Source organism: Leptinotarsa decemlineata, unplaced genomic scaffold (assembly GCF_025532065.1).
Source record: "Leptinotarsa decemlineata unplaced genomic scaffold, Ldec_3_MD MMD2_tig00003557_RagTag_RagTag, whole genome shotgun sequence".
NCBI classification, from domain to species: Eukaryota; Metazoa; Arthropoda; class Insecta; order Coleoptera; family Chrysomelidae; genus Leptinotarsa; species Leptinotarsa decemlineata.
This window is the reverse complement of record NW_027412590.1, coordinates 587353-875710: the sequence shown is the minus strand read 5'-3', so window position 1 is coordinate 875710 and position 288358 is coordinate 587353. Positions and strand designations below refer to the sequence as shown.

At 34.9% G+C, this 288358-nt stretch overlaps 7 protein-coding genes across 13 annotated transcripts in view; 5 read left to right on the top strand and 2 right to left on the bottom strand.

Annotated features, from left to right (window-relative positions):
* Positions 1 to 77514, top strand: part of LOC111512315 (alkaline phosphatase) — a 952023-nt gene extending 874509 nt beyond the window's left edge. Inside the window, exons 8-10 of the mRNA XM_074178167.1 lie at positions 16642 to 16836; positions 75480 to 75707; positions 77211 to 77514. Of these exons, the coding sequence (XP_074034268.1) occupies positions 16642 to 16836; positions 75480 to 75707; positions 77211 to 77482 (695 nt within the window). The 3' untranslated portion in view covers positions 77483 to 77514. The remainder of the gene's footprint in view (positions 1 to 16641; positions 16837 to 75479; positions 75708 to 77210) is intronic.
* Positions 77515 to 146434: 68920 nt separating this feature from the next.
* LOC111514372 (uncharacterized) lies at positions 146435 to 204057 on the bottom strand. Of its 4 annotated transcripts, none has more exons than XM_074178160.1 (3): positions 203373 to 204057; positions 203033 to 203313; positions 146435 to 147839 (listed from the first exon to the last, which is right to left on the bottom strand). In XM_074178160.1, the coding sequence occupies exon 3, from the start codon at positions 147835 to 147837 to the stop codon at positions 146500 to 146502; it is 1338 nt and encodes a 445-aa protein (XP_074034261.1). In that variant the 5' UTR covers positions 147838 to 147839; positions 203033 to 203313; positions 203373 to 204057; the 3' UTR covers positions 146435 to 146499. The 4 variants fall into 4 exon arrangements, with proteins under 4 accessions (XP_074034261.1, XP_074034263.1, XP_074034262.1 ...); XM_074178162.1 differs by lacking the exons at positions 203033 to 203313; positions 203373 to 204057 and adding exons at positions 168771 to 168892; positions 176986 to 177304; XM_074178161.1 differs by lacking the exons at positions 203033 to 203313; positions 203373 to 204057 and adding exons at positions 168771 to 168892; positions 170426 to 171171.
* LOC141483487 (uncharacterized) lies at positions 157263 to 160956 on the top strand. The gene is made up of 2 exons (XM_074178159.1): positions 157263 to 158264; positions 158314 to 160956. The coding sequence occupies exon 2, from the start codon at positions 159412 to 159414 to the stop codon at positions 160831 to 160833; it is 1422 nt and encodes a 473-aa protein (XP_074034260.1). The 5' UTR covers positions 157263 to 158264; positions 158314 to 159411; the 3' UTR covers positions 160834 to 160956.
* Positions 184610 to 189711, top strand: LOC141483486 (uncharacterized). 4 transcript variants are annotated; one of them, XR_012466119.1, is made up of 3 exons: positions 184610 to 184801; positions 187782 to 189496; positions 189541 to 189700. XR_012466119.1 is itself a non-coding variant. In XM_074178157.1 (3 exons), exons 1-3 carry the CDS (start codon positions 184660 to 184662, stop codon positions 188528 to 188530), a joined length of 807 nt encoding a protein of 268 aa, XP_074034258.1. In that variant the 5' UTR covers positions 184636 to 184659; the 3' UTR covers positions 188531 to 188604. The 4 variants fall into 4 exon arrangements, 1 of the variants encoding a protein (XP_074034258.1); XR_012466118.1 differs by having other exon boundaries at positions 184611 to 184801; positions 189558 to 189711; XM_074178157.1 differs by lacking the exon at positions 189541 to 189700 and having other exon boundaries at positions 184636 to 184801; positions 187782 to 187981; positions 188066 to 188604.
* A 976-nt stretch (positions 204058 to 205033) lies between the features above and the next one.
* Positions 205034 to 287583, top strand: LOC111515981 (fatty acyl-CoA reductase wat). Its single transcript, XM_074178158.1, has 8 exons — positions 205034 to 207160; positions 217035 to 217148; positions 230504 to 230775; positions 263468 to 263577; positions 273785 to 273977; positions 275668 to 275913; positions 285059 to 285316; positions 287132 to 287583. The coding sequence occupies exons 1-8, from the start codon at positions 206972 to 206974 to the stop codon at positions 287232 to 287234; spliced, it is 1485 nt and encodes a 494-aa protein (XP_074034259.1). The 5' UTR covers positions 205034 to 206971; the 3' UTR covers positions 287235 to 287583.
* LOC141483474 (uncharacterized) lies at positions 237321 to 240976 on the top strand. The gene is made up of 3 exons (XM_074178140.1): positions 237321 to 238292; positions 238361 to 239753; positions 239823 to 240976. The coding sequence occupies exons 1-3, from the start codon at positions 237321 to 237323 to the stop codon at positions 240974 to 240976; spliced, it is 3519 nt and encodes a 1172-aa protein (XP_074034241.1).
* On the bottom strand, positions 241187 to 245332 carry LOC141483469 (uncharacterized). Its single transcript, XM_074178139.1, has 2 exons — positions 244078 to 245332; positions 241187 to 244008 (listed from the first exon to the last, which is right to left on the bottom strand). The coding sequence occupies exons 1-2, from the start codon at positions 245330 to 245332 to the stop codon at positions 241187 to 241189; spliced, it is 4077 nt and encodes a 1358-aa protein (XP_074034240.1).
* Positions 287584 to 288358: the final 775 nt, after the last annotated feature.

Below are 288358 nucleotides of genomic sequence, written 5' to 3'. Positions count from 1 at the left end.
TAGCGCATGCGCTCTTTCATCAACTGGCACATGCGCACATGCTCTGAACTATTCACGCATGTAACAATCTTAGTCATTTAAGAGGAAAACTTTGTGTTGCATGCATGTATTTTTAAATGTGAGAAAATATTACAAATAAACTCAAAATATATATACATATATATATATATATATATATATATATATATATATATATATATATATATATATATATATATATATATATATATATGAAATCTGAAGTTTTCACGGATAGGAATATGCTGAACTAGTTTTTCCGGGTATTTTATCCGTGTATGTGATATTATCTCTAATTTCACCAATATTAGAGATAATATCACATACACGGATCAAATACCCGGAAAAACCAGTTCAGCATATATATATATATATATATATATATATATATATATATATATATATATATATATATAAAATATATATATATATATATATATATATATATATATATATATATATATATATTTATCAATAATAGAGGACGATAACGATAATGAAAAATATTAATATGTCTCTGTGAATGTGGAACGTTCTTTGGCTCTATTCCTCAATATTTGTTGCTCATGCGTCAGACACCAACATAGAAAAAAATGAATTCTACTATTTGGGTAGAGTTGACCAACCTTCTCACACAGATCTCAAGTACTTCTACATGTATTGCATACATGATTCCAACAATTCATGGAATTTGTATCACAACGCAAACAACGTTGTAGTGGAGCTGGAACGGCAGCACAGGTACCACAAATATTTCTACAGATACCTATATTATTAAATATTATAGGTTCGGAACACTTCAGACACTGTAACTGTTGTTGACGATAATCCGATTTTGTTCGCTTCGGTGGATGAGAAGGAGGCGATAGTTGAATCCGCAACACGCAATCACTACACATACCAGTACATGGATTGATTGAATCCTTAGGTCTACTTATTTGACAAAAGTAGCACACAATAGCCCCTGCAATCATCATTGGGTAGAGACACACTTTTGGTTTTTCATTCCACTCTTTTGGAAACGGCATTTTACTAATTCAATGAGAAATATTAAGAGATGACTTACAGAAACTCTGAATGCTCTCTCCTATACCGACGATCTCTATTTATACAAATCAACATCATGTGAAAGGATAATGGGATAACTTCTCCTTCTCTTCCACTTTAAACGAGTCAGGTGGGAGTCGCACTACCTCCCCTACCTATATAAGTCGACTTGCAAACCTAGAGTTCATTCATTTACTCTGCATCTGTGAGAAAACTTTAAGATGAATACTCAAAAAATAGTTGCTGCATTAAACAGAATATCTGCTATTGATACTAATAATTGGATAGACGAGACAGATGAAGAGGATGTCAACATTCCGCTAGAGGAAGTGATATTTGAAGAAGGTGTTGGAGTTGAAGAAGGTGTTGGAGTCGATGAAGTGGAGATTGATCTTGAAGTCAATGAAGTTGAAATTGAGGCTGAGAGCGATGAAGATGAAGACGTGGTCGTTGAGCTATTCGTGGATGGTGAAGGCGAAGATAAAGGGGTTGTAGTAGATTCATCTGAAGGTGATAGCGCTTTGAGAATCGGTCAACGAATGCTCAACATCACCGATACCTTAGAAGATCCTGCCGATTTATATTGCGTGATGAATGCGCATGTGCAGATCGAAACGATTGATGACAGCATAAAAAAGTTATGTTGGTGCTGTTTCCGATTTTATTCAATAAGGAACAATAACGGTGGCTGGTATCAACACGTTAATATCCACGATACGGTCTCTATGATGGAGATGGGTCAATATTGGTGTGAGGCATGTGAAAGACCGCTTACGAATTTCACGAGAGTATCAGCTTGCGTAATATGCAATAATGTGAAACCTGTGGCAGAATAACCCTGGACCTATTGGTCAAAAAAAAACAACAGCCCTTTTCAGGGCTATATTATTCACACAAACAGTAGTTATTTGTATTAGTATTCATAGATTATATGACAAATGAATACTTTGACTAATAAAAAGTCTAAGTTGGAAATTTGTTAGTTTTTGAATATCTTTACATTATATGACAAATAAATTACTACTTTGACTGAAAAGTCGAAATTTGGAATTTGATAGTCATTGAATATCTATGCATATGATGAGTACTACTTTAAATGGAAGTTGAAGTTAGCATTTTGTCAATCATTGTATGCATATAATGATGATGAATACTTTTACATACATACATTTTGTTTGAGACTATAATGTTAACATAATGTTAACAATGGTATGAACTTGTTTCTGTTTGAAAGTATAATGATAGCTCTGAAAAGAGCTATTTTTTTATTGTTTCAGTCTTTAATTGTAGCCCTGAAAAGGGCTGTTTATTCATTAACCCATTCAATGATATGGACTAACGCTCCTCATCATCAGAAACAATAATTATGGTATCGTCATCTGAATCAGATGATATTCTAATGATATCATCCTCATAGTCATCTGAATCAGATGATATACTCATGATGTCGTCGTCGTCATAATCATCTGAATCAGATGATATACTAATCACATCATCCGCATAATCATCTAGATTGTTATCGTCAACAGCCATCTCAAACTCTGCATCTATGTCCTCCTGAATACCTTGTTCTACTCGATCTGCGAAATCATCAGGAAGATCATAGATTCGCTGCAGAAATTGAGCGAAGGTTGTACTCAAATGATCAGACGTTGAATCTATTTCATGTACTTGGATGGGTCCTGTACTCGACATTGTGGAAGAATGATATAGAACTGGGATTGATACTATATTTATATTGGAAGAAATAAAACGGAGGGGGTGAAGTGTAAATGTAGAACAGTGTTTGAGATTCGAAAACATTAAGAATGACGATCTTCATGAAACTCAGAGCGATTATCATGAGAAATTCTAAGTGATTATTATGTAAAAACTAATAAAAGAGAGGGAGGAAGACACTGCCCCAGCCTCGCAGTGCCTTGTGTACACCAACCAAAAAGTGTGTACTCCGTGGAAGGAAAGGAAAGGAAAGGAAAGGAAAGGAAAGGAAAGGAAAGGAAAGGAAAGGAAAGGAAAGGAAAGGAAAGGAAAGGAAAGGAAAGGAAAGGAAAGGAAAGGAAAGGAAAGGAAAGGAAAGGAAAGGAAAGGAAAGGAAAGGAAAGGAAAGGAAAGGAAAGGAAAGGAAAGGAAAGGAAAGGAAAGGAAAGGAAAGGAAAGGAAAGGAAAGGAAAGGAAAGGAAAGGAAAGGAAAGGAAAGGAAAGGAAAGGAAAGGAAAGGAAAGGAAAGGAAAGGAAAGGAAAGGAAAGGAAAGGAAAGGAAAGGAAAGGAAAGGAAAGGAAAGGAAAGGAAAGGAAAGGAAAGGAAAGGAAAGGAAAGGAAAGGAAAGGAAAGGAAAGGAAAGGAAAGGAAAGGAAAGGAAAGAAAGGAAAGGAAAGGAAAGGAAAGGGTGGGAGAAACAGGGAAACGATTACATATCGTCGTCGGAATTTAGGACAGCATCGTCATCAATTAGAATGGGAGATGGCGGAGGACTGTCCTCGATAAGGATTGGGGATGGTGGGAGTCTGATGTCGCCAGCGTCATCGTCGTCGTCATCGTCGTCGTCATCATCATCTGTGGTGTCTCCAGGCGGTGGGTCACCCCATTCGTCATCCCATTGGTTGGGATCCGGATAATCCCCGTCCGATAGGTCAGCTTCATCACTCCCAGTGACATGCTGAACCTGCACCCTGTAGTCATTATTCATGAATTCGAATGGAATGTCATGAGGTGCCGTTGTGGAGTCCACGAATCCTTCCTGTATAGATGCATGGTAAGGCATCTGAGGCTCCGGGACACTATAGGGCTCAGTAGTTGAATCAGGTTCCATCTCGATGCTAGCTGATCAACTGAATGTTTCATCAGATGATTCCTACTTTTATACTTTTGAGAGGGAGTGGGAGAGGAGTGGGGATTGAGTAGGGGTGAATTGCAAAGTGACATAAGACATATTCAATGAAAGAGATACTTGGATGGATAAAATACAGATGAAATATACTTGTCGATTTCATTCTGAAACATGTCTATTTTTTTTTATTTTAAAATTTTCTTCACATGAAATTATTTACAAGTGATTAGAGAACACCAAAATTGATGTGAGGTATTTGTCTAGAAGAACTTGGAATTGAAATAAAAAAAAATTGATAATAATATGAGGAAGTGAAGAAAAATGCTCCAACCATCGAATTGTTCAATGTGTACCAAACCAAAACAATGTACACCCTTAATTTCACTCTTTTTTTTCATTTTATTTTTATTTCCTAAAATTACAAACATAAACTTAAAACTATCCTAATTAAATATTCCTAACTAACCTAAAACTAATCTTACTACACTTACACTTAATCTATGGAAAAGTTTTTATGAAAGTCACTAACTTTTTATAAGTCTCTATCGAAGAGGTATCTGCTTCACACTTTTTCTCCAGAGATGCATACTTTCGATCTAGTTCGGCCATTTCTTTTCTAATTCCCTCCGTCGATTAACAATTTCAGCCATTTCGCGCTTCCTGTTGACCAACGCGGCCTCACTAGATCGAGAAGCATGTTCTGCTTCCTTACATCTCTGTAGAAACTGCTCAACATTTCACTAACCTCTCCGATAGGCTGTCGCACTTGTGGCACCAACACTTCAGGATTCGCTGCCGGTGTTGCCAGCATCGGCGAAAGCGGCACCACCGACGGGGTGAATACGATGGGAGCCTCCTCCGATGGGGACAATACGACTGGTGGCTCCTCTGGAGAAGGCGCACTGGGTTGTTCCACTACTGCTGCGGGTGGTGTGGAGGGCTTTAAGCTCTTACGAGCGGTCGACCAACTACCTGCATAAGGATTAGTCTTATTGCAAGTAGCTCGGTACTTAGGAATAGGACCAAGCCTCGCTGCAGGTCGTTGGCAAACCTTCTTCACAGCCCTGACTTCCTCCTCCTCCTCGAATAAATCAGGGCTGATAGATCTGCACCTAACTCGCGAAGTGGTTGCCTGGTCACTGGTCAACGGCTCCGAAGTGGCTGCCTTCTCCTGGGCACTGGACACCGGCATGATGGATGCCACAGCATTATTCATCTCCTGGGTATTCGTTTCCATTCTGAAAATAAAAAATAATACAAAGTTAGTTGATATAAAAAAATAACATTGTTAACTTACTCAAAATTCAAGTTGGTCACTGGAAGGTACTGCGCTATACTGGAGTGGACTGCTCTCGATGAGATGACTTGTCGTACTGAATGTTGTGGAATGGTCTCCGGAGGGTATCGACATCAATGCGCGAGTGGTGGGAAAATGGTGGGAGCGCGCACGCGCGTTGAGGGTAGGGGTGTGCATGCGCAAGTGTTGGGAGTTGGAGCCGGGGCGGGGCTTCGGGAAGGGGGCGGGGCTTAGGAAAGGGGCGGGGCCTAAGCCCCACCTTTCCTAAGGAAGGTGAGCGGACTCTCTGAAAAGTGGGTGTCGACGGGGGGGGGCTAACGGGCCACGCCCACCACCTAGGCCCCGTCCGCCTGGGCGGCCCCTGGTAGGCGGGACCTCTGGCCTCTAGTAAACGCGCGCTTTGTGCGCGCGCGGAATGCTTTCACCATTCATTCCCAACGTAACATCTAACCGAACACCTAACCTAACGTATGTGTGAACCTACCTTAGCCTAACCTAACACCTAACCTAACGTATGTATGAACCTACCTTAGCCTAACCTAACCTAACGTATGTGTGAAGCTAACCTACCGTAAATAATAACCTAACCTAACCTAACACCTAACCTAACGTATGTATGACCCTAACCTACAGTATGTATTAACCTAACCTAACCTAATCTAACCTAACCTAACCTATCGTGAGTATTAACCTAATCTAACCTAACCTAACACCTAACCTAACGTTTGTATGACGCTAACTTACAGTATGTATTAACCTAACCTAACCCAACGCGGGAGTAAATTCACCATGTTGGTTCAATTAATACGTCATCTGTTGGTTTTGGTTCTATTATTCTAACATTTGGATCAATGTCTAGTCCTGGATATCCCAGTCCACCTGATGGCCTGACTTTATGGCTTTTCTCCAAAACTTCAACTCTCTCTTCCAATACATCATACTTTTTTATTGTAGTCGCTGTTATGTTTGACATAGCATCAATTTTTTTATTTGTAGACGCTGTTATGTCAGACATTTTTATGTCTACATCATTTGTAAGTTTGTCAAATTTACGAGTGAAAGTTATCCGAGCCTCTGCAATTTTATCGTCAAATGCTTGACGGGCATCGCGAGCAATATTGCCTATTGTGGATTGTATTGCAGTTTGTATGGCTAGAAGTATAACCTCCTTTGTTCCGTTAATTTTCCCCTCAAGATATGATACAGTTACACATTACCACCCCATTTTCTTTTTCTGCCAAATTTATCGATTGTTTTAGACATTGTGCACCCACGATGATCCTTTTCAAACTGATATTCTTTTCATTTACATTATACTATATATTGCAGTAATTGATTAGGAAAATAGAAATAATACAAATAAAATTTTAATCATTTTATATTCATTACAGTAATACATATACATACATACACAATACATTAATATCACATTACTTCTGTCATATATTATTAATTATAAATGGCTACATAAATATCAATATTGAATTTTCCGGTTTTGAAGATATTGAATGATATTTCAATCATTGATCTCGGCAGATAATAAATTAATTAATTGATCCAATGGAGTCTCCTGAGATTGTGATTGTTGAATAATATTGGTTATCCAACGAATGTTATCATTTGGATCGTTTTGATAAAATTCAATATCATTATGACCCCAAGGAAGAGTGTGGGTAGTATTCGGAATGATAAATCGTTTATCGTCATGGTATGATAATGCAACTTTATTCTTCAATTCAGTGTACATATCATGCAACACGCTTCTAAACGAATTCATCTTTCTAAATATCATACCACCATGTTCAACGATTTTTTGATAATCTTCACATGTCAATTCATTCTTTATAACTGATCGTTTAACCCCTTTGGCTTTTTAAAATTCACCATCAACGGATTTCACGTTATACGCTTTACACCTGTACCATAAAAGCTCATGATTGGATTATTCGGAAATTCATCTTTGAAGTTACCCAAGATTGAACTTGTTACTGGAATATTGAATTGGTTAACTATACTGTAATTGGATGTATCAAACCTACTTATGTTACTTTTCATGAATTCATAAAAATTTTCTGTATTTACTTTAAAATGAGTGAGTCGGTATCTGTGTACAGTAAAGAGACATTTTCACCAAAGTGTTGTTTGATGCATCCATAGAAAAAGTCGTACATGACTGTTTTTGATAATTCTAATATAGAAAATCCCAAATATAATGGTTTATCATAATGGACTTTAACTTTACCCAATTGAATGGCAACGAAATTTTCTGTGAAAATTGAACAATTTTTGAAATTTGGTCTGGATATGAGAGTGCTGGCACCTATATTTTTCTTTATATTTTCCCAATGCGTAACAAGTCTAACATCAATTCTGTTATCTACATTCTCCAATGTCTTTCCATATACCGCATTATTCATTAGTTTATAGAAATCTTCAACAGATTTGTTGTTAGACTATTACGCATTTCAGTATTGAGATCTATATAGGGTTTCATCCAACGTGGTTGCTTGAATTTCAATACTCTATGTGTATTCATTACAATCGAACCATTTCTGATGGCTTGCTGTAGATTTCTATAATGAACAATATATTTTTTTTTATCATTCAAATTTGGAATTAATTTGGGAATTTTCGATTGTGTACGAGGTGGTATTAATTTTTCAACTAAAAATGGAAGATCAGAATGTTCTTCATGCAACTCTTGTGGATAATGAATGTCCACTTCAAACACATACCCATACGGACTATCAGAACTCACATTTATCACATCAAGGTTAAGAATTTCATTAGGTGTCAACCATGTAAATTCACTTGTTGGTAGAGGTTGTGACATGCTATGACCGTATAGATTCGTTGCATCTAAATATGTAATGAATGTGGATTATAATTGGTGAAAATTTATTATTTGCTATATGTTTCCTCTCACTACACTGACTAATTCCACCTCGTATACCTTTTTGAAAAAAGTGAATCATATCAATGTCAATTAGTAATTCCAATTCAATATTCATATACTCCAACAAAGCATCCCAAGATAATCCAGGTGCAGTGTAATAATGTGCTGGATCTAAATTATAAATCTCCAAACTTGTGGTGCGAAAGTTTTCAAAAATATCACATAATAGCAATACATCCGACTTCAAATATAAATCAGAGTATCCACCCAAACTCTGACACTCTAATAAATTCCACACATTTCTAGCCCTATCATAATCATTTTCTGATATGTGTTCACAAATGAGTTTCTCATGCAACTGATTTTTTGTTGGAAGTGATGCATAATTCAATTTGTCAATGTCATCAACGAAGCTATATGGAAATACACCTTTCTGCCTCATCAAATTGAATTTCCCAATTTGTGGGAAATGTTTATGCATCTCCAAACATTGATCAGAGGTCAAGTTAGCACCCAACTTCTCCAACGAATTAGTCATAAATTTATAACTATCAATAAATCTCATTTTGAGATATTTCTTATTAACCTTACCATCTTTATCGATATAGGTGTGTGTGAAGAGATGCTTAGTGAAAGATATGTATTCCTCTTTTGTTTGTGGAATGACATCAACTTTCTCTTTATTCCTATACAATTCTTTTATGTATAAATGTCAATCATAGCCGCTTAAATTGTGGAAAATAATAGATATAAAGTTAGGGATTTTGAAATTCAAATTACATTTGGAATGAGCGGCATGTGATCTTTTCTTTCCTGTAACATGACAATGATCTCTAACTTTGACTTCACCATCAATAAATGGTTTATTACATATACCACAAGTTCCGGCTGCAGCAAATTGTTCCTCTTCTTCGAGGGTTTGTGCATCCATTGGTATAGGGTATCTGAGATGATTTTCATATAACTTTTTCAAATCATCTTCAATGCTACTCACAAATTTCTGAGCTGCATCTACACCCCTATATGTAACAAATTTTGACAAATCATCATTATATGAGCACTTTATCAAATAAGCAAATGAATATGGAGCATGTTTGAATGTTTTAATCGTGTATGAACTTTCAGGATTTGGCTCATTCAAATGAATCGGTTTAAGCACTGATTCAAAATCAGCATACACTACAAATGGCACCCTCATTTGTCTCTCAAAGTTTTCAAACATTAGTTTATTTTCCGCAACCATTCTACCATATTTATTGATCTTCAAATTAGTAGTTGGTGTTGTGGTACTAATGTGATTACAATCATACATATTATGACGTGAAAGCAATCTCTCATCAGAAAAATATATCAAACATCCGTCACAAAAATATTTTTTCTGTCTATGAGCTGATAGTTGATTAGAAACTAATCTTGAAAGATCTTTGATCCAACAATAGTGACCATTACCGGAGTCATCAGTTATAAGCAACAAATTGACATGTCTCCGGAGTCTTCTCTGTGAGTATCGCAATGGACCAATCACTTCATACTTCATTTTACCCTTCTCAAATGTACTCTCTAAACCGTAAACATTAATTGAAATATCATTCCTATCTTCGAATCTTTCAATACTTTTATTATTAACTTTAACCGGAAAATCCATACCTGTGACATCTAAAACAGTGGAAAAATGTGGATATGACGTATGACTGAATGCGATAACAGATGTCGATATACGAACAGGCAGTGGTCGTTGCGCTCTCGTAGAGGGTGGACGTTAGGCAGACGGTCCTCGGCTGCCGTGGTGTCACCATCGATAGCGGGGCTAGAGCGATGCGTTACGTCACAACCTTCATCGCTTCGGGAGAGGTGAGGGCAAACCGATGAATACGCATTACTCTGCTACACGTCGTGGAGTGAACATGTCGGTCTCTAGCCGTTGAACGGTTATTGCTGTGACGTCACTCCACTACTAACTTGGTGCCCTCACACCGATGGAGCATTTATTACTTGGAGGATCTTCGAAGTATGCAGACGTATGTTTGTACATAGACAAACAAGCACATGATGAAACCCTGTACCGTGCATTCTCTTACACACACACACACACACACACACACACACACACACACACACACACACACACACACACACACACACACACACACACACATACACACACAAAATCTCATATGAAAAAAAAATCTGAACGATCCATGCACCAGACACTTCAAGGTCACAACGCCTTGACTTCACTGCACAACAAAAAAAGTAAATAACACGTAATATTGGTGAGGGGAGGATTAGAACCGGGAAAAAATTTCTGAACGATCCATACACCACACCCTTCAAGGTCACATCACCTTGACTCCACCAAACAACAACCAATAAAAAAGCAATTAATACGTCATAGTGGTGGGGGGAGGCCGAGAATCAGCTATATACATCTACTCACGTTTTCTCACATCACTGGAAGTAGTATCTACATCTCTAACATTGCCATTTTCAGAATATTTATGATGCTACTATCCGTTTGACTGCATTAGTCGAGTCGTTTGGATTTTACGACCGTTCCAGTGAACTTTGAACAATTTTCCAGGAACTTCAAGTTGCCGAATATTTCATATTAATCCTCAGAGAGTAGGTTGATAGAGTATGAAAGAACCAGTTTCACATAATTTTTTAACGATGTGCGTTCAGGCAATCAAGGTCAATGAAATCAACAGTAGATTTTATGGAGTCGATTGAATCTTGAACCATACAATCTGTTTGTGTTGAGCCACGTAAAATCTCTCCGGTTCCACCATGAGATTTTCAATATCGATCCAACTCAAAACGCAATATTTTGCCAAATTTCAATTGAAAGCTCGAGTCAATTTATCAACTGAATCATATTAGTAATGAAAATAATTTTCCAAAGACATGTTATATTCACTCTTTCAATAATAATTTATTAGAAAAACTTTATTTGAAAATACAAAATTCTACTTGAACGATAAAAATGGCTTTACTCGTACAAAGACACAACCATGATGAAAGTTCGTTTGACCTTGCAGGTTCTAATTAAAATTTGTGGAGAGCGGTGTCAGCAGGATACGATAGAAATCAGTAGTATTAAATTCTGCTGGCACTGCTAACTCAAAATTTTAGAAGTCGTTATCTCGATAACCTAATACCGGTCAGATCATCTTGCTGACCTCATCAAAGAAAAGCAAAATTTTTTCACTGAAATTATTGGTTAGCTCGACGTTTTCTTCGACAGGGTCTTCTGGGTTTCTCCTGGGGACGAATCTTGCCTGGGTTCCAGGTACTATTCTTGTTCTTTGCGGTATCGGTGGGTTGTCTTTATTCGAAGAGGTCGAAATCACCTCTTGCGACCTCGTCGTAATTATTTCTTGCGACGGCACTTGCAGAAAATTTACAGAATCATCAAAGCGATGATGAGTGTGATTGTAAGGTTCGTAAACCAAGAAATATGTTTGTTCACTACGGTTCGTCGATTAGTTTATCCAATTCATCTAAGTACTGGTTCAACTTGTGTTTGGCGATATTGGGATCACCGATTTCATTCTGGTATCGTTCAAAGAAGTATTTGGAGTGAATCCTCGTATTTCCAATGCAAGCATTGCATTCAGGCTGAAGTATCAGAAGAGAATTGAATTCAATGATTTTCGTAAGAAAATGCAATTCATGGTGACTGGTACATGATTGGATATTGATATTAGCCACAGGGTTTGAGAAATCATTTGAACGTTGTAATCTTTTACGTGGATAACTGTTGATTTCAGTTTTTGGGTAGTTTCAAAATTTGTTTGAGGAGCTGGGCTTCCCAAATAACGTTGCTGTCTATCGGATATGAAAGCACTTCTACACAATTTTCAGGATATGAATAATCACTTTACAATTGTCTAAATTTTGAAAAGAAATGTACAATTCTGATTCGTCGTCTCGCGCAATGAATTTTCAATATGTTGATAATATATGGTAGGGGAGTCCCGTTCAAGCAACCAAGATTGCTATTGGATACAATGAAAAGTTGTATATATTTCAGGCTCTACAGGGGAAATATTCAAAACTCATACTACTTTGTTATCTGTTCGATATTCTTGCAATTACAAACGGTCTAATTTACCGCTATACTGACGTATAGCGGTGAATTATGTTTTTCTTTGGTTACTATGCAATGTGCCACTTCTCTCATCACTTTGATATGTTCAAAACGGAAGATTTCTCACGCAGTGAGAAATATCCGCCATTACAGTGAGAAATCATTTCTCACTGTTATCACGATAACCCAAGTCAGTCATGAATTGTTACATGTCAGATTGATATGATACGTCATCCATGTTGACAACGCTACGCCGACGATTCGCGTGCAATATCTAAGTAGCCCATTGTCGGCGTTTCGATAACAACGAAACCGAAGCACTGCATAATTATTGCTGTTAATTTAACTAACAAAGATAGTTTTATTGTTGATTGTTATGGTATAAACAGTTCAGATTTATTAAATATTAAATATAATGGAATACGAAGATTCAGAGTTAGAAAATACACCTAAAGAAATTGTTCAGAAAGCAATATATGTTTGCAAAAATTTTCTACCTAGCAAATCAAGAGGAAAATATGAAATTGATTACAGAAACTTTATGGACTGGAAAATGAAAGCCAAGGTAAATTCTTGTTCCGAAAATATCTTGCTAGTTTCTTTTGAAGAGTTTTCAAGGAGATTGAAATCATCAACATTATGGTGTCAGTACTCGATGCTGAGGAGTACCTCAATTATTAAAAACTGTATTTATATATCAAAATACGTAAAACTACGTGCTCCAAAACAGTCAAAAACATTAAATTCTGAAGAAATCCTATAAGTTTTGAAAGATGCACCTGGTGAAAAGTATTTGCTGATGAAGGTATGAATTGAAAATTTTTGAATTATTATCGAAAAATGAATGTTTGGTTTTGATTCCAGGCTGCTTTAGCTATTGAACTTACAGGGGCATGCCGTTGTGATGAACTCCGGAAATTAAAAATTGATGACATGGAAGATCTCAATTCGGACCTTTTAATAAAATCACCCGATTGACAGTAGAATTCTACCAAATTTACTGAAAATATGTGAAACTTTGACCTTACACAAATGAAACATTTTTTTTTCAATTATAAAAATATCAAATGTACGAAACAGCCTGTGGGGATAAATAAATTTGGCACCATAGCAAAAGAAATTGCAAAATGTTTGCAATTACCGAACCCTGAATTATATACTGGCCATTGTTTCCGAAGGTCATCTCGGACTATTTTAGTTAATGCAGGGGAGGATCTTTCAACTTCAAAACGCCATGGGGATTGAAAATCCAGCAATGTTGCTGAATCTTATATTGGCAACTCGGTAGCTAACAGAATGAAAATTTCAAAAAGTATAGTAGAATCCATTCAGCCTCCAGCGTCATTAGAACCTGAACACAACAATGCTGTGGAAGCTTCGACCGCAGCTAATATTTCAATTACCGAAAACATGTTGAAACAAAATGACCTACCAGGAATTACTTCACAAAATTGTTCAAATACAAGTATTATTATATATGTATTTTAAATCTCAATACTTGAAAACAACGCAACCGTAGAAAAAGTACAGTGTACAATGCGTGAGAAAATGACATATTTCTCACTCGCTTGATTTGGAACAAACTTCTGCGCTCGTGAGAAATATGTCGTTTTTGTCACTTGTTGTACAATATACTATTGTTCAACGTTTGTGATATTTCCTGAAGTGAGTGAAGCTAATCCTAATCCCTCTGTTGATGTTATGAATTACCCATTTTCATTGAGCTTATATGATTGCATTGATAATATGGGCAATGAAAGTTTGAAGAAATATATAGCTTTCTATAAGTGATCAGCATATTTCTAGACTTTTCTTTTGGGCTTCGTGAAATACCATATTGTCCGATATGTTCATTAGCGATTTTTCTTTTATATCTCGTTTGAGAGTCTGTTCATCAACTTGTAATTTTTCAATAGTTGAATTGCAGTATTTGATCACCGACTTACTTACAGATCAATAGATTTTCGATTTGATGTACGCCTTGACTTGATTTATTGATACAATTCGTGGAATATTCTTCATCAGCTGCGTCAATGCTTTCGGTTATCGCTTTTAAAAAGTTCCTACACCATTTATCAGACCACGTTTTGTTCTTTTTCCTAATTTTTCTGTGTCCGTAAACATTTTTCTAGGCTCATCTCTGTCGAGAAAATAAGTGAGGTTTTGTATGATCTCATCGTTGTTGCCTAGAGCAGGGTTTCTCAAAGAGGGGTACGCGTACCTCTGGGGGTACGCCATCGAGTTATAGGGGTAAGCGTTGAAGTTCACGTAATGGCGGCGGCTAAGCTTCCTGGTACGTGCGAGTAAATCAGTCGCTGCGCTCGCTAGCAAATCGCATGCGGCTGCCAATCATGGTTCGCGTGCGGCGGGGTTCGCTTCACCATGCTTGTATAGGTACGTTAATTGACACACACGCTGTCAAAGCAAGAAAAACGTTCGGTGCAGACGTTGAGTTAACGAATGCTTTTGAACGAAAACCGGTCGTTTTTGTCTCATTCGTCATTCTGACAACAAGTGTGACAAGTTCTTTGAGGTATTGATTGGGGGTTTCGACTGATTGTTTGTTGAGAGCGTGTTTAATTGGGTCCTTGTTTTTTCGATGTTCGAAATAGGATAGTCACATTTTCTCCTACTTCCAATATGGGCTTCAAGTAGACCTGCCGGATTGGAGGCACGGATTAATTGATTCATTCGCGGTTCTAGTCCTGTTGAGAGCGAATTCAAAGCCATTGTTTCCCTTTGTGCGGATTGCGTCTTTAAAATGAAAATTTTATAAAAAATTTTATTTCAGGATGAATTCCAAGATTCCTGCTGCTCTACCTTTGAGTTTGTTTATGAGATGAATCACCAATAGATCCCGTTGGTCAGCTGTAGACATGCAACATGCACAATCACAAGCATTCAAGAACGTATTCAAAAATATTTGGTCACCTTCAAATTCTGACACTATTGAAAATATTTCAGATGATTTATATGGTTCGATTGCATCTGGTTCTGGTTGATTTTGAGTCATTTTGATTTTATCTTTTTGGTGTCAAACTTCGAATGACCGAACAGTAGGTATTAATATTTACAATAATTAATCGGTACGATTAATTATTGTAAATAATTGTTTTAAGTTTGACGATAGTCGTGTCACGAAGTGTTCTGGTGATGCATTTAATTTATTGGAGCCTCTGGAGACCCCCTTCATTTTGTTTCATAAGAGAGAGGACATTGTTAGATCAAGATCTTCAGATGATGTGGTGCTGCAGGATTTTCCGGGTTTTCCTGCAGCTAAAAAAACAAATGCGCCACTGGAATCAATGAAGTCGCCCCGGAGCGTCAATTGATTTTTATTGTTGTTTTTATTTTATTTTTATCGTTGTTTTAATAATATGTTTTCAATTATATCGGTACGATTATTGATTTCACGAAAAATTGAAAAAGATGGTGGAATCAATTGTAAAATATATTGCAAAATGAATCGGGACTATTCAATATTGACTTAAAATAATCAACTCTTCATTTCAATTCGTCATATTCTCGAAGTCGTGCAGCCAGCGGCTTCACCAGGTGTTTCTCCGCTGCTTCCTCAAGTGATGACTTGTTGGTGTTCTTGGTTCATTTTCTAATAAGGAATTAAAATCCGACGCTACTAGTTAGACTTTCCTTGTTCTAACAACGTTGTCAGATCCAACAGTGACTGCGCCAATTGTTATATTCACTCTTTCAATGACTTGTTTGAATAAAGTTTTTTTTGAAAGAGTGAATATGTAACAATGTTATGTCATGTTTTTATTGTGATTTATTTTCAGTAATAACATACCATTATTGTGCGATAAGAAACATTTCTTATACATATTGGTAGTGTGAAACTCATCTCAATTAAAATTATTCCAACAATAACTAAGGGCTTTCCAATTCAGACGACATTTTTTAAAATTGTTTCTTTATTTTAATTTCTTTGATTTGTATTCCAAGAGGTGAGTCTTCCAAGACTCACCCACATATCTTTTTATTAAAATTCGGGAACACTGTTACCAAAGAGAAATCTTTTTCTGTTTTTTCAACTTTTCTGGACATTACTTTGATTTTCGATGGTGAACATGAACGTCAACATAAAAGTTTGAGAAAAACCATAATTCATCCTCTGCATTTTTGATCTAGAAAAATAGTATTTATATACTTTTCCTTGATTTCTATTCACTCAGAGATTTTTCTTGTCGTGAATTCAAAAATATTTTCCGCTAATAAAATCTATCGTTATAATTATAATATTCTCTTGTATAGTTAAACTGTTCTGTTCAGAAATTGTTGCAAAAAAGTTCTCATTATATATATCTTACAGAAAACTGTGAACGACCCAATTCAGAATAATTAAGTTTTGCAATTTTCTATCCCAATTTAAATTTTGTCACCCTCGCATATTTTGAAAGAAAATCCGATTGGACCGTCATCTGAAGTACTTTATATCTTGTTTCAGGGGGTCGCATCGACCATGCTCATCACTACAACAATGCTTATCGGGCTCTCGACGAAACGTTGGCCATGGAAACAGCACTTCTGGCTGCGTTGGCTTTAGTTAATCCTACCGAAACGTTGATTGTCGTTACGTCGGACCATTCCCACGTTTTGACGATGGGTGGCCAAGCCACCCCCAGGGGTCATCCAATTCTTGGTGAGTTGAGATACTGACGCAATTTATCAAAGGAATCATTTGTGAAAGGTAGAAGATAAAATTTCATTACAAAACCGGCGAAACACCAGCAGGGTCCATTAGATGTTGGATTATACAAGGGTTATAACTGAGAAATGGCAATTCAGTTCTCACCATGGAAAAATCAGATATTGAGTGGATGTAATCTGCATACCATGTGCATGAAAGAATATAAAGTATCTACGAACTCAATCATATTTTCTGTTAAGTGTATGTATCATCAATACAACTCTATAAACATCATAAATAGAGAGTAGGATGGTAGAGTGTGGTGTTTTTTCTAATATTGTGGTTACTACATGTTTCATCAATCTGTCTATGTTTGTTTGAAGGTGGTTGACAATGTTTCGTGGTGCATTTCATTAGTTCAAACTCCTATTGTCTACTATGCTTTATATTGATTTGAAATCATTGAAAGAATCTGGATAGGATTAAAAAGATTAGCTGAAAAATAACAATTATATCAGGCAAAGAAACTGGAATAACAATGAAATAAAATACAAGCAACAATAAAAAAATAAAAAAATAGTACTATTGATACGAGATGAAAATAAAAAAAAAATATATATTAATAAGCCAAGTTACTTCCCGACGTTTCGATTGTTAGTTTCCAAAATCGTCTTCAAGTGACAACATGTTCTTTCAATTTATATCATATTAAACAATGGAAGTTCGAACTAATGAAATGAATCTGTCTATGGTTCCGCACACTAATCCGAATATATTTTTAAGAAAATACTTGCATTGAATCTGGCTCATCAGATTTCATGACTTCTAGAGATGTTTGAAATATTGTAGGTGATGAGTGGTATGAACAAGAAAATGATATATAGACTGCCATTAAGTCGATCACGCTCTCTACCCATATTATTGATTTCAAATTAGATTGGCTGATAATTCTCGTTGCTCATGTGAAAGTTAGGGTGATTTCAATCACGTTGTGTTGAAATGTCCTCTTTATCATTAATTTTTTTGTCTTCACCTGATGGGTCTGTCTATCACTGTGATGGGTCACACCTTCGACTCATCACAGTTAACCAGATTCATAACTAACTACGTCAGTAACTTTACCATTATTTGAATTAGAGGTGTTTATTTTCCGAAGAGATAAGTTTTTGGAAGAACGAGCTTTTTGACTTTCACTTCCATCCTTATACGAAAACTTGTAAGAAACTTCCAAAGGAAGAAAAACTGCGAATCAGTTCAAAATAAATCATATTCAAAGATGGATAGACCATGCATAGAAGTTACTTCCAGACACACACTAAAAAAAACCCTTACGAAACAATTACTTTCTCAAGATCATGAAAAAATTACTTCCAAAACAACTACTTTTATTTAAAATTGAATAAAACCAAAAACACTTTCATCTATTTGTACTACAAATATTCGTTACGGAAATCAATGAGATATCATTTGTAGGAACACTGTTTATACGCATAGGTAATATATGAAATATTTACTGCAAAATTTCACTCATATGGAACATTTTCAATTTCAATGGCGGACTTTGAAGTTAAGTATTTCCTCATCAAGACGTGTCTGAAAGATTAGGCACGAATTTCATCCAAAACACTATATTATGTCACGATGAAAGTAAGCAAAGACATTCACACGCCTATTCAACTCAATTTCAGTTATGAGTATCTTGATTGAATAGAAAGGGGTACATTTTCAGTGTGATTCAATGTTCATGTGGAACTAGTTGTTTGGAGGAGGCATTTTCTTTCGGTTTTCGTTTGAATGTTTCTTTTATGCATTACGGAAAGTCGGTAGCCGGCTTTGTTCATTCAGTCAATCGGCCAATGTGTGAGTCGATGTTTCAAGCCCCATGCTAAAAGCTCCATTTTCACTCACTATTGTCCTACTCATGTGAAAAATCACACGTTAAAAGGTAAGATCTGGTTAGTCCTTAGCTCGCACAAGCTTCGACTTCTGAAAGTTGTCGTTCATAAGGGGTGCGATAGCTGGTTAACGTATAAAACATATTTCAAAAATATTTCAAATATATTTTAAACATATTTCAAACATTTTTAAATTGAAGGGGTTATATTTTCAGGAGTGATTATTTTCGGGAAATATTCCCTCATCCTTTTTTTTGTATCAAGATGGAGTAGTAGAAAGCCAAAAACTTTATTTCAAACACATTTACACATCTTTGATCTGAAACTTCAGTGGAAATCTAATTGCTTTTCTTGTCACTTTTTCAAATCAAACAAGATTTCTATGGCTGAGATTATAATAAATAAGCTCATTAATGTTTACACGTACTGTGTTCTTGACATGAGTAGATTTTTCATAATCGTGACATCAAGTCGAAATGTTATGAATGACATGATTTCTTGTAAAAATATGCATACAGATAACTAGAGACTCGCCCCGGCTCCGCACGGGTGCAATATTGATACTGAATATACATATAAACGCGTGCGATCACGAGGGCCATATTGATCTATATTAAGTGCACATGTATTCAAGGTACTCAATCGGATGAGGATTGATGCTTTTTTGCTTGAAATAGCTTCGTTGATGAGCCATTATTTCTCGATAATGAAAAATGGTTATTGTGGGTAGTAGTGGTTTACAGCTGATTCTCGGCCTCCCCCCACCACTATGACGTATTAATTGCTTTTTTTTTGTTGTTGTTTAGTGAAGTCAAGGCGATGTGACCTTGAAGTGTCTGGTGTATGGATCGTTCAGAATTTTTTTTTTTTCGGTTCTGGGCCTCCCCCCACCACTATGACGTATTAATTGCTTTTTTTATTGTTTAGTAACATCAAGGCGATGTGACCTTGAAGTGTCTGGTGCATGAATCGTTCAGAATTTTTTTTCATATGAAATTTTGGGTGTGTGTGTGTGTGTGAGTGTGTGACATAGTGACGTAATTACATTTGGTTGGTGTGTGGGAATGTACGGTACGGGGTTAACATCCTTCATTTATGTTCATGTCCTTGAACATGGAATTCAACTTTGAGATTAGGAAACTAGATTGCATACATTGTAAAGTCAGGGTTTGATATTGTCCTTCATGTGTACTCTGTACCTGTTTGTACAGAATAAACATACGTCTGAATACCACGAAGATCCATCGACTGATGAGCGGTCCTTCTTCACCAGTTTGGACGGTATCCATCGTGACAGAGAGCGTACACGTCTGCACTCCGTAAAGTTTCAACGACCACTGTTTGCTTGTATCGCCTTCTGTCAACACATCGAGTTGGAATTGGATGTGGTGGTGGCGGTGGGGAGGGGGGGGGGCAGCGCCTGTGTTCGACGCATCGAGTTGGCTTCGACCTTGATCTACGTCACACCCTTAACGTACGTCACAAGGTAATAAGGATAAGGCGACTTTGAGGTAGTGTTTTAGATTTGACTTTGAATGACTTTCATTCACACTTCATATTTTCACAGCTATTTCGAACAATGTTCAAAGTCGCATAACCTTGGGGTTGACCTTGAGATTTTAGTCTGTCTCGGATCACATTAACATTGAGATGACCTCTACATACGTCACATGATCATGTGCTTGTCTATGTACAAACATACGTCTGCATACTTCGAAGATCCTCCATGTAATGAATGTTCCATCGGCGTGAGCTCGCCAAGTTAGTAGTGGTGTGACGTCACAGCAGCAGCAACCGTTCAACGGTAAGAGAGCGAGATGTTCACTCCACGACGTGCGGCTGAGTAATGCGTATTCATCGGTGTGCCCTTACCTCTATCGATGCAGTAAAGACTGTGACGTAACGCATCGCTCTAGCCTCGCTATCGATGGTGACACGCAGACGGCCGAGGACTGTGCTAACGTCTGCCCTCTCCGAGAGCGCAACGATCACAGCCTGTTGGTATCGACATCCAGTTGGGAGGTGGGCTTGGCTGTGACGTCAGGCATCTCTAGTGGGTAGCGAAGTAGGGTGAACTGAAGAGAGTCAAACAACGTGCATTTGTATAGATAATATTGAAGAATCTCGTGAAGTATTAATCTGAAAATAATCAACTTGAGCTGTACCAAGGTATGGTTAGGTGTGACGTCAGGCATCTCTAGTGGGTAGCGAAGTAAGGTGAACTGAAGAGAGTTAAACAACGTGCATTTGTATAGATAATATTGAAGAATCTCGTGAAGTATTAATCTGAAAATTATCAACTTGAGCTGTGCCAAGGTATGGTTAGGGCGAATTGGATAAATATAACAATTGACAGAAATTCTCCCTATTATAGCAAAATTTGATCTCACATTTTCGCTTTGAAACCTCATTGAACTATTGAGGTCCGCGTCGAACTGCAAAGTTAAAGGTTATAAAATAATTAGAGATGAGTAATGAGAAGAGTTCATTGCATGTATCCAAATGATTCAACATGAAACAAACCAATAAAGCACAAGTGATAAAAAATGAGAGTTCAGAGAGTGAATTCTTGTTGCTTGTAACTATCCAATGGAATTTAAGATCTGAATCTTGTGCAATGTTATATTCATGATGACGAATAAAAGAACGGTTATTATTTAGGTCTATTTTATGTACGGAAAACACTGAAGAGAGTGAAATTGAATTACAGAATACATATTCGGAAAAGAAATAAATATAGTAGGATTTGGAAGAATCTTGAGATTTGGTTAGAATTTAAAAATTGTCGAAAGAGACAACTGCTCTGATGAGCCGATTTTCTATAGTTTGTGCCTGTATTTCTTGGTCCCGTATGACAAAAACTTGTCGATTTTGATATTGCACGTAGCTTTTGCATTCCGTTTCGACCTTCACAGCATATGACATCAGCGTAAATATAACTGAAAAGTAGGATGTGCCATCACTTTGATCGAACATAAATTCATTCACCTGTCATTGCCAGATTTACCCGGCAAGTTTGGTTTGACTTTGAAATAAATGCAAGGTTATTATCTGCCCCAAAACAGATGCGTAGACTCAACACATAACATTTTACAGGAGAACAGACTGACATTTCTCACGCATATGCATGTCTAACATGAACTAGGTACCGCATACTTAATGATGATTCAAAATGTACACTATATTTTTTCTTGAAATATGATTACATTACAATTTGAACCAAAATAGTGGATGATATTGACGTAACTTCAACTGAAACGTGGGTATCGCCTCACTTTGGTCTCTTTTTTTCCACACATTGGCAAATCTGATGGTGAAGTTTGGTTTAACCTTGAAACTAAATACTAGGATTTTCTCGAGGGTCGAGTTTTCATGTATGCCGATGACACAACATTGTTACGTCCCCAGATCTGAATGAAATTGAAAATGAAACGAAACTAGTAATCAATGAATTCGAATGTTGGTGTAGAAACAATCATTTAATAAATAATGGAAATAAAACAACATTTATCCAGTTCTTAAGTGAGTATCAGCGCCCTTTCCAAATAAATCTAGGTTTCGAAACTGAATTGTCTTTCAATAATCACATCGAATACTTGTGCACTTCTCTGAAAAACGTAATTTGCCTTCCTAACAATGAAATTAAATTTATTGAGACATAATCTCTTGGATATATACTATGGTCTAGTGTATTCTAAGCTTAATATAAATATTACCATTTTGGGACACTCATCAGAAATAAATAGAATCTTTATAAGGCAAAAACGCTTCATTAGACTAATTTTTGATCTCAAATACAGAGAATCTTGTAAGAAAACATCCCAAGACACAAATTTTTTCACATTACCATGCATTTATCTTTACAAAATATTAAGCTACGTTCATGTACATTCCCATTTGCTAACAAGAAATGAGGAAATTAACTGACATTAAACGAGACGGAGAAACGATTTCCATCAGGAAAAAATAAACCATAATGAAAGAAATTTTCTCATATTCAAGAAAAAAGTCAAAGACTTTTTTGTAACAAGTTGTTTTCACTTCCTGATAGAGTATGAAAATAATATTTTTGTGTAACATGTGCTGTTATTGATATAAGTGCTATAAGATAAAATATCTTTTGTGAAATGTGACGTGTCATATATACATTCATGTATCAAAAATGATGACTAAAATTTGACTTTGACTTCTCCGTCAATGTCATGCTAGACGGAGATTTGTAGACATGTAGTGTCAACACTTGACATTTTACAGGAGAACAGACTGATATTTCTCACACATATGCATGCCCTACATGAACTTCCGCACGCTTAAAAATGATGTAATAATTCAAAATGTCACACTACGTTTTTCTTTTCGAAACATTATTGATTACAAATCTGAAGCCATACAGTAGATGATTTTGATATGATTTCCACTGAAAAGCAGGTTTGTTCTCACTTTGGTCTGTTTCTCCCCCACCATGTCAAGATCTGACAGAGCAGTTTGGATTGAGCTTGAAACTGAACGCCCAGGTTGTGCTAGACGGAGATTTGCGGAGTTTCCAAAAGAGATGCGTAGGGTCATGTCATTTTGCAGTAGAATAGATTGATATTTCTCACACATGCATTTGCTCGCCTAACAAGAACTTTCACGTATTGCAGTACAATCTAATCATTTGAAATTCAACACTATATCGCAGTGTCAGACGGTGGAGTGTGGTTTGACTGTGAAAATGAATACAAAGTTCATTCTTAGCGAAAATCATGCTAAACGGGGTTTGGAAGTTCTCCAAAACAATGTATACAGTCACAACAAACCATTTTGCAGCGAAAAAGACATATTTTTCATACCTAAATATATTCTCGACATGAACTTTTACATGTCGCAATACACATATTTCAATTTGGAATGTATCACTATCTTCTTCTTAAAACCCAATATTATCCAAGATTCAAGCCAATATACCATATGACGTAAGCGTGTATTCAACTGAAAAGGAGGTATTTCCACACTTCAACCTGAAAACTGATTCCTCCCTTCCACCATTTCATGATCTGACCTTGAAGTTGAGTTTGATCTTCAACTTGACTACGTGGTCATTTTCTGTCGATATCCTGCTATACTGGTTTGTGAGTCCCCAAATATTACATAATGCACACATTTTTCGTACATACACACGCATGCTTCACACCATGCATGCTTATGTTTATGTTGTAGTATTTTTCTCGAGAGAATGTATATGGTTGAAGCTGCGATGATTCTGCAACCGTGTTAGGAATAACACGTTAAAAGGTAAGACCTCGTTAGTCCTTAGCTCGCAACATCTCAACTTCTGAGAGTTGTCGTTCGTAAGGGGGCGACAGCTGATTAACGGAAAAACAGATTTCAAACAGAAACAGAACATTTACTTGCTGCATGATAAAGATACAGTAATGCAACTTGTCGCTATCGAATTGGGTACTGTAATAGCGTGATCAACATTTTTGTCAACATTTTTAGTGTTGTTCCTGTGAATATAGTGTTTCAGACTAATATATCATCATAGAAATTCAGTTTTCTGATATACTATGATTCCATAAGACATATGTCTCAATAGCAGATTTTATTCATATTCATATTTGGTCACATTACTTCTAACGCAAAGTTTTCCCCGCTAGGTAGTGCTGTTTCTAATTTACTGTTCGAGGAATATTTTTCTGGCTCTCCATTTCGTTCAATCAGTTATTGTTGAACCTGCTTCTGCAATTTTGAAAATTGTTTGCTGATTTGATGAAATATATCGCAGTAGTTGTTTACAGCTGATTCTCGGCCTCCCCCCACCACTATGACGTATTAATTGCTTTTTTTTGTTGTTTTTTAGTGAAGTCAAGGCGATGTGACCTTGAAGTGTCTGATGTATGGATCGTTCAGAATTTTTTTTTCGGTTCTGGGCCTCCCCCCACCACTATGACGTATTAATTGCTTTTTAGTTGTTGTTTAGTAGCATCAAGGCGATGTGACCTTGAAGTGTCTGGTGCAGGGATCGTTCAGAATTTTTTTTTTCATATGAAATTTTGTGTGTGTATGTGTGTGTGACATAGTGACGTAATTACATTTGGTTGGTGTGTGGGAATGCACGGTACAGGGTTTACATTTTTCATTTATGTTCATGACCTTGAACATGGAATTCAACTTTGAGATTAGGAAACTAGATTGCATACATTGTAAAGTCAGGGTTTGATATTGTCCTTCATGTGTACTCTGTACCTGTTTGTACAGAATAAACATACGTCTGAATACCACGAAGATCCATCGACTGATGAGCGGTCCTTCTTCACCAGTTTGGACGGTATCCATCGTGACAGAGAGCGTACACGTCTGCACTCCGTAAAGTTTCAACGACCACTGTTTGCTTGTATCGCCTTCTGTCAACACATCGAGTTGGAATTGGTTGTGGTGGTGGTGGTGGGGAGGGGGGGGGCAGCGCCTGTGTTCGACGCATCGAGTTGGCTTCGACCTTGATCTACGTCACACCTTTAATGTACGTCACAAGGTAATAAGGATAAGGCGACTTTGAGGTAGTGTTTTAGATTTGACTTTGAATGACTTTCATTCACACTTCATATTTTCACAGCTATTTCGAACAATATTCAAAGTCGCATAACCTTGGGGTTGACCTTGAGATTTTAGTCTGTCTCGGATCACATTAACATTGCAATGACCTCTACATACGTCACATCATCATGAGCTTGTCTATGTACAAACATACGTCTGCATACTTCGAAGATCCTCCATGTAATGAATGTTCCATCGGCGTGAGCCCGCCAAGTTAGTAGTGGTGTGACGTCACAGCAGCAGCAACCGTTCAACGGTAAGAGAGCGAGATGTTCACTCCACGACGTGCGGCTGAGTAATGCGTATTCATCGGTGTGTCCTTACCTCTATCGATGAAGTAAAGAAGACTGTGATGTAACGCATCGCTCTAGCCTCGCTATCGATGGTGACACGCAGACGGCCGAGGACTGTGCTAACGTCTGCCCTCTCCGAGAGCGCAACGATCACAGCCTGTTGGTATCGACATCCAGTTGGGAGGTGGGCTTGGCTGTGACGTCGGGCATCTCTAGTGGGTAGCGAAGTAGGGTGAACTGAAGAGAGTAGAGTTAAATAACGTGCATTTGTATAGATAATATTGAAGAATCTCGTGAAGTATTAATCTGAAAATTATCAACTTGAGCTGTGCCAAGGTATGGTTAGGTGTGACGTCAGGCATCTCTAGTGGGTAGCGAAGTAAGGTGAACTGAAGAGAGTTAAATAACGTGCATTTTTATAGATAATATTGAAGAATCTCGTGAAGTATTAATCTGAAAATTATCAACTTGAGCTGTGCCAAGGTATGGTTAGGGCGAATTGGATAAATATAACAATTGACAGAAATTCTCCCTATTATAGCAAAATTTGATCTCACATTTCCGCTTTGAAACCTCATTGAACTATTGAGGCCCGCGTCGAACTGCAAAGTTAAAGGTTATAAAATAATTAGAGATAAGTAATGAGAAGAGTTCATTGCATGTATTCATATGATTCAACATGAAACAAACCAATAAAGCACAAGTGATAAGAAATGAGAGTTCAGAGAGTGAATTCTTGTTGCTTGTAACTATCCAATGGAATTTAAGATCTGAATCTTGTGCAATGTTATATTCATGATGACGAATAAAAGAACGGTTATTATTTAGGTCTATTTCATGTACGAAAAACACTGAAGAGAGTGAAATGGAATTACAGAATACATATTCGGAAAAGAAATAAATATAGTAGGATTTGGAAAAATCTTGAGGTTTGGTTAGAATTTAAAAATTGTCGAAAGAGACAACTGCTCTGATGAGCCGATTTTCTATAGTTTGTGCCTGTATTTCTTGGTCCCGTATGACAAAAACTTGTCGATTTTGATATTGCACATAGCTTTTGCATTCCGTTTCGACCTTCACAGCATATGACATCAGCGTAAATATAACTGAAAAGTAGGATGTGCCATCACTTTGATCGAAAATAAATTCATTCACCTGTCATTGCCAGATTCACCCGGCAAGTTTGGTTTGACTTTGAAATAAATGCAAGGTTATTATCTGCCCCAAAACAGATGCGTAGACTCAACACATAACATTTTACAGGAGAACAGACTGACATTTCTCACGCATATGCATGTCTAACATGAACTAGGTACCGCATACTTAATGATGATTCAAAATGCTACACTATATTTTTTCTTGAAATATGATTACATTACAATTTGAACCAAAATAGTGGATGATATTGACGTAACTTCAACTGAAACGTGGGTATCGCCTCACTTTAGTCTCTTTTTTTCCACACATTGGCAAATCTGATGGTGAAGTTTGGTTTAACCTTGAAACTGAATACTAGGATTTTCTCGAGGGTCGAGTTTTCATGTATGCCGATGACACAACATTGTGACGACCCCAGATCTGAATGAAATTGAAAATGAAACGAAACTAGTAATCAATGAATTCGAATGTTGGTGTAGAAAAAATCATTTAATAAATAATGGGAATAAAACAACATTTATCCAGTTCTCAAGTGAGTATCAGCGCCCTTTCCAAGTAAATCTAGGTTTCGAAACTGAATTGTCTTTCAATAATCACATCGAATACTTGTGCACTTCTCTGAAAAACGTATTTTGCCTTCCTAACAATGAAATCAAATTTTTTGATACATAATCTCTTGGATATATACTATGGTCTAGTGTATTCTAAGCTTAATATAAATATTACCATTTGGGGACACTCATCAGAAATAAATAGAATCTTTATAAGGCAAAAACGCTTCATTAGACTAATTTTTGATCTCAAATACAGAGAATCTTGTAAGAAAACATTCCAAGACACAAATTTTTTCACATTACCATGCATTTATCTTTACAAAATATTAAGCTACGTTCATGTACATTCCCATTTGCTAACAAGAAATGAGGAAATTTACTGACATTAAACGAGACGGAGAAACGATTTCCATCAGGAAAAAATAAACCATAATGAAAGAAATTTTCTCATATTCAAGATAAAAGTCAAAGACTTTTTTGTAACAAGTTGTTTTTACTTCCTGATAGAGTATTCAAATAATATTTTTGTGTAACATGTGCTGTTATTGATATAAGTGCTATAAGATAAAATATCTTTTGTGAAATGTGACGTGTCATATACACATTCATGTATCAAAAATGATGACTAAAATTTGACTTTGACCTCTCCGTCAATGTCATGCTAGACGGAGATTTGTAGACATGTAGTGTCAACACTTGACATTTTACAGGAGAACAGACTGATATTTCTCACACATATGCATGCCCTACATGAACTTCCGCACGCTTAAAAATGATGTAATAATTCAAAATGTCACACTACGTTTTTCTTTTCGAAACATTATTGATTACAAATCTGAAGCCATACAGTAGATGATTTTGATATGATTTCCACTGAAAAGCAGGTTTGTTCTCACTTTGGTCTGTTTCTCCCCCACCATGTCAAGATCTGACAGAGCAGTTTGGTTTGAGCTTGAAACTGAACGCCCAGGTTGTGCTAGACGGAGATTTGCGGAGTTTCCAAAAGAGATGCGTAGGGTCATGCCATTTTGCAGTAGAATAGATTGATATTTCTCACACATGCATTTGCTCGCCTAACAAGAACTTTCACGTATTGCAGTACAATCTAATCATTTGAAATTCAACACTATATCGCAGTGTCAGACGGTGGAGTGTGGTTTGACTGTGAAAATGAATACAAAGTTCATTCTTAGCGAAAATCATGCTAAACGGGGTTTGGAAGTTCTCCAAAACAATGTATACAGTCACAACACACCATTTTGCAGCGAAAAAGACATATTTTTCACACCTAAATATATTCTCGACATGAACTTTTACATGTCGCAATACACATGTTTCAATTTGATATGTATCACTATCTTCTTCTTAAAACCCAATATTATCCAATATTCAAGCCAATATACCATATGACGTAAGCGTGTATTCAACTGAAAAGGAGGTATTTCCACACTTCAACCTGAAAACTGATTCCACCCTTCCACCATTTCATGATCTGACCTTGAAGTTGAGTTTGATCTTCAACTTGACTACGTGGTCATTTTCTGTCGATGTCCTGCTATACTGGTTTGTGAGTCCCCAAATATTACATAATGCACACATTTTTCGTACATACACACGCATGCTTCACACCATGCATGCTTATGATTATGTTGTAGTATTTTTCTCGAGAGAATTTATATGGTTGAAGCTGCGATGATTCTGCAACCGTGTTAGGAATAACACGTTAAAAGGTAAGACCTCGTTAGTCCTTAGCTCGCAACATCTCAACTTCTGAGAGTTGTCGTTCGTAAGGGGGCGACAGCTGATTAACGGAAAAACAGATTTCAAACAGAAACAGAACATTTACTTGCTGCATGATAAAGATACAGTAATGCAACTTGTCGCTATCGAATTGGGTACTCTAATAGCGTGATCAACATTTTTGTCAACATTTTTAGTGTTGTTCCTGTGAATATAGTGTTTCAGACTAATATATCATCATAGAAATTCAGTTTTCTGATATACTATGATTCCATAAGACATATGTCTCAATAGCAGATTTTATTCATATTCATATTTGGTCACATTACTTCTAACGCAAAGTTTTCCCCGCTAGGTAGTGCTGTTTCTAATTTACTGTTCGAGGAATATTTTTCTGGCTCTCCATTTCGGTCAATCAGTTATTGTTGAACCTGCTTCTGCAATTTTGAAAAATGTTTGCTGATTTGATGAAATATATCGCATCTATCTTGAGCTTCATAATAGATGAATACAAGGAGAAAACAGTGAAGGATTGACTTGAAGAGTGTTATAAGGCTTCTAAACGAATAAAAAAAGATCTGAAAAATACTTCTACTATGGGTGGGAAATAAAATCTACTAGCATTCTTAATCAGATGAAATTTGAGATGAAGAAAGGAGCAGGCCTGATTAGCCGGAAAGAGGCATCCTCTAACGAGTACATTGGGATGATTCAGAATCGGCTTTTAATTCGCGTATCCGGACTGAAGTGATTACTAATCTCAAGCATAAGAACCCTACCTCATTTTTGATCGACTATAAGACCCTTTTTGTGACACTAATTCAAAATGCTTTGAAAAAAGATGCATTTTTAAAGGTTAATATGACATTCGCTGGAGAATTTGAGGTTGTCAAAGGCGATCCAATCTTCAACGAATATAAGTATTTCTCAATATCTAACGCATCCATCCATAGTAACACTGATATGAATATGTGGTTTGAGGATCATGTTATGGAGCCAATCATGATAAAGTTGGAAGAGTTTCAGGAACGTGACAGAGGTTAGACGTTGAAAGCAGTAGTGAATTTAGGGGTTACCGTAAACAAATTTGTGCCGCAGAGAGGTTCATCATACACTGAACTGCCTTCTCAAATCAAACGAAAAATCATGATAATGCCTGCTTCGCTTGTGCCATTGTTTCGGCGTTGTATCCAGTTCCCCATGGACAACATTCAGATCACATCCTATCTTATCCTGACTATTCAAAAGTTCTGAAGTTGTGAGGTATTCACTTTCCGATGAAAATTATTCAGATAAATAGTTTCGAAGAGCAGAATGATCTCTCAGTCAATGTTTACACGTTGAAACTTTTTAAATCCAAGTATACTGTAATACCGCTAAGATTGAGCATAGCAAAAAATAAAAGCAAACATCTGAATCTACTCATGATTCAAGACATGTATTACGATGAAAAATGTAAGGATTCAATAAATGTCTATGATGTTACGTCACCAACCAGAAAACACTTTGTTTGAATAAAAGAGCTATCTAGTTTGGTGAGTAATCAACTCGACAACCATAATAGAAAAAAATATTTTTGCCATAGGTGTTTTCACTGTTTTTCCACGCAAGCAATGTTAGATAAACACCTTGAAGACTGCTCGAAGACAAAGGAATGCCTACCAAAATTACCTATGGAGGGAAAATATATTTTGAGGTTCAAAAATTTCAAAAATAAAATTACATCGCCTTTGGTCATATATGCCGAGTGTATTGGTATCTGCACAAGATGGCAATGAATATCAACGACACATTCCGGCATCTATTGGATATTATATGAAACGCTCTTATGATGATACACTACTATCATTTTATCGATCATTTCGTGATGAAAATTGTATGAAATGGTTTGCAGACGAGATAGGTCAGTTTGCTGAAGATGTTGCAACTGTGTTCCACAGTGTCCCTTCGATGTAAATATATCAGCCAGCCAGGAACCATTTTTTCAGGCAGCAACTCATTGTCATATATGTGACAAACCATTCAGTATATCAGACAAAATAGTATGCGACCATAATCGTCAAATACCTAAAAATAATTAATCGCCAACCATCACACACAATGAGTGCATTTAAAACTATCAAGATGATCCAACAATTCCCATCGTGTTTCATAACTTATCAGGGTATGATGCACATTTTGTTATAGAAAATATTGCATTGGATCTCAATGGAAGTGTCGCCGTTAGGCCGATAACAAAGGAAAAGTATATCTCCTTCATTAAAAATATTTCTGGTAGCAAGATCCACTTCAGATTTTTTAACTCATTCAGATTCATGAGTTTTTCGCTGGATACGTTAGTATCATATCTATCAGATTTTCCAAATCTCATATCACAGTTCTCCAACCGCTCGAATGATGAAGAGTAGATTTTGACAAAAAAGGGTGTAATGCCGTATGACTATATCGATTCTTTCAAACGATTGTTTACCCCCTATCGAAACCTTTTGCAACATATTGAAGGAAAAACCGTGTCCTAGGAGATCTTACTTACGTGCCAAGCTGATATGGGCTACTTTTAATATAAACACATCGGGAAAATATACGAATCTGTATTTGAAGACGGATGTTATGCTTCTGGCTATGTCTTCGAGCAGTTCCGCTCAAGTTGTCATAAAACTTACGGTTTGGATCCTGCTCATTATATCACTCTGCCTGGCTATACATGGGATGCTATGTTATTCAAAACGAAACAGCAACTTGAACTTCTCACCGATGTAGATCAGTTGATGTTTTTCGAAAAGGGAACAAGAGGTGGATTGAGTCAAGTTTGCTCCAAGCGAAGAGTCACAGCTAATAACAAATACATGGGTGATATCTTATGATAAAGCCAAAGCTGACTCATACCTAATGTATTTCGATGTTAATAATCAATATGGTTGGGCAATGTCTCAATATCTACCATACGGCTGGTTTGAGTAGATGGACACCAACATTGATATCACAACTGTGCCTGATGATGCCTCGGAAGGTTATATACTAGAAGTTGATATGGAGTATCCAAACAACCTTCACGATATGCATAAGGATTTATCGTTTTGCCCCGATCATGTGGATCCTAAGACAAAAAAATCTCGAACCGAAAGTACATCAGATGTGAAACAATTTAAATTGATGGCTACTCTACAGTCGAAGAAATAGTATGTGAATCATTATAGAAATCTCAAGCAGGCCTTAGAAAATGGATTATTATGTACTACGGCCCATTGTTTACTCTCTTACATAATAATTATAAGTAGAAACCAGGTGAATATTAGGTGGTTTCTCAACAGATAGTTTCGGGTCTATAATGAACGTAAAGTCGAGTGTCCAAACTACCCGAAACCGGTCTGCAAACTCCACCCCCGCCGTGGGCAGAGATGTAAACCCGCTTCTTAACTATAGCTTGTTCTTCAATTACAGTTGATTCTAGCAATGAATTTGTGGTTCAGCGTAACACCACTGATGAGAGCTATGGCGGGTCGAAACAGGGCTGTCCGGTATTGAATCATAAATGTGTTATGTTTGGGCTTTATTTCCAGCTAAGAATGGTCGAAAAAAAAAAACTTGATCTAGTCTCCCTATAAAACTGAAGTCATTCTACTGATACGCAGAAATATTACACACCAGTAAATCTCAAAATCAAGTAAACTCTCATAACACCAAGTGCGTATTTGAAATATATTGGTACAAATTTGAGAAAATGTTTTCAATGTATAGCCATAAAGATATCGATGTTATGTATTTAGATCAAACCTACAGACGAATAGCAAAACAATTGATTCGCTACAATTGTAATGTGATTGTTCCATTCCAACAGTATGATCGCAATCTCCATCATACCAATTTTCGATTATGTAGCTCCATATTTAACTTTTGATGGAATTGAAGATATTTGTCTAGAATAGTGGAAGGATAGATGTGGTTGATTGGTAATTATGGAAGATTTTAATCTCAATAAGGACTAATATTGAAAAGGGTATATGCTGATAATAACATGTTTGTTCGACTTGGCATTTTCTATAATATCGAGATTCATAATTAATGGAGTGCTTTGCTATGAAATATACTGCAATTTGGTCAAAACTGAATTTTTATGCCAATAGCCCTATATAAAACCTCTCTCGAATGAAAATAGGTGTGTGGTTCAATTCGAAATAAATGACAGTAGGGTTCATTTTTCCAATAGTTCTGCTTTGACTCACAAAAATACACCTGTATATCAGCAACAAGATAATATGTTAACAAAAACTTTCAATGTGATATGTGATTTTCACTCGTACATAGAACCGTTCATGTAAGACGAGAATAATTTGTAGTAGTTGATATTGTTATTAATCGATATTTATAGATTTTGAATTGAGTAATGTTACCATGGAAGAGTATGGTAGGTTTCAGGAATTAGATAGCGTTTATCATCGTTAGGATTCCGAACAATCTCCGTTTGTTCTGTTGAATACACCCTAAGCTTATAGGAATTTATTAATTTTTTTGTGTGATTGCTTTTTCGGTATAATTTTCCAAACAGGCCACGTAATCTTCGAAAGCGATTTTTGTTTTGACAACATTATGTTTAACGCCCTTCGCTTTCTTGGATACTCCGAAATTGGCCACAATTTGTTTGATTTCATCATTTTCATAATTCTCCTGCTTTAATCTTTTTTTCAGATCAGTGATTTGATCTTCTGACGTTGCACTTTTAGTTGAGTATAATTTAGATCTGAGTCCAATAAAGTCGAGCATAAGCTTTCTGTTGTTCTCATCCTTCATCAATCCAATCACTTTCTTATTCGCTCGGGGAATATTGTAAATGATATCTGATTGATAATTGCTAGTATCGAAATACTGATGACAATCATTTTTTATCATCTCATATGGATCATAATTTATAATTTCATAAATCAAACTGTCCGTGTCAGTATAAACTGCGCAAAAATTTTCTCTATACCTAGGAGCCATGTATTCATAATGGAAATAATATGTGGTCAACTTTGCCAAATCCAGTACTACCATTCCAACATATATAGGTTTGTTGAAGAATATTTTGGATTTTCCCAATTCAATGGCAGTCAAGTTTTCATCGAAGACAGTCAAACTCTTGAACCGAGGATTGGAGATTCTGGCTTCGGCACCATATCGCCCATCCCAACTCGTTACAAGGCGAACATTAGAGTGCTTTCTCAGATTTTCCATAGTTTTCCCTGAAATAAATATTTATATATATGGGACAAAAATTGAGTTTTGAAGATAGCAGTACATATCAAATACGGCATTAGTTTGAATAGGTTCTTTTCAATATCATTCGAGGCAGCAGTTCGCAATCGTGTGTTCGAGCCTTTGTAGGGCTTCAATCATGTAGACTGCTTGAACTTCAGAACACGATGAATCTTGTTCAAAATGAGACCATTTTCTAAGGCCTGCTTGAGATTTCTATAATGATTCACATACTATTTCTTCGACTGTAGAGTAGCCATCAATTTAAATTGTTTCACATCTGATGTACTTTCGGTTCGAGATTTTTTTGTCTTAGGATCCACATGATCGGGGCAAAACGATAAATCCTTATGCATATCGTGAAGGTTGTTTGGATACTCCATATCAACTTCTAGTATATAACCTTCCAAGGCATCATCAGGCACAGTTGTGATATCAATGTTGGTGTCCATCTACTCAAACCAGCCGTATGGTAGATATTGAGACATTGCCCAACTATATTGATTATTAACATCGAAATACATTAGGTATGAGTCAGCTTTGGCTTTATCATAAGATATCACCCATGTATTTGTTATTAGCTGTGACTCTTCGCTTGGAGCAAACTTGACTCAATCCACCTCTTGTTCCCTTTTCGAAAAACATCAACTGATCTACATCGGTGAGAAGTTCAAGTTGCTGTTTCGTTTTGAATAACATAGCATCCCATGTATAGCCAGGCAGAGTGATATAATGGGCAGGATCCAAACCGTAAGTTTTATGACAACTTGAGCGGAACTGCTCGAAGACATAGCCAGAAGCATAACATCCGTCTTCAAATACAGATTCGTATATTTTCCCGATGTGTTTATATTAAAAGTAGCCCATATCAGCTTGGCACGTGAGTAAGATCTCCTAGGACACGGTTTTTCCTTCAATATGTTGCAAAAGGTTTCGATAGGGGGTAAACAATCGTTTGAAAGAATCGATATAGTCATACGGCATTACACCCTTTTTTGTCAAAATCTACTCTTCATCATTCGAGCGGTTGGAGAACTGTGATATGAGATTTGGAAAATCTGATAGATATGATACTAACGTATCCAGCGAAAAACTCATGAATCTGAATGAGTTAAAAAATCTGAAGTGGATCTTGCTACCAGAAATATTTTTAATGAAGGAGATATACTTTTCCTTTGTTATCGGCCTAACGGCGACACTTCCATTGAGATCCAATGCAATATTTTCTATAACAAATGTGCATCATACCCTGATAAGTTATGAAACACGATGGGAATTGTTGGATCATCTTGATAGTTTTAAATGCACTCATTGTGTGTGATGGTTGGCGATTAATTATTTTTAGGTATTTGACGATTATGGTCGCATACTATTTTGTCTGATATATTGAATGGTTTGTCACATATATGACAATGAGTTGCTGCCTGAAAAAATGGTTTCTGGCTGGCTGATATATTTACATCGAAGGGACACTGCGGAACACAGTTGCAACATCTTCAGCAAACTGACCTATCTCGTCTGCAAACCATTTCATACAATTTTCATCACGAAATGATCGATAAAATGATAGTAGTTTATCATCATAATTGCGTTTCATATAATATCCAATAGATGCCGGAATGTGTCGTTGATATTTATTGCCATCTTGTGCAGATACCAATACACTCGGCATATATGACCAAAGGCGATGTAATTTTATTTTTGAAATTTTTGAACCTCAAAATATATTTTCCCTCCATAGGTAATTTTGGTAGGCATTCCTTTGTCTTCGAGCAGTCTTCAAGGTGTTTATCTAACATTGCTTGCGTGGAAAAACAGTGAAAACACCTATGGCAAAAATATTTTTTTCTATTATGGTTGTCGAGTTGATTACTCACCAAACTAGATAGCTCTTTTATTCAAACAAAGTGTTTTCTGGTTGGTGACGTAACATCATAGACATTTATTGAATCCTTACATTTTTCATCGTAATACATGTCTTGAATCATGAGTAGATTCAGATGTTTGCTTTTATTTTTTGCTATGCTCAATCTTAGCGGTATTACAGTATACTTGGATTTAAAAAGTTTCAACGTGTAAACATTGACTGAGAGATCATTCTGCTCTTCGAAACTATTTATCTGAATAATTTTCATCGGAAAGTGAATACCTCACAACTTCAGAACTTTTGAATAGTCAGGATAAGATAGGATGTGATCTGAATGTTGTCCATGGGGAACTGGATACAACGCCGAAACAATGGCACAAGCGAAGCAGGCATTATCATGAATTTTCGTTTGATTTGAGAAGGCAGTTCAGTGTATGATGAACCTCTCTGCGGCACAAATTTGTTTACGGTAACCCCCAAATTCACTACTGCTTTCAACGTCTAACCTCTGTCACGTTCCTGAAACTCTTCCAACTTTATCATGATTGGCTCCATAACATGATCCTCAAACCACATATTCATATCAGTGTTACTATGGATGGATGCGTTAGATATTGAGAAATACTTATATTCGTTGAAGATTCGATCGCCTTTGACAACCTCAAATTCTCCAGCGAATGTCATATTAACCTTTAAAAATGCATCTTTTTTCAAAGCATTTTGAATTAGTGTCACAAAAAGGGTCTTGTAGTCGATCAAAAATGAGGTAGGGTTCTTATGCTTGAGATTAGTAATCACTTCAGTCCGGATACGCGAATTAAAAGCCGATTCTGAATCATCCCAATGTACTCGTTAGAGGATGCCTCTTTCCGGCTAATCAGGCCTGCTCCTTTCTTCATCTCAAATTTCATCTGATTAAGAATGCTAGTAGATTTTATTTCCCACCCATAGTAGTAGTATTCTTCAGATCTTTTTTCATTCGTTTAGAAGCCTTATAACACTCTTCAAGTCAATCCTTCACTGTTTTCTCCTTGTATTCATCTATTATGAAGCTCAAGATAGATGCGATATATTTCATCAAATCAGCAAACATTTTTCAAAATTGCAGAAGCAGGTTCAACAATAACTGATTGACCGAAATGGAGAGCCAGAAAAATATTCCTCGAACAGTAAATTAGAAACAGCACTACCTAGCGGGGAAAACTTTGCGTTAGAAGTAATGTGACCAAATATGAATATGAATAAAATCTGCTATTGAGGCATATGTCTTATGGAATCATAGTATATCAGAAAACTGAATTTCTATGATGATATATTAGTCTGAAACACTATATTCACAGGAACAACACTAAAAATGTTGACAAAAATGTTGATCACGCTATTAGAGTACCCAATTCGATAGCGACAAGTTGCATTACTGTATCTTTATCATGCAGCAAGTAAATGTTCTGTTTCTGTTTGAAATCTGTTTTTCCGTTAATCAGCTGTCGCCCCCTTACGAACGACAACTCTCAGAAGTTGAGATGTTGCGAGCTAAGGACTAACGAGGTCTTACCTTTTAACGTGTTATTCCTAACACGGTTGCAGAATCATCGCAGCTTCAACCATATAAATTCTCTCGAGAAAAATACTACAACATAATCATAAGCATGCATGGTGTGAAGCATGCGTGTGTATGTACGAAAAATGTGTGCATTATGTAATATTTGGGGACTCACAAACCAGTATAGCAGGACATCGACAGAAAATGACCACGTAGTCAAGTTGAAGATCAAACTCAACTTCAAGGTCAGATCATGAAATGGTGGAAGGGTGGAATCAGTTTTCAGGTTGAAGTGTGGAAATACCTCCTTTTCAGTTGAATACACGCTTACGTCATATGGTATATTGGCTTGAATCTTGGATAATATTGGGTTTTAAGAAGAAGATAGTGATACATATCAAATTGAAACATGTGTATTGCGACATGTAAAAGTTCATGTCGAGAATATATTTAGGTGTGAAAAATATGTCTTTTTCGCTGCAAAATGGTGTGTTGTGACTGTATACATTGTTTTGGAGATGTACATGAACGTAGCTTAATATTTTGTAAAGATAAATGCATGGTAATGTGAAAAAATTTGTGTCTTGGAATGTTTTCTTACAAGATTCTCTGTATTTGAGATCAAAAATTAGTCTAATGAAGCGTTTTTGCCTTATAAAGATTCTATTTATTTCTGATGAGTGTCCCCAAATGGTAATATTTATATTGAGCTTAGAATACACTAGACCATAGTATATATCCAAGAGATTATGTATCAAAAAATTTGATTTCATTGTTAGGAAGGCAAAATACGTTTTTCAGAGAAGTGCACAAGTATTCGATGTGATTATTGAAAGACAATTCAGTTTCGAAACCTAGATTTACTTGGAAAGGGCGCTGATACTCACTTGAGAACTGGATAAATGTTGTTTTATTCCCATTATTTATTGAATGATTTTTTCTACACCAACATTCGAATTCATTGATTACTAGTTTCGTTTCATTTTCAATTTCATTCAGATCTGGGGACGTCACAATGTTGTGTCATTGGCATACATGAAAACTCGACCCTCGAGAAAATCCTAGTATTCAGTTTCAAGGTTAAACCAAACTTCACCATCAGATTTGCCAATGTGTGGAAAAAAAGAGACTAAAGTGAGGCGATACCCACGTTTCAGTTGAAGTTACGTCAATATCATCCACTATTTTGGTTCAAATTGTAATGTAATCATATTTCAAGAAAAAATATAGCGTAGCATTTTGAATCATCATTAAGTATGCGGTACCTAGTTCATGTTAGACATGCATATGCGTGAGAAATGTCAGTCTGTTCTCCTGTAAAATGTTATGTGTTGAGTCTACGCATCTGTTTTGGGGCAGATAATAACCTTGCATTTATTTCAAAGTCAAACCAAACTTGCCGGGTGAATCTGGCAATGACAGGTGAATGAATTTATTTTCGATCAAAGTGATGGCACATCCTACTTTTCAGTTATATTTACGCTGATGTCATATGCTGTGAAGGTCGAAACGGAATGCAAAAGCTATGTGCAATATCAAAATCGACAAGTTTTTGTCATACGGGACCAAGAAATACAGGCACAAACTATAGAAAATCGGCTCATCAGAGCAGTTGTCTCTTTCGACAATTTTTAAATTCTAACCAAACCTCAAGATTTTTCCAAATCCTACTATATTTATTTCTTTTCCGAATATGTATTCTGTAATTCCATTTCACTCTCTTCAGTGTTTTTCGTACATAAAATAGACCTAAATAATAACCGTTCTTTTATTCGTCATCATGAATATAACATTGCACAAGATTCAGATCTTAAATTCCATTGGATAGTTACAAGCAACAAGAATTCACTCTCTGAACTCTCATTTCTTATCACTTGTGCTTTATTGGTTTGTTTCATGTTGAATCATTTGAATACATGCAATGAACTCTTCTCATTACTTATCTCTAATTATTTTATAACCTTTAACTTTGCAGTTCGACGCGGGCCTCAATAGTTCAATGAGGTTTCAAAGCGGAAATGTGAGATCAAATTTTGCTATAATAGGGAGAATTTCTGTCAATTGTTATATTTATCCAATTCGCCCTAACCATACCTTGGCACAGCTCAAGTTGATAATTTTCAGATTAATACTTCACGAGATTCTTCAATATTATCTATAAAAATGCACGTTATTTAACTCTCTTCAGTTCACCTTACTTCGCTACCCACTAGAGATGCCTGACGTCACACCTAACCATACCTTGGCACAGCTCAAGTTGATAATTTTCAGATTAATACTTCACGAGATTCTTCAATATTATCTATACAAATGCACGTTATTTAACTCTACTCTCTTCAGTTCACCCTACTTCGCTACCCACTAGAGATGCCCGACGTCACAGCCAAGCCCACCTCCCAACTGGATGTCGATACCAACAGGCTGTGATCGTTGCGCTCTCGGAGAGGGCAGACGTTAGCACAGTCCTCGGCCGTCTGCGTGTCACCATCGATAGCGAGGCTAGAGCGATGCGTTACGTCACAGTCTTCTTTACTTCATCGATAGAGGTAAGGGCACACCGATGAATACGCATTACTCAGCCGCACGTCGTGGAGTGAACATCTCGCTCTCTTACCGTTGAACGGTTGCTGCTGCTGTGACGTCACACCACTACTAACTTGGCGGGCTCACGCCGATGGAACATTCATTACATGGAGGATCTTCGAAGTATGCAGACGTATGTTTGTACATAGACAAACTCATGATGATGTGACGTATGTAGAGGTCATTGCAATGTTAATGTGATCCGAGACAGACTAAAATCTCAAGGTCAACCCCAAGGTTATGCGACTTTGAACATTGTTCGAAATAGCTGTGAAAATATGAAGTGTGAATGAAAGTCATTCAAAGTCAAATCTAAAACACTACCTCAAAGTCGCCTTATCCTTATTACCTTGTGACGTACATTAAAGGTGTGACGTAGATCAAGGTCGAAGCCAACTCGATGCGTCGAACACAGGCGCTGCCCCCCCCCTCCCCACCACCACCACCACAACCAATTCCAACTCGATGTGTTGACAGAAGGCGATACAAGCAAACAGTGGTCGTTGAAACTTTACGGAGTGCAGACGTGTACGCTCTCTGTCACGATGGATACCGTCCAAACTGGTGAAGAAGGACCGCTCATCAGTCGATGGATCTTCGTGGTATTCAGACGTATGTTTATTCTGTACAAACAGGTACAGAGTACACATGAAGGACAATATCAAACCCTGACTTTACAATGTATGCAATCTAGTTTCCTAATCTCAAAGTTGAATTTCATGTTCAAGGTCATGAACATAAATGAAAAATGTAAACCCTGTACCGTGCATTCCCACACACCAACCAAATGTAATTACGTCACTATGTCACACACACACATACACACACAAAATTTCATATGAAAAAAAAAATTCTGAACGATCCCTGCACCAGACACTTCAAGGTCACATCGCCTTGATGCTACTAAACAACAACTTAAACGCAATTAATACGTCATAGTGGTGGGGGGAGGCCCAGAACCGAAAAAAAAAATTCTGAACGATCCATACATCAGACACTTCAAGGTCACATTGCCTTGACTTCACTAAAAAACAACAAAAAAAAGCAATTAATAAGTCATAGTGGTGGGGGGAGGCCGAGAATCAGCTGTAAACAACTACTTATCGCATCTATCTTGAGCCTCATAATAGATGAATACAAGGAGAAAACAGTGAAGGATGGACTTGAAGAGTGTTATAAGGCTTCTAAACGAATAAAAAAAGATCTGAAAAATACTACTACTATGGGTGGGAAATAAAATCTACTAGCATTCTGAATCAGATGAAATTTGAGATGAAGAAAGGAGCAGGCCTGATTAGCCGGAAAGAGGCATCCTCTAATCGAGTACATTGGGATGATTCAGAATCGGCTTTTAATTCGCGTATCCGAACTGAAGTGATTACTAATCTCAAGCATAAGAACCCTACCTCATTTTTGATCGACTATAAGACCCTATTTGTGACACTAATTCAAAATGCTTTTAAAAAAGATGCATTTTTAAAGGTTAATATGACATTCGCTGGAGAATTTGAGGTTGTCAAAGGCGATCGAATCTTCAACGAATATAAGTATTTCTCAATATCTAACGCATCCATCCATAGTAACACTGATATGAATATGTGGTTTGAGGATCATGTTATGGAGCCAATCATGATAAAGTTGGAAGAGTTTCAGGAACGTGACAGAGGTTAGACGTTGAAAGCAGTAGTGAATTTGGGGGTTACCGTAAACAAATTTGTGCCGCAGAGAGGTTCATCATACACTGAACTGCCTTCTCAAATCAAACGAAAAATCATGATAATGCCTGCTTCGCTTGTGCCATTGTTTCGGCGTTGTATCCAGTCCCCATGGACAACATTCAGATCACATCCTATCTTATCCTGACTATTCAAAAGTTCTGAAGTTGTGAGGTATTCACTTTCCGATGAAAATTATTCAGATAAATAGTTTCGAAGAGCAGAATGATCTCTCAGTCAATGTTTACACGTTGAAACTTTTTAAATCCAAGTATACTGTAATACCGCTAAGATTGAGCATAGCAAAAAATAAAAGCAAACATCTGAATCTACTCATGATTCAAGACATGTATTACGATGAAAAATGTAAGGATTCAATAAATGTCTATGATATATGATGGAATCGGCCGATACTTGATGAAAATCCATAACCAACGTATTCCAAAAACACTTTATTGTGAGATTTTCACTAAATTGTTTTACAAAAACGCGTTTTTGTAAAACAATTTAGTGAAAATCTCACAATAAAGTGTTTTTGGAATACGTTAAATGTCTATGATGTTACGTCACCAACCAGAAAACACTTTGTTTGAATAAAAGAGCTATCTAGTTTGGTGAGTAATCAACTCGACAACCATAATAGAAAATAATATTTTTGCCATAGGTGTTTTCACTGTTTTTCCACGCAAGCAATGTTAGATAAACACCTTGAAGACTGTAAACAATGTGAAAGAGAGTAAACAATGGGCCGTAGTACATAATAATTATAAGTAGAAACCAGGTGAATATTAGGTGGTTTCTCAACAGATAGTTTCGGGTCTATAATGAACGTAAAGTCGAGTGGCCAAACTGCTCGAAACCGGTCTGCAACCTCCACCCCCGCCGTGGGCAGAGATGTAAACCCGCTTCTTAACTATAGCTTGTTCTTCAATTACAGTTGATTCTAGCAATGAATTTGTGGTTCAGCGTAACACCCCTGATGAGAGCTATGGCGGGTCGAAACAGGGCTGTCCGGTATTGAAACATAAATGTGTTATGTTTGGGCTTTATTTCCAGCTATGAATGGTCGAAAAAAAATAAACTTGATCTAGTCTCCCTATAAAACTGAAGCCATTCTACTGATACGCATAAATATTACACACCAGTAAATCTCAAAATCAAGTAAACTCTCATAACACCAAGTGCGTATTTGAAATATATTGGTACAAATTTGAGAAAATGTTTTCAATGTATAGCCATAAAGATATCGATGTTATGTATTTAGATCAAAACTACAGACGAATAGCAAAACAGTTGATTCGCTACAATTGTAATGTGATTGTTCCATTCCAACAATATGATCGCAATCTCCATCATACCAGTTTTCGATTATGTAGCTCCATATTTGACTTTTGATGAAATTGAAGATATTTGTCTAGAATAGTGGAAGGATAGATGTGGTTGATTGGTAATTATGGAAGATTTTAATCTCAATAAGGACTAATATTGAAAAGGGTATATGCTGATAATAACATGTTTGTTCGACTTGGCATTTTCTATCATATCGAGATTCATAATTAATGGAGTGCTTTGCTATGAAATATACTGCAATTTGGTCAAAACTGAATTTTTATGCCAATAGCCCTATATAAAACCTCTCTCGAAAGAAAATAGGTGTGTGGTTCAATTCGAAATAAATGACAGTAGGGTTCATTTTTCCAATAGTTCTGCTTTGACTCACAAAAATACACCTGTATATCAGCAACAAGATAATATGTTAACAAAAACTTTCAATGTGATATGTGATTTTCACTCGTACATAGAACCGTTCATGTGAGACGAGAATAATTTGTAGTTGATATTGTTATTAATCGATATTCATAGATTTTGAATTGAGTAATGTTCCCATGGAAGAGTATGGTAGGTTTTAGGAATTAGATAGCGATTATCATGGTTAGGATTCAGAACAATCTCCGTTTGTTCTGTTGAATACACCCTATGCTTATAGGAATTAATTAATTTTTTTGTGTGATTGCTTTTTCGGTATAATTTTCCAAACAGGCCACGTAATCTTCGAAAGCGATTTTTGTTTTGACAACATTATGTTTAACGCCCTTCGCTTTCTTGGATACTCCGAAATTGGCCACAATTTGTTTGATTTCATCATTTTCATAATTCTCCTGCTTCAATCTTTTTTTCAGATCAGTGATTTGATCTTCTGACGTTGCAGTTTTAGTTGACTATAAAGTCGAGCATGAGCTTTCTGTTGTTCTCATCCTTCATCAATCCAATCACTTTCTTATTCGCTCGGGGAATATTGTAAATGATATCTGATTGATAATCGCTAGTATCGAAATACTGATGACAATCATTTTTCATCATCTCATATGGATCATAATTTATAATTTCATAAATCAAACTGTCCGTGTCAGTATAAACTGCGCAAAAATTTTCTCTATACCTAGGAGCCATGTATTCATAATGGAAATTATATGTGGTCAACTTTGCCAAATCCAGTACTACCATTCCAACATATATAGGTTTGTTGAAGAATATTTTGGATTTTCCCAATTCAATGGCAGTCAAGTTTTCATCGAAGACAGTCAAACTCTTGAACCGAGGATTGGAGATTCTGGCTTCGGCACCATATCGCCCATCCCAACTCGTTACAAGGCGAACATTAGAGTGCTTCCTCAGATTTTCCATAGTTTTCCCTGAAATAAATATTTATATATATGGGACAAAAATTGAGTTTTGAAGATAGCGGTACATATCAAATACGGCATTAGTTTGAATAGGTTCTTTTCAATATCATTCGAGGCAGCAGTTCGCAATCGTGTGTTCAAGCCTTTGTAGGGCTTTAACCATGTAGACTGCTTGAACTTCAGAACACGATGAATCTTGTTCAAAATGAGACCATTTTCTAAGGCCTGCTTGAGATTTCTATAATGATTCACATACTATTTCTTCGACTGTAGAGTAGCCATCAATTCAAATTGTTTCACATCTGATGTACTTTCGGTTCGACATTTTCTTGTCTTAGGATCCACATGATCGGGGCAAAACGGTAAATCCTTATGCATATCGTGAAGGTTGTTTGGATACTCCATATCAACTTCTAGTATATAACCTTCCGAGGCATCATCAGGCACAGTTGTGATATCAATGTTGGTGTCCATCTACTCAAACCAGCCGTATGGTTGTGACATTGCTCAACCATATTGATTATTAACATCGAAATACATTAGGTATGAGTCAGCTTTGGCTTTATCATAAGATATCACCCATGTATTTGTTATTAGCTGTGACTCTTCGCTTGGAGCAAACTTGACTCAATCCACCTCTTGTTCCCTTTTCGAAAAACATCAACTGATCTACATCGGTGAGAAGTTCAAGTTGCTGTTTCGTTTTGAATAACATAGCATCCCATGTATAGCCAGGCAGAGTGATATAATGGGCAGGATCCAAACCGTAAGTTTTATGACAACTTGAGCGGAACTGCTCGAAGACATAGCCAGAAGCATAACATCCGTCTTCAAATACAGATTCGTATATTTTCCTGATGTGTTTATATTGAAAGTAGCCCATATCAGCTTGGCACGTAAGTAAGATCTCCTAGGACACGGTTTTTCCTTCAATATGTTGCAAAAGGTTTCGATAGGGGGTAAACAATCGTTTGAAAGAATCGATATAGTCATACGGCATTACACCCTTTTTTGTCAAAATCTACTCTTCATCATTCGAGCGGTTGGAGAACTGTGATATGAGATTTGGAAAATCTAATAGATATGATACTAACGTATCCAGCGAAAAACTCATGACTCTGAATGAGTTAAAAAATCTGAAGTGGATCTTGCTACCAGAAATATTTTTAATGAAGGAGATATACTTTTCCTTTGTTATCGGCCTAACGGCGACACTTCCATTGAGATCCAATGCAATATTTTCAATAACAAAATGTGCATCATACCCTGATAAGTTATGAAACACGATGGGAATTGTTGGATCATCTTGATAGTTTTAAATGCACTCATTGTGTGTGATGGTTGGCGATTAATTATTTTTAGGTATTTGACGATTATGGTCGCATACTATTTTGTCTGATATATTGAATGGTTTGTCACATATATGACAATGAGTTGCTGCCTGAAAAAATGGTTCCTGGCTGGCTGATATATTTACATCGAAGGGACACTGTGGAACACAGTTGCAACATCTTCAGCAAACTGACCTATCTCGTCTGCAAACCATTTCATACAATTTTCATCACGAAATGATCGATAAAATGATAGTAGTGTATCATCATAAGAGCGTTTCATATAATATCCAATAGATGCCGGAATGTGTCGTTGATATTTATTGCCATCTTGTGCAGATACCAATACACTCGGCATATATGACCAAAGGCGATGTAATTTTATTTTTGAAATTTTTGAACCTCAAAATATATTTTCCCTCCATAGGTAATTTTGGTAGGCATTCCTTTGTCTTCGAGCAGTCTTCAAGGTGTTTATCTAACATTGCTTGCGTGGAAAAACAGTGAAAACACCTATGGCAAAAATATTTTTTTCTATTATGGTTGTCGAGTTGATTACTCACCAAACTAGATAGCTCTTTTATTCAAACAAAGTGTTTTCTGGTTGGTGACGTAACATCATAGACATTTATTGAATCCTTACATTTTTCATCGTAATACATGTCTTGAATCATGAGTAGATTCAGATGTTTGCTTTTATTTTTTGCTATGCTCAATCTTAGCGGTATTACAGTATACTTGGATTTAAAAAGTTTCAACGTGTAAACATTGACTGAGAGATCATTCTGCTCTTCGAAACTATTTATCTGAATAATTTTCATCGGAAAGTGAATACCTCACAACTTCAGAACTTTTGAATAGTCAGGATAAGATAGGATGTGATCTGAATGTTGTCCATGGGGAACTGGATACAACGCCGAAACAATGGCACAAGCGAAGCAGGCATTATCATGATTTTTCGTTTGATTTGAGAAGGCAGTTCAGTGTATGATGAACCTCTCTGCGGCACAAATTTGTTTACGGTAACCCCCAAATTCACTACTGCTTTCAACGTCTAACCTCTGTCACGTTCCTGAAACTCTTCCAACTTCATCATGATTGGCTCCATAACATGATCCTCAAACCACATATTCATATCAGTGTTACTATGGATGGATGCGTTAGATATTGAGAAATACTTATATTCGTTGAAGATTCGATCGCCTTTGACAACCTCAAATTCTCCAGCGAATGTCATATTAACCTTTGAAAATGCATCTTTTTTAAAATCATTTTGAATTAGTGTCACAAATAGGGTCTTATAGTCGATCAAAAATGAGGTAGGGTTCTTATGCTTGAGATTAGTAATCACTTCAGTTCGGATACGCGAATTAAAAGCCGATTCTGAATCATCCCATTGTACTCGATTAGAGGATGCCTCTTTCCGGCTAATCAGGCCTGCTCCTTTCTTCATCTCAAATTTCATCTGATTAAGAATGCTAGTAGATTTTATTTCCCACCCATAGTAGTAGTATTTTTCAGATCTTTTTTTATTCGTTCAGAAGCCTTATAACACTCTTCAAGTCCATCCTTCACTGTTTTCTCCTTGTATTCATCTATTATGAGGCTCAAGATAGATGCGAAATATTTCATCAAATCAGCAAACATTTTTTAAAATTGCAGAAGCAGGTTCAACAATAACTGATTGAACGAAATGGAGAGCCAGAAAAATATTCCTCGAACAGTAAATTAGAAACAGCACTACCTAGCGGGGAAAACTTTGCGTTAGAAGTAATGTGACCAAATATGAATATGAATAAAATCTGCTATTGAGACATATGTCTTATGGAATCATAGTATATCAGAAAACTGAATTTCTATGATGATATATTAGTCTGAAACACTATATTCACAGGAACAACACTAAAAATGTTGACAGAAATGAAAAATGTTGATCACGCTATTACAGTACCCAATTCGATAGCGACAAGTTTCATTACTGTATCTTTATCATGCAGCAAGTAAATGTTCTGTTTCTGTTTGAAATCTGTTTTTCCGTTAATCAGCTGTCGCCCCCTTAGGAACGACAACTCTCAGAAGTTGAGATGTTGCGAGCTAAGGACTAACGAGGTCTTACCTTTTATCGTGTTATTCCTAACACGGTTGCAGAATCATCGCAGCTTCAACCATATAAATTCTCTCGAGAAAAATAATACAACATAAACATAAGCATGCATGGTGTGAAGCATGCGTGTGTATGTACGAAAAATGTGTGCATTATGTAATATTTGGGGACTCACAAACCAGTATAGCAAGACATCGACAGAAAATGACCACGTAGTCAAGTTGAAGATCAAACTCAACTTCAAGGTCAGATCATGAAATGGTGGAAGGGAGGAATCAGTTTTCAGGTTGAAGTGTGGAAATACCTCCTTTTCAGTTGAATACACGCTTACGTCATATGGTATATTGGCTTGAATCTTGGATAATATTGGGTTTTGAGAAGAAGATAGTGATACATTTCAAATTGAAACATGTGTATTGCGACATGTGAAAGTTCATGTCGAGAATATATTTAGGTGTGAAAAATATGTCTTTTTCGCTGCAAAATGGTGTGTTGTGACTGTATACATTGTTTTGGAGAAGGTCCAAACCCCGTTTAGCATGATTTTCGCTAAGAATGAACTTTGTATTCATTTTCACAGTCAAACCACACTCCACCGTCAGACACTGCGATATAGTGTTGAATTTCAAATGATTAGATTGTACTGCAATACGTGAAAGTTCTTGTTAGGCGAGCAAATGCATGTGTGAGAAATATCAATCTATTCTACTGCAAAATGGCATGACCCTACGCATCTCTTTTGGAAACTCCGCAAATCTCCGTCTAGCACAACCTGGGCGTTCAGTTTCAAGCTCAATCCAAACTGCTCTGTCAGATCTTGACATGGTGGGGGAGAAACAGACCAAAGTGAGAACAAACCTGCTTTTCAGTGGAAATCATATCAAAATCATCTACTGTATGGCTTCAGATTTGTAATCAATAATGTTTCGAAAAGAAAAACGTAGTGTGACATTTTGAATTATTACATCATTTTTAAGCGTGCGGAAGTTCATGTAGGGCATGCATATGTGTGAGAAATATCAGTCTGTTCTCCTGTAAAATGTCAAGTGTTGACACTACATGTCTACAAATCTCCGTCTAGCATGACATTGACGGAGAAGTCAAAGTCAAATTTTAGTCATCATTTTTGATACATGAATGTATATATGACACGTCACATTTTACAAAAGATATTTTATCTTATAGCACTTATATCAATAACAGCACATGTTACACAAAAATATTATTTTCATACTCTATCAGGAAGTGAAAACAACTTGTTACAAAAAAGTCTTTGACTTTTTTCTCGAATATGAGAAAATTTCTTTCATTATGGTTTATTTTTTCCTGATGGAAATCGTTTCTCCGTCTCGTTTAATGTCAGTAAATTTCCTCATTTCTTGTTAGCAAATGGGAATGTACATGAACGTAGCTTAATATTTTGTAAAGATAAATGCATGGTAATGTGAAAAAATTTGTGTCTTGGGATGTTTTCTTACAAGATTCTCTGTATTTGAGATCAAAAATTAGTCTAATGAAGCGTTTTTGCCTCATAAAGATTCTATTTATTTCTGATGAGTGTCCCCAAATGGTAATATTTATATTAAGCTTAGAATACACTAGACCATAGTATATATTCAAGAGATTATGTCTCAAAAAATTTAATTTCATTGTTAGGAAGGCAAAATACGTTTTTCAGAGAAGTGCACAAGTATTCGATGTGATTATTGAAAGACAATTCAGTTTCGAAACCTAGATTTATTTGGAAAGGGCGCTGATACTCACTTGAGAACTGGATAAATGTTGTTTTATTTCCATTATTCATTAAATGATTGTTTCTACACCAACATTCGAATTCATTGATTACTAGTTTCGTTTCATTTTCAATTTTATTCAGATCTGGGGACGTCACAATGTTGTGTCATCGGCATACATGAAAACTCGACCCTCGAGAAAATCCTAGTATTTAGTTTCAAGGTTAAACCAAACTTCACCATCAGATTTGCCAATGTGTGGAAAAAAAGAGACCAAAGTGAGGTGATACCCACGTTTCAGTTGAAGTTACGTCATTATCATCCACTATTTTGGTTCAAATTTTAATGTAATCATATTTCAAGAAAAAATATAGTGTACATTTTGAATCATCATTAAGTATGCGGTACCTAGTTCATGTTAGACATGCATATGCGTGAGAAATGTCAGTCTGTTCTCCTGTAAAATGTTATGTGTTGAGTCTACGCATCTGTTTTGGGGCAGATAATAACCTTGCATTTATTTCAAAGTCAAACCAAACTTGCCGGGTAAATCTGGCAATGACAGGTGAATGAATTTATTTTCGATCAAAGTGATGGCACATCCTACTTTTCAGTTATATTTACGCTGATGTCATATGCTGTGAAGGTCGAAACGAAATGCAAAAGCTACGTGCAATATCAAAATCGACAAGTTTTTGTCATACGGGACCAAGAAATACAGGCACAAACTATAGAAAATCGGCTCATCAGAGCAGTTGTCTCTTTCGACAATTTTTAAATTCTAACCAAACCTCAAGATTTTTCCAAATCCTACTATATTTATTTATATTTATTTCTTTTCCGAATATGTATTCTGTAATTCAATTTCACTCTCTTCAGTGTTTTCCGTACATAAAATAGACCTAAATAATAACCGTTCTTTTATTCGTCATCATGAATATAACATTGCACAAGATTCAGATCTTAAATTCCATTGGATAGTTACAAGCAACAAGAATTCACTCTCTGAACTCTCATTTCTTATCACTTGTGCTTTATTGGTTTGTTTCATGTTGAATCATTTGGATACATGCAATGAACTCTTCTCATTACTTATCTCTAATTATTTTATAACCTTTAACTTTGCAGTTCGACGCGGGCCTCAATAGTTCAATGAGGTTTCAAAGCGAAAATGTGAGATCAAATTTTGCTATAATAGGGAGAATTTCTGTCAATTGTTATATTTATCCAATTCGCCCTAACCATACCTTGGCACAGCTCAAGTTGATAATTTTCAGATTAATACTTCACGAGATTCTTCAATATTATCTATAAAAATGCACGTTATTTAACTCTCTTCAGTTCACCTTACTTCGCTACCCACTAGAGATGCCTGACGTCACACCTAACCATACCTTGGTACAGCTCAAGTTGATAATTTTCAGATTAATACTTCACGAGATTCTTCAATATTATCTATACAAATGCACGTTGTTTAACTCTCTTCAGTTCACCCTACTTCGCTACCCACTAGAGATGCCTGACGTCACAGCCAAGCCCACCTCCCAACTGGATGTCGATACCAACAGGCTGTGATCGTTGCGCTCTCGGAGAGGGCAGACGTTAGCACAGTCCTCGGCCGTCTGCGTGTCACCATCGATAGCGAGGCTAGAGCGATGCGTTACGTCACAGTCTTTACTGCATCGATAGAGGTAAGGGCACACCGATAAATACGCATTACTCAGCCGCACGTCGTGGAGTGAACATCTCGCTCTCTTACCGTTGAACGGTTGCTGCTGCTGTGACGTCACACCACTACTAACTTGGCGAGCTCACGCCGATGGAACATTCATTACATGGAGGATCTTCGAAGTATGCAGACGTATGTTTGTACATAGACAAGCACATGATCATGTGACGTATGTAGAGGTCATCTCAATGTTAATGTGATCCGAGACAGACTAAAATCTCAAGGTCAACCCCAAGGTTATGCGACTTTGAACATTGTTCGAAATAGCTGTGAAAATATGAAGTGTGAATGAAAGTCATTCAAAGTCAAATCTAAAACACTACCTCAAAGTCGCCTTATCCTTATTACCTTGTAACGTACGTTAAGGGTGTGACGTAGATCAAGGTCGAAGCCAACTCGATGCGTCAAACACAGGCGCTGCCCCCCCCCCTCCCCACCACCACCACCACAACCAATTCCAACTCGATGTGTTGACAGAAGGCGATACAAGCAAACAGTGGTCGTTGAAACTTTACGGAGTGCAGACGTGTACGCTCTCTGTCACGATGGATACCGTCCAAACTGGTGAAGAAGGACCGCTCATCAGTCGATGGATCTTCGTGGTATTCAGACGTATGTTTATTCTGTACAAACAGGTACAGAGTACACATGAAGGACAATATCAAACCCTGACTTTACAATGTATGCAATCTAGTTTCCTAATCTCAAAGTTGAATTCCATGTTCAAGGTCATGAACATAAATGAAGGATGTTAACCCCGTACCGTGCATTCCCACACACCAACCAAATGTAATTACGTCACTATGTCACACACTCACACACACACACACACCCAAAATTTCATATGAAAAAAAATTCTGAACGATTCATGCACCAGACACTTCAAGGTCACATCGCCTTGATGTTACTAAACAATAAAAAAAAGCAATTAATACGTCATAGTGGTGGGGGAGGCCCAGAACCGAAAAAAAAAATTCTGAACGATCCATACACCAGACACTTCAAGGTCACATCGCCTTGACTTCACTTAACAACAACAAAAAAAAGCAATTAATACGTCATAGTGGTGGGGGGAGGCCGAGAATCAGCTGTAAACCACTACTGTGGGTCATCCCTAAGAGATATCTTATAGACATATCTTATAAACCTTCTCAAGGTTTACATTATTTCAGTATATTTCTTGATATATCTTGTAGGGTTTTGCCGACGTTTGCAATGTGAGTGCAAATAATGTTGAATTTTATCAGTTCGGACTTCCATCGTCTGATATGATACGATTTAAAATTTCTGAAATAACAATGGAAAATTAAAATTGAAAAGAATAGCTGAAAATGAATCTGACGAAAAATTAAGATTCGATGAAAAATCAAGCAACAAATTGAAAATTGAACAATTGAAATTGTTACAGTTCTCTTTATTGTGTATGTCCTTAAATGTTAAAACCTTGATAATATTATGGTCGAAGCAAATTTCTTTTGTTTTTTTTATTTTTCAATTGTTCTTGTATTCAAATATTTCGCGCTGATGAAATGACTTCCACGATTCTACACATGCGCGAGATGGAGGAGAGAAGTTAGTCTTGAATTGACCACCGCAAAGGGACGAAGTTGTTTTTTCGTTCGTGAATACCCGCTTATTATAATACCCGCTTATTATCTACGTTTTGCAAGTTTGAAAGCCTTCCAGAAGTTGACGAAGACGCTCCGAACGGTTTCATCAGGTAGGTGGAAGTCTTTCCCTATTTTTAACTTAATTTATTTTTTTGAGTTTAAAAATAAAGTCAAGTTTACTATTTTCTGAACCAGCACTTTGCTGTCCATTACCGCAACAGAAATGAAATAACAAAAATAAAAATCTGAAGATTTCAAGGCAAGTTACTTCACGACGTTTCGATTGTTGGTATCCACAATCGTCTTCGGGTGATGACGCTTTTTCTTGAATCACTCTATCAAATAATAAACCCGCATCAAAATCTGTTGCGTAGTCTTAAAGATCTAAGCAAAGATAGGGACGAAAAGCGAGAAGCGACTTTGAGGATGAAAGTATCCCTTGTCGATCAAATTTATGGTAACTCCCCCATATATTACATTGTGTAGTGTTTTTCTGAATGATATGTTTTTCAGTTAGTGTCTGAAAGTAGCTTCTATGTATAGTGTACACATCTTTGTGAAAAGTTCATTTCAAATTCAGTTGATTTTTCTTTCCCTTTGGAAGTCTCCCACATTTTTTCACAGTTGTATTCCAAATATTTTCAATCATAAGTAAGCCCCCAGCATTTCCCTACTTTTCTAAATGGTTTTTTCGATCCTTGAGTTTAAGCGCCACTGGTCCTGGGTCTCATGTATGGTAGATGGTTATTTTTATTTTTTCGAATACTCGACTTTCAAATTATTTGAAATTGAAGAAAACAACAGAAATGAGAAATATTTTTTACTGTTTGTCTGAGTTATTTCTCGTTATGAAATTCAATGGTGTTTCTCCTTTTCAAGATATACCTCACGAACAAAATTTATTATTGAAATATTTGTGAAGCATGTCACAGAAAAAGTAAACAAGTATTCTACTTGCGGAAACTGGTCATTACACGCTCGAATGATTCGAGGAGCATCCACGTAAAAGTAAACGAATCCATTTGAAATATATCTGCATAAATCGATATCTTTTGCTGTAGCCACAATTTTCGAAAAATTTGGATTTTCATTTTTGTTAAAAAAAAAATTAAAAATATCAGAAAATATGCTACAATGTTTATTCAATTTTTGCTAAAATATTAGAAGAGTTTTTTGATATAGTGATATGGATTTGTTTGATTTTGCTTGAAATGTGAGGATTTGTACCGTTTTGCTTGACCATCAGCCTGCTGGAATTATTCTCTTTCGACTGATATATAATCAAAGTCGTTTGAAGCAGAAAAATATTCATTGAATCATCCAAGAAAAACATTACAAATAAACAAAAACTTGTATTCCTACTTGGGAAAATGTCATGAACCTTAAAGGTGAAGTGCAGGATCTTCTTCATATAAACAGTAACAACCTCTTTCCTGTTCTACATCTGCAACGTTTGTTTCTTATCATCTGTGTAGCATTTCCAATTATGTTGCCATCAATGATACTTTTGTACCAAGCTAGTTCAGGATCTCCCAGTTATTAATAAATTCCGCCTTCAGAAGACTTTCAACATTTGCGACTTCTTCAGGTGGCAAGTTGCCTACTGAAGGTAGCTGTTCCAATTCATAGTTTTTTGAAGAACGTCCTCGTTTGAGATTTTGGAATATCTCAGTAAAGGATTCAAATCTGTAATTAACTAGACCACGACACTGTACACGACACAATACAACACTATTGTTCTTTTCAGTCATTAAACTTAGGTGAATTTTTTTCATTGCACTAATGCCGAAAGTTTTTTATAAATCTCTTTCAGCCCTTTGATGTTATAAAGCATCCAATCAACACCCAATACCCTTATTTTCCTTATTTCTCCATACAGTGCGTGGTACTGCTCTTTATTTTTGATACTAGCCTCTTTTCGCAACATTTTTTCTGCCATACCATATACTCTATCCACTGGTAGGAAACTATGGCCCCCGACAGGAAATATGAGAGTAATAGATTTTATATTTTATTGTAGCCAAAATAATGAAAAATAAACGCAATTCTACTATGTCTTCCTCAATTTCAACGTTTTATAAGAAATGAAGTAGTGCTGAGCCAACTTTTATGCAGATCCTGTCGGCCTGGTCCTCTCTCCAAGTATAGAAAACGGAATTCCTCCAGTTATTTTCGACAATACAGTATGTATTGTATCCAATTTGTCCCAAATAGAATGCTTCACCTACAACACTTTCCGGCAGAGGTTGAACTTGCTGCATGTCTAAACAATAAGTTTTTGAAAATGATGGGAAGTCCTTCATCAATTCATAAAACATTTTTGATTCAAGTTTGTGAATTCTCTTTTTCATGATCAATTTGCTTTTTTTGCTTGGATCACTTTCCCTCCGAATGCTATTTGTTAGACGTTCACACATACCACATACAACCGTCGCGGATGACTTGAAGCCAATATTAAATTCAGTGGAAAATATTCTGTGAAACGTTGACAGTGACACTTTTGGGCATTTTGTCTCTTGAGGGTTATATATTCCGTGTAAAATTTATTTTTCGATAAATTACTATTGAGGTATATTCTATCGATTTCATACGTCCATAGTGGCTATTTTGACTTCTTAATACCTTCAAAAACGTGCGTACTTCTTCTTTGCTACTTTGCAACTTGAGAGATAATTAATCACCTCCACGTGATTCTTTGGGAACACCACCACGCTCAAAACATTTTGCCACTTTTAGGAGCCTACTTTTGCTTAGTTTCGTGACCAACAAGAAAAATCTTTTTTAAATCCGTGGCCAAATGGATTTGTTATCTGAAAATTGTTATTGAAATTAATAATAAATAATAATTGACCTCAATATACGAATAGGCCGGCGAAATTAGCATTTTCAAATGAAAATGACAATTCATGGGCGCAAAGACCCCACCTGACTTCTTTTTATTTTCAACACATATCCAATGGCGCAAAAATGAAACTAAAGGGGGTAAAATTATTTTGAAATCACAAATAATTAAGAACACGTGTGAATCGTAACACTGCCAACAATGTTTCTGCTCTTTAACGCCTAATTACCCTGTTTTATTATTTTATATGCAATATCCCACAAAATTCCGTTTAATTTAATACCTTATAAGAAATACTTCATAACAAAATGCGTAATTTTGGGAAATTAAATCACCCCTTTCGCCGGTTAAAGAATTAAAAATTTCCCTGGTCTATACTATATCCAATAAAAAACTTATAATATACTCCACGGAAACATTATGTTTTTTGGTCGGATTTGGTTTCTTGGGCCTTCTTTTTTTGGTAGCTACTGGAATTATGTGATGACAAATATCTTGTGCAATTTTCTCAGATTCTACATAAATCCTATTTCTACAATGCTCTATTTCTGCCTTAGTTACTTTTGAACATTCATACGTAGTTCGTTTTGCTTTGTGATTGCATTTTTTTTATGACAGACGCACCACAGTTTGGCTTCTTGTTTCTATAATCAGTAAAAAATCACCAGAATAAAAATACAGTAAAAAATAAAATAGTGTAGGTATTGTCTTACCTTTTATGCCGTTCCCGCTTCCTTTTAATAGGTTTCCGTTGTCTTTTTCGATATCCACTATTACCCTCACCTACTGAGATCAAAGAGTCATTCATTTCGAATAATATATCAATAGAGAAATCACTGCAAACCAGTAAATTACTTCAAACTCTTCTAGCTGACGCAATAGTGAAATATGTTTGCAGGCTCTATCGTTGCCTATGGCTATTACCCAAAATCGCGGAACAGTTTGCACCACATTTTTCAGATAACCTGCGTTAACCGTTATTTACACTGTTTAACACAAGAAGGCATACTATGTAAATTATTAGGCAGTTCCGAAATACTTCTGGATTTGTTCACTTTTGCATGATTCATAACAGCGCTTTCGTATTTTCTGCAAGGATTTGTTGCTTTTTGAGAGAAATTCTGTGAAAAATTGACGCAAATTAATGGTTTATTGATTTGACAGCCGCGTCCACCACCTTCATTCTTATAAGAATTGGCCATATTGCACGTCCATTGAATAATAATCTGTTACTCAGTAATAAAATTTCCTGAAGTGTGTTTCCAAGTGAACTTAAATCAACTGTTAATTTCCAATGATCAAATCGAATCCTAGTATTATTTTCATCATGCTGTGATTTATTATTCTGATTCCTGATTTTCATGTTACCAGAATACATGGCGAACTCTTTACTTGTTTTCTACCTCATAGCACATCATACGATTTCAAAGCCAACTGAAAATATATCGTTATGTACTGGTCTCAAAAATTTCAAGAATTTCTCTCTTATTATGTAGTCTATGAAACCGGTTATGTGAAACATGTTTCTTGTAGCGTTTTCTTTAATCACTTGTTTTGACCAAACTAATTTATATTGCATCAAAATCCGTTGCGAACTTTTTAAGATCTAAACAAACATAGGGACAGAAATCGGGAAATGAGGATGAAAGTATCCCTTGTCGATCAAATTTTATGGTAATTCCCTCATATATTTTATTGTGTAGTGTTTTTCTGAAGAATATATTTTTCAGTTCGTGTCTGAATTTAGCTCCTATGTATGGTGTACACATCTTTTACAGTTGTATTTCAATTATTCTCAATCACATGTAAGCCCTCAGCATTTCCTCACTTCTTGAAGTGGTTTTTGTGATCGTTGAGTTGGAGTGCTTCTGGTCCTGGGTCTCATCTATGGTAGATCGTTTTTTTATGTTTTGGAACACTCAATACTCAAATTATTTGAAATTGAAAAAAACAACAGGAATAAGGAATATTTTTTTATATTTGCCTGAGTTGAAATTCAATGGTATTTCTCCCTTTTGAGATATACTTCACAAACAAAACTTACTATTGAAATATTTCTGGAAGATGTCATAGAAAAAGTAAGCAAGTGACAACGTAAATTACAATGCACGAAGAAAGTTAGGAACTGATAAAATTATTGAATTCATCACTTGAGCTAATGCTAATGAATAAATAAAAAAAATATTAAAAAGTAGGACTGAACAAGAAGTGAACATCATCATTGAAAAATTCTTTTCAATTGTTTCGTTTGCATTTCATTCATCTATTCGAATTTATTTAAGTATTCAGTTCTGTTTCTTTCAATTTTTATATTTTTTCTCTGTTTCCATTCAAACAATCACTTTTTCTTCTTGTTTGAGTTTTTTGTTGTCATAAACTAATTTTACTTTCAAAATTTCCAACCATGCTATATTCACAATTTCTCTTTGACATTTGCATCTTATGAGATAATTATACATTTCTTCTCATATATTTCGATCATTTGAAATTAACAGTTGATTTAAGTTCACTAGAAAACACACTTCAAGAAATTTTATTACTGAGTAACAGAATATTATTCTACGAGCGTGCAATATGCCCAGTTCATATAAGAATGCAGGTGGTGGACGCGGCTGTAAGACGAGCGACGTAAATCACTCGAGCGTGTAATGACAATTTTCTGCAAGTAGAATACTTGCTTACTTTTTCTATGACATCTTCCAGAAATATTTCAATAGTAAGTTTGTCTGCGAGAAGACTGAGTACAACATGGTTTTCAGTCAGCAAAATGGAAGAGTTGGGCTCATTCTTGCACTTGACTTTCATTTTTCTCATTGACCTGAGAAAATGGTTTTTGCAATATCCTGCATATTTTAGTCATGGAAAAACCAGGTTCTGTTCAGAGGTGACTGAGACCTCTTTGTAGAAGATAGATAAAATGGAAACCTCTATCGTGAAATGAATCAACTGGATACACTTTTCTCACACCCTCCCAACGGGAGTTGTGAGACAGTTTTGCTAAACTGTTATGCTAACCAAGTTAGCATCATGTGAGTCGTACAGTTACATTGGATTGGATACTTTTTAAACTATGCACATTTTGGAATATCTGTCAAATTCTTATGAAAACTGATACGATTGTCGTTATTAGTATTTATTAAAGAATGTTTTCTACACTGAGTTATTTCGACGAATCGTTTGAAAGTAATCACGGAAAGAATAACTTGACGCAACGTAGTAATCCATAAGGCGACGTGAAGCGATGTCCGGGGGTAGAGGGACGGTCTAAGCAATAAAGTGTCATTGCCGAGAACGTCACCCGAGCGTGGGCAGACGCGCGAGGGCAGATGTGGTTGACGGCTGTGTTAGTTTTGATAATTTCTTTATAGGTAACATATTTCGATTCTTAAAGATTACTCAGTGCAGTTGGCACATTTTTAGAGTAAATGTATTTTGAAAGTTGTCTCATTGAGTTGCGTGACAGATCACTTCGAACAAATAGTTACAATATTTTTTATAAACCCAAAACTTCATGTTTCCAACTTTAAAACTGATAAAATTCAAACCAATCTTAAAACCCCTATTTTTCCTGATTCCCTATCTCGATGCTCATTTACACTATACAAAGAACCTACCTAAATATTTCAAGATTCCAGGTTCTGTAGCTTCTGCTGTACATTAACATATTTTATGAATGTCAGTCAATCAATAAGTGCCCACTTATACAATACTAGCTGTTCCCCACTGTTTTACCCGCGTTACCGTGAAAACCTTCTGTATGTGTTATTCCAGGTCATGATCTATCTATATATCAATTTACATATGGAGCCATTGAGCTGTCTGCGCGAAAAAGTTAAAAACGAAAATACATCCATTACATTCATCCATCCTCAGAAACTGAACGCATTCATAATATTAGTAGGAGCAGGATTAACAATGTATTTCGTTCTGATCCTTTCAGTGTTTTTTGCTGAAGCTATTCGATATCGTATAAGTGGAAACCTATTGATTAACTGTGACTCTTATATTAACGTTCAGCTGAAGCTACTGAACCTAGGATTTTGAAATATGCAGGTAGGTTTTTTGTATACCGTAAATAAACACCAAGAAAGAGAATCTGGAATTTCCACTCCCAAGGGGAAACATACGGGTTCAAAGATTTGAATAAATGTTATCAGTTTTGAAGTTGGAAACCTGAAGTTTTGGATTGAAAAATAAATATTGTAACTATTTGTTTGATATGTTATGTCACGAAACTCAATGTGACAAACCAAATCTGACGCGGGGAATCCGTGGGCAACAACTAGTGCACTATATATTCCTTCACTACATTATATGATATAGGTAGTGTACGTCTACATTCAATGGAATAGAGCAGTATTCTGGTATCAGTCAAGGAAAATCAAAGTGAAAATTCCATTGAAAATACTCATTTTTCACAATAAGTGCAAACAGTGCAAGAAGGCCATCATTCATGATTGCATTACATTCTCATTTCATTCACTTTGAGCACACAATTTTATGATATAAATATGACATACCCCATGATGTAGAGTGATTGCTGGATGATGATGATAACGGACCCAAAGAATGAGTAGCAGTTAAATGAACTTAAAATAAAGGTAAACAATAATAAACCATTTCAGTGTAACGTTTCATTTTTCACTTAATTGATTTTTAGTCCATTTGCAAGGCAATGTGATCAGGATGTAACTACCCTGTGTTAATTTTTATTGATGAACTTGTAACATGCCATTTATTTATTTATATTTTCACAGATATACCTCTACACAGTTTGCAGCAGTCCATTGGATATGTCCTAGGATTAATTTAATTTTACAAGTGTTCAAGACCGATTCAATATGTGTTTTCATTTATAAATTTGAGGGTTAAAAAAGTCATAATACAAAATGTCAAATTTTTCTTCTCATATTTCAAGGCAGATGACATAATCGCTCAGAGATAAATCCAGTAAACCAGAAAAGATAGTCTTGCGCTTGATCACTGATAAGCTTGTCTTTGACTTTCGTGACTGGAATGAAATGGGAGACAACATCTGTTCAACCTTGAACGAAATCTGAAGTAATGTCAAAAATCAATAATTAAATGTTATATTCTCCCCAATTGAGGAGACAAATTGATTGAAATTCATTCTTTTCTTTCAACTTGAATATATTTATTTTTTTGACATTAATATTGCTTTTTTTATTTTAGAAAATTATAATTTTGTTTCGAATTGGAAAATGCATATTTAATCATATGCATTTTGGGGGCCGGTAATGTTGCGTCTTTATTTGTAATTTTCTGTTTTTATTACTATTATTATTGTTGGCATGGAGCGACTTCTAAGGGCGCATGCTCAAAACTCAATTGAAGTATGCTTATCTATCTAAACCAAAAATAATAGCGATTCACGTAGCGTACTTAGCATGAGATCGTAGGTAGGTCACTATTCTTCTGGTTTAGATAGATAAGCATACTTCAATTGAGTTTTGAGCATGCGCCCTTAGAAGTCGCTCCATGCCAACAATAATAATAGTAATAAAAACAGAAAATTACAAATAAAGACGCAACATTACCGGCCCCCAAAATGCATATGATTAAATATGCATTTTCCAATTCGAAACAAAATTATAATTTTCTAAAATAAAAAAGCAATATTAATGTCAAAAAAATAAATATATTCAAGTTGAAAGAAAAGAATGAATTTCAATCAATTTGTCTCCTCAATTGGTAGAGGACACAATTTGACCAAAGGTCGTGTTAATGTACCATTTTTTGTTTTGACCACAGCAACACGGGAAATTCCGTCACTACCCGGTTTCAAAGTAGTGATTCGACCTAAAGTCCACTGGAGTGGGGGCGTAACATCTTTTATCAAAACTAATGTACCCGGTGCAACCGGAGTCATCGGTTTAATCCACTTGCTACGTTGATGTAATGTATGCAAATACTCAATTTTCCATCGACGCCAGAAATCTTGATGGATTCGTTGGAGTAATTGCCAGCGCGATAAACGGTTCAAAGGAGTTGACGTGAGATCGGAGTCAGGAACGGCAGACAGGGGTTCTAAAGTTAAAAAATGGCCGGGAGTTAGAACTGAAATATCATTAGGATCTGAACTTGAAGGTGTTAATGGACGGGAGTTCAATAATGATTCAATTTGAACCAGCACCGTATAAAGTTCTTCATATGTCAGAACCTGTTCTCCGATTGTTTTATTCAAATGACTCTTCACTGATTTGATTCCCGCTTCCCAAATACCTCCGAAGTGCGGTGCTAAAGGGGGGTTGAAGTGAAATTCAATATTCTCAGAGGACGCGGCCTTTTGTAAAAGTTTAAGTTGACTACAAGCTCCAATGAAATTTGTTCCGCAATCACTGCTTATCGAAGAACATCGTCCTCGACGAGCTACAAAACGGCGAAGAGCTGCTAAAAATGCGTCACTCGAAAGATCTGAAGCGAGTTCGATGTGAATCGCCTTTGTAGCGAGACATACAAATAGACATATGTATGCCTTGATAGTTTTTGATCCCCTACGTTTATTCATAGTGATAAAAAGTGGACCGCCATAATCCACACCAACGTTAGAAAACGGCTTAATTTGTGAAATGCGTGGTAGAGGAAGATTCCCCATGGGAGGTTGTAATGATACAGGGTGCGTCTTCCAACATGCCATGCATCGAGACAAAATTTTGCGAATTACGCGTTTTGATGCCAAAATCCAATATTGTTGAGATAGTAAGAATTGTACAGTTCGTATTCCTGCATGGAAATACTTTTTATGAAAATGTTCAATAATTAAATAAGTGAAATCTGAGTTACTAGGTAAAAGGAGCGGATGTTTCTTATCGTAAGATAGGTTAGAATTTGTTAATCTACCTCCCACTCTGAGAAGTCCCTCATTGTCTATAAATATATTCAATTTTTTGAGCGGCTTCGAAAAATCATGTGATTCAATTTCTTTTGAGAATGTTAGTTGTTGAGTATGTTTAACAAGAAGTTTCGTTGCGTTTTGAAGCTCTTTAGAGGAAAGAGAACCAGACAATTTGCTTCTCGGATTTTTCGAATTGAAAATGAATCGTTGGCAATATGCTAAAATTCGTTGTAATTTTCCGAATGATGATATATCTTTTAATATTTCGCTCAAATAGTGTGATCGATTTACTAATAATAAACCAAGTTTGCGTTCCTCTTCATGCGTGGTATACATTTTCAAATCTGACTTGTGCCACTCATTCTGAAAATTTTGCAAAAAAGTGGGTCCTTGAAACCATAGACGATGATTTAGCAACTCAGATGGAAGAAGGCCACGAGATGCTATATCAGCAGGATTCTCGTTCGAATCAACATGATGCCATAATTCAGGCGACACTTTATCCTGAATATATGTGACTCTATTACTCACAAAAGTTTTCCATCTGTGTGGAGAAGCTTTAATCCATGCAAGAGTAATTTCCGAATCTGTCCATGCCCAAATAGAACTGAATTTAAGTTTACCTTGATATACACTAAGGACAAATGACATTAAAGAAGAGAGGAGTACAGCAGCACACAACTCCAGACATGGAATAGATATGCGCTTGAGCGGGGCAATTTTAGATTTTGCACAGACAAAATATAGCTTCGATTTCTGATTTTGTATTTCACGAAAATAAATGACAGCAGCATAACCTTTTTCGGAAGCGTCACAAAAACCATGTAGTTCACATTCTAAATGAATATTGTGTAATAATCTGCGGGGTAATTGAATTCCTGACAGTGAATTCAATTCTTCTTTATAGCGTGACCAATATTGAATAATTCGTTCATTGGGAGTTTCGTCCCAGTCCAAACCTGAAACCCATAACTGTAGAATAAGATATTTTGTTGAAAACGTTATAGGGGCAAGAATTCCCAATGGATCGAATACACGAGCAAGTTCGAACAGTAAATTTCGCTTCGTGCAGAGTCTATTCAATACTTCAACTGAAAATGAAAAGTTATCTTCAGAACAATTCCAAAATAATCCTAAAATTTTATGGAGGTTTTCTTGGCATTGATCAAAAGAAATTGGAGATGTGTCTAAATATGATTTTGGTAAATGAGACAGTAGGGAAGGCTCATTGCTCGACCACTTACGTAGATCGAAGCCTCCTTTCTTCAATAGAGTTATCAACTCTTTTTGAAGACGTAAAGCACCTTCAAACGTCGCATGACCTGTTACGATGTCATCAATATAACAATCGGACAACAAAGAAGCAGATGCGAGCGGAAAATTGGCACCATCTTCAGCCACCAATTGCTGAATAGTTTTCAGTGACAGATATGGCGAGGCTGAAATTCCATAAGTAAGGGTGCGCAGTCTATAATCTTGAAGAGGTTCAGATGGCGAGAAACGCCATATAATGCGTTGATAATCTTGATGATCGGGAGTGATTAAAATCATCCTGTACATTTTTTGCACGTCTGCACATAGGGTATATTTATGTATGCGAAAATTTAACAGGATAGTGACAATATCACGTTGTAATTTGGGACCAGTTAATAAATAATTATTGAGTGATAATTCATTTGGATCACGGGCAGACGCATTGAACACTACTCTCAACTTTGTTGTTGAACTTTGAGGTTTAATTACGCAATGGTGCGGTATATAATAACTTTTCATTGGTACTTTGTTTTCCGAAATTAATTCCATGTGATTGAGGTCTAAGTATTCTCGCATAAATGAACAATAATCTTTATATATATGTGGTTGTTTCTGTAAACGTTTTTCAAGGGCTAAAAAACTCCTGATTGCAAGACATCTACTTCGGGAAAATACAGGGGGTGAGTCTCGAAAAGGTAATGAAACAATGAAGCGCCCAGACTGATCCCTTGTAGTTGACATTTTACATAAATCTTCAACCAGCTTATCTTCTAGTGATAAACAGGTTACATCAGGAACAGATTCAAGCTCCCAAAATTTTTTAATATTGTTTTCTAGAGATGTACAATTGATCTTACAAAAAAATGAATTTAGTGAAGGCGAAGCGTCACAGTTGAATTGACCCATTACAATATAACCAAATACTGTTTCCAAAGCGTACGGTTCCCCATTTCCACCCTTCAAATGATTTCCTAACAAAATTTTTGGAAATATATCTGCGCCTAATAGAAGATCAATTTGACCTGGACAGTTAAAGTTAGGATCTGCCAACTCAATATTGGAGATATGTGGCCATTTTTGAATAGAAATATTGGTGGAGGAAAGTTTTTCGCATATTTTTGGTAAAATAACAGCATCAGTTGTAAATACAGGTGAAGTTTTTCTATATGGTTTGATACACAATGTTACCCCACCTGAACTAGTAACAGTTTTAGTTTCACCTAATCCTTGCACAGCCAAAGACAAATGATATTTTGGTAAGCCTAAATTGTTGAAAGCTTTCTGAGTAATGAATGTACTTTGACTGCCTGGGTCTGATAAAGCACGAAAATTGTGATAATTTCCTCGATTACTCAAAATTCCAACGCGTGTTGTTGCTAACATTACCACTGAATTGCGTTTCGTAAATCCACACCCACAGTTGACAGTAGCAACTTCTTGAGCAGCAGGCGTGTTGCCAACAGTAGAATTAGATGTAGATGTTTGGGTTTGAGGCGTTGATGAAGTTGATTTTTCCATCAAACATAACAAAGAATGATGTCTTCTATTACACCACCGACAACAGACATTTGACTTGCAGGTCCGAATATCATGCATATTGCTCAGACAATTGAAACATCGATGTAACGATTTACAAAGATTATAGCGATCTTTAACAGTTTTCTCAAGAAAGTTAGGGCAGGTATATAGTAAATGTTTGCTCTGGCAAAGTGGACACTGATTATTTGAAATGCGTTTTTCAGTTTTAGCAAAAAATGAAGCATTTTTTGAAAAATTACCTTTACCTTTAGAGCGGAAATTCATACTTGACTTATTACTGGTATCTGAACTTTTATTTGATTTTGAAGTGGATGAAAAAGCTGAAGCTTCAATGGCGGTACATTGTTTATCCAAAAAACTATATAAATCCATGTATTTTGGAATAGACGTAGAACAATGAATTCGCTCAAAATCTCTCATCATTTCTGGATTAATACGCTTAATCAACATTTGAACCAAAATAAAACTCCACTCATCAATAGGAAGACCCATCTTCCTCAACTCGGATAAATTTTCTGAAAAAACATCCAACAGATGTCGAAACGAAATTGGATTTTCACAATCAACTTCTGGACAATTTTCTAACTCATTCCAGTGAGCCGTAGCTCTGAATTTTTCATTAGTATATTTCTTCACAAGACTTGCATATGCAGTTGCATAACTGGGTCCTTCTAAAGGATGCATCTTTACTAATGCTAAAGGAGGTCCGTCTAAACACGATACTAAATAATTGATTTTTTCAGAATCATTCAGTGATCCGTTATTATGAACCGTATTGTTGAAAAGATCAATAAACAATGGAAATTCCTTGTAATCACCAGAAAATGTCCTAAGTTCCATTTTAGGTAACCTTATGCGCGAATTATCGGAAATTGAATTCGTATTTTCAACAGTCTGATTCAATTGTAAACTATTTTCAAATAGATCTGCGTATATTGTGCGAATATCATAATATGATTCTAAAAATGTTTCCTTTGAAGTATTTTCCTGATCCAGCTCAAAGTTTGGATCGCTAGATAAACTAACCAAAATATTATTATGGTGTTTCATGAATTCATCTCTGAGAGTTTCTATCTCAGCATATCTAATTTTGAACAAAGTATGTTGAGATTTATTAGTTTTTGCCAAATTTGCGATTCCCTGCAATGAATAAATTTCGTTAAGTGCGCTAGTCCGCCAAGCCTTGTACCTTTTCAATTTATCTGCCATTATTGAACTCTAAGCCAGTACAAATTGTAAACAATCTGAGCGAATGCGATAAAATGAAGAGAAAAACAAATGCTTTTTTTATAGATTCACTGTTCGTGATAAAGAAACAACTGACACCTGATGTGTTTGTATACTGCGATATCCCCACTACGATCTCTCAACTCTCCTTTGCGCCTGACTGAATGAATGGAATGGAACTGTGAGCGTTATCAAAACAAAAAAATGTATTGATAAAAAAAAATATATTTTCAAACCAATCTCGGTTCGATGGACCAATGTCGCGTCTTCGAATACTTAAAAAATAATAAAAATGAAAACAAGAGTGGACTGTATGAATTGTGGCATAAAGCGAATTCACCGAATTCCTAGCACAAATCCCTGCTTCTGAAAGGGCCCTTTCTTGGAGTGTTCTTTCTTCAACTTCACTGGATTGTACAACAAAACGGGAAGTTAAAATGAGTTACCAAACAGTCGAAGATGACAAAGAGTCTGGAGCACACACGGCGAAATAAGTAATTAGCAAAAATAATAGCGATTCACGTAGCGTACTTAGCATGAGATCGTAGGTAGGTCACTATTCTTCTGGTTTAGATAGATAAGCATACTTCAATTGAGTTTTGAGCATGCGCCCTTAGAAGTCGCTCCATGCCAACAATAATAATAGTAATAAAAACAGAAAATTACAAATAAAGACGCAACACTACATTATACAATTTTCTCAGAGTAATATAATTGCAAGATATTTGCATTTTACGTTAGATATTACCTATTCCTTCGAAAACATCTAGAAGCGTCATATTCGGTGATTAACTGGGCTCTTCCGGTTTGCAAAATTGTCAGATTGGAATGTATTTTCGAGTAATATCAAGTTTTGGAAAGATGAGGTTCCTCTTTACTATGACCAGCTGGTTTTAAAGTGGCTAGATAACAATTATCTAAACTAGTTTCACGTGGTTCCTCAAAATAACCTGGTGCATCAACAGATGTGACATCTTTAGATTTTCCTGGGTATTAGTGAAATTTCAAATGTATGTTACACAACCACAGTCTACTCCAAAGCTCATGGTTGGAATACGAGGCGCTTTCTCGAGTAGCATTTGTTTCTCGAGTAGCATTTGTTTGCGAATCATTATATCTAATATGAAACTGCTCGGGAATATCAAATTAGATTTGAAAAAAATATGTAGTTAATTGAAATATTCACCAAACGAGCTATCATAAAACCCTCTTCCTGTTTGAAAGGCAAAAGAATGATAGTGCTCTCTCGACGACGGGTGATGCAACACAAATAGTATCAAAAATTATATCAATTCACGTTCCGTTAAAAGTTGAAAAGGAGAGGGGGAACTATTCACGTCCGCACTTATGAACTCCACACAATATCAATGAGAAATTATGATAAATATCTCAACTTATTTCAATAAGATACACAAGGTGAAATATATTCTGAAATTGTTGCTGTGATGCATTATTTTTCTTGTTACTGTGAGATAATTATGTATAAGAGCTTATACCTACAAATCTGAAATGGAATTTTATTCATGAGTGGATGCTGTAAGTCTTCAACTGTTGACTGCACAGTTGAAAAAGGAATATGGTAACAAAAAAGTCAATCAATGTGCTTTGTTATGCAACCCTGTTTTGCAAGACATATGATGGCTCAGTTGGCGGCGAGGTGAGTGAAACTGACTTCAAATGGAGAAAGTCTTGAGTCTGGAGTGAATTGATAATTTGATACATTCAATTATATTAACACATATGTCCACACAATAAAGAGAATTGTTAGACGTTAAATGCTCAAGGCACGCATGTGAGATCGCTTCCTATAATTGAAACATATACTCCAAAAATAACTACTTCCTAACCGATACTAACCAGACTTTTTGACAGCAGTCAGCTTAAAATTCATTGCTGGTCACTTTCGAAACAGAATGGTTAAGTTAGTTGTGTAAAGTATTATTGGATGAGCCAATAGCTCAATTATTTTTAAACAGAAAACTCTAAATCACATATTGTGACCATATATTCACGAATATTCATTCTTATAGCAATTAATTTGAATATTGAAGTTATAGGCTTCTACTCAAAAGTCACTTTCGAAGTCTGCTGCCGTCAGTTAGGAGAACCCCTACCATTTCATTATTTACAATGAATTTCTTTACTATCCTTCACTCTAGTGTATTATCATCCACATCCTCATTCTGTTTGTATTTATGATATTTTTCAAATGAATGAAAAAGAGGTCGGAGTCCTTCGGACTACAATAAAAGCAACTTCAGCTGAAAAGAATTTGTGAAAATCGAATTTCAATAACAGAAACAAGTCGCCTTTCTAAATTGTTGGTTTCAAGTTCAACTGAGTCGTTTGTAGGTTTAAGTTGAGTATACCAGTTTCTTCCATCCTTCTTGATAATTTCCCTAAGAAACCTATTTCAACCTAGATAGGTCATTGTTTTTAAATAAGGCAGTTATTCATGAACGGAATCTGCCAAGTTTTGAGAAGTACCTAGTGCCAGGTAAAATGCTGTAGGAATCATATGATTCTACTCATTCAGTTATGTAAAATTCAACATAGTATTTCATTTTATAACTATAAAATCTATTTGTTTCGAGGATTTTCTATTTTGTAATAACTTACAAATGACCGTAGTACCTTCAACAATCACCTCTTCTTATATACAAAATTGAAATCTGTCACTACCCCCAGGACAAAATCATAGGTATTTTGAAGTTTCGTTCACAAATTTCTCATATCTGACCGGTTTTTTCGTATTACCACAATAGTGGTTATCTTAAAATCTACAAGCTACATTTCTGATTACTATTGGAATACAAATCAAAAAAGAGTGTTTTATAAATTTTCCTGATATTGAATTATGTAAACATAAGCACCTCAGTGATCATCTCAGTTTACAATTTTTTTGGAGATGAAAATACATTTCGATCTACAAAACAATATGATTTCACTCAACAATAGATGCCACTCCGTCCATGAATCACCAAAATTGTGAAATGAATTATCTCACTTTGACAACTGATGATAGTCGAGAGATTTCGTGTTATCTGAGGGGATGGTGTGCAATCTCCAAATGGAGAATTCTCATTCTTGAGTACAAGCTTTTATTCAGGTATCCATATAAAAAAATTCTACACACAGTTCAGAAATAATTGGAAACAGAATAAAACATTATGAACAATTAAGAGTAACTATCGTTTGAGTAGAACTGAAAAACTAATTACTGAAAAACTAATTGTTAAATGTAAAAAGTTCTACCTCAGGTGTGTGGCGTGCAAAATTGGAATATAAATGGGATAATACACCCCTTCTATGAGCCAGACACTAAATGAAAGAAAAAAAAACCCTTCCAAAACATTTACGTCCATTCAAACATTGAATAACAATACCGTTTTTTCTTGAGTATGAGCTAGTGCGGTACCCATCTTGCAGAGAGCTCTCTCATGTCCAAATTTTCAGATAAAATACGATGTATCGCCCTTTATGAAATGCCTACTAAGTCTGCTAGCTCGCATACTTTCAGTCGACGATCATTCAGTACCGCTTTGTGCAATTTCTTCACCGTTTCTCGTCACCTCATTTGGTCCACCACTGCGATGCTCGTTTTGGCAGCTTGCACGGCTCTTTTAAACTCTACTACCCAATATTTCACTGTTGTAAACGAAAGAGCAGACTCAGCCAGAGTAGAAACCGGTTCAGTTTTTATATTTTTTGGGCTGAAGCCTTTCAAATTGAAGTATTGTACCACAGTACGATGACCAATTTTCCCCATTTTCACAAATTCATCGGAAAGGTCCCTATTGATGGCTGTCAAACAAACATCAAACAACACAACGTCTTCGAACTTCGAACGTCTAGATTGTGTAATTTCTAAGGCAGTTATATTTTTCAAACAACTAACGCCATCTCTAGGTCACGCCTGTTAATTTTTCCAATGTAGTCACTTATGAGTTAGTTGATACATCAGGCTCCAAAATTCAAGAAAAATACTATCACATTCTTCCATTCTTGAAGGCGGTTCTTCTCCACAATTCCTATAAAGGTCCTGAGTTGTTAATTGGGATAGCGCTATCGATAAAATCAATCAGGATCAATTAAGAAACAATCTGAAAAACCCTGTGAGAGGTATCTGCTCTATGCACCAAGAGAATTTTTTCAATTTGTGGCTTCACAAGGGAACATTCCCATTTATTTCAAGCTGATTGTGGGACACTGTTCGTTCTACGTATGTATGACATTTTTCTCGTGGATATACCAGAGTTAGATGACACAGATTCTTTGAAAGAAATTTTCATATCTATTTCATCATTTGATAAATCAAGAAAGTGACGGTGATTGTTTTTATAGTCACCTACTCTACCTGTATATAAAATTACGTAAAACTCATAAAAAATACATATTTTTATTGGGAGTTATATCTTTGAAATATCACGTCTGGATGGCATGTTTGCATTCATTTCATTACCGAATAGTGGTACCTAATTTCCAAGAAATTTCGGTACCGGCAAAATGAATTTCAGAGTTGTTGAATACGAGCGAAGTCCTGAAAAGCATGTATATTTATTTTCATTTTACAGAACATCGTGACGAAAATTAAAACCATAATCTCTCTTAATTAGGTGCTGTTGTGTCATATTCAGAATGAAATTCTCTTTGCTGTTTCTAAGGATCTCTGTTTCGAAATATCATCTTGAAGAGAAACAAAACAACTGGATTAAATATTTCATCATTCAATTGAAGCCAATCACTAATGCAAATAAATTAAAAACCTCATATTTTTCATTCTTCCACTCTCATATTAGTTATGGTGTACAACTTTGGGGAAATTCATGTCATTCAATTCAAATATTTAGGATGCAAAAGAAGGCATTGAGAGTGCTGGCTAATATTGGATACAGGGATCACTGTCAAAATTATTTTGAAAAACTCAGAATTATGCTATTGCCAATTCTATTTCTTTATTACGTTTTGATTGAAATCCATTTGAAAAAACAATCCTTGGCGAAACAATGTCATATCCACGAACATAACACACGAAACGCTCATCACATCAGAATAAATCGATTTCGTCTTCACTTGTCGCAAAAAAATTCTATAGAATACTTTCTGTACAATATTTTGCCCCAAGATTTTGAAGAACTCAGTCTGAACACATACAACAGAAAATTGAAAAATTATTTGTTGAGGCATTGCTTCTATTCTGTCGATGACTTCTGAACACATTTTTGTGGTAACATAGAAGTCACTACTTCTTTCTGATTTTCATAGTTTTTACATATGTGATTGTTGTGTAAATTTCAACTTGTAAATGTTGTGTGAATGTTAACTTGTAAACTTTGAATGTAAAGCCAAAAATGACTTGCTAAAAACATATTTCATTATGTAACGTGAAAAAAAATAAATAAAAATAAAAAAATGGAGATATAGATTTCTCACTTCAACAAATAAACCCACTAATTTAGTATTTAAGTAATTTTAAATTGATGGTATGATGGGTTCTTCAATGAATTTCAGTAACTTTAAGTTATCCAAACTTGGCTCACCAGAAGAGTTTTTCTGATATTTCTCCAACAATGCATCAGCCAGTGTTTCAACATCGATACCTGAAACAAAATGTACAATAATGTTCATTATCATAATTTGAAAGTGACACAATGAAATTGAAATAAAAATCGAATAGAAATTTTTCTCATAGGTTCTTCATGAACATTTACAACTTTTTATCGCTTGGAGAGCAACTTGCACTCACTGAAAAATACTATGTTTTCAGTTTTTTGGCGCACCTGTCTGTATCAGGTACCGCTCCGTTTCCTTTTGAAATAGAGTGATGGATATTATGAAAATAATTGATACAAAAGAGTGTGTCATTCACTTACTTTTCTCTACTGAACATACACAACTGAAATCTCTCTAGTTGAAACATGTACTTAGTCAAACCAACAAATCTCACACAGCAATTCTCCTCGGACCTAAAATGGGATATAGTAGGTTAGGCACCATGACTTTACTATCGATACTATTGCAGTTTACTCACTTTGCTTAAAGAATGAATATGCACCTCTACTGTTTGGAAATGCAAAAGCAAACTATTCACTGTACTGCAAATTGGACAACCCCAAACTATAAATGGTACACTGAACATGAGAGAATTATATTTTGATACTAACACCAAACCTGTCGCGAACCTGGCATGTCAACGGCCATGTTAAATCAAATGTCGATTTCAACGCAAAGCTGCCAAGCATTAAGGGGCAGCCGTTTTAACAGAGCTTCCACTGTCGCGCGCTACACTTTAATTGACCAATGAGAAAGGCTTACTCCAATACTTTACTTCCCCATTTCTCTGTTTCTAGGATTTATCGCTTTGTAGTTGAATAATATCAAATACAAAAAGACAAATACGATGAGAATAAACCGATCTATTGATGCAATAGGTTCATTTATTGGATCATTCAAATTTTTGTTGTCGTTTGCAACAGTTTATCAGAATCTTTGCGTTGAGTTCAAAAACTGGTTACCACTATTAGGGTTATATACATTAGGTTATGCATTCGATTAAAATCTTAAAATTTTTTGTTTTCAATGATGTTGAATTATTTGAATAGGATAATTCAAAATTCCAGTATACACCGTATAGAATATTCCAAAATATACCGTGGGAATTTATTCTGAAAATATACCATATGGTATATTCGATCGGCAATAGTCTCAGAACATTCACGGGAGAATAATTGATTTATAGACATTCTATGCACATTCTTTCGGGAATAATTCTGACATACTAATTCATGCATATTTGAGGAATATTCTAAAGGCATGTATATATTCCAAGAATATTCTATGAATATTTGGAATATATACGTTTATTTTATGACAAAGAGGGAATATTCCATGAATATCTGGTGCTGTGTGGGGAGTTGCATGCAGATAATGTACCGTGGGATAGTTTATTTTAAATATTTTCGAATAAAAGTCAGCTATAGCACATATCAACCTTTTATGTGGTAGCCAATATATGCAAAAAAAACTAGCCATAACTACAATTGAATTGGATACTTCTTAACAATGCACATTTTAGAATATCCGTCAAATTCTCATGAGAGTCGATACAATTTTCGTTTTGAGTATTTTATAGAGATGAACTTTTTTCAACACTCAGTGAAATGGACGAAAGTTTTCAAGATAAGATTAACTTGACGCAACGTGTGAGCCATTACGCGTAGCGTCTAGTGTAAGACCAACGGAAATGATCCGTGGCAGCATAGGTGTGGTCGTCGTTGACGGCTGTGTTAGTTTTGTGAATTTTTCTATGGATAACATAATTCGATTCTCGGAGCTATCCGTTACCCAGTGCAGTTATCATATTATTTCAGTTACTGTATTTTCCAAGCTGAAATATAAATAACTAGCTGTTGGCCGTGACTTCGCCGGCGTAGTTTGTCACATTCAGTTTCGTGACAGGCCATTTTGAACAAATAGTCACAATATTCTTTTTCAACCCAAAATTTCAGGTTTCCAACTTCAAAACTGACGTAATTCAATACAATCTTTGAACTTCTATTTTATTCCCTTGGGGGTAGAAATTCCTGATTAGAGATAATCAGGAATCAAGAAAGAGCTTGATGCTTATTTACGCTTCACAAAGTACCTACCTGCATATTTCAAGATTCTAGGTCCAGTAGATTCGGCTATACATCAATATAAGGGTGTCAGTAAATCAATAGGTACTCATTTACACAATACTAGCTGTTCCCCGCTGTCTTAATCGCTTCACCGTATCAACCTACCCTATGTGTTATTCCTGGTCATGATCTACCTATATATCAACTCACATTTGAATCCGTTTAGTTATTTAGACGTGAAAAAGAAAATAAATATAAATACATACATAACATTCATCCATCCTCACAAACTTCACGTATTTATAATATTAAGATTATCAATATATTTCATTCTGATCCTTTCAGTTTGTTGCTGATGGTATTCAATATTGTATAGGTGGGTACCTATTGATTGACTGACACCCTTATATTATTGTACAGCCGAAGCTACTGGACCTAGAATCTCGAGATGCACAAGTAGGTTCTTTGTATAGAGCGTTAATAAGCATCAAAAAAGGGAATCAGGATGTTTCACCCCCAAGAGGGAAAAATAGGGGTTTGAAGATTGAATGTCATCAGTTTTGAAGTTGAAAATCTGAAGTTTTGGGTTGATAGGAAAATGTTGTAACTATTTGTTCAAAATGGTCTATCACGACCACGTTGGCGAAGCCGTGGGAAAAACTAGTCATTTCTATAATTTGAACTCATGAATGTTACTTATAATTCTCACCGAAATTCGATCCATTTGATCCGTTTTTCCCTTTCAAGCTACGGGTTCGCGGAGGCAGACATATCGATTTGGACTACACTACATGAAATATTCTCTCACAGCCATATGTCTGCAGTATTTTCATGTAGCCAGCTTATTGACCATAGACTATCAACTCGACATTTAGAAATCAACTGAACATTTTAGAAATATCAAAATGAGTATCTCAAATTTCAATTCGATGCTCTCTGATAACCTGATACAATTATTACATTTTCTATAGGTCCTGACAGCAAAGTCTCCGATGTGGACGGTCAACCGTACACTACGATTCTGTACGGAAACGGTCCTGGATTCGCGAATCCTAGAATCGTCCCGATGAACACGACGTCAGCTGCAGAGGATAGAAATCAAGTGCACGGCTCAGCAGTTCCGCGTCAATGGGCTACTCATGGAGGAGAAGATGTTCCGGTTTATGCTCTCGGACCATTAGCTACTACACTTTTCACAGGCAAGATTATTTCATTTACTTTCTCTTCATGGATCATTTTCTTTCCCGAATTAATCATTGCCAGTCACTGCTGATGAAGAAATTAAATTCTAACTTGTGAATTTCTGATTTTTATCTGATAATTCATCAGATCAAAACCGATGCGATCTTATCAAGCAGTAGTCAGATCGTGAATAATGCGACGTTCGGCAGCTGAATAAAAACTATAAACCAGAACAGTTACTTGAAAAATGATAATTTGAATGAAGTATTGAAACTATTCTCAACTTTTTTGATTGTGGCTCTGAAATATGGAGTCGAAAAAAATGTATTCCAATTATTTATATGAAGTTTTTTCTTTTTCATCACAGCAGATAATTCTCAGTGAAAAAATGCTCGGGACAAAAAATTCTTTTTTTAGAATCATCTCGCCAAATCAAATTTCATACAAAAGTTTTTCTAGTTTCGGCATTTCATGTATTTTCCTCTTTGATCGCCGTAGATACTCGTAGAAAAATATATACTATATCGGAAGTAATAAAGAAAAAAGTAATACAAATGATGAAAGTATGAAAAAATAACAACAAAAAATTATTGGCGCTCCGGGGCAACTTGATTGATTCCAGTGGCGCATTCGTTTTTTCAGCTGCAGGAAAACTCGGAAAAACCTGCAGCACCACATCACCTGAATATCTTGATCTGTCTCCAAAGGCTCCAATAAATCTAAGGTATCACTAGAATATTTAGTGACACGACTATTCTCAAATCTATACCAGTCCGTTTCGTCTTCGACCAATGCGTAATAATGACCAGATTCAACGCCAGAACTACAATGAATTATGACGGCATTCAACAGTTTCGAACCTTCGTAAGAGGTTGGCGCTTCCGTCAGAAGTTGAGTCATGTTTGAAAATCATCAGTGTTATTATTAGTTTGGCTGGTGCCCCAGCTATACTTGTCTTATGATAGTCAGTTAGTTTGGCGCATGTTTGGCAATACAGTTAATCATCACCCGTTAAAAGTTACATTTTCAGATGATTTAACAAAAAGCTTTGCAACGGACTGGTTATCAGTCATATAAGGAAACGCAAGTTGAAGTTCCAGAAAGTCACATACGTTGACAAGTGAGGATTTTTTCAGTAAATACGTAAATTATAGGTAATTTATGAATTTATGAACAGTATTCTGCAGGATTAAAAACTCCTTGTAATGACTTTCTTGACCTATTGATGAATTTTTGAAATAACTGAATGAGGTCACCCATTATTTGTTTTTTGTTTTATCAAATAACTAGATTTGATTGTGAAGAAATATAGATTAATATCTGAAAGATCCAATAATTTTAGGTTTTTTTCATTATTATTATCATTTTTTACTTCATCATTGAAATATTTTTAATATTACGCCTGGATTTTACATTTCATTGCTTCTTAATTCGCAAAGTATCCAGTTATAACTACCGGATAATACGTTAGATATTCAATAAAATAATTTTGGAATTCTGAATATATGAAATATTTTCAGGAACATTCGATCAAAGCTACATTCCTCATGCCATCGCCTATAGTGCGTGTTTGGGAGAACATCGCCTGAGATGTCAAGGATTGGATAACTACACAATGCCTCCAATGAATTGTGGCTCTGCAGAAGTGTCTAGTGTGGCGGCTGCCGGACAACCAATAGTCATCGCCAGTAGCGTAATGGCAGACGATAGCCAGAGATCCAAGTCGTCGACCACTTCAATATCATCTTCTATTTTCATTGTTACTATGAACGTTGTACTTGTAGAATACTGAACTTACATTTCTATAAAGTGTATGTTGATGAGGATTGATCTCTGATTAATAAGTTCGAGAAGTCAAGTCAAAACCACATCGAATTTTTCTGTTCGATTATCACGATAACTTTATATTATGAAATGAAACAAGTTTATGAGAAGGAACTGAAAATCTTACAAAGACAATGAAATAATAACTGACTGGAATAAAAACCATTTTTTCATTCACGAGATTTCCAGATCATTTTGTATCTTCAGAATCCTTTCAGCTTCGGAAAAAACTCAAAAGTTTTTTAACGCCATTTTAGAAAGCTATATGACACATTTACCCAGATAAATTTGAGTTAATATCGAGTCCCAAAGTTGAACTAAACGTTTCTTAATCTCACAAAATACAGGGCTTGAACTTGCATCCGGTAGACCAGACAAACGTATTGAACGATTTTTCCTCGTTTTAATATTATGAATGATTGGATTGATAGTTTTTTATTCACGTTACAGAAGAAGCAATTCGAATTGTGAAAGACAAAATGGTTGCATGACTGTCATTGTGGTGAACCTCTTTTTAGTACATGACCTTATTTTTAGACAATCTATATTTCTATCATAACATTACCTGATCATGACTGTACAGGGATTACGGAATTTTGGTAGGGTTGTTCAGTCATCAACAGATGAAAATTTCAGATGCGTATACAAGGCGGTGCATAAAGAGGGTCCCAGTAAATTTATAAAAATATTTGTATTCTATAGGAAACATTGATGAAAGGGCAGTGGCGTGAACCATATACAGGCTGATCTGAATTGAGTGCACACCATCGGTAATTTTTTCATATTTGAAGAAGTAGTTCCAATCGGAAAATTCGTATCCCTTCAAATACAAGGGGCAATGAAAATCAATTCAGGTATTTCCAATCTTACAGAAATCGAACGTGGAAACCGTCGATGAGAGACGTATAAGAAACTAAATATTTTGAAATGAAATCTCTCCCAACTACCTAAAGAGAAGGTTCTGTTGAACGTCTTTCGAAAAACAACTACTCCGGCTGATCCCACGCTGGATACTCAGTCACCAAAGCCTACTGTGTAGGTTCTGAATTTCATTTAGAAATATTTATTTTCTCATACGAATATATTTCTCCTCGATAGTTTTCACGTTTGATATTTGTTAAAATTTCATATATGTAGCGGAGCCGTGTTGAAATCAATCGAGTTCCAGGCACTTTGCTGTCTAAGTAAGACGTTTCCTGTAGTGACGAGAGATAAAGTCTCGATATCGAGGTCTGCAGGTAATCAACTTAAATAATTTCAGCCAGTTCAAGTTGCTGGTTGAACAAGAAACATCTGCGAGATTAACCTCCTTGAGGTATCTTGCTCACATTTCTGTCATAGATAATTCAATATCCAGCCAGGAAAGTAGTTGTTTTCTGACAGACGTTTACCGAAATGAGTGACAAGAAATGAAAAACTGAGATAAATTGCTGTATAATCTACCAAAATAGGGTGAGTTAGCATAAGAAAATCTAAAACTGTGAAAGATAAAATGTTGGTTGAATCAGACCATCGCAGAATCAAACTAGTCGCAGTACATAATGCAGTCCTAGGAGCTTCATTATCATATTTGGCACTTTTGAGATACCGGTGTTGCCATACGCTCTGGAGAAAATTGAACTCGTTGTGTGGAATGATAACTGCCAAAGTTATTGAAACTATTCATTATCCACCCTCAGGCTCATACGAGCATGACGGTTCGTCTCACCGGTAGCAAATGGTATGAGATGTTTGTCTTACCGGGAGCTGAAAACTTCACAACGAATATCGTCTTGCTCTGATGATCAGGCTCATTAGCTCGTACGAACCTGAAGGTGGAGAATAAATAGTTTCAATCATGTCGGCACTTCTCATTGCACACAACGGACTCAATATCCCTGGAGCGTATGGCAATACCGGTGTCTCGTCATTAACGTAAAAGTGCCGTAGGTGATAATAAAGCTCTCCTATGAGCACAGTTTGTCGATGTATATAGGCTACGACCCCAAATGCTGGGCTTTCTATTAGCAAGTACGTTGGGCTGTCACGTGCCCATCACACGTCTGAGGTAGCCTAAGACAAGTCTGGGAGGCTGACTTCAGCCCACTCGAACTGAGGAAAGCGAAGGTCAGGTGCTTTGATGTGCCGAAGTCTTCGAAGTTGTTGAAGAAGATCACATGCATTGTCTTTTCCTTGTGTTGTCGCAGGAGTGAAGCGAACTCTGCAGCTTTTACGTGGGCCTTTTCTGAACGGGTTCCAATTCGGTGACAGAGTTATGATAATCTTGTTCAGTGTCGAAAACCAAACCGAGTTCATCAGCCGCTTGGACAGCTTCCCTGAAGACAAATGCTCCAATTCCTTACATCATATTACTGCATCCTACCAAATTTCAATTTTCTATCATCAAACGTTTCAAAGAATTCAATTAAATCGATGTACTAAGAAAATTAAATATCTTGAAGTATTTATAGTGAGTGGATTGATATGGAATTCATATTCCCACTATATATTACATAATATTTCATTTAAATTCGAATATTTGGCCAGTATACTCACTTCATTTGTATGAAGGTAGTTGACAATGTTTCGTGGTGTATTTCATCAGTTCGGACTTCCATTGTATAATATAATATAAGTTGATTCGAAATCTCTGAAAAAAATAAAAAAAAGAGATTAACCGAAATTAACAATTTTATTAAAACAAAAAACTGAGATTACAAGGAAATAACATAAAAGCTACAACCAGAAAATAAAAAATTTAAATATAAATAAAAGCTGAAAATTAAAAAGTATTATTAACAAAAACGAAAAATAAAAATCAAAAGATTCCAAACCAAGTTACGTCACGACGTTTCGATTGTTAGTATCCACAATCGTCTTCGGGTGATAACTGGACTTATTCCTCCGAGATCTGACTATTTATAGGTTTTAGCGGGAGATAAACGTTTGGTGGGAGTTGGATGTTTTTCGCTTGATAAGAAGTTTCCATATGTTACGTATCTCTACGCTAGTTCGACTAAATGCGTTGTTGGATAACAAATACGCGGCTTCCTTGAATTTTCTCCTAAACCAGTGTTCCTTTTTGTGCATGATTTCAGCTTGAGCCCATTTGATATTAAGTTGATCAACATAATGTTGGTCATCTCCCGCTGAAACCAATGAACCGGAAAGAGGAAAGAGGGGATACGTGAAAGGTGAAAGCACCCGAATGACCTATGAATAGTCAGATCTCGGAGAAATAAATCCAGTTATCACCCGAAAACGATTGTGGTTACTAACAATCAAAACGTCGTGACGTAACTTGGTTGGAATATTTTAATTAATACTTTTATTTTTCATTTTTGTTAATAATATTTTTCAATTTTCAGCTTTCATCAATATTCCATTTTTTTATTTTCTGATTGTAGCTTGTATGTTATTTCCTTGTTATTTCAGTTTTTTGTTTTAATAAAATTGTTATTTTCGGTTAACCGAAAAGCTCTTTATTTTTTTCAGGGATTTCAAATCAATTAATATTATATTAGACAATAGAAGTCCGAACTGATGACATATACTCACTTCAGATCTTCCGACTTGAGCATTTCTCTTCGCGACTACGTCATACCCCGATTACGTTTATCATTACACAGATTTAAATCTGTTCATACTTCTCAAAAAAATTAAAATCTCAAAATATAACAGTATTTTCTGTATTGTTCTCTTTTGAGATGAATTTATAACTATTTCATCATTCCCATGGACTGATGAAGATAATTTTCACCTGTGAGACCTGTCTTGATATCATATACAGAATGGCGTATGGAACATACGCGCACACACATCAAGAACAAAAAATTGCGATTGTTGAAGTTTTGGATTCAAGTAGTTTTAAAATAGTTCATCTCGAAATTACGTTGAAAAATATCATTAGAAAATACATTATAAAAAATATGCAATTTAGTTATTCCGAAGTAATTTTGATATGGAAGTTTTGTTGAAATGTTAAATATTATTTGCTTTATTATGAAGCTGTTTTTTCTTATCAGATAAGGGAATCAAAACAGCTTCGTTAGTAAATCAATATTGAAAATATTATTGCCCCTTCTTATAAAAAATACGGAATATTGAATGTATAAATTGTACAGTGTATATACAAATACAGACCAATAGTCTCATTATATGTAACAAATCATTCGGTAAACAATGTTGTTATTGATAAAAATAATTGATCTGTGAACTTGTGAGTGTTACAATGTAAATGGTATTTGATGAATAGAGTGGTGTTATTAGATTACTCCATGAATTAAATTTATTTTGTTTAACAAAAATACATTGTTAATATTTCAGGCTCCTGGTTGCGGATGAAAAATATGGAAATATATATATATATATATATATATATATATATATATATATATATATATATATATATATATATATATAGGGTGTTCCTTAAACACATGCTAATATTTAAGGAGGTAATTCTTAGACCCATTTTAAGAAAAAAACTTCATATGGACGTATGTCCTAAACGCCTTAACTTTTGAGATACAGGGTGGCAAAATTTTCAAAAATAATCAGTTTTTTAATAATAACTGAGATAATTTTGTAGACATCTTTGACATATTTGGTACATATTTTCCATGCCTCAAGGCGCATTTTCTGATGTACACAAATTTGTATTTTTTCAAACAGTGGCATCCCTACGGGTTTCGTATTGAATATTTTTGGGGAAAAAGTACTACGCCAATGCTTTCTTTTCAAAATAAAATCATTTTTAAAATCTTCATTTATTTTTGAGAAAATTTGATCTCTTGGTATTTCTTTGTCCGACGTATGATTTTCACTCAAAAAAATAAAAATTGACAGAAAGCAAATTAAGAAATTAGATCAGTTCTAAAATGAATGAGAATCTGAAAATTGCTTCATAACGCATTACCAATTCCCTAATAATAATTGAAAACATAATCTGCAAAAAAATAAATTTTTCACAAAAACGAGTTTTATTTTGTGACAGTAAGTCTAAACGAATAGCACAAATTTGTTAATTAGTAAAAATACCAAAACTGATCATAAAAATTGTTGGAAGTGGCCACCTGCACTTAGTATGCATGCTTCCGCCCTTCTACGCATGGAATTACGCACCCGTTCAAATATTCCCGGCGTATTTCGTATAGTTTCACACGAGGCAATTATTCGCTCTCTTAAATCTCCTAAAGTATCAGGGAGTTTTATGCACAAGAGTTTTGAGGTGACCCCATAAAAAAAATGTAAACTGTTGAGATCGGGGGATCTTGCTGACCATTGCTGAGGTCTTCCGCGACCTATCCAACGATTAGGATAAACTGTATTTAAATGGTTTCGGACAATTACACTGAAATGAAAAGGGGCGCCATCGTGCATGTATCATATTCGATTCCTTAACGCAAGTGGCACATCTTCCAATAACCTAGGTAAGTCTTCTTCGAGGACGTGTAAATAAGAACGACCATCAAGGCGTCCTGGTAGAAAAAATGGGCCTATTAGATGATCACCTATAATTCCTGCCCATACATTAACCGAAAATTGGTGTTGGAAATGGATTTCGGTTATTGCATGGGGATTTTCTTCAGCCCACACAAAATTTGTGTCTCAAACTGCGGATTTAGTGCAATACTTTGTAGATACCACTGACTGAAGTTAACACGCTGTGGAAAATCTTTGGGGAGTAATGCCTGCACTCTTGAAATATGGTATGGGTATAACAAAAAATCAACCAAAATACGCCAAAAAATTTGATGACAAATATCCAGAGTTCTAGCGATCTTCCTCGTACTCGTCTCAGGATGTTCCTCAATTTCTTGCAGCACCGCTTCCTCAATTTCAGGAGTTCTTACTACACGAGGTCTACCTTCCGTAGTCCCTTTCTTGAAACTACCAGTTTCCCCAAGTCGACGATGAATATTTGAAAAGGTTCGGCTATCTGGTAAGGCACGATTAGGATATCTTTCCTGATAAATGCGCCTGGCTTCTGTTGCATTACCATCGGCAAGGCCATATACGTAATGCATTTGCGCTATTTCCGCATTCGTATAATTTACTATATTTACTGATATTCAGAAAAACAGCGGACTACCAAAATAACTTCAATAACACTTCAAAATCAATCAAAACGCGCTGTGACAGTTTTTAACACCAACACCTTACTTTAAACCAACATCAATATTAGCTACTGACGTTTGTACATACAGAGAATTCGTTTTTTATTGCTATGGTGGGTAAGCTGTTTTTTCTGCTTTTATTCTTTAAAAAAAATCACATATCGAAAAACTCCATATTTCCAAGAGGTGCAGTAAATAAATTCTGCTACACGTCATTTATTCCAGGATAACTAAATTTATGTTTTCAAAAATTATTAAGCGGTACTGCGTTATGACGTAATTTTAATTGAGAACAGTGCATCTGACTACAAACAAATACCTTTTAGATCCTCAATTATTTTGCAACAAATCTGATCTCTCAGTTTGCTTTCAGTCGATGCACGATACCGCATCAGATTTTTAAGGAATTTATCCTTAAGTGAAGCGATTTTTAATTTTTTGAGCGAAAACCATGCGTCAGACAAAGAAAACCCAGCAAATCAAATATGCTCAAAAATGTATGGAGATTTTAAAAATAATTTTTAATTCAAGATAAAGCAGTGGCGTAGTATTTTTTTCGCCAAAAATATACATTTCAAAACTCGTACGTACGTCACTGGCAGAGAAAATTAAGAAAATTGTACATCAGAAAATGCGCCTTGAGGCATGGAACATATGTACCAAATATGCCAAAGATGTCTACAAAATTATCTCAGTTATTATTAAAAAACTGATTATTTTTGAAAACTTTGCCACCCTGTATCTCAAAAGTTAAGGCGTTTAGGACATACGTCCATATAACGTTTTTTCCTTAAAATGGGTCTAAGAAATACCTCCCTAAATATGAGCATGTGTTTAAGGAACACCCTGTATTGTTTTTGTGAATATCCTTCAGTGTATAATCCGAAGATAACTATTGTGATAGTACGTTTCGTTTGGTGATCAAGAAAACATAAGCTCCCTCATCAGAGAATTCTGTAAACTGCCGAATATACAAAAAATTTGCAGAGACTATCATTAATCCTACATTGCTCAATGAAAATAAGGAAAATCCCCATTTGAATTTTCCCTTCGAAATAGTGAACTATTCACAAATTGAAGTTTCAAAAAATGTTGACGATAGAAATCAGCAACACGGGTAATTTAATATACTGAGTCTTATTTTCTTGCGGGTTCCTGCGGGTTTCTGCTTCTTCAGTACATTTGATTGCAATCTATCAGGACTGATTTATAGGATACCTCTAATGAGTTGTTACAGTTTTTTCTGTGAAAAACAGTTACTGAAATCAACCTCTTTGATTCACTTATGTGCCCGGGAAAATATTATTGTAGCGGCCAATTCCATTACTAGAAGCCCTTTGCAAAATGAGATATGCTGATAGAACCGTTCTTTTCATATCAGTGAAGTAAAGCATAGGATTCGATATATTGCAGTCAATTCTTCAGCATGATCTTGCAAATATGTGGCAGAGTGACTCCTATGAGTATCTTAAAAATCATTTGTTGGTATTGCATTTTCCAGCAGGCTCATCTTTCAAAATCATCCCAATCTCAATCGAGTGAATTATCCAAAATTATTCGTGAGAACGATAGATTGAATTCTAATCACGAAATATTACCGTACAGATTTAATTTCTCAGTCATGTCTAACTGTTGAAATTGAAATTATTCGAATTTTTTCATTACCATCAAATGCTTTCCATCTTCTAGAACTGAATTCTTATTTTCCTCACGACTTCTGAACAATTTTTTATTTCTCCTCAACTGTTTCCTGAACTCTACTAGTTTAGGCTTTTTCGATATCAAATTAGATATTCTCACTTGGGTCATTTTTGTTAAATAATTCCAATAATCTCAGAATAAATATTGAGTCTGAGCAAATACCCGTCATCAATTTTTCTTAAACTATAAAAATTTCTTTTTCATATCTGTTGGCAACATAACACTATCATCTTTACTCTCTGATGATTGTGCACTGCAGATTCTCTTATTTGTAATGTACATTTTTGTTGAGCTACCTTGAATAAAATGTGTTAGGTCATTTTTAGATACCAGGTAGTTTTTATGTCATCACATAACTTTATAAACAGACTGAAATATATACCTCCACCGAACGTTTGTAATACAAATGAATATGCGTTTTGTACTGAGATATGTTACAAATATATGATGAAATGTTTTTGTTAAGTTAGTTGAAAAAATATTCAATATGGTGTTTCGAATTCAATACAATGACCACTGTGGGGTTAATTCGATTTATGATCAATTATTTCACTCTAGATAACCTTCCATTACGAGCAAATTGAATTCGTTTTCAAACATCAATTCCAAAGTATGAAAGTAAATAGATGAAAATATCAGTAGAATTAGTGAGGAAGTAGCTCTTAAAATATTACAAGTTTCTTGAGTTATCTGTATATTAGTTCAGTAAACCACCTCTGATATCCTTTTATTTGCTTCCGCTCAGATCTCTGAAATATAACACCTTCAAGAAATGATATACATTTTGATTATTGTTAACATATCTGTCATAAAGTATATTTTCTACTCACTGCAGGTTCAGAACACACGATGCTGATTGTGAATCATTATGTAAATAAATCACTGTCTTCAAAAATCGGTTGAATTTTTCATTTACAAATAATTTTATTATTTTACTACACTGAAATATAATCCGAAAATGAATTCAGTTAGTAATAGTCAGCATTGAATGATTCATTCGTAAACCTCCGATCAGTGAGAAGGTCCGTACCGAACTTTTACAATATTTGTGAGTTCATAACTTTCTGTTATCATGCGCTAGAAACGTGCCGCTACATGTATTCCATAAAAGCGACATGCGACATTTTCGACTCAAACGCAGGTACAAGGTTACTGTGAAAAAAACTACTGAATCTGTATTTGAGCCAGGTACCAGCACTTCCTCTTCCTCAGGTTGAGACTGATACAACTTACTTTATTACAAAAAATGGTACGAAACGGTACAAAGATCCTCCACCGAGCAGTCATATACGTCCTCATAACAAACAAAACGAACTAGGACCATCGATTGAGATGATTTATGATCCGCTTTCAATGTTTCGTTCTCTGATCATCGAAAATATTGCTCAAACTATCATACGCAAAACCAGGTAGCCTCTACATGAAATCAAGAGTTTGACGTGTTCGTAGCGATAAAAACCAGCTGATAAAAACCAACAATATTCAAAGTTGCTTTATCGCATTACCGTTTTGTGCCAACTAAAAAATTCACTTGCCAAGCACCAGATGTACAATCTACATCAATACAATAATAACAAAGAATGCGGATACACTTTTTGTAATATTTTTGTGATTCGTTTTACTGCCTTTCTGTCTTAATAAACCAGGAATATTTCGCCTGAATCAAAATCAATTTACTTTTTTTTGCCACACCACTTGTGACGTGCTTTTAATAAAATCCTATAAGGTTTCAAAATACTAGGGTAGCGCCGCGAAAGAACACTCTGTAGGTATATTAAATATCCTCACACATGCCAATTCATTTATTTCGTTCCCCGGTTAAAATGAACCACTGGGTCTGCGAATCTTATGGGAAAAAAAAGTAGCTACGGAAAAAACCGTATTGTATGTTTCGGTCGACGGAACAGTGACTGGGTAGATTCTGGATGGATTGGATGAATAGTACCTATTACGTATCGTTATTAACGGATTCTCCACTATTTTCATTCCAAATCGGCGAATTTCATTTTAGGGTATAGTATTTTTTGGATATCGCCGGATTATCTTTAATAATAGAGGATAAGTCTATGGTATTCAACATCTCAGGGTTGCGTCGGGTTGTTGCACATGAGGTAAGTTGTCGAAAATTATATTCCGTTTTATACCACGTTTTATCTCGATCAGACCATAACACTATCGAAAGCTTTTAAGGCGTTTTACGATACCGTTTCGACTTGTATTTCCAATTCTCCTGAGGAATAGGAGTTTGCGGTAGTCTTCGAGGTAATAAAAGTGTTAGATACAATTTTTTTGGAGCTAGGAAGAATGAGTTTTATTTATCTTCGATCCAACATGAGACAGCTGATTCGGGAACTGATGAAGTCTTACTCTGTCTCGTGAAACGTCCCGATTGGATTTGCTCAAAAACATAGGGATGAGTACCCCCAGTGGATGTTTCTATTTTTTTTGCCTAGTGCGCGCAGAGAAGGAAAACACTTGCTGTGCATGAACAAGCCAAAAATTTTTTTCTTAAAGCCTTATAGAATTCATATATACATGTTTAGCTTGATTTACTTTCACTAATAAGTAGGTGCGTTCTAAGATAAAGACTGATTTTTAGAGACTTTATTCTTGATACCGTCTCTCGAGAGTTTTTCTTTGCCTTCACCCCCAAATTTTGTATAATTTGTATCATAATATATTTACTGCTATTATAAAGACCAATTTTTATGCCATCATATAGTTTGCCAAGTAAGCCAATTGGATTTAGTGATTTCAGCTTCAAGAGAAGTGTATGTTTCATTTTGTTGTAAATCACGTGGCGCGTACATTTTCTTGTCTGATTATAAAAATAAGACCCACACCCGACTCTACTAAGATATTAGTCGGTGCATGCACCTAAACTGTTTTATCGCTTACTAACAAAAGCAAAAATCATCTAACACACTCATACTTTACGCGTCTCACCTATTTATATCATTCAGGCACTACATACAAATACCCATCAAAACAAAACGTTTCTTACAAAATAATACAAATCTCGAATGAATTGAAGGGGTTATATTTTTAGGAGTGATTAATTTTTGGGAAAGAAAGTTTTTGGCTTTCTACTACTCCATCTGATACAAAAAAAAAGGGATGAGAGAATCTTCCAAAGAAAGGAAGGAAGTAATCAATTTGAAAATAAGTAACTCCATACATGGATGTGTAGATCATGCAAAGAAGTAACTTTCAGACACAAACTGAAAGAAAGTCCTCCTGAAAAAGCTACTTTCATATAAACATTGAATTACACGAAAGAAAAATATTCTTTCGAAACAAATACTTCTATATGAACACTGAATTATGCAGAAGATACTTTTCTCTACTCAGTTTGTATATCAAACATTTGTTGTGGAGTAAGAATCAGATATCATTCACATGAGTTCTACTTTGAATGAATGGTAATAAATTGTACTCACATGGAACACTGTCACCCTCACTGGTATACACCGATGTTTCGCCTTAAGACACTTGCCCTAAGGCTCTTCAGTACCAAATTGGATAACATTATAGAAAATACACACACTTCATTCATGAATTACGATTTTGAATGTCACGGAATATGCTTGATCTGCTTATGTCATCGATGACATCGTAATGACATTCATTCACCTATTTGATTCAATCCCAGCCAAGAGGAATCTTATTTGAATTGAAGGGGTTATATTTTTAGGAGTGATTAATTTTTGGGAAAAAAAGTTTTTGGCTTTCTACTACTCCATCTGATACAAAAAAAAGGGGATGAGAGAATCTTCCAAAGAAAGGAAGGAAGTAATCAATTTGAAAATAAGTAACTCCATACATGGATGTGTAGATCATACAAAGAAGTAACTTTCAGACACAAACTGAAAGAAAGTCCTCCTGAAACAGCTACTTTCATATAAACATTGAATTACACGAAAGAAAAATATTCTTTCGAAACAAATACTTCTATATGAACACTGAATTATGCAGAAGATACTTTTCTCTACTCAGTTTGTATATCAAACATTTGTTGTGGAGTAAGAATCAGATATCATTCACATGAGTTCTACTTTGAATGAATGGTAATAAATTGTACTCACATGGAACACTGTCACCCTCACTGGTATACACCGATGTTTCGCCTTAAGACACTTGCCCTAAGGCTCTTCAGTACAAAATTGGATAACATTATAGAAAATATACACACTTCATTCATGAATTACGATTTTGAATGTCACGGAATTAGCTTGATCTGCTTATGTCATCGATGACATCGTAATGACATTCATTCACCTATTTGATTTAATCACAGCCAAGAGGTATCTTATTTGAATTGAAGGGGTTATATTTTTAGGAGTGATTAATTTTTGGGAAAGAAAGTTTTTGGCTTTCTACTACTCCATCTGATACAAAAAAAAGGGATGAGAGAATCTTCCAAAGAAAGGAAGGAAGTAATCAATTTGAAAATAAGTAACTCCATATATGGATGTGTAGATCATGCAAAGAAGTAACTTTCAGACACAAACTGAAAGAAAGTCCTCCTGAAACAGCTACTTTCATATAAACATTGAATTACACGAAAGAAAAATATTCTTTCGAAACAAATACTTCTATATGAACACTGAATTATGCAGAAGATACTTTTCTCTACTCAGTTTGTATATCAAACATTTGTTGTGGAGTAAGAATCAGATATCATTCACATGAGTTCTACTTTGAATGAATGGTAATAAATTGTACTCACATGGAACACTGTCACCCTCACTGGTATACACCGATGTTTCGCCTTAAGACACTTGCCCTAAGGCTCTTCAGTACCAAATTGGATAACATTATAGAAAATACACACACTTCATTCATGAATTACGATCTTGAATGTCACGGAATAAGCTTGATCTGCTTATGTCATCGATGACATCGTAATGACATGCAAATGCAAATTTGGATATGCAGTTGGTTACCTCGTTCACAGGCAGATGGAGCGACGACAAACCTGTTGTTTGTTGTAGTCTTCAGCTTAGTTCGAGGAATGATACTCTGACGGAATTCGATTTTCAATTATCGGAAATCATCGACTTTATGTTGATGATATAAACTACCTTGCACTGACGAGTGGCCAAACAGCCCGAAACCGGTCTGCAAGTGTGTTCCAATAATTGAAAATCTATTGCGGCAGTTGTATTGCCAACAGCATATGCAGGAATAACTTCTGTGAAGAATCCTGCACTGACACCTGTCGGATGTAATCCAACGCCCTTCGTGGTATTAGCCAGGGGAGTAGTTGTTTTCTGATAGGTGTCAGTCCATTAACCTACTGTGTAGGGTGTTGAGACTGGCCTGAACGAATTGTCCCTTTAGATGATTTGATTTATAGCCAGTCTTCAAGTATGCCCACTGACTATACGTGAAATATCTATGAGTAGAGTATTATCTGGTGTTCTGATTACCTTAGTGTCAAGAGAAAGAACCAATTTTTCGTTGTTTTCAGTTTCGATGGTGAACTGTATGTAAGAGTCATAACTATTGCAGATGTCCACAATCTCAAATATTCCATCTTAATGAAGGGAGATGATAATATAATCGTCATATTGTTTTATAAAGAAATTGAAGGAAAGTACCTGTAAGACCAAATCTAGACCAAATCTTAAAACAAATAACGATTTTTAGTAATTTTTTATTCAATAATCTTCTCTATAGCCAGTGAGGAGTCAACCTCTTTTGATGTAGTGACTTGTTTTATTGTATCGACATGTTTGTATTGTTCACATGTAACATTCTTTTCTGCACGGCCATCCACACTAACAGTGAGTTGCGACCTTTCATAATAATTTTATATTGTACTGCCATCATACAAATTTTGTTGGTCTTCCTTGAAGATGATAATAAGTTTTATCGAAATTTCAAAATAACTTGTGTTATAAAAGTAGAGTTTCATTTTTTCCGGTAAACTGACACATAGTTTACCTCTGAAAAACTGGATTTGTCAGGATTTTAAAAACACTTGATACCGTCACGGTGAAATCCACTGATACACTGAAATGGATCGCGTTCCTGGTCAGCCCTTCGATGTGGCAGCAATGTCGGGCTGACCAAGATGCTCCTCATAGAGGGATTTGTTTAACTATGGGCAGACCAACAGCATGGGGCTGACAAAGGTTCAAATGATATGTAAAATATTTAATTTCGAGAAAAATCTACCCCTCTGATGGGCCTATTATTAAAATCATATCACTGAAGAGTATTCCGAAAAGTATATACCTAAATATATTCGGGAAGTGCTGGGTGGACCAACGCCCCGTTCATATACCGGGCTGACCAATATGCAATGAACAAATATATATATATATATATATATATATATATATATAAATATATATATATATATATATATATATATATATATATATATATATATATCCTGCTTATCCTGCTTAATGTCTAAAATTGATTTACACAACGCGATTTCTGTTGAGGCGTCCATGCCAAATAATTAGAATATGAAAATCTACATTTGAAAATACAAACAGGAAACGGTTTAAAATATGTCTGTCGCACCCCTACGAACGACAACCCTCAGAAGTAGAAACTAGTATTGGCTATAGATTAACGAGGTCTTACATTTTTACACTATTCCGAACACTATATTGATATTTTCAACTTATAACATATTCAAATTTTTGTATCTAAGATAGCGCAGAAGTTAAAATTGCTTCGACAAGCTAAATGGAATAACGCACTGTGTAACGGAACGGTAATAGGAACAGTAGGGACTGTATACCGTTATGATACTTAACAAAATGTTAAATTAAATCCCTCAAAGACGACTTACCTTGAGTGGATTGCGGCTGTCTCATCAGAGTCCTGAGATTGGTACCAGTTCTTGTGGTCGAAGCTAGTCCGTGTATCAAGAAGCACGATATTATGCGGTGTGATAAACATAAATATTATCAGCAAAAAAAAAACGAATATTCACAGTTGAACTGGGCAGTCGAGAATGGCGGACAATCAACCACATAGAAAAACAATACAACAACACTGTTCGTCCCTTTTCATCGCTCCAACACACCACAGAGGGCGCAATCATAATGAAGTCGTTTTGAGGGTACAGGGTGAGGCAAAATTAAGAAAATAAAAATGAATATGTTAGCCGTTCCGCAACATTTACTGGCCCGCAAAATGCAGAAGGCATTTTCCAATATATAACTGAATAAAATTAATAATAAATATTCAAAACATCAAATAAAACAAAAATGCTGAAAAGAAAAGTGAAAAGTCGTGTACTATTCAAGTGGAAGTGGACACAACTTGACCAGGGGGCGCTTCAAGGTACCATGCGTTGTTTTAATTGTTGCTACCCTCGCGACTTGATCATCACCAAAATGCAATTTGGAGATACGACCGAGCGACCACTTGCATGGGGGAAGGTTATCAGTTTTGATAAGTACAAGAGTACCGATGCGAGGGGAAGTACCGCCATTCAACCACCTACCTCTTTGCTGCAAAGTGTGCAAATATTCTTTATGCCACCTATGCCAGAAATCCCGATGTAGGCGTTGTAATAGTTGCCATCTCGTTAAACGATTTAGGGGTACATCAGAATAATCAGGCAGCGGTAGACTGGAGACAGGTTCCATAGTTAAAAAATGGCCGGGAGTGAGAGTGTTGAGATCATCAACATCGGCGCTCATGGGCGTTAAGGGTCGCGAATTCAAGATGGATTCAATTAATGTTAACACGGTATAAAATTCTTCGTAGGTGAGGATTTGTTGGCCGATAACACGAGCCAAATGTGATTTAACGCTCTTTACTCCGGCTTCGCATAACCCATTGAAATGAGGTGCATTTGCCGGAGTAGGATGAAAAACAATATTCTCGTGAGAAGCTGAAGATTCGAGCAAACGGAGTAATTGACCCTGGGCACCTAAGAAATTGGTGCCACAGTCGCTATAAATATGGGATACACGTCCACGACGTGCAATAAACCTTTGCAAAGCTGCTAAAAAACTGTCAGTAGAGAGATCGCTGGCAAGTTCAAGATGAACCGCCTTGGTAGCGAAACAAACAAAAATGCATAAATATGCTTTTATTGTTTTCACACCACGATGGCGACTGAGAGTTATCGAAAAGGGTCCCCCATAATCGACACCTGAGTGAGAAAATGGTTTAACTTGAGAAACTCGAGAAATAGGCAAATTCCCCATGAGGGGTTGAAAAGTCTTAGGATTTTGTTTCCAGCATGGAATACATTGAGAGAGAACTGAATTGATAGCTCTTTTTGGAGATAAAATCCAAAATTGTTGCGACAGAAGGAAATGAGTCGTGCGAAAACCTGCATGAAAAAACTTCTCATGAAAATATTTGATCAAAAGTATAGTCAAACGACTTGAACGTGGAAGCAACATAGGATATTTGGCAGAATGGGAAAGGGAGGCATGTTTCAGACGACCTCCAACACGTAAAATTCCCTCAGAATCCAAAAAAACTTGAAGTTTTCTCAAAGGTTTAGAAAAACGTTTACTTTCGATTTCTACAGAAAAATGGATACTTTGGACATGTCGAACAAGTCTAACAAGAGCGTTGTGGCGCTCGCAAGGCAAAATTGAGGCTAAGAATTTTTGAGAAGGTTTTTTCGAATTGTTGATAAAACGTAGCAAGTAAACTAGAACATTTTGTAGCGATCTGAAACAAGAATGCGTTTCTAATAAAATATCAATGACATGGTCATTACTAGAGGTTAAAAATACTGGAATTGATTTTTCCTCCTCCACCGGGGGTGCAAGGGGCAGAGAAGGCGAATTAGGCCATTCATCTTGTTTTTTAAGGAAAGGCGGACCGGTGAACCACATAGAATGTGATATCATCTGACGGGGTAACAAACCTCTGGAAGCAGCATCCGCCGGATTATTGGTGGTATCTACGTAATACCAATGTTCAGGAGCGACTTTCTCCCTGATGAATGTCACACGATTTGATACAAATGTCTTCCAACGGTGTGGATGACCCTTAATCCAATATAACACTATTTGGGAGTCGGACCAACAGTAAACACGTTTCAGATTTAATTGGGGTGTAATAAGATAAATGATTGATGAAATCAGCTTCGTTACTAAAACGGCTGCACATAACTCCAAACGCGGAATAGTAATTTTCTTAGTTGGTGCAACTTTGGACTTTCCACATACGAAGCTAACATGATTCAGTCCATTGGCATCAAAAGAACGCAGATAAATAACACAAGCATATCCTTTCTCAGATGCATCGCTAAATCCGTGAATTTCATAAGCGATTGCTTGGGAGTTTGTGAACATCCGCGGAATTTTGAGACTGGATAAAACGGGTAGATCAGTTTGATACTGATTCCAGATACGAATAATTTCATTATTGGGAATATCATCCCAACCAATACCGGACAACCATAGTTGTTGAATGAGATGTTTGCAAAAAAATGTAACTGGAGAAATGAATCCTAAGGGATCATATATGCGAGCTAATTCGGATAAAATTGTTCGTTTAGTACAAGGACGATTTGGAATTGCAGAGACAATAAAAGAAAAACAATCAGCAGAAGGATTCCAACGCAATCCCAAAATTTTCAGACAAGAATCGATATCTTCAGAAAACGTGTGCGGTTCGTTGGACAAATAAGAGGGAGGCAAATCAGAGAGCAAAGAAAGGTCATTGCTAGACCACTTTCGAAGTTCGAAGCCTCCTCTTCGTAATAAGGTAATAATTTCAGTTTTGAGTTGGTGAGCCTTTTCAAATGTAGGAATAGACATCACGAAGTCGTCAATATAGCAGGTGGAACTGAGTGCGAGTGAAGCGAGCGGAAAAGTACCACCTTCATCTTTAACTAATTGTTCAAGTGTTCTGAGCGCAAGAAAGGGCGAGCAGTTCATACCGTAAGTTACAGTACGAAGACGATAATCTTGTAGCGGTAATTTGGGATCAAATCTCCAAATGATTCTTTGAAAATCTCGATGAGAAGGATTAACAAGAATCATTCTATACATTTTTGTCACATCCATACACAATACGTAAGGATGAATGCGGAAATTGACGATAATATTGAAAAGATTTTGTTGCAATTTTCGACCAGTGTATAAATTATCATTGAGCGATATTTGATTCGAAGACTTTGCTGAGGCATTGAATACCACTCGCAATTTTGTAGTCGTGCTATCGGGTTTCAAAACACAATGGTGTGGAATGTAATAACATGTGGATGGAATGTCCATACTAGAGATCAGCTCCATTTGATTAAGGTCTAAATATTCTTTCATAAACGCAGAATATTGCTGGTATAACTCCGAGTTTTTGATTAAGCGGCGTTCTAATGATAAAAACCTAGTGACAGCAAGGTCACGAATACCTTGGTATTGGACCGTTTCATTCTTCAAGGGCAATGCAACTATATATCGACCGGTTTCATCTCGAGTTACGTTGTCGACAAAACTTTTTTCGCAAGCAATATCATCAGATGTATTGTGTGGAGTATCAGGAACAGACTCTACTTCCCAAAAAGATTTGAGAATTTTTTCTACATTGTTAGGCTCATAAGCCTAAACATAAACTTAAAACTGTATTCAGAGCATATGGTTCATCACACTTCCCAGATATTTTTCCATTCAATATGATCTGAGAGAAGACGTCTGCCCCGAGAAGAATATCAATATTCCCTGGACAATAAAATTTAGGATCAGCAAGTTGCAAATTCAAAATATGATTCCATGATTTGTATTCAATGCGGAAATTGGGAAGATTGTCACATATTTTATCAAGAATAATAGCATCAGTGTGGAATATCGGTTCATTTTTAAATGAGGGCTTGAACGAAAGAGAAACTTGTCCTTCAGAAGTCGAGGATTTCATCGAACCCAACGCTTTGACTTCAATAGAAAAGGCTTTTTTTGGCAATCCCAATTGCATTACAACTCGTTTCGTGATAAACGAACTCATACTTCCACTATCAATTAAACAGCGAAAGGTTTGATAGTTTCCTGAATTGTCGGAAATATCAATAAGAGCGGTTGCCAATAAAACATTATGAGATTTGGCAGTAACATTCGAAGCAGCGAGAATACTAGTAGCGGTAAGATGAGGAGAATTATCTTGATTGGCATTCATAATTTCCACAGAAGTAGTTGTGGATGAAGTACCACCACTTCCCCCCACAGCAGGATTTTTATCGAAATGTAGAAGAGTATGATGACTACGCGAAGAACATTTTTTACAACAAGCAGTCGATCGGCATTTATTCAAATCATGTGATCTACTCAAACAATTGAAGCATAGATGTTTGTTTTTACAAAAGTTATAACGCTCAGAAGGTAGTTTATTCGCGAAAGCTGGGCATGTATAAAGTGAATGACTCTCCTGACAGAATAAACAATTTGATGCAGGAGATTTATTCGCAAATAAAGACGTTATTCGAGCTGGAGAATTGTATGTTCTAGTATTGGATATGCCAATAGCTTTTTTCGATTGAGTACGAGAAATTTTCAAAGTATCAAGAGTAACACAGCGGTCATTCAAAAATTCAACTAAAACTGAAAATGTTGGAACTTCGGATGAACAATGTTTCATTTCAAACATGGTGACTGTATTATCGTCTAAACGTTTCAAAAGCATCATAACCAACATAAAATCCCATTCATCTGTGGGAAAATTCATAGATTTGAGAGAAGCTATATTTTCTTCGAATGTATCTAATAATTTTCGGATTGAAGAAGAACAATCACCATTCACTCTTGAAGTTCCATCAATCTCATACCAAAGATCTTGGGCGCACAATCTCCGATTCGAATAACGTTTATTCAATGCATTGTATGCAATTTCATAATTTTCATCTGTTACTTTCAATGTCCTTACAATTCCTGAGGCCGGACCTTGCAAAGCAGAAATCAAATAATCGAATTTGTCCACATTCGATAAGGTATCATTATTGTGAATAACTGAGTTGAAATGATCGATAAAGGATGGAAAATTCTTATATTCACCGTAAAATTTTTTAAGTTCTATTTTTGGAAGCTTAACTTTAGAATAATTCGTACTCGTTTGAAGAAATGAAACAGGTGCCTGTGTGGTATTAACCACGTCATCAATGAATTCCATATAAACAGCCTTTACAGCGTAAAACTTTGCAAGAAACGCTTCTTTTACCGCGTCCTCTGGAGCGGCATCTTCATCTGGAAGTGTAAGCAATGTACTGATAATACAATTATGCTGTTTTGTGAACTCGTCTTTTATCGAGTCCAACTCTTCGCATCTAACTTTAAATAAAGTTCGAATAGACTTACCCGTTTCAACCCTATCTGAAAGGGCTCTCAATACTGTAATTTCATTTATAGCAGAATTACGATAAATTTTGTATTTTTTAACCTTATCCATTTTGATATGGGAACAAATAAACAAAGTGAATTCGAAAGGAATACTCAGAAAGTAACAGGTGATAAAAACGCGAGCAAAAAACGACAGCGGGAATTGAGGAATTCCAAAAAATATAAAAGCAGTTCAGCGATCGACGGAGCAATGGTATGTTGAGCGCAAGATAATTAGTTGGTCATGCGCTGTAGATACACTTCCACTTTTCAACGAAAGTACTGTTTGGCAAGAATATAAAAATAGAGACGAAAATTCAATTTTATGTTTATTAGAAATTATAATTTCGCTAAGGAATTCACAAAATTATGCAGATTTGAGAGAGTCACTTTGAAATTAGCAATTTTCAGAATGAAATTCAAAAATGAGCGGTTCAAAAAAAAATTTTTTTTCTTTTGAATGATATAAAAAAAATTCTTATAGAAAACTCTGACTCAACAGGAATGATTCTAATCCGGCTCGAAGGACCATGTAACGGAACGGTAATAGGAACAGTAGGGACTGTATACCGTTATGATACTTAACAAAATGTTAAATTAAATCCCTCAAAGACGACTTACCTTGAGTGGATTGCGGCTGTCTCATCAGAGTCCTGAGATTGGTACCAGTTCTTGTGGTCGAAGCTAGTCCGTGTATCAAGAAGCACGATATTATGCGGTGTGATAAACATAAATATTATCAGCAAAAAAAAAACGAATATTCACAGTTGAACTGGGCAGTCGAGAATGGCGGACAATCAACCACATAGAAAAACAATACAACAACACTGTTCGTCCCTTTTCATCGCTCCAACACACCACAGAGGGCGCAATCATAATGAAGTCGTTTTGAGGGTACAGGGTGAGGCAAAATTAAGAAAATAAAAATGAATATGTTAGCCGTTCCGCAACACACTGTTAGTAATTATATTATTATTATCCTAACTAGAACGGAAACAGTACATTTCCGTACTCGACACCGTTATCCGAAAAAGCTGATTTCGGGTAAGTAGTCGAATGTGGGAAAGTATGAGTTCAGATCAAGCATTTTTCTACAAGTGAATATGTTACGAAGCTCTGATAAAACTTTTATATGCGAAACAATTCCTGATCTAAATTGCTTGTAGATATAGGGTGATGCACGCACACGCACGCTTGTACAAAAAACATACAAAACAGGAACTATTTCATAAAATTCTACATCTCTCAAAAAGTTTTCCATCTCTATTATCGAATTTCTGCACCACGACAATCTAGTTAGAATCATGAAATGCAAGTGCAGCGTTGCCCGATTGTGGGCTGACCAACATGCTATCCATTGAAAGTGTTCGTATAAACCTGGGCTCACAAAGACACTATTCACATCAGGTGTATACAATTACACAGCCACCACGCCTCCTGGCGAAGTTTTGTGAAAGTAGGTGGTGTATCAGCTATGTGTATATGGTGTAATGGTCGGCCCAACAGAAAATTTGCTAAACGTCATTTCACATGATAACATGTCCTAAAAACACTTTATACAGTGGGAAACGTTGGTGAGCCCGAAACCGGGACGACCGACGTTTCCACGGGCTGACCAGAGTTCACATCGTATATTCTACGGGCTGACAAATGACCGTTTACATATATATATATATATATATATATATATATATATATATATATATATATATATATATATATATATAGATCAAGAACGAAATAATTCGTGGACACAACACTCGAAAAAAAAGGGGGGCAAACCGCGGACACGTGTTTCTGGCGGTGCAGCCAAGTGCAAAGATGGGCAACACTTGTTTGCCGAAAATAGGAAGCAACACATACGTACGGAGTCAATAACAGGAGCCAACCGCACATTTGTGGTTCCAGTCAGAAGATCCAGATGTAGCCTGAGAATTCTGGGTCTTCTGACTGGAACCACAAATGTGCGGTTGGCTCCTGTTATTGACTCCGTACGTATGTGTTGCTTCCTATTTTCGACAAACAAGTGTTGCCCATCTTTGCACTTGGCAAAGATGTATATATATATATATATATATATATATATATATATATATATATATATATATATATATATATATGTATTTGTTCATTGCATATTGGTGAGCCCGGTATATGAACGGGGCGTTGGTCCACCCAGCACTTCCCGAATATATTTAGGTATATACATTTCGGAATACTCTTCAGTGGTATGATTTTATTAATAGGCCCATCAGAGGGGTAGATTTTTTCTGAAAAGAAAAATTTTACATATCCTTTAAACCTTTGTCAGCCCCATGCTGTTGGTCAGCCCATAGTTATACAAATCGCTATATGAAGACCATCTTGGTCAGCCCTACAATGCTGCCACATCGAAGGGCTGACCAGGAACGCAATCCATTTCAGTGTATCATTGGATTTCATCGTGAGGGTATCAAGTGTTTTTAAAATCCTGGCAAATACAGTTTTTCAGAGGTAAACTATGTGTTAGTTTACCGGAAAAAATATATTAGGAAAAGAAAAAGATGCCGTTACTATTGACTATTTATGTTTCATATAGTTTCTGTATTATGTATGATTGATTACTTGTTTATTTTGTGGTAATTCATGATCACTTTAATGAAATGAATAAAAACACTTTTGTCTAAGTACCACTAGTTGATTTTATGTATACGACCAGTTTCGGGTTTGACCCCGCATTATTAAGTATTTTTTCAATACTTCAAATCAAATCAAAAATCTTTATTTCCGTAGACCTAGGGACGGCATGGAAAAAGTCACATAACTCAGTACAATTACAATGAGGTCACAATCATAAAACAACATAATTATATGATATATTACATAACATTCAGAGCATAAAAGGGGTACAAAAATTAAAATTTAAAATTCCAAATCAGACTGAAAAAATTCATCAAGCGAATAAAATACCTTTTCACATAATACTTTCCGAACTTTTTGTTTAGAGAGCTTCACACTAGTTATTCTTTAATGGATATTGGGAGCTTGTTGTATAGTTTTTTTGACATGATATGAGATCCATTAGTCACCTTGGCTAACTTATGACTAGGAATTAAAATGTTATAGTTTTTTCTCAGGGTGAAGCCCGAAAGAAGACATGTATCATCTCTTTTCTAAAACTTGAAGCAATTTGATTTAACGTAGATTACGCAATTAAAAATATATATGCAAGTAACAGTTAATATATTCAACTTTGCAAATAGTGGTTTACAGGAATCGAGTTTTTTTTTTAAAACAAATTGTTCTAATTTTTTTTTTCTGGAAAATTAATAAGACACTGATTCTATTGCAGTTGCCAAAACAAATAATACAGTAATTGAGGGCAGAGTAAATATATGCATAATAGAAACTTTTAAGAATTTCAATAGACACAAAATTACGCAGATTCCATATAACGAAACAATGTGTCGCTAATTTCTTCAGTATGAAATCAACATGATGATTCCAATTGAGTTGGGAATCAATAAAAACTCCTAAAAATTTTTTATAGTTTACCTGTTCAATATTTTTAATCTCAGACCTAACCAATACACTACAATCAGTATCCTGAATTGTAAAGAAAATGGTGTTGGTTTTAAGATTATTTAGAATCAAGCCATTCTTAGAACAATAATTTTGCATGTTGAATACAGCATCATTTGCTCTTACTGACAATGTTTCACATTCCGAACCACTGACAGTAAAAGATGTGTCATCAGCAAATTGTATAGAGCACTGTGGATGATTAATTTTTGAAAGGTCATTAACAAATAAAATAAATAGTGTAGGCCCCAAAACACTACCTTGGGGCACACCTGTAACAACGTTTCGAAATTCAGAGAAAAATGACCCAGTCTGAAACCTAACTTTAACAACCTGTGTACGACCAGTTGGATAGGTTTCAATCCATTTCAGACTTGGACCACGAACGCCCATGCCAAACAGTTCATCAAGAAGAAGACCATGATGACTGATATCAAACGCTCGTGTCAAGTCGAAAAGAACACTAAGTGATTTTTCATCGTTGTCGAAGTTTGATAATACATGATTATGTAGAGAAAAGATGGCATCCTGGGTTGACAAGCCCACTTGAAACCCATATTGGTTGTCAGATACGATATTGTATTTATTTAAAAAGGACACAAGTTTTGATATGATTCTTCAAATATTTTCGAGAATGGAGATAGTGAAGCAATACCTCTGTAGTTCGACATTACATGCTTATCGCTTTTTTTATAGACTGGGACGACCATTGCTTGCTTAAGTCGGGAAGGAAAAATACCTTCAGAGAAAGATAAATTGATTAGATAAATCAGAGGGTCTATTATTTTCAAAGCAGCCTTCATTAAAACATTGCCTGGCAATTCATCAACCCCACTGGAATTTTTTGAACATGCGAATTCAATTATTTCCACGAGTTCAGTTTCATCTATTGGATAGAGGAAAAGACTCTCAGTTTTTACACAACGATTTTCAATGCCACCAGGTGCAGTATTTTTTACTAATGACTCCACTGAATCGACAAAATAACTACTAAATTCTTGAGATATACCGGGACCATCGTCAACAAGTACACCATCGCCAATGTCTTAGATGAATCGTTTATAATAGTATTTTTCCTGATGATAGACCAGGCAGCTTCAGATTTATGTTGAGCCTTGAGGAATTGATTATTAAAGTATTGACTATTTGAGAGCACACTTTTTTGTCTATGATTTTTTAAGAGTTGCTTATATTGACCCAATAAATGTACATTGGTTTGGCTCTTGTTCAAATTATAAATATCTCTGAGTAATATACCTTCTTCAACGATATCCTTAGTAATCCATGGTTTGTGTCTTCTTAAATTTTGATTTTGTTTAATTTTTTGAAACTGTTTAGGAAAGGATATATCAAAAGCTTGAAGAAAAACATCATGAAAATGGGAAAATTTAGTATCGAAGTCAAATTCAGTGAAGTATAGAAAATTGCACTTTTCATCCGATAATAAATTTATGAAATGGAGGATATTATGATCATCAAAATTTCTCTTCAAAAAATAATGGTATATATCAGCGGCGACGAAATTTATAGGTAAGGTAATACTTGGTAATGGGGTCAAACCCGAAAACGGTCATATAAATATAATCAAATATAGGTAATTAGACAAAAGTGTTTTTATTCATTTCATTAAAGTTTCAGTATTCCTAAGAAATCTGCAATTGTTTGACACGCGTTAACTATTTTGGCGCGAAACTCTTTGAGAACCGTTACGATCTTTGCAATGGTCCTAATGCTATTTTGTTAATTGGCTTGCCAATATTTTGGTATACTTAGAGAATAATTAGAGAATATATAGGTATATGACGATTACAAATAAATATCATAGAATCTACTTAATTTTAAGTAATTCACTGTTTTCCAATTCCTAACTCAAATGAAATATTATTTTCCTGTGTTTTCATTTTTAGTTCGAATGGATGTTCCAAATTTGGTATATCGATTTGATGTGAATGTGTGTAGAAAGTAGCAAGTATTAGAATAAATATGATACTTCACGGAAGCTCATCAATTTTTTTTTATCAAATAGACGTTACAGTTTGTTCAGGACTGTTGTATTAAATATTCATTATGCATGTATTTCTTCAAGCATTACGATATCCATTTATCACTAGTGAATAATGAAATCATTACAGAAAAGCAAGTAGGCAAGTTCGTTGAATATGTCAATTCCATCCACCCGTCAATAAAATTTACCACTGAGAGGAAGGTAAATAATTCATTAAATTACCTTGACTCAACCATTACAAAAAATAACAATGAACATGAATTTGCAATTTTCCACAAACCATCTTACACGGACATTATCATACATAATTCCTCTACGCACTCTTACCAGCATAAAGTTGCTGCATTCAATAATATTCTTCATAGACTATTGAATAATTTCCAGAGAGAGCTGAGTTTGATCAAACAAATCAAACAAAAACTACAAAAGCAAGCCATGGACCATATCTACCCAAATTCAAGATGCGATAACGTCAGTAATGAGACATTGTCATTTTTGGCTGAACCAACCAATAATATTTTTTTGAAGAAAGACTGCGTAAACTTAGCTCACAGAAATAGTAATAGTCCGAATAATAGTGTGAGTGCATTTATTAAAAACAATAAAGACAAAACTTCGGTATCGGATAGATCAGGAGTATATCAGCTGAGTTGTGGCTCTTGCCCAAAACTGTATAATGGCCAAACAGGGAGATTATTTTCCAAAGAATTAAAAGCTTAGATGTGATTTTGTGAATAGAAAGACCAATTTCACATTTGCAAACCATCTTTTAGCAGAAGTACATGAGTTCAGTCATGAATATGACATGTTATATTTAGAAAAGAAGAGTTTGAAATTCAATCTTCTAAAATGTCAAGCAATCAATAGATTCAAGAATTCGGGTAACTAACTAAATGATCAATTAGAATTGAATAACCGTTACTGAATATTTTTCAAATGTGGGGACTGGGACATGAGCTCAGGTCATTTAATCCATTACAAACTCAAGTACTTGAAATGTAGGTACTTTTAATTTTAAAATTAGGTATACCAAGCAATAAATTTGTAAAATATAGTAGATAAAGATACGCCCGAAGAAACCATTGTATGGCAAAACACGTGTCGCGTTTTTATAAAACTGTTAAGTGGAACATTCTTGGCTGTGAGTTTTAGAAAGTATTTTGAATTGTTTTGTCTGAGAAACTTTGCCAATCCGACAGATATAATTCAACGCGACAAAAGTTGTTTTCTGTTAGGAACTTGACAATAGAAATAATTGTTGTATACGTTTTTGTGAGAGATTGTATCAATTAATCTACAAAGTCGTTCACTTATACTTCAAGGTCCTTCTTCACAGTAAATTAGAAATCAACCCTGAAAAATCATCGTTGAATTCCTGATAAAATCACTTATCCAATAGATGGCATATATGGGGTTATTTTGTTTGATATTTTGAAGAGGAGTGTGTACGCATCTTAGCGATACCTTATATTATTTCACAAAAATTAGGTGTTTCGGGAAATTTACATTACTGTCTTATATATGGAGATATTGAACGTGGTTCCTTTTGAAAAAAATTCCCTATATGCAATCAATTATTTATATTTTGAGCTGTTTTGGAATCATCCTCATCTCTGAGTATAGGTTGGAAATGAGTCAAATCACTTTTCAGTATCGTCCTTCCATTTTTTATTTTTATCATTCATTTTTGGATCCATTTTCAACCCGTTTGATATCTTGATAGAGTTTTTCAACACACTGATCTCATTTCAGATCATCAGACACGCACAGTTTTGAAAACAATAACACCTACTCAAAAACAAACTTGGTCTAAGGAGCAAAACGAAATATAGTCAAAAAGTTTTTCGCTCCGAAAAAAAAAGAAGTGCTAGAATTGAATTAGTTCTTGTTTGTATCTAAAATATAAGGAAAAGAAATATTCATCATTATTAAAAAATAGAAACTGGGCTGCAATCAAAGAATACGTTCACTGTTGTTATAGAAAGAAGAAATAATATTAATAATTTTCATTTGATATTTTTTTACCCATGTTGTAGTTTCATTTCAGTAGAAATTATGTTATTTTTTCATACTACGTGTTTATTAGTTTACCGAAAAATTTTTGTCAGCAGTTCTCAAATTGAAGAATAATACTCCATTCAAAGAAATGTTTATTCAACCTGAACAAATTTTTTCTGTGCTGAAATATTCCAAGTCTTTTTTATTTTGATTGAAATGTCTGCTGCAGGTTATAATCGATGATTATATGACGTATTCATCGTCATGAACAGTCAACATAATAAAAAAACATTGGTTTATTCCCCACTTCATTATGTTCAACCTGAACAACATCATACCTCCAAAAACTGAAAGGGAGTTTTCGAAAAAACTATTGCTAAGAAAAAGATAATTGAAACTTATTTCTAATATCTGTTTCACAAATTATATCTTACCTTATGCTAGTCACTCAGAATTTCGTTTCGTCATAGAAAACATACTTAGTGCGATTTTTACCTAATTTTTGAACTAAATTATATATCGGAAATCCGTAATGCTGCTGCGGATTTTTATATAGAATTTATTGAAACTGTAGACATTCTGGATATTCACTATTCATTTCTCAATAAATTCATTACCAGATCATTCATCACATTTTAGATTTTTCGTTTGTGAAAAAAATGTCATTTTTCATCTACTCATTTCTACTCAGTCACACTTCGATTATTTTTGTGCAGTCAGGTTTTCAAATCTACAATTTCAAAGTCAAATCCGAAGTTTCCTGCTCAATGTCTAAAATTGATTTACACAACGCGATTTCTGTTGAGGCGTCCATGCCAAATAATTAGAATTTGAAAATCTACATTTGAAAATACAAACAGGAAACGGTTTAAAATATGTCTGTCGCACCCCTACGAACGACAACCCTCAGAAGTATAAACTTGTACTAGCTATAGATTAACGAGGTCTTACATTTTAACGTGTGATTCCGAACACTATATTGATATTTTCAACTCATAACATATTCAAATTTTTGTATCTAAGATAGTGCAGAGGTTAAAATTGCTTCGACAAGCTAAATGGAATAACGCACTGTTAGTAATTATATTATTATTATCCTAACTAGAACGGAAACAGTACATTTCCGTACTCGACAACATTATCCGAAAAAGCTGATTTCGGGTAAGTAGTCGAATGTGGGAAAGTATGAGTTCAGATCAAGCATTTTTCTACAAGTGAATATGTTACGAAGCTCTGATAAAACTTTTAAATGCGAAACAATTCCTGATCTAAATTGCTTGTATAGATATAGGGTGATGCACGCATACGAACGCTTGTACAAAAAACATACAAAACAGGAACTTTTTCATAAAATTCTACATCTCTCAAAAAAATTTCCATTTCTATTATCGAATTTCTGCACCACGACAATCTAGTTAGAATCATGAAATGCAAGTGCAGCGTTGCCCGATTGTGGGCTGACCAACATGCTATCCATTGAAAGTGTTCGTATAAACCTGTGCTCACAAAGACACTATTCACATCAGGTGTATACAATTACACAGCCACGCCTCCTGGCGAAGTTTTGTGAAAGTAGGTGGTGTATCAGCTATGTGTATATGGTGTAATGGTCGGCCCAACCGAAAATTTGCTAAACGTCATTTCACATGATAACATGTCCAAAAAACACTATATACAGTGGGAAACGTTGGTGAGCCCGAAACCGGGACGACCGACGTTTCCGAGGGCTGACCAGAGTTCACATCGTATATTCTACGGGCTGACAAATGACCGTTTACATATATATATATATATATATATATATATATATATATATATATATATATATATATATATATATATATATATATATATGTATATATATGGAAACGTCGGTCGTCCCGGTTTCGGGCTCACCAACGTTTCCCACTGTATATAGTGTTTTTGGACATGTTATCATGTGAAATGACGTTTAGCGAATTTTCGGTTGGGCCGACCATTACACCATATACACATAGCTGATACACCACCTACTTTCACAAAACTTCGCCAGGAGGCGTGGCTGATGTGAATAGTGTCTTTGTGAGCCCAGGTTTATACGAACACTTTCAATGGATAGCATGTTGGTCAGCCCACAATCGGGCAACGCTGCGCTTGCATTTCATGATTCTAACTTAGATTGTCGTGGTGCAGAAATTCGATAATAAAAATGGAAAATTTTTTGAGAGATGTAGAATTTTATGAAAAAGTTCCTATTTTGTATGTTTTTTGTACAAGCGTTCGTGTGCGTGCATCACCCTATATCTATACAAGCAATTTAGATCAGGAATTGTTTCGCATATAAAAGTTTTATCAGAGCTTCGTAACATATTCACTTGTAGAAAAATGCTTGATCTGAACTCATACTTTCCCACATTCAACTACTTACCCGAAATCAGCTTTTTCGGATAACGGTGTCGAGTACGGAAATGTACTGTTTCCGTTCTAGTTAGGATAATAATAATATAATTACTAACAGTGCGTTATTCCATTTAGCTTGTCGAAGCAATTTTAACCTCTGCACTATCTTAGATACAAAAATTTGAATATGTTATAAGTTGAAAATATCAATATAGTGTTCGGAATCACACGTTAAAATGTAAGACCTCCTTAATCTATAGCTAGTACAAGTTTATACTTCTGAGGGTTGTCGTTCGTAGGGGTGCGACAGACATATTTTAAACCGTTTCCTGTTTGTATTTTCGAATGTAGATTTTCAAATTCTAATTATTTGGCATGGACGCTTCAACAGAAATCGCGTTGTGTAAATCAATTTTAGACATTAAGCAGGAAACTTCGGATTTGACTTTGAAATTGTAGATTTGAAAACCTGACTGCACAAAAATAATCGAAGTGTGACTAGTAGAAATGAGTAGATGAGAAATGACATTTTTTTCACAAACGAAAAATGTAATGAATGATCTGGTAATGAATTTATTGAGAAATGAATAGTGAATATCCAGAATGTCTACAGTTTCAATAAATTTTATATAAAAATCCGCAGCAGCACTACGGATTTTCGATATATAATTTAGTTCAAAGATTAGGTAAAAATCGCACTAAGTATGATTTCTATGACGAAACGAAATTCTGAGTGACTAGCATAAGGTAAGATATAATTTGTGAAACAGATATTACTAATAAGTTTCAATTCTATTCTTCTTAGCAATAGTTTTTTCGAAAACTCCCTTTCAGTTTTTGGAGGTATGATGTTGTTCAGGTTGAACATAATGAAGTGGAGATTAAACCAATGTTTTTTTTATTATGTTGACTGTTCATGACGATGAATACGTCATATCATCATCGATTATAACCTGCAGCAGACATTTCAATCAAAATAAAAAAGACTTGGAATATTTCAGCACAGAAAAAATTTGATCAGGTTGAATAAACATTTATTTGAATGGAGTATTATTCTTCAATTTGAGAACTGCTGACAAAAATTGTTCGGTAAACTAATAAACACGTAGTATGAAAAAATAACATAATTTCTAATGAAATGAAACTACAACATGGGTAAAAAAAATCAAATGAAAGTTATTAATATTATTTCTTCTTTCTATAACAACAGTAAACGTATTCTTTGATTGCAGCCCAGTTTCTATTTTTTAATAATGATGAATATTTCTTTTCCTTATATTTTAGATACAAACAAGAACTAATTCAATTCTAGCACTTCTTTTTTTATCGGAGCGAAAAACTTTTTGACTATATTTCGTTTTGCTCCTCAGACCAAGTTTGTTTTTGAGAAAGTTTTATTGTTTTCAAAACTGTGCGTGTCTGATGATCTGAAATGAGATCAGTGTGTTGAAAAACTCTATCAAGATATCGAACGGGTTGAAAATGGATCCAAAAATGAATGATAAAAATAAAAAATGGAAGGACGATACTGAAAAGTTATTTGACTCATTTCCAACCTATACTCACAGATACGGATGATTCCAAAACAGCTCAAAATATAAATAATTGATTGCATATAGGGAATTTTTTTCAAAAGGAGCCACGTTCAATATCTCCATAAATAAGACAGTAATGTAAATTTCCCGAAACACCTAATTTTTGTGAAATAATATAAGGTATCGCTAAGATGCGTACACACTCCTCTTCAAAATATCAAACAAAATAACCCCATATATGCCATCTATTGGATAAGTGATTTTACCAGGAATTCAACGATGATTTTTCAGGGTTGATTTCTAATTTACTGTGAAGAAGGACCTTGAAATATAAGTGAACGACTTTTTAGATTAATTGATACAATCTCTCACAAAAACGTATACAACAATCATTTCTATTGTTAAATTCGTAACAGAAAAAAACTTTTGTCGCGTTGAATTATATCTGTCGGATTTTTGGCAAAGTTTCTCACACAAAACACTTCAAAATAATTTCTAAAACTCACAGCCAAAAATGTTCTACTAAACAGTTTTATAAAAACGCGACACGTGTTTCGCCATACAATGGCTTCTTCGGGCGTATCTTTATCTACTATATTTTACAAATTTAATGATTGGTATATCTAATTTTAAAATTTAAAGTACCTACATTTCAAGTACTTGAGTTTGTAATGGATTAAATGACCTGAGCTTATGTCCCAGTCCCCACATTTGAAAAATATTCAGTAACGGTTATTCAATTCTAATTGATCATTTAGTTAGTTAACCGAATTCTTGAATCTATTGATTGCTTGACATTTTAGAAGATTGAATTTCAAACTCTTCTCTTCTAAATATAAAATGTCATATTCATGACTGAACTCATGTACTTCTGCTAAAAGGTGGTTTGCAAATGTGAAATTGGTCTTTCTATTCACAAAATTACATCTAAGCTTTCAATTCTTTCGAAAATAATCTCCCTGTTTGGCCATTATACAGTTTTGGGCAAGAGCCACAACTCAGCTGATATACTCCTGATCTATCCGATACCGAAGTTTTGTCTTTATTGTTTTTAATAAATGCACTCACACTATTATTCGGACTATTACTATTTCTGTGAGCTAAGTTTACGCAGTCTTTCTTCAAAAAAATATTATTGGTTGGTCCAGCCAAAAATGACAATTTCTCATAACTGACGTTATCGCATCTTGAATTTGGGTAGATATGGTCCATGGCTTGCTTTTGTAGTTTTTGTTTGATTCGTTTGATTGGAAATTATTCAATAGTCTATAAAGAATATTATTGAATGCAGCAACTTTATGCTGGTAAGAGTGCGTAGAGGAGTTATGTATGATAATGTCCGTGTAAGATGGTTTGTGGAAAATTGCAAATTCATGTTCATTGTTATTTTTTGTAATGGTGGAGTCAAGGTAATTTAATGAATTATTTACCTTCCTCTCAGTGGTAAATTTTATTGACGGGTGGATGGAATTGACATATTCAACGAACTTGCCTACTTGCTTTTCTGTAATGATTTCATTATTCACTAGTGATAAATGGATATCGTAATGCTTGAAGAAATACATGCATAATGAATAATTGATACAACAGTCCTGAACAAACTGATAAAAAAAAATTGATGAGCTTCCGTGAAGTATCATATTTATTCTAATACTTGCTACTTTCTACACACATTCACATCAAATCGATATACCAAATTTTGGAACATCCATTCGAACTAAAAATGAAAACACAGGAAAATAATATTTCATTTGAGTAAGGAATTGGAAAACAGTGAATTACTTAAAATTAAGTAGATTCTATGATATTTATTTGTAATCGTCATATACCTACATATTCTCTAATTATTCTCTAAGTATACCAAAATATTGGCAAGCCAATTAACAAAACAGCATTAGGACCATTGCAAAGATCGTAACGGTTCTCAAAGAGTTTCGCGCCAAAATAGTTAACGCGTGTCAAACAATTGCAGATTTCGTAGGAATACTGAAACTTTAATGAAATGAATAAAATCACTTTTGTCTATTTACCTATATTTGATTTTATATAAATAAAATCATATAAATGACCGTTTTCGGGTTTGACCCCATTACCAAGTATTACCTTACCTATAAATTTCGTCACCGCTGATATATACCATTATTTTTTGAAGAGAAATTTTGATGATCATAATATCCTCCATTTCATAAATTTATTATCGGATGAAAAGTGCAATTTTCTATACTTCACTGAATTTGACTTCGATACTAAATTTTCCCATTTTCATGATGTTTTTCTTCAAGCTTTTGATATATCCTTTCCTAAACAGTTTAAAAAAATTAAACAAAATCAAAATTCAAGTGGACACAAACCATGGATTACTAAGGATATCGTTGAAGAAGGTATATTACTCAGAGATATTTATAATTTGAACAAGAACCAAACCAATGTACATTTATTGGGTCAATATAAGCAACTCTTAAAAAATCATAGACAAAAAATTGTGCTCTCAAAAAGTCAATACTTTAATAATCAATTCCTTAAGGCTCAACATAAATCTGAAGCTGCCTGGTCTATCATCAGGAAAAATACTATTATAAACGATTCATCTAAGACATTGGCGATGGTGTACTTGTTGACGGTGGTCTCGGTATATCTCAAGCATTTAGTAGTTATTTTGTCGATTCAGTGGGTCATTAGTAAAAAATACTGCACTTGGTGGCATTGAAAATCGTTGTGTAAAAACTGAGAGTCTTTTCCTCTATCCAATAGATGAAACTGAACTCGTGGAAATAATTAAATTCGCATGTTCGAAAAATTCCAGTGGGGTTGATGAATTGCCAGGCAATGTTTTAATGAAGGCTGCTTTGAAAATAATGGAACCTCTGATTTATCTAATCAATTTATCTTTCTCTGAAGGTATTTTTCCTTCCCGACTTCAGCAAGCAATGGTCGTCCCAGTCTATAAAAAAAGCGATAAGCATGTAATGTCGAACTACAGAGGTATTGCTTTACTATCTCCATTTTCGAAAATATTTGAAGAATCATATCAAAACTTGTGTCCTTTTTAAATAAATACAATATCATATCTGACAACCAATATGGGTTTCAAGTGGGCTTGTCAACCCAGGATGCCATCCCTTCTCTACATAATCATGTATTATCAAACTTCGACAACGATGAAAAATCACTTAGTGTTCTTTTCGACTTGACACGAGCGTTTGATATCAATCATCATGGTCTTCTTCTTGATGAACCGTTTGGCATGGGCGTTCGTGGTCCAAGTCTGAAATGGATTGAAACCTATTCAACTGGTCGTACACAGGTTGTTAAAGTTAGGCTTCAGACTGGGTAATTTTTCTCTGAATTTCGAAACGTTGTTACAGGTGTGCCCCAAGGTAGTGTTTTGGGGCCTACACTATTTATTTTATTTGTTAATGACCTTTCAAAAATTAATCATCCACAGTGCTCTATACAATTTGCTGATGACACATTTGCTGAACCACTGTCAGTGGTTCGGAATGTGAAACATTGTCAGTAAGAGTAAATGATGCTGTATTCAACATGCAAAATTATTGTTCTGAGAATGGCTTGATTCTAAATAATCTTAAAACCAACACCATTTTCTTGACAATTCAGGAAACTGATTGTAGTGTATTGGTTAGGTCTGAGATTAAAAATATTGAACAGGTGAACTATAAGAAATTTTTAGGAGTTTTTATTGATTCCCAACTCAATTGGAATCATCATGTTGATTTCATACTGAAGAAATTAGCGACACATTGTTTCGTTATATGGAATCTGCGTAATTTTGTGTCTATTGAAATTCTTAAAAGTTACTATTATGCGTATATTTACTCTGCCCTCAATTACTGTATTATTTGTTTTAGCAACTGCAATAGAATCAGTGTCTTATTAATTTTCCAGAAAAAAAATACTAGAACAATTTGTTTTAAAAAAAACTCGATTCCTGTAAACCACTATTTGCAAAGTTGAATATATTAACTGTTACTTGCATGTATATTTTTAATTGCGTAATCTACGTTAAATCAAATTGCTCCAAGTTTTAGAACAGAGATGATACATGTCTTCTTTCGGGCTTCATCCTGAGAAAAAACTATAACATTTTAATTCCTAGTCATAAGTTAGCCAAAGTGACTAATGGACCTCATATCATGTCAAAAAAACTGTACAACAAGCACCCAATATCCATTAAAAAATAACTAGTGTAAAGCTCTCTAAACAAAAAGTTCGGAAAGTATTATGTGAAAAGGTATTTTATTTGCTTGATGAATTTTTTCAGTCTGATCTGGAATTTTAAATTTTAATTTTTGTACCCCTTTTATGGTCTGAATGTTATGTAATATATCATATAATTATGTTGTTTTATGATTGTGACCTCATTGTAATTGTACTGAGTTATGTGACTTTTTCCATGCCGTCCCTAGGTCTACGGAAATAAAGATTTTTGATTTGATTTGAAGTATTGAAAAAATACTTAATAATGCTGGGTCAAACCCGAAACTGGTCGTATACATGAAATCAACTAGTGGTACTTAGACAAAAGTGTTTTTATTCATTTCATTAAAGTGATCATGAATTACCACAAAATAAACAAGTAATCAATCATACATAATACAGAAACTATATGAAACATAAATAGTCAATAGTAACGACATCTTTTTCTTTTCCTAATATATTTTTCCGGTAAACTAACACATAGTTTACCTCTGAAAAACTGGATTTGCCAGGATTTTAAAAACACTTGATACCCTCACGATGAAATCCAATGATACAGTGAAATGGATCGCGTTCCTGGTCAGCCCTTCGATGTGGCAGCATTGTAGGGCTGACCAAGATGCTCTTCATATAGCGATTTGTATAACTATGGGCTGACCAACAGCATGGGGCTGACAAAGGTTTAAAGGATATGTGAAATTTTTATTTTCAGAAAAAATCTACCCCTATTAATAAAATCATACCACTGAAGAGTATTCCGAAAAGTATATACCTAAATATATTCGGGAAGTGCTGGGTGGACCAACGCCCCGTTCATATACCGGGCTCACCAATATGCAATGAACAAATATATATATATATATATATATATATATATATATATATATATATATATATATATATATATGTATATATATATATGTATATATATGTATATACATATGTATATACACGTGTTTCGTGCTTTTGGTCCATCATCAGTATGGTGCAGCCAAGTGTAAGTATGGGCAACACTTGGTTAACAGAAGAGAAAAATACGAATGCACGAAGCCACCAACAGGAACCAGCCGGACATTTGTGGCTTTGTGCAATTGTATTTCTTTCTTGTAGTAACCAAGTGTTGCCCATCGTTACACTTAGCTGCACCAAACTGATGATGGGAAAAAATGCCCGAAACACGTGTCTATGGTTTACCACTTTCTTGAGTACTATGTCTGATCAATAACTACTTCATCTTCATTATATTATATATATATATATATATATATATATATATATATATATATATATATATACCGGGTGTCAACGAATCTATATATATATATATATATATATATATATATATATATATATATATATATATATTTGTTCATTGCATATTGGTGAGCCCGGTATATGAACAGGGCGTTGGTCCACCCAGCACTTCCCGAATATATTTAGGTATATACTTTTCGGAATACTCTTCAGTGGTATGATTTTATTAATAGGCCCATCAGAGGGGTAGATTTTTTCTGAAAATAAAAATTTTACATATCCTTTAAACCTTTGTCAGCCCCATGCTGTTGGTCAGCCCATAGTTATACAAATCGCTATATGAAGAGCATCTTGGTCAGCCCTACAATGCTGCCACATCGAAGGGCTGACCAGGAACGCGATCCATTTCAGTGTATCATTGGATTTCATCGTGAGGGTATCAAGTGTTTTTAAAATCCTGGCAAATCCAGTTTTTCAGTGGTATACTATGTGTTAGTTTACCGGAAAAAATATATTAGGAAAAGAAAAAGATGCCGTTACTATTGGCTATTTATGTTTCATATAGTTTCTGTATTATGTATGATTGATTACTTGTTTATTTTGTGGTAATTCATGATCACTTTAAAGAAATGAATAAAAACACTTTTGTCTAAGTATACGACCAGTTTCGGGTTTGACCCCGCATTATTAGGTATTTTTTCAATACTTCAAATCAAATCAAAAATCTTTATTTCCGTAGACCTAGGGACGGCATGGAAAAAGTCACATAACTCAGTACAATTACAATGAGGTCACAATCATAAAACAACATAATTATATGATATATTACATAACATTCAGACCATAAAAGGGGTACAAAAATTAAAATTTAAAATTCCAAATCAGACTGAAAAAATTCATCAAGCAAATAAAATACCTTTTCACATAATACTTTCCGAACTTTTTGTTTAGAGAGCTTTACACTAGTTATTTTTTAATGGATATTGGGAGCTTGTTGTACAGTTTTTTTGACATGATATGAGGTCCATTAGTCACCTTGGCTAACTTATGACTAGGAATTAAAATGTTATAATTTTTTCTCAGGATGAAGCCCGAAAGAAGACATGTATCATCTCTGTTCTAAAACTTGAAGCAATTTGATTTAACGTAGATTACGCAATTAAAAATATACATGCAAGTAACAGTTAATATATTCAACTTTGCAAATAGTGGTTTACATGAATCGAGTTTTTTTTTTAAAACAAATTGTTCTAATATTTTTTTTCTGTAAAATTAATAAGACACTGATTCTATTGCAGTTGCCAAAACAAATAATACAGTAATTGAGGGCAGAGTAAATATATGCATAATAGTAACTTTTAAGAATTTCAATAGACACAAAATTACGCAGATTCCATATAACGAAACAATGTTTCTAATTTCTTCAGTATGAAATCAACATGATGATTCCAATTGAGTTGGGAATCAATAAAAACTCCTTGAAATTTTTTATAGTTTACCTGTTCAATATTTTTAATCTCAGACCTAACCAATACACTACAATCAGTTTCCTGAATTGTAAAAAAAATGGTGTTGGTTTTAATATTATTTAGAATCAAGCCATTCTTAGAACAATAATTTTGCATGTTGAATACAGCATCATTTGCTCTTACTGACAATGTTTCACATTCCGAACCACTGACAGTAAAAGATGTGTCATCAGCAAATTGTATAGAGCACTGTGGATGATTAATTTTTGAAAGGTCATTAACAAATAAAATAAATAGTGTAGGCCCCAAAACACTACCTTGGGGCACACCTGTAACAACGTTTCGAAATTCAGAGAAAAATGACCCAGTCTGAAGCCTAACTTTAACAATCTGTGTACGACCAGTTGAATAGGTTTCAATCCATTTCAGACTTGGACCACTAACGCCCATGACTGATATCAAACGCTCGTGTCAAGTCGAAAAGAACACTAAGAGATTTTTCATCGTTGTCGAAGTTTGATAATACATGATTATGTAGAGAAAGGATGGCATCCTGGGTTGACAAGCCCACTTGAAACCCATATTGGTTGTCAGATACGATATTGTATTTATTTAAAAAGGACACAAGTTTTGATATGATTCTTCAAATATTTTCGAAAATGGAGATAGTAAAGCAATACCTCTGTAGTTCGACATTACATGTTTATCGGGAAGGAAAAATACCTTCAGAGAAAGATAAATTGATTAGATAAATCAGAGGTTCCATTATTTTCAAAGCAGCCTTCATTAAAACATTGCCTGGCAATTCATCAACCCCACTGGAATTTTTCGAACATGCGAATTTAATCATTTCCACGAGTTCAGTTTCATCTATTGGATAGAGGAAAAGACTCTCAGTTTTTACACAACGATTTTCAATGCCACCAGGTGCAGTATTTTTTACTAATGACTCCACTGAATCGACAAAATAACTACCAAATGCTTGAGATATACCGGGACCATCGTCAACAAGTACACCATCGCCAATGTCAAAATAGCTGGGTAAACATTTAGATGAATCGTTTATAATAGTATTTTTCCTGATGATAGACCAGGCAGCTTCAGATTATGTTGAGCCTTGAGGAATTGATTATTAAAGTATTGACTTTTTGAGAGCACAATTTTTTGTCTATGATTTTTTAAGAGTTGCTTATATTGACCCAATAAATGTACATTGGTTTGGCTCTTGTTCAAATTATAAATATCTCTGAGTAATATACCTTCTTCAACGATATCCTTAGTAATCCATGGTTTGTGTCTACTTGAATTTTGATTTTGTTTAATTTTTTGAAACTGTTTAGGAAAGGATATATCAAAAGCTTGACGAAAAACATCATGAAAATGGGAAAATTTAGTATCGAAGTCAAATTCAGTGAAGTATAGAAAATTGCACTTTTCATCCGATAATAAATTTATGAAATGGAGGATATTATGATCATCAAAATTTCTTTTCAAAAAATAATGGTATATATCAGCGGCGACGAAATTTATAGGTAAGGTAATACTTGGTAATGGGGTCAAACCCGAAAACGGTCATATTAATAAAATCAAATATGGGTAATTAGACAAAAGTGTTTTTATTCATTTCATTAAAGTTTCAGTATTCCTACGAAATCTGCAATTGTTTGACAAGCTTTAACTATTTTGGCGCGAAACTCTTTGAGAACCGTTACGATCTTTGCAATGGTCCTAATGCTATTTTGTTAATTGGCTTGCCAATATTTTGGTATACTTAGAGAATAATTAGAGAATATATAGGTATACGACGATTACAAATAAATATCATAGAATCTACTTAATTTTAAGTAATTTACTGTTTTCCAATTCTTAACTCAAATGAAATATTATTTTCCTGTGTTTTCATTTTTAGTTCGAATGGATGTTCCAAATTTGGTATATCGATTTAATGTGAATGTGTGTAGAAAGTAGCAAGTATTAGAATAAATATGATACTTCACGGAAGCTCATCAATTTTTTTTTATCAAATAGACGTTACAGTTTGTTCAGGACTGTTGTATTAAATATTCATCATGCATGTATTTCTTCAAGCATTACGATATCCATTTATCACTAGTGAATAATGAAATCATTACAGAAAAGCAAGTAGGCAAGTTCGTTGAATATGTCAATTCCATCCACCCGTCAATAAAATTTACCACTGAGAGGAAGGTAAATAATTCATTAAATTATCTTGACTCAACCATTACAAAAAATAACAATGAACATGAATTTGTAATTTTCCACAAACCATCTTACACGGACATTATCATACATAATTCCTATACGCACTCTTACCAGCATAAAGTTGCTGCATTCAATAATATTCTTCATAGACTATTGAATAATTTCCAGAGAGAGCTGAGTTTGATCAAATAAATCAAACAAAAACTACAAAAGCAAGCCATGGACCATATCTACCCAAATTCAAGATGCGATAACGTCAGTTATGAGACATTGTCATTTTTGGCTGAACCAACCAATAATATTTTTTTGAAGAAAGACTGCGTAAACTTAGCTCACAGAAATAGTAATAGTCCGAATAATAGTGTAAGTGCATTTATTAAAAACAATAAAGACAAAACTTCGGTATTGGATAGATCAGGAGTATATCAGCTGAGTTGTGGCTCTTGCCCAAAACTGTATAATGGCCAAACAGGAAGATTATTTTCCAAAGAATTAAAAGCTTAGATGTAATTTTGTGAATAGAAAGACCAATTTCACATTTGCAAACCACCTTTTAGCAGAAGTACATGAGTTCAGTCATGAATATGACTGAACTGAATATATTTAGAAGAGAAGAGTTTGAAATTCAATCTTCTAAAATGTCAAGCAATCAATAGATTCAAGAATTCGGGTAACTAACTAAATGATCAATTAGAATTGAATAACCGTTACTGAATATTTTTCAAATGTGGGGACTGGGACATAAGCTCAGGTCATTTAATCCATTACAAACTCAAGTACTTGAAATGAAGGTACTTTAAATTTTAAAATTAGGTATACCAAGCATTAAATTTGTAAAATATAGTAGATAAAGATACGCCCGAAGAAGCCATTGTATGGCGAAACACGTATCGCGTTTTTATAAAACTGTTTAGTGGAACATTTTTGGCTGTGAGTTTTAGAAAGTATTTTGAAGTGTTTTGTGTAAGAAACTTTGCCAAAAATCCGACAGATATAATTCAACGCGACAAAAGTTATTTTCTGTTAGGAACTTAACAATAGAAATAATTGTTGTATACGTTTTTGTGAGAGATTGTATCAATTAATCTAAAAAGTCGTTCACTTATACTTCAAGGTCCTTCTTCACAGTAAATTAGAAATCAACCCTGAAAAATCATCGTTGAATTCCTGATAAACTCACTTATACAATAGATGGCATATATGGGGTTATTTTGTTTGATATTTTGAAGAGGAGTGTGTACGCATCTTAGCGATACCTTATATTATTTCACAAAAATTAGGTGTTTCGGGAAATTTACATTACTGTCTTATTTATGGAGATATTGAATGTGGCTCCTTTTGAAAAAAAAATCCTTATATGCAATCAATTATTTATATTTCGAGCTGTTTTGGAATCATCCGTATCTGTGAGTATAGGTTGGAAATGAGTCAAATCACTTTTCAGTATCGTCCTTCCATTTTTTATTTTTATCATTCATTTTTGGATCCATTTTCAACCCGTTTGATATCTTGATAGAGTTTTTCAACACACTGATCTCATTTCAGATCATCAGACACGCACAGTTTTGAAAACAATAAAACCTTCTCAAAAACAAACTTGGTCTAAGGAGCAAAACGAAATATAGTCAAAAAGTTTTTCGCTCCGAAAAAAAAAAATGCTAGAATTGAATTAGTTCTTGTTTGTATCTAAAATATAAGGAAAAGAAATATTTATCATTATTAAAAAATAGAAACTGGGCTACAATCAAAGAATACGTTTACTGTTGTAAACGTTTACTGTTGTAAAATAATATTAATAATTTTCATTTGATATTTTTTACCCATGCTGTAGTTTCATTTCATTAGAAATTATGTTATTTTTTCATACTACGTGTTTATTAGTTTACCGAACAATTTTTGTCAGCAGTTTTCAAACTGAAGAATAATACTCCATTCAAATAAATGTTTATTCAACCTGATCAAATTTTTTCTGTGCTGAAATATTCCAAGTCTTTTTTATTTTGATTGAAATGTCTGCTGCAGGTTATAATCGATGATGATATGACGTATTCATCGTCATGAACAGTCAACATAATAAAAAAACATTGGTTTAATCTCCACTTCATTATGTTCAACCTGAACAACATCATACCTCCAAAAACTGAAAGGGAGTTTTCGAAAAAACTATTGCTAAGAAAAAGAGAATTGAAACTTATTACTAATATCTGTTTCACAAATTATATCTTACCTTATGCTAGTCACTCAGAATTTCGTTTCGTCATAGAAAACATACTTAGTGCGATTTTTACCTAATTTTTGAACTAAATTATATATCGGAAATCCGTAGTGCTGCTGCGGATTTTTATATAGAATTTATTGAAACTGTAGACATTCTGGATATTCACTATTCATTTCTCAATAAATTCATTACCAGATCATTCATCACATTTTAGATTTTTCGTTTGTGAAAAAAATGTCATTTTTCATCTACTCATTTCTACTCAGTCACACTTCGATTATTTTTGTGCAGTCAGGTTTTCAAATCTACAATTTCAAAGTCAAATTCGAAGTTTCCTGCTTAATGTCTAAAATTGATTTACACAACGCGATTTCTGTTGAGGCGTCCATGCCAAATAATTAGAATTTCAAAATCTACATTTGAAAATACAAACAGGAAACGGTTTAAAATATGTCTGTCGCACCCCTACGAACGACAACCCTCAGAAGTATAAACTTGTACTAGCTATAGATTAACGAGGTCTTACATTTTAACGTCTGATTCCGAACACTATATTGATATTTTCAACTTATAACATATTCAAATTTTTGTATCTAAGATAGTGCAGAGGTTAAAATTGCTTCGACAAGCTAAATTGAATAACGCACTGTTAGTAATTATATTATTATTATCCTAACTAGAACGGAAACAGTACATTTCCGTACTCGACACCGTTATCCGAAAAAGCTGATTTCGGGTAAGTAGTCGAACGTGGGAAAGTATGAGTTCAGATCAAGCATTTTTCTACAAGTGAATATGTTACGAAGCTCTGATAAAACTTTTATATGCGAAACAATTCCTGATCTAAATTGCTTGTATAGATATAGGGTAATGCACGCACACGAACGCTTGTACAAAAAACATACAAAACAGGAACTTTTTCATAAAATTCTACATCTCTCAAAAAATTTTCCATTTCTATTATCGAATTTCTGTACCACGACAATCTAGTTAGAATCGTGAAATGCAAGTGCAGCGTTGCCCGATTGTGGGCTGACCAACATGCTATCCATTGAAAGTGTTCGTATAAACCTGGGCTCACAAAGACAGTATTCACATCAGGTGTATACAATTACACAGCCACGCCTCCTGGCGAAGTTTTGTGAAAGTAGGTGGTGTATCAGCTATGTGTATATGGTGTAATGGTCGGCCCAACCGAAAATTTGCTAAACGTCATTTCACATGATAACATGTCCAAAAAACACTATATACAGTGGGAAACGTTGGTGAGCCCGAAACCGGGACGACCGACGTTTCCGAGGGCTGACCAGAGTTCACATCGTATATTCTACGGGCTGACAAATGACCGTTTACATATATATATATATATATATATATATATATATATATATATATATATATATATATATATATATATATATATATATATATACCAGGTGTCAACGAATCTATTAGACAAGTCATAATTTCTAGACTATTAGGAGAATTGAAATGAGATTTGGTATAGTTGAATGGTATGTGGAGAGGAATGTTTTCACATATTTTTCACTTTCCGGTCACTTCCGGTTTCAGCGGAAATGGCTCCGGTTCTGAATTTTTAAATGGAACACCCTGTATATTGTAACATTTTTGGATTTCTGAGACAATTCTGGATCAGAAACTGACATTTCCGGAAGTTTTTCAGCCTACTTGATTTTTTCAGAGTCACTTTTAAAATTGCATCTAGGTGGCCATGATCGGACGTAAACTAATCTATGGACCTCAGGTGATATCAGAAAATTGCAATAGCGGAGTTTTAGTGACTAGTGTGTTGAATATGAATGAGACAAGTTTACAAAATAACATTTTCGTGTCTAACTATTATTTTTCAAATGGCGACCATTTTTTGACAAGCAATTTCCGAAAAAAGGATTTTTTGACGAATCTAACGTTACTAATTTATTTGCGATTGGATCAACAAATTCAACAAATTTAACTAATAATTTCAGCGATGCACTTAGATTTTTTGCAATATCCTAAGTTCTTGAAAATTCCACTATAGTAAATTTTCAAAGTGCATCCCTCCTTGTTCAAGACACATTTCAGCTCGTTCAATTGTTTCTCTCAACACGTTTTGTAACATTTGAGGCGATATACTTCTAAATGCCTGTTGAATCCTTTCTTCTAAGATTTCGAGAGTGGCTGGGGCTGTTGCATAGTAGACCCTTTCTTTTACATATCCCCAAATGAAGAAATCTAACACAGTCAGATCCGGTGAGCGGGCAGGCCACCGTACTGGACCGTTGGTTGCAATAACTCTATTATTAAAATGCTCTATTGAAAAATCAAGTACGTCTCTGCTATTATGGGGTGGTGCTCCATCTTGCTGGAAGTAAATTTGCCGTAAAACTTCTAAAGGCATATCATTAAGATGATCCTCGATTTCATTTTGAAGAAAACCCAAGTATCTAACCCCTGTTAACTGACCTTGAAACAATATTGGACCAATTATTCTGTTTCCAACGATACCAGCCCAGACATTGACGCCAAACCTTTCTTGAAAATTGCCCTCTCTCATTACATGTTGATTTTGTTGGGCCCAGTACCGACAATTCTGCTTATTAAACATGCCATTATTTGTAAACCGTGATTCGTCGGAAAATAGAATGAAGTTGATAAAATTTGGGTTAACTCTATGATTTTGAAGCAACCAATCACAAAATACTACTCTTCTATTGCCGTCGTCAGCATACAAATGTTGATGTAACTGATATTTGAATGCTCGATATCCGTGCTTTTTCAGTATTTTTCTTGCTGATTCGTGACTTATCTGCATTTCTCTACTAATTTCTCTTAAAGAAACCGTTTTGTCAACTTCTACCATAGCAAGAACGTTAATCTCAGTCTCCTCATTTATGACAAACCTCTGTTCTGCGTCTCGATTTCCCTCTTGCCTAAAACGACTCTCAACATAGGGAAAATACTGATGAGATGGGTGTTGCCGATTGGGATATCTCTGAGCATACAACTCAGCAGCTTTCCTTGAATTTCTGTGGCATTCTCCAAACAATAACAACATATCCACTTTTTCACTTTGAGTATACATTATTTCGACGAAAAATCAAACTAAAATTAACGAAAATCAAGAGAAAGTTCTACTTTCTGCTCATAAAGCTAATGTCACTGTCATAACCTACGTGAGCGTTTTGTTCTCCAAAGTGGACTTGATGGAAATAACCGCAAAATATTATGCATCATTCCTATCCATGGCACCCTTGACAAAAGTAAATGAATTTGTATCGAGTATTTTCCTCAGTAATATTTAATTTATGTTCTTATTTGTAATCCAATCGCAAATAAATTAGTATCGTTAGATTTGTCAAAAAATCCTTTTTTCGGAAAGTGCTTGTCAAAAAATGGTCGCCATTTGAAAAATAATAGTTAGACACGAAAATGTTATTTTGTAAACTTGTCTCATTCATATTCAACACACTAGTCACTAAAACTCCGCTATTGCAATTTTCTGATATCACCTGAGGTCCATAGATTAGTTTACGTCCGATCATGGCCACCTAGATGCAATTTTAAAAGTGACTCTGAAAAAATCAAGTAGGCTGAAAAACTTCCGGAAATGTCAGTTTCTGATCCAGAATTGTCTCAGAAATCCAAAAATGTTACAATATACAGGGTGTTCCATTTAAAAATTCAGAACCGGAGCCATTTCGGCTGAAACCGGAAGTGACCGGAAAGTGAAAAATATGTGAAAACATTCCTCTCCACATACCATTCAACTATACCAAATCTCATTTCAATTCTCCTAATAGTCTAGAAATTATGACTTGTCTATTTCAATCCAGAGAGGCGATAATGTTTCAAAAATCATTTCTATAATTTTTCTTTCAGTCTTTTAGTATGTGATAATATTCAGTCAGAATTTGAATTTATCGGAAGTATTCCTTACACGAGTGAAATGATGTCTAATCACCCAGTACATAACAACCGATGAGAAAATTTTGTGGAGAATCGTCAAATCACTATTAGAATGAGGATGTTGGCATATCGACTAGCTCATGGCATGCAATTTTGTCGGAAATGTTGGGCATAAGCATGTGGCAGCGAAGTTCGTTTCAAAATTGCTGAATGTTGACCAAAAAAACGGTCGCTTGAGCATCGCACAGAAATTTTTGAATGACGTCAACGGCGAGCCAGTTCTGCTCAGTAGCAAATATAACAAATATATTTATTACATTCAATCGACGTCGACTATCGGAGTTGATATCGACTTGACATGGCGTCCACTATAATAGTATGGAACGAAAACTAATAATTTATTAATTATAAAACCATATCCAGAAAACTTTCATCCAAATGAAATATATCAATTCATTGCAAAATATAATTCAAATAATGTGAATAATATGAAATTTACATGTGTAGATGAACGATTAAAATGAGTGAAAACAATGTTTATGTTGAACTATATGATAGAAAAAAGAAGATAATAGTGATATTTGTTATGTGGTTCACACTGAATTTATATTTTTAAAAACAAACTTTATTGAATATAATATTTACAATAAAGTATTAAATATTACAAAAATATGATTCAAGAAATCGACGAACTTGGATAGTCGCGAAGTGATTCAAGAATGAGGCGTCCTCTTGTTTTCCCATATTTATAGGATCAGGAACTGCTGATGTAGATATGCGTTTCTTCGAATGTTCTAGAAAAACCTTGGAAATGTGCTGAATATGCTGAGTCATTTCCTGGGTAACTGCGTAGTGGCTGATGCAATGTTTGTTTATTATGGTGCAATCCTTGGACAAAGGGTGCATTGATTTTTCTAATATAACAATTCCCCCCTTGAAAAGAAAGTTGATGCGGTGCTGCAACTTTCAGTCAAGCAAATGTTTTATTTGAGCTTAACTCAATTTCTTTCTCAATGGGTTCCTCTAGGTGGATACTGGGTCTTCTTCCTGGAGCTGGGAGTAGTCTTCGTAATGAAGCGAAAGTTCTTCTGGGTCCAGGTGGTTGATCATCATTGCTTGATGTCATTATACCAATTTGCATAGAACGTCTTTTTCTACATTCACACAATATGTAAAGTACTATTATTATTATAATTATTACAATTGTGGAAATAGTGAACCATGAAACATGTCGGTTTACGAATGGTTCATTCATAATTTTGTCCAACTGATCTGAATATTGATCTAATTTATGTTGAGCAATATTGAGATTGTCTACATTCAATTTACTCAATTTCAAAGGTTTTAAATGTGGTAAGCTTTCTTTTTCTGGTACATCCTTACAACATTGATATGGTATTAAAATTGGATGACTTTTATAAGTTACATTCTGTTCATTTGCAAGTATTTTTGAATACACTCTTGTGTTTTCAATGAAAGCATTACAATTATCTTGGAGTTTCAAGATTGAATTGGTTTTTATAATTCGTGTTTCAACCTCACGTTTTTGGCAATTTATTGTTACAGCTAAGGGATCTGATAATGCAATTAGCCAAGTATTACTTTGGATTTCATACACATTATAATCTTTTGCAAATAAAAGTGAAATTGAACACATTCTAGGAAGTTCTGAAAGTGGTCTCAAAATTTGAGCTTCGCACATTGCGTTACTATCAATTGGGTACGAAATTACATTTTGACATATATCAATGTTATAATTTAAGTTTTTACATAAATTTGGATTTTCAAATGCAGCATACAGCATTGAATCATCATCTTTTGCTATAAATTTCTTGTTTGTGGGTAAAATGTGATGTAACCCTGTTCGATTGTCCAAAATTGGAATGGGATACAATCTATAAACAGTATACAATTCAGGTTCTACTAGTGGTATTTTTAAAATAAAGACAAGTCTTGAATCTGCTTGAAAAGCTTGTAATTCAATTATGTCAAGATATTTTGATATTGAAGAAAGTCTTGTTGGTAAAGGTAAATTGTTTCTTTGTATTGTTTGAGCAATTTCCTGAAGGGACGGAACTAAATCGTTTGGCTTTATAATTGATGTGTGAATGATATGAAGTCTGGCAAAAGTAATTGCGTTCAGCATATCATTTAAATAATCTTCTAGGAATACATAACTTTCTAAAAGTTGTTCGCAAATTTGGATGGCTTTCAACCTTGCGTTTATATATCCATGCGTATATATCCATGCTTCAATTTGAATTATATCTTCATTAAATGCTTGTTCATCAACCTGTAATTGTCGTATTGTAGTATTAAATTCTTTAATTACAGAGGTTGTGACTGAAATTTGGTTTTTTAATAAATTTTCAATTTGGTGTTCGTCTTTATAAATCTTGTTAATACATTCATTAAAATATTCGCCGTCACTGGCATCAAGGTTGCCGGTTATTGCTTTCCATACGGAACCTATTCCATTTAAAAGTCTCGTTTATATCGCTTATTATTCTTATTGTAATCATTCGCGTCTATTTGCGTCTCTTCATATTTTAATTCTACTGAATCATATGGAACGCCGTTTTACTTTTTATTGTCACAAATATTCATTCCTCAATTTATTCAACTAACAATTTATTTGTTTGAATTTAATTGACTCATGCATTTGTTCGACACATTAAAAACGATTGTTCGCAAAATTTGTTCTATTTTAAATGACACTTGATTTTAAATGTTACATGAATAAAATTGTTATTTGAATAAAAAAGAGTAATGAAATAACTTGAAGCTTTTATTGATTCTGAAGAAAAATATTGTTTCAGAGTATTGGAAAATGGAACGCCAATTTATTATATATTATGCTGAAAAATAATCTATATACATATAGTTCAACTCAGCAATAAACCAACATTTTAATTCAACAATCAATGGAATGTATTATTCGAGTAAATTCAACAAACGTTTCAATTCCGCATATAATTTTGACCTTTCAATAAAATGTTAGTTATTTATATGACTGTTGGATTACAATGAATTTTTGAATTCACTTTCTAAAAGTAAGTTTGGGAATAAAATTTCAATGAATATATTTGAATGACTGTCAAAGTTTTTCCTTGAAACATTGTTGGTAATAAAAATAGACTTTCGTTTGTCTGAAAATATAGCAAATTAACTTTCCATACTAAATATTTTTCTATGAATAATAAAGATTGTTATATTTCAATTTTATTGAAAGTGTTCAATATTTGCAACATTCACTTTAATGCATTCAATTTAGAATTTGGTTACAACTTTTGTGCAAAACATTCTCAAGCAAGTATCATTTTATTTCATCAGTCTTTTTAAAAAGCTAATTTCTGACAAAAAATTAAATTTTTTGATGATTTGAAAAGTTTGTTGTATTTGAAAGATACATTTAAAACGATTGTTGATAATTTCAATTCGGCGCTGGTATCGAGCGGATTTATCAAGAACTTCAATTGTTACATATGGCAACATGCTAGTTCATTTATAGTACGACAACACGCCGTTCAACCGTGGCGCCGAATAAAAATTATCAACAATCAATTTAATTCATGTATCACTGAAATTCAACAAACAAAATAATTCAGATCATTTCAAAGGAATATTAATAAAAAGTAAAACGGCGTGGCACGCCGTTTCACTTTCTATTGGTATTTTGTGAAAATGAATTGTTTTGACTGTTGCATTTAGGTGATACATGAATTAAATTGATTGTTGATAATTTTTATTCGTCGCTGCGGTCTAACGGATTATTACCGTACTATGACCAACGCCATACATATATACAGTTGAGTAGTTCCATAAAAATACGCCCGACGACAGCGCCGAATAAAAATTATCAACAATCAATTTAATTCATGTATCACTGAAATTCGACAAACAAAATAATTCAGCTCATTTCAAATGAATATTAATAAAAAGCAAAACGGCGTGCCACGCCGTTTTACTTTTTATTATTATTCCTTTGGAAAGAATTGAATTAATTTGTTTGTTACATTTCAGTGATACATGAATTAAATTGTTTGTTGATAATTTTTATTCTGCGCTGCGGTCGAACGGATTTTGGGCACACTAGTTCCTCTTACAGTTTTCTTGGTTGGTGTCTGTAAAATGTTATCAAGTTTTCGTTAATGTTACTATTCTGTGGTTAGTATATCTTGTTTGATTGTATAGATGGCAAATGTTATGCGACTTTTGAGAAACACATTGTAGACTGTATCTAACGTAAGATGTCTAGACGTCATAGTTAACGTAAGCACAGCTTATAGTTATAGTCTAATACGCCTAATACTGACACTGACACCAAGAAATAGGTTACCCAACTGAACAGAAATTGATGGTTCAGGTTGTTCATAGTGAAAACATTACAATATTATATTTATCATGAGTGGTTTTAATGTGAAGCGTAGGATTCGTCAAACTATACTAGAGGTAAATAGGTTTTTGGAAGAAGGAAACATATACAATGCAATACAATGCGCTGACGTCGGGCGTATTTTTGCGGAACTACATAACTGCATATAATATGTGTGTCATTGGTCATAGTACGGTAATAATCCGTTCGACTGCAGCGCCGAATAAAAATTATCAACAAACAATTTAATTCATGTATCACTGAAATTCAACAAACAAAATAATTCAGATCATTTCAAAGGAATATTAAAAAAAGTAAAACGGCGTGGCACGCCGTTTTACTTTCTATTGGTATTTTGTAAAAATGAATTGTTTTGATTGTTGCTTTTAGGTGATACATGAATTAAATTGATTGTTGATAATTTTTATTCGGCGCTGCGGTCGGACGGAATATTGTGTTACTCTCACTAAACTATCATGTTGCCAGATTTAAAAATTCAGCTTCTGCAAGAATCCGTTCGACGCTAGCGCCGAATTAAAATTATCAACAATCGTTTTAATTCATGTAACTATAATTATCAACAAACCATTTTATTCATGTTTCACAGAAATTGTAGTAAATTATTCGATAGTTACAAAAAAAGTATATATGACAAACATTTACTTCCAAAAATTTCAAACAATGAATCCATATTATAACTGTTCGCAACTTTTCATCAAACAAATTAATTCATGTAACATTTTAAATCAAGTGTCATTTAAAATAAAACAAATTTTGGGAACAATCGTTTTAATGTGTCGAACAAATGCATGCATCAATTAAATTCAAACAAATACATTGTTAGTTGAATAAATTGAGGAATGAATATTTGTGACAATAAAAAGTAAAACGGCGTTCCATAGAATCAGCTACTTTATTTAAAAGGCTAATATGTGTGCTTATCTCTGAACTGAAAGTTTTCATTCCTAAATTGTTTGTTTCAAGTAGGTGAATGAGATTACTTAGAATGTTTCGATTATGAACAATGGCTTGTTTTACAGGTGCCATGTCTTTTACAACTAATAAAGTCCATTTTTCATTTGATATTTTCATGCTTCCGGTTTCATGATAATAAATACCTATAGTGTTGTTCACAGGAACTAACATATACTGGGCGTTGATTATTTGAATCGTAAGTTCCAGTAGAAGAATCATTCTTGATCTGAAACAAAACTTGGTTTCAATCTATCGAAATTGACTTTTGTTGTTTGGTTAGTTTCAGGATTTCTCAGTAATGCTGAGTTTTTGAAAATTTCTATTACTTCAAAAGGTCCGTTGAATTTATTTTCTAACTTATTTTTGATATGGGACTCTTTTACATATACTTTGTCACCTATATTGTACGATTTTGGTTCATGATGTAAGTTACTATCAAATCTTACTTTAGCTTTTTCTTTCTTTCGTTCAGTATTTGTGCGTGCTACTTTGTAATAATATTCCATACGATTGTTAAGATCTCTGACATACTTCGTCATAAGGTCTTTTTGATTATATAAGGTTTCTGGGGGTCTACCGGATGTGTGTCCGAATATTAATTCATTAGGACTAAATCCGTGGGTTTTGTTTAAACTGTTGTTATAACATATAACAGCATAAGGTATAATAGAAAATGGGTGGTCTTTGGGGTTTTCTGCTAGATTTACTCTTATCATTTCCATTAGGGTGGCATGGAATCTTTCAAGTGAGCCATTTGATTGTGGATGGTCAACACTGGAAAATGTTAATTTAATATTATAGAGTAAACATATGTCTTTTAGTAGGTAATTGTTAAATTCTTTTCCTGAATCGGCATGGATTCTTAGTGGTGTTCCATAATGTTGGAAATATAGCAATAATGTGTTCACGACTGATTTCGCTGTTTTATCAGATATAGGTTATGCTTGAGTGAATTTTGTAAGTTCATCTCGAATTGTAAGAAGATAATTCTTCGTTGGAATTTCTAAAATATCTATATTTATTCTTTCAAAAGCTGTTTTGGGGGTTTCCGTGATTACTAACGGATTTTCTAAGTTTTTCCTGCAGATTTTTGTTTTTTGACATACCTCACAGGCTTTAATAAAATTTTCAACATCTTTTGTTATACCGTTCCAGTTGTATTTTTGTTTTATTCTTCGTAGAGTTTCATTTATTCCACGGTGTAAATTGTTTTTACCGTTATGAAACTGGTCTAATATAATTGGAATCTGATCTTTGTCAGGGGTCGTTACAATGTTTTGACATATTTGGAATTTTATGTCATCTTCATCAGCTAAAATATAGGATAACATTTCTTGTATTGGGAATCCTACATTTGTTTCGAGTTGGTATACTTTATTTGGTACAAATAAATTTTGGTCTTTGTATAGAGAGCTAAACAAATATTCTATTGCTCCGTCATGATCAAAAGGTAATGGGATCAAGTAATATTTTCGATCTTTCACTGTTTTGCTGGACACAACATTGATTTTGTTATAGAAGAAATCGGGATATTCTTCAAAAATATCTTCGAGTATTTTGTCATGAATTTCTGTAAGTTTGTTTCCTTGCAGAAAAACAATTATATCTTTATGTTTTTTGTCTAAAAATTGGTCATTGGTAAAAATGAATTTAGAATAGTCAATTAGTGATTTTGATTCATAAAGTTTTGTGAAGTTTTTCAATTCTTCAAAAACTGTTTCTTGACCTATTTCAGTTTCAGTATCTGAAATTTCTTCGTTTTCATTTTGATTTTCATTTTCGATTGCTTCATTTTCAATTGCGAAAATTTTTGAATGAAATTTTGCGCATTCTTTGAAATAATTTACTTTAATTCTAGACAAAGCGTCTGCGTTTTTATGTATTTTTCCCGGTCTATAAATTACATTGAATTGGTATTCTTCTAATTTTAATCGCCATCTGGCTAATCGGCTGCCAGGGTCTTTAATTGAAAATAACCATGTTAAAGGGCGATGGTCTACTATAAAATTAAATTTTCTTCCATAAAGGTGGGGACGAAAATGTTTAACTGCCCATACCATAGCTAATAATTCTCTTTCTATGGTAGAGTATTTTGTCTCGGCTGGACATAATGTTCTAGATGCATAGGCTATAGGTAAATCTTTTCCTATGGGTCCTTGAGATAATACTGCTCCTATTGCAAAGGAAGATGCGTCTGTTGTTAAAATAAAGGGTTCGTCAAAGTTAGGGTATATTAGAATTGGGGTTGACGTTAATGCTTTTTTCAATTCTTGAAATGCAATTTTACATCCATTGTCGAAATTAAATTTCACATCTTTTTGTAATAAATGTGTCATTGGTTTACATATTTTGGAAAAATTTGGGATAAATTTTCGGTAATAACCTGCTAAACCTAAAAATTGTTTTATTTCTTTAACGTTTATAGGCTCTGGAAAGTCTATTATGCAATTCACCTTTTCTGGGTTTGGTTTTACTCCATTTTTTGTTATAAGGTGTCCTAAGTATGCAATTTCTTGTCTTAAAAATTCGCATTTGTCAGGTTGTATTTTTGAATTAGCTTTTCTTAAGCGTTTGAATACTAGTTTTAAATTTTGCAAGTGGTCGTCAATTGTTGGGGAATAAATTATTATGTCGTCCATGTAGACTAGACATCTTTCGTTTCTAAGTCCGGTTAATATATGGTCTAAAATTCGTTGAAGGGTGGAGGGTGAGTTTTTCATCCCGAATGGCATTCATAGAAATTCGTAGAGGCCATTTTCTACGGAAAATGCAGTTTTTTCTATGTCTTCAGGATCCATTTCAATTTGGTGGAATCCTGATGCTAAGTCAAGTGTTGTAAAGTATTGACACTTTCCTAATTGATCTAAAAGGTCTGAGATATTAGGTAGAGGATATTTATCGTCTACTGTGATTTCATTTAGTTTCCTGTAATCAATCACAACGCGCCATTTCTGTTTTCCAGATGCGTCAAGTTTTTTAGGTACTATCCAAACTGGGGCTGACCAAGGTGAGACTGATGGTCGTATTATGTTTTGTTCTAATAGTTTTGAAATTTGAGTTTTCACTTCATTTTTATGAATGTGTGGATACCTATAAGATTTTGTTGAGATGGGTTGGGCATTCTCTTTTAGTTTTACAGAATGTTTTATTTCACTCGTGAATGTTAAAGGATCTCCTTCTATATAGAATATGTCTGAGAATTCTAAACAAAGGTTCTCAATGAGTTCTTTTTCTCCTTCATTCAAATGTTCTAAACGAAGCAAACTTTTTATTTCTGTTGAACGATTTGGAAAAATTTCACTGAAATCATTTTGAATTTCATTTTCATTAAATTTTTCAAATTGTAAGTCTGGGAAATCAATGGATTTTTCAATCGCGTTTCCATTTACAACTGTTACTAAAAATTCTCCTTTTTCATTCATTTTTACAAGAGCGTTTGGAAGTCTTACTTTTTCCTTTTCAGCAGCTAACAGTATAGCTTCTGTATTTCTTAGTTTCGATTTTAATTTGAATACTTTTTCTACTCTTGGTTCGATTTTTACCTTATTGATGGGAATTTTATCTTCTAAGTATTTGTAATAATCGTATTTACTTTCGAAAAAATAATTATCAGGATCAAACTCAAAAATATCATTTATTTCAGCCATTGATGTTTCAGGGTTAAGAGTGACTTTATTTTGATTTTGTTTCTCTTCCGGTTTTTGGTCATCAATCATTTCTGTTGCTTTTATTAGCGGGATTGTGCCATAATTCAATTTTGATTGTTGATTTTTTATATCTACAACTCCTTCAAAATGTTCTAAAAAATCGCATCCTAAAATTCCGTCAAAATCGATATCTAAATCGTGTATATAAACTTTGTGTTCAACTCTATTGTTTCCAAATGGTAATAATACGGATTCATTGATTGTTACCTTTCCTTCAGTTACTCCTGTTATTTGAATATTTTCTTTAAATCCTTTTGAATAATTTTCTACAGTTTTCTTTTTGAAAATTGATATTCCTGCTCCGGTATCAATTAGTATTTTAATGTATTGAAGATGTAATAAAGATTGCTTAGGATCGGACTTATACGAATAATTGTTCTTTGTTCATTGTTCGAACGGGACTGATATTCGTTTTGATGACTGCCGCAAATTTCTCGGTTATCGGCTGTGCTACGCATGATGGGTCTATTAATAGCTTGTCTGTATACTGGGTTTGTCGTAATTGGGGCTTGATATTGTCTGAATGACTGTTGGTAGTTCGTATACATGGGTTCTCTATAGGAAGGTTGTCTATAGGAGGGTTGTCTATAGGAGGGTTGTCTAAAGACAGGGTATTGTGAAAATCCTCATAGAATTGTTCTTCTTCATATTGATTCTGAAAATAATTGTTTTCATCATAAAATGAATTATTTTCCGAACTGTATTCGTCTTGATATTGGTTGTCATTATAAAAATATTCGTTTTGGTCATACTCATTATCATAATTATAATCATTGTAATCAAGATAATGGGTTCTCATGTTATTATTTGTTGGATTTTGGGGATTTTTCTGAATCACTGTAGGCCTATTTTGTGGTTGACCGTAATTCTGTTGTCTGAATTGGTTTGTTTGATTAGGTTGTGTACGTTGTTGTACTGGAAAGTTGGGTCTTGGAATATATGATTGTTGGTAGTTTTGTGGTCTTTGAAAACCTTGTTGAAAGCTTTGACTTTGATTTTGATTTCCAATGGGTCTTATTGGATTTTGGCTTTGCATATAATTTCTTTGGAAATTTCTTTGGGTGTTTGCCATTTGTCTTGGCTTGTTCTGACTCTGATTTGGAGGTAAACGTGTATTTGATCTTTGATTTTCAAAGTATGAGAGCTGTATCTCACGTTTTATTCTAATTGATGCTTCTAACATCGTTGTTGGGTTACTTGCTCGTATTATGTGACCTAGTTTGGGTTCTAATCCTGTCAATAAAGTATTTAATATCATTGACTCGATTAGTACTGATTGTGCTAATTTTTGTTCGTGAGTCAAGTTTGAAGCTTGAATGCAAGATAACATTTTTGCATTGTGACTTTGTAGTCTTGAGAAGAATGTCAGTGCATTTTCTCCATTTCCTTGTTTTATTCTCTGTAGATCTTGAATTAGTGACGTTAGATCTCGCGTATCACCAAAGTGAGAATTTAATAAACCTCTGATCTCTTAATAAGTTCCTAGGTTTCTGGAATTTATCAATTGAGCAGCTTTTCCTCTTAATTTATTTCTAATATGTATTGTGAGTAAAGTTTTTTGTTGATCTACGGCCATGCGTTCGGCATGATCGCAAGCATTTATGAAATTTCCTGGCGAAATTGAATCACCATCGTACTTCATGAGCTCTGGCTACAGCAAGATGAGCAGCGTTCGACGACTTACGCGTGTTTCCTGGAGTGATTTCTTCACAACGGATGGGCAACGGCGACGACTTATGCGGGTTTCTTGTTGCTGAAGAGACCGTCCTGTCCACTGGGGTTGGTGCTTGTTCTTCTTCTTGTCGAAAGTCTGGAGACTACCGCTGTTTGGATATCAGCGTTTCTCAAGATCCGTACGACTGCGCCAATTTGTTATGTGGTTCACACTGAATTTATATTTTTAAAAACAAACTTTATTGAATATAATATTTACAATAAAGTATTAAATATTACAAAAATATGATTCAAGAAATCGACGAACTTGGATAGTCGCGAAGTGATTCAAGAATGACGCGTCCTCTTGTTTTCCCATATTTATAGGATCAGGAACTGCTGATGTAGATATGCGTTTTTCCGAATGTTCTAGAAAAACCTTGGAAATGTGCTGAATATGCTGAGTCATTTCCTGGGTAACTGCGTAGTGGCTGATGCAATGTTTGTTTATTATGGTGCAATCCTTGGACAAAGGGTGCATTCATTTTTCTAATATAACATATATAATGTATCGAAAACTGAAAAATAATTTGGGAGGTCCTAGGTAGCAGCCATTACACTATTCTTCTCAACAATTTACCTGAGGTAACCTGAGTAAACATGTTAATACTACGATTTTATTATTTTTTTCATTTGATTAATAGGTACCTTAGATTGCTGAGGAAATTGGTGTGATGACTGCTACCTAGGACCTTCCAAATATTTTTTTTCAGTTTTTAGTACATTATCTACATCAGTGTTACTTTTTTCTTCAATTGAACCGTTTAACATTTTTTTTCATAATTTATCCTCAAGTTTTTAGTTTCTAATTTTATAACTCGATTCTTCCATTATGTTTACTTCTTTTAGTGCATCAGTACCACAAGGTAATATGTGATCCGCCATTTTGAAGCTGCAGCCATTTTGGATTTGGATATTAGATCACTCAATAACACTCAAACTTCAATTACTTAATTTGACCCAAACAAAAAAACAAACAGGAAAAGCTAAATAAAAACATTTAAAATATCTTCTATGGACAATTATACATTTTTTTATGAAGTAGGTTAGGTTGGGTTAGGTTAGGCAATTAGTCAGAACAAGCTTTCATATTATATAAATTCTGTTATGAAATGAATTGATTTCATTTGGAGTTCATTTTCTGATTTTCAGAGTTTATACGTTTTATAATGATTTTTTAAAATGTATCAATTTTGAACTTGATAGAATTTGATTGTTTCAAGTTTTTGCGATATTTTTTGTTGAAATAAATGAAAAAGGGCACTCCGGAAGACTATCTTCACTCATTATTTTTTGAGGACATTGTCAGAATTCAGAAAGATCCAGAGGTAACCCACATTTAATGTTTCATGCTACATATTATTCACTTGAGACTTGATTTTTTTCTACACTTTGTTTGAAAAGGACATAAAAGATTTTACGAGATGAAAATCTCTGTTTCTTACAAGCAAGACTGGCTTGGGTTCTTCCCGATTTCGAAGACAATATTCTTAATTGAAATTCATAATTATTTTCAATATCTTTTGTGGAAATACGTAACACAAACTCCTGGAGAATTCAAATACACTAATAATAACAACATTCATTATCGGTTGAATACGTTATAAAGGTATTTCAGAAAGAATTGGCAATTTTGTCAAAATCCGCTCATAATTTATTTCAATTCACTTTTTTCATTTGTTTCTCACAGATAAAATCACTCTGAATTCATGAAGTGGTTTGTTTGTTCAATTCTAGATATTTGAATATTCTGGTTCGACCTTTGAATTTATTATTTCTATTTATATTCTTATTTAACGAAGCATTTGATATTTGGAATTTCATACAGATAACTTCGTGAATGTTTTCTATTAAGCCGTTCAGTTGGAATTTTCATTATTCAATTCTTTTGACACTGACTTTTTATGATTTCTAATTAGAATAAGATGTCGAAAACTCTGGGCCTACAGCACTGTTGATGAAAAAATCATAAATAAATCCAACAAATTTCATAGAATGCCAATTCTATACTTCAACTTTCAATATTGTTTATATTTAGGAATGAATTCATAGTCCATTACTGAAAAATCTTGAAGAATATGCTCCACAGATTTCTATTCTTGTACCATCTTACTGTGGAATTGGCCGCGGTGGTAGTGCGCTCGACTCAAGATCGGGAGGCCGTGGGTTCGATTCCTGTCCCGACCAGATATTTTTCTCGAGATAATTTATCTGGTTGAAGCTGGGATAATTCTGCAACCGTGTTAGGAATCACACGTTAAAAGGTAAGACCTCGTTGGCTCTTAGTTCGCACAAGTTTCTCAACTTCTGAGAGTTTTCGTTCGTATGGGGGCGACAGCTGATTAACGGAAAAACAGACTTTAAAAACAGACAGACAGATCCAACAACATGTGTACATCATTGGGGTGAACTCATTTCTCGTATCGAGAGTTTTTGACAAAACAAAAGCGAATAGGTAAAACAACAGGATTTCTATGCATCTGCAATCATGTGTTCTTCGCAGTAATATTGTATTATTATTTTGCCTGTAATCGCTTCATTCTGAGGGTTGTATGACCTTTGTATATAGACTAACCCTATACAAAGATATGACTTGCTTTGGCGAAAACTATATGAGTTATTATTTCGAGAAGTGTCCTCCTACTAACAGATGGCGGAGCTTTCTTACTGAAGTACCTATAAGATACAGAAATCAAACTCATATCTTACGAATACAAAAAGCATAACAACTATGATTGCTGGACAACACAGGCTCTTTCTGTACTATCGTAACAAACCTCAAATAGTAGAGTCGAAACATAATAAAAGACGTTTTTGTAAATGTAATAGGTTTAAAATATAATAACGGGTGTTATTCTGAACAATAATGTTCAAGAAGTGAAATGAATCAATAATCCTGAAAATTTCATTTCTGTGAATCTACAGTAATTTAGGATACAATTTGGAAGATGGAAAGAATTATATCAACCATTATCATCCCATTCTGATATATGAAAACACCACTTTGTTATCTTACAAAGTAAAAATTGTTATGTGCTACTTTTTTGTGTACGCCTTTTTTTGGCGTGCTGAATGCTCATGATATCGATTATTATTAATTAACAATAAATTATAACGACGTACCAAATCACAAAACCATTAAAATTTACCTGGCAGATGATGGGATGAAAATTTCAGTACTAGCAGAAGTTTGAAAACTTTTTTAAAACAGGCAATATATAAAGATCTCACAAGACTCAAATAAATTGTTTGAAAAAAATAAAAAAAAAGTGTAACATTTCGAAACCATTCCGAAAAATGAAAGTTCTCCACCTGTATGGACAACCAAATATTCACAAAAAGGATGTTTCACTCAGACAGATGATGAGTTACAGAAATTTAACCATGTTTGCCACTTGTTCAGATTTCTTATACTTTCTATCATCTAACCGCTACGAGGAGGAACCTGATTTTTGTGAAGAGTACAAGGTACTTAGTCAAGTTAGTAGAGACAATCGAAGTTACAGAACGGAAATAACCAGTTCCAACGTAGAAACAAAAACGAGGTTGAAAAATCATGAAATTATTAGGATGCGGTATCTTCATTTGATATTCAGAGCTGAGGGACGTATTCCTTATGAAATATGAGGGATTGCTTCTGGGATCATCACTTTCATCCATTTCGGCTCACAAATACATACATGCGGTATATGTTAGCTATAATCAATAATTTCATCTACTATGGACTATATGTATACGTAGGCTATATATATTATGAACCGCAGGCTATTTGAAAATTCCACGAGAAGCCTCTAGTGTGATAGAAATATGCTGACGACATGGAACTGAACACTTTTTTGCAGCACCTCAATAGCGAGAGACGTTCCATAACAATCACAACGGTGACAATAACTGAGAAACATCCATATACCGAAAACGAGACAGTATCTGAAATACCATCACCATCACCATCAAGAATCTACATAGATAGTCAAAGATTTTGAAATCCTCAATATTTTTTTACACAATGGAAGTCTGGTCCTCCGACATTCGCCAAGGGAATATATTGTTTTTGAGTTGAATAAAGAATGATTAAGTGACAACAATTTATATGGCATTTTTACTACATTCACAACAGGTTCACTGAGATATATTGAATTGTCCATCAGGGGTATTAATATGGATATCATTTGTATGTTGATATGAGAAGTTTTCGAATATGGATAGATTTTGTTTCCAATACACGTTTCACTACATAGTAGTTACCCCAGTAGGACTGATACTCTACATTAATTCACAGTACAATTTATACAGTACTTACTAGGGAGCTGGTAAGTTTCGAAATCAGGATCATATTGCAAAAAATAACATGACTAATATTTATCGCCTAATAGTTTCGTTTTCCACAAAAATTTTTTGGAAAGTTTCATAGTGTTCAGTTCATACGTTGCACAAATATTTACTGTTTATATGTCACCTTCTATGAACATGAGTGATTGTGGAACCTTATTGAAAAATATACTTTTGTTCAATTCCCTATATAACAAACATTATATTGAAATAGGCAATTTTAGTGTTTTGTTGATCAATATTGTTGATATTGACAATAAATGTAAAATTTTGCGAAATTTCATGGAGATACTAAACCTCCAACAAATCAAAAATATGGAAAACAATAAAAAAATATTTGTAGATCTCTTACATTACTTATCAATAATTTTGCTGAGAGGCAGAAAATTGTTGAAAGATCCTTCAACACACGACTGTCTGTTTTAAAAACACGGGTCACAAAATTCTCACCGGTACATGGTATGACAGTAGAAGCTCATATCCTCAAGAAGTAAGACTACGCGTGGTGAAAGCAGCTGCTGAAGTCATACGAGAGGATATACGGTCGCAAGTGTACGATACAACACAATTCACACCATCCGACGACTTCTTCCAGAATGTAGCAGATTGTTCCATAGAAAAGGGTTTCAATACCTTGTTTCAACTTATACCTGTAAACGGTAAGTGAACTTTAAGTCAGGAAATCCTTCAAAACGTATTAAATTTTACTTAAACAGTTACTGTTGTATCCTGAAAGTTTTCAGGATCAGACCAAGGTGTGGAAATTATAACACCGCTACGTTATTTAAACTGTTTATTGTCGCACTCCAATTTGTCAACTGCCCATGTGTCCTGCTTATCGCAGGTCGACCGAAAAGGTACAAAAAAGGATACTGTTTTTATATATATAAAGATAAATGAGCAAACCAATATATGACATCCCTTTCCTTAATTTCTTATTATACAAATTAATAATCTAATTATATATATATACACATACATACATATATACACGTATAAACACATATATACATTTTCACATTGACTAACCTATAACATAGCACATTTACAGAATAAGTCGATCAGGCGCCTTGATTTGACTACGCCTCCTCAATAATCTACCCTCAGTACTAGTTATGTCTTGTTCTTCCGTATCTACATTTACACTATCACTAACTACATTTTCAGTAACTGAACCATTGTTATCTAACAAAGTTTCTACTTCTACACGATCCTTATCATTTACTAGCTTTTCACTCAAAACCGATCGTGGAATAAATGAAAGGTCGTCATTTGGTGACACGGATTGTTGTGGAAAGCAATTTCTAGGAGCCATATCCCTTTTCATTTGGTCGATATGCCTTTTCCATATTAATCCACTTTCGGTTTTGATCAAGAAAGTTTTTCTGCCCAAATCTTGTATAATTTTTCCTGGACACCATTTTTCAACATTTGCACGGTAGTCCCTGGCATATACCCAATCGTTTTCGCAAAATTTTTGATTTTTTTGTTTTCCGTATTATTTTCGTTGATAATTTTGCTTGGATTCCACCACCCTTTCCGTGGAAGGCAACAAAAGATCAAATTTGGTTCTCAAATTTCGTCCTAAAAGTAATTTACATGGTTTTTCACCAGTAGTTGAATGTGGTGTGTTTCTGTATTGAAATAAAAATCTATGAATTACGAGATGTGTATCTAAAGATGGATTTTCAATTTTACTCTTTATAATGGTATTTTTCAGTAATTTAACTGCATTTTCGGCCTGCCCGTTTGTACGTGGATAATACGGTGCCCCCGTGAGATGTTTAATGCCGCTTTGCTTCAAAAAATTCTGAAATTCGCCACCTGTAAATGTTTTTGCATTATCCGTACATACCTCTAAAGGTAAACCAAATCTCGAAAATAACTCTCTGAAAATTTTTATTGTGGCTGAAGCTGTAATATTAGACATTTCGGAACATTCTATCCATTTGGATGAGGCATCTTCAATGACCAAAAACCATTTATTGTAGCACGGTCCAAAGAAATCAGCATGCAATCGAGTCCATGGAGAGCTAGGCCATTTCCAGACTGACAAAGATGACCTTGTTGAGTTCGAAGAAATTGCACAGCAAACTCTGCAAGAGCTTGCTATACTTTCGATTTGACTATTTATTGAAGGCCACCATACATAAGCTCGTGCAAACTGTTTCATTTTTACCATACCCATGTGGGCGATATGCAATTCATCCAAGATAGAATTCCAGAATTTTTTTGGTATTATTATTCTATAACCCCACATGAGACAATCTTGTTCAATTGTGATTTCATTTTTTCGTGTGAAAAATGGTCTGAAAATATCAGATGGACATTTCTTAGGCCATCCATATTGCACATAAAAAAATATTTTACTGAGAATGGGGTCTACTGCGACTTCTTTTCTAATCCGTTTAACATCTATCGGTAAATTAGATTCTTCTACATAATTTATATACGAAAATTCCGTGTTCAATTTGAAATCCATTGTATTCGATTTTGAATCTGATATTGGTAAGCGAGATAAAAAATCGGAATAATTTTTATCCGAATTTACAAATTTGATATCGAAATCAAATGCTGACAAAGTGTAGGCCCACCGTTGGAGCCGATTTGCAGCAAACATGGGTAAACCCCGTTTATTTCCAAAAATAGCCAACAATGGCTTATGATCGGTTACTAATATGAATCTTTGGCAAAATAAATATTGATAAAATTTTTCAATTCCAAAGATGATAGCTGCCGCCTCCTTTTCGATTTGTGAGTATTTAATTTCAGATGAATTTAGTAGTCTGGAAGCGAAAGCTATTGGTCTTTCAGTATTGTTTTCAAAAATATGTAAAATGGTAGCCCCTAATGCAAACTGAGAGGCATCGACGCTTAGTTGAATTTTTTTGTTGGGGTCAAAATGCGTGAGAACAGAATTTGAGAGTAGCAATTTTTTTGCTTTTTCAAAACTTACCTGGCATTCATCAGACCATAGCCATTTATTATCTTTTTTTAATAACCTATACAGAGGCTCCAAGATTTGCGAGATATTTGGTAAGAATTTACAGTAAAAATTAATCGCACCCAAAAATGATTTCAGTTCAGTTACCGTGGATGGTACAGCTGCCTCTATTATTGCCCAAACCCGGTCTTTGGAGGTGTGTAACCCATCCCTATCAATAACGTGTCCTAAATAGTTGACAGAATTTTTAAAAAATGAACATTTTTCCTTTTTTACTTTAAGACCGGAATTTTGTAAAATTCTGAATACAGATGATAAACGCTCTAAATGCTCTTGGTCATTTTTGCCAGTGATTAAAATGTCATCAAGAAAGCATACTATGCCAGGCTTATTAAACATTTGTTCCATTATATTTTGGAAAATAGCAGGAGCACATGTAATTCCATATGGTAAGCGAGTATAGGAAAATAAACCTGTATGGATTGTAATAGTAACTAACTTTTGTGATTCAGGCGTTAAAACAATCTGTTGATACGCTTCTGATAAGTCAATTTTCGAAAATTTTTGTCCACCCTGTATTTGGCTGAAAATATATTCAATTCTAGGTAGAGGAAAATGTTGATTTTCCAGTTGTGGATTAAGGGTGACTTTAAAATCGCCACATAGTCTAATGCCTCCATTTGGCTTTAATATTGGAACAACAGGTGTTGCCCATTCCGAAAACTCCACCGGAATTAAAACTCCATTTTGTATCAACCTATTTAATTCCGCTTCAATTTTTGGTTTAGTTGCGAAAGGGACCAGTCAAATTTATTGAAAGTTCCCAAATTGTTATCAAAAATTTCTTTATAGGAGTTTAGCAAAAAACTCATTTTGTCAGAAAAACTTTCTTGAACTGAAACTACCTGTTCGTTAAAATTAATTTTACATATTCCTATATTGAACATTTTCATTTCGTTCCTGCCGAGTAACGGGGGTCCCCCATTTCGAATGACGTACAGTTTAATATGAAATTTACTATTTTCAAAGAGTACGTTCAACTTCAAAAACCCCAAAGGTTTGAAACTTAAGCCAATATAATCCCTCAGTGTTAAATCATTGTCATGAAGAATTTTATTCGTAAAATGTTTTTTTAACAATTTTTCCGAGATAGCTGAATGAGCAAAACCTGAATCTATTTCAAAATTAATGGGAATATCTTCCACCAATAATTTTACGAAAGCAGGCTTGACATTTCCCAGAGTATCATTATAATCAAATTTGAAATTTAAAAAGTCATCATTATCCTCAGTATTTTTATCAACTGAATATTCTTGTTTTTCCCGTAAACAAAACATAGAGTCATTTTTGAGTTCATCAGAAATACAATCATCTACTAAAAAATTATGCTCAAATCGTCGACACTGTGGTGCCAAATGACCTTTTATCCCACATCTGTGACATATGCAATCTTTGTATGAACACACTTTAGCAGAGTAATTTAACCTGCCACAAACTGTGCACTTACTTGTTTTCGTTTTGTGGCTTACCCCCTGTCGATTGTTTCTGTACTCCCTGGATGGGCCTGCGGACACTACGCCAATGGAATTTTCTTGCCCCCTGAGTTGTGATGGAGACTTTGCACTCACCGGTTTTTGGGAATGATAACTATAATGACCGAAATTTACTTCTGATTCTTCTTTCACTTTCAGCACCTCCGATTTTACACCAAAACTTTCCCGAGCTGCTCTTTCTTTCAGCGCGGACTCTTTGGATAATCCCATTGTTACCAGAGATTGTAATGTAACTGTTGTTAACGACGCATCTTCTTCAAATAATCTTTCCATAATTTTTTCGTTGTTGATGCCAACCACAAACACGTCACGCATAACTACTTTTAATTTGGAACCAAAACCACAAGTTGAAGCCAAGTTTTTTACTCTAGCTTCCCATTCGGAAACACTTTCGTTCAAATTCCGCTGCGCTGAATAAAATTTTAGACGTTCTGCAAAATAGGACTTGACCGTGGAAAAATGATTTTTGAGCAATTTAAGTAGCTCACTATAACTTTTTTTTTCCGGCAAGTCAGGAACACACAAATTTCTCAATAAAATGTAACACGATTCTGATAAAGTATTGAGAAGAATAGCTTTTTTACGTCCTTCATCGTCTACTGCATTTGCTATGAAAAACTGCGCCAACCTTTCACTGAACACTGAGAAATCCGATGATTTTGGATCGAAGGTGTTTAATGTTCCCAGCAATCCAGAACTGGATGCCATTTTATTGGAAATACAGTCACTTATTTCGATAACTTGATCGAAAAAAAAAAAATTTTGAACCACACGGCTCGTAGGTTTTGAAGAAATATCCTCGTCGCCACTTGTTGTATCCTGAAAGTTTTCGGGATCAGACCAAGGTGTGGAAATTATAACACCGCTACGTTATTTAAACTGTTTAATGTCGCACTCCAATTTGTCAACTGCCCATGTGTCCTGCTTATCGCAGGTCGACCGAAAAGGTACAAAAAAGGATACTGTTTTTGTATATATAAATATAAATGAGCAAACCAATATATGACAATTGTGATAGGAATCAAGAATTTTTCTACAAAACAACTCATCGTGAGTTTAGCGAATAATTCCTTCAGTATTGCATTCCCGTGTCAAATCGCCGAAAATCCCGATTTTTGGAGTTTGGCACTTTTAGCGTTCTCCCATGGCTTAATGGATGACCGTAGAAAAAAACTTTGAAGACATAAAACGTAGAACATTTTATCTTCTTCCTTTTTGTACCTATAGGTAATCTTTCTACACAAAATGAGTAGTTTTCGAGTTATTCGCAAAAAACCAAATCGAAGTCGATTTTTTTCATTTTTTTCAAATTTGAAATTGGTAAATATCAAACTACGAAAAAAACCTTGGAAATCATAGATTCTTCAACACATATGGTGTACTACATTATATTTGATCATTCCATTTTGAACATTTTTGTGAGTATAGCTATTCTTGAAACATAAGCAGGTTGACTCATGTTGAACGAAAGTATTTGACATGAAGGCGCATTTCTGTTTTCAATCCTATTGAGGATCTTTTTGTGATCGATTATGTAGATAAGAATTCACACCGTGTTACCCTAGTAATCGACTGTTACCTTGATAGCTCTCACTTTTATTTCTGAGAATTCGCTTACTTTCAATATGTTAGTATTTCCAAAAATGGATCGCGCGATATCTTCAGAGGAAAATACAAAAGCAATTCTTATTAACGCCGTTGCAGGCCGTAATTTCCATGAGGAAGATAGGATGTTCGGAGCAAGATTTCTTCATAATTTGAGCAAATTACCTTAGGAAATTGTCATCTGGTCATCTGACTGGTGATATATGTTTATGAATTCTTCGAAACTTTATTCACCCAAGGATTCAAAAAATGTGGCCTACGATCAAGATAAATCCAAAAATGCAGTTCTTTCCAAGAAATTGGTAGGCATCACATTTTTTCATGGGTTCAAAAATAGTTTGTTTCACTATTGGAGGTTCATGGAGAACATTTTTAACGTTTGCTCGATTCATATTTCATGTATAAGATGAATGATAACGAGGTTTATATGAAATGTTATTGTTTTACGTCCTGGAAATTACCACTTCTCTATTGTGAAAAATGTTATTGACAAATTTTCAATTTCGTCAAGAATTCATTTGAATCCGACGTAGGGTGTCGAAGTTACGAAATGCGTAGTTCCAAATTCAAACATCAATAACTCCACAACCGATTATCCAAATTCAGATAAGTGAAGGTCATTCTATAGAAAATGGAAATACCCTACATATGAAATGTTGAAATACATCCTCCTACAATTGAAAAATGAGTTGATAGCGCCCCTTTGACGGCAAGTAATGTCTCATTAGAGAATGTTTCGTCAAAAAGATTCTATTTTCTTAACTTTCGTCCGACTTCGGTATATTGTTTCATTGTTGAATTTAGGAGGAGAGAAGACTATGGAAGGGTGTGATTTTTTACAAAATATGGTCTACTCATTCTTTCATTTATATTTTCGACAGTGATATGAATTATGAACATAATGGTCAGTTGATTTAGGATGTTATGGTTAAAATAGCATGTTTGGATTTCAGTTTCATCCTTTTCAAATCTTGTAGATATATTTCAACACTATATACAATCCCAGTTCTCTTCAGCAATAATGGTTGTTTCAATTTACCATCTTTGAATTTCAGCTCACAAAAAAATCTTCTCTCTTTTGGGCCGCAAAATTGAGCCTGCCACAATACACGATCATCAAAATAACGGACAAAACAGTAAAATATTCCCTTATCCTCATTCACTAAAAATGCTTCAGGGATATTTTGAAATACAACTATGAAAGATTCCAACATTTTTGTGCTTCCATGAATCACTTTCAAATGCTTACGCATATGCTTGAATAGACCTTCAAATCCACATCCATCTATTGGACATTTGTATTCACAAAAAATACAGTTATTCTCATGATTACGGAGTTCAGTATAAATGAGTTTTTCAGGGCATCCAAATGTTTTATATTTACATGGAAGTAGAAATTTAGTGAAATTATCTTCAAGTTCCTCGTTACGCTTAAATGTGACACTTTCGTTGCAAAAGCAACATATTCCTGTTTGGCATTTAGAACAGAAACTCTGACCACAAGGACATAAGTATATCGGAGGTACCAGAATAACACCGCAGGTAGTACAATTCACAGAAAACTCATTTTCTTCTATCGCGCCCAAACTTAGTGTACTCATACATCTCTTTATATGTTTTCTCTTGTAATCCTCTAGGTTAATGGTCTTAGATCGACTCAGTGAAACATCTGTATTGGTTTTTAATTGTTTTCTGGTATTTGTTGTAATACAACTGATATTATCTTCTTCGACCTTTTTCTGCCTCTGAAGGGGCATATGAGGTAACCGTCCGTCCAGCTCAGTCTCCTGGAAATTTCTTTCTAAGAAGACGTCTTCATCTGAATTTGCTCCAGTTTCAATTCGATTGATGATCAAGGTACATTGTAAAGTCCTCACACTTTCCAAATATTCCAATTTACTGAGATCAACACTTACATAACCGTTTCGAACAGTAATGCAACTAGCAGGACACAATTCATAATTGAACTTGAAAATAATATTATACGATAATTGACAAGCGATTCTATCAGGTCCCAAATACCTCAGAAAAATTTTCATTATGTTATTGGATACTCTGATTTGAGCAAGATATATCTCTTCATCAAGAAAAAAGAGTCGGTTTTCAGAACTCACTTCCAAATCGATTTCGAAAGTATCATTAAAATGTAATAGGTCATCATGTTCTTGTTCGAAGTGTGGTAAAATATCTTCTGCACTACCTTCCCAGGAACAGGCGTACTTTTTGTCAGTAGGGCACAGGTAGATAACCATGACTGAAAAAATAAAAATAATCAACAAATATAATACTATTGACGGTTCAATGTGTTTTAAAGAGTTACTTTTTGAATTACATCGAAAGATATTGGGAAAAGTATAAATAGAAAAATTATAGAAATTGGTAGTATGTGGATGACGTTGAGTATGATTTATCTAAAATATTTTCATGTTTTGTAGATGTCCGAAGTTGAATGAAATATCCTATATCTCAATATAGATTCATATCCAACATATAACTTCAGGCCTAAAAAAATTGTGATTTCGCAAAAGCAAGACTTCGAGCAATAAACAAGGCAAGTTCAAAATGAAAAAAAATGTGGAAAAACAAAAATAAAAACTGTCCAAATGCTATACTATAGAGGATTTGAAAGAAATTGATTCTCAGGAACATGTGAACTTTGGTGAAGTTATTTTAACACAACATTTTTGTGATCAGAGTTTTCTGTTGAATATAATATGGACTGGCGAGGTCTTATTGGTGAAAGATCGGTTATTCAGCAGACGTAATTTACATTATTCAAGAGACAGCATACCACAAGCGAATAGAGCAAGTAATTATCATGATCAGTGAAATTTCAAGTCCAATGAAGAAAGAAGAATTGAAACTTTTTATGTTTTTTACCACATTCATTTGTAATTAACATTACTTATAGGAAGAAACTGCAGTAATGTTAATTCCAAATAAAAGTGGTAAAAAACATAGGAAGTTTCAATTCTCTATTCTTCATTATGATTTCCTACCACGTAGTATCGGCTACATCAATCAATTTATTACAAGTCCATTTTGCATTACAAAATGACAGCGGTATTCTATCACACTATATCACGAAAAAAACTAGAATGGTAATAGAAAAAAACGTCTGGCTCTCTACTTCTCTATCTTCATGAAAATAAATTATTTTCTTATTCAGTTCGTACTCCAAACAGTTGTTATGGAATCGAATCAGATATTATTCCCAAGATTGCTACGCTTCATATAGTATAAGAAAAAGATTCAATCCCACTTACATGGAACACTGTCATCCTCAACGGAGGATATCAATATTCCGGAATGAGATATTTGTCTTATGGAGATTGAGGAGTAGAAAGCCGAAAGTTTCCTTTCCCAGAAATCAATCCCTGCTAAATATAATTCATTCAACTTGAACAAAATTCCTATGGCTGATATGAGCGGATTCAACTCGTCCATGATATGGTCAAATCAAATTAAATCAAATCACTTCATTGATCCTGTAGAAGTTACAAAGTTGTAGGATAGGTCAAATAGCATTTTGTACATACATAAAATAATACTTGAAGTAAAATTAAACCAAACATACAAAATATGAAGGCATGTCATAGCCATACAATGATGGGCAAAACATATCAGCATTCATTCAACTTCAGCTTTATTGAATTATTGTGTTAGAGAAATGAAATTACAGAAGAGTGAGAAATTTATCTATGGTATTGAAATTATTATCTAATAAAAACCTTTTGAGGGTGATTTTGAAAACCTGAATTCTATCAGTGGTTTTCAATGATTCGGGCAGTTTGATATAAAATTTTAGCCCTAAGTAAGAAGGTGAGTTAGCGGTTATATTATATTTGATGAGATTTATGTGAAAATTATTGCACTTTCTTGTATTTACATTATGTTAAGAGGCAATGCAATCATCTTTCGACCTATTGGTGTGTATGAATTCACACATTCCAAAAATGAAAATATCCGGGAAAGTAAGAATTTTCAAATGTTTGTATAAATTTCTGCAAAGGTTTTCTGATTAACGCCTGCTGAAATTCGTATAATCTTTTTTTAAGCAATGAATTCATTTGTAATTGATGAAGAGCTTCCCCAAAGGCAAACGCCATATCTGATTCGAGATTCTATATGTGAATAGTAATAGTTTACTAACTATTCAGTGGTAAATATCGGCTTAAGATTTCTTATCACATACGAAACACAACTTAGTTCTAGTATCAGTTTATTACAATGACTCTTCCAGTTGAGACAATTATCTAGTGTGAGCCGCAAAAATTTACAATCATTGTATAAAGAAAGTGTGTTTTCATTCGCATATATTTTAATTTAAAAATTTGAATAGATATTTTGCCTGTGATGAAACCGTACTAATAAAGTTTTTCGAGAATCAAAATGAAGTGAGTTGGCGGCACACCATGAAAGCAACTGATTTGACAACGTGTTACAATTTTCTTTCAAAATTGTGTCTTCTTTGTCCGAAATTAAAAGTGATGTATCATCTGCATACATAATGCACGTATTCTCAGCAACCGCAGCCCCAACATCATTAAAATATAAAATAAATGATAGCGGTCTCAATACTGATCCTTCAGGTACTCCAAAGGTCAAGACTTTAGTATCTGAAATACATTTATAATGACTATTTTCAGATCTACGATTCACCGAAACAAATTGACTTCTGTTTCTGATGAAAGACTTTATGCAGTCAAGGGCATTTCCTCTTATTTCATGAATATAATTTATTGAATAATATCATGTGGTCAACGCAGACGAATCTCTGCTGAGATCACAAAATATTCCAGCCTTGATGTACTCCAAGATTTGTGAGTAAAAATCGGTCACAGCAGTAATAGTGGACATATAGGATGGAAAACCATGCCTCTCAATGAAATGTAGTAGACGATGTAGTGCATATTCAAATATTTTTGAGAAACTAGATGGAACAGTGATGGACCTATATTCCCTAAAAGATATGGATTCGATTTTTATGGACAGGTACAACTTTTCCGATTTTCAATTTTTCGGGAAACACTCATGTACTATAGGAAAGATTGACTAAGTATTTCTGATCAACAACATTGGAATTTCATCGGGTCCCGAAGAACTGTTATTCTCGAGTATGTTCGTTAGGAGGGATAACAGTTCATCTGTGAAAGTCTCAAGAAATATAGAGTTATGTTTCATTATTCAGGCAACTAACATTCAGTGAGAAATTCAGTGACAGTTCACTGACTTCTCTTTTCGAAAAAACTCACTTATGCAAGAGCCTCCTAGTCAAAGCTTAGGTGCCTGCTCTTCGAAAATTCCTGTTGTGAATAGTTACTTTGAAGGAGCCGTAAGCTCGATTGTTTTTATTGAGAGATTCCAATCGGTTTGTTAAAATTTCAACCTTCTCATACAGCTCGCGAACCAATCAGTCTTTTTGTTTTATAATATATGACAATATCACATTTTCAGTTTGTTTTCTGATACTACGCACGATATCCATGGCTTAAATTAATTCGTTACCAGTGTCGACGGCATCTTTGTTACTGCAACAAATAAAATAATTTTCATCCTCTGAAACTTCCAATTTCGCAATACATCATTTTTTAAAAAACAAAAGCACTACAGGAACATCTCTAAGGCACTCTCAGAGTGGTGCCTGTGCGAAAGCAGCGATTCAAATCCAATGTGAAGATTGAATCCATTTGGAAAAACGTTCTCAGTAAGTTCATTCCACATTAACTCAGTTCTCCAGATGGAAGAGTTTTCGAACAGTGAAGTTCGAGGTGTACTGAGTTGAACCTCAAGACAATGAGCCGCCACAGTCCGTCGGGTATTTCTGATATGTACCGCTCTTGGAGAAATTGAATGTACCAAGTCACTTGATGAACACTTCTCTTGAAAGTAGCTATAGAAGAGAGACAAATCTCCAATCTTTCTTTGATGTTTCGGGCTATCGAGGTTGCACGTGATGTTCGCGTCTCCAATCAGGTAGACGGCTCTTTTGTGGGTGGAATCCAACAACTTCAGGGTATGTTTAGGGGTGAAGCTCCATACATGAGAACAATACTCCAAAGAAGATCAGATCGGAGATTTATAAAGCACCAAAAGTGAGGTTTGTACAGTTCTCTGGTTTTGAACAGTGTTTCAAGCTTTTGAGAAGCACCCGTTGCATTTCCAGCGACATGATTGTGCTAAGATATATTGGTGTCCATTTTAACCACCAACAAACTTATCGAAGCAGGAAGCAGTATTGTCTGTCATGACATAATTATATTCGGTTCATAAAAATTCGTCTTCTTGGATAAAACCGATGCCTGGGTTTTTGTGGCAGTGAATTGAACCTGGTTACTTTCACCCCAACTCGAAATCACTCCTAGATCTTCATTAAGACATGCAACCCCCTGCTGCCGGTGAAGATGTGCCTTCGTAGCCGATATCCTGGAATCCAAATGGAATGACGAGACAAGTGTGCTGTCGCCAGCAAAGCAATATATTGGATTCTTGGTTTTTTCCAATGAATCGTCGATATATATATATATATATATATATATATATATATATATATATATATATATATATATATATATATATATATATATATATATATATATACAATAAAAAAAAGTATGGAGACAATATGTATCACTGGGGAACACCATCGTTGATGGTGAAAGTATTCGAGAGATATCAATCGACGGCCACTTGCATGAAACAAGGATAATGCGACAAACCATAGCATAGAAGTTTGGCCAGCAAACCCTCATGCCACACATGGAAAAAGGCCTTAGTAATATCAAGCACAACAGTTCTAAATTGTCTATGTTTCTCGATTGCGTTATTCCAAACATGGGTGACATAGAAGGTCGCCTGTTGATCTTCGTTTCTGTAAGCCACATTGATGATCGCTTACAAATATTTTAGTATATGGTGGGTGGTTTACGACTTTTTCCATGATTTTTGATATCACTGATAGCAAAGTAACTGGTCTATTGTTATTTGGAAGATTTTTCTTGCCCGTTTTGGGAATAGGCTGAACGCGAGCAATCTTTCAACGAAAAGGAAAAACCCCTTTCTCATAAGACAGGTTGAAAAGTCTGCAAAATACTGGTGCGAGTTCATTTGCTCACTTTTCAAGTACGATGACGATCACTTCATTAGGGCCAGACGCCTTGTTGATATTAAGCTGTTTCAAAATTCGGTGTCGAAAAGTAATTTCCGGCATTGTGGATTCTAGTGTGAAAAATGTGAGTGGTGCCTTTTCCAGAAAATCGACTGTGGAGTGGGACGCAAACTGTTCAGCCAGTAGATTTGCTTTTTCTATGGCTGTTGTTGCTATTGAACTATCCCCTTGTGTTAGTGATGGCATTTTGGAATTAGTAAAGTTCTGATCAACAGCTTCAGCAACCAACCAGAAGGATATAGACCTGTTCTTTCAAGGAGAAAATACAGACACTAAAGAAAAATCTTTAGGACGCTCTGAGAGCGGTGTCTGTGCGAAAGTTACGACTTACATCGGATTTGAGTTGCTGGAAATTAAATCCATTTGAAAAAACTTTTTCTGGTTTGGAACAGTGTTCCAAGCTTTTGAGAAGCAGCATGTGCAATTCTGCGACTTGATTGTGCCAAGACATATTGGTGTCCATTTTGACCCCCCAACAAACATATCTAAGCAAAAAGCGGAATTGTCTGTTCTGACATTATTATATCCCGTTCGAAAACATTTATCTTCTTGGAAAAAAACGATGCCTCCGTAGCCGTTGGGATTGGCAAGCAGTTCATCCCTAATTCTCTGATTTTGAAATTTGTTGCTTTCATTTATCGTAAGTTTGCAGCTGTTGCGAGAATTAAAAAACCTAGTTCGGTTTTTGGCACTGGGGCTTTGCGTCACTGCCGGTAGGCGAGATTTTTAAAGGCGACAGCTTGCTCGCAACTTTTGTTCAACCAAGGTTGACTGTTAGGAGGTCGTTCCATTGAAAAAGGAATATGTGTATTCATGGATGTGCTTCAGAAGCACAAGTTGATGAATCTTTAGAACTGAAACAAACATCTAACCAGGAGAAATTTCGAAAATGTTCATGAAAATCCTCCTATTCAGCTGATCTGTAATGCCAAACTTTGAGCGGTTTGGATTGTTCCCCAACATTTATCGGTAATTCACTCAACACTGAAATGAGATCGTCGTCAGAAGATCCCAATTGAAACATTACGGTGACTATGTAAATTTCTGCATTGGTTGTTAGGGATATATCCAGAAAACTAGCATATTCTTCATCACGGTTAGGAATCCTGGTTGGCTCATTTATAATCTGAGTTGGTCCGCTGTTTATTGCAAAAGCGACCTTCGCGACTTTGTTCGTCGTTGATATTTGAAAATTTGAGTCATTCGATATTGTGGACATTGTCACTGAATATGGAAATTTCAGGACTGGGATGATTGATTTGCAGACAGTCAATGGTGTTTACCAGTGAAGAGAATAGTGCCCTATATAGTGTATAGCTAGGTGGTCGATAAACGCAACATATGAATTTGGTGATCTTCTGTGTTATTATTTTGAACCACATAACATCAAAGTTTCGGGGAGCCAGCATATCCTCTCGTTGACAGGAGAGATCGCTTATGATGAAAAAAATATTCCAAAGTTACGTCTGAATCGCAACTTGAATGGACAACACTGTCACAATTTATGCATTTGAATACAGTTAAAGATTTTGATTTACATCGCTCACAAACGAGAGCATAGTTAATATTGGCCTATATGTCAGTATATGACGATAATAGGCTGTCAAAAAGTGATATCTGGCTCCACTGAATCATGCACGTTTTGCTAATCTAGTTAGCATCATCAGTAAATAACTGGAACTACTTCTCACAATTATGATTATGTTTTCAAATGCATCTATATGTTACCTCACCTGATTGGTTGATGGTGAATTAGATAACAGATATAATTTGAAAAACAATTACCATCTCAGTTCTTGAAGAGCAGGTAAATTTTGAAAATAAATAATTATTGGCATTATGGAAACATATTAAACGATAGGAAATGTAGTCCAATATGTACTACAACTACCGATGAAGCTACGGTGTTAGCAAAACGCGTCTAGAATAAGAAATATTTTTGTGTAAATTGTCATTATCATGGAAAGTGTCATTAATTTTCATAAAGAAAAAGCTCTGTCCACTCATAAGCTTCATCTTTTTTCTATCTATAATCACGTTAGAGTGCGCACAATGAACTATTGAGAATCATAAATCTCTTTCCAAATTTTTCGATTTTTCAACTTCAGAAGGCTCTGAAAACTCATTCTCGTTTACCGGTCCCAACAATTTCAATCATTCCACACTCATTTCGTGGCCGTTCTCTATGGCATGTTGAACAACACTGGTCTTCTCTGGTCTATGAAATGGAATACAGGGCTTTTCATGATGAGCGTTAATTAGCCGTTTCTGGCAAACTATTCAACGGATCAACCTGAAAATTCCACAGTATGCATAAGTCAATATGACCTACATACCCAAAATATTTTAGATGAAGCGGCGTTGTCGCTTCTACTATAAAGTAGCGGCTTCTTTGATTTTTCAAATGAAACACCCCGTATATAATATCATATCATGATTCATTATCACTTTCTCAACAAATTCATATACTTTTTCCCTATACCTATCTATTACCGTTTAGAAGATATAAATTAATTTCAATTTTTTTTTCACCAAACATGAACTTTTATAAATGCTGATAATCTTGAACTCTCTTGCACTAAAACGATCAAATTTGAAATGAAATGGAGTGATACTATGAGGATCTTCACTCCGAGTCATATTTTTATTTGCCTCATACAGGGTCTTCAAAAAATGCAGATACTTTGATCTCATGAAAAAATGAGTGGAACTCAATTTTTTCAAATGGAACACCCTGTATATTTCAACATTTTTGAGCTCTAAATCCAATTTTAGATCAACTTTGTTCAGATAATAGTATTTCTATTTTGAACCGTTTTCGAGATAAACTTTTTCAAACGGAAATCGACATGGTTTCCTTGTTCATCACTCATTTTTGTAAAACAGATTTCGTTTGATGTTTCTCAATTAGTCACAGATAATACAATGAAAAGATAATTATTAAAATACTCCTCAACCTTCGAATGAAACTACTCTTCGAACAATAGTTTTATTAACGCTGAAACACGAACTGAAAATAATAAACCCATAAATTAATGAGTTAATTTAATCGTCAGTGTATTTCAGAATATGTTCAAACACATCTCCACCTCTACTTAAACAAACATGTAGTCTCTTCAAAAGATTGTCATGTGTAGCGTTTCTGATCAAGTCTGGAGTCAAACTATTGAAACCAGTTGTAACTCTCGATTTCATATCTTCCATTATTGTTATTGGAGTAGAGTTAACCATATTTTTAATTAAACCCCACAAGAAACAATCTAATGGATTGCCATCTGGTGTTCTAGGAGGCCAACGAAAAGGTCCATTATCTTCCATCAATCCATCTGTCTTCCAAGATTTCGGTTAAAACTTCGCTGACTGAATGAGAATTATGGGTGGAGCACCATCCATTTGGTACCATGCACATTCTCTTCCTGGTCTGTTATTTGAAATCATTTGAATTCCATTCCTCAGTAAATCTTCATATTTTGATGCATTCAAATCATTATCGTAAAACTCGATATAAAAATTGACTCATTCTTTATGGCACAAAAAACATTGAATTGCCATCTTTCTTGAAAACCCCTTTGGCGGACAACATGGGGATTTTCTGGCGCCCAATAATGACTGTTGTGTCTATTGAAAACTCCATTTTTTGTGAACTTGGCCTCATCTGTCCATATGATATTGTTTAGGAAATGTTGATCCTCTTGAGTCTTGACAAGTAACCATTCAAAGAATTCCACTCTACGAGGTAAATCAGTCTCTTTCAAATGTTGGACACAGTAGAACTTATAGGGATGCCATTTATGCTTATTGAGAATTCGACAAATTGTCACGTAGGGTATACCTATCTCCCTTTCAGCCTCGTGGAGAGAAGCATTTGGAAATGCATGAAAGTATCCCAAAACTGTTATACCATTGTCATTTACATCCACTTTAGTCTTCTTACGAATAATTTTTGGACGGAAGGTTCCATTCAACCTATAGTTTTTCAGTAGTCGATTTATCACATTATTATTTGGCTTCGGAAGTTGTGGATATCTTTCATGAAATGCTCGGCATGTTCTACTTGCAATTCTATTGCACTCACCATAAATTATTAATAAATTCAAGAAATCTTCATTACTGTAACCTAATCTTGACATTATTCTATTGTAATTGGTAGCTATCACAATCAGTCAAAACCACCAACGAAAGTCTGACGTTAAATAATTGGTTTATTTATTTTTCCAAAGCACACTATTAAAAAATATTAATGTGTACTGTTGTACGTTAGAGACCAATACCTCAATGTATACAAATTGTAACTTTTTCTAAGGTAGGTACATACCAATTTCGAATTGACTGATCTGAGACAGTTAAAAAACTGTATCAAAAAGAAATATTACTAAGTATAAAAAAAATGTTGAATATCCAAAATAAGTGATGAATTCAAAAAAACGAGCAAGAAAACCACGTCAGTTTCCGTTTGAAACAGTTTCTCTCGAAAACGGTTCAAAATAGAAATAGTATTATCTTGTAGCATTCGTAGATGCTACTTTCTGTTTTCCCTGTGTATATATAATTTCGAAGAAATCAGTTCGTGAGGATGCTTGTAGGTATCTTTAAATCAATTCAAAATGCGACAAAAAGTTTAACTTCTGGCGAGTAGGTAGCGCTAATAAATATTTCGATAAATCGCCAGCTGAACTGAAGGATTAGTCAACTGATAACCATCATACGAGTAATGTTGGTTGCCTGGCTAAAAATTATTGTTATCAGGAATTTTCCTATAATTAATTATCATATATTTTCTTTCATTCAGGAAAAGTACTGAAAAGTGATGATGATTAAAAATATATTGCACTCAATCGTGATCAAATAAATGTGAAATGATTGAATTGAATATATGAATAGATTAACGCAACCACGTCAGCTGTGGTAGAATTCAAATCAAGTATTTAGCTACTGTTTCTTCATAATTGTTTCCTTAGGATATTTTGGATATTCACCTATTGTTATATATTTCATACAGTCTTCTTAGATTTATTCTGCATTGTGTCCCATCATTTAGGATTTTTTTAAATCCTGAAGGAGTACTCCTATCTATCAGAGATGGCACCATTATACTCAGTCATGCTATCTGCGCAAGGCTAATCGTGCAAAAATGGCCGATGGTCAGAGTTGGAGGTGAATTCATGAAGCGAGTTCGTTTGCTGATAAAATTGCATATCTGTGAATATTGGAGGAAACTCAAAGTGCCTCTCTGACAAGGTGTCTACTCACTTCCTTCAGATAAGTTTCGTGAAGAAGTATCATTTATGAAGATATAACACCTTCTGGTAGTTTTTTGTCCACTACCGGCTCTCCAAACTTTTTGTGAGTATTTCACAACTAAGTTTCTTTTGTATATAATTATCTTTCCTGTCTCTTATTTCAATATTATTTGAATGAAATCGAATACCAATATATTTTCACTTCATTTATTGGCGAATTCAAGGAATTAGCAAGGAGTTTTTTTTGATATTTCAACCCTCCCTTAGTGGGGTAAGTGGTATCTATTGTTTATTCTTTTCGTGCTAATCAGTTGTTTTAGGGTTGTAGGTGTGGTTATCGAACCCTGTAATTACCGGTAAAGCTGGAAATAAAAATAAATCCCAACATTATTATTCCACCCCGGAGTTAACTGGATGAAATTATAATTTCGTTGGTTGGAACTATGAAATCTTCTATCTTCCGAAAATCCTAATAGATCGACCACTATACGGAAAGAAGGCGAACAAAAGCCCGATCCTGATTCTCCTACCAGCACAATCCAGTCCAGAAATAACAGGCCAGATTTATTTTCAGGATGCGCACATAATGCATTTATTTTGAATAACTTCATTATTCAGTTTTGTCGCCCTGGCTTGGTAAAACTAACGTTCTTATATAATGCATTTAGCCAGGTGGCACCCTCAATAAGTTTATATAACGTTCTCTTTAAGAAATACACTCAAATTCCTACGACCCTTTGCTCACCAAGACGAACAGCTGCCGGAGCTGCACTTTTCCCTGCCGCTGATAGGAGGAAAACGTCACAAGTGGCACTGACAACGTGGGGCCAGAGTGTATTTTTTAGTTTTTGCATCCTTTGAAAATTTTTACTGGGCAAACATTTCATCCGATGAAAATTACCAATTATCATTGCGAATTTCAGACTTTACATTTGAAGAAAAGTTAAACATATTTGTGGTCAATACTTTTTATGAAGCTTTTTCTTTCGGCTGATAAAAATACTTTCGTCCGTTGATAAAAAGTTTACTTAACTACGAATATAGGAAACGATTTTGAAGTCGTTTCGATTTCAATTTACAGTTATCGTTTTTTCGTTTTGTTTCGTCATTCCAACAATATACAGGGAATTCATAGTTACAATTTCAACGAGTTGAATTGATATAAATACATACTGTTTTCTTTTGATGAGTGGTAATTGCAGAGAGGTGAATCTTTTCTTTCATAATACAGGGTGGTAATCACACCGTTCATACGCCGGATTTAGCTTACCTTTTCTCGGGTTCTCCAATTATTTCGTGTAGTACTAACTTGTCATAAGGGATCATATAGGTGTCTATTTACTTTTGGCTGGTGGTTAGTGATAACGCAGCTGATTTTGGTTGCCAATTGTTTGTAAAAGTATTATTATATCTCCGAGATGGCAGATACGTTTAAACTGAATCACCTACTCTTTGAGGAGTTGAACTATGAGTTGGCTATTAGGGGAGTACTCACGACTAAACCACACGATGAGAGACGAAGAATTTTAGCGCGATTATTAGATAGAGAAAAAAAATCCTCAAGTTTATTGATTGCTTTGAGTCTCTATACTTACAATTTTGATAAAGAAAAAACGGCTATTGAAAGTACGCTTAATTCAATAAAAAATTTAATTAATGAATTTGAAGGAGATACCACTGATACGTTATATAAACGATTGAAATCAAGACTTGCGCATATTACAGGTCGAATTCAACGAATGCCAATCGATATTAATGTACCTGACGAGGTAACCTATAAAAATGAGAGTTTAGCTACATGTTACCTAATGGATGCGGACCTGCATGAAAAGCTCAGTGCTTCAAATGTCGTTGGGAATACTGTTTCTCAATCGTTCGGAACGTCTCAGCCCATCATCAATATTCCTGCACCAGTTGTCACTTGCCATTCTAGACAAATTCCAATTTCGGAATGGGGTTTGAAGTTTAGTGGGGATCAGAAGGAACTCTATAACTTTTTGGACCGAGTGGTAGAGTATGCTCGCGCAAGAGGCCTAGACAATAACGAATTGTTCAATGCTGCAGCAGAGTTGTTCACCGGTGATGCTTTTCTATGGTTTTTGCAAGTAAAAACAAATCTGAATAATTGGGATGATTTGGTTAAACAAATGAAAGATGATTTTTTACCTCCTCATGCAGAAGACGATATTTGGGATACTATTAAATCGAGAAAGCAAGGGAAAACCGAGACTATCGTACTTTATTCCGCGGTAATGGAAAATTTGTTCAAGAGACTCAGTCGTCCTCCCGCTGAAACAACAAAACTCCGTATCATTAGAAAAAATGTTTTACCAGAGTATATGTCGCATTTAGCAATTTATGATGTTAATTTCGTTTCGGAACTTGTCAAATTAGTAAAACGATTGGAAGATGCAAATTATATGAAAAATAGAAATCAGCACAAATCCATTATATCAGAAAAGGGCTGTTCCTGTCTGAGCCACGATGGTGTCGTTGCGGCAATTCAACCAGGAACTTCGGGTGCTGATAAAGCGCACAAGAACTACAAGGGGAATAATAAACATAAAGGTTTTCAAAAAAAAAGTAATTCACATGGAAACAGCAACCGCAGGAGTGTTGATGACATGGTAGAGACGAATTCGAAATCTGAGTCAAGTAATGTTGAGACCAAGACCCCTACTTTTTCACCGTCCGGAAATTCGAAAGGTTTAGTTTGCTGGAATTGTCGTTTCCCAAATCACACCTTCCATAATTGTAGATCGCCTAGAACTACTTTTTGTTTCAAGTGTGGTACCCAAGGTGTGACCTCCAAAAATTGTAAGTGCATGGGAAACCAATAGTGGGGAAACGTTCATATGGTCGGCGTTCTTTCCCAGTAGATTTTAAGACCATTTTAAATAGTAAACAACGTAATAAAGAGTATCGAAGTTGGATTACGTGGCTGTCACGTGTGCGGTTCACTAGAAGTTCACTAAAAAATGTACAGATTGCTCCTATTTTCGAAAGATTAGGTTCGGATAATCGACCCTACATTTCTCTTAATTTGATAGGCCATAGGATAACTGTCCTTCTTGATTCAGGTTCTTCTTCAAGTATAGTGGGAGAATTGGGTTTGAACTGTTTGAAAGAATTGGGCTTGCAGGTTACTACAAACAGATCAACTATCCGGCATATAACTACAACAGATGGAACGGAAAATACTGTCAAAGGATTTGTCGATCTGCCCATCTGTGTAGAAAATGTCTGTCGTGTAGTACGAGCTTTAGTAGTTCCGACAGTCAAGCATTCTTTTATAATGGGTAGCGATTTTGCCAAATTGTTTCTGATCAAATTGGATTTCAAGGAAAACACTTGGAATGTTCAGTGTGAACTGTCTCAAACTAATTTGAGTATAGTTGAGAATCCAAATTTTCTAGTCAACCCTGAACTATGTTCGTTAAATACATTGGATTCTAGTGAGCGTTTAGCTGCTGATGAAGTGATTTCTTCGTACAATGAAATTGGTGGCAACGATAAGAGGTTAGGGCGAACAAATAAGATCGCAATGCATATCGATACAGGCGGTTCTCCTCCCATACGGCAGAGATAATATCCGATGTCCCCGTATATGTTGAAGATATTAAATGAAGAGCTCGACGAAATGTTGAAATTGGGGGTAGTCGAACCATCCCAAAGTAGTTGGTGTTCTCCTGTCTTGCTAGTGAAGAAAGCCAACGGGGAAATGAGGTTCTGCTTCGACGGGCGAAAGCTGAACGAAGTCACGAAACATGACAGCTATCCGTTACCAAGGGTTGACAGGATCCTGAGCATGCTTAAAGGCGCTAGGTTCATTTCATCAATAGACTTGAGGAAAGCCTTTTGGCAGATTCCCCTTGATGAGGAGTCTCGCGAAAAAACAGCTTTCAGTGTACCTGGAAGAGGTTTGTTCCACTTCACGTCTGTTCCCTTTGGTTTATGCAATTCAGCACAAATGTTATGCAGACTCATCGACTCCATATTTGGTCCCAAATATGAGCCCAATATATTCACATACCTAGATGATATAATAGTGATTTCCCCAACCTTTGAGCAACACCTTAAATTATTAGCGGAAGTGAGAAATCGTTTGAAGGATGCAGGTCTTACAGTTAATCTAAGTAAATGTGAATTTCTCAAGCCGTCCTTAAAATATCTTGGTTTTATAGTGGACGGGAATGGAATTAGAACTGATCCCGATGAGGTTGCAACCATGGTCAATTACCCTAGACCCACATCGGCAACGGAAGTGAAGCGCTTCATTGGCATGTGTTCATGGTATCGGCGTTTTATTAATAATTTTTCCAGTTTAGTAGCACCAATTAACAATCTTCCAGTTGGAAAACGTAAAAGACAAGCCATATCATGGACGGATGAAGCTGAGAACTCATTCATGAAAATCAAAGAATCGCTTGTCTCAGCTCCAATTTTATGTAGCCCTGATTTCGATAAGCCTTTTATAATCCAAACAGACGCCAGTGATACTGGATTGGGAGGTGTTTTAGTACAGAATATTGATGGTAATGAGAGAGTCATAGCTTATGCCAGTCGCTCTCTTTCGCGTAGCGAAAAAAATTGGACAGTCACTCAGAGGGAACTCCTGGCCATAATTTTCGCAATAGAAAAATTCCGTTCGTACGTCGAAGGAACCATATTCACGGTGGAAACAGATCACCATTCTTTACTTTGGTTGAATAGCATTAAAAATCCAACTGGAAAACTGGCCAGGTGGGCCGTGAAACTCAAGACAGTTCTCTTTCGTTTTGAAACATCGTAAGGGATCGTCAAATGTCGTACCAGACGCCCTATCGCGAATTTATTCTGATGTTCCTGAATCTGCTCCCATAGATATTCCTGTAGATCCAACTGACTCTTGGTTCGTTTCCCTGAAGGAAAAAATACGACGTGATCCAGATTCCTATCCACAATGGAAAATTGAAAATGAAAAAATCTATAAGTTAGTTCCTTCACAGGTTCCTGTGAAAACTAACTCTAAGGAATGGAAACTGCTGATTCCTGAAAGGGAGAGATCCGAAGTTATTCGCAGTTGTCATGATGCACCTACTAGCTGTCATTTTGGATTTTATAAAACATTAGGCAAGATACAAGAGCTATATTACTGGCCAAAAATGCGGCAGGATATTTTAAAATATATTCGTCATTGTAAAATTTGTGGATCTCAGAAGGTTTCATCTGCACCTCGAATGGGTCTCATGGGCTCAGAAAAGACTGTGAACTTTTCGTGGCAAATTATTGCCGCTGATCTGATGGGTCCATTTCCACGTTCGAAAAGAGGATATACTCACCTTCTTGTTATCGGTGATTGGTTCACCGAGTATGTCATTTTACATCCTTTAAGGAATGCTACAGCCAAAAACATTTGCGATTTTATGGAGAACAATGTATTTTTGATTTTTGGTGTTCCCCAATTTATCATAGTAGACAACGGTCCACAGTTTGCTGGCTCCGTATTCAAAAAATTAGCAAACGAGTATAAGGTCCAGAAAATATGGTTTAATGCACGTTATCACCCACAATGCAATTTTGTTGAACGTATGAATAAAACTGTGGGTACCGCGATTAGGTGCTATGTTGATGACCATAGAAATTGGGACTCTGAATTGCCAAAGATTGCTCATGCAATAAACACGGAAAAACATGAGGTTACGGGATATTCCCCAACATTTTTAAATTTTGGCCGACACGTTCCACTCTCGGGGAGATACTATGGAGAAGTACAAACAACGAGTGATATTGAACTCCTTCCTGGTGATAGGGACACATAGTGTTCAGAATTGGATTCTTTGTCTGAAGTGTTTGTGAAGGTTCGTCAAAACCTTCATAATGCTTATGAGAGAAATTCGGCACAATACAACTTGCGTAAACGCGCTAGTTCTTTCGAAGTTGGAGACAAGGTTTGGCGAAAAAACAAAGTGCAGTCGGACGCTACAAATCAATTTTCGGCCAAATTGGCTCCAAAATACATTCTGTGCACTGTAGCTAGAGAAATTTCCAATTTAATATATTCTTTGACAAATGTCGATGGTTCGCCAGGAGGCGAATGGCATATTAAGGATCTGAAGGAATACTTTGGTTCAAATTCAGATGTGTCCGGATAAATATGATGAAAGGTTGAGTCATCTTTCAGTAATTAGAGAACACTTTTGAAATTGTCTTATAATTATCTTCTTAATGTACAGTTACTTTAAGGTTTATGTATCTTATGTAAATATGTTTAATGATATTAGTGATATGTCCCTCGTTCCTTTCTTTATAGATGACTTGTGAAAGACTTACCGATTTTGACCTAGCCCGATTTTGACAGTCCCCTATTATGTATTTCTCAAAAAAAAAGGTTTCCTCTGCAAGGACGTATTGTACGCGTAGATACTATGATCACAAGGTTCATCACTTTAGAAAAATAGCCCTCTGGTCTATTTTTATTTTTTGGAAGGCGGTGGTGTAGCATTCGTAGATGCTACTTTCTGTTTTCCCTGTGTATATATAATTTCGAAGAAATCAGTTCGTGAGGATGCTTGTAGGTATCTTTAAATCAATTCAAAGTGCGACAAGAAGTTTAACTTCTGGCGAGTAGGTAGCGCTAATAAATATTTCGATAAATCGCCAGCTGAACTGAAGGATTAGTCAACTGATAACCATCATACGAGTAATGTTGGTTGCCTGGCTGAAAATTATTGTTGTCAGGAATTTTCCTATAATTAATTATCATATATTTTCTTTCATTCAGGAAAAGTACTGAAGAGTGATCATGATTAAAAATATATTGCACTCAATCGTGATCAAATAAATGTGAAATGATTGAATTGAATATATGAATAGATTAACGCAACCACGTCAGCTGTGGTAGAATTCAAATCAAGTATTTAGCTACTGTTTCTTCATAATTGTTTCCTTAGGATATTTTGGATATTCACCTATTGTTATATATTCCATACAGTCTTCTTAGATTTATTCTGCATTGTGTCCCATCATTTAAGATTTTTTTAAATCCTGAAGGAGTACTCCTATCTATCAGAGATGGCACCATTATACTTAGTCATGCTATCTGCGCAAGGCTAATCGTGCAAAAATGGCCGATGGACAGAGTTGGAGGTGAATTCATGAAGCGAGTTCGTTTGCTGATAAAATTGCATATCTGTGAATATTGGAGGAAACTCAAAGTGCCTCTCTGACAAGGTGTCTACTCACTTCCTTCAGATAAGTTTCGTGAAGAAGTATCATTTATGAAGATAAAACACCTTCTGGTAGTTTTTTGTCCACTACCGGCTCTCCAAACTTTTTGTGAGTATTCCACAACTGAGTTTCTTTTGTATATAATTATCTTCCCTGTCTCTTATTTTAAGATTATTTGAATGAAATCGAAGACCAATATATTTTCACTTCATTTATTGGCGAATTCAAGGAATTAGCAAGGAGTTTTTTTTGATATTTCAACCCTCCCTTAGTGGGGTAAGTGGTATCTATTTTTTATTCTTTTCGTGCTAATCAGTTGTTTTAGGGTTGTAGGTGTGGTTATCGAACCCTGTAATTACCGGTAAAGCTGGAAATAAAAATAAATCCCAACATTATTATTCCAGTTAACTGGATGAAATTATAATTTCGTTGGTTGGAACTATGAAATCTTCTATCTTCCGAAAATCCTAATAGATCGACCACTATACGGAAAGAAGGCGAACAACAGCCCGATCCTGATTCTCCTACCAGCACAATCCAGTCCAGAAATAACAGGCCAGATTTATTTTCAGGATGCGCACATAATGCATTTATTTTGAATAACTTCATTATTCAGTTTTGTCGCCCTGGCTTGGTAAAACTAACGTTCTTATATAATGCATTTAGCCAGGTGGCGCCCTCAATAAGTTTATATAACGTTCTCTTTAAGAAATACACTCAAATTCCTACGACCCTTTGCTCACCAAGGCGAACAGCTGCCGGAGCTGCACTTTTCCCTGCCGCTGATAGGAGGAAAACGTCACAATCTGAACAAAGTTGATCTGAAATTGGATGTTGAGCTCAAAAATTTTAGGCGTTTAGGTCATATTGATTCATGCATACTGTGAAATTTTCAGGTTGAACCGTTAAATAGTTTGTTAGAAACGGTTAATTAACGCTCATGTTACAAGCTGTCATAGTCCGCTTAGTTCGAATAACATATTTTTCATCGCACCATAGAGTGTGGAGTGTGAGTGGTGGATTTTACTGTGAGTCAACTGTTGACAGAAATGCAAATCATTCTGCCAGTTGATTTGATTTTGTCATCGCTTATGTTGTTGGTGAAATTGTGGCCTTGGTGGAATGAATTAACTGATAATTATTAACGGAACCTAAAATGGGATTCGGTATTTTCAGCGAATCGATAAGATTCAATAGTCCATAGGACACTACAGAAAAGCTTCATGTAGCTTGTTGAGTGAAAAAATACACTGACAAATCGATTCTCCAAGAGATCAATGATCATACTCGTACTACAATCACACATGCATATTATAGTTGACTATAAAATGTTTCATTTCACAAATAGCTCTCATCATTTCTACACCAAATGTGTGGTTTGATTCATTCTGGAATAAAGTTTGTTGAACTCGGACAGGTTGAAATTTTTTGAATACTTTGAAATCTCATGCTTTCATTGTATTTACCCAAACTACTCATTGTATTGATAGAAATCCAATAGTTTGAAGCTCCCTAGTTGATCATTCAATAGGTTCTTTCCTCTCCATCAGAAACAATGATCATCAAATCTGCTAATAGTACACTTTGTTACCGAGATGAGGGCGATGTTTATGTTTGTTTGAAGGTAGTTGACAATGTTTCTTGGTGCATTTCATTATTTCGGACTTCCATTGTCTAATCCCTACTAATGTTATAAATGCGAATGTAAGTTTGTTTGTTACGCTTTCACGCGAAAACTACTCAACCGATCATCATGAAATTTTGTACTCATGTTCTTTCACCGGATTTTTATCGGTCGAACAATCAGTTGCTTTGTTGTCGTAATTAAATTAGCACGCACTACCAACACGAAGTTAATGCGTAGTAACTACAATTTCACCAAGCATTCGAGACTGGAATGGTCGGTAAAAAACCGGTGAGTATGCAAGAGTGTATTTAGTCATATACGCCACTACTTCCCGGTACTGCCGGCGATACAGTGGCAGTGGACGGCTGCTCACCGGTATTTTACCGGCGACGATCACCGGTCGGCGTATGTGCCAGGTCCCGTTCCCACATGCGGTTCACTATTGGAATTTGGACGGGTTCACTATTGGAATTTGGACGACCGGTACAAAGTCGGCCGTTCAAAATCGGTGTGTGTGCAACTAGCGTAACATGTGGATTCGTTTTCCGATGGCATTTCATGCAAAGCATCCAGTGTACGAGTTAGTAGGTTGAAGCACTCATTTATATCAATACAATATCTATTCCAGTACAAACTGAATAGAGAAAATGTAACATTCGTGAAATCATATGTTCCTACGAAACAAGTTTCGAAAAGTTATTTGCTTCTTCTGTATATGCTTTAATGAAATGAATGAAAACACTTTTGTCTAATTACCACTATCTATACGACTGGTTTCGGTTTAGATACCATTATCAAGTATAAAACTGAAATGTGAAATTTGAAAACAGGTAGTCAATCGAACCAGAGTGCCAACTTTAAAATTCAACATGAAATACAAAAATTAAAGTTATTAGACAAAAGTGTTTTTATTCACTTCATCAAAGTGATCATGTATTACCACTAAATAAACAAGTCATCAATCACACATAATCTGTGTATGCACTACATATATTTTAAAGATTTTCAGTAATTTTTTTGAAGTTCTCGACGTTTTTTGTTCAATAATGGAGGAATAGTAAGCCAAAAAGCTTTTTTCCTACAAAACTGATATATTCGTTCTTCAAATCAAATGAAGTTCCTATGGCAGGGATCAACTAACCGTGTGAATGTTTTTATATACTGTCTTGGTGACGAGTTGAGATGATAGTTGACAAGATAAGTTGAGAACAGTGTTCAATTTGAATGATATTTTACATCAATACTCTTTCATTTATCACATTGTGTAACGCTTTCACGAATGCAATCTGTTCCAGTTGTATAACGAATGTTTGTACCAACTAATTAGAAAGAGATGATTATCTTGTAAATTCAATATGTACATAAAAATAGTTTTTTTTTGTGATTTTTTGTTCATCTGAGGGTAATTGTTTCGTAAGTCTTCATTGATCCAGATTATATTTCGAAAATCTTTTGTGTATGCACCACATGTCTTTGAAAGGGTTTCAATTGCATTTTTTGTAATTTGCTGAGATTTCTTGTTTATTACTTCCTTTCATAAAATCTTCAAGAAAATCAACAATTCCAATGAAGACAAAAAATGTTAAATTCAAAATTCATCCAATACCATTTCTTTTTGAAACAAAGTTTGGAATCGTATTATTACCCGGTAAGTAATACAAGTTTCGGTTGTCAATAACATAAATTTATTGAAAAGTTCTGAGGGTTTCCACATAAGGAATGAAGAAATCCTAATTTTGATATCTCGATAATTAACATTTTTCAGAAAAACGTTTTTTGAAATCCTTGTTGTTTTCGAAGATTTCAGTATTTCAAATGTATTGGATATCTGCTCTGCTCCATTTGGTAACATATATAATTTTTTTGTATATTAAAATTATTAACTGCAAACTATAATCTACTAATAAGTATATATGTTCACCTGTCCGAGTCATTACTCACTTCAATTAGTCTAGTTCACATGTACCATTCTTCTAAAAATTTTACATTCTCCGAATATCACGATCAAGATGTCATTCAATACGTATTGTCACGTAGAAAGTTCAAGGGAAAGTTCGAAAAGGCTGAAAAAATTACAAAAGTTATAAACAAATTGTAAAAATAAAAAAATTGAGACTTGTTTTTTTGAATATCTCGAAAAACTTTAAAAATTTTCGAATTTTAATGAAAGATCCAAAACGATCATCAATATTGCTGAAAAAAAGTTCGATTCCCAGAGCTGTATCTATATTATTTATAATTTTCATAGAGCCCTGGAATTAGAGCCAATCTGATGCAGCAAAAAAAATTATTACAACATATCAAATACAGAAATAAGGGAATGAAGAAAGCAATATTGTTTCAAAATACATCAATAAACAATAATTTGCAGTTAAAATTTTTTTATCTCAATTTTTTTCATCAATTATGCATTCGTTAATTAATAATTTTTCATAAACTGAAAGTTTACATAGAAACCCTGATAATCAACAAACTGAAACCCTAGAATTTTTTCCACTTCGTGGAGTTATTCTCAATAGGCTAATGAATAGATTGCCGTTACAAAAATTACAAAATTTTTATATGTCACTTTTTTATTAACAATTGAAAATTGAAAATAAAAAATGTAAATGAAAAAAGTTTTTCGGAATCTTGATTGTTTCAATGTCTAACGGTTGAATGCTACTCAAAATTAATTTCTCTTTATTGTTATTGTTCAAAAGAAATGTTATAAACAAACACATTGTTTATGAATAGGTAAATTCAAGTTTTTTTTGTAATATACTTATTAGAAATTATGATTTCTAGAGGAAAAACAGTTCTTTGAAAAAATCATTTGTAACTTAAAAATGCGTTTATTAACAATCGTTTTTTGCGACCAAATATTGAAATTGAGGAATAATTTTTTCTAAAAATCATAAATTCTATTATTCTTCGAGAATAATTTTTTTTTGTTCGTTTTCCATTTGTTCATTTAACAAATAATTTGTTTGAAATGAAATAATTTTTTGAAATTTTTCAATAATCAAATATGTATTTATTATATAGATTTTGATATTATCATGCCTTGAAACTGTTTTTTTCATCCGTTCTTTTGTTTTTAAAATTTCAATAATTTTTAAACTATTGCAGATATGACACAATTATTATTAATTTTTCAACAAATTTATCTTTTCATTTGAGTTCTAGATCTATCATTTATTCAATCATTGACAATTGTTTGTTGAAAAAAATGCGAGTCTTTTCAATGCATAACGATTGTTTGGTATCATTTAATTATGAGGATTACATGGCTTGCACATTCAGTAGTTGAGGTATCATTAAAGATCAATTTAAATTATATTTGCATGGACATTAACTAAAATAATTCAAGCTATCAAGGAATACGTTGACTTCAATTTAATGAGTCCCCTCAATTAGCTTTCTTGGATTTTCAATGCTCGCTAAGTTTAAAATCACTCTCAAATTCCTGTTTTAACATGTATGCGATATTCCTTCGTTGGGTGGAAGAAACATCTGCTTACGGTTTCGAAGGGTCTACCTTTTTACCTGACCTATAAATCATTCATATAGCTACAAAGTATGTCAACTGGCTCTAGTATTCAGTTGACACTTACGGAGTTCGTTTCGTTCGTCTGTTTCGTTTGTGTGGAATTTTGTCGGTGCTAACTTATTTATCAGCAAAAATGGATATCTCTGTGAGTTGCTCCATTTGTGGAAATCCACTAGAAACTTTGCCAATAATTACTCTGAAAGAAAAAGCTATAAATTCATACATTGCTCGGAGTCGAACATTAGGTGATAATAAACACAAACTCATAGAGAATCGAACTGAATTCGAAAATCATCGAAAGTCTCGAGAGGATCATTATTATTTTGCCAAACGTGTTCTTACTGTGCCTGAACTTTGAACATCTCGTTCTTCGTCACGTAGTTCTACGAGTTTTAGTTTTACACAACTATGTCTCTTCTGTGGCAAATCGAAGTTCCTGAGCGCAGGAATGATCCTGCAGGTGCAAAAATTATCAAACGTATATTAGTCACGGTTTGTTTCTTGTTATCACGAGATTTGTTACGTGAATTTTATGCTTGAGAGTAAAATGGAAGCTACTAAACTACAGAAAGAAGTACGAGACTCAATGAATTCAGTTTAAAAATTCATTGATAACGGTCGTGATCGCCAATTTACCGCCAGTCAATTATTCGATGTTATCGACCAGAAGACAACGGAAACAAATCTGTTATGAAGAGGAAGTACGGCAATAATATCGTGTTTTACAACCAATCAGACGAAGATACAACTATTTGCTTTGGTGATAAAGATCAAGAGACGTTCGTTGTCGGAAGAGTGGTACATGCATCGTGAAGCTGGAATAGAATCCGAACATATTTGGATTACCAAAGCTGGAATAGAATCCGAACATATTTGGATTATCAAAGCTGCTGCGGAATTAGTTTTAAAACAAATCAAATGTACTCCATTCAATAATGAAAGCTATCCATCAGCTGTAGCTTTTTGGATTGTATCACCGATAATATACCTAAGTACCTGAAAATCGATTCAGATGACGTACTCATCTTTGGTGCTAATCTGAAACAAAACAAAAAAGTAGCTAATGCTAGAAGAACATCCAAGAGTTCACATGATAGTGTTAGCATTGACGACAATGTCCTAGATGATGGTTTTTCTACAGACACAACTTGAACCACTGGCGAAATATTGAAGAAAACATATTAGAAAATTCAAAAATCAATCTAAATCAAATAGGATTATCGATAGTTCAAGCCATACATCCAAAAGCTTTCGTATCACCATTTTATTGAGAAACAGTGATATATTTGAATAAAAAATGCGGTTTTGAAACTATTATAAACATGTTAGCGAAGTTAGGTGTTTGTGCCTCCTATCAACGCGTAGCTTCACATGAAATTTCTGCAATCAAGTCAAATATAATCCACTATGTGTTTGATAATGCGGATCATAATCCATCAACTTTAGATGGATTAGATAGTTTTCATTGCATGGATAGCATTTGTTGCGTTACACCTTCCACAGCTTCAATTACTTTTGGAGATTTTGCTGAATTAGATCGATCACCAAGTCCAGTTATAATGTCGGAGCAGGGCAGAATAAATATCAGGCAATTGACAACAAATGAATTTTCTTTGGAATCTATTCAGTTCATCGACAGTGGGAGTTCGAAATTTGGCGGATTTTTACATGTGATATTCCCGTTAGTTACTCCACTTACATTTGGGGAAGCTATTTGCAAGGTAATTTACTCGAAATAAGAGGTTTTATGGACCGAATTTTTACATCAATACCATACACAGTTTCTTGTATACAGCATCTACCCTTCATTGAAGAAAATTTGTCTGGCTTACGAACTGTCTATACATCATTACTTTACGCTGCAAAACATGCTCGTCGTATGGATCAGAAAACTATATTTGTCACCTTCGAATACCCTTTGCACATGGAAGCTCAACAAATCTTATGTAATTGTAAAGTAAAGGACTTAGAGAATGTCGTAGCTCGTATCGGTGGATTTCACCTATTAATGTCCTATTAAAAATGTCCTATTTAAAATATTAAAGCGTTGAGTACTATTTTGGAAGGATCAATCTCATTTTGGACGACATCGATAATTATCAAGGTTATTCAATGGGTGTTGAAGAATACTGCCAACCAATACTGGAAGACGACAATAAAGAAGATCAAGAAACATCAGGACAAGAAAATATAGGAGAAACCGTAGATGATGAGTCGCCGGCACAAAAATTATCCAAAAGAGTAGTCGAAAATAATTGGAAACATGTATTGATTGTATATAATATGATTGAATAAATTTTAAAATTATATTCATTTATTTTCTTAATATAACTTTTTTTATAATTTTGTAAGTTCTATTCGACTATATTTCTAAAAAAACTCAATTACAATTGTGAATTGGATAGTTAATCCAACTTCGGTTCAGCCAATAATGAAAGATACAAATAAAATGAGAATACTTGCGCATTGCAAAAACTTGAAAAAAAATTATGAACAATAGTCAATAACCAAATGAGTAATAAAGCTAGAATTCAAATAAGAAGTTGGAATTGTATCCACAAACTATCGTTCATTGATATATTCCAAAATAACACAAATTTCTGCATCCCTCAAATTTTCATATATGATATGTTCAAAACATTATTTAGTAAATTTGATGATCCTTTTGGATCTTGTTTTAAAATTCAGAAATTTTTAATATTTTTCAAGATATTCAAAAAAACTAAACCTCCATGTTTTTGTACTAATTTGTTTATTACTTTTGTAATTTTTTCCAGCGCCTTTTCGAACTTTTCCTTTAACTTTCTACTCGACAATATAAATCGAATCATAGCTTGATCGTAATTCTCGAAGACTATATAAATACTTTCATATTGTCAAGAAAAAATGGTACATGTAAACTAGACTATATATAAAGCTATTGTGTTTTCATTTTCATCAAACAACGATAGTATCATCATACATTTAACATCCGTTTGATATGAAATTGTTCAATACGGACTATCATAGTCCAGGGCCATACATAAAATCATATCAAAGTGATAACTCTGCGATTGATGAACTTGAAAATACCTGTTTCGATAACAAGGCGATTGAAATTTGTTCAGTATTATGTAATGTATCAGATGGGTAGCACAGCTGGAAAAGTAGTGATGATATTTGGTTGAGAATACAATGAAATAATCAAAACAGTGTAATTTCAAGAAATATGATCAAGCAGATTTTGTAGATTATTGATGTAAATGAAATTGAAAAACATCCTCAGCATCCAGACTTTTGGAATGATCTTTAACAAACAACTACTATGTGCATCATCGTCAAATACGATTTTTCAGTAGATATCACAATGTATGTATCTCAAATCTCAGATTTCTGTGTAATCTAATTTCAAAACCTGGATATTTTTTTTCGAAACTGTAAAAAATGAAATGCTTTTTTTATATTTCATCGAAATATGAGAACATTTCATCAAACGGTTGCTTTTGATTAGTTGAACTATAATTACCAAGCAACGTACTTCAGCAAATTGTAGTATAGTAATTCGTGATGTTCTTGGACTGTTACCTCTCCACAATACTTGAAGATTGTAGAAAAACTGGAAGAAACACGAAAGGAAAACATTCTTTCTAAACTACTACTTTCACGAACACATTGAATTACAAGAAAATCACGTTTTATCATTCAGTTTGTACTACGAGCATGCGATAGGAAACTGAGACAGATTATCTACACGAACGTTACACAGTGTGATATATGAAAGAGATCCTAGTGATATAAAATATCGTTCAATGATTTTATTGGACTCCACGGGAAATATTTCGGTGTATCCTTCCCGAAGCTCTGGTCTATCAGATATATTCCTCACAGTCGTACGGGGCTGTAGAGAAACAATCTTTAAAGTCGTAGGAGCCTGTAGAGAATCAACCATTCCTCAGAGCCATAGCGGATTGTGTGGCATGGTTGAGTTGTTAGAAACACAAGTTTCTAAATGCACAAAATAGATGTTCCATTTACCATAATTGGGGTACTGCAAAGTTTTCCCCAGTTCATTAGCAGAAGCTGTGATGCTTCTGAAAATCTGGATGGCATGTGCACCTTTGGTGTCTCATAAAATATCATTTATATGAACACTATTTTCCTCAATGATATTCAAAGAAATTTCTTAATGAAACAGTCCAATTATCACCTCAACGATATCGTTTCAGATAACATTACAGGAAGTAGCACTCATCATAACATTACGACTTTATGTTACCGAAAGAGACAAACCTGCTCTCATCACGAAGACAGTACGTGCAAACATACGATTAGTCACTCCCAGTCATAGACATTTATTTTAATCGAGAAGGGAATTTTTTCAGGATATATTAGTTTTGTTAAAAAATTTGTAGTGCATACACAGAAGATTATTTTAGTTACAATCTGGAAGAAAGCACTTGAGTATTGGATGAAACTTGTTCCATATGAACATTGAATTACACCAATGTCACATTTTTTTATTTAGTTTGTACTATGAACATTATTTTATTGATATAAATCAGTGCTTCGACCTACACATTCGTAAGCTACTGGATGCTTTGAGATATAAATGAAGAAAATTGAACCTATTGAAATAATGAAAAAAAATGTATCTATAAAATGAATAGTTTGAGAAATACGATGAGATTATGATGTTTCAAAGAATTGAAAAAATGACAACACTTGAGATCCAATAAATTTTTTTCATAACGAATTGAAACACCTAATTGTTGAAAAAATGGAGAAAGATCTTTGTGCAATGAAACATGTTATAGACTACTATAATATTCACGACTGATTGGAGTACCTACGAGTATGATCATTCATCTTTCAGAACACCGATATGATAATTTCATTTTTCACCCAACGAGCTATATTGAGCTTACCTGTAGTGTTCTATGGACTATTAAATTTTATCGAATCGCTGAAAATACTGGACCTCATTTTTAATTCTGGTAATAATTATCAGTTGATTATTTCCATCAAGGCCACAATTTCACCAACAACATAAGCGTATTGTTCAATAACAACAATAGCGATAACAAAATCAAATCAACTGAGATAATGATTTGCATTCCTCCCTACAGTTGACTTCAGAAGTTGAAGTATTAAAACATATGGAATCATATCTTTGAATGGTAATAAAGATCCCATTCTTACTTATGTTATCGACAACCGAAACATAGTTTGAAATACTGGAATTTTAAAAAATAACAAGTTTTCTGAAAAATTTTCCGTCAAAAAATGACTATTATCGTGGAGGAAAATGAGGTTTCTTCATTTCTCATAGAAGAATACTCAGAACTTCTCAAGAAGAAACTTAAGTTATTGACTTATTGACAACCAGAACCTTGAATATTGGGTGATGATAAGATTCCAAACTTTGTTTCGAAATGAGCTTGGGCATGTTATACACCTCTTCGGAATCTCATTATCATTCTCACCCCACCCCGGAGTATGTATTTGTGGAGTTGTTTCCTGACTTTGCAGGTGGCGCAGTGACCATCCTTCTGAATCAAGTGCAGATAGAGCTCATGCCTAGTTGGAATTAATTTTGTTTGTTCGGGATACTCATAAAGTTCTCTCCATCTGAAATTACCTTCTCGATACTGAGAAGAGGCAAGTACTTCGAAATTGGTCTATCGGTGGTTACTTACTTGCGACGAATCTTCCGAATGGAAGACGTTGCACGGGTGCCTGAGTCTATCTCGAATCGCAAATTCAAAGATCCATCAAACTCCAATAAACCCGTATTCCACGTTCGAAATATCCCAATGAACAGACAAAGTACCCAAAAGTTATTTCCTCTTACATTAATGAAGTTAACCACAAAGTGAGCGCAATTCTAGAGAGGCACAATATAACAACAGTATTCACAGACAAAAAACAAATTCCCACTTTTCTACGAACATCTGGAGACACGATCTACAATGAGGCAGAGGGCATATACGAAATACCATGGTCCACCTGCTCCAGGAAATATAGACCAACAGAAGAGTTTCCAACGAAGCTCTTGAACATGAGCTTGCAGTCCGTGAATCAGATGAAGCCTCATCCATCTTCAAACATCATCGTAAAAATGTATGTATCTTACACGATAGTGGGTTTCCACAGAATTCCCAAAAACTTAATAGTGAAGCAAAAGTGTTTGAATTTTGTAATCATCTTGATAATTGATATTCTATTAGTTATCCTATTAGTTGATACCTACACAATGAGAGTACATTAAAAATGGTCCGCGATCTGACGGATTCAAGTGGCATCTTGTCATTTTTCGCTTCATTTAAAATATAAATCATTGAACATTTTTTTCGCCATTTCGGATTGTCCACTATATTGGGTATGAAATGGCGTCACTTAGCTAACCATGCATCGGCACACAAACTAAACGTGTCACACTATTTTAGCTCAGGATTGAGAACATTACAGTTTTACTCATCTCCTGATGATGCTTACCTGGTTAGCGAAACGCGCGTCGAGAGAGCATTTTTTCTGGTGAGTTGAAAGTGTTTTCAATAGATTCATTTTACGCCAGAGGTTCCTAATTCCACTTATCAAGAATCATATCAATATTGAAAATTAAATGAAAGCGTGTTGAATACCAACCTTTCTCAAGAGCGATATATCCTTATTCTTTCAATGATCCCTCTGTTAGGAAACACAAATGCTTTTTTTCGTAGAGAGAAAAGACTAACACTTGACAAAATTTCCTTCAGTCAAAATCGCAAAAATTATTTTCTTCAATTTTTCATATTATTCATAGTATAGTACCCTCTAAGGCACTTGAAACCGTAATAATTGCACACACCAATTTATGTTCAATGTTTTTTTGTCAACGAAATATACTGACGATAGATTTAATTTCACTTGGAGGATTATTTTTATCACTACCGATAACGGTAATTGGGTGTCTGTTTAATGAGTGAGATATACTGCAAAAATTGTTTAGCAGCAGGTTATCAACTGATAACGCGCCATATTATGTGAACGTATGATAATAAAGTGACAAATGATTCAATTCGGTTTAGTGGTTCGTGATGGTGACATTCAGATCGAAATGAATAAGAATCAATGAATGAATAGGAATCAACTGAAAAAATCTTGTTTTCAGAATATCCAAAATACATTACTACTTGTAATATGTGACGCGATTCGCTATTCCTATGATTTTCTCAAAAACATGGTATTCACTGAATGTACAGACATATTTATATTAGTTTGAAATTAGGTGAACAGAAGGAGGTATTGATTATAAATGGCTAGCCTAATAATAAACAGGTAGCTTACTTAATACACGGTGTTCCAAATTCGATCCTCACCATTAGGATCTTGGAATCTATGAGAGATGCAAATATGGTTAAATTGGGGCAAAGTTGCGCATCCACCTGAGTGACAATATGCCGTTGAGAAAGTTCTGAAACTCCGAGTATATCCGGAGATATTCGGAAAACACATACATTTTGGAAAATGGTTTTTATTCTTTGGGGCTTTGTTTTTCGAAGGATTTGGAAATAAATTGCCACTGCCATTTCCCTGCTATATATTGGTGTTTTCAGATTTGCTATCCGACGTTTCGTCTTCTGGCTACCATCATCAACTTTATTTTTTCAAAGGTCCTACATTGGATTCTTTCTCTTTTGAATAGAACCAGATTTTATCATTCTTTCTCGGTAAATTGAAGATATTGAAAAAAATTGATTCTTATCATAATAGGCTTCGACTTTGACGTTTCTGAATTTGATTTTCAATTTGTTGCACTCAATGAAACTTTGTTAAAGTACAAGTAATTGAATTTTTGTCGAAAAAAAGAGATATTATAAAAATTTATTACAACTACCAAAGAAACAGTGGTAAGACATCGGAAATGTATATAAACTTGTATCCCGAAAGACGACAACGTTGAAGTTATTGGATCAAAATCTCACCGAGTTTGGTTCGTTTGAAAAACCAGTGAAAAAATACGGAGACAGAATGAACAATCAAAATTTGACAAATGAGGTGTGCATGAGGTAATTTACACATTGTGTCTTTTTCAACGAAAATAGAACTTTAAACAAATAACAATAATTAACTAAAATGTAAAGACAAAAGAAAATCACAGCAAATGCTCAAAATGCAGGCCTTGTTCATGATAACACAATGGTGCCCTCCTTCGAATATTATTCACTGCACGATTAATTTCCCTCCTCCCCAATTTTCCGAACTCTCTAACAATGCTGTGTTGAAAGTCCTCGAAATTTTGATATTCCCTCTGACCCTGAACTCTATTTTCCAGTGTGCCCCATAAGAATGTATCTATAACACTTGAGTCTGGAGACCTTGCTAGCCACCTCACCGGCCCCTTATTCCCTATCCATTTATCACCAAACTTTTCAGTCTGGTAATTAGATAATCGTCTGGTACCGTGCGGTGGAGCACCATCATGATTAAATTAGATGCTGTTATAGTTAGCCAAAGGTAGATCATCCAAATAGTCTTCGAAAATCAAAATTATAAACTGGTGATAGGTTTCTCTATTCAGAATTTCGTCAAATAAATGAGGACCCAAAATTTCATCTTTGTAAATTCCTACCCACACGTTGATACTAAATCACACTGGAGGTCTAATTTCTCGGAACTGCGAGGGGTTGTTTATGCTCCAAATGTGTTTGTTATTTCGGTTGAATATTCCAAAATTCGTAAAAGTGCTTGCATCTGTTCAATTTACATTTTCCAGAAAAACAGGAAAACCAGGTCTTCTTATTGGTCAAATATCAAATTCTAATCGCGTTTCGGGATCATTTGAATACAATTATTGAGATATGTGTGTTTTCTAACATTTTAAACCGCTGTTTTTCAGATGTTCCCAAGTACTTGTATGACAAATATTCATTTCGGAGGAAATTTGACTTGTAGATTTTCTGTGTTCCATATTCATCTAAAAATCATTAATTTCTATTGAGAGGACACAAAGTCTCACTTACCCCATACATACCTCATTTATCAAATTCTCTTTAGTTTCCTGGTCCATTCTGTCTTCGTATTATTTCCTCGTCTTTTCAAATGAACCAAACTCGGTGAGATTTTGATTTAATAACTTGAACGTAGTTCGATGTGGTTGTCGTCTTTCAGGATACATGTTAAAATACCTTTACGATGTCCTAACACTGTTTCTATGGTATTTGTAATAAATTTGTATCATATCTATTTTTTCTTCATTCGTGAAAGCCATTTTCATAAAAAATTCAATAACTTGTACAATAACAAAATGTCATTAAGTGTAACAAATTGAAAGTCAAATTTAAAAACATCAAAGTCAAAGCCTATCATGATGAGAATTAATTTTTTTCGATATTTTCAATGTTTCGAATGAAAAATGATAACTTATGATACATCATTGAAAAAGTAGAATCTGATTCTATTCAAACAGAAATAATCCAATGTAGCACCCATTAGAAAAAATAAAGTTGATGATGGTGGCCGGAACACAAAACGTCGGATAGCAAGTCTGAGAACACCATTATGTAGCAGAGAAAAAGTGGCAATGTGGAAGTGCAATTTATTTACGAATCCTTCGAAAAATAAAGTCAGATAAAAATATTTTCCGAAATTTCTGTTTTTTCCGGATATACTCGGAATTTCAGAACATTCTCAACGGCATATTGTTAGTCAGGTAGATGCACAGCATTGCCCCAATTAAACGATTTTCGTACCTCTCATAGTTTCCAAATCTCAGTGATGGATTACATAAAGATGGCATCAAAATTATGAAGTGACCGTTTGAGTATAGTGTTTATTACTGAAAAAAATAATATTGAGGATTTTGTCCGAAATGATATTGAGAAATTTCCATTCAAATTACTCACTTTTTTCAAATATCAGAAATGTTATGCCATCCTCAAATCGCAGTTCACCAAACAAGATGGCGTATTCAGGAAATGAAGAGAACTCAATCTCCTGAAGATGCCAAAACTGTTGTGAACTGCGCGTTGAGAAAAGTATTGAATTTCCGGTATTTGGAAAACATGCTTGTTTTGCATTCAAAATTCCATACAGATAAAGTGGATCCCTCAGTTCACTGAGATTAATATTATTATATATCTGGACTGATAGACTTCGCTTATGCCTTTAAAATTTCAACACACATCATTTCTGACAAGTAGGCTGAAGACCGATTGCATTTCGTTCTGATTGGATTCCATGTCATTGACCCTGACATTTCTTCGAGATTTATATTTTCTTCAACTTTTCTTGATTATCTGATTGATTCGACCGTTACCTGATGAAGATCCATAGTAATTTCAAAAACTACACCTCACGAATTGATCTCCACTAACTTCATTTGAAAAATATATCACATGTTTCGCTAGCACAGTACCTTTATCAAGTGATTTGAATCTTTCAACTTGTTTCTAACACTAATATTTACATACTACAGGTAATCATAATTGACACTACCTCCAAAAAATTACCTGAACCTCTACCTAAGGTACCTGTTCAATTATGATCACCTGGCGCATATTACCTCACATCTACACCAATAATAATTCTTTCTCGTTTTTTAAGAAAACAGGTTCAATAGTGGTGATCTATTCAAATACAGTTGGTCATTCATTAGAATGTTTGAATTTTCAAGTTTATTAATTTTCATTGCTTCCAAATGATTCAGTTTTGAACATTTATTTTCTATGTGCAAAATTTCGAACCCTTCGGTAAAGATATGATATTTTTTTTCTAGAAGATGATTTGAATATTTTGAATATGTTGAATTTGTTTTCATATTTACATAGCTCGTATGATGTTCCTGGATTCGATTTCTGAATGTTCTGCCAGTTTGACCAAAATATACCTCAGGAGACGTTTCACACTTTAATTTATATAGTCCTGATTTCTCGAATTTTACCTTTTACCTTTATTATTTTTAATTAACTTTTTCGACGTATTACTTGTTCTATATGCAATTCAAATATCTCGTTCCACTTTTTCCGTTGGTTGTCCAAAATACCTTAAAGCTCTATAATTTTGATTATCTACCTTATCAATAGGAAAGACGTCTCAAATCGAATAGAATTGCGTAGACTTTCTTGTCAAGTATTTTGTTTATTGATTCGACAATTAACCGCAATTTGCTTGATGATATTAAGTTCTTCATTGAAATTATCTATTGAAAGAGGAACATTGAGAAATCTGTAAATCATGCTATTATAAGCTGCTACTTTGTGTTGATAAGGATGGGTAGAATCGTATTGTATAGTAATATCCATATAGTACAGTTTGTGATAAATTGAAAAATCATGTTTGTTGTTCATTCTACTAATTGTTAAGTCCCAGAAATTGTTGAGTTGTCTTCTTTTTCAATAGTGGATTCAATGTTTTAATGAATTTTATTAATATCCGTATGAAGAGTATCCAATTGTCTCTTAGTACCTATAAAACATACCAAAACGTCATGCACATATCTATACCAATACAAGAAATTCTCAGTCGTATAATTGAACAATTTGAGGAGGAATAAATATTGTTGAAAAATTGAAAATAATTTTGTTTGGGGCATATCGACAGAAGGTCAATAATTTCTAGTTTTATGATTGGGTTCACTCTATTTTTATCTTATAATTCTATTACTAAAGTAATAGTATCATCAGGAGGTATGCTGGGAAATAAATTCTGCACATCAAAAGATAGTAAATTTACATTGTCTGGCAGAGGTATGTTCTCTATTTTATTGATCAAGTCATATGCATTCCGTGGACTGAATTGTTGTTGGAAGTTACAATGGTTCTAGATGATATTGATTAGCCTTTCTGATAATTTCACTTACGGTGCAGTGACAAAGAAAACCACTGGTCTAATAGGATAACTCTGTTTGTGAAGTTTTATGAGTGAATATAATTTAGGAATTTGGGGGTTCATCAATATTAGTTTGAACTTTTCCCTTTGTGTAAAGAGTATGTTTGAATTTTTCAAAAAATCTTTCACTTGTCTCGACACTTGACAATTAGTAGAATGAACAACAAACATGATTTTCCAATATATCACAAACCGTCCTTTACGGATATTAATATACATTACGATTCTACCAATCCTTATCAACACAAAGTAGCAACTTATAATAGCATGATTCACAGGTTAGTCAATAAATCTCTTTCAAAACAATAAAGAACTCAATATCATCAAACAAATTGCGGTTAACAATGGGTTCAAAGCCGATGTAATAAACAAAATATGTGCCAAGAAAGTCTACGCAAAAGCGATTCGAGACGTTTCTATTGATAAGGTAGATAATCAAAATTACAGAGCTTTAACGTATTTTGGAAAACCAATGGAAAAAGTGGCTTGATTATTGAGGAAACGAGATATTAAAATTGCATATAGAACAAGTAATACGTTGGGAAAGTTAGTTGACAATAATAAAGACAAAACATCCAAATTCAAGGAATCAGTAGTACATGAATCAAAGTGAGGAATGGGCCCTAAGGTATATATTGGTCAAACTGGCAGAGCATTCAGGAATCGAATCCAGGAACATCATACGAGCTATGTAAATATGAAAACAAATTGAAAATGTTCAATTTATTTTCTAGAAAAAACATCATATCTTTATCGAAAGGTTCGAAATTTTGCACATAGAAAATAAAGGTTTGAAACTGAATCATTTGGAAGCAATGAAAATAAATAAACTTGAAAATTCAAACATTCTAATGAACGACCAACTGGAGTTGAATAGATCACCATTATTGAACTTGTTTTCTTAAAAACCAAGAGAGAAATATTGATGTAGATGTGAGGTAATATGCTTCAGGTGATCATAATTGAACAGGTACCTTAGGTTGAGGTTTAGGTAACTTTTTGGAGGTGGACTCAATTATGATTACCTGTAGTATATAAATATTAGTGTTAGAAACAACTTAAAGATTTCAAATCACTTGATAAAGCTACTGTGCTAGCGAAACATGTTGTGATATATTTTTCAAATGAAGTTTGTGGAGATCAAATCATGAGGTGTAATTTTTGAAATATTTTCTTAATTATATAATCAAAAATTTATCGCAATTGAATATTTTTTGGGCAATGTACACGATTTCGTTGTTGAACATTTTGTTCAAATACTCTGATATTATCATTCTAAATGATTTCAGTATGCAGGCATCAGGTTGAGAATCATGATAACAAAATACAAAGTATATCACTGAAAGTAACCAATTGTGAAGTACATTTGTATAGACATTGTTCCGTACCATCCTCCTTTCACAATCACTACATCAATAGGACTGTGACACCGCAGTCCACACTCTCCTCATGCTATATGCAAATTCAAACATATGAATATTTCTAAATTTTCATTTCTGGTGGGAGAAAGATTCCGTAATGAACTCATTTCCATTTCACAACTGAATACCTATATATTGTTCAATGGAATTGTTCAGAACATTACAGAAAAATGTTCACTTTCGAATAGTACCACTTTCACAATTATATCATATTATTATGTGATTCTATAATCTGTCAATTAATAATTAATCATTCGAGAATACGTAGTATATATTTTTCATTTTTAACGTTTGATACAGACAAAGCGATCCACTCATTTGAATCATAATTAATACTCTAAGCAATACCTGCCGTGAAAGATTACACACAACGATCAGTCTGAGAGATCTTTCAAAAACAGATTTTCGTTAACTTGAATAGAGATAAGACAAATTTTCCAGGCAATAAATAACGTATATCCAAGTAAGACGTTATTGTGAGATTTTCTTTGGAAAGTATATATATATATATATATATATATATATATATATATATATATATATATATATATATATATATATATATATACATCCCGCTATTCTTTTTGCGTCCATACATTGTATATTTACATATGATCCAGCGTCCTCCACCTTTCTACGTCCGTATACGGACGCCGAAAGGTTTTTCTGTTATGGTGTCGTCATAATATCAATAAAGCGAGTGCACGAAAAAGTATTCAGTAATAGTTAATCTGGTGATTCATATTTTCGCGCCATAAATTGTCGGAAACCCCGAGTTTGGTCTGAATGATGGTTACGTCAGGACGCAAAAAAGGTTGTTGAATGTACAGCTAGTTCCCGAAAGTGGTTCATGTCTTTCTTCGCTAGGGGGTGTTCGCGTCGACACAAGTATATCTTGTTGTATATTTTTGCGACATGTCGCAGACAATTGAAACTCCGCAAATCTGACAACATTGTATATTCCGTGTATTCTATGGGAATGTCCAAAATTCATGAGAATTGGGTAGTTGTTCGTTCCGTGACAAATGATATGTGTTGTGTTGTGTTGTTCAATATGGAAAATTTGAGAGCAATGAATTCCAGTGCACGTTCCAGCAGAATACTCCAAATGTGCCTTAATTCTGGAACTGAGTCTATAAAATTACCAGAGAAAAATAATATTCTTCCTGAAGGTAAGAAATGAGTGTTGGATAATAGTAATGAGTTTGGTGTTTCCTTACAATTTGTGTACTTTTCATATTACAGTGCATATTATGAGTGCAATAGGTGAATGACGATAAATTGTTTCGAATATTACCTCGGAATGAAAAAACATTTTTAATGTCAATTTTTTTCTACAAGAGGTCACAGCGCGAGTTCTCGGCAAGAACGATGTCATGGGCTTTTGCACTGCTCACACTGCACTGCTACCTCTGTAATCTGTTAGTAACGATTTTCAAAATAATTGCATTTCTTCAAACAGTTATGTTCGACTAAAATTTCAAGAGATATTTTTTTCCACAAATAATCGATTTTGTTAGTGATCAAGGTACAAGCACTTGCATGCTGCAGCCTTTAAGATTAGAATTTTACGATATTTAGAGTGACCTAATTTGATGAGTTTTTCCACTACTTGACTCAAGAATATACTGTGTCCGAGATAAGAATAATCAGCATGGGGATATCGGAAACGGTAAGTGATATGGGGTCGATTGAATTAGAGAAAAGTAGCGCATTTATGTGCCTAATAATATGTCATTTGGGAAATTTTAATATTTCGAGTGATTTCGGAGATATCCGAGAAAAACCAAAATTTGTGAATTTCGTTTTTTTTTTTCAAATTCAAAACAAATAGCACTTTGCCATGAACACTTTTTAGGCAGAACGTAAGCAGAATTTTTTTGTGACGTTTCGTCTTGTAGAAAACATCATCAACTAAACCAAAGTATAGCCTGTATTGTACTCCATCGTGGATACAGCAATGTATTACATAATATGATTTCATGACCATTTCTCACGCCAAATGAGGAGTGATTACTTAATCTGCTTTTCCTCAATTTTAGATAGTAGTTACGCGCTGGAAAAAATGTCATATTTTGATACTCGAAGTAAATTGATTAGTCTTATTCAAAATAAAATTTAACTTACCACTTGCAGGAATTTTTGCGTTGCTGAATATAAAGATGAGTCGCAATTTCAAAAGTTTACTTCATGAAATGTAATTGTAATGTAATAATTAGGAGCTCTTATGTATTACAAAAAAATAAACAGAAATTCATAACAAGGGTTCAAATAACCCGTCGTTATTTTCTGAGCACAAGTACGCTCGTCTCACAGACGAATTTAAAGCTTGAGTTTACATATTGGGGACAATATTGTTAAAGGCCGCAGTAACCAATCTTAGCAAATCTTCTTCATTTTGAAAATTATGAGAGAACATTTGATTTTTGGTATATCTCCGAAGAAAAAAGTCTAGTGGGGTTAGGTCGGGGGACATTGCAGGCCATTGTGTCACTATGAGTACAAATTCACTGTCCTGGGCAGTTCAAATAATCACAAGCAATTCTAGCGTTATGTGCTTAATCACCACCTTGTTGAAACCAGCAGCTGTGAGTAACCCCTAAAGGCAAATTATGTAAGCGTCTTCCAAATCCTTCACTAACAAATTCATGTTCCGCTCTTTTGTTGAATCGTTTTGGTAGATGAAAGGCCCAATTACATTCGTACCGAGATTCTCAACCCACATGGTAAAATCGAAACGCTTATTAAAAATGCCATTGTTGGTGAATTAGGTAGGTAGCGAGATGTAAAATTAGGAACGGCAATATGTCAACAATTCTACCAAACAACAGTATTATTATGACAATATAACATTGAGGGTCACTTTTCCCAGCGCATACTATTTAAAATTGAAGAAAAGCAGGTTAAGTAATCACTTTTCATTTTGCGCGAAAAATGGTCATGAAATCATATTGTGTGATATGTTGCTACATTCAAAATGAAAAATGGAGTTGTATACAGGGTATACTTTAGGTTAGGCCCATATGAAAATATAAAGTTGATGATGTTTTCTACAAGACGAAACGTCGAAGAAAAATTCTGCTTATGTTATCGTGGAGTCCTCAAAAAGTGGTCTTGACAAAGTGCTATTTGTTTTACATTTCTTCCGAAAATAAATCTAGGAGAAAATAAAAACGAAATTCTCAAATTTTGGCTATTCTCGGATATCTCCGAAACTACTCATAATATTGACACTTCCTGAATGGCATATTATTAGGCACATAAATGCGCCACTTTCCTTTAATTCAATCGACACCGTAATACTTACCGTTTCTAATATCCCCATGCTGTTCATTTTTATTTGTATAACTGGGTTAGTGATAGTACAGATCCCCTTTTTTTGATTTAGATGGAAAACCTGATTTTTCTCACTATATAGCAATTTTTAGTGTAGACGAAAATTTTCAATTTTATAGATATAATTGAAGAAGATCAAGAATCAGTTTTTCTACTAAGTACCATAATGATACGGAAATATCTGACTCAAAAGTTAATATATTTTCCCATTATCTCAGAAATGGATATTAATTCTTTCAGTTATGCTAATTTCCGTTATTTTGAAGAGATTCACAAGAAATATGCTTCAAATTTTCTTCACAACTGTTGTAGTATATATAAACAAAAATTAATACCACTCTCAAGAATTTTAATAATTACTATGTGAGTTAATTTTGTTCATATTTTTCATGTTGAAAATCGCCAACAAATTTCCAACACATTTTTTTGCTGATCTTTATTAGTTTCTAAGTCAAATGTAGCTAAACCATGCTTTCAATTTTCTCTTCAAACAAAATTAAAATTTTCGAACTGTTTCAATCTCATTTTGAAACATGAAATTTTTTCGAATATTATTTTTTTTAAAGTAGTTTGTGGCTTGTCTAGCTGTACTTTCCGTCAATACTATTTTTCATTAAATAAAATGAAAACTAAAAATAAGTTCAGATCTTTTTTTACTTAGTCCTGAGTAACTTCTCAAGATTTGTTATTTCAAATGTTTAAAAAAAAGTGTATTCCATTTTATTTGTTCGGCTTCAGGCGATTTTGATATTAATATTAACATTTTCGAAGAAGATAATCGAATTTATATAAATTTTATTTTCTAATTTTTTCTAGGTTTTCCTGCATGTTCCAGTACTATACAAGATACACAAATTTTATCAATTCCATTGAAAATACATTCAGAAAATAACTCCGTAAAGAGTTGTTTGTTTTCATCTGACAGTGATGATGACCCAACTTATCTACCAGATTCTGATTACGACTGTGATGAAAATGAAACCATGGGATGTCGGACTGAAAATTATGCATTTCGAGTGAGTAAAATGAATAGTCCAAAATCTCTTTGTTTTATTCAAAATTCTGACAAACAATCCATTTCAACTCAAAATGTATATCAGACTGCAAAAATTGCCAAGTTGTTGATGCTAATGGAAAGAGGGGAAGCAGGAAACTACAAAGGAAAAACTTTAGATGAAATAGATTTGAAGATGGATGATGACATTCTGGAAGAAGAAGATGCAGAAAATTATGACATGAAAAATAATTTGGAAATTACTGAGGGCATAAATGATTCAGCCAATACTCTAGACGAAGACATTGAGGCATCGCAACAAAATATAAGAGAATCAATTCCCACAGTGAACAAAAATGCAAATAATTTCAAAAAGCGATTGCTAGTACCTCGGACAAATCAACAAAAAAAAGTTGTTACAAAATTCTTTCAGAATCACATCAATATGAAGAAACCTCCCAGACGACACGAATGTGAAAATCTGATAAGCAAATATCCTGAATTGCTGGAAAATAAGTCTTGGGCAAAAATCAAAGTATTCATCCAAAATGTATACAAAAAGAATATTTAATTTGGACTTTTACTTTTTTGTTTTGATGTTTTAGTCAATATTGATGTCAATGAATAAAGTTTCTTTTACTTTTTTGTTTTGATGTTTTAGTCAATATTGATGTGAATAAATAAAGTTTCTTTTTGATTTTTCAGTTTACTGATATAAAGTCTCCTGTCACACCATATCTCTTTTTTTATTCTCTTCATTGCATCATGTTGTAATGATATCTCATTACATTCACCATGAATCTATCGATTCGTGGTGAATGTTGCTAGTTCGGACTTCCACTGTCTAATATGGTGTTAACAGGTTCGAAATCAATGCTGTTGGGAAACAAATTTATTGTAGCATGAAAATTAAAATAAATCAATTACGGGTTGTACAAAAGCTAAGATATCAATTACAATTAACAATAAAACGTGATAATAAAAACAAACAAAAAACAGAAAAAAAATCACAGTAAAAAATAAGAAAAATTTATAAATCTATGAAAATAAGCTAAAAATTGAAAGATTTCGAACCAACTTACTTCAAACCAAGTTACTTTGGGTGATGACGTCAACACCCGAAGACGATTGTGGATACTAACAATCGAAACGTCGTCAAATAACTTGGTTTGAAATCTTTTAATTTTTCCTTTTTAATTTTCAGATTATTGTGTCTATATATTTTTTTTGTCTTATTTTTTCACTGTGAATGGAATGGAAGTCCCAACTAGCAACATTCAAGAACTTTTTACGTCCATACTGTATACAATTAGTGTCCCAGAGGTACAAATCTGTATGCATATACTGGTATTCTGGATATATACCCCTTCCACTCTATTCTCCTTGACTAGAAGTGGCAACACTGCAGGACGCAGAAATGATTACAGATTGAAAAATAAAATACTTGAGGACGCAAAAAAGGTTGATTAATATGTCGGAATTTGAAATATACAAGGAAGCCGAATCGGTTTCATTATGTACGGATTCAGAAATGGTGGTATGATATAAATATGTGGTAAACTCTTTTAATTTTGAAGTTAGTTTAATATACTTTGTAGCTATCTGTTGGAAAAAGCCTGAACTTCACATCTATCATTACAGAATCCTGTATACTCATATGGACGCAGAATCACCACCTTCATGTAAAGACGCAGAAATGATAGACGGATGTATATATATATATATATATATATATATATATATATATATATATATATATATATATATATATATATATATATTTTGCAATATATATATATACATATATATATATATATATATATATATATATATATATATATATATATATATATAAATATATTTTAGATGCCTTACTGAATATTTTTTAGGTATACATCCAAGTAAGACGTTATTGTGAGATTTTCTTTGGAAAGTATACCTCTTTCCTTCAACACTAGCTCCTTGATGTTGGTGAAACATTTAGCGATCCCAGTGAGTGATATCAGTATCTTATATATATATATATATATATATATATATATATATATATATATATATATATATATATATATATATATATATATATATATATATATATATATATATATATATATATATATAAAATCTAGAAAGGTTAATTCAGTCAAGCTGCTGGGAAATAATTCCATGAAAATGAATAGATAAGTACTTTTTGATCATCCCCATATTGATTTCAATTTAAGAGCCACCGGTAGACAGCTGTTTCAGCCTATTGGGCATCGTCAGTACCGTCAGCAAGTTGACTTGGGTGTCACACCAATAGGTGGTTCCACTTATGTTTCGCTTGTGTTTACGCAGCTATTTTTATCAAGTACTTTCTTGGTTTTTCTCATTTTGTCTTCAATCGAGGACCGCCTGCCCGGTACTGACGACGCCCAATAGGCAATATATATATATATATATATATATATATATATATATATATATATATATATATATATATATATATATATAAATATATATATATATATAAATATATATATATATATATATATATATATATATATATATATATATATATATATATATATATATATATATATATATATAAATATATATATATATATATATATATTTACATCCTGCGGGCATTTTGCGTCCTTTCGCAGACAAAGCATTTTGCGTCCACCAGAAGTAATGTATTTAGGATGAATATAATTGCGTATATTGAATATTTATGTTATTTCAAAAACGAGACACTATTTCATATTTCTCTATTTTCAAAAAAAAAATATACGATTTTTTCACTTTCGAGTGATTTTGTTTCCTTTCTCTTCACTATCTATATTGATTCCTCCCTGTATATTTTGCTCACATGTCTAGCACTTTTTTGCATCCTCAAATGTATACTATTTGTACATAACAACTATTTTGCATCCCCGATGTTGCCAAAGAATCAAATCGTAAGATACCAATTTAAATTTAGATTTCACCACTCTCATTCACGTTTTGTCTTTCCCGACATATGTTAGGACGACATATGTTAGGACATAAAATAAAAGTTTTATGAAAATGTTGTGAAAAAGTTATGAACAGAGATGAAGAATAATTTTTTAAAAACAATCCAACTTCCAAATTCAGTACAAAATTTTATTTGATTGAGTGATCGAAATTCTTTTTAGTCATGTCAATAGTAAAGTTATTTGTATCAATAAAGGAAGTGGTCCAAAATATTCATTTGAGATAGTTACAGAGAAATACTTATCAAAAATGGGAAGAGAAATGAAATCAAATGAACAATTAGAAGGAAATTGAAAAAATATTAGAACACTTAAATACGTATGCTTAAAATATGTTTTTCCGTTCACAATCTGTCGCACTCCTACGAACGAAAACTCTCAGACGTAGAAACTTGTGTAAAGGACTGATAAGGTCTTACATTTTAACGTGTGCTTCCTAACACTGGTTGGACGATAGCAAGTGAAAATCGATCGTTCAGCCTGCGCTGCGGCTTGAACTATCGGTCGATTGAGAGAGTGAACAAAGCACCCACGTCGAACCGCCCGGCAACCGACCTTATTTCTAAAGAAAACAATTTATTGTGGTCTGAAGTGATCCTCATAAACTTCTGCACCTTGACCTGATTTCCTCTCTAATTGAAGATTTTTTGAATATTATTTCCCATTTAAAATATTCAAACGACGATATACAAACTAATAAAAAAAGTAATCTAAATCGTGGATTATCAATTACAGAACAGCTTCCTCTGAATCTGTTTAAAAAAATCCGAATAGACGAGAATACCGGCAAAATCTTTAATTTTCAAGAACTTAACTATTACTAATTTAACATTTATTTTCTACATTTGAAATAATAAGGTATCTAATCCTAGTTTATTTATTGAATTATCTAACTTCATTGTAACAAATAAATTTCAATAAAATTTAAAATTTCATCTTTTAAATTTATTTAAAAAAAAATTTATACCAATTAATCAGTACTGATTAAATCATATTATTTGTATAACCGCAACTGCTGGCACACATTTTGTTAATATTATTTTCATTATCAAATCAAAATTTCTTCAATATTTGATATTATTTATTGCAAATTATTTTTATTTAAATAATTCATTCACTCAAACTCATATTGAAATTAAAAAAATAATAATTCATAGGCTTGAATCAAATCTATTAAAATGTTAATGAAAATCAAAAATTACATTTTTTTATTTCAATTTTTTTTTATTCAAATTTTGAATTTCAAACTTATTTTTAGTCCAAAAATTTTTACTGAAGAAATTTTTTTTTCACTGAAAAAGTTTTTTTATTTTTTCATTATCAACTTATTGATTTAAACTTGAAATGAATCTTATTAGAATTTCTTATTCTGAATTTTTATCTCTTATATTGAAAACAATCAATCAGAATTGAATTATTTAATTATCTGATTTATTTCTCTATCTTTCAATTTCTTTTCAAAGTAAAATTCAAAATATCTATTTAATTATCCATTAAGTAATTCCACTAATGATTTATATTCTTACCTGTATGATAGTTCATCAAGTAGATCCGCTAACGCTTTCAATTACCCTTTTTAAATAGACATTTCCCCAAAATTCTATCTATACAATAATCTTACTAGCACCGCTAACATTTCTAGTTATCCCTTTTTGAATAGAAATGTTCCCAAAATTCTATCTATTCTGTTAAATAGATAGAATTTTGTTATCTATTCTGTTGCATAGTTAGCGGAGCTAACTGGATTGTTAACCAATTAGGTTAGGTTAGGGAGCAGTTAGCTCCGCTAAAGGTTTCAATCACCCTTTCTAAACAGAAATTTTTCCAAAATACTATGTATTCAACAGTCTCAAGTAGCTCTGCTAACATTTTCAATTATCCTTATTTTGAAGATAAACTTTTCCAAAATGCTGTCTATTCAACAATCTCAAGTAGCTTCGCTAACACTTCCAATTCTTCCTTTTTCAAATAGAAATTTCTCCAAAATTTTATCTATTCAAAAGTCGCAAGTAGCTTTGCCACCATTTTCAATTATCCTTATTTTAAATAGAAATTTTCCCAAAATTATATCTATTTACCAGTCTGAAGTAGCTTCGCTAATATTTTCAATTATCCCTATTTTATATAGACATTTCCCCAAATATCTATCTATTCAACAGTCTCTAGTAGCTCCGCTAACATTTCCAATCATCCTTAATTTAAATAGAAGTTTACGCAAAATTTCATCTATTCAACAGTCTCAAATAGCTCCGCTAACATTTTCAATTATCCTTATTTTGAACAGAACTTTTCCTAAAATTCTATATATTCAACAATCCTACTAGCTCCGCTAACACTTTCAATTATCCCTTCTCAAATAGAAATTTTCCCAAAATTTCATCTATTCAACAGTTTCTATCAGCTCTGCTAACATTTTCAATCATCCTTATTTTGAATAGAAGTTTCCGCAAAATTCCATCTATTCAGCAGTCTCAAGTAGCCTCGCTAACATTTTCAATTCTCCTCATTTTAAATAGAAATTTTCCCAAAATTCTATCTATTCAACAGTCTCCAGTAGCTCCGCTAACACTTTCGATTATACCTATTTTAAATAGAAATTTCCCCAAAAGTCTATTCAACAGTCTCAAGGAGCTCCGCTAACATTTTCAATTATCCTTATTTTAAATAAAAATTTCTCCAAAACTCTATCTATTCAACAGTCTAAAGTAGCTCCGCTGATATTTTCAATCATCCCTATTTTGAATAAAAATTTCCCCAAAATTCTATCTATTCAACAGTCAAGTAGTTTCGCTAACATGTTGAATTATCCTTATTTCGAATAGAAATTTCTCCAAAATTCTATCTAATCAACATCTCAAATAGCTCCGCTTACACTTTCAATTATACCTATTTTGAATAGAAATATCCCTAAAATTCTATCTATTCAACAGTCTCAAGTAGCTCCGTTAACATTTTCAATTATCCTTATTTTAAATAGAAATTTCTCAAAAATTCTATCTATTCAACAGTCTCAAGGAGCTCCGCTAACATTTTCAATTATCCTTATTTTAAATAAAAATTTCTCCAAAACTCTATCTATTCAACAGTCTAAAGTAGCTCCGCTGATATTTTCAATCATCCCTATTTTGAATAAAAATTTCCCCAAAATTCTATCTATTCAACAGTCAAGTAGTTTCGCTAACATGTTGAATTATCCTTATTTCAAATAGAAATTTCTCCAAAATTCTATCTAATCAACATCTCAAATAGCTCCGCTTACACTTTCAATTATACCTATTTTGAATAGAAATATCCCTAAAATTCTATCTATTCAACAGTCTCAAGTAGCTCCGTTAACATTTTCAATCATCCCTATTTTGAATAGAAATTTCCCCAAAATTCTATCTATTCAACAGTCAAGTAGTTTCGCTAACATGTTGAATTATCCTTATTTCAAATAGAAATTTCTCCAAAATTCTATCTAATCAACATCTCAAATAGCTCCGCTTACACTTTCAATTATACCTATTTTGAATAGAAATATTCCTAAAATTCTATCTATTCAACAGTCTCAAGTAGCTCCGTTAACATTTTCAATCATCCCTATTTTGAATAGAAATTTCCCCAAAATTCTATCTATTCAACAGTCAAGTAGTTTCGCTAACATGTTGAATTATCCTTATTTCAAATAGAAATTTCTCCAAAATTCTATCTAATCAACATCTCAAATAGCTCCGCTTACACTTTCAATTATACCTATTTTGAATAGAAATATCCCTAAAATTCTATCTATTCAACAGTCTCAAGTAGCTCCGTTAACATTTTCAATTATCCTTATTTTAAATAGAAATTTCTCAAAAATTCTATCTATTCAACAGTCTCAAGTAGCTTCGTTAACATTTTCAATTATCCTTATTTTAAATAGAAATTTCTCCAAAATTCTATCTATTCAACAGTCTAAAGTAGCTCCGCTAATATTTTCAATTATCCCTATTTCAAACAGAAATTTCTTCAGAATTCTATCTATTCAAAACATATTTCGGTGTATCCTTTCCGAGGTTCTGGTCTATCATATATATTTCTCACAATCGTAGAATCTTTATTTAGAGTCGTAGGGGGCTGTAAAAAATCATTCCTCAGAGCCGTAGGAGACTGTGTGGCATCACTAAGTTTTCAGAAACGCAGGTTAATAAATGCACAAAATGGAAATCTCATATAACTTCGCTCATGCTTTCAATTATCCCAATTTTAAATAGTAATTTCCCAAAAAATTCTATCTATTCAACAATTAAATAGTCACTAACACTTTCATCTATCTTTTTCAATAGAATTTCCTCCCGAAATCCTATTTTATAACCATATTTTTACCTCGAGAATATTCAAAAAAAAAAATTTAATGAATTGAAAATTTCTGATAACGTTTTTCAATTCAACATATTTTGCAAAAAAAATTTTTTCCACAAATTTTGAAAAAAATTCAGCCCATTACAAAAATTCTATGAAACCTAGTAGAATTTTTGCGATTTTTTAAAGGCACCTTCCTCAAAATCGGCCAAAATTGAGTATTTTTTTTGCGTACTTTTTGCTTTCAAATTTTATTTTTATAACTTATATAATTCAAACAAATTAGCACCTAAAACTTTCAAAATTGAATTTTTAATAATCTTACCGATAAATTATCATTGGCAATAATTCAATTCATATGATTTTTATTCTTTAATTATATGAAGACTTTTTGGTATATTAAGGATGAAAGAACCTTTTTTTTCGAATAATTTTATGGTATTATTTAAAAACTATATTTATTAATAATTTATTATATTTTGTTGATTATACATAATTTTATTTATATACTAATGATTATATTATTTTCAATTTTTAGTACCTACTTTAATATTGAATATAATTCCGATAACTTTGTGTAATGTAATTTTTTGCATTTTTTTGTTTCTTTTTTCTTAGGACTTTTCCTGATGAAAAGTTTTTACTGGAAAATTCCTATGAAAATAAACATAAACTACCAGAAAAAACTATGCAGCAAAAGTTCATAAAAAAATTACATAAGCTTTTTCTAATAAAGGCCTTGGTATGAGTTATAAGAAAAAGTATAAGAAAACATAGGGGAAAATCCCCGTCATAGAGTTTCTCTAATATAATAAATTAGCCAAAAATGCGCGATACCTGACAAAAGAATAATTTTTATAGAATCAATCATGTGTGAAATTGCCCACCACCACACTCTCGTAAATTACATTCAATGGCATTACCCATTTCTACAAATATCAAAAATTTGTGTACATTGAATACTTAAATGTATAAAGATAAGCTAATTAAGCTCCTGGATCCATACCCCATTGATAAAGGTTTCACCCCTTTTCTTCATAATTATTAATATATTCAAATTATTATTTTTTCCTTTTCAATTTTTGGTGCTCTGATTGCCATTTCTACATATTCTTGATTTGGAATATGGATTGGTTTGGAAATTGATTTTCTTTCAATTATTTCCTTATTGAAATCTCCGCAAAGAATATACCCCCCTGAATCACAAATAAAATAATTTATCACGCAAAGATTGGTATCTGTAGTTGTTTTGTTTTCAACTTTGATATTAAATAATTTAAATGAATTCATTTTCAGAAATTTCAATTTTTTTCATAAATTTAATATTGAATTCAGCCCTTCTAGTGGAAATTGGAATAGCAGAAATAGCATTTACTCGATTAACTTAGCAAAAATTGAGTCCTATAGTTATTTCAATGTATAATCTGAATACAATTAATTTTTTTGTTTTCCTTTCTGCTATAGTGAGAGGAATTTTAGGATTAAATCAAATTAGATTACGAAATATTTTATCTTATTCCTCTATTAATCATATAGCTCAAATATTAGCAAGAATTTTATTTATAAAAATAATTTGATTTTGGTATTTCTGAATTTAATCTCTAATTTTAATAGACATTATTTTTAATATATTTGAAATTCTGCAAATTTTTCATTTAAAACAATTTATATATTCAATAAATTAGTATAAATAAAGAAAATCATTTTTTATTATAATTTTTTTTATTTGGGATGTTTACCCCCTTTTCTAGGATTTTTACCTAAATGACTGATCACTGATAGTTTAATTGAAAATTATTTTGTACTAAAACAAAATTTAATTACTTTTACATTAATTCCTATGTTCTTATATATTCTCACCTCCAAATTTGTAATTTAAAATCATTTTTGACTATAAGACTGGCATACATTTTCATTTCGTAAATAAATTTACAATTTATTGCTTATTCTCAGCCATTCCACCGAACAAATGGTTATTCTCGACTTATAAAAATATTGAAACTTTATATTTTATTTTTGGAGTATGAGTATATTAGGTACTTCATTAAGAATTTCAATTCGAGCAGAATTGACAAACCTTGGAACTTCAATCGGTAATGATCAAATTTATAATGTTATCTTAACTGCTTATGCTTTTGTTATAACTTTTTTATAGTTTATCAACTTCAACTTTTCAGACTTCAATACAAATATATGGAAATTCTGATCTGGGAGTCCCGAAGTCACGTTTAATGGGTATTACAGGGTTGCCACGACTTTTGGTCAAATAGGAGTCAATTTAATGCGTGGAGTGAAATGAAAATATACATTATGTATATAACGCTCGCGCTCCCAATCGGATTTATGATGAACTAAAAATGTATATTTACTTTCATTTTTGGCACTAACTTACTTCCATTGAATTGTCTATTACTGACATCTGGTAAGGGGAGAAGGAAAATTATCTCAACCAGAAACAAGCTATGAATATATCCGTTGGAAATCTGTAATATGGTTGGTCTCGGTCGTTTATCTAGAGAGATATTTACGATGACTATTTTGCGTCCGATATACGGACGTAAAATAGTCACGGAAGCAAAATGTAATGTACCGAGCCTATTGATGGACGCAAAATGATGCTAGGGATATAAATATATATATATATATATATATATATATATATATATATATATATATATATATATATATATATATATATATACAGTGTGACCCATTTAAGATGGAAGCACCCTTATAAAACTTACATTTTTCAACCGATTGGATTTTTTTTTGTTAGGTAGATATTCAAAAAGTCTATAAGGACACCAAATATCATGAATAAATCTCAATTTCCAGGGCCAACTAATCTTATTTTTCAAGGTCAAAAAATCTAAAAAAATTACCAGCGATTTTTTTAGAAAAACTCTGACTACACCACTGGATTTGTGACATTTTCAAATGGGTAACATGTAAATTACGTTGAAATGCGTCAATCAATAAAAAAGTTATAAAGGAATGAAATTTGAAAAATATGCCGTTTAATCAACCCACCAATTCATGTTCAGGAATTTTATGAAAATTCTGAATACACCACTGGATTCAGGATGTCTTGAAATATCACTGGTCACAGTTTCATCGAAATCTGTTCAGTAATAAAAAAGTTATAAGGGAATGAAATTTGAAAAATATGTTGTGAAATGAAATTTTAACAACGTTCTTACTACACCACTGTTGATTATTGAAAAAATTATTGGGGTGATTATTGCAATGTCGTACAATTATAACATCTGAAAATCATGATGGTAAAAATAGTCTAAAATAGTCTATAGGTATTTCTCGAAGTGGAGTGGATACATAAACAAGTACAATCAGGAGAGAACTCCTGGTTAATCTTCATGAAAACAATTTCAACAATATAAGACAAGTCTAATGTACTCCCAATAGAAATTATAACGAAAAAAATATGCAATGGATAATAATTATTATCATTCCAGTAGGTAACATTAGCTGTGATTTCTTCCTTTTGTTGAATAGCAAAAAATGAGATTTGCAATTTTAACTGCCTGTTATTCAGAATGCATTAATGAAATAAACAAGTTAGCTGTGACTTACAGTTTCTCATCTATTTATTTGCGCATGAATTGTCATTTTGTTAAATTGTCATTTTGTTACGCACCATTAGTGAACTGAATAATTTGTGTTTCAAAATAAAAACAGATAATGGCTCAATTGTCAATTCAAGAAAAAATCGAAATTATACGTCTTTCCGGTGATGATTACCGGAGTGAGAGAGAAGTAACTAGAATATTCAATGAAAGACACCCAAATCGTCCAGCCATAAGTAACAGCACGGTACATAAAATAAACCAAGTTTTCAATCGGACTGGAGCAGTAACCACATATATTTTAAAGAACAATATACGAAGAAGGAACGAAAATAACCAGACTATATTAGATTACTTCAGAAATAATCCAAATAGTAGTTTGAGGGATGCCAGCTTAGATTTAAACTTACCTAGGGATAATGTTAGGCGATGTCTGAAGAAAAATAAATTGAGGCCATTTAAACCAAAGTTTTTACATACTCTGGAACTAGGTGATCAAAAAAACGATTGGAATTCTGCTTATGGGCCCAGGGCGAGTATCTTAATGACAGGCAATTTTTAAAGAAAATTTTATTTAGTGATGAAGCTAGTTTCACAACAAATGGAGTGGTTTCATCACAAAATATTCGCTATTGGGCCACTGAAAATCCTAACTGGGTGATAAACTGTAAAAGGCAGTATTCAGAAAAAGTGAACGTTTGGTGTGGAATACTGAATGAAAGGATAATTGGACCATTCTTTTTCGACGGCAACATGAATGGCGCAATTTTCCTACAATTTTCAAGGAATGAATTTTCGGACGCGATAGATGAACTTCCCCTTGCAGAAACAAGAAATTTATATTTTCAGTTAGATGGTTGTTCCATACATAATGCGGGAATTGTGAAGAGTTGGCTGAATCAAAATTACCCTAATCGTTGGATAGGAAGGGGGAGTACATTAATTGGATGGCCACCAAGATCGCCTGACCTTACTTCACTCGATTTTTTTCCTTTGGGGTTATGTTACACAAAAGTTTACAAATCACGACCAAGGAATCGAGTGGAACTGTGCACCAGAATTCAGCAAGCTTGCGATGCAATTACTCCACAACAATTGAGGAATACTTTGAAAAATATTCGTAAGCGATATGATAAATGCAATGAATTGGATGGAAGTTTGGTAGAGGCCACCAGAATATGAATTGCACTCATTTATTTTTCAATTCGATATCTTCTTGGTTTCTATTTTTACATTGATTGTGAATAAAAGATTGTTTTCCGCTAGTTTGTAGCAATTAGAAAAATGTATTTACAGTTAGTTTTTTGTAGATTCATTTGAAATTATTGACACTAAAGTTTGTTGTGATAAACTGATTGATTGATATGGTTCGACATATATTATGAAAGGAAATTGATTCTCCCATAAACGTTTCATGAATTTTATTTGAATAAATAATATTTTGTTGAATATTGCCCCTAATCCAGTGGTGTAGTAAGAACGTTAATAAAATTCCATTGAACAACATATTTTTCAAATTTTATTCCTTTATAACTTTTTTATTACCGAACAGATTTCGATGAAACTGTGATCAGTAATATTTCAAGACATCCTGAATCCAGTGGAGTATACAGAATTTTCATAAAATTCCTGAACATGAATTGGTGGGTTGATTAAACGGCATATTTTTCAAATTTCATTCCTTTATAACTTTTTTATTGATTGACACATTTCAACGTAATTTACATGTTACCCATTTGAAAATGTCACAAATCCAGTGGTGTAGTCAGAGTTTTTCTAAAAAAATCGCTAGTAATTTTTTTAGATTTTTGACCTTGAAAAATAAGATTAGTTGGCCCTGGAAATTGGTATTTATCCATGATATTTGGTGTCCTAATAGACTTTTTGAATATCTACCTAACAAAAAAAAATAATTCCAATCGGTTGAAAAAAGTAAGTTTTATAAGGGTGCTTCCATCTTAAATGGGTCACACTGTATATATATATATATATAATATATATATATATATATATATATATATATATATATATATATATATATATATATATATCATTATTTTCATTATTTTCATATATATATATATATATATATATATATATATATATATATATATATAATCATTATTTTGTCGTATTCGTTCGTAAAAGGTCGAAACACTGCACTAATCTATGTATTTTCACTCAGTTTTCTTTTAGTCTACTTGACAACAGAAAGCAGATTTCAATGATTCATATAAATTTTCCATTCCACATCAACAATGATCGTCTAGATCTTGAAAACCGAAACGAATTCATCAATGATTTGAAAGTGTTATGAAGAAATCATTGAATATAGCTCGGATAGCCGAATCATTCAAATCCATCCAACACACCCTGGAAAATATGCAATCCCCTCATGAATACAAACTTAGCTATATGAAAGGAAAAATGTGTCCCAAGGGGACCTATCTGACTGCGTATAAGCATGAATCAAATCAGTATGTGAATTGGGAATAATGAATACAGACGGATTGAAACTAGAAAACGGTGTGGGTGACTTTTTGTCACCCACACCGTATATGTATATGTATATGTAGAAGCCGTCCATTCATGGAGCTTGCGACATTTCTGTAACATTTTCACAACGTAATCAAAGGCGCTATGGCAAACCTTTTTATTGAAACTTGTTATTTAGATTCTCGAATTGTTGCTTGTTTTCATATTTTCCGCTCACCTTATAATTGTTATAAAAAATTTATTTCGGAAAAGACATTGAAATTTTGTTAGACTGAAAAACTATTTTATTGGCAATATCTGAAAGTAAAAATAACTAGAATTTCAATATTGTTGACCCCGACAAACCTTCAATATGGATAAAAAAAAGCGTCGAAAAATTCACAAACATATTTGCTGAAGATTCAGACGAGGAAATGCAGGGATTACCAGAAATATTGATGAATACTTTATCTGGCCTGATCAATTCGGCAAAGAAGTTGTATACCGTCACATCCTGTTTCAGTGGAATCGAAACAATCAAGAGACGAACTGATTGAAGTTTCCAGCCTATATTCACAACTAAATCCAAAGTGAGATTAGAACGGAAGCAATTTGCATTTGAAATTAAGAAAAAACAAGAATTACAGTTGTGCCAATTATAACAGAAAACATTGGTGTGGAGTCTGAATATGTTAAAGCTAGAGCGACATCTGGGAGAAGCTGAAATTAACGCTCGAAAAGAAACAGAAACAGCCGATAGAAAGTGAGAGAAAAATTACGATTGAATAGCTCAAATATCACTGATGATGAAACAGAACAACAACTATCTCAATGATTAGAAAACTACTCAGAAGAATGCATACATGAATAAATAAGATTGGCGATGATAGAAAAGAGGCTAACAGTGAAATTGAACTGAAATGTGAAACTATTTCAAACGCCACATGACAGTTTCAAATCCTATTGCGAATAATCAAAACAAGTTCTCAATTCAAAATTTCATTGAAATTGATATCCTTAGTATGATGTTAATCCCCAAGAATGGCCTTCAAAAATGTTTGGAATAAGAACCTGTGATGATGATAATACCTAATCACAGCAGATAATGTGAATTTGGTTATACAAACTTTTGAATTACAATTTAGGCGACCGGAATTTATTATCAATGATCTAATATTTAGAGTAAGATATTCTATCTGGAAGATTCAAATTTTGACAAACTTATACAATTTTCCAGTGCCGGTTGAATGGAAGAGTAATATCTGCCTCGATTTATCATGTGCAGAAGTTGAATTCTGCCATTTGTTAGGTTAGGTTAGTATCTCTTGTACTGAGTACAAATTGGTCACTTCTGTTGTCACTTCTGTCGAGTTCATAAAGTTGGGTGAATAGTGTCCACCTGTGACGTCATTTGAGATGATTTTACTCCAAACGGAATAGCTGTGACGTCAATATCCATGAAGACCAGACAACCGCAACAATTATTCCATTTCTTGGGATCTGAGAAATAAAACTGCCTAGATGACAGGTTGACATCAATTTGAATGGAAAAATCCTATCGTTTTATCATTACGGCACACGGCTAGAGCTGAATTCAGGAATTGTGCTCACATCTTCGATGGATTTGCTATATACGTTATTAGGAGGTGAATATAAGTTTTCTCATTTTTGAGAAAATGGAGAAATACTTACCCAAGTGTTTTGAATTTGAAATATTTTATCTTTCTCATCTAGCCGTAATTGTTAGACTACACTTTAGGCCACCCGTCATCTTTCCATTATTTTTATCGCTTTGCTTGTATTGATATCACATCTCTTGTTGCTTGTAAATTGCCCTGTTCATTGACTACTTTTGAATGCTGTTTTTTAGGTAAAAAAGTAGAGGAAAGCTCATAACTTCCAATACATTTTTTCAAATAGCTGTACTACTAATAACTATTCGCTCCCCCCAACAGTTTTTCCTACCAGTGATTCTAGAGGAAAGAATGCAATTGACTCAATGTGACAATTTATTGAAATTATTTTGACTTACCACCCATTTGTTTAAATTTGTAAAATCTTGTGTGTATATATACATAGGGGTGACTGACGCTCTGCTGTTTAACAAGAGATTGACATTCATCCCTTTCGAATCGAAACCGAATACTTTAGAGTTTGGCCTTCACTGTATAATTTATCGAATTATGTTTTCCCATCTCTCCTTGCGAAGTTGAATAGATCAATGTATTTAAGTCATCTACTTGCAGCTTGCACAGACAATAAGTATACTTTCTGTCACAGAAGAGTATGTTTTTCACGACCCACTCTCCGAAAATAGCTAATCACATTATTTTTTTCACTAGTAAAACCCCCATTATAGCCTCCAAATGTTGCTCCTATTACTTGAAGGCGTTTGCAGGTTATGAACTCTCCTGATAGCTATTTGAAAATTTCATGACAATGATAATTCATGACAAAGACAATTGGTCTAAATGAATTGCCAGGCTTACAAATGTCTGGTAGATCGATTATTACAGATACTGTGAGATTGAGAACATGTAAAATCATGTTTGAAATTGGTCAGTTCTAATTTCGATACTTACCAAGTGTTTCTACCACTGAGACAATTTAATATAATAAATATACCAGATCATTCATCGTAGGAATGGTTCTCAATTGAATTTTCAATATTCTCACGAAAAATAATCGCTTCCAGTTCTACAACTGTTCCTACAGACAGTAAGAAAGAAAAGCAATTAGAAACCCACCATCTCTAAGCATGTAACAACCTCGATGTTAGTGAAAAAGGGTGTTACATTCTCTAATCTGGAATTTGAATGACGGAGCTCATCGGAGAGAGATGCTGGGTAGAAGAATTTCCAACTGAGAATTGTATAATATATTCCCTTCGACAATGTAAACGGATGTGAAGGCAGTCACTGCAAGCTTGTGACCCAGAAGTATACTTTTGGGTTACAGTGATAAGGTAAGTAACCTCAGTCGGTGCAAGCGTATACATTAATCAGGGTTTTTCCTTCAGCATCCAAGTTGTACCCTTTATAGATGGGAACAGATTCAGTTCGGTTCCTGGGTTCTATGTCTGGTACGAATATATGAGGAAAGATCTTACTTCTCATGGAATGTACGAATAGCCAACTGGAGCTACCAACAATACGATATAGGTTTTTCGTAGGTGGTTCAGCCAAACCGTAGCAATAATTCCAAAAGAGCCTGCTCCTGGAGTGGTATAAATGTCACCCTTCCAACAATGTTGACATTACCGGATGATTTCTGTTGTAGGCTGCCGGAGGCAGAATAATAAAGATTGGGGATGGAAAATAAAAAGACCTGGAAGGAGGAATCGGTCAAAATAGCATGTTCTTTTGTTCATACTCAAAAAAGGATCCTTACCGTAGCTGATGGATGACCTCACTAGATAAGATTGGGAAAACCGAGGTATTTTACAAATATCCCCAAAAAAGTTGGTATGTTATATCTTTAGATAACAATTGAAAATATTTATTCGTGTTTTCTATTTTGGTTCCTAGAATCCACAATATGTGTTGAGCTGAAACACTTGCTCAGGAAAATATAAACCAAACTTCTCTTGATAAGAATAAAAACTGAACCTTTGTTTTTCTTGAAGATTAGGAATTTTGCTTCAAGGTCGAGCTCATCTGATTAGCCTAAAAAACATGGAATTCGACAAGAAATGATCAACTGAGGGAATGAATATTTTTACAGGGTGATTGCTATGAATGTATTATGCTTTTTATCCGTATTGGATGAATTTCAAATTGTAATTGTGTAATAGTAGAATGAATATACTGAAATAATAAACGTGTGTTGTTGATTCCAATATGTAGTGGACAGTTCAAAAAATGAGGCGAATGTTCAAATTTAGCGGGCTACGTACATTCTTTAGCGATTTTTTGTGAGTCACTCGTTTCGAACATATGTTCACGTTTTCAGCTGTTTAACATGTTCAGATTGCTGGTGGAAGGCTCGAAAGTTAGAAGTGGTTTTCGTGTTCGGCGATTTACAGCTATTGACTGGACTGGACTGGACTCGACTGGACTGGACTGGACAGTCCAGTTATCACCCGAAGACGATTGTGGATCCTAACAATTGAAACGTCGTGACGTAACTTGGTTTGGAAACTTTTAATTTTAATTTTTATTTTTCATCTTTTTTGTTAATAATATTTTTTTTTTATTTTTAATTTTCAGCTCTTATTATTATTTCAATTTTTTATTTTCTGGTTGTAGCTTGTATATTATTTCCTTGTAATTTCAGTTATTTGTTTAAATAAAATTGTCATTTTCGGTTGATCTTTTATTTTTTTTCAGAGATTTCAAATCAATTCATATTATATTAGACAATGGAAGTCCGTACTGATGAAATACAAGGAGTATTATGTTAGAGTTATGCGACGCTTGCGAGAAGCAATATAAAGAAAACGTCCGGTGTTGTGAAAAAACAATTTCATAACTTTTGCATTTCGATAACCTGCAATTGTTCGTAATGTTTTGCTTGAAACAACAGCGTAATTATGCTTCGGCCACCGTATTCACGTTTTCCTGTTCCTAAAGTTGATGTGACCTGGGAAGAGACGACTTTCATCAATAGAATAGCATATGATATAGAAAACAACAGTGTCCAGAATTTGTTGTTTATAGAAAGAATACCAGTACTTTCAGGTGAACTTCTCATGAATCGAACTTTTATTCAACCGGAAAAAAAAAATTATATATCTTGGAGAAAATGTAGACAAATTTTCTGCTATATTGAGAGGGATACTTTTTACTCCAGCAGCGAATGAATAAAAGATCCAAAATCACTATTTTACACACAAAATATGAATTTCCAAAGTACAATGACTTTTTCTATATTGACAGCATATTTGTTTCTCCTCACGATTGCAAATATAATGAAACTGAGTCAAGTGTGCATTTACAATCATAGTTTATGTTATTTTACAGAGACGTAGCTGAAAGCAATGGGCATCTTCCAGTCATATGTATATGAGTTGATTAGGTAATGTTCATTTTAGGAAAATATTCGCATATCATCGACTTTTCAAGGATACACCGATTTGAAGTTCATTGTTTTTCCATATAAACCAGAATGCATTGAAGGATCAGATGGAATGTTCAAAATTTCAAAATGAAAATGGCTTTCAAAACTTCTCTTTCACTTCAGCAGAGAATTCATTAGTTTGTGTTTGAAAGTTGAAGTTAGATACAAATGGACAAGGTTCCGATTGAGGTTTCGTCTTGAGAAGAATGCGCACTTCTGATGTTTTGGGAGCAGTAATTGTTATGAATTCGGAAATAACCCAAAATAAAATGAGAATCAATGACCAACGTTCATAATTCCTTTGTGTCAATCGATTGTGCGATTCCGATTGGCCTTCCTTTCATCAATTAGAGTGTTACAGAAATCAATTACAAAGTTGAAGAACTCCACTAAATCTGGTTACTAGTTTTCGTGCACCTGTATATTTGAGGAAGGGGAAACGAAACTTTCATCACGCCACTGTTTCTCCGGCCGCAGTTCCTTCAATATTTAATCAAATCCATAATCGAATCATTTTCAGACATTGATAGCGTAGTTTTCCCTTACCGATGTTACAATTGAAACACAGACAAGATGCCAAGTAATATAATACCGTTTTACAAGAACAAGAATATTTTGTTGACGGGTGGAACAGGATTTTTAGGTAAAATGATAATAGAGAAACTTCTGAGAACTTGTGATGTGAATAAAATTTACGTCATAGTGAGACCAAAGAAAGGATTAACTCCCAAGGAAAGGCTTCAGAAATTATTCGAAGAACCGGTGAGTACCCTAAAATTGATTTCATATGATGAAAAATGTTGCGGGAATATAATATATGATAATGGAATAACAAAAATTGAATAAACTTTTTCAAATTGACTAATGAGGATGATTTTATTTTATCTTATGCTTTTGGAGTGCTGAACTGATTGGAGTGACTTGTAAGGTGTGCGCTGTATCTCCATTATTCATTCATTTCTCTGTGTATTTGTTTACCGCAGAACCACAATGCTGTTTTTTTTTCAATATCAACTAATGAATATCTGCAACTTTTCATTCCTTTGAAAATTACTCGACTCCACTCATACGTCTAAACCGTATTTAAATATTTTGATATGATATCAAAATAATTCTTATTACATGAAGCACAAAAAAATCTATATCGAATTTTATTTTATCAAAATAATTAATATTTGTCAAAATCGTTGAGGTGTGGAATAATTAACGTTGATTCTTATCATATTTATCCCACATTTCATTTATATTCTTGCATTTTGGCGAACAGATTTAAGTTTTGAAAACATTATGAATATTTACCAGTTTATAACAACATTTTTCTATAAAAAAACATTTGCTGAAACGAACATTCACTTTTATCTATAGATTATTACAATTCCTCACTGAAAATATTCTCCAAATTTGATACCGTTTGATGAACACACCTATATCAGAGGTTTAATTTAAAAATTTTTTGATAAGTTATCAGGTATCGATTTTGAATTATGTTTTTATTGCTTCTTGAATCATGTTGATTTCAAACACTTAACCTCTAGAGTGATGCCAGACTTGAAAAAATCCAGTTGAAGACTAATTACTATGTTCATAAAACATTTCTTCGTGAAGAAAGTAATTGAAAAATATGGTTTATCTAGCTTTGAAAAGCCTTTCCTTTCCTTCTTTTCAATGGAAGCCCCCAAGAACATGTTATATTTCAATGAATTGATTGACGCGCATCGGTTATCTAAGATCCGTCTTCAATACAAAACCAAGAGAAACATCGTAAGGATGGTAAAAAGCAATTGAGTTCACAATGAAGTATTTACAAAAAGTGTGGATGTGGATCATACATAAGAAGTTATTCCAAGATGAAAACTGAAATATTTCATGAAATTGAAAATGTCAATCGTAACTCTCCATATATCATGTGTGGCGCTCCTATGAATGATATCCAATTCAATCCCAACCAGCAAAGTTGTTTTATAATTCCATGGTGTTGCAACAGTTTTATTTCATTAGTATTTTATAATTACTTCCAAAATCCTAATTGATTCTATTAGATGATCGGTGAACACGATACAGTTGCAGGCAATAAAAGTGTTTTATAAATTTGTCATAGAAACGTTCATGAAATAAAATCAAGAAACTATTATAAAATAGTCAGGAAATTATCACAGAAACGTTTTTACAACTAACTTATAAAACTTAACACTTTTCTGCGAGATTTTTATGATAGTTAAAAAACTATTTCAAGCTTATTTTATAACTGTTTCCTGTAGCTTTAATGAAATTATTTTATTAAAATGCTTTCAGACACAATTTTATATTCATTACAATATTGTCACTTCAATGATAATTACTATTTTATAGTATGTTATATTTACTACAATTCCAAAACACTAACATAACTGTTATTAAATCAAATTGATTTTGCTAATATATATTTGCTGCCACCAAGAATAAAATGCTGCATTTAAGAACAACTAGCTGACGTCGATTCCTAATCACAGCTTTGGAAAATTCTTCAAAATTTTAGTTGTATTTAGTGAGAATATTTTTGTTAAGTTATTCAAGTGGGGCACCATCGATGTCGTGGTGGAAATTAGTTCTTCAGCAACTTCTAAATATTCGATTTTTATTGAATATAGGTACCCCATAAATAAATTCAATATTTTCAAGGCATTGAGTTTAGTAAATCAACCTTATTATTCACAATTTGGAAGACTCTAAAATACAAAGGGTTTGCACTTCCAAGTTTCAGTTTTAAGTTATCTATTCAGGAAACCTGGATATTTTGTTCTGAGTGAAACAGTTTCGTGTTACAATTCTTTAAATGATGACAAATTCAGGTACAGAAAGATATGCTTCACAGATAGTATTCAGAAGTAACTCCTCGAATAACTAATAACTACTGTCATATAGACGATGTCCCATGAAAGATACATAACTCTGGCTTTTTCACACTTTTTGTGACAACTTGTTTGAATGAAAAAAACCCTGCTTGCTTTTTGGGTTGCATAGAATTGATAAGTTTTTCTTGTTCTGTATCGTCATTCTTCAGCATTCGTTCTAATAGTTTTTCTTCAGCAATTTGGTAGGTCATCAAATGACTTTGTTTGATTTTATACATTATTATAAACCAACTGGTTTCGGGCATAGAATTGTGGTTTCGTATCAGCATCATCAGCATTTCGTATCAGCATCAATTTTTGGCCATGAGAATTGGTTATTATTTACCCATGACGACGGAACTATGGTGAACATAAATACCTAAAACTTAGATAAAATGAGTCAAATCCAGCTTCAAAAAGACAAAACTATCAACTGAAAATATAGGCCTGAATTATCAAATATCTGAAGCTAATTAAAAGAAATATCAAAGCTAATTAAAAGATATATTCTGACATCAAAAACTTACCCGTCATTTCCACTAAACGCACGACAAATTGAATATCAACAATATTTAATCCGCGTTCATATAGGTTATGTCTAATATAACATGTATTTAGCATTAGACAAGGAATATTTATCATAAAAGAAGTAATATGTGATGAATATAAGTAATTTATATTATAAGAGTCACCAAAGTGTCATTTATTGGCGAAAATGTTGCCAAGTAACTTATAAACAATCACAATAGTTGTGTACCGACAGCAGAGCCACAGCGGAGCAGAAAGGCAAACAAATATCAATAGGGCCGTATTCTCAGTATCCTGTGTAAAAAAAAACATCAAAATAACGGGATGTGTTTCGAAAAAATATTTCATATAGGAATGAGTTGTTAGGGTTGGATGGGAGTTCAGTTTTAGCAGCTAAACCATACAAGGTGATTCACGGAATTTAATTCATTTGGGAGTATCTAGGTTTCCGATAATTTTGTGATTTGAGCGTATGAGTTCGCGTTCAAATTCCATTGCATAGGTTCGCTACCCGCTTTCTATAATAAATTCGTGACAGTGTTCGTTAGTGTAAATGGCTTCGATGTTGGGATGTTGACTAATTGACGTATGATTAATTTTTGTGGTGGGTTCGAATACTCTATTTGTAACAAATATTTTTTTATAATTTTTTGTTTAGTGAAAGAAGGGATAATGGTTGGTTTGGGTTAGTTTGGTTTTATTTCAGTTATTTCAGAAAATCTATCTATTGAAAAATATACGGTCGGAAATCTTAATAGTGGGTCTAGAACGGTTTGGTGTTGGGAGAAAACCCCAGCAATATTAGGTAACCGTCTTACAAAATACTTCCATATTTTTAATACATACTAGCTTACGGCCAAAAAAATATTGAAAACTCATTTTTATAAATTATAATTGATTAATACATTTTGTCGATAACTAATAATCAGTTTCTATTGTTACTGTATTCAATTCTAATTCATCCTTAATTTTAGACAGTATGATATGCATATATTAGTGTATTAATTTATACTTTCAATTTGATAATAATTTCATTGTGTGGATACTGTAGTGGATTTTTCTGTTTGTATCCCGAATATATAAATAAAAATGAATAATAACTCACTGGCGGCCATTTTGAACATTTATTGGGGGGTATATGATAGTTTTAGATTCAGTTCAAGGTGCTTCAAATAGACGAAGAAATGACTTGATGTTCCATAGAAAAACTTTCTGGAAGCTTTTTGAGTCGCCCTGTATATTGGAAATACTGAAAAAACACTTTAAATCATCCCACCTAACCTAGTGCTTCAATTGCGAAAATCAAGAAAAGGTTATGATAATGGTTAAAACCCGTCGTTTAGCCTTTATAATCGATAAAAGAAACTTTTTAGCCAAAATATCAAAGACAGATAATATTTATCCAAACTATATGTGAGAAATCTTCAATCCATACTAGCACTTTTGTAGAAACCTAAAGCTTTAAAAGTAGTCCGACTCTGCCGCAATACCATACCTCCCACAACTAAGTGTTTCTTAACAGTTTTATAGGGGTAACATAGTAGCTAAAATGCGTTGAAATGCTTGCACTGATACCAATTCATTTTATAGAATGACGCCATGTGTAATGATAGCGATCCGGGATACTGAAATCAGATGAGTTGAAAATATGAAATACCGCACATATAGTGATATTTACAGCTGAAAAGTACATAAATATTATAACATCATATTATTTAGAATAAAGTGAGTTAAGTTTGCGACTAGAAAATTAATACGTCGACAGAGTGAATTTTTGTATAATTAATAATTTTACCGAAAACATTTGTAAATGAGTGGCGCGCTTGAATTTTGTTAATAATAGGCATATATTCGTCAATTAAATTTCATCAGCAGTAAAAATATCAATCTTCGAAACATGAACAATGTCTTTAACAGTTTTATGAGTGCAGAAGTGACATTTCAAAATGGCTTCAACCTTTCTATTTGTTAGTTTTCAGTTGATGACATATCTATTATATTTTCCCAGTGTCCAATACAAAATTACTTCTTGCGTCTTAGAGAAAACATTTTCAACACTTTTTCATTTTATTGTTATCGTTTTCGGCTGTATTATATTTTATAACACCTACTTGGAACTACTAAAATACTCCTATAAAATTGTCTTCTGATTATTTTATAAGTATCGCTTAGATATGTTGCAAAAGTGCAGTAAGGGAAGTCTTCACAAAACTACTTTTTGAGAGCGTTAGACAAATTTTGTAGTAAATGCCAAAATGTTTATAAAACTGTTTTGTAGTGTTTGTATAAGGCCTTACAAAATATTGATAATAAATATAATGTTTTATAAAACGGTGCCAATTTCCTATTTATAGCAGTTTTATAAACATATTGAAAAACTTTCTGGGAGAAATGCAGTTTTATAATTTGTTTCTCCGAAACGTTTCCGCAACTATTATAAAATACGAAATTGCTAGTTGGGATTACATAATGAATGTTTACATAATGTTCAGTTTTCATCTGAAAGTAACTTGTATGATCTACAAATCTTAATGGAAAGTTCATTCTGGACTCGATTACTTTCTTCCTTCATTTGGAAGTCAAAAATCCTAATTCCTCAGATAAAGAAGCTCATTTTCCAATCTGACTTCAACACTGAATTTACGTAGCTCTGACATGGTTCACACCTATATTCAATAATGTCGAAAGGCGTTCATCATTATGCCTAAGGAATGAATAAAAAAACTGTTTTTGTCAATTTTTTCACCAACTTCAAAACTTCCACCAAAATGATGGCTATGTTACTAGATTCTGCAGTTGAGACCTTTTTAAAAAAATGGAAAAATATGTCGTTTAATATATCAAAAGAGCCGTTATCAAATTTATTTTGAATGGTTCTCAGTGTATATGTTACGATATATGTTACGATGATAGTAGGTACTATAAAGTTAGGGTATCACTTTTGCAGTAATAGCAGAGTATCTCGATTATTGTTGAATAGAATTATTATTTTTAGTAGATGTGTTGCCAAAATAAATACCATTCAAATACCACTGTACTTTGCAACTGTGTTAGTTCATAAGTTTCATTTTTCAATACGCATCATTTAGGTATTAAATAAATGAAACATCTAGTGTAGTGGTTGTGGTATTTGTTGATATAAAATAGGGCAATTCATTCACGAAAGTTGAGATCAATATCCAACTATATACTACCCAATCAGCAATTTCGTATTTTATAATAGTTGCGGAAACGTTTCGTAGAAACAAATTATAAAACTGCATTTCTCCCAGAAATGTTTTCAATATGTATAAAACTGCTATAAATAGGAAATTGGCACCGTTTTATAAAACATTATAGTTATTATCAATATTTTGTAAGACCTTTCACAAACACTACAAAACAGTTTTATAAACATTTTGGCAGTTACTATAAAATTCGTCTAACGCTCTTAAGGAGTAGTTTTGTAAAGACTTCCCTTACTGCATTTCTGCAACATATTTAAGCGATACTTATAAAATAATCAGAAGACAATTTTATAGGAGTTTTTTAGTAGTTCCAAGTAGGCGTTATGAAATATAATACAGCCGAAAACGATAACAATAAAATAAAAAATTGTTGAAAATGTTTTCTTGAAGACGCAAGAAGTAATTTTGTATTGGACACTAGGAAAATATAATAGATATGTCACCAACTGAAAACTAACAAATAGAAAGGTTGAAGCCATTTTAAAATTCAACTTCGGCACTCATAAAACTGTTAAAGATATTTTTCATGTTTCGAAGATTGATATTTTTACTGCTAATAAAATTTTATTGACGAATATATAGCTAGCCTATTATTAGCAAAATTTAAGCGCGCCACTCATTTACAAATGTTTTCGGTAAAATTATTAATTATACAAAAATTCACTTTGTCGACGTATTAATTTTCTAGTCGCAAACTCAACTCACTCTATTCTAAATAATATAATGTTATAATATTTATGTACTTTTCAGGTGTAAATATCACTATATGTGCGGTATTTCATATTTTCAACTCATCTGATTTCAGTATCCCGGATCGCTATCATTACACATGGCGTCATTCTATAAAATGAATTGGTATCAGTGCAAGCATTTCAACGCATTTTTGCTACTATGTTACCCCTATAAAACTGTTAAGAAACACTTAGTTGTGGGAGGTATGGTATTGCGGCAGAGTCGGACTACTTTTAAAGCTTTAGGTTTCTACAAAAGTGCTAGTATGAATTGAAGATTTCTCACATATAGTTTGGATGAATATGAGCTGTCTTTGATATTTTGGCTTAATAGTTTCTTTTATCGACTATAAAGGCTAAACGACGGGTTTTAACCATTATCATAACCTTTTCTTGATTTTCGCAAGAAAAAATAGAGGCACTAGGTTAGGTGGGATGATTTGAAGTGTTTTTTAGTATTTCCAATATACAGGGCGACTCAAAAAGCTTCCAGAAAGTTTTTTTATGTAACATCAAGTCATTTCTTCGTCTATTTGAAGCACCTTGAACTGAATCTAAAACTATTATATACCCCCCAATAAATGTTTAAAATGGCCGCCAGTGAGTTATTATTCATTTTTATTTGTATATTCGGGATACAAACAGAAAAATCCAATACAGTATCCACACAATGGAATTATGATCACATTGAAAGTATATATTAATACACTAATATATGCATACCATAGGGTCTAAAATTAAGGATGAATTGGAATTGAATACAGTAACAATAGAAACTGATTATTAGTCATTGACAAAATGTGTCAATTAATTATAATTTATAAAAATGAGTTTTCAATATTTTTTTGGCCGTAAGCAACAATGTATTAAAAATGTGGAAGTATTTTTTTAAGAGTGTTACCTCATATTACTGGAGTTTTCTCCCAACACCAAACCGTTCCAGACCCACTATTAAGATTTCCGACCGTATATTTTTTAATAGATAGATTTTCTGAAATAACTGAAATAAAACCAAACTAACCCAAACCAACCATTATCCCTTCTTTCACTAAACAAAAAATTATAAAAAAATATTTGTTACAAATAGAGTATTCGAACCCACCACAAAAATTAATCATACATCCCAACATCAAAGCCATTTACACTAACGAACACTGTCACGAATTATAGAATTATAGAAAGCGGGTAGCGAACCTATACAATGGAATTTGAACGCGAACTAATACGCTCAAATAACAAAATTATCGGAAACCTAGATACTCCCAAATGAATTAAATTCCGTGAATCACCTTGTATGGTTTAGCTGCTAAAACTGAACTCCCATCCAACCCTAACAACTCATTTCTATATGAAATATTTTTTCGAAACACATCCCGTTATTTTGATGTTTTTTTTTACACAGGATACTGAGAATAAGGCCCTATTAATTTTGTTTGCCTTTCTGCTCCGCTGTGGCTCTGCTGTCGGTACACAACTATTATGATTGTTTATAAGTTAGTTGGCAACATTTTTGCTAATAAATGACACTTTGGTGACTCTTATAATATAAATTACTTATATTCGTCACATATTACCTTTTTTATGATAAATATTCGTTGTCTAATGCTAAATACATGTTATATTAGACATAACCTATATGAACGCGGATTAAATATTGTTGATATTTAATTTGTCGTGCGTTTAGTGGAAATGACGGGTAAGTTTTTGATGTCAGAATATATCTTTTAATTACCTTTGATATTTCTTTTAATTAGCTTCAGATATTTGATAATTCAGGCCTATATTTTCAGTTGATTGTTTTGTCTTTTTGAAGCTGGATTTGATTCATTTTATCTACGTTTTAGGTATTTATGTTCACCATAGTTCCATCGTCATGGGTAAATAATAACCAACTCTCATGGCCAAAAATTGATGCTGATAAGCTAATACGAAACCACAATTCTATGCCCGAAACCAGTTGGTTTACAATGATGTATAAACTTAAACAAAGTCATATGATGACCTACCAAATTGCTGAAGAAGAACTATTAGAACGAATGCTGAAGAATGACGATACAGAACAAGAAAAACTTATCAATTCTATGCAACCCAAAAAGCAAGCAGGGTTATTTTCATTCAAACAAGTTGTCACAAAAAGTGTGAAAAAGCCAGAGTTATGTATCTTTTATGGGACACCGTCTATATGACAGTAGTTATTATTTATTCGAGGAGTTACTTCTGAATACTGTCTGTGAAGCATATCTTGCTGTACCCGAATTTGTCATTATTTAAAGGGTTGTAACACGAAACTGCTTCACTCAGAACAAAATATCCAGGTTTCCTGAATAGATAATTCAAAACTGAAACTTGGTGTGCAAACCCTTTGTATTTTACATTCCTCCAAATTGTGAATAATAAGGTTGAGTTACTAAACTCAATGCCTTGAAAATATTGAATTTACTAATGGGGTACCTTTATTCAATAAAAATCGAATATTTAGAAGTTGCTGAATAACTAATTTCCACCACGACATCGATGGTGCCCCACTTGAATAACTCAACAAAAATATTCTTATTAAATACAACTGAAATTTTGAAGAATTTTCCAAAGCTGTGATTAGGAATCGATGTCAGCTGGTTGTTCTTAAATGCAGCATTTTATTCTTGGTGGCAGCAAATATATATTAGCAAAATCAATTTGATTTCATAACAGTTATGTTAGTATTTTGGAATTGTAGTAAATATACATTACTATAAAATAGTTGGGAAATTATCATTGAAGTGACAATATTGTAATGAAAATGAAATTGTGTCTGAAAGCATTTTAATAAAATAATTTCATTAAAGCTACAGGAAACAGTTATAAAATAAGCTTGAAATAGTTTTTTAACTATCATAAAAATCTCGCAGAAAAGTGTTATAAAACTGCTACATAACAATTTACTTTTATAGGAAAATGAGTTTTATAAGCTAGTTGTAAAAACGTTTCTGTGATAATTTCCTGACTATTTTATAATAGTTTTTCAATTTTATTTCATAAACGTTCCTATGACAAATTTATAAAACACTTTTATTGCCTGCAACTGTATTGTGTTCACCGATCATCTAATACAATCAATTAGCATTTTGGAAGTAATCATAAAATACTAATAAAATAAAACTGTTGCAACACCATGGAATTATAAAACAACTTTGCTGGTTGGGTACAATATCTAATAGTCCTGTGAATAAATTGAATCATTCATATTGTTGTACTAATAATTATCCTTATTTGTTTACTGACACGTTCATTGCATTTCAAGGTTTTCGAGAAAGTCAGGTCAAGTAATATTAAAAAAATCCTGATTCTAGAAGGAGACTTAATGGAAATGAATATTGGTCTTAGCAAAAAAGATGAGGAAATAATAAAAAACGAAGTGAGTATAATTTCTTCAACTGATCGTTTCCATCTCACTGGTCCATTCAGCTCAAAGATGAATGTTTTTTTTTACTTTGAGTAAATGCACGTATTCAAAAATCAATTCATTGTGAATTTCACTAAACACTTTTACAGAAATGCAACACGTGCTTTGCCATGTAATGGCTTCTTCGGGCGTATCTTCACTGATTATATTCCACATATTCAATGCTTTATATACCTAATTACATAATCTGAAGTACCTGAGTTTTACCTGACCATTTAATGTTTCATTACCCGAATTGTTGAATCTGTTTATTTCTAAATATTCTAGAAGATCGAACTTTTCTCATTAAATGTAACACATCGTATTCATGATTGAACTCATGTCCTTCTGCTGAAAGGTGTTTTGCAAATGTGGAATTGGTCTTTTTATTCACAAAACTGTTTCTATGCTCTTCAATTCTCAGGGAAAATATGCTACTTGTTTGGCATATATAAAGTTTTGGACAAGAGCCACAAGTCAGTCTATATACTCCTGATCTATGAAGTACAATTTTAAGTACCTAACTTCAAATTGTAAACTAAGGTATATAAAGCATTCATTATGAAGAATATATTTAGTAAAGGCAATGGGCAATGGGCAATCAAAGAATAACATAATTCTCATAAGAGTGACAGAGACTACAGAAATGATCACAACTTATCAATATTTTTTCTATGCTGCGTTTGAAACAGTCTGAAGAGATTTCAAAATATTGAATATCATTGCAAATTACGTTAAAGGTTTCAAGCATTCTATAAATTGGTGAATTTTGAGCAGCATTTGTCCTTGTGCAAGTTAACTTGAAGAATTCTGTACGCCTCAATGTTCTACCCTGAACATTGAACTCGACTTTGGAATAAAGTTCTGGGCAGTGGACTAATCCTTTCATCAACTTGAAAATCATGATAAGATCCGTAACAGTTCTATCCTTCATAGGCAAAATATTGTATTGGCGCATAATGGGTCTGTAATCGCTATTCGTAATTGAAAAATGCAATTTGTGACTAATGTAGCGAAGGAATTTGTTTTGCAGTCTCTCAACACGATCTATGTTTATGTGGTACTGAGGATTTCAAACAACTGATGCAAAGCAGAGCCTACTATGTACATATGCATAATATAGATTGAGGAGAGGCTTTGCCGTTCTGAAATTTTGACAGTTTCTTTTGAGGAATCCAATAATACTAATGATTACTTCCAAATCTTTAACTTCTGAGACTGATTTCAGTTCGTGATTTTCAAAGTGATAATTAATTCTGATTATATTTTTGTTCCTGGAGAATGAGATTGACACGCATTTTTGTGGATTGAGAAACAAATCATTATCATCACAGAATTTTTTGAGCCGCTTCAAGTCCTCCTAAATTTCTCCGCTGTCATATGAATCCTTTACTGTGTGATAGAATTCCAAGTCATCGGCATATAGTAAAAATTTACACTCATCAAAGCGACTGGAGATTTCGTTGATGTATATAATGAAGAATAAAGGACCCAAATGGCTGCCTTGAGAAACTCCGAAGGATACCGTGAAGGGAAGTGACGTAAATCCATTTATGGCCACCATTTGTGACCTGTTAAACAAATAGGATCATATCAATCTCAATAAAAAGTAATTGATACCGACTTCAGCAAGTCTCTCTAATAAAGTTTTGTGACTAATACAACATCAACCTGAACCTGTTCATCCATCGAGTTCAACAAAAAATCGGGGAATCCTAATAAATTAGTTTCTATCGACCTATGGGGGAAGAAACCATGCTGTTCACTGTTTATGATGTCCTTGGCCGTATCGAGGATGTTTTTATATATTATTTTTTCAAAAAGTTTGCCAAATACACATAATTCACTGATCGGCTTATAATTCTTTACATTGTGTCTGTCGCCGCTCTTGTAGATTGGTGCGATATGCGAAATTTTCCATTAAGCAGGAAAAATTCTACTCTTCAATAATTTATTGAAAATATATAGTAGAAGCGAGACAAGGTTGTTCTTGCAATGCCTAATAAAGGAAACGGGTTTATCATCAGGACCTCCACATTTTTTTATATCTAACGAGTTAATATTAGGTTATCATATCAAGTTCCTAGGTTGTGCTTCTTCAAAATGATCAACCCTTCAATTTTATTTTTATTGACGTATTAAAATACAAAATTTTATTCATGCTCTCAATATCAACGTCAATATCTGAATAACATTCATTATGATGCCACGATACTCAATAATTCGAATGATATTTCTTTGTTCATTCAACTTTTCATTTCAACAGTATATTGAATCTGATAAAATTTTATATAATTGAAAGATTCACGGCCAAAAATAGAAACAACATTGATATTTGATTTGGTTTTTGAATGAGTATATCTGTTAGATATACGACTAGATGTCGTCTACCATTTGTGTGACCTGAAGATTAACGAGATTTTACATTCTATAATGCGATATCTAGCACGGATCAGATCATTTGCAGTGCATACCCATTGTCCCGGTAAACATTGCATTTGAAAATTTTCTGTCGTTATCCGAATGAAATATGTTGTAGGTTATCATATATAGAGCGAACGTAAGTAACTCATCCTCCCCATTTCTTAACGGAGCAAGATATCAAAGTCGGACAAAATTTGTATGAGAAGCAATCATTTTTAGTTCTTTTGACGAAAGCGCCAAATGTATTACATCACTTGCCGCAGATAGAGGATCTTGTGATTTTTTGCTCGAAATATATTTCAGTTATCTATACAATTATCCAAGATGATGATTGAGTAGTTTCCAAAAATTGGAATTTAATTCTAGACGCATTTTGGTAACACCTTAGCTTCATCGGTAGTAATACAATGACCTCACTTTGAGTTTGGATAACCGGTGACGAAGTTATTGGTGTATGATTCGGAGACTAGAAAATAATGATAACTGACTTCGCAATCAAAACAGCTCCTAACTCAGCTATCACAGTTCACCTAAATCTTATATTTTTTAAAGAAAGAGAAATTATTCACGCAAATGAATCGTGTGGAATAAAATTGAACCAAAGTAATCGACAAAGGAGGCGCTTTACTGTTTTTAATATGATTATTAATTTTTGTTATCGACTGTATAGATGAGGATTCACACCATGTTATCTCGAGAAGAGATTCGTTAAATTAATTTTTCTCAAGAACAAAACACACGCACTACAGGAAAAACCTCAAGGCGGGACCTATGCGGAAGTAGCGATTTACGTTGGATCTGAATCGCTGAAGATTAAATTCAATTGCAAAAACGTTCTCTGGAAGTTTATTCCACATAAACTCAGTTCTGATGAAAGAGTTTTCAAAGAGTGAAGTTCGATGTGTACTGACTGTATGATGAGCAGCCACATATCACGTATCACACCTAGCACGGAAGTATATATGGAAGAGAAACAAATATCCAACTTTTCTTCGATGTTTCAGACTATCAAGGTTGCAAGTAATATTCGTGACTCCAATCAGGCAGATGGATCTTTTCTGGATGGAATCCATCAACTTCAGGGTATGATTAGGGGCGGAGCTGCATACATGTTAACAATACACCAAAGAAAGTCCGATCAGAGATTTATGAAACATCAAAAAATGCTGGGATTTTTACTGATTTCTGGTTCGGAATAGTGTTCCGAAGTTTCGAGAAGCAGCCTTGCAATTCCAACGACATGATTGTGCCTAGACATAATGGTGTTCATTCTAACCCCCAACTAACTCATAGGAGAAAAACGATACCTGGATTTTTGTGGAATTAAATTGAATCTGGTTAGTCTCACCCCAATTCGTAATCACCTCTGGATCCTCATTAAGATATGAAACCTCCTGCTGCTGATGAAGATGTGCATCCACATACGATGTCCTGGAATTCTAATGGAATGATGCTGTCGTTAGAAAAGCAATATTCCGGGTTGTTGGTTTCTTCCAATGAGTCGTTGTTATACAATAAAGAAAGATTTGAAGACAATATGGATCTCTGGAGAATACCAGAGTTGATGGTACGAATATTCGAGAGATACAATCGACGGTCACTTACAGGGAATGTTCTTTCAGGAAGCACAGATATAATTCGTTTCGACACTAGAATTTTTGCTCTACTGTCTGTGGCGAGATTTTTGGAGGCGACAGCTTGCTCGCAATCTTTGTTGAACCATGGTGTGCCGTAAAAAGTTCTTTTCATTGAGGAAAGGATATACACATCCACGGATGATAGAATAACTTTCGTGACTTCGAAAGCACAAGTTGATGGATCATTAAAAACACCTCGTAGCAATATTCATTCATGCAGAAGCCTGTCATAATTTTTGTGAAAATGTATTTCAATGGAAGATTTCCTGATGATCTGGTCTGCCAAAAATATTTCGTGAAATTGATTGGAAACATTTTGAAAAACTGGAGTGGTAGTTAGAGATAGATAGGCTGAAAAAAAATATATCATGGACGAGAAACAGATATAAATCGTTGCACCTGTAGTGAATAACCACCTGCATTCAATGACGATAGTTGCTCTTGATAATGATATCTCAAGAACCATGGTCATAAAATACCTCATGAGATAAGAGTTTCGCTCCTATGAAATGATGATATTGAGTAAATTCAATGGAAATGTCTCTGATAGAAGACTGCAATGTTGTGGGGTAATGTTCAAACGTTTCATTGCAAATCAAAACTACATATGAAGTACATATCTGTTTTAGTGACGAATGCACTTTATTTTCGAAAATATATATAAATATATATATATATATATATATATATATATATATATATATATATATATATATATATATATATAATCGATTAACAGGGTCTCTCAGTCAAAAAATCAATATCAAACTCTGCTTTACTTTTCCAACCTTTCGCTTTTCATAGGAAGCTTCTTCAGGGCCTATAATTTAATGAGTTGTGAATATTTTTGCCATTGAATAACATTACAAATCATACTTACAGTAAAAATGAGCGAAAAACGATAAATTGAACATATAAATTGACGAAAACGTTATACCTGTATAGGATTTTTTGTGGGTTTGACAAATGTCATACCTTCACATAAAATTTAATTTTTCAATGATTATGATGATTTCATAATTATTAACCCTAAAGAAAGAGTTATTGAATGATACTATTTTCATTATTATTATGTGTTTGATGTAGTAAGTTACTGTGTATGCTGCTGATATTATCAATGTTAGTTTTCTTATTCATGCAATCAGAAGACTCATCAATTTCAACCATTTCAATATTAATATATACAGTGTGTCCCACTACTCATGGAAACACCCCCGTATCTTCCGTAATATTCGAGGTAGAACGATGAAACTCTCTGGACTGAAGGAAATGCTCAAAATGCACTTACCTAATGAATGGGGTTGTCCAAAGTGATATACACTATCCGCCACTCGCGATGGAACAAACCATTTTTACGGTAAACATATCAGGGGGCAAAATAGGCTCAAAATTTCTTCAGATTCGTGATCACGACTGCCAACTTACTACGATTACACTTTTTTCTTGAAAAAATTTCAGTCCTGAAAAATCTGAATTTCTCTCACTTCTTATAGAATCTTCCGTATCTTCCGTAATTTTCGAGGTGGAACGATGAAACTCTCACGACTGATGGAAATGTTCAAAATGTACCTACCATCTGAATGGGGTTGGCCACTCGCCAGTCCTGAAAAATCCGAAATTGTTTCACTTCTCATGAAAACACCCCCGTATCTTCCGTAATAATTGAAGTAGATTTTTTTTTGGTTTCAGCATCAAAACATTGAAGAAATTGTTTGAGAGAAACGACTTTTGTTTTCACATAAATAATTTATTTTTTATTTTGTTGTCAGGGAAGTTATTCCTTCTCAATAAGAGAGAAAATGGTAATTTTGTAAGAGGAACGGAAACATGTAATCAGTGAGGTCTTAGGATGGTTATTGTTAGTTCATATTCTCATTTTCCCATTATTCAAAAAAAAACAAGGATATTTTGTAGCGAAAAATGTTATGTAGTTCAAAATTCTTTCGAAGTACTACTTTCAAAATTACATTTTCAATTAAAAACAAAACAAACAATTTCAAATGATTTAACCGTTGACAATTTTCCTCCAACCGAACATAGTTTTCTATGCGCCTTCTATTATTTCCTCCAACTCTTCTCAGTTCTCTACTAGGTGTGATTTCTCTACACGCTTGTATAATTCTTGCACGGAGATCTTCCTTATTTGTTGGCGTTTCCTTATGAACTTTATTTTTCGAATTTCCCCATAAATAAAAATCCAGTAAGTTGAATCTGGGGATCGTGGTGGCCATACTATGAGAGGGCTATTGGGTGCTATCCATTTCATTGGTAGATTCATATTCAACCAAACCCTTGTTATGCCACTATTGTGAACTAGTGAACCATCTAACTGAAAAAATCATGCAGTGTCTCACATCCGAAGGTAGTTCTTTCAAAACGCATTTTCGAAAAAATCAACGAATAGTCGTCCGTTTAAATTTTGATCGAAAAAAAATAGCCAGATAATATTTCCGTTCAGGATACCACACCACACATTAACTTTCTGAGATATTTGGTCTCTACAATTCACCACCCAATTTAGATTGTGTTCAGCCCAAAACCTCATGTTCCGGGAACATTCAACACCATTCGTGGTAAAGGTAGCCTCATCACTGTATAAGATATACTTTAAAAAATTCCTGTCATTGAGATAATTTCCCTGCATCCATAAACAATACTCCATACGGCGGATTTCATCTCCTTCGTGCAAAGTATGTAAAAATTTGGGTTTGAACGCATGCATTCAATGCCTCTTTAAACACCTCCATATTTTACTGCGGCTCATATTGAGTTGAAGCGATACGTTTCTCAAACTAATTCTAGTATCAGCTTGATGAGCCGCCAATATCGTATCATCATCAATATGATGTTTTACAATTTTTCTGTCCTTTGTTACTTGGCCGGTGCTCACGAATAGATTATATATTTTATGTACAAGGTGTACCTCTAGCGGGTGTCTTCTATTAAATTCAACGGCCGCTTCACGATAGGACCTCACCCCTTCACTAACAATTAAAACAATTTCAATTTTTGCTTGAAATGACAGACGTGCCATGTTGAACTTTGTCAATCAAAATGAGCTGATATCAATTGAAATGGGAACTTCAGAAATATTAAAATATGAACAGGAACTCACGAACAAAAAACAACTGGAACACAGGAACAATATCCAACACAAATACAGGAACAATAGACACAATGGGAACAAAAACACGGCAGAAACAACACGAACAACGGTGATTCAAAGAACAACAATACTAGAATCAACAAATGCAATGAAAACTGGTCTGGGGGTTAATACAACAAGATCTTTCAACAATATTGTCAGGTTGACAGTAAATATCAATGAGCAACTGTTTTCCATGGTGATTTCAAGGTACTGCATGATTCAATGAAACTGATGTGATTCAATCCCTTCAAATGATTTCAGACAACAATTCAGCAAGTAGGTAAAATAATTTAAATTCTACCTGTTCACCGAGTGCGATTTTTTCTTTAAAAATTAACAGTTGTTTCGGTGTTGCAATGAGTATGAAGATCAATTTTGTTTCGGATGGTAAAATGTTTCCTCAATATTTTTATGAAGGACCTCTCGCACATTTCTCATGAGAAATGGCTTGCCTTGAATTTTGCCGAAATTTTGACATGTTGTAGTTCTTGATGTGCTGAGTGAGAGTGTCCTCAGCCGAAGCTCAGAATTGTACAGTTTTCGAGATGTGAACCTTTGAATATAGATTTTTTCCATTTTTTACAGTTTTTGCTCATCAATCGAGAGCTCTCACTTCTGGTTGGGATAGAAATTGGATGATCAGCAACCAGAATTAGTTTTACGAATAATCCTCTTCAGTTATAATAGATGCCGCCATCGATAATTTTTCATACACTGCTTCACACTATCTCGATAATCTGAGAATGTGGTGCTGTAACATATTCCTCAGATAGGTTCAAAATGGATGATAGCATCTCACAGCATCTGTATCTTCCATACCTGAGAGTACTTTCCAGATAGAATGAAGGGGTTCAGGTATTGAAAGCGAACTATTTTGCGCCGTAATATGTTTTACCTGAAAATGGGGTGTTCCATCGCGAGTGGCGGGCAGTGTATATCACTTTGGACAACCCCATTCAGATGGTAGGTGCATTTTGAGCATTTCCATCAGTCCTGAGAGTTTCATCGTTCTACTTCGAATATTACTGAAGATACGGGGGTGTTTCCTTAAGAAGTGAGACAAATTCGGATTTTTCAGGACTGAAATTTTCTCAGGAAAAAAGTGTTATCTTAGTGAGTTGGTAGTCCTGATCACGAATCTGAAGGAATTTTGAGCCTATTTTGCCCGTAATATGTTTTACCGTAAAAATGGAGTGTTCCATCGCGAGTGGCGGATAGTGTATATCACTTTGGAAAACCTCATTCAGGTGGTAGGTGCATTTTGGGCATATCCATCAGTCCTGAGAGTTTCATCGTTCCACCTCCAATATTACGGAAGATACGGGGGTGTTTCCATAAGAATTGAGAGAAATTCGGATTTTTCAAGACTGGAATTTTTTCAGAAAAAAAAGTGTATTCGTAGTGAGTTGGTAGTCCTGATCACGAATCTGAAGGAATTCTAAGCCTATTTTGCCCCCTAATATGTTTTACCGTGAAATGGAGTGTTCTATCGCGAGTGGCGGACAGTGTATATCACTTTGGCCAACCCCATTCAAGTGGTGGGTACATTTTTAGCATTTTCATCAGTCCTGAGAGTTTCATCGTTCCACCCCGAATATTACGGAAGATACGGGGGTGTTTCCATAAGAAGTGAGACAAATTCGGATTTTTCAGGACTGAAATTTTCTCAGGAAAAAAGTGAACTTGACCGTATGTATATATATAAGAGTAGTTTTTCGGGGATTCGGTCTGATTGAAATAAATATTACTCTTTTTAGCTTCCCGAGCTTTCGCTAATGTTTATTAGCTTTATTGTAATATAAAAAGGACATAATAAATATAGATATATGAAACATAATAACGGATACAACAGCATACCTGTGCTATGTGAGGATTTTTGATTTGGAAATTTTCATTACAAAATTATTATAATAAATTAAATAAAATGTAATATAATATAATATATAATATATATATATATATATATATATATATATATATATATATATATATATATATATATATATATATATATATATATATATATATATATATATATATATATATATATATATATATTTGATCCGCGTATGTGATATTTTCTCTAATTTCACCTAATATATATATATATATATATATATATATATATATATATATATATATATATATATATATATATATATATATATATATATATATATATATATATAAATTGGATGGATGTTAGCGACTGGAGAAATGTACGGTAAAATGGATTAACAGGGTCTCCCAGTCAAAAAATCAAAAATCAAACTCTGCTTTACTTTGCCAAGCTTTCGCTTCTAATGGGAAGCTTCTTCAGGGCCTATAATTTAAAGATTTTTGAATATTTTCGCCTTTGAATAACATTACAAATCATACTCACAGTAAAAATGAGTGAAAAACAATAAATTGAACATATAAATTGACGTGAAAGTTAACATGTATACAATTTTTTTTGTGGGTTTGACAAATGTCATACCTTCACATAAATGTCATTTTTCAATGGGTATGATGATTTGATAATTTTTTACTGTAATGAAAGAGTTATTGATTGATACATCTTTCATAATTATTATGTTTTTGATGTAGTTCTAGTAAATTACTATATATACTGCTGAGATTATCAATGTCAGTTTTCTTATTCATACAATCAGAAGACTTATTAATTTCCACCATTTCAAGAAAAAGGCGTTTGGAAATATTTTTTTCTGTAAGTAAAACTTTGATATTACAGTAATTTGGTTTATGACCTGTTTCTATAGAGTGTTGTGCTAATGCACATGATTTTTTATTGAGCTTTATATCACTTTTATGTAAAGTTACTCTATCATTAAGAATTCTAGATGTTGTTCCAATATAATTCAAGTTACAATTATTACAAGGAATGTTATAAATCACATTTGACTTTTTTGTTGTATCAGTTTTATCTTTCAATTTAGTATTCAAATTCTTTATAGTTTTAATATTTTTTTGGCATATTTTGATATTTTGTTCATTATGAAAAAGTTTTATGATATTTGAAGATAAATTTCCAAGGTTAGGTATAGATTTATAAGAAATGTTTATAGGTGAACTATGATTACATACATTTCTGTTAATCACATCGGAATTTGTATTACTGCCAGTATTGAAAATTATTTTATTAAGAAGTTTTCTGGGATAAGAATTATCGATCAATATGTCTCTTAGAAGTCTGAGATTTTTTTGCTTGAGGGAAGGGTGTACTAATTTTTCTATTCTTTTTTTTCAAACAGAGTATTAAATTAATTTCAACTGTTTTTTTGTGAAAGGAATAGTAATTGATATATCTTCCTGAATTAGTAGATTTGACATACCAATCTGTAATCAAAGGATTGTCAGTTTTACGAATAACTTCTTGTATCAAGAAAAAGAAGGGTCTGATTATTTTCTATTTCGATAGTGAATTGTAACTTCTCATCATATCTATTGACAACATCAAGAATTTCATTAGATTTGTCATAAGGTATTGCACAGATGACATCGTCAACATATTTCTTTAAAAAAGGAATTTTAAAACTCAATTTGGGAAGTATGTTTTCAAAAAGATCGTCCATTACGTATTGAGCTATAATAGGAGAAATAGTAGCTCCCATTGGTGTACCAAGAATTTGTTTATAGTATTTACCTTCGAAAGAGAAATAACTTGAGTTGAAGATGAAACCAATTATTTCAATATTTTTTTTTTGGTTTATTGAACATTTTTTATTCATATCATTCCATCTTTTGATAATACTTTTCTCCACTAGATTCATAGGTATATTGCTAAAAAGTGAAATCACATCAAGGCTGATCAGAATATAACCAGGAGGTAGTGATTTTTCATTTATGAAATTGGAAAATAAAGAATCCTTAATATAGAATTCATTTTCATAATTATAAGCATCAGTGAGAATTTTAGTGACCATTTGAGCAATTTTGCTATTTGGAACATCAATGGAGGAAATAATGGGTCTCAGTTTCAAATCAGGTTTATGTATTTTAGGGAGTCCATAATATTTGGGTGATATGGAATTATAAATCATGTAAGTTTTTGCTTCATCTTCTGATATCATTTTAGATTTTTTCAAATCCGTAATGACTTTTTTGCTTTTTGTTGTATTGTTGAAACGGGATCTTTATTAAGTTCAACATAATATTCACTATCATTGATATTCTCAAGAGATTTCTCAATATAATAAGATTTCTTCATAATAACTGTCACGTTACCTATATCAGATCTTGTAAGAATCAATTCCGGATGATTTTTCATTAATGTTTTTGTTTTTTCAAATAGAAAATTAGGATAATTATTATCATGAGGTTTTTGGAAAAAGTTAGTTACGATATTTGTTATCTTCGCTCTGAAAAGATTCTTTTTGCTATCACAAAACCCAGTTATCAAATTTTCAATATCTGAGAGTAAATTTGGTATATTCACTTCTGTGGTAGTTGGTGGCAAGCTACTAATTCAGAAAGATATATCAATTACTATTCCTTTCACAAAAAATCAGTTAAAATTAATTTAATACTCTGTTTGAAAAAAAGAATAGAAAAATTAGTACACCCTTCCCTCAAGCAAAAAAATCTCAGACTTCTAAGAGACATATTGATCGATAATTCTTATCCCAGAAAACTTCTTAATAAAATAATTTTCAATACTGGCAGTAATACAAATTCTGATGTAATCAACAGAAATGTATGAAATGATAGTTCACCTATCAATATTTCTTATAAATCTATACCTAACCTTGGAAATTTATCTTCAAATATCATAAAACTTTTTCATAATGAACAAAATATCAAAATATGCCGAAAAAATATTAAAACTATAAAGAATTTGAATACTAAATTGAAAGATACAACAAAAAAGTCAAATGTGATTTATAACATTCCTTGTAATAATTGTAACTTGAATTATATTGGAACAACATCTAGAATTCTTAATGATAGAGTAACTTAACATAAAAGTGATATAAAACTCAATAAAAAATCATGTGCATTAGCACAACACTCTATAGAAACAGGTCATAAACCAAATTACTCTAATATCAAAGTTTTACTTACAGAAAAAAATATTTTCAAACGCCTTTTTCTTGAAATGGTGGAAATTAATAAGTCTTCTGATTGTATGAATAAGAAAACTGACATTGATAATCTCAGCAGTATATATAGTAATTTACTAGAACTATATCAAAAACATAATAATAATGAAAGATGTATCAATCAATAACTCTTTCATTGCAGTAAAAAATTATCAAATCATCATACCCATTGAAAAATAACATTTATGTGAAGGTATGACATTTGTCAAACCCACAAAAAAAATCGTATACATGTTAACTTTTACGTCAATTTATATCTTCAATTTATTGTTTTTCACTCATTTTTACTGTAAGTATGATTTGTAATGTTATTCTACCCAACTAGAGCTAGAGGGTTGCTGATAGCGAATTCCCACCGAACCTCTCTCTATCAGAAGAGTCACCTATACAGTGGAACCAAACTATATAACAAGCTAGAAGTTTCTATCAAGGATTCAATGAATATCTCATATTCAAAAGACAATCGAGAAAATATCTCTTCGAAAGAAACTGCTACATCAGTGACGAGTATCAATAGTTACTCTCGATGAATAATTGTTAATTAATGTCCAGATAAGTATCTATCATATTTTTTTTTATATATATTTTGGTTATAGACGTCTTTTTTGTTACTGTATGTAAATAATTATTTCAATGCTTTCATACTGTTTAACAAGTGAAATGAATATTATGATTATTATCACCGTAGTGTGCGCTGGTCAGGCCCTATCCCCTGAAGCCCCGATACATTCGGGAGGGTGCGCCAGCATTATCAACCAACGACCACCGTTATTATTATTTCTATTATTATTATTGAAATTCAATATTTCGACAGATACCAATTTCAATTGAATGGTATTTGTTGGGAGCCTGTCAATCATTTTCAAAATAAAAGTCAGACGTTTGTTTGACATATTCAGAAAAATGTTTACCGTATGTTTGTCAATTGAGTGTGAAAAAGTAAAGAAACATTTAGCAAAAAATGTATTCACAATCAAATCAATAACTTAAAACGTTATTGAAAATTTTTGATTTCAGGTGAATGTAGTTTTTCATTGTGGAGCATTTCTGAATATGGATTCAAAACTCCATGAAGCTGTGATTACCAACGTGAGAGGTACTTTGGCAATTCTTGATTTGATGAAAGATGCCAAAAATCTCAATTCTCTTATTCTTGTATCCACTGCATACTCCAACTGCCATGAATCACAAATCAAAGAGGAGTTTTATGGAGCGCCGATAGATCCAAAATTCCTCATCAAATTAGTAGACAAATTGGATGAAAATATACTGAAAGAAATCAGTTCTAGGTGAGTATGTTGAAAAATTTCGACATAAAAATATATAAACTCCAGGGTATTTCGAATTTGATATTATATTCCATGCGATTTCTTGGTTCTGCGCTTAGAAATCTCTTCTAGATATGTGATGGAATTAGTCAATACTTGATGGAAATCCATAACTCTTCATTGTGAGATTTTCGCTGAACAGTTCACAAAACTTCAAACAACCAGGTGTTTCGTTATACCGCTCTTACAAGCGTTTTCATATTGAAAACGTTTGATCAAGCTATCATTTTTCCATACTGAAAATGCTCGAAAGAGCAATTGTTTGGAAAAACACGTGTTGCAGTTGTTTGTGGTTTTATAAACTGTCCAGAGATAATCTCACAATGAAAAATCGTATTAATAATCCACAAATATAAATGAAGATATTGGTTAGGAGAAAAAATTAATTCAGAATGTATTCATCCATACTGGAATGTTCAGAAAAAACAGACGTGTTGTTCAATTGATAGATATGTATGTTATATGCATTTCATGTAGTAAAAATAAATTTCATTCATTTTTCTGCCATATCGAGTTTCTCATTCATCATTGTCTACTATGATATGAATTGATTTGAAATTCCTGAAAAAAATTAAAAAGATAAACCGATAATAACAATTTTATTGGAAAAAAAAATTGTAATTACAAAGAAATAACATACAAGCAACCACCAAAAATATTAAAAAAAATTGTATATAAAAGCTGAAAATTGAAAAATTACAAAATATTATTAAAAAAAATTAAAAATAAAAATTGAAAGATTCCAAACCAAGTTCCGTCACGACGTTTCGATTGTTAGTATCCACATTCATTTTCGGGCGATAACTGGACTCATTCCTCCGAGAACTGACTATTTTTAGATCATTCGAGCGCTTTCACCTATTCTCTCTTCCCTCTCTCCGCTTCATTGGTTTTAGCGGCAGATGACCGTTTGGTGGGAGTTTGTCGTTTTTTGCTTGATTAGAGGTTTCTATATGTAACGTATCTCTACGCTAGCTTGACTAAACGCGGCTTCTTTGAATTTTCTCCTAAACCAATGTTCCTCATTGTGTTTGATTTCAGCTTGAGTCCACTTGATGTTATGTTGATCTCTGTCTGTTTTAAAATCTATTTTTCCGTTAATCATCTGTCGCCCCCATACGAACGACAACTCTCAGAAGTTGACAAACTTGTGCGAGCTAAGGACTAACGAGGTTTTACTTTTCAACGTGTGATTCCTAACACGGTCCAAACATGCTCTGCTATTCCGGATTTGCTGGTTTCTCCTCGCTGTGTGTGTTTCTTGTGCTCAGCAATGCGTACCATTTTCTAATATATAAAATGATTTGAAATCCCTGAAACATCTAAAAAATAAGAAATAAAAAAATAAATAGCTGTAAAAGCAATTATATTGAGCAGAAAAAAAACTGAAATGAAATAATAGTGAAATAAAATACAAGTTAAAATAAAACAATTGAACAAAAAAAAATTAAAATAAAGAAATACAAAATGAAAATAAAGATAAAATAAAAAGTCAAGAGATTTTTAGCCAAGTCAGTTCACGACTTTTCGATTGTTAGTATTCAGGTGGTGAAATTTCATTTCAGGTTTTTTTTTGCTTAATATAATTGTTTGTTATTTACAGATATTTTTGTTCAATTCTCTTTTTTTAGTTGTTTCAGGGATTTCAAATCGTTTTATATATTACACAATGGAAGTCCGAACTAGTGAAATTCATCATCAAACATTGTCAATCACCTTCAAACAAACATGTCATGATGTTATACTTGGACCCAATCCTTCTTATCTTTCCCGATAATCCTCTGATGTAAGGAAGTACAAGTACTGGTTGTGGCGGCTTCTCCTCCTTGTGCAGCTCTTGCTGTCTTCTAGCTAAAGCCTGTTCTACCATCACTCTGGAGTAACCATTCCGTTGTAGGTCATTTTTGATGATGTCTAGTTCCTTTTCGAAACCTTCCTTTGTATTACAGAGCCCGAAAGCATAGTCTAGTTGAATCTAGATGATTCCTCTCTTAGTCGATTGATGGTGGTTGTATTTTTGATTCAGATACTGTCTTGTGTGAGTGAGTTTTCGATATACAGATGTTTTCCATTTAGTGTCGGTCCTCTTCACCAATACGTCTAAGAAAGGCATCGTTGTGGACTTCCTTCATCATTGTGAAAGTGATGGAAGGACTTACGTTGTTGATGTGCTTCAGGAAAGTGTCTTATTTCTGCATTCCCCTGGTTCCATATTATGAAGGTGTCTACGTATCTCAACCTACGTATATATATATATATATATATATATATATATATATATATATATATATATATATATAAATAATTAAACGGGTAAATATTTGGGTAAGCAACAATTGAGAAAGTATACTCTTTCAACAATATATTTCAATCATTTCGACAATGTATACTGTCATCCTCAGGGAAAACTACAATAATAGAACATAAGACTAATTGATATTGTACAGTTGAAAATTATGTACTTACATTGTCATTGAGGTTGGACTCAGTGATGTTTAAAATAATTTTTGTTATCATTTGATTTTAATGTTGAACTTAGATTTGAGACATGGGAAAACATTGAAATTGGTTTGCATAGTGATTCAAGATGATTATAGTTACACATCAAACAATTAAACATATAAACGTCAATTTTGGTAAAATTATTGTGGATCTAATGAATAAATTCAATTTTTTTTGAATTCTAAAATTCTGATTTTGTACCAGGCCAGTACATGTGATCACAAAATAGGTTATAATACTAGTTTTGAATGAAAATGAAGAAGAAGAAATGAATGACATGACAGTTCAGAAAACAAATACTTTGTTGGATTCAGTATTGCCAAACTTTATCCTATACAGGAATGCCAATTAGATTATGATTATTTTATGTACTATATTCTAATAAAGAAGAATTTTTGAAATTATGAAATTTTTTTTCAATTTGTAGTAAAAAAAAGTAAATTTCATTTAGGTGATTTCGATCAGTTTTTTTTTACTTAAGCAATGACTGGATTGTGATATGGAAGACATTTCGAGAAAAAGTCTCTTTGTAAGGTTAGATTCTTCTGATAAAATTTTTGCATTATTATAGTTCATATTATGTCCTGTTTGATTATCATGTACGCCTAAGGCATATCTATGTGGGGTAATCTGCTATTGCTCTTATGAAAGGTAATACGGTCTTTCAAATTTCTGGAAGTTTGACCAATGTATATGCTGTCACAATTTTGACAAGCGATAGAATATATAACATTTGATTGATGAGTAAGAGGTGTTTTGTCTTTTATTTTGGTAAAGATAGAATTAATGGATAGAGCGGTTTTATAGGCAATTTTGAAGTTATTATTGTTATTGAATTTGTTAAAAATTCTTACAAGTTTAGGTGTTACCTCTTTTATATATGGAAGTGATACAAAACAAGGGGAAACAGGAACTATGTCAGAAGTATTGCTATTCAAAATATTATTATCATCATTAATTATTGATATTTCATTGAATGAAGACGGAGTACTAAACAGTATTTTATTTAATGAAGGTTCTGGATATGAATTATTTTTGAACAACTTGAAAAGAATATGTAATTTTCTTTTATACGTTGTTTCATCTGTTTTATCAAATTAACTTCCATGGAATGTTTGTGGTATGAATGATAAATATATATATATATATATATATATATATATATATATATATATATATATATATATATATATATATATAGTGGATAATCTTAGCGACTGGAGAAATGTACAGCAAAATGGATTAACGGGGTCTCTCAGTCAAAAATCTCTGTTCTACTTTGCCAAGCTTTCGCTTCTAATGGGAAGCTTCTTCAGGCATATGAAAATATGCCAAAAAAATATTGAAACTATAAAGAATTCGAATACTGAATTTAAAGATAAAACTGATACCATCAAAAAGTCAAATGTGATTTATAACATTCCTTGTAACAACTGTAACTTGGATTATATTGGAACAACATCTAGAATTCTTAATGATAGAATGACTTCACATAAAAGTGATATAAAGCTTAATAAAAAATCATGCGCATTAGCAAAACATTCTATAGAAACAGGACATAAACCAAATTACTCTAATATCAAAGTCCTACATAAAGAAAAAAATATTTCTAAACGCCTTTTTCTTGAAATGGTTGAAATTAATAAGTCTTCTGTTTGTATGAATAAGAGAACTGACATTGATAATCTCAGCAATATATACAGTAACTCACTGGAACTACATCAAAAACATAATAATAATGAAAATTGTATCAATCAATAACTCTTGAAGTCAAAGATTATGAAATCATCATACTCATTGAAAAATGACATTTATGTGAAAGTATGACATTTGTCAAAACCAAAATATCTTATACATGTTCAACCTTCTCCGTCAGTTTATATGTTCAATTTATTGTTTTTAACTCATTTTTACTGCAAGTATGAATTGTAATGTTTTTCGATGGCAAAAAAACCAACAACTCAATAAATTATAGGCCCTGAAGAAGCTTCCCATTAGAAGCGAAAGCAGTTGGCAATAACCGTCCTTGCGTAAAGAATTCGCAAGATGATCAAAATGAAATAATAATTGAAATATTTCAAGCCGAGTTACTTCACAACGTTTTGATTGTGGATACAATAAATCTTGCTGAATTTCACTAGTTCGGACTTCCATTGTCTACTATATAAAATTATTTGAAATCCCTGAAATCACTAAAAAGGAATAATTGAAAATGAATAGCTGAAAATAACAATTATATTAAGCAAAATAAACCTGAAATGAAATGATAGTGAAATAAACTACAAGTAAAAATATAACAATTGAATTAATAAAAAGAGAATAAAAATGAAGGAATGAAAAAAAGAAAAAAAAAAAAAAATAGAGATTCCAAATCACGTTAGTTCACGACGTTTCGATTGTTAGTATCTACAATCGTCTTCGGGGATGACTGGACTGATTCCTCCGAAAGATGACTATTTATAGGTCTTCAAATACTTTCACTTATCCCTGCTTTCCATTTTCCGCTTCACGGGTTCCGTGGGAGATGACCGTTTTGGCGGGAGTTGACCATTTTTTGCTTGATGATGGGTTTCCATATGCTGCGTATTTTTACGCTGGCCTGGCTGAATACGTTGTTGGACAACATGTATACGGCTTCCTTGAATTTTCTCCCAAATCAATGTTCCTCTTCGTGCAAGATCTCAGCTTGGGACCACTCGATGTTGTGTTGATGGGTCCAAACATGGTCTGCTGTTCCTGATTTGCTGGTTTCCCCTCGCTGTGTGTGCTTCTTGTGCTCGGCAATGCGAACATCCAATGGCCTCTTAGTTTCACCGATATAGGATATTCCGCACTCACAGGGTATCCGGTAAATGCAATTCTTGGAATCGCAGTCCGCGTTTGGTGGCCTGGTTTTCGTGAGGCTGCTACGGATAGTGTTACCGGTTCTGAAACAGGTTCTGATGTTGTATTTGGAACCAATTCTTCTTATCCTCTCCGATAATCCTCTGATGTAGGGAAGTGCAAGCACTGGCTGTGACGGCTTCTCTTCCTTGCGAGGCTCCTGCTGTCTTATAGCCAAAGTCTTTTCTACCATCGCTTTTGAGTATCCATTCCGTTGAAGATTATTTTCGATGATCTCTAGTTCTTTCTCGAGACCTTCCTTCGTATTACAGAGCCCAAAAGCACGGTCTAATAGAGTCTTGATGATTCCTCTTCTGGTCGATTGATGGTGGTTGGATTCGTGGTTCAGATACTGTGTGGTATGAGTGGGTTTTCGGTATACAGATGTTTCCCACTTAGTGTCGGTCCTCTTCACCAAAACGTCTAAGAATGGCAATTCGTTGTGGATTTCCTTCTCCATTGTGAAAGTGATGTGATTGTTTATGTTTCGAAGATTGATATTTTTACTGCAAATGAAATTTTATTGACAAATATATAGCCTATTATTAGCAAAATTTAAGCGCGCCACTCATTTATAAATGTTTTCGGTAAAATTATTAATTATACAAAAATTCGCTCTGTCGACGTATTGATTTTCTAGTCGCAAACTTAACTCACTTTATTCTAAATAATATAATGTTATAATATTTATGTACTTTTCAGCTGTAAATATCACTATATGTGCGGTATTTTATATTTTCAACTCATCTAATTTCAGTATCCCGGATCGCCAAGTGCTGGTATGAATAAAAAGTTTCTTTCATCGATTATAAAGGCTAAACGACGGGTTTTAACCATTATCATAACATTTTCCTGATTTTCGCAAGAAAAAATTGAAGCACTAGGTTAGGTAGGATAATTAGAAGTGTTTTTTAGTATTTCCAATATACAGGGCGACTCAAAAAGCTTCCAGAAAGTTTTTTATGGAACACCGAGTCATTTCTTCGTCTATTTGAAGCACCTTGAACTGAATCTAAAACTATTATATAACCCCAATAAATGTTCAAAATGGCCGCCATTGAGTTATTATTTACAAACAGCCGGAAGTTGAAATACTGGAAGAAGTCAAACCAGTAGATAGAATGGAAGAACTGTTCACCCGATTGGTGACGGTTCTAGAAAATCGCCAAGAGCCGCAGAGAGATGCGGAAAGCGATTCCCAACTAGGGAAGAACGTGAAAACCCCTTTACCGTCGTTCAGTGGACTGGACAACGAGGATCCAAGGGAGTTTTGTAAGAAAGCTGAGGAACAGCTGAGCGGCTTACACCCTTCAGTATGGGCTACGACAGCCGGACAATGGCTGAAGGGAGCGGCTGCACAATGGTTTACACCCTACAAGAATATGACCCTGGATTGGGCATTTTTTACTAATCGCCTACAGGAGCGATTTAACAACGAACTCTTGGTGAGTTCACTGGAGAGCAATTTATACGGGGTGGACCAAAAACGCGGAGAATCAGTGACTTCGTTCATATTGAATAAGCTTGGGCTAGCCAAGAGGCTATACCCAGAGATGAGTGAACAAAGGATTGTTCAGTTAATATTAAATCGAATGTGCTCAGAGGTGAAGGTTCACCTTCAACTCCACACGTTCACAAGTGTTGAAGAACTGACCCAGAAGGCAGTGGCCGTTGAGTCACTGCTAAGAGGCAGTGTTAATAACAATAGCAATGGCACAATACAGCGAAACTACCACGAGGACAGAGAGCCTCGTCGTAGCAACGCGGGAAACTACAACAAAGGGGGTCAAAGAGTGGACCCGCCTAAGAACAACCACAACGAGGACAGAGGGCCTCGTCGCGGCAACGATGGACGAAATAGAGGCTGGGACAAAGGAGGTCAAAGAGAGGACTCGTCCCAACAACCTCGATGGCGGCAGGAGCCGATAGGGGCCAGCAAGAGCCCAGAAAACAGGAACGTTGGTGGCAATAGACCAAGTGAGGGCAGGCCAGTACCCTCGTCAGGGTGTTCGGTCTGCAAAGGACCCCACTGGGCCCGAGATTGCCCAAAGCAACGGCAGACGACTGCCAACAGCAACGGAAAGAGATACCAGGCGAATGTCAAGCCTGATGGGAATACCGTCGCGCGGGTGGTCGAAGCGACTAGGCCGCGCGACAGCAGCAAGGAGAAGCAGATACCGTCGGGAAACGCCAGCGGGGGCTGCAAGGGGGCTCCCGAGGGCGGCTCCAAGGCGAAGGGCAGGCAGTGAATACACTGTCTGTCAAGGAGCGAGCCCGTCCTGAGGGATGTGCTCCAACGATGGTGGAAGGACCACCCAACGAGGGAAGGCAGGACAAATCGGGGAGATTTGTACCTGGACCGCCGGCGGGCGTTAAACGTGGAAAGATAGTCGAAAAGCAGCCGAGGGCTGGAGAGCTCAAGCTGGAACCGCCGGCGGGCGTTAAACGCAGGAACGAAGTATTGGACCAGGTAGGAGCTGGTAAGCTCAAGCCTGGATCGCCGACGGGCGTTAAACGTGAAAACAGGGTAACCCAGAACAAGGCCAAGGGACTTAGTTCTGGTGGATCAGGTGGCCAAAATTTTGAAAACCCAATAGGACTTAGGTCCGAAAGGTTAGTAGGCCATACCGTCAGTGAAAGCCAGACTGAGCCAAGTGGACTCAAGTCTGGTGGACCAGCAAGTCGAGTTGAGGTTGTGGAAGAACAGGACAGGTTGGAGAAACCTGTGCTTGCCACGCAGGAACCCATCGGCACGAGGACGGATCAACAAGTGGAAAGGGAGGTACCCGGACCACAAGAAAGCGGCACAGTGGTGCCTGAAGCAGAATTGAAAGAAGACGAGAAAGCAGCACGAAGACAGAGGCTGGAAAAAATTATTCGTCGTGTCGGAGAGGCGAGTAAGATGTTACGAGGTATGTTCTCGAAAAGGCAACTTGTTGTCTTGGACAGGCTGAAGCCCTGCGAAGGAGGCATACCTCAAAGCAGGAAAGGAGCCCTCCCAGAAAGGAAGAACAGCTTTACAGCTGTGCTCCCAACCCGCAAACATGACAGAGCGATTGTGGAGCGAAACCAAAGAGAGTTGAGAGAACGGGAGCTGATGTGTGCCACAGGCGTTTTCAGTGTACCCAGGATGGGTACTGGAACTGGAAGCGTGACTGGTAGTCGAAGTCGAGTGGACTCAGGTCTGGTCATTCAGCGAGCAGCAGACGTCGGGGGAATCCTGTGTGATGGAAACCCTCGGCCAACGATTCAGCCAGGGGCTGATGCTGGGGGAATCCTGTGTGATGGAAACCCTCAGCCAACGAGATGCAAAGCCGAACCCAGGTGCGCGCAAACCCTGAGGGGTCCCTGCCCGGCCAGCAAGGGGGACGCACAGCAGCAGCAGGCAGAAGTAGTGGCCAGGCAAACCCAGGGAGGTCCCTGCCTCGCCGAAACTACGGACGCACGCAACCAGGCACAGGCAGAGGTTAAGCAAACCAAAGGTGGTCCCTGCTTTCCCGGAGAAGCCGCAGCCGACAACCAGGCGGAAGCAGCGGCCAGGCAAACCAAGGAAGGTCCCTGCCTCGCCCGAGCTGTGAAAGCCAATGGAGAGGTGAAAGCAGTGGTCAGGCAAACCCAGGGAGGTCCCTGCCTCGCCCAGACTGTGGAAGCCGACAGAGAGGCGGAAGGTGAAGCCGAGCAAACCCTGAGAGGTCCCTGCTCCGCCAAGACCCTAGAAGCCAACAGCAGACCAATGACAGACATAGAGGAGTTCATTTTGACAGATCCACTGGGCAGTGGATATCGGCGAAAGCATGCGGAAGCTACCCTGAAGTTCTCGATGAAACCGATCTCGGAAGGTAGTAGCGACACGATTGCGAAGCAGCGCCGACACCAGGCAAGGACAGATGCAGCGATTGCTGAGCCAAACCCGAAGGAGCCGAAGGAGCGGCAGCCGAAGTGCGTTACAGGCACAACCGGTGTATCCAGGAGTGGTACGAAAGCCGGGGGTGTGACTGGTAGTTGTAGCCAAGGGGAGGGACTCTTGGCTGGTTCACAAGGAAGTGGACCTTTGCGGCGAACGCGCACGGAAGCTGGAAACCGCTACCTGATGAAGCCGATACTGAAAGGCGGCAGCAACGTAATCGGGGATCTGCATCGGAAATTGCCGAGGATAGATGTGAGAATAAGAGATCAGCGGCTCAGAGCACTAGTGGACAGTGGCAGTTCGCTGAATCTTTTACGCCGATCTGCGTTGGCAGACACCCATAGCGTAGAGACTGATCGTGGAACATCCTTTCAACTGGCCTGTGCCGGAGTAGGTTCGTCGAGTACGGGCACGGCTGAGGTCGTGGTACTCATAGAGGGCGTACCCTACGACGTGACGGTGCATGTTGTTGAGGACCTCGTAGAAGATCTACTACTAGGGTGCTCTTGGCTGACAGCGCACGAGGCAATGGTCGACTTCTCGCGGAAGACGATTTATGTTGGCCGGAAGCCTAGGCAAACTATTTTCTGGTCGGAGGCGGGATGCCTACCACCAGAGGAGTACCCAGTTCCTGAGGTGACTCTAGAGCAATTGCCAGAGAGACTGGCAGAAGAGTTTCGAGACCTATTGGAAGAATTTGCAGACGTCTTTTATGAATCGCCACGCCAGCCAATCACAAGAGCCGGAGAGCACCAGATTAGGCTGAGGGATGACACGCCGTTTAAACTGCGCCCGTACAAGGTGAGCGATGGAAAGAAGCTGCTCATTCAAGAGGAAGTGGACAAGATGCTTGCAGCAGGGGTCATCTGAGATAAGGGTCTCTGGGCATCCCCATCGTGCCACTACCTCCAAATCCAAAAACCGTGCAATATCCACTGTCTCGGTCTTGGCTACCGCTTTCGCTTCAATCCACTTGGAGAATAGGTCTGTGCATATTAGCATGTACCGATTACCTTGGGGAGAGGTAGCGTAGGGTCCAAGCACGTCCACCGAGATAGACTGCCAAGGTCGTTCAACGGCTCATGGCAACGGCGCATGGGTCTCGTGTCGTCTCGATTTGGTAATTTGGCACACCAAGCATCCCCTCACGAAAGCCCGAACATAGTCCTCCTGTCCAGGCCACCAGTAGTGCTGGCGGATCGCTCTCAGCGTCTCATCCTGTCCAGGGTGACCAGAGGTTGGGTGTTCATGGTAATAGCTAACCATGTCTTCTCTCAAGTCTTTGGCGAGGTATAATACGTCTCGCTCTGGTAATCTTCTGTAGAGAATTCCGTCTTCTACATTGTATTGTTCCCTCAACTGCTTCTCAGCATTTGTCATGGGTTCTCGGGTGTTTAGCTCAGTCCGTTTCTCTACCAGTCGTTGCACGTCCTCATCCGTGCGCTGCATCCTGCATGCGACCTCGTATGGACTTTCCACGTTACACACTTCCCGTGTTGGTGGCAGCTCTACCTTCATCGGAGGTAACCCCATTCGGTCTACGTCAGCATCCAAGTCCTCGCCATGATCGCCCCTCGGGTTTCGCGAAAGATAGTCAGCCAGCTGATTCTCTTTCCCCGGAACGTGCACGACGGTAAATGAATACTCCTGTAGTAACAGGGCCCAACGAGTCAGTTTTGCCTTGCTGTCTTTGAATTTGTCCAGCCAAGTTAGAGCCTTGGAGTCAGTCTTTAATGTAAAAGGCCTATCCTCCAAGTAATGCCTATAACGCTTAATGGCCCACACTATCGCTAAGCATTCTGCTTCGTTGACATGGTAGTTAAGTTCAGCCCCCTTCAGCTTCGCGCTGGCATGGCTGATTACTTTTCGGACACCGTCGACCTCCTGGTATAGCACGGCCGCCATTCCAACACCTGAAGCATCTGTCTGCACGGTGAATGGCAATGACATGTCGGGACGGGCTAAGACCATTGGTTCCGACGTGGCTTCTTTGATCTTCACGAAGGCTTCTTCGGCGGCTGCAGTCCACTGCATCTTGCCGTTCTTTAAGCGCTTCGTCTGCATGAGGTCCGTCAGAGCCCCTTCCAGCTCTGCGAGCCTGGGTATGAACTCCCTGAGCCACCCCACGACTCCAACGAATCCTCTTAGTTGCTTTAAATTCTTCGGCCTAGGATACTCTCTGATGGACAGAACATGTTTCTCCATCGGCCGGTTTTCATCCTCTGTAATGACGTGTCCTAAATATTCCAGTCTTCTTTGAGCGAAGTGGCACTTGGCTGGACTACACCATAGTCCATGTGCCCTGAACCTTTCCAATACCAATCGCACATGGTACAGGTTCTCTTCTTCGGTCGCCGAATAAATAATAACATCATCCAAGTACACTTTCACGAACCGGTCCACGTATCCTACTAATACTTCCGTCATCAGACGTTGGAACGATCCTGGTGCATTGCATAATCCGAACGGCATCGAATTGAACATGTAACAGCCTCCCTCAGGAGTCGCAAATGCTGTGTATTGCCTTGACCGTTCTTCCATTGGCACCTGCCAGTATCCCGATTTCAAGTCTAGGCTGGTAAACACTTTCGCCTGCCCTAGCTCTTTAATCGTCTCATGGATATCAGGCAACACTGATGCTTCTGGAATCGTCTGGCTGTTCAATCGCCGATAGTCTACACAAAATCTTGCTGTGCCATCCTTCTTTGTAACTATCACCACCGGACTCTGGTATGGTGAATAGCTCCTACTGATGACCCCTGCTGCAAGCATCTTGTCCACTTCCTCTTGAATGAGCAGCTTCTTTCCATCGCTCACCTTGTACGGGCGCAGTTTAAACGGCGTGTCATCCCTCAGCCTAATCTGGTGCTCTCCGGCTCTTGTGATTGGCTGGCGTGGCGATTCATAAAAGACGTCTGCAAATTCTTCCAATAGGTCTCGAAACTCTTCTGCCAGTCTCTCTGGCAATTGCTCTAGAGTCACCTCAGGAACTGGGTACTCCTCTGGTGGTAGGCATCCCGCCTCCGACCAGAAAATAGTTTGCCTAGGCTTCCGGCCAACATAAATCGTCTTCCGCGAGAAGTCGACCATTGCCTCGTGCGCTGTCAGCCAAGAGCACCCTAGTAGTAGATCTTCTACGAGGTCCTCAACAACATGCACCGTCACGTCGTAGGGTACGCCCTCTATGAGTACCACGACCTCAGCCGTGCCCGTACTCGACGAACCTACTCCGGCACAGGCCAGTTGAAAGGATGTTCCACGATCAGTCTCTACGCTATGGGTGTCTGCCAACGCAGATCGGCGTAAAAGATTCAGCGAACTGCCACTGTCCACTAGTGCTCTGAGCCGCTGATCTCCTATTCTCACATCTATCCTCGGCAATTTCCGATGCAGATCCCCGATTACGTTGCTGCCGCCTTTCAGTATCGGCTTCATCAGGTAGCGGTTTCCAGCTTCCGTGCGCGTTCGCCGCAAAGGTCCACTTCCTTGTGAACCAGCCAAGAGTCCCTCCCCTTGGCTACAACTACCAGTCACACCCCCGGCTTTCGTACCACTCCTGGATACACCGGTTGTGCCTGTAACGCACTTCGGCTGCCGCTCCTTCGGCTCCTTCGGGTTTGGCTCAGCAATCGCTGCATCTGTCCTTGCCTGGTGTCGGCGCTGCTTCGCAATCGTGTCGCTACTACCTTCCGAGATCGGTTTCATCGAGAACTTCAGGGTAGCTTCCGCATGCTTTCGCCGATATCCACTGCCCAGTGGATCTGTCAAAATGAACTCCTCTATGTCTGTCATTGGTCTGCTGTTGGCTTCTAGGGTCTTGGCGGAGCAGGGACCTCTCAGGGTTTGCTCGGCTTCACCTTCCGCCTCTCTGTCGGCTTCCACAGTCTGGGCGAGGCAGGGACCTCCCTGGGTTTGCCTGACCACTGCTTTCACCTCTCCATTGGCTTTCACAGCTCGGGCGAGGCAGGGACCTTCCTTGGTTTGCCTGGCCGCTGCTTCCGCCTGGTTGTCGGCTGCGGCTTCTCCGGGAAAGCAGGGACCACCTTTGGTTTGCTTAACCTCTGCCTGTGCCTGGTTGCGTGCGTCCGTAGTTTCGGCGAGGCAGGGACCTCCCTGGGTTTGCCTGGCCACTACTTCTGCCTGCTGCTGCTGTGCGTCCCCCTTGCTGGCCGGGCAGGGACCCCTCAGGGTTTGCGCGCACCTGGGTTCGGCTTTGCATCTCGTTGGCTGAGGGTTTCCATCACACAGGATTCCCCCAGCATCAGCCCCTGGCTGAATCGTTGGCCGAGGGTTTCCATCACACAGGATTCCCCCGACGTCTGCTGCTCGCTGAATGACCAGACCTGAGTCCACTCGACTTCGACTACCAGTCACGCTTCCAGTTCCAGTACCCATCCTGGGTACACTGAAAACGCCTGTGGCACACATCAGCTCCCGTTCTCTCAACTCTCTTTGGTTTCGCTCCACAATCGCTCTGTCATGTTTGCGGGTTGGGAGCACAGCTGTAAAGCTGTTCTTCCTTTCTGGGAGGGCTCCTTTCCTGCTTTGAGGTATGCCTCCTTCGCAGGGCTTCAGCCTGTCCAAGACAACAAGTTGCCTTTTCGAGAACATACCTCGTAACATCTTACTCGCCTCTCCGACACGACGAATAATTTTTTCCAGCCTCTGTCTTCGTGCTGCTTTCTCGTCTTCTTTCAATTCTGCTTCAGGCACCACTGTGCCGCTTTCTTGTGGTCCGGGTACCTCCCTTTCCACTTGTTGATCCGTCCTCGTGCCGATGGGTTCCTGCGTGGCAAGCACAGGTTTCTCCAACCTGTCCTGTTCTTCCACAACCTCAACTCGACTTGCTGGTCCACCAGACTTGAGTCCACTTGGCTCAGTCTGGCTTTCACTGACGGTATGGCCTACTAACCTTTCGGACCTAAGTCCTATTGGGTTTTCAAAATTTTGGCCACCTGATCCACCAGAACTAAGTCCCTTGGCCTTGTTCTGGGTTACCCTGTTTTCACGTTCAACGCCCGTCGGCGATCCAGGCTTGAGCTTACCAGCTCCTACCTGGTCCAATACTTCGTTCCTGCGTTTAACGCCCGCCGGCGGTTCCAGCTTGAGCTCTCCAGCCCTCGGCTGCTTTTCGACTATCTTTCCACGTTTAACGCCCGCCGGCGGTCCAGGTACAAATCTCCCCGATTTGTCCTGCCTTCCCTCGTTGGGTGGTCCTTCCACCATCGTTGGAGCACATCCCTCAGGACGGGCTCGCTCCTTGACAGACAGTGTATTCACTGCCTGCCCTTCGCCTTGGAGCCGCCCTCGGGAGCCCCCTTGCAGCCCCCGCTGGCGTTTCCCGACGGTATCTGCTTCTCCTTGCTGCTGTCGCGCGGCCTAGTCGCTTCGACCACCCGCGCGACGGTATTCCCATCAGGCTTGACATTCGCCTGGTATCTCTTTCCGTTGCTGTTGGCAGTCGTCTGCCGTTGCTTTGGGCAATCTCGGGCCCAGTGGGGTCCTTTGCAGACCGAACACCCTGACGAGGGTACTGGCCTGCCCTCACTTGGTCTATTGCCACCAACGTTCCTGTTTTCTGGGCTCTTGCTGGCCCCTATCGGCTCCTGCCGCCATCGAGGTTGTTGGGACGAGTCCTCTCTTTGACCTCCTTTGTCCCAGCCTCTATTTCGTCCATCGTTGCCGCGACGAGGCCCTCTGTCCTCGTTGTGGTTGTTCTTAGGCGGGTCCACTCTTTGACCCCCTTTGTTGTAGTTTCCCGCGTTGCTACGACGAGGCTCTCTGTCCTCGTGGTAGTTTCGCTGTATTGTGCCATTGCTATTGTTATTAACACTGCCTCTTAGCAGTGACTCAACGGCCACTGCCTTCTGGGTCAGTTCTTCAACACTTGTGAACGTGTGGAGTTGAAGGTGAACCTTCACCTCTGAGCACATTCGATTTAATATTAACTGAACAATCCTTTGTTCACTCATCTCTGGGTATAGCCTCCTGGCTAGCCCAAGCTTATTCAATATGAACGAAGTCACTGATTCTCCGCGTTTTTGGTCCACCCCGTATAAATTGCTCTCCAGTGAACTCACCAAGAGTTCGTTGTTAAATCGCTCCTGTAGGCGATTAGTAAAAAATGCCCAATCCAGGGTCATATTCTTGTAGAGTGTAAACCATTGTGCAGCCGCTCCCTTCAGCCATTGTCCGGCTGTCGTAGCCCATACTGAAGGGTGTAAGCCGCTCAGCTGTTCCTCAGCTTTCTTACAAAACTCCCTTGGATCCTCGTTGTCCAGTCCACTGAACGACGGTAAAGGGGTTTTCACGTTCTTCCCTAGTTGGGAATCGCTTTCCGCATCTCTCTGCGGCTCTTGGCGATTTTCTAGAACCGTCACCAATCGGGTGAACAGTTCTTCCATTCTATCTACTGGTTTGACTTCTTCCAGTATTTCAACTTCCGGCTGTTTGGTTGGTATTGTCAATGACACTCGTGCGCTAGCTCCTGAGGGTTGCAGCTCCTGTGCACCCCCTTCAGCTGTCTCGCACCCTCTCTGAATTGACAATCCTCCCCTCTGCATGTTTTCGAGGTTTCGTACCTCCCGTACATCTTCAGTACCCGCCCAGTACTGGTTTACTAAATTGTTGCTGTTAGGCGACTCCGCCCCCGTGTATTAGATTTACCCCTTCTCGTTGCTGCGGTCGGCTGGCCTCCCAGACCTGAGTCCCTGGGATTTCAGGACTCAGTTCTCGCCTGAGTGCAACGGGAGGTTGTGTTGCTTCGACTTGCTCTTCCACATTTGTGTGGAGGTACTGACCCCGCCATGAAGCCACCCCCAAGCCTCTCCCGGCTTCAGGGTGACCCCCTGGCATTCCTCCACCCCCCAGCGCTTCCGCTGGGTCGTCAGTATCCAGCTCGTTCGAAGTGCGAGGCGCTCCTGTGCGCAACGCACCCCACTCGTCCCAGGGATCGCTAAATGCTTCCCCCTGGGGGCATCGCGACGCCTGGCGTCGGACGACCCTTGCTTCGACGCTTTGTTCGTATTCCTGATGGCCAGCATCTCCAAAGCCTTCTCTGCTTTGAAAACGCTGTCCGTGGCATGATTCCCTTGTCGGGGTTGACAATGGCTTCGACATTTCTCGGGTTACGGTTGGCACAGGATGGCTGTACGCCCTGTGGAACCTCACCCTTGGTGACTCCACTACAATCGTAGGTATCACCGCCTCAATATTTCCGCTCAAAACCTGTCGTTCGGGGAAAACTCTCAAATCTAGAGGCAGACAACCTGCCGGTTGTTGCCGCCGGTTAAAAATCTCATTTTGTTCCGGTTGTTGCGGTTCCGATGAAAAACGCTGTTGGCTCGTTTTCGGAGCCGATCTCAACATAGGAGATTGCGTTTCCATGTTTATCATCCTGCTAGACCCTAATTGGGGTTCGCTTTGTGGATGTTTTCGATGGGAGGCCGTTCTTGGCGTTGTCAACTCGGCTCGCATCTCGAGCAGTTGACGAAGGCTGGCCTGGTGCGGGCTCCCGGTCCTGGTGAACACCTCTCCTCGGAGACGATGTCCATTTTCTCGGAGTTGCATTTCCCGTCGTTCTCTTGCGAATGTTTCTTGATCCATTCGAAGTGTGTTCGGCGTGTTTAATGCCCTAAAACGGTTTAGTACTGTTTCACTATTTCGCGGGGTTTTATCGCGATTTGAGGACTCTGTCCTTTGTGACATGTCGAGTTCTCTAGCTACTCGACTTGCGGAAAAACCACCAATGCTTAGGGTTTGTCGCTCTGCGACCACGGGGGAGGCGCTGGTGTCCTCGTGTGCGAAAAGTGTACGTTGGGTAGAGTGAGACCTCAGACTGGCCCACTCTACCGGAGTTCGTGGAATACTGTTTCCTTCAAAAACAGATTCCTGGGGGGTTCCGCGTCTGCTTGTAGAAGTCGCACTCAGGCGGCTAAGCGTGTCTGACAAGGAACTGGGTTGACCGAAACTTGTGGTCTCGCGGTTTAGCATTGGTGTATTTTCGGCAAGTTGCGCTCGCGCTTGTCTTGCCCTAGTCTGCATTTCGATTTCAAAAGTCCCTAATATGACTCTGACGAGGAAATAGTCAGAGGGTAGGATTCACGGAAATCTATATTTTTAAGTTCACCCTTGGTTCGCGAAAGCTACTTTCCTAACCAAGGCCTACAGGGTGAACTGAGCTAGTGATGTAGGAACAAGGAGCCTAACGGTTGAACAGCACCCTAGGATGAGGGCCGCTCGCAGGATTAGGTGGAAAGGTATCGAAGTCCTGGAAAGGTCCCAACGGTTAAGTTGAGTCGTTCGCCCGAAGGACGTAACTAATGATGTCTTGACCCTCTCGAGTTTAATCTCTAAACACCTCGATCTTTAACACCGCAAGGTGATCGGGTGGGCGAGGCCGAGCAACTTTAGTAGGGACCTGCTCTTCCTTTGCAGGATTTGGGCTGCTTTCCTTCGGCGGGGTGCCAAAAGGGACCTGGACAAACGTAAAGTATGGTTATGTGCAATAATAATGTATTCGACCAATAATCTGCTCCAGTATCCGTTTTAACAGCTCCAAAAATGTCCACGGTCCTGGAATTCCTCTAATAAATGTCCAGCCACTAATATATCCTGATTTGGTTTCAAGGGATCCTGGGAATTCCAAATTCCAGTAGAAATTCCTCCAAATTGGCTATATAGTGTCAACCGCAGCTTCCTGATGGCTCCAATGATGTGGTTTTGTCTCTATTTAGTTCTGAAAAGAACCAGAGACACGAATTCATTCAAAAAATCCTGACCGCAACTTGAAACTTCTAAGAAATCTTCGGATTCTTAAAATCGTTGTTACTTGTTCACTACTTTGACTTCGACTAGCTATCGTGACTCGGAACTCCGCATATTTATCCTAAATAAACGGGCTCTCTTCCGCGCCACTTTCAGCCAACCAGAGATCGCAAAAGCCGTGCGATCCTGACTGACCTACTTTCAATAGTTCCACTACGAAAAAAACTCATTTCGTATGGATTTGCCAGCGTTTACGACCTGTTTTTATGCAGGCGCTGGGCTTTGAAGTAGGAATACCGCTCTGCTAATTTCCATTGACGTCTATATGCCGCTGTTTCTGTCTCATTCTTTTCATGTTTCGTTTCGCTTCCTCAATTTGCGTTGTACGATAAATGAAATCTAACAGTCGTCGGCCTCACTCGGAAATCTTCGGAAAATCGCGAAAAACCTGAATTTTCGTTTTCCTTGATTTCATATAGATCTCAGCATCCTAAGACAAAAAGTCTTATGCCGCGTCTCGATATTCCTATTCCTTTTTGCAAAAATATGCGTTTGAAAAATCTTACATTTTTCAAACTCAAATGCTAATAAAAATTGACCCACGAGCACTGGAAACGTGATCGAGGTGTCAAACGATAGCTGCTAAGAATCTCTATCGATGCTTCTTTGAAGAAAGCACGATTTCCCTGTCTGGCTAACTGAAAAAGCCATTTTCCGTAAAATCAGCTTTTTCCCTATTTAAAAATTAGCGAAGGCTAGTAATCTTGCAAAAGATTTTTCTATCGCTTAGGAAACGACATTTCATATCTTAATTTTCAAAACTAAGCTGAAATATCTTGGGAAAACCAATGTTTTTCCGCGTTTTCGTATTGTTCATTCTGAGTGGGCGGTCCTTATACTGGAGCTCGTGAAATTTCAAACTAGTTTTGTTTCACGACACCATGTTGAAATATACTAATATTGAATTGGAATTACTAACTGACATTGATATGGTTCACTTCTTTCAAAAGGGTATTCGTGGTGGAATCAGTCAATGTAGTGAAAGGAAACATAAAGCAAACAATAATTTTTTACCGAATTATAATCCAAATGAACCATCTTCATTCATTTCATATTTGGATGCAACAAATCTATATGGTCACAGCATGTCACAAACATTACCAACAGGTGAATTTTCATGGTTAACACCTCATGAAATTCTCAATCTTGATATAATGAATGAAGATGTTGATAGTCCTTATGGATATTGGTATTGGAAGTGGATATACATTATCCCCAAGAACTCCACGATAAACATTCAGATTTTCCATTTTTAGTTGAACGTTTGATACCTCCATATGCAAAATCGAAAAATCCCAAATTAATTCCAAATTTAAACAATAAAAGAAAATATATTGTTTACTATAGAAACTTACAGCAAGCTGCCAATCATGGCTTGATAGTGATGAACACACATAGAGTATTGAGGTTCAAGCAATCATGTTGGATGAAGCCCTATATACATTTGAATATTGAAATGCGTAATCGGTCTAATAACAAATCTGAAAAAGATTTTTACAAACTAATGAATAATGCAGTCTATGGGAAAACAATGGAAAACGTAGACAATAGAATTGATATCAGACTCATTACACATTGGGAAAATATAAAAAAAACTATAGGTGCTAGTTGTCTCATATCGCGACCAAATTTCAAAAAATGCTCCATTTTTACTGAAAATTTTGTTGCTATTGAATTGGCTAGAGTAAAAGTTCATTATGATAAACCACTGTATTTGGGAATTTCCATTCTGGAATTATCCAAAACAGTTATGTATGATATCTCCTACGGATTTATCAAAAAACAGTTAGGAGAAGATGCGTCCTTACTCTACACTGATACCGACTCCATTATTCTCAAAGTAAATACAGAAAATTTCTATGAATTTATCAAAAATAATATAAATAAGTTCGATACATCTAATTATGAAATGGGAAACCAATTCAATATCCCAGTGACAAAGTCAGTTCAGGGCAATTTCAAGGATGAATTCGCAAATGATTCAATGATCAGCTTTTACGGTACAGGTGCTACAGCGTATTATGTGAAATCTGTTGATGGTGAACTGAAGAAGGCCAAAGACGTCAAACGATCTGTTATAAAGAATGAATTGAAATGTGAAGACTATGAAAAAATCATCAAAGAAGGAGGTATGATATTCAGGAAGATGAACTCATTCAGAAGCGTATTACATGATATTTACACTGAATTGAAAAATAAAGTCGCATTATCATATCACGACGACAAAAGATTCATCATTCCGAATACCACTCGAAATCTTCCATGGGGTCATAGCGATATAGAGTTTTATCGAAATGATCCTAATGACAACATTCGTTGGGTGTCTGAAATCGTTCATTCTTTTTCTCAAGAGAGCGCCTTAGACCAACTAATTAATTTGTTGACTGTTGAGATGAATAACTGAATTATCATTCGAAGTGTTGTTGCTTTTTCCTTCAAACTGGAACATTCGTTATTTGTAATTATTTCATTGTGATTTTTTTTACATTGAAGTATTACTTTTGTCAAGTTACTTTGGTGAATATAAAAATGATAAAATAATGTTATTTGTTTTACTTATATTTTTCCTAACCAATTACTGAAAAGTATATAGCATAATGTAAATGAAAGAAATATCAGTTTGAAAAGAATCATCGTAGGGTGCACAATGTCTAAAACGATAGATAAGTTTGGTAGAAAAAGAAAATGGGGTGGTAATATAATTCGAGGTCCTCCCGGGAATGGATTTGAATCAACAAAAGATGGTCATTATGACATGCAAAGAAAAATATTGAAAAATACAAGCGAACCAATTGACAAGAGTGATTGTGTAACTATATCATATCTTGAGGGGAAAATTAATGGAACAAAAGAGGTCATACTTCTAGTCATACAAGCTGCAATAAAATCCACAATTGGTAATGTTTCTCGCGATGCACGTCAAGCATTCGATGATAAAATTGCAGAGGCTCGGATAACTTTCACTCGTGAATTTGACAAACTTACAAGTGATGTAGAAATAAAAATGTCTGACATAACAGCGTCTACAATGAAGAAATATGATGCTATGTCTAACATAACAACGACTACAATGAAAAAATACGATGTACTAGAACAGAGAGTTGAAGTTTTGGAGAAAAAACATAAAGTCAGGCCATCAGGTGGACTGGGATATCCAGGACTGGACAGAATCATTTTTCGTATTCATAATGCTCTTTTTGAATTATAGCTCAATTCACTGATGAAGTGACCTCTACAATATTCAGTGATCGAATAAGTTTGAATAATAAGATCATGTATATATAAAACTATCAAATTCTTCGCGATATCTACCATCATCTATTTTTCTGTCCTTATCAATGACTAGAAATCCATATTGGTCCTCCCAGCATTTAACACACATCAATTGGAATTGTTTGAATGTTACATGGGTGAAAGATGATCTGAATAAATGTGGTGGAAATTCGACTCATCTTGTTTGAACATTATAATGAAATTGGTATTGTCACGCACTAAATGTTTGGGTACCCGTGAATATGTCTGTGCTAGATAGAAACAATCAACATCCTTATGACGTCCCATATAGAAATATGATCTAATAATATCCTGCTTTTCACATATCACATCATCAAAAATGAAAACAGAATTAGGCTTAGCGTCGGAGGGTTCCACTATTTCTGCATTATTGTTAAATGTATGAAAACCTTACCCTTTTATAGGTTCCAAAACATTCCGCAAGTACTGATATTTAGGTTGATTGAGTGATTTCAAATAGAGATACACATTTCTAAATCTCAGTCCTTGTGGATGTGTTAATAGTGATATCATTGCATTCGTCTTTCCACAATTTCAAGGTCCTATAATGAGTATTCGAACTGATGATGGAAGTAGTGGACCATGTCTGAATACCCTTTGTCCATTCAATCCACACCCAAATTTCTCATCTAGATTATCTACAGCAAACTTTTCTTTCTGTTTTACAATGCGCATCGTGCCGTGGTTGGAGACTATATAAATGTTATCAGCTTATTCATTTCAATGTGTACCATCAAACGATACGGACGTATTGAAAGTGATCGTAAAATTAAAAGAGGTTGTGGTTTTGTTAATGATTTAATAAACAAACTTCCTTTCGAATTACATCTACCCGGAGGTTATCAATACTGTGGACCAGGTACAAAATTGAAACAACGTTCAGCTCGCAACGATCCTGGAAATAATAAATTAGATATTGAATGCAAAAAACACGATATTCAATATTCTAAGCATCCATCCGATCTTGCAGCAAGACATTTAGCCGACAAAGAACTTGAATACAGCGCTTGGGATAGGGTTAAATCGAAGGACGCGAGTATTGGGGAAAGAGCAGCTGCATTTACACCAACATTATGAAAACTAAAAGACATATGGGCATGGGTTGTAGTACCAATAAGAAAAAATGTAAGAGGAAACAAACGAAGAAAAATAAAATCAGAAAAGTTGCATTTGGTGCTGGGATAGTCCATGAAGTGCGAAATGTATTGAAGAAAGCTGGTGGGAATCAATTTGTGACGAATAATAGCAAAGAAGCTATCACTGTGGCATTGCAGGCGGCACGTAAATACCTCAAAGCTGCCGGTGGGAAGAAGAAAATCCGCACACCACGCATAATTCCTGTTTCCAAGATTGGTGGACTTTTGCCATTGATACCAATTTTTGCTGGACTATCCGCACTAGGGAGTTTGACGGAAGCCGCTGCTGGTATTACCAAGGCCGTGAATTCGGCAAAAGCCAGCAGAGCGGCTTCGATGGAAGCCAATGGCCACAATAAAACCATGGAGGCTGTAGCATTGGGTAAACGCGGAAGTGGAATATACCTCAAACCATACCGTAAAGGTTTAGGACTATATTTAAAATCATACAAAGCCACAAACAAAACAAAAAACAAATTGAACCCCTACCTCAGAGGCCTCTTACTGATCTCGATCTCAGTTATTATGCACCAAAAATGAAAATTCCACATTTTCGTGGTGTTTTTATGCGTGACAGATTACCCTCTTCAGGCCCAAGACAAAACGAGACAGCTATTTTTAATTGAGATGGAATGAGTGGACCAGGAACACATTGGGTGGCATATAAAAAGTGCGGGAAAGAAGTCACATATTTCGATAGTTTTAGAGATCTACGCCCACCATTGGAATTGACTCTATTCTTCCGAAAATGTTCGAATGTAAAAATCAAATATAACTATCATCGTCAACAGAAATTTAATACAGTTCTCTGTGGTCACTTGTGCTCACAGTTTCTCTCTGAATGATTTTCCAAATAAAAAATGGATACAACACCAAAACTGGATCGGAAGGCTATCAAGGGAATGGGGTTTTCACTTAGAATGTTTTCAAAATATGGTACCTTGAAAAAAATTGATAAAGTGATGCTTGCAAATATGCCCAAGGAAGTGATACTTGCATGTGTTGCACATGAGATTGCATATGTTTGGGAAAAGTTACCCAAACATCTACAAGATGACATCGATATAATGAAACATAGATATTGTTATGAACACCACCCCGATGAAAATTTAGATTCAGATATTAATGATGGTCCTGTACTTCGAAAATCTATGTGTTGTATTTGTAATATAGAGGATGTGAATATTGGTATCAATAAAAATGATACTTATTACAATGATACACCTTCCAAAAAGTGTAAATTTTCTCAAATGTGCTGTTGCTGTGTACAACAATAAATTGAAATGTGTTTCAAAATATTCATCAATCATGTCACGAAAGTTCGAGCTACAAGCTGTCAGGACAAGTGTCTTGAGTGCAGATTTTTTTCCACCAATTGAATTGGATAGGAACAGCCGTTATGGATTAGGACTTTTGGGATTCTATGGATGCAATACAATCAATAATATAACTGAAGCTAATAATTTAGTGAGTTTTAGAATCAGTTATGACAAGTCATCGATACTCCAAAAGTTCACAATTGAAATTCCATGTGGTGCTTACGAAATAGAAGAGATCAATGCCGTCATACAGAAACACATCATATTCAGAATGTTTCATGATAAAAAACTAATTGATATCGTTGCAGATGATATTTTCTATCTACACGCCAATAATAATACATTCAAATGTGAAATGCGATCCAAATATGAAATTGATCTGACACATCCAAATTCTATAGCAGAAATGATGGGATTCGCTCATGACATATTTCCACAAAATCAGATAAATGAATCCTCATTACCAATGAACATCACAACTGTGAGACTTATCCGCTTAGATTGCAATATAATATCTGGTTCATATATAAATGGTGAACAATCCCACATTCTTTTCTCATTCGATATTGATGTCGAACCTGGATACAATCTTACTATAGAACCACACAGTATTATATATATGCCTGTCAGTCCAGAAGGTCGTCAATTGATTCACAACAATACAGTGCGTATTTTGGATGAAAAAAATAACTTTATCGATTTTGGAAGTGAAGAAGAGATTTTCATTATTTTGGAATTGAAGAAAATCGAATAACTCTTGTTATGGGTTTCATATACAATAGACAAAATCGTATTGAACAATCCCAAACCAAAACCAGTTGCACTATCAAAAAAAAGTGTGCATAAAAAGAAAAGTGTGCATGAAAAGAAGCTCATTCCACAAGTGTATGCTGAACAGTTAGCACATAACGCTCTGTCTGTGAGTGATCTCAAATTTTTGAAATCGATTGGATTGAAAGTAAAAAAATAACAATGGTGCTCGAAACAAACAGTGAAAAGTTGAATATATTCGATGAACCAGTGCTCGATCATTCTCTCATAAGTTTACATGAGCACACATATAAGCCTTACGGATCACCGTTATTCAGGAATTCGGATGAAATTAGAATTGCAATCAATAATCAAGATGTTATACTAGATATTGCCGAGAGCTTCATTTACATTAAAGGTAAATTCACCCCGAAAGATGTAGCAAAAACATGCTATCTCTCGAATAATGCAATTGCATTTCTCTTTGATGAAATTCGTTACGAAATGGGTGGTGAACAAGTAGCTGTTGTTAGAAAACCTGGGATAACATCTACAATGAAAACCATGATATCATTTGGACAATCACATGCTAACACATTATTGACATCTGGCTGGGGACTTTCACAATTGAAACAAGATATCTTGGATACAAACAGTCATGTTTTTAGTGAAAAACTACCACTAAAATATTTGATGAGTTTTGCTAAAGATTACAACAAAAGTATCTTGAATGCTAAACAGGAATCGATTTTGATTATCGCCCGATCATTCAAAAACTCATATATAGGTGAGGTTGATGCTGATTTGGAAATAAATCGAATGGAGAATAAGACACATTCTACCAGATGATAAACACAAGCTCAAACTTTTGAATAGAATAAACAAAAGCGGTCTGAATGCCAAAATCAAGCTGGCTTATCGTATGTGGGACCTCTATGAACTACCATCATTACGTGGGACTTCTTCAGACATATGGGCCATCAGAACAACTAACGCTATGAAGACTCCTCGTTTTGTCATCATCGCATTCCAAAGTACTACCACATCAGAGGATAGAACACAGGATATTACAAAATTCACAACTGCTGATATCAATAGTATTCGAGTATACTTGAATTCTGAAGTTTATCCATATGAGCGTTGGAATTTTAATTTCGATAAAAACTTGATGCCCCTGCTTATTATGCTTTTGAGAGTTTCCAGCGGAGTTATTTTGATAAAGATATGAGTGAACCTCTGATGGACATTGGACAATTTAGAGAGAATCCACTATTCGTCATCGATTGCTCCCATTAACCGAATGCAACAAAATCATCAACTATTGATATAAAGATTGAATTTGAGACAAGGAAGACCAAGTTTCCAGACAACACTAAAGTATATGCATTAATTTTGCATGATACACTTTCAACATACAATGCATTGGATGGTTCAGTTCACAGCAACTATTGACACTCTTTAAATTATTGATACTATTTCATTTTTCCACTATATCTTGTACTGTTTTACGATTTTTTTGTCTTTCATTTGTAACTGACTTATATCATGTATTTTAATTTTTCCTAATTCATATATATCATATTTATTGTTTTGTACTACATACAGTTAGTGTATGTAGTACAAACGTCACGATTATATAGACCACGTACATAACACTAGAAATAAAGTAAAAAAATTGATCAAAACAGAACTGACACTCAAAACAATTGGTCATCGAAGTCATTTGCATTCAGCTAGTCTAGCCTTTAATATACTTCCGAAGTCCATTCGACAGGCAGAACATTTTAAAGAATTTAAAAAATTAATTAAAAAATTCGTTTTGGACGAACGATATCAAATTAATTTGTTACTAAGAGCCTGACGTCCTAGTAACATAGTATGTTGTTCTTTTTTTTGTATTGGCAAATCCTGTTGTTTGCAATGGTTTGTAGTTCTTTTTGTTTATTATTATTTTTATTAACTACTACATACAAAAGTTTTATTTACTGTCTAGATTATTTCTTCTGTATTTCTTTTCTGTTTGTTGCTATAGTTTATTTCATAAAATACGTATATTTTTCAATCGAAAATTTTGGCAGTTTCATCGCATACAAGCTCTGCTTTCGCGATGTTCTGTGTTGGTGTTTATTTGTATTTATTTGTATATTATATATAATATAATCGATGTAAATTAGCATGTGAACAATTGACAAATAAACATATTAATATTATTATTATTATTATTATATTTATTGTTTTGTAATCATTTTCTATTATATATAAAGGGATTTAGATAAATAAAACATAAAAGTAATACAAAGTTTTGTTATTTGACATTATTTATGATTTACAGGAACATACAGACTATCTAAAATAACTTCTTCCTCATAGTCATCATTTTCGCGAACATCTTCAATTTCCTCTAGATTTCCATCATTCAATTCAAAGTGATGAATAATCCATTCTGGCAAGTATGGTTGGAGGCTATACAGGAATCTTCTCAGGTTCAGTTCAATCATAACCTCACAAAGTTGCCACAATTCCAATTCATTATCCAAAAATTTGTTACAAACTTCAGCGCCACTCCGATAGTTCTCAGCATCACGAAGACATAATTCGATTTGTTTTTCATCATAGCATACACTCATATCATAATTGCTGGCATGTTCAGCTCCATCACCCAACACCTTCAATTTAGACGACAAATGTTGAACCGATGATTTGAGATCCACAACATCGACCCAATCTTGACTTGCATACTGCATCCACATCTTTGAATGGTGGAACTGAAATCAAATAAAAAAAAAACAAAAAGCAACCTCCAACTTGTTTCCATGATATAATACTCACATTCCCATTCTATTTGTACTTATGAAGTGAGTGTATTCAACTAAGTTAGTAATGTTTATATTTTCATATAATTATCATCTAAATCATCTAATATATCAATTTTATTAAAACACAAAAAAAATTCACTATACATAATTACTATTATTATTCAATCATACTGAATTTGACTAGAGATCGCGTTTTTATACCTGCAAAACTTTGCGGGCTCTGACCTAAATACACCATCGTATATTTACCACCCGATGAGTTGATACAAGTTATATCGTCATCACTGAATTGCAACGAAATACGTTTTGGTAGCCATGTTTTAAATAATTTATCGTTGCTCACATCTTCCAAAGTTGATAAAATCGATTTTCCAAACCTTGTAGAATAAGTTGACATATTCTTAATTATACAGTGTGTCCAAGATAAGGATTCTAATCATGGGAATCTCAGTACCTGTTGGAGATACAGCTTAGGTTGAATTAGGAAAGAGTTGTGTTCTTTAAAGCCTATTTACATGCCGTTTAGAAACTTGAAGAATTTTCATGGCCTGCTGAGATATTTGGGAAAAACGAGAATTTGACAATATCAATTTTATTTTTTTCTGACTTTATTTGAAAAGATATCAAAAAACGAATACCACTTTTTCATTGGCACTTTCAAGGTACTACACGATGGTATTTTTAGTTTTTATATCCGACGTTTCGTTTTCAAATAGCCCGAAAAAAAGTACACCCTGTATCTGATTCCATTTTTTATTACGAATTTAACGATGTAACACATGCCATTGTTTTCTTTTTAGTTTAAGGAAAAATTGATATCTTTTTTGATATCTTTCCAAATAAAGTCAGAAAAAAATAAAATTGATATTGTCAAATTCTCGTTTTTCCCAAATATCTCAGCAGGCCATGAAAATTCTTCAAGTTTCTAAATGGCAAGTAAATAAGCTTTAAAGAACACAACTTTTCCCTAATTTAACCTAAGCTGTATCTCCAATAGGTACTGAGATTCCCATGCTTAGGATCCTTATCTTGGACACACTGTATATACTTCATCAATTGGTAATGATGATAAAGCCTTTTGCTCTAGTATTTCAACCTCCTGTACAATCAAGTTATTGATTTTATTTAAGTCTACTTTTGAAACGGACATGATGAAAATATGTATTGAAATATGAATAATTCCCAACAGCAAAATACACTCACCGTCTTCCTTCTATTACGAACTGAATAACACTCTACCAATTGCTTACTGCTTCAGATATATTCGTCTACTGATTTTATAGTGTGCCATGCATTTCTTTTATGCTGAAGAGCGCGAGTCACCAACACCATCAAACCGTGAAAGGTTCACATTGCTAGTTGCTACCCACTAGAGATGCCTGACGTCACAGCCAAACCCACTTCCCAACTGGATGCGATAACAGATGCCGATACGAACAGGCAGTGGTCGTTGTGCTCTCGGAGAGGGCAGACGTTAGCACAGTCCTCGGCCACCTGCGTATCACCATCGATAGCGAGGCTAGAGCGATGCGTTACGTCACAGCCTTCTTCACTTCGAGAGAGGTGAGGGCACACCGATGAATACGCATCACTCAGCCAGACGTCGTGGAGTGAACATCTTGCTCTCTCACCGTTGAACGGTTACTGCTGCTGTGACGTCACACCACTACTAACTTGGTGGCCTCACACCGATGGAGCATTCATTACTTGGAGGATCTTCGAAGTATGCAGATGTATGTTTGTATATAGACAAGCACATGATGAAACCCTGTACCGTGCATTCTCTCTCACACACACACACAAAATCTCATATGGAAAAAAAATCTGAACGAACCATGAACCATACACTTCAAGGTCACATCGCCTTGACTTCACTAAACAACAAAAAAAGTAATTAATACGTCACAGTGGTGAGGGGAGACTTAGAAGCGGAAAAAAAATTCCAAACGATCCATGCACCAGACCCTTCAAGGTCACATCACCTTGACTTCACCAAACAACAACAACAAAAAATGCAATTAATACGTCATAGTGGTGGGGGGAGGCTTAGAACCGGCTCAAATCTCCTACTAATGACGATACAGAACAAGAAAAAATTATCAATTCTATGCAACCCAAAAAGCAAGCAGGGTTATTTTCATCCAAAAAAGTTGTCACAAAAAGTGTGAAAAAGCCAGAGTTATGAATCTTTTATTGAATCATTTAAAGAATGAATCATTTAAAGAGTTGTAACACGAAACTGCTTCACTCAGAACAAAATATCCAGGTTTTCTAAATAGATAACTAAAAACTGAAACTTGAAAGTGCAAACCCTTTGTATTTTACAGTCTTCCAAATTGTGAATAATAAGGTTGAGTTACTAAACCCAATGCCTTGAAAATATTGAATTTACTTATGGGGTACCTATATTCAATAAAAATCAATATTTAGAACTTGCCTAAGAACTAATTTCCACCACGACATCGATGGTGCCCCACTTGAATAACTTAACAAAAATATTCTTACTAAATACAACTAGAATTTTGAAGAATTTTCCAAAGCTGTGATTAGGAATCGATGTCAGCTGGTTATTCTTAAATGCTGCATTTTATTCTTGGTGGCAGCAAATATATATTGGCAAAAGTAATTTGATTTTATAACAGTTATATTAGTGTTTTTGAATTGTATTAAATATACCATACTATAAAATAGTTGGGAAATTATCATTGAAGTGACAATATGGTAATGAAAATAAAATTGTTTCTGAAAGCATTTTAATGAAATAATTTCATTAAAGCTACAGGAAACAGTTATAAAATAAGCTTGAAATAGTTTTATAACTGTCATAAAAATCTCGCAGAAAAGTGTTATAAAACTGCTACATAACAATTCACTTTTATAGGAAAATAAGTTTTATGAGTTAGTTGTAAAAACGTTTCTGTGATAATTTCCTGACTATTTTATAATGGTTTTTTAATTTTATTTCATAAACGTTTCTATGACAAATTTATAAAACACTTTCATTGCCTACAACTGTATTGTGTTCACCGATCATCTAATACAATCAATTAGCATTTTGGAAGTAATTATAAAATACTAATAAAATAAAATTGTTGCAACACCATGGAATTATAAAACAACTTTGCTGGTTGGGAGGGATTTCAAATCATTTTATATAGTAGACAATGGAAGTCCGAACTAGTGAAATTCATCATGAAACATTGTCAGTCACCTTCAAACATAAATCTTGCTATCGTGCGATTTGATGTTGAATAATGAATACACTAGCGGAAAGGGAGTCTTGTGTCTGTAATCATGAATGATGAATATTTGGTCAAAAATCATAGGATGATCAGCATTCAATTAGGAATTACCCAATATATTCAATAATTGCCAAGGAATCAAGTAACAGACACTATTGATTCATGATAATGATAATAAACGATTTTTTTGCTTCCATATATAAAATGAAAAAAAATTAATATGTAATCTGAATTTGGCCCAAAGCAAAAGTTGAGTTTCAGTTTATGAGATCATGAACTGTTTTTCCACTCAACCTCAATTATATCGCTAGGTGTGTTGAACTTAACAATATAAAAGAATAAAAGAATGAAAGTTAAATATTTTCAACTATTTCTAATATAATTTCCATCGTACGTATATCAGGAATCGAAAACAAATAATGTTTTTTATAGGCCTTCTTGAATGTTCCTAAACTGTAGGTAGGGAGCTGATTGTATATTGAACAGATTTGATAAGTATAACTACGCCTGAATATTTCCAATCTGAAAATTGGCGGTGAAAGAGTTCCTTCACATCGAACATTTAGATTATGTATAACGAATCCATAGGTGATTTTTCTGTGCAAATATGAGGGTGTTATATCAAAAATAATTTTTTGAAAAAGAACAGCAGCATGTAATTTCCTTCTATTGCTCATATTCAGCCAATCATTATCTTTCAATTCGTGTAAAATATGTTCTCTTCTTCGGATACCAAATATTAATCGTGGTCATGAGTTTTGTACTTTTTGTACTTTTATTTAATATTGGCTGGACAAGAATGAACCATGGCGTACATCTGCATAATTTAATATGGACAGAATTAATGACCCACACAAATTAGACTTCATTTGAATAGGGAGGAAACATCTATTGCCATATATAGTTTTGAGAGTGAAGTATGACGTTGGATAAGTTGATTTATGTATTTTTCTAATTTCAATGGAGACCAATATCATACCTTAACTTTTGACTTCACTTACGTTTTGAAGTACTTTATTTTTTTGTACAATATTTACACTATATAAATCCCATCTCGTTTATTTTTGTTGCCAAAAAGAATACCATCGAAATCCAGCATGACCTTAACAGTAGCCTCATCTTTGTCTGAGGCTCAAAAAATATCATCAATAATATGAAGGAATGACGTTGTACAACTATATTTTTTTCGAAATTTAGATTGCGTTACAGGTAATACTGAATACTGATCAATATGTTTCTTTGGTTTTATTGTACTTCTACAGCCCTTTCGAGTACCTTCGATAAAGTTGGCAGGACATTTATTGGACGCAAATCTTTGAATTCAAGTGGACTAGAGTTTTTAGGGCATATTTTTACTACGGCTCTGTTTCAAAATTCAGAATAAATATTATGAGTTGAGCAAAGCATATGTTAGATGAAAATATTGAATAGTATCTATAATGCATCTCAAATGGATTTCAAACTAATTCAATTTATCGATGACAGTATCGAAAAATAATAAGATTTTTGCTCTCAATTATTCTATTCACTCGATATGTTCGACTATAATAAATTCATTCATTTCAAAAAACTAATTCTTCAGTCATGGTTTCTGAGCAAAATGGATAGAAAACTAGGAAATATCACAAACTATATGTAGTAGAATTCTTCATCAGAAAATATACAATTACACATTTTCACACCAAAAATATAATCGATATATTTTTTGGTAGAATCTTAATTATTCTATTCTTCATTAAGGTATGTGTACATTTGCAAACTGTTGATTATATTACGTAGGTTTTGCTGAACTTGTTGTGTCAAGTTAATCCTGTCAATATCACGCAGAGTTCCATGCAGATCTAAACAATAACATTTACAGATACAATTTATGACAGGTTTGTCGTTCATTCACTTAGGATTTTTTCAATTCTAAACTATGGGGGAAGGGATTGTGAAAATCTGCCCACAGCCTTATATGAAGTGATTAACTTTTCAGGTTGATAGGTAAATGGCCCAATTCGTATGTCTTCACGAAAGCTGTTGCAGAAAGTTTATTAACTTCGAAAGAATATGATATTCCTGTCGCCTTATTCAGGCCAGCAATTGGTGAGTACTACAATATTACTTTTGTTATCAGATATATAGTATTAATATGTTTCGTAATATATCAGAATGAGATAAAATGAAACAACTTCAGAAGAAGAGATTATTACAACCATTAGTTATTACAATTCATTCAAGCAGATTAGTTTTCCATACTCATATGATTTTGAATATCAGATTGAAAACATATATTCATTACACAGGCCAATAAAAAAATGTTTTTGAAAACTTTGTTCACTTTAATTGCTGATTTTCATATATTTTTGTGTGCTGAATCCAAATCTGATGTTAGTTTTTTTTATATCACTCATAGTTTTTGAGAAATTAACTTTTCTTATATAATTTGAAATCTGTACGGTATACGGTAAAATTAATGAAACACTATGTTAACTCACTATCATGGTTTTTATTTACAGTACGTTACTTGAGATAATGATATAGTGTAATCTAGGTTTCACTAGTCAGATAAAATTGGTTTATACTTCCTTTTTTTTTCTTTGAAGTTTCCTGTGTAGTTTTACCTGCGATGAGTCGATTGTTGAGTTTCACGGTGAAGTGACCAACAGATAGTCTCCCATCATGTTGATGTTCCCGCGGCCCTGGTAACGTTTTTCCATCGATTTAACATCTTGATGAAAACGCTCACCCTACTCCTCACTAACATCTCCCAAATTTTCCGGAAAGTCATCAAGATGACTGTTCACGGAGTGGACTTTATGGCTCATCAAACATCCAAGTTTCTTAAAATTTTTATACATGTTAGCTACGATATTCTGGGTCTTTTGCATTTCCTAAGAATTTTGTAACAACTTGCTTACAATACAATACAATACAATACTTTATTTTTCCTGAGACTTTTTTACAAGCATGGAAATCGTCATATACATAGTAAAGATTGGAGTTGAAAAATATTAAGTGATAAAATATGGAACATACATAAAAAAAAATTAAATCAATAGTAGATGTAGAATGATACTAATGCTTCTTCATCATGTATGGTTACTGTGGTTTCAAAGTTCACGTCGAACATCATTTTTCGAATATCGGGTCCTACAAAGACGCCTTCTTCAAGTATAGCCTCTGATTAGTTTGGAAATTTCTGACAGGTATACTTGAAACAAGGTCCATCTTTAGGCAATGCTTTTGCAAACTGTTTCATGAGGCCTAACCTTATATGAAGAGGTGGAAAGAGAATGTATTTAGGATCTACAAGGCTTTTGCGGAGAATGTTCTTTCAACCGGGTTTTAAAGACTTCCTCACAGGCCAGTTCTTTCTGCACTAATGTTGATCCTTGCTTTACTGTCCCATTCACATGAAAAACATGGAAATTTGGTAAAACCGCCTTGCTGACCAAGAAGTATGTACGTTTCTTCCAAGTCACCACATATCATCCAACCATGAGCCAAATAGCCAATTTTATTCAACACTATTTCTAGGTTTTCATAGGTCTCTTTCATATGTACAGAATAGCCAACTATTGTATACTATTGTGTAATAAAACATCTTTCAAACTAGTTTTGGAAGAATCAATAAACAGCCTTCAGTTTTTTTTTGTATTCAACACTAAACTCTTTGATCAGACCTCGAAAAAATTCCGAAAACTGCTGATCTCTCTTCTTATACACATATATGCTAGTTCGAACTGCCAAAAAGTTTTTTTTTCAGTCTAGAACCAACCTATTCAGCTTTTTCTTTTGTTAACCCAAGATCCCTAACTAAGTCGTTAAGCTCAATCTGATTAAATAGTTTAGGCTCTATATTTGCTGTAGCACATTGGAACTCTCCATCATCTTGCTCATCTTTATCTGACAGTACATCAGAAAACATTTCAGTTTGAACAGAATTCAAATCATCAGGAGTTTCTGGGACCGGCAAATCTACATCGTGCCCTACTAGTCGGATGGCGGATGTTAGGTTAGGGTAGCTTATTACCTTCTTGTTTTTCAAGTTATGGCCAGTAATATCAATACTACAGAAGTAGCAATCATCAGTGTGGTTTCTAGGTTCCCTCCATAAAACAGGAACAGCGTACTTAAAGACATTTTTCTCCTTTTTTTGACCATTTTCTAAGATCTTCAACACAAACATAACATACCTTATGCGAGGTTCAAGATTTATCCTGATCACTGATCAAGTTTGATTCCAAAATATGAAAAATAAACTTTTTTCACAAAGTCTGTAATGTTTCTTTGATGTTTTTTCAATAACAAACTCACCACAAATATAACAAAACCTGTCAGCGATTAGACAATTTAATGAGCACATGTACTGGAAACCAGAAAGTAAGGTTAGGTTGACAGTGAACAAAATATCAGCTGTGAACAAAACAATATAATTCTTTCTTTTCTGGACAGTAAATGTGTTTCAGCAGTGCTGCCAACTCTTCTACATCCAGCACAAATTATTTTACAATTTTATTTTTAGTAGGGTGAAGGGGAGTAACTGTGGCAAAAAAAATGGTGAATTAACAGTTTGTCAAGAATAAGAGAAAGGGTGGAATTTTTGCGGCCTGCGCGTAACGAAGACCTAGAAAGCATTCGTAGAAACAAAGATGCACATATTTGCGATTAAAGTTGATGATACCAGTTTTTTCAGAAAGCAATACTCAGATATGTAAAAATAGAAATGAACAGGAAAAAACAGCCGAGCTGAATACAAATAATGCATCTACACAGACACCATATACCAATACATTGTTGCCAAAGCGAAATACTTTTCCAGATAATCCTGAGCCAATAAATAGGGTGGTAAATAACGATAATGCAATCCAACCTGAATTTTTGGATTCTTGTAAGAGTATGGATATTTCGAACAATGCAAAAAATAAAGCAAACTGTAAGAATAATAATAAACATGTCAAAAAAAATATCAAAAATAAAAATAAAAAGGGACATGACAAATTGTATGGTTTTACAGTCACCGTGCAGGATGAAACATTCGCGGCGACCAACATAAAGCAACAAGATATAAATTCACTGAGCCTCCTCGAAGAAATTGAAGAAGTTGTTAGTACGGTCACATCTGAAAGTGATCATGAAACTGTCATGAATGTTTCCAATTCTGATAATATAAATCAACCAAGGGCATCTCAACATTTGCTATCGAGTGATATGATGAAGAAACGTGTATTTATCCTGGGTGATGACTATGAAAAGGGGTTTTCTAGAGTTTTGGAAAAATTTATCGATAATGAAAACTTTACAATTGAGGAATATGTACAATATAATATAGAAATCGCCAAGCTCACAGAGAACCCATTTAGCCAGGTGACACAATATGGAAGGGACGATTTTGTTCTAGTAATGTTTAACACTCATAATATCAGTAATCAGGTATGTCTTAACAGAGCTTTGAGAAATTTAGTACCTATAAGTAATTTCACAAATCTGCTGATAATCATAGAACAAAATTGACCTCTCGACAGAATAATTATAAATAATGTAAATGTGTATATTGGTAGAAATCGCAATTCAAAAAGAAATACATCAATACAATATCTAGTAGACCCAAAAATATTGAATAGCAAAATGTGCATTTGTGACAAAGTTAACAGGTTTATAGTAGGGACTAAAGACATATATCTAGCTTTAAAATCAATTGAAGTCAATATTGGTGAGAGAATGCCATCAGGGCAGATTGTAGATAATGGGGATTGTGTGGACTTGAGTAGAAGTACTATAGTACCAGAAAGAGATAGTGATGTAAGAATTGTCAAGGCGGGCGAGAATGTTGATAACACTGACCTTATCAATTCCAAGACAACTTTTTTAGAAGTAGAAAAGAGAAATATCGATTTGAGGTAATACATACCAAAAATAACAATGATGTTCCTATATTGCGAAAATGCGAAAGGTAAACAAGATAACCTTTTTTGTTATTATCAGAATATACGAGGTCTTAGAACAAAAATGGATGATCTGAATAGAGCACTCCTGATAAGCGATTTAGATATTATTTCAATTACGGAATCTTGGCTGAATAATACTTTTGCTAATTCAGAAATCAGTAACTCTGAATATCTTATTTTAAAAAAAGATCGTGACTACAATAGTACTAACTGTTCGTGTGGAGGTGGTGTTATGATAGCAATTAAATCATCCTTTAACGCTACAGAAATAAGAGTTTCTGATTCTAATTTGTTTGAAGATGTCTGGGTGAAACTTAAGATCAACAACAAATCGATTGTATTGTGTGTCGTTTACTTTGTTCCTGAATCATCTCTCGATGCATATCATAGATTTGTTGAGCATATTATCGAGGTGAAAATACATCACATAGGTGCAAATTTCATTATTGTGGGTGACTTCAACTTTCCCCGAATTACTTGGTCATATGAGGAAGAAGTTTTGATTCCAGAGTATTTACCTGACCAGCGTGTAGAATTTCTGCTCGACGAACTGCTCTTTATGGACTTTCAGCAATATAATGATGTTGAAAATTTTAAAGATAAAATTTTGGACTCAGTTTTCTCTGATGCATATTTCAATTGACGTAAGACTCTGATACTACACTGCTCAATAATTTTCCAGCAGATGCATATCACCCTCCACTCCAGCTTAAATTAGATTTTGAGAATATGTTACTCCTACGCCTACGATCAGATATAGAGAAAAAGAATTTTTATTTCATAAAGGTGATCACGAAGGGCTGAATAGCTACTTAACCGACATTAATTGGTCTTCTAAGCTCAATTCGGAAATTGAGTTAGCAGTTTCATCCTTTTATGAAATTTTATTTGGAGGTTTTACTCGATTTGTGCCACAGCGATATATAACTAGTTCAAAGTATCCTAAATGGTACAGTTCCTTTCTGATTCAACTTATCAAAAAAAAAAAACTCCTTATTCAAGAAATTCAAAAAACTAAATTGGATTGTGATTACAAAGAATACTCCAAGTTGCGCAAAGACAGCAAGTATCATATAGATAAATGTTACCTGCTATATCTATCTAATATAGAAAATATGATCCCTACTTACATGAAATATTTTTGGTCATTTTTCAATTCATTGAGGAAAGATAAAGGGTTACCTACTATTATGACATACAATGGGTTGAACTTTGACACCCCTAAAACTATTGCCGATGATTTTGCGGTACATTACAAATCTTGCTTTTCGATTCATTCACCTGTTCAAAATTATGTACCAGATCATACCAATTATGATATTAACACGTGATCTTTCCACACCTCCAGTGAAGTGTTAATTGAAAATGAATTGAAAAACCTAGATGTCTCAGAGGGCGCGGGTCCTGACGGAATTCCGCCAGTATTGTTAAGGAATTGCTGTCACAGTTTATCACATCCCCTTGAAATATTTTTTCAAAGATCATTTGATACAGGGATTTTTCCAGGTGTTTGGAAAAAATCTTTCCTTTGTCCAGTATTTGAAAGTGGAAACAGAAATGATATTCAGAATTACAGGGGTATCTCGAAAATTTCTTGTATTACCAAAGTATTTGAATCTTCAAATACTTTGGGAATACAATATATATATATATATATATATATATATATATATATATATATATATATATATATATATTTATATATATAAACAGAAGTTAATATCGGACATAGCACTCATGAAAGTGGCAAACCATAGACACGTGTTTCGGGCTTTTGGCCCATCATCAGTATGGTGCAGCCAAGTGTAAGGATGGGCAACACTTGGTTACCAAAAGATAGAAATACAAATGCACGGAGCCACCAACAGGAGCCAACCGCACATTTGTGGTTTCAGTTGATAGATCTCGTGTTCACAAGAAAACTATCAAAATCACCACGGAGGCAGCTATAGCTACCTGCGTGACATCCGGGTCCAGGAAATTATACAAATATGAAAGTTATTGAGTGTCTTGATACAGAAACAGAAGTTAACATCGGACATAGCACTCATGAAAGTGGCAAACCATAGACACGTGTTTCGGGCTTTTGGCCCATCATCAGTATGGTACAGCCAAGTGTAAGGATGGGCAACACTTGGTTACCAAAAGATAGAAATACAAATGCACGGAGCCACCAACAGGAGCCAACCGCATATTTGTGGTTTCAGTTGATGGATCTCGTGTTCACAAGAAAACTATCAAAATCACCACGGAGGCAGCTATAGCTACCTGCGTGACATCCGGGTCCAGGAAATTATACAAATATGAAAGTTATTGAGTGTCTTGATATAGAAACAGAAGTTAATATCGGACATAGCACTCATGAAAGTGGCAAACCATAGACACGTGTTTCGGGCTTTTGGCCCATCATCAGTATGGTGCAGCCAAGTGTAAGGATGGGCATACTGATGATGGGCCAAAAGCCCGAAACACGTGTCTATGGTTTGCCACTTTCATGAGTGCTATGTCCGATATTAACTTCTGTTTCTATATCAAGACACTCAATAACTTTCATATTTGTATAATTTCCTGGACCCGGATGTCACGCAGGTAGCTATAGCTGCCTCCGTGGTGATTTTGATAGTTTTCTTGTGAACACGAGATCTATCAACTGAAACCACAAATGTGCGGTTGGCTCCTGTTGGTGGCTCCGTGCATTTGTATTTCTATCTTTTGGTAACCAAGTGTTATGGCTGGACGATTTGGGTGTCTTTCATTGAATATTTTAGTTACTTCTCTTTCACTCCGGTAATCATCACCGGAAAGACGTATAATTTCGATTTTTTCTTGAATTGACAATTGAGCCATTATCTGTTTTTATTTTGAAACACAAATTATTCAGTTCACTAATGGTGCGTAACAAAATGACAATTTAACAAAATGACAATTCATGCGCAAAGAAATAGATGAGAAACTGTAAGTCACAGCTAACTTGTTCATTTCATTAATGCATTCTGAATAACAGGCAGTTAAAATTGCAAATCTCATTTTTTGCTATTCAACAAAAGGAAGAAATCACAACTGACGTTACCTACTGGAATGATAATAATTATTATCCATTGCATATTTTTTTCGTTATAATTTCTATTGGGAGTACATTAGACTTGTCTTATATTGTTGAAATTGTTTTCATGAAGATTAACCAGGAGTTCTCTCCTGATTGTACTTGTTTATGTATCCACTCCACTTCGAGAAATACCTATAGACTATTTTTACCATCATGATTTTCACATGTTATAATTGTACGACATTGCAATAATCACCCCAATAATTTTTTCAATAATCAACAGTGGTGTAGTAAGAACGTTGTTAAAATTTCATTTTACAACATATTTTTCAAATTTCATTCCCTTATAACTTTTTTATTACTGAACAGATTTCGATGAAACTGTGACCAGTGATATTTCAAGACATCCTGAATACAGTGGTGTATTCTGAATTTTCATAAAATTCCTGAACATGAATTGGTGGGTTGATTAAACGGCATATTTTTCAAATTTCATTCCTTTATAACTTTTTTATTGATTGACGCATTTCAACGTAATTTACATGTTACCCATTTGAAAATGTCACAAATCCAGTGGTGTAGTCAGAGTTTTTCTAAAAAAATCGCTAGTAATTTTTTTAGATTTTTGACCTTGAAAAATAAGATTAGTTGGCTCTGGAAATTGAGATTTATTCATGATATTTGGTGTCCTAATAGACTTTTTGAATATCTACCTAACAAAAAAAACATTCCAATCGGTTGAAAAATGTAAGTTTTATAAGGGTGCTTCCATCTTAAATGGGTCACACTGTATATATATATATATATATATATATATATATATATATATATATATATATATATATAATTTCATGTATTTTTGATGTGACATATGTGGTTCATGATATCACTATTCGTTTTTATGAATGGATATCGAATCAGAGTTATTTCAGGGGGTTATATTTTGAAATGTGTTGTCTCAGCTTGACGGGGGCTGGTAGTCACATGTGACAACCAACACCATATATGTGTGTTTGAAAGTGGTTGACAATGTTTCGTGGTGCATTTCATCAGTTCGGACTTCTATTCTCTGATATGATATAAATTGATTCGAAATTCCTGAAACAATCTGTAAAAAAGATTTGCTGAAAAATGACAATTTTGTCAATCAAAAACTGAAATTACAATATAATAACATACAAGCAACAACCAAAATAATAAAAAAAAATTGAACTAATAACACGAGCTGAAATATTAAAAAACATTATTAACAAGAAACGAAAATTAAAAATAATATTGTTAATATTTTTTTTATTTTCAGCTCGGGTTGATAGTTCAATTATTTTCATTTTTTTGGTTGTTTCTTGTATGTTACTTCATTGTAATTTCAGTTTTTTCATCAATAACATTGTTATTTTACAGCTGATCTTATTGATTTTTTACAGATTCTTTCAAGGATTTCTAATCAGTTTATATCATATTAGACAATGGAAGTCATGACATCGTATGAGAAAGTCTAATCGACTAGTATTGCACGCAGTGATACTGCGTGCTGCAAAAGAAGTGATCTTGGGATAAACTGTTATCGCACTCTGACATGGTTTCGTAAAAAATTCAAAGTCAAAGAGATAAACAACACGGTGTGATCAATACTATCAACAAAAATTGGTTATCAAAGGTATAGGCAAATCTTCACCGACGAATAGAAGACAGAATTTGAAAGATACATACTTATGGCTTCAAGTGTTTATTTCGGTTCGACTCACAAGGATATTCCAAAAACTTTCACCATAATTGTGATTTCGAAATTTCACTGAATTTTATACTGACTAAATATAATTTCGCTGGATGAGTATTTTTAATTTACAAGCACTGCGGCCTGATGTAAATTTTTGGTATTTTAGTGACCAGAAGGAAGTCATTTATTTGTAGCAAATATGTTTTTCCTTCAAATGAAACACTTTTTTCTTATTTTGGATATAATTTATTTCGTATATTATTCCACTCCCGATGAAAATATTCATTTGAATGTTTTTTCATATCCCCCAACTATCTATGTGACTACTTGCCCCAGATACTGTGACAACCATCCCCGGCCCGGGGTTAAAAGTCACAGTTTTCCTTTTTCACATAACAATTGTTATATTCCTCTATGGATATTATTTGGGAAAACAGAATATTTTTTCAAACGAGTATAAAAAAACTATCTATTGATAAAAAAAATATCATTGATAATTCATAAGAAGGGACACTAAAGATGCAAAAGTTGCTTGGTCTGACCTTCACACTTGTGATCCAGTAGGTCAATCATAGTAACATCATAAGTTATGTTCTGCAACTGCACCATGCTCAAAGTCTCACTGTCACATCAGGTCCAACTTCTCAGTGAAGCCAGTTCAGAATGAGCTTCGGGTCTAGCCTCTCCAAATCTCATCTCATCTCCAAATAAGTTCTGCGATCACTGTACAAATGTTCGTTACTAGATTTCATTTGTATATCACTGTACGCTTACTTTCAGCTGCTAATTTGTTATTTGTATATTGACGAACGTTTGCCTTCCACCGAATGAATCTATATCGCTTCTCCTACTTTGCATTGATATAGGAGCATACTATTAATTCATCAAACCTCTTCTGAGAATAACGTGAGATCTTTATCGTTTCTAACAGTCCAATTGCAAGTTTACCCTCTCCAACTACATTTCTATTTTTTCGAAATCAATTTCCAGTAACCTATATCTCTTCGTTCTCTACCATGTCGATAACAGCCGAAATACCAATTTATTCTATAGATTATTTGTAAGTTCAAAAATCGCTCCCATACACTGAATCTGAGTTGGTTTAGTTATACTTGCTTATATTACTCTTGTCCATATAATATTGCCACTGGCAATATTCACGATCCACGATCATCCTGATTCCGAAATGATATGTTATTACTTCAATTCTTAACAAAATTCTGAGCACCTGAAAAAGTCCAAGAATATAAACATTGAACAACTGAAAAGTTTGGTGGAAAAAGTATCTCATATGGAAATGGAAGTTCAAATATCAGATATTTCGATGGGAGCTCTGCCAAGAAACAGTATTGGTAAAATAAAAAAGGAAATGAATTCACAGAACTAATTTGGAATATTGAATTCATGAGTTCCCAATGAGGAGACAATCTTTTTTCTTTCTACTGCTGCTAAGATATATACTTTCATTCAACTATGAAATCCTAGCTAGTTTAATTTCACTCATAATTTCTGAATCTAAAAAGTTATTGAACATATGAAATTCCAGTAAACTCTTTCATTTTGAATCTTGTTTTGATAAGATTTTTTTTGTTATTTTAGTTACTCCGACAGCAATAGAACCAATTTCAGGATGGTCAGACAACCTTTATGGGCCTCTAGGTATTCTACTTTCAGCACATTGTGGTATACTGAGAGTGATTCGTGGAGATTATAATCTAAAATCGCATACGGTACCTGGAGATATGTGTATTAATGCTCTTCTCTGTTTTGCCTGGGATCTAGATAGAAAATGGTTTGTTTATTCAATAAATTGATGGATGTAGCCGTTACTATGTGGTAGGAGATTATGATGAAAAGAGAAATGAAAATTTCTATGTTTTTTACCACTTTTATTTGTAACTAACGTTACGTTGAAAATGTCCATATAGGACGAAACTGCAGTAACGTTAGTTACAAATAAAAGTGGTAAAAAACATAGAAATTTTCATTTCTCTTTTCATTTGTTTATTCATCTTGACAACTGTTACGTATATTCTGTAGAAAAATAATTCCAGCTGGTACCTGATGAGATATGTCAATATTGAATATTTTACTTTCAAAGTTACTGGTCTAGTGATCCTTATGACAAATAAGGGATGAGTTATTATCGTGAAAATTTCGGTGCTTTATTCATTAAATTGTTGTGTTCCACAAGTGGTCTAGAATGAATTTCAAATATATTAGTGGGTGAACAAATTTTTCGAAACAAGCTTCGACACAGTTACATTTCACAATTCCTGTGATATGAAATCTTGATTTTTTTTCAAAAATGTTTTTCATCGTCATTTCATTTTCATTGACAATAATTTTAATTGTAATTCTCTTATAGCGTTATACCAATTGAATATTGACATGAAAAATATTTCTATATATCTCAAATAAAATTCGTATAATTTTGTCACTGCATATAAGATAACATTGTTTTGGGGTTTATTATACACGGAAGAGGAATGAAATACTCTGAAAGAATTCCGATTTTCAATTTTGGAATATCATTGACTTTAGGTCGATGATGATCACTATCTTGCACTGACGAGTGGCTAATGAGCCCGAAACCGGTCTGCAAGTGTGCCCGTTCCAAAATTGAGGGTCGACTCTTTCAGTTGTATTGCCAATTGCATATGCAGGAAATTTTCTGTGAAGATTCCTGCACTGACGCCTGTCGGATATAATCCAACGCCCTTCGTGGTATTAGCCAGGGAAGTAGTTGTTTTCTGATAGGCGTCAGTCCATTAACCCTACTGTGTAGGTATATGGAGACTGGCCTGAATGTTTAAAGTTCATTTGCTTTTGATTTTTCGACTGCCAGTCTTCAAGCATAGCCCACTGACTAAAAAGAAAGTTTTTCTTCCTTATTCAGAGGAATCGAGAAAACTACGGATATGCAGTTGGTTAGTACCTCGTCCACTAGATGAAGTGACATTTTGTGATGTTCGCTCCAACTTCGGAAGAGGAATGAAATACTCTGAAAGAATTCCAATTCTGGAATATCATTGACTTTAGGTCGATGATGGTCACTATCTTCCACTGACGAGTGGCTAATGAGCCCGAAACCGGTCTGCAAGTGTGCCCGTTCCAAAATTGAGGGTCGACTCTTTCAGTTGTATTGCCAATTGCATAGCCAGGGGAGTAGTTGTTTTCTTATAGGCGTCAGTCCATTAAACCTACTGTGTAGGTATATGGAGACTGGCCTGAACGTTTAAAGTTCATTTGCTTTAGATACTATAGTATATCACTTGGTCTCCAGATGATTCTGAGAGTTAGGAGACTATATAACATTTTGTCCAAAAGTCTCCTGTCAATTAGGAGTCAATGGCATTTTTCGATGGTTTCTTTTTGTTTCTATTCATAAATTAACACTGGCCGATAACTTTGACTTTTTGTATATCATAAATATTTGTTCTTTATTCCTTTTTTTTTCAATTCCTGAAAATTCATTCCAGGAAATCTGGGAAAATATCACCACCTGTCATGAACTTTTCTGCCAAAAATACTAAACTGTTAATACCAATGAAACAATACATCAAGTTGGGAATGATCGATTACGCCCCATTTAAAAAAGCTATTTGGTACCAAATGCTGTTCATGATAAAAAACAAATACGTTTATGATTTCATGAAATTTCTGTTGCATACTATACCTGCGTATCTGATTGATGCAATGTTGATTATATCCCTGAGAAAGCCAAGGTGAGAATCATTTTAAACAATAATTAATGTGATTCATATAAAAATTTTGGATTTTCTGCAATATTTCATCAGTATTATTTTAATTTTCATCATGAGCAACTCATCCAGAGAGAAAGAGAGAGAAAGAGTCCGAAAGAGTGAGAGAGAGAATCAACATTCATATAAATCTACAAACTGAGTCAGTATAGTTTAGACATTTGATTCCAGACGCCGTAGAGTGTAAAAGCTTGAAGTGTAACTTGAAGTGCAGTGATACGAATATTATTCAGTGCGACTTAGTGAAAGTGCAGTGTTTTCACACTACCACGAGAGATAGTTTTTTTCAGAACTGCTGTGTGCGAAAGCACACGTTAAAAAGAATTCAATTAAATAAAAAAAAATTACATTTCAGACCTAGTCAACGGCTTCATTGAAAAATGGAGCACGAAAACGAATATCTTAAGGAGGAGATCATCCAGGAGCTGGAGAATGAAAATAGATAATTATGGGCAATAAACAAAAGATACGAGGAAGACATCAACACTATGAAAGAGGTAATAGAGAGCATGAGACGCAGGATAGATAACATCCAAGCAGAAAAGGAAGACAACAAAGACAAGGAAAAGCAGAAGCAGAAGGAAGACAGCAAGGATCAAGGAAAAAACATTCCTGAACAAGGGAATGGTCCCTGAAAGAAGGGAGAAAAATGCAGATCCACGAGCAATCAAGCGGCCAAGAGCCTCAGAGGTAAGCTTCGAAACAGAATCAGAAGACGGTTTCCAACGCGTGGAAACGAAGAAAAGCCGGAAAACGCGAAGACGACTGGAAAGGGATGAAAGAAAGCCACGTGAACATGGAGACAAAGATGTAAACGGTAACCATAGAAACAGGGTTACCAATAACGGAAACACCGACCATAGACGACACACGTGAACAAACAGAGATAACAACGCACAAAACACCAGAAGTTCCAGTATGGCCACAAGTCAGACCAAACAGAAACGAACAAACTCTGCCAAACCCATCGAGTTCGGATTCCAATTCTAACACGAACACAAACCCGATAAACCCTGCAAAACCGCCACCAGTCGTGATGCACGACACCAAAAGGTGGAATGGGGTTTCCATGGAGCTGGAAAAGAAGAGAATATCATACATCAGGGCCAGGCTGACGGAAGATCGCATCTGCACACACACCGATGACGAAGAAAGTTGGCGTAAGTGTACGCGATATATGGAAGACCACCGCCTGGACTTCCACACATACACCTTAAAAAAAAAGAACCGCTACATGCAGAACGTTGAAGAGGCCGACGTGACAGCAGACCTGCAAAGGCAGGGATATACGGTGATAAAATGTCACCGCATGACCTCGCGGAAAACGAGGAAAATTCTCCCTGGTAAAAGTTCCAAAAGACCAGGAAAAAATATACATGCTTTGGACGTGTGTTAACCTGATAGTGCGGGCAGAGCCGTGAAGAATCAATAAAACGATTGTCACCCAATGCCACAGGTACCAATTCTTCGGGCACGCGCAAAGGTGCTGCCACGTGACAGCCCGCTTCGTAAAGTGCGGCGAAGGTCACGACACAAAAGAGTGTCAAAAGACAAAAGACACTCCAGCAAAATGCGCCAACTACCTGGAGGCGCACCCGGCTAGCTACAGGGGATGTAGAATGTTCCCTAAACCTAGGCAAATACCAACAGCAAAAAACAGGCCTCGACAAGCGGAGAGTCAGAGGTCTCGTCAGCAACCAGCCCAAAAAAAACCAGTACCGAAGGCGCAGAAAGCCGGAGGAAACGAGCTGGTCCAAATCCTAGGCAGCCTAACGACTGAGCAGCAGAAGATCGCGCAAGCGGTGTTAGCTGCTTTGATACAAGCACCCGGGCGACAATGATGCCTGCACGAGTCCCGGACAGACCAACAATAGGATAGTGGTACCTGAACGGTTTCACCGAAAGAAAAAATGAGATACTGGACTGCTATCGCGTCTAGACATAGACATCATGGCACTACAGAAGACATGGATGGGAAGCTGAAAGAGCTACCGAATCCCGGGATACAATATATACAGAACAGACAGGCCAGGAGGCGCGGCGCTACTAGTCAAAACCGACTTGGCGTAACACGAAGACAGAAAACCAGACATACAAGAAGCAGTAGCGGTCAGAGTGAAACTGAAACGCTACGAACAGCTGAGGATCTCGTCGGTATACCTGCCTCCGCAGGGCATAAGACTAGAGAGAATCGATATGGCAGAAATGTTTCCAGACGATCACCCAACAGTTACCATAGGCGACTTCAACGCAAAGTCGCGCGACTGGAACTGCAGAAATGCAAATCAAAGGGGCAGACAAATAGCCAGAATACTAGAAGAATTTGAGGATATCGCGGTAATATCATCGGAATTCCCAACATACTACCCGCGAGAAGATCAAGTCCCTGATATAATTTACATCGCACTTGTGCAGAACATCAATACCACGGAGATGGAAGTACTAGACGGAGGTTCGTTAGACCACAACCCCATCCTATCAACAATAGGAAGAGGTGAAGTGGCAACAGACAACCCAACAAAGCGAGTCATCGACTGGATGAGATTCCAGTGCACCATACAAGATGCGATGGGTGAGATACCACACATCGAAATAAGAAAGGATCGTCTGCTGCAGCAGGCGATCATCCAAGCAATGGAAAGAAGCGCACGGAAAGTCCCAGCCACACGCTTCAATTTCCTAGAGCAACTTCCAGCAGAAACGGTAGAATTGATCAGAATATGAAGGCGCCTGAAAAGAAAATAACAAATGACTCACGCACCTATGGAGAAAAGGTGCATGCAGAGAGCCAATAGGATACTGAAAGAAGAGCTGGAAGCTATCCGAGATGAACAATGGACAACCCGTCTGGATGAACTAAATACTGAAGACCAGTCTCCTTGAAGAATGCCGCAAGTTCTCAGAAAGGGACCCCGACAGTCATGTCCGCAAATACACGACGAGCAAGGAATCGTCTAAACTGACCAGGAGGAAGAGGAAGCATTCGCGGATAACTTTGAAAAGCAGTGCAGAGAGAACGACGTCCCATTCACGAACGAGGTAGACGAAACAGAGAGACAGGTGGAAAAACAGCCTTCCATAAGCAAAGTAGCGGAGCGTGTCATCTTGAAGAGACTCGAAGAACAAACCAGAGAGCTAGGAATCATTCCGGATGAACAATTCGGTTTTAGATCAGAACACTCAACAGAGCTTCAAGTCCTGAGGGTAGTAGACTGCGACCGAAGGCTTCAATCTCGGCCAAGGATATAACACCGGATCCATCTTCTTAGACGTCTCCAAGGCGTTCGACAGAGTTTGGCATGACGGACTACTGGCCAAGATGAGCGATTTTGGATACATAAAACCAATGGTAAGACTAATTCAGATTTTCCAGCTGACAGGCGATGCCGGAGACAACAATTCGACTACTGGAAGCAGGAGTCCCACAAGGAGCAGTCCTTTCGCCACACCTCTTCTCCGTATACACAGCGAACGTGCCCAAGCCAGAGACGGCCCTGCTGGCGAGATCCACGAGCCAGACGCATGTCACAAGATACTTGCAGCAAGAGGCAGATAGATTAGAGGAGTGGGCCAACCTGTGGAAGATCAGTATAAACCCTGATAAGAGTCAGACGATACTGTTCACTCGCAGGCTTGAACAACTGGAAGGCAACGTCACCTTCAACGGACAAGAGATTTCGTGGACCGACAAAGCGACATACCTGGGGGTCATCTCAGACAAGAAATTAACATTCCAGTCTCACGTACGGCGGAGAATCGGAATGTCTAGACCCGCCAGGTAATGCCTGACACCTATCATAGGAGGACACAGAAGCAACATGGGGCTGAAAGTAAAGTTGCTGATGATTGAAACCGTTCTCATGCCCATAATACTGTATGCTTGCACTGTCTTGGGCCAGTGCGCACAGACTTACAGGAAGAGGATACAATCGTTTATGAACGCGAACGATATATATATATATATATATATATATATATATATATATATATATATATATATGTCTCTGTATATATATATATATATATATATATATATATATATATATATATATATATATATATATATATATACACAGAGACATAGACCTGGACACGCAATATGTGGACGTGTACATGAGAGAACACGCAGATCGCACAACAACCCAGCGCCACGCGATCTACACGATGCGTTGAATATGGATGACCCCAGGATCCGAGAAAGGGACAAACATCCAAGGCCGACAAAACAAAATCAACGACCACCCCCACGAGTCGCCATCAGGCGACTCAGGTAAGCATAAAATTAATCAGATAAACTCTCTTTCAGGTGGGTTCAACGCAGAACAAGTCGAACGCGAACACGATTTACTTTTCCTTAGACTCACTGAGGAATGCTCGACGCTAAACACAATAGCCGCCGCGCCGGTTAGTTTTTGGGGGTCCCCATGCAAAAATTCAGAAGGAATAGTCCTGACAAAACAAATAACCTATCAGAAAGTACAAGCACCTAATGGCTGACTTTCGACCAAAAGAGGTCAGATGGCAATCTTGCTGAAGTGTCCATCAGTAAGTTGAAGACCGATTGGAGAGCGGGGGTGGATAGAGTGGAGTATTGGGTTTTCCTCACAAATTAGTTGTGGGGCGAAGCTTTTACTTCAGGGCACTCAACCCGGGAGGGGGCATGGGGGGGTATACTTCAGACCAAATTTTTGTGATGGGTACAGAAAATGAACAGATAGTCCAGAGCAACTGAATCACTCGTTTGAAAAATCCCAGTTGTTCGCAAACTGAAAATTCAATAGAAACCAAAAAAACTGAATCCAGAACCCGCCAAACTCTGATAACGAAATCATTATATCAGGTTTACAATGCCAAGACGAGTGATATTTTCATTGAAACACGTATATTCAACGAAGTAATAGAAATAATTGAAAAAATATTTTAAAGTGGGAGTTCTACTAGACAGTTCACAAAACCGCGACACGTGTTGCGCTATATAATATTCGGGCGTCACAATACAGTATTGAGATCTGTTATTGTCGTTGCGAAAAAATAATCCAATATCAAACAGTCTACCGTTTTTCAATATCCCGGGCAGAGCTATTTGAACAAAAAAATGTGAATGGAAGGTTATCTCTGAAAGTTTATCTGAGAATATACGGCAGCTGAACTATTTCGAATTTCGAAACATTAGGAATTTACCAATATCAACATATATTTTCATGTTATTATTTTTTGAAATCCTGCAAATGACATGTTGATTTCTGGAAAGTAACTTATTTGACATTTTCGTGACATTAATGGAAAACATTTGAAAATTTCTCAACACAATACCTACTTCAAACTGTAATATCTCAGAAAAAAATTATTCAATTCAATTGAAATAAGCGCTAATCGAATAAGTTCACTTTAACTCACGTAACATACGTCGACTAAATACATCAGCATGAAAATATTGTGATCCAGATTCGATGAAGTCGACGAAGGCCGTTTCTGCCTGCCCCTGATTAGCCTGATTGGCCTGGCCTTTCCCGGTGGGAAAGTTATCCAACTGCTTGAAAAGATGGTTATCGGTTGGTGAGAGTTCTGAGGAATATGGTGAATGAAGCAAAACTTCGACACCTAATTTGTTCGATTTTCTGACGGAGATTTTTGGAACGGGAGTTGACACGTTCGACAAATCCACAGTTTGGCCGATATTTGATGAGAACCAATAACGTATTCAAGAAACGCAATACGTGTTTTGCTATAAAATACCTTCTTTGGATGTGTCTATACTGTAAAGACACGCTATACTGTATAGCAAAATACGTGTTGCGTGTTTCTAAAACTGCTTGGTGAAAATCTCACAATGAAATGTTTCTTGTATACGGACTTTCTCTGCTGAACAGTGCTGTTGACAAAATTTTCGGTACATTTCGTCAATTTTCTCACAATAGGACTCTGCTGTGATGGTTTGGCCCGATTACAGAAGTTATAGTGAAATACACCAGTCGCTAACTACCATACTGTACCCATGGTCTTTTTTGTCGGGTTTTCGTTTCTAAAAAGTGTCTAGGTGACTCGTCAGTGTCCAACCACTGTCCTGAATGTCCTTTGTTGTCATAAAGGATCCAATTTACACGTGACTATCCGATCCAATAGAGGAACATTTTGGTTGCACGAATGCAAGGAAGAATAGGCCTCGGAAAGTCACAATTTTTGTCGATCGCTCAAATCGTGGAGTAATATGTTTTTGAGGTTTCGAGGTTTTTTGACCTCACCAATATGTTTGGAACCATCCAAAACAGCATGGGATCTCACTTCCAGTTTTTCCGCTATCCTACGCACTATTGCGTGATGAATCGGTCTTCACTAGGATTCTCAAATCCTCGTCCTGGATAACTGTAGGTCGACCACTTCGGGGCTCACCTTTCAAGATGAAATTTTAGGAATGGAATTTCTCAAACCAATTTCGAATAGTGTGTTAAATAACACTGTCATTGCAAGATACTTGGTTGATTTATTGGGGTGTTTTGGCAATGCTTTGGTGCTGACAGAACTTTTTATGCTGCAAATATAGACAACGTCAACGTATAGATGAGCATCGACAAGGATGACTTCTGTTTCAAGCTCAGCCACCAAGCAGAGCACATGAGTGCAATTTATCAGTGAAGTGTTTACCAGTTTACCTCAGATAACGGTTTACTTCAGATAACATCGTACTTGTTGACTGGTACAAAAAACCTCTCAGTTTGGTAGATACATGGATAACTGCACCCACCATAGATAATCAATCGAAGTCAACCTATTCATGCTAATGAAACCACGCCTATTGGGAATTTCTGACTCTTCCTTTCATCAAAATACTTTGAAATCCGCCTGAAAAATTTCTATAAAATTCATACCCTAACACCATGTTGAACTAAATATTGTTAGAAACGTCTTCTACTGACATGAATTTCATCAATTTTCGAAACCATAATAATAATTAGTTACGAATAATTGATAACTTTTAACAGGTGATGATCGACTATATTGCCAAACATGAGCCAAATTAACTGACTGTTATAAAAAAACAAGTATAGCTGAGGCAACCGTCAATCTAATACTAACACTGATGATCTTCAAACATGACTCAACCCCTGACTGAAACACCAAACTCTTACGAAGGTTCGCAATAGATGAACACTTAACTTTATAATCTCCATGCAGTCATTGTTCACTGTGGATCTGGCGTTGAATCGGATCATCATTACGCCTTGGTCAAAGACGAAACGGACTGGTTTGAGTTTGACGATAGTCGTGTTTTGGCGATGTATTGAATTTATGAGAGCCTCTGGAAACACCGTACATTTTGTTTCATTAGAGAGGACATTGGCAAATCAAGATCTTCAGATAATGTGGTGCTGCAGGTTTTTCTGGATTTTCTTGCAGCTGAAAAAGCAAATGCGCCACTGGAACGCTATTTAATTTTTGTTAATGTTTTATAATTTCATGATTTGTATTTTGGAAGTATCATCTAATAATAACAATGAACTTGAATCTTTCAATACATTTTTCAATTCATCACCTTTCATTACTAAAATCACACTCAAAATTCCACAAATTTTCAAAAATATTGTTTACTTGAAAATCGCATATAGAACTACCCTCACAATCAGTTCATTTCCTTTGAACATTGAGAATGAAGTAATAATAATAATAAACGACTTTATTCATCATAAGATATAAAGGATTTCTAATTTGTATTTATGTTCATCGAAGATAACCTAATGACGAATGGGCGGAGTGTCAGATAAAGCTGTTTTTCAACTCGACCAATAGAAAATGATGATTTCTCGTTCTAGTTGCCATATTTTCGAAAGACCATAAATTTCCACCTTGAAGTGATTGTAGACTACATCCTGAGATATATGCACTCAGTGAAGATGTCTACAGAGGGCCATGCAATGGACTTCAGTTCTCATGAAATTCTTGCAAAAAAATGCCTCGAAAAGATCATCTTTGGAAATGTCATTAAATTCGCGATCACAAAATTGCCTTAATAAATGTAAATTATTTGAGTGAAATTTATTCATAAATATTCCTGATAAATGAAAATTGGGACATTCTTGATATTATCTCATTTGCAGTTTTTTTAATAACTTCTTCCTTCGATTATTTTCATATGAAAATGAAGAAAATACAAATATTACAAAATTATTTCATTCCCATAAATCATTCATTTGGGACCTCGGCAACTGTAATGACTTCAAGCTCCAGAGGCCTAGCCCAAATTGATCTCTTCTTCCAAATTCTCAAATGACAACTGTTCTGTTTCTGTTTCTAACATAATAAAAACGTTTTTCATTAATATTACTGGAGTTTTTTCGCAACACCAAACCGTTATTTCAAGGGAAAAGTCAAACAAAACAGTTTGATCTTCCTTTTGAATATGATCACTTGGTGATCGAAGATCCAAAAAAAACAGTTTGATCTTCCTCTTGTAAATGGTCACTTGGTGATCGAAACACGTGTCATAGTGTTGAAATAACGGTTTGGTGTTGGGAAAAATCCCAAGTAATATTCATTACTACACCAAAGGTTCCAAACAGTGCATCACAAGTACATTTTTTATGTAAAAATTTAAATATCAGATCATATCATTGCAATAAATATTGTGACTTCTACATCATTTTTGGAGCATCTTGTCTTTTTTAAGAATTTACTCACTATTTTGTGTGTTTTACATTTTTGCGGAAAATTTTCAACACTTTATATTCCAACAACTTTCCACTAATCTCACTGATATTGTAAGTATTACCAGTTGTATCAATTATTTCCACACTTTTTTTTTATCCGAATTATCAACTTGTAGCTCCCTGATGATGACAGAAACCTTTGTCAAAACATTGGAATAATGATGATTTTATAATAATACATTTGTGGATGTTTTCTGTATGTCTCTTTCTGTATCTCTCTCGTTTCTCTTTCCGTCTTCTGTTCCTCAAGTTGCCTTTCCCCTTTCACGCCCATTTCCTCTCACAATCTTTCTTCATTTTCAGAAACTCTATATTTGTCAATCTGATTTTGCAAATTTTTTCATAATGATACTGACCATTCCAAATGTATTTCCGAACAAAAAATTCTCTCATAATTTCTTTTACAGAATGAAGAAGATTTACTCGCAAGTTGACAAAACTTCTAACGTCTTACAATATTTCCTTTTGAGAGAGTGGGGCATAGATAATGACAATGTGAAAGAGTTATGGAGTAAACTGAGTACTGAAGATAGAATAGTATTCAACTTTGATATCGATTCCATTGATATTGAAAATTACTTCAGAAACATGGCAATTTGCTTGAAAAAATTCATTCTGAAAGAAGATATAACTAAACTGGATCTACACAGAAAACGACATGATAGGTGAATATTCCAGAATAGGATATTGTTATTTTAATTTTTCGTTTCATTGAAAGGAAAAACTTTTGTGTTGTTGAGTTTTTCGTAAGTTAATTCAATATAAGAAATCGAAACATTTCAAGAAATCCAAACACTCATAATGTCTCACTCATTTACACAACACTACTCGCCATCAGAAAAAAAGTTACTTGTCAATTAGCCTATACTTATGTTCTCTAGAATTTGCCAGAAATATCAAACATCTATTCGTCCTATCGTTTGCGAAATGTGATCTTGAATTTAAAAATCGTTCAAAGAAATCTTAGCAATATTTATGTAATAATATATTGGGCGACTTCAAACGTCCAGAAGTTGCACATTTCATATTATGGGATGTTTTTGAATCTGAAAACAAAATTCGTTTGGCAGTAACGAATGACCTCATCTCTTCAGGAGACAACTTGAGCTGTGCAACATGAACATTTTCTCACAACAATACCACTTTCATTGTCATTCATTGCTGGGATACGTTTCGTTTGACAGTTCGAAATTTTAAATTTGAATGACAGCTATTTTGAGACTGGGAGTTATCAAATTTCAAAATTTGTATCATCGTCGTATCATCATCTAATAATTTCGAGAATTCGATTGGTTTTAACTGGGGACTTTTAACTTTCGAAGCATGTTGTGTACAAAATAATTTGATTTAAAGAGGTGGATGACTCATTGAATAAATTCTTCAACAAAATAGGATTATGTAAATAATCTTGCCCTTCTATAAATCCTTCCGTTGTAACAGAATTCCTAACTTCTTTGAAAACCAACGAACATGTCAACTGAATTCTCTTTCATTTGTAAGAAATTTTCAATATTATTTAATTTGACAGGAATATCCTAATGTATTTTGCAGTGAATGTATGATTTTATTTACATTTTGTGACATTATAAGAAGAGAACGAACTACTTTTCTAGCATCACCTTTCAGCCACATCACTAATCTTATTTAGTTTTCTTTGTCAGAATAACTACAAAACGCATTTGAAGTTGATGAATAAAATAAGACCAATCAGCAGGATTGCCGTCGAACATAGGCAGTTTCTTGAAATCTTGGTGATATTACTTCTTCAGTGATATGATTTTGACCAATTATCACTCACCTCTGGTTTCACAACTTCAGTTAGATAATTTAATTTTCGTCGTTAATACCCAATATGTATTTTCATGGAAGTCGACCTTGTATTCTGCGTACAGCTTTTTGGCCTATCAGTTTCAGGATTGATTGTTGATTCATTACATCTTGCTCTTTCTTTAAAACTTTTTTTTCTTGAGCTCATTACTGCTCTTCGAATCTGCTTAACTGCTTCTACTGTTGGTTTCTTCAGTATAGTTTGTATATAGAAAATTATCATCAGAACGAGCGTCTTTGAGAGTCAACTTTTTATTTAATCTACCACTGTGTCTGACATGAGACTTTGACAGTACATTCATTTTTACCTTGATATTTGTTTATCCTCAGTACTAGTACTTGATGATGACTATGTGTTGTACTTTAATCAGAATTGTGCTTTATTGATACAGGAATTTGAAAAACCAAAAAAAAAATATTTTTTGAGAATCATTGACTTTCTGTCAGTCATAATTTTTTTTTTATTTTTGACAACGTTAACTTTGATATGTCAGTGAATATGTCACAACAAATACAGGATGGTATGAATGAAATATCAACCAATCAACTGAAAGTCAACATTCAGAGTGAAATTAAATAGATAACTGTATCCATGATTAATATCTGGATTCCCAGAAATATTATTGACTTAATGGTTTTGTTTTTTTTTTCAGATTGAAAATTCTGCACTACACTCTGAAATATTCGTTGACAGGGCTAGCAATGTATTCAATATTTAGAGCCGTTACCAGAGTATCTAATCGATATAAGAAGTGATTTCACCCACTGTTGTCACCTCAATACTTCACCTTTCTGCTTCATGTCAATAAGAGGGCGATGAAACGAAATAATTTTGAATGTTATAATTATATAATGCATTGAATAATATAGTTGTTGGTAATTGTCGTACTTGTGTTGTTGAAAAGTGGATATTTCTTTTCGAATCAACAATGGAGTATAACTTTGTTTCTCATTCATACAAAAGAGTGGCATCCAAATATTGACTGAAACGTTATATTTGTGTATTTTTGACATTACTTATGACCCAATTCTAGATGAGTTACCAAAATGAATGAATTTTGTACTGTAATCATTTTTGGAATACATCTATATATTTTAAATGATTAAAGAGATTTTGAAATTGACTATTTTATCCTTATTTGGCAACAAGTCCTTTGGGATGTTATGCAAGGGTCTACAATTATTGAACTCAACATAATTTGCTAGAAAATGTTTAACAAACAGTTGTTTGTTGCCGTCTCCACCTATGCGTGTTGAAATATGTATATTTAAGTATGCTTGTATCAGCATAAGTTATGATTAATTGAAAACGTTTATTGGTAGTTATTGTTCTCGCTGGATTGAGGTCGAGTTTTATAAGCATTTCGTAGATACCCATTCCTAATAGTGTTGGTATTCAACTTCATCAGAACATGTGCTAAAAAAAACCCAACGATTTAATTGAATCATTCAATAGGACCTGAATGAAATATATAATTTGTATCTGCTAGGTACAAATACACCTCTTGAATGCATTTGAAAATTTGAGTACAAAATATCACATTTTCATTAACAATTAATTGAACTAGTTATTGCAAAACTGAATATTCATAAAAACGCGTGCGATCGCTGCTAGTCATACAGTGCTATGGGGAGAGGCGAGGCCTTCTACACGATATTTATAAGCACGCGCCAAAAGAAAGCGGAAGCATTTGCTGACAATTGCGGAAGGCAATGTAGAGAGAACGACGTCCCGATCACGGACGAAGTAGAAGAAAATGAGACACAGGTGGAAAGTGGAAAGTCATCTTGAGTTCAATCGGGATGGAGCCCAGCTCCCTTACCCTTTCGGATGATTTTTGTCGAAGAAAGACAAATGAGTTCATGACTGAGGAGATGAC

What these genes read in the sequence shown, in the direction of transcription:
- LOC111514372 (XM_074178160.1), bottom strand. Translation starts at nt 147,837, where the DNA reads ATGGTTATCTACCTGTGCCCTACTGACAAAAAGTACGCCTGTTCCTGG.
- LOC141483487 (XM_074178159.1), top strand. Translation starts at nt 159,412, where the DNA reads ATGGCAGATACGTTTAAACTGAATCACCTACTCTTTGAGGAGTTGAAC.
- LOC141483486 (XM_074178157.1), top strand. Translation starts at nt 184,660, where the DNA reads ATGTGTTGTGTTGTGTTGTTCAATATGGAAAATTTGAGAGCAATGAAT. An exon ending in AAATAATATTCTTCCTGAAG is followed by an intron (nt 184,802 to 187,781) that starts GTAAGAAATGAG and finishes AATTTTTTCTAG; the next exon opens with GTTTTCCTGCATGTTCCAGT. An exon ending in CTGAAAATTATGCATTTCGA is followed by an intron (nt 187,982 to 188,065) that starts GTGAGTAAAATG and finishes AATGTATATCAG; the next exon opens with ACTGCAAAAATTGCCAAGTT.
- LOC111515981 (XM_074178158.1), top strand. Translation starts at nt 206,972, where the DNA reads ATGCCAAGTAATATAATACCGTTTTACAAGAACAAGAATATTTTGTTG. An exon ending in AGGAAATAATAAAAAACGAA is followed by an intron (nt 217,149 to 230,503) that starts GTGAGTATAATT and finishes TTTTGATTTCAG; the next exon opens with GTGAATGTAGTTTTTCATTG. An exon ending in ATATCCCTGAGAAAGCCAAG is followed by an intron (nt 275,914 to 285,058) that starts GTGAGAATCATT and finishes TTTCTTTTACAG; the next exon opens with AATGAAGAAGATTTACTCGC.
- LOC141483474 (XM_074178140.1), top strand. Translation starts at nt 237,321, where the DNA reads ATGGAAGAACTGTTCACCCGATTGGTGACGGTTCTAGAAAATCGCCAA. An exon ending in GCAACGGAAAGAGATACCAG is followed by an intron (nt 238,293 to 238,360) that starts GCGAATGTCAAG and finishes GCGCGACAGCAG; the next exon opens with CAAGGAGAAGCAGATACCGT. An exon ending in GGCCAGGCAAACCAAGGAAG is followed by an intron (nt 239,754 to 239,822) that starts GTCCCTGCCTCG and finishes AAACCCAGGGAG; the next exon opens with GTCCCTGCCTCGCCCAGACT.
- LOC141483469 (XM_074178139.1), bottom strand. Translation starts at nt 245,332, where the DNA reads ATGGTGGAAGGACCACCCAACGAGGGAAGGCAGGACAAATCGGGGAGA. An exon ending in GGCCAGGCAAACCAAGGAAG is followed by an intron (nt 244,009 to 244,077) that starts GTCCCTGCCTCG and finishes AAACCCAGGGAG; the next exon opens with GTCCCTGCCTCGCCCAGACT.